The sequence below is a fragment of the Cydia fagiglandana genome, chromosome 2 (assembly GCF_963556715.1).
Source record: "Cydia fagiglandana chromosome 2, ilCydFagi1.1, whole genome shotgun sequence".
Taxonomy (NCBI): Eukaryota; Metazoa; Arthropoda; class Insecta; order Lepidoptera; family Tortricidae; genus Cydia; species Cydia fagiglandana.
This window is the reverse complement of record NC_085933.1, coordinates 9,262,919-9,481,224: the sequence shown is the minus strand read 5'-3', so window position 1 is coordinate 9,481,224 and position 218,306 is coordinate 9,262,919. Positions and strand designations below refer to the sequence as shown.

The following is a 218,306-nucleotide window of genomic DNA, read 5'->3' as shown; positions in this document are numbered from 1 at the left end:
CGTACCCAAAGGGTAAAAACGGGACCCAATAACTAAGACTCCGCTGTCCGTCCGTCTGTCTGTCTGTCACCAGGCTGTATCTCATGAACCGTGTTAGCTATTAGCAGCAGCTAGCAGTTGAAATTTTCACAGGTGATGTTTTTCTGTTGCCGCTATCTATAAAAAGAAATACTAAAAGCAGAATATAATAAAATTAATAAATATTTAAGTGGGGCTCCCATACAACAAACGTGATTTTTTTTGCGTAATGGTACGGAACCCTTCGTGCGCGATACCGACTCGCACTTGGCCGGTTTTTTACGATCACCTACTTGATTAGAATTAGACTAGACCAAGACTAGACCGGCTAAGTTGGCAGCGATTTTGAGAAAAAAAATATATTTAAAAAAAACTGGCCAAGTGCGTCTCGGGTCACGCATAATAGAGGGTTCTGAATCTTCAAATGATATGTAAAAGCAAGATCGAGCTCGTCCCCACGTCCTTGCTATCGCGGAACGGTAGTGCCTCACCGGTGCGAAGTTATGGTGGGTGAAGTACCCTCGGCACGCCCAGCATCGTCATCCGAAGGGCCCTTCAGTGCCATTGGTGCCCGCGTTTCTCGAGCCCAACCGTCTGGCCAGGGTCGATGGCAAGAGGCTTGACGGAACTAAATTCCAAGCACCAAAGTTGGTTAGTGCGGCGTTTGGGGCTGAAATCATGGGACCTTTGGGAGCCTAGCGCGCGTCAATGCGCCTTTTAGAATTCTGGTGACTAGAGGGCTAGCCATTTCGCTCAGTAAATCAGCATTGCTGTCCAGCTAGGCAATGTGGCCAGCTTCCTAGGAACCCTACAGAGCGACCAGGATTTAAGGCATTTATGTATTTATAAGATTGCTAGGGGGTAGTATAGTTTGGCAAGTATCGTTTGTCAGTGGAGTATATGCGGAGAAAATCATTCTGTATTGTTAGGAACGACTTTTTTTCCATTCGGCTGTTACTGAAAAAACTTGATTGTCATACTATTGCTACTACCTATAGCGGTGCAAGACGAAAACAAACGAATAGTTATAGGAAACGAAATTTTAATTAACCGTATAAAAGAAACTTAATACAATAAAATTATACAATAGGTAGCAACCTCAGTTACAAAAACAGATATATGGAGTTGACGTAAAATATAGGTACTTGGGAGTAAATTGTGAGAATAACAAGATAAAGCAATAGTTAAAATAATATTAGTATAGTAATATTAATAAGTCGACACTGGCAATACAACAAAGCAGAATGGGCATGACCAATTTGCAGATTTGTGCTTATGATTTTGTGGAAAGTACCTATTAACCCCTCGGGCGGCTTGCAACAAACAATAGATGGAGAGCTTTAAGTATGCAGTTTATAAATAGACCAAAATACCCATTCTCCTTTATTCTTAAAACAAATCACTTGACCCCTTATTCATAAAACTTTACGGGCCTGATTTAGTTAAATTATGTTTTATCCCTTTCTTACAAATACATAAGTCAAAATGACAGATAAAGACAAACGCTTATTAGCTAATTGAGGTTTATAGCGCGTTTATGAATAAGGGGGTTAGTGTTTAAAAAGCTCCTTCTTAACCAAAATTTATAGTATAGCTGGATAGCAGAACAAAAAAAAATATTTGGAAGCTTGCGATTATACAATGATATATTCATGAACAAAATATCGTATTAACTTGCAATTTATCTATGAACCTAAGCAGTGTCAATCGAACATCTAAAAAATTGAACTTCTGAGATATAATTCAATTTGTTTTTTAAAGTTTTTATGACGTTAACTGCGGCAGCACATAACATTAGGCTAGGTAAATAGTTTGCGGTGCACGGTCAAATATATTTATCACCATCATTTATTACGTACTTTTTAGAATAAAATGGATCTATCACAGCCTTCACCAGACAGAAGTTTTGTGGCAAAATAAAGTGATTGACAAAATGAAATATCGACATGTCTGTTATCGATGTTGCCTTAACAAATGAATATATAAGAGAAGTAAAAATCTTGTGACGCTTTTTTTTCCTATTAGGATCGAAGGAGCTTGTAATTCTGAGTAGAAATAACATAAAGGTACTAAATTGTGACGTTCCATGGGAAAAGGTACCTTATGAGGGTTTCTAGTTTCGGAGATATTAAATGTTTTGTAAAAAGGTGAAAAAATGCACAATTTTTTTTTATTGTGTGATCTGAAACCTTAATACGTAACGTTTGTTTACCTGTTTTTATTTTTGTTATAAGTTAGTTATAAGCCGAGTAATGTCGTCTCAGAGTTTAGTACAAAAGGTACCTTATGGAAAAAAGATTGAAAATTCCCAAAAAAACTAGTCAATACGGGAAAAGAAGTTTGGTAGATATCTGTATTAGCATTCTGAAAAACTAATTTGATAATTTCAGTTCTGGTTGGGGCGCCTAGCAAATATTATAACCGTACATCGACCAACATTACAAATCCAAGTAGCCTGCTATTATACCAAAGTTACTCTCGTCAACTCTTTCCTAACTAGAATAATCTTCATTTGGTTTGGTCGCATGCAATAAATCTGCCATTGGTTTGCTGAAAAATGCCAATACCCGACGCATTGCCATATGGAATATCTGAGGTCATTGAACCTCAAAGCCGCTTGTCTTCAATGGCAACCAAAATATATTATTGATAAGAAATAGACGATTTATACCATCTTAACCCCAAAATATTCTTAGTTTATCCTAACTGTTCCATCATCATCATGCTTCATCATGTAACTTAACCACAAGGTACCTTTTCTTTACATACAAATTATTGGTCTTTTTTAACATTATTATGCCGAAGAACTAATTATATTTGTGGCAGTTTAACGTAAATTAATATTTTCTAGTCATAAAAGATAAACTTCAATGTAATTGATGTTTTGTAGTGATGTATTATTAAATTTATTTCCATAAGGTACCTTTTCGTAAATGTATGGAGTAAATACTGTTATTGTTATGTAAGTTTAAAGTGGCATAAAAGGTTAAATATAGTATTTAGTTGGGATTTTACGATTTATTTCATTTGAATAACAGAATTTCTTTCATATGTGCTCAGAAGAATTGATTATGGGTCACATTAAAAGTAAAAAATATTAGATTTTGTGATTTTACATGAAAAAGTCAGAAAATACATTTTCACCTCTAAATCGGTTTTTTTTTTGCTTAAACTGTCTCTCAGTGTCGTTTTCTAATAGATAAATTTAAATCTTGAGAGCTCATTGCAATCAATCGTGAAAATGAAATAAAAAAATATTTTCAAGAGATTGGTTAGTATACACATAAATCAGTCGATATCAAAGGTTACTATTTGCATTACAGAACAAGTCGCAACATTTTTTTAATCTCAGATGTATAAGGTATTATTATTTGTAGTCAACTATGTAACTTACTTCAGGAACATAGTTTTTTAGGCGGCTAAACTTAAAACTTCTCTATCGTAAAGTTGCTCATTTCACAACATTATTTTCAAAAAATCATATCTCTGTAACTACACAACTTAGGAGGTTGATCTTTTGTGTTATCGATAGCTTATGTATTTATTGTAAATTACTGGGGTATGCATAACTCCATACCCGCCATAAGGTACCTTTGACCGTGGGACGTCACAATTAATATAAATAATATTATAAATTCCATTTTATAAGATAGCTACTACGAAATACACAACACGTTCGATATCTTCTTCTCTTTTGATATATTGGTAGTTTACTTTCTTTTAGCACTGTAGACTACAGTTAGTTTACGTTTAATTTTATAAGTACTAAATAAATGTAATAAAAAATATGTAGCGCTTTGTAATTGATTTGCATTACTTATTGGAATTTCTCGGTAACTTATCAACATCAAGTGCATATTTTCAATATTAATCCATCACTTATCGATAACAGATTTATCGATCACTTTCCACACTCGTTTATGTCACAAAAACTTCTATGTCTGTGTCTGGTCTTCACACTAGATAGTAGATACGCCGCTAACTATAGCCTTATAAGTAACTAACTGCTACGTCTGCATCTACCGTACATCTATGAATTTAAATTGTGTTGATTTCAAAATCTGAAGGGACACATGGTTGAATAAAATTATACAGGATTCAAAATGTAAAGTTAAAATTGAATTTAAATTGATAATAACTAGTGTAATCAGTGTCTCAATAATGCTTGACGTTACTTTATTCAATTTCTTCACTGTTTCCCCAACCTCCGTCTCATCCATTTAACACCTTAAACTATTTAAGTCTTCTATTCAGACACACCCTAAATCTTAGTCGGAACAGACGACAGCACTAGACTTGGAAATGCAAGCTAAGATTCAGGCGTCTGGATTATATCCTAAATTGAAATTCGATAAACGCAATGAATTGCATTCCAGTCTTTGGCATTGAGAGCCTACGAAAGGCTGTCAGTTAAAAATAAAATTAGAATTCTCGATGTCATCAATTCAACGGTAAAGCAACAATAATGTGCATATTTATATTACGCTAACTAAGCGTTTGATGGGATGGCAATAATTTATGACTTCTATGAGTATTAATCTAAATGAACTACGGAAAACCGTAGTAATACGAATTATTATTTCAACACTGCGCAAAGCGCACTATACGCTGCTGCGTAGTGTAGATATAATACAACCTAACTATTCAAAACAGGTGAAAAAGTTGTCCGGTATTCAAATATAATTTAAAGCATTGTCGTTTTAGAAACGAAATAGGTTTTTTTTACAATTTTAAATAGCTTCTTAGACCTTTTAACATATGGGTCTAATGTAGGAAGCCACTCTTCCGCGGGCAACCGCGGCCCGCGACTATCACAGCCGCTGCACTAGGAGTAGACGTGGCACTGACTTATTCCTAGACAGGTCATGTATGCACAAATACTGAATGTCTCGACTGGAACTTTCCTTACTGCGGTTTGGAACAAAATTTGACCTAAACTCACTTTCAAAACATAAAAATCTCGTATTTTAATTTTCGCATAATTATGATACATTTTTTACGCTTAGATATCTAATACGACACGAAAAATGTATGACTATATGACAACCCAAGATAATTAAATTATAAAATAACTGTTTAAGGCAGACACGTTACGTAAATACTAATAAATAGGTATCGCATGGGCACAAAGGACGCGGGACGACGTTACGAATAGTTGGGAACGTTGATAATCTATGATGTTTATCAACAGACTCTTCATTTGTGGGTTGCGCGGTTGCGCATAGACTTGGTTCTCGTTACGTTAAGTACTACAAGCCCCTCGTGACGTCGTCGCCCTCGTGCAGCTACTGGGCGCGGTCGGCCACGCGCGTCTTGAGCCACTTAGTGGTGCGCGACAGCAGGTCCGGCTGCCCGGCCTCCTGCCAAGCCTCCAGGTTCACCTTCTTGATCTCGTCGCAAGGAACTTTAGGGTTACTGAAAATAAAACAAAATAAAACTTAATTAATAATTGTCTTCAATTTAAATGAAAGCGTTTTCGAGTTATCCATGAAAAAACTCAACATACAATAATAATCAAAATAATGATTGTGGACTTAAAATAAGTACCTACCTATTCCTAGACCTAAATAGGTACTTGATACACCTTTCATTATGTATTAGATTATTTTAAGATACACTCTTTGGTTGTATGAAAGGGAGCAGCCGGAACAACTCTTGGGCAACTGATTGCTTGCTAAAGCCAGGCGTGGCTCACTCCGCGATTTCGTCGCTTTGCTACAGGTAGCAACAAGTACATCCGTCACACACCAATTTTGGTGGCTAGCCATAAGCCGCGCGTGGCACTGTCGCCACCTAGCGACCATGTCTGTCCTGATCGTAACAGACGCGTTTTGTTAGAGAGTGAGTCCTCTGTACCTAGTACTATTATTTATTCTGTGCTAAAGCTCAAAATCTTGTCAAGAATATTCAATCAATCCTCCAAAGAAGTCAAGGCTTGATGTTGTATTAGCGTGTACCTGGGGGAGCTCGGCTGGAAGACGTCTCTCTGCACGGCGGTGAGGCCGCCGTTGTCGCACAGCAGACGGGTCAGCGAGGCGCGCTTCAGCTCGGCCAGCTGACGCTTGGTAAAGCTTCCGGCCTCGTCAGTGTGCGAGTAGAAGTAGCGGTCGCCGTAGCGAGTGCGCCACATTTGCTCCTCTGTAAAAGATAAACGATATGTTAATGATGCCATAAATAACATATAGGATAACATAAATTAGTTTCTGAAGGGAGTCGGTAAAGATTAGGATGTGTAAAAAAATCTACTAATGCTTACAGGGCCTCGCTGTAAGCATTAGTAGCATCCGAAATATCCGAATTCAATCACCGTTGTTACCACTGGGGACAGGTGAGAAAACTAGTAACAACTAGTGGGAATAAGCCGGGTATGACTACATTAGGTAGCAAGAGGCAGAAGCTAAAATGTATAGACTAACCCCCTTATTCATAAATCGTTACGGGCCTGATTAAGATGTTTAATCCCTTTCTTACAAATACATAAGTCAAAATGACAGATAAACAATTCATAGCTAATTAAACATAATGCCATAGGGCTCGAACGGCTTCATTATTGTGTTTAGTGACAACGAAAAGTGTGTGTCGCTTGAACTTGACCTGACCGTACATTGTGTTGTTGCCCATATTGTATAAGTAATACAAAACTTTACGACGAACGGCAAATATTTGATCAGCCAACTCAAACATACCAGCATAGCATGTAATTGTTCCATTAAAAAACTTTGACTATGAAAGGCATTTTAGCTGTTTTGTCGCCGCGCAAACAATGAAGGGTTTTGTTGCACACAATACCATTGTTTTGAGAACATATAAAGTCAGTTAACCTAACAATCATTTTCAAGCGTGACTATGACTATATTGTTTTCATGCCACAACTTGTTATTTTCATGAATGAAATTAATCTACCTTAACGTTCTTAACATTATGAGAACAGGTTTCAAATAAGTTATAATATATTTGTAGCATAGAGTAATATAAGTAAAGAAAGAGTGGTAACTCCATACATCAGTTTTCTAACCAAAACGCGCGTTATTTCGTAGTCGACATCTAGCGCCGTATAGCGGAACTATCATTACCCCTACTCGACACCAGATGTCACAAGTGTAGCTACTGACGAAAAATGTACTATTAAAACAATTTACAACTAATATTATAAGCAGAAGGGGTTGAAAATAGACTGCCAGTTAATCCGGTTATAATATTAGCTGAAAATTGTTGAGCATTAGAGTTTTCGTTCGCCGAGACATCTATTATCAACTAGCAGTACTGATAAATTCCGCTACATGACGCTAGATGTCGACTACGAAAGAATGCGCGTTTTGGTTAGAAAACTGATGTATGGAGTTACCACTCTTTCTTTACTTATATTACTCTATGATTTGTAGAATATTATAAGTTAGCAACAAAAATCTAGATTATTCTGAGCATTATATTAGGGACAAGATAGTATCGAGACTTTGCTCCAACTTTGCTGTCTAGACACTCTAAAGCAGAAGGAAGAGTCCAAAATACATATTATCTCTTATTACAGACGCTATATGTCACACTGCCCTGCCGTTGCTTATATTAAAAAAAAACTTACTGATAAGGCACGTAAAGGTTGGTCCGAAGGAAGAGCCGGGCAGAGGAGTCTCGGCCATGGCACCCACGACCAAGTCCACGTCGCTGGGGTGCTCGTACACTTCCATTAGCTTGTCAACCACCTGTCAACACGTATTTAGACATTATTATATAGTTATATCATCCGTATAAAATAGAATCAACATAGGTAAACGTCGGTGCTGATTTACTGAACCATGAAACTAGATATATAATATGTCCATTAATCTTGGATCGAACCTTGGTTGGGAAACTTGGGATGGTGGTTTTGATGCACGGTGTTGTCGAGATAATATATGGGTAGAGTTTAAAGTTTAGCGACGAAGCTTAGGTGACGTTTGGTGTGGTCTGGTCTGGTGGTGGTGGTGGTGGTATTGCAGACATAAGTTTGTAACTTTATGATAGGTAAATAAAGTATTTTAGATGTCTCTTACATATGTGTTATCATTTTAAAAGGCAATGAGGTACGTATAGCACGTGCACATTTAAGTTACGTTACGGGTAACATGGCGGTGGGTCAATAAATTAATTTATTGGAACTTTCGACACGTTTCCAGCGAAAACCGCGCATACGTACACGCAGGCTTTCAAACTAACAAGGAACTAGTAAAATAATATATAGGATATAAAGATGTTCTGTAAATGAATATAATGATATAAGTAAGAACGAACCTCCTGCGGGATGAGACCGGTGAAGTGCTGGAAGGTGGTAGCGGGCGGCAGGCCGCAGAGCGCGCGGTAGGCCGCGTAGCCCGGCAGGCCGTGGTCGCGGCCGCGCTGCACGTCCAGCGCCAGCGCGTCCAGCCCCCCCAGCCAGCCGTGTCGCACCTGCACAAGTATACAACTATTATTGCACTCAAAAATAAATAAATATTATAGGACATTCTAATACAGATTGACCAAGTCCCACGGTAAGACCAAGGAGGCTTGTGTTATGGGTACTCAGACAACCATATATATAATATACACTTAAATACATGGAAAACACCCATGACTCAGGAACAAATATCTGTGCTCATCGCACAGATAAATGCCCTTACCGGGATACGAACCCAGGACCATCGGCTTCTCAGGCAGAGTCACTACCACTACTCACTAGGCCAGACCGGTCGTCAACATCTCATAATGATGATAATGAGTCAATGTTAAGTGAACATGAACCATATAAGGACATAGGAAGTGATACGCTTTCGTGAAAAACGCGATCGCACATTCTGTTTCGCTACACATAAGTGATTCTGTTCAACCTACCGATTCTATTTTCGTGACAAGTTATTTACATGTTAATTACGCGCTGAGGTAAATTGAATTGTAAATTCCAGTAAAACTGATGATTACTTGCATCAACAATGGTTTCAAGTTTTATAATCATCATCTAGTTGCACATCATCATCGACTAACACAAAACGATACTAAGTAGTCGAGCCGAACTACTTATATAATTATTACAAACATAGGTACTCGTATGTGCAATTGTGCACGTAGGCACGTTTAATGAAGAAATAAGATAAATCGTAAACATTAAATATAAGTGAATAACAACAGTTATCAATGGAAGATTGCAGTATATTATGGAGGTAAGTATTCATAAAAACCACTGGCACTCAAATCATAATACAATAGTGATGTCATATTTCATCACTATTGTATTATGAATTGTAAATACAATCAATAGGTACCTACGTGATGCCCATTCTTGTTACCGCATAAGAAAAATTTATATCGTACAACGTTTTACAGTAGGTACATATCCATATGGCCCTTTAAATTTTCGATATATGTAGTTCCGTAATGTGCTATAATTATCGCTAGTGCGGTAAAGTAGCACCATATAATATGTAATGTCAAAAAACAGTTAACTATTCTTACAGATACTTTACTTCTGTCGTAGAGTCATATTTCGGTCCATGCTTAGCTATTTTATGAGCATTAGATTAGGCCGCCTCGATATGTAACTAGGTATATATTGATGAAAATAAAAACCTAGATAAGTAAATACCGTCTTAAAACCATCATAGATAAAGATAAGATAAAGGAATATATTATACGATATAAATCGTAAATATCGACGCGTACATTTGTGTCAACGTCACGAGTAAACAGCGTGACTGCCAAGGTTGCAGAACACACGGAACAGTAGACAACACACTTACTCATTCATTTTACTTTAAACACGTTTGTCATTTGTTATTGAATACTATGTAGGTAATACAAGTTAGGCAATTTTGAAAGACATACTTATTGTGATTTCCGTTAATTTTACTTTCAATACATAAATGGATAAATAGGTCAGATGAGGATGTTATATGGTAAATTAATGCTAAAGTAGTTGTAAATGATTATAGTAAAAAACTGATAGTTTTAGAACAAGTCGTATAAAAAAGTCACAGAGCTGGCGCAAGATAAAGAAAGCTGGAATATACTCCACCAACAAGAGAATAACTTTTTTGATGATGATGAGTAACTACAATAGTTATCAACTTACGTCATCATCGTAGTTCAAGTCCATCCCCTGGCTCTTCTGCGCCGCCATGCCCTTCAGGATCTTCTCTAGATTGCCGGGCACGATGGTGGGCTTGAAGAACGTGTCCTTGAGGCGGTGTGAGGACACTTCGTCGTTGGTGTCCACCAGTTCGATGTCCTGGTCGAGCATGGTGTGGACGAAGTGGAAGGCGGCCGTGGCGAACGAGTTGCTCACGGTCGGGTTCACGTCCGAGTTGTAGCCCGTGTCGTAGCTCTCGTACAGCTCATCGAATGGTTTACCTGATGAAACATTGTTGAATTAAAGGTTTATAGTTTCATTTTTAACTAAGTATACCTAAGAATGAAATTAAATTAAGCTTAGAATAAATTTAAAAGTGGAAAAATACTATCTTGGATGGGACTTGAATTTAGGGCCTCTGCATCAAATTGATTACTGGACGCATATTATGGAAATCAGATGACTAAAATGGTCAACGAGTGGTTGGGCTAATGGACAACAAAAACGGTCTGATAAATGATGAAGCTACGAAGTCAAAGATATTTAAATCCAGAAAAATCTGCAGTCGCTGCAAGTAAAACAAGTTGTTACACAAGGGTAACAACAACAACTGGTATCTAACTACAATATTCATTTTTGTTTCGCTGAACCACTACCCTGCTGATTCAGTAAACGTATTACAAAGTGATGTTCTCCACGAGTACGATGTGGGATGCTGTCTGTATTTATGGTAGTTCATAGACTTACTAGTAAGAATTGGCATGCGGAACAGGTGGTCGGAGCTGCAGACCGGGTTGAACACGCCCAGAGGTGCTCGCAACTACGATGCATGGTGCTGTGACTACTAGTAGTAGTTACCAGTGAGGGCGAGAACGTGCGTGCGTGCGTGCGTGCGTGCGTGCGTGTGTGCGTGCGTGCGTGTGTGTGTGTGTGTGTGTAGTTACCAGTGAGGGGGGGAAGCCAGTGAGCGTAGGTGATGTGCTGCATCGCCGCGACAACGATGCGCCGCGCCTCGTGGAACAGGCGGTCGGAGGTCCAAGTCGGGTTGAACACGCCCAGAGGTGCTCGCGACTACGATATATGATGGTGTGTGTGTGTGTGTGTGTGTGTGTGTGTGTGTGTGTGTGTGTGTGTGTGTGTGTGTGTGTGTGTGTGTGTGTGTGTGTGTGTAGGTACCAGTGAGGGGGGGAAGCCAGTGAGCGTAGGTGATGTGCTGCATCGCCGCGACAACGATGCGCCGCGTCTCGTGGAACAGGCGGTCGGAGGTCCAAGTCGGGTTGAACACGCCCAGAGGTGCTCGCGACTACGATATATGATGGTGTGTGTGTGTGTGTGTAGTTACCAGTGAGGGCGGGAAGCCAGTGAGCGTAGGTGATGTGCTGCATCTCCGCGACAACGATGCGGCGCGCCTCGTGGAACAGGCGGTCGGAGCTCCAGGCCGGGTTGAGCGCGGCCAGTGCGCGCGCCACGCGGTTGTGCTCGCGCACCCACAGCGCGTACATGCTCGTCAGCCATGGGTGCATGTTCACGCGGATATCACCTGGACAACGTCTTTTGTTAATAAATGCTAGTTATAATATCCTAATGTAATTATTTAAAATGGTGTTGTGCTATACTTATTTAGGACACTTTCTTTTCCTATTGTTTGTAATTTTGTTTTCTTTTTTATTATTGTTTATAAGTATTCTCTCATACCAAGAAAGAAGGAAAAAAGTACTTATTATGTTTACTTACCTATTCAGTAAAAACTTAAGTATAAATTTAATCAATTTCAAATAAATTCGTAATTTAACACATTGTAATATTCATTTGTAGTAAAAATAGTCCTGCAAAGCGATTTTTAACATACCTTACTTCTAATAATAATGTCGTTTTTATGTAACCGTTAAAAAAAGTACTTATTTAAATAACAAGACTTAAAAACTATTGTTTAGCCACGTCAAATTAAGCCGAATTTGGGCAAGCTGCGGAAATAATTCTTGTAGTTTTGAAAATTGGTACAGGCATACCTTGTAGTGTCTAGATAAACATACTAAAAGTCCTCGAGGGTAGGGGGTGTGCTGGGGGTGTAGAGGGGGGTTGAAGGTACCTTTTTTCATATTTTTGCTAATAACTCGAAAATGTGTACGAATTGCATTATAATTACTTCGGACAAAAGTTTTAACATAAAATTTACTACAAATTTGGTTATGTTTATTTTTACTCTGCGATCAATACTTTAGGAGCTACAGGCTGTTAAAGTTAAACAAGAGATAAAAAATAGACGGTTTAAGAAAACGTCGTATTTTCATAATTGTTTATCATAAATAAAAAAATTAATTGAGAATAAGCAAGCTAAATGACCTGCTGATAAAATATAAAAAAACCGGCCAAGAGCATGTCGGGTCATGCTCAGTGTAGGGTTCCGTAGTTACCCGTCCGTCAAAATAGACTATTTGCAAAAACTCAAAAACTGCTCAATCGATTAGGTTCGCTATATTTTTCTCTGAAAGTCTTTACTAAGCTTTACTTTCACGATTTTTTTCATATTTTTTGGACCCATGGTTCAAATGTTAGGGGAACTAAAGTGGAAAACACAATTTTTTTTCTTTCAGATCGATTATTTCCGAAAATATTAAGCAGATCAAAAAATGGTTCTCGAAGACCCATATTCGTTTTAAAAGACTTATCCAACGACACCCCACACTATAGAGTGGAAGCGAAAAAAAATTTCATCCCCTTTTTAATATACGGCAGCCACCCTAAAAAAATATTTTTTTCTAATTTATATTTTACAACTTTGTCAGCGTAACTGATTTATATATTCGTGTCAAATTTAAACATGAAAACTAGAAAAAAAAATTTTTATGGTGGTTGCCCTACATTAAAGTGGGGATGAAATTTTTTTTCGCTTCCACCCTATAGTGTGGGGTGTCGTTGGATAGGTCTTTTAAAACGAATAAGGGTCTTCGAGAACCATTTTTTGATCAACTTAATATTTTCGGAAATAATCGATCTGAAAGAAAAAAAGTTGTGATTTACCCCTTCTTAGTTCCTCTAACTTTTGAACCATGGGTCCAAAAAATATGAAAAAAATCGTGAAAACATAACTTAGTAAATACTTTCAAGGAAAAATGTAGCGAACCTAATCGGTATAGCTGTTTTTGAGTTATGGCAAATAGTCTATTTTGACAGACGGGTAACTACGGAACCCTACACTGAGCATGGCCCGACATGCGTATGACCTATTTTTTTATATTTTATCAGCAGGTTGCTTAGCTTGCTTACTCTAAGCTATTTTTTTTATTTGTGATGAACAATTACAAAAAAACGACATTTTCTTAAACCGTCTATTTTTTATTACTTATTTAACTTTAACAGCCTGTAGCTCCTAAAGTATTGATCGCAGAGTAAAAATAAACATAACCAAATTTGTAGTAAATTTTATGATAAAACTTTTGTCCCAAGTAATTATAATGCTATTCGTACAGATATTCGAGATATGACCAAAAATATGAAAAAAAGTACCTTCAACCCCCCTCTACACCCCCAGCACACCCCCTACCCTCGAGGACTTTTAGTATGTTTATCTGGACACCACAAGGTATACCTGTACCAAATTTCAAAACTACACGAATTATTTCCGCAGATTTTTCTAATTTGCTTAGGCTATGTTACCTACCTACTTTGACTAGATATGTTATCTTCGTAGTTCCTTTTTTTTGTTTTATGCTTTGGATGTACATAGTTACATACAAGTAAATTTCCACTAACCCGTATAAATGACAATGTGGTTCAGTGAAGGGGACGGACTGAAAATCAGCGCTGCGCAGGCAATTTCTAATGAAATGACTGACGCGGCGTATGCTGAGCCCGTTCCTTTTGCCGCACAAATTCTTTGGTAAATCTTATTATATTATGTAACCAGTGTGCTTTTTGTGTTGCAGTAAATGGTTTCTTATTCTTATTCTAATTATTATATTACTAATATTTCTGATTAAGTATGTAAAAAATATTTCTGTAATGTAATCCAGAAAAGAAAATGAGAACTACGTTTGTATGGACAAGCGGTTGTTGACATTGTTTTAACTGCTACCAGCAGCCTTCAGGCAGATAGTGACCATTGTTTTTAGATTAGATATGATACTATTTAAATAATTTAATCAGTGGATCATACAACACATATCTTTAATTAATCTGAACGATAATAACTTTTTACGGGCGTCCTTCCTTTAGGACTTAGGATTCTGGGCAGTAGGGACAGGTCAAAAGACCAAGCCAACAGTCTCATGGCTGATTTAGACGGCGCGCGAACTCGCATGTGATTTTAGTTAGGTACATTACGAACTGTTGGTTCCGTCCAATTCAACCGACCGATCAAAACCCGCATGCGAGTTCTCGCATCGTCTAAACGAGCCCTTACGTTACGTAGACCTCCCATAAAACAAGTCCAACCGACTCACCAGCTTTAAAGCAGGTATCGGCCCGGCCGGGCACGAGACACTGCGCAGTGGGGTCGGCAGACAACGGCGGCAGGTTAGCGCCGGGGCCCGAAGTCTTGAGCAGACCCCCCTCCATCTCGCGGAGCGACGCCGCCTCGCGACCGTTCGTGCCGTACAGCTGGGACCCGTCCATGAAATGCGTGGCCTGGTTCATCTGGAAATAATAAGTACGTACTTTTGAATGAATGAATGAAAACATTTATTTTCAGGCAATTATTGGCCCATAGATATATAAGGGTGATGTAAATATACACCATTCATTTTGGACTTCACGGGCCTATAAATCCCGGACTTTTGATAGGTTTGCGTGGGGATATAGATCCAACACGTAGAGGCCCCTTGGAGAACTTTAATGTCATTGCTTTAACGCCTGCTGGAATCCGTTCACAGGTTCAACAATAGACACCCATGAACCGGTCTCAGCAGGCATTGGGACTATTGTAGAAACAGTGAACAGTATACCGGTCTATATATTGAAGTTTGGGTGGACAATGAGACCACCATTCATTATTATTATATTAACCAGGAGTTTGATATTAATTGTCTCCAGAAAAAACTAAAATTAAAGTCTGTCGAAAGTAGGGAATGCAATACCGGGATACCAGGATCCCGAAATACCGGGATCCCGCATGCAATTTGCGGGATTAATCCCGCTCGTAAATTAAGCGGGATCCCGCGGGATTTGCGGGATCGAAGAGCGACGTGGTTCTTAGGTGTTACTACAAGGAACACAGGCTCGGGCACGTGCCTACTGGCGAAAATTCTTCACGGAGCCTAAATGCATCTATGGAGGAAAGGGGTAATGACACGGAAGAGCATTTTACCCGAATTTGTCTATTTATTTCATCACACTTGCTCGTAATAGTATTTTATACAATCGTGATATAATAGAGAGCTTTTCAGTCGAGTACCGTGTTTAGGCAACGAAGCTTGCTGAGTTGCCTAAGTTAGGTACGAGATTGAAAAGCTTGATTATATCACTATTGTATACAATACTTTATCTACGAGCCAAAAAAATAATACTTTAAACTAGTAGAATCATACAAACAGATCAAACCAAAAGTATTCACAGCTAAGATACGCAAGCAGCCGCGATACCTTAATACTGGTACGCGCCCCCGGCGCTGCGCCCGGCGCGTTGGTCAACGACACCTTCTCGTAACTCATGAGGCCCTGGTACTTGCTCCGCGCTAAATTCAATTTTTAGACAGTTGTTTTCTCGATTTTGGCCACCGTAGCCTATGGAGACTAACAAGCAACGCTAAGTGGTTTTCGTAGTCTATGGATGTTGCTATTTTAAGGGTGTCACATGCTCGTTTCTGACTTATGAACCAATTGTTTCTACTATACAACCTAAAATAAATAATTAATTTGAGCTATGCTTTTGTTTCGTCCTGTTGATCGCGGAGAGCTGTGATTGGTCAATTTTATTATAGTTGACTAAACTGTATCGTAATGAATATTATAGTTGAGTTGGGAGCCCACACATTAAAAATACCCAATTGAAGTTTGGTATATGAAATCTTAATTCAAGAATTATAGTCGACGAGTAGATAAAAGGTGTTATTTTACGTAGGCGACGCGGTCCGTAAATCTTAAATTTGTACCCAGGGAATTTTGTTATGTAGGTACGTCCGAAATTAGGCAGATTTTTTATTGTTTTCCCTCTTTTTTCCTCACAGGTGTGATGAAAAACATTGTGTGCCACGAGTGGTACAGGACTTACGAAATCGCGTTAATTAAGCCTTTACACACGTTCTTAAATTCTTGATTACTGTAATTATACCGTATTCTTTTAATACAAAATGTACTATTTCTAATTTTAGTTTACTTTTTGTTTTCAACCTTCATATTTAGTACTAATTTGTAAAATTGTATACTAACTTGCGGGATCCCGCAAATACCGGGATCCCGCGGGACTTAAAATGGCAATCCCGCGGAATACCGGGATTGAGTTCTTCATGCGGGATTGCATTCCCTAGTCGAAAGTATTGCAGTTATTTAAAGTTCTAACTAAACTACGTAGGTGTACACGCCTATATTTTATTATTGTATTTATGTTATACCAATGTTATACCTACATACAGTACCGGTCAAAAGTTTAAGTTCACTCTGTAAATTCGGTTAAATGAAGCTATAACACAATGTACTAATAAAAGTATTTAATAATCTTTTATTACATAATAAATTAAAGGTAATTCTCTAATTTAAAACCACAATTAAATAAAAAAGATCAGTTTTTGCCAACTTTAGACTCTTCAAAATATCCGCCTTTTGCTTTCAATGCTGCCATACACACTTTCGGCATTCGCGTAATTAGTTTTTGCAGTGTTGATGTCGAAATTTTATTCCAACAAATGTATAGGTATTCCCAAAGCTGTTCTTTATTAGTTGGCCGCATTTTTCTCACACTCCTGTCCAATTCATCCCATAACAACTCAATCGGATTGAGGTCGGGCGATTGAGGAGGCCAATCCATATATTTTAATTCTTTTTGGTTCTCTTTGGATGAAATGTAGTTTTTGCACAACTTCGACGTATGCTTGGGATCGTTGTCTTGTTGGAAAACAAAACCTCTGCCTACAATCCGTTTTCCAGATGGAAAAGCGTGACGTTGCAAAATGTTATGATACATTTTCTTATCCATTATGCCATTGACTCTCACGAGATCACCAACTTTATCACCCGCAAAGCATCCCCAGACCATAACTGATCCTCCACCGTGCTTCACTGTTGGCATCACGCATTGCTTTATCATTCGTTCGCCTACTTGTCGTCGAACATATTGACGACGTCTCCCTCCAAAAATTTCAAACTTCGATTCGTCAGAAAATAAAACTTTAGACCACTGTTCAGACGTCCAGTTTTTGTGTTTCTGGGCCCATTTCAACCTCTTAACTTTATTCTGACTACGTAACAAGGGTTTTTTGGCAGCAATACGACCTTTTAGACCATAGTTTCGCAGACGCCGTTGCACTGTCGAAACCGATACTCGCTGTTCTCGGGTGGCGTTGAGTTCTTCGCAAATTTCTGGAGCAGTTAGAGTACGTTGGCGTTTGCTCTGCACGCAAATAAATTGGTCTTCACTTTTAGACGTGACTTTTGGCCTACCTGATCGAGATCGACTGCAATTAAGACCGGTTTTTTGTTTTCGTTTCAAAGTACTCACGACAGCGGTTTGAGAAACCTTCATTTTTTCAGCGATTTTCCGCGTCGTGTAGCCCTCATTTGACAGAGTTACAATAACAGCACGAGTTTCGACACTAAAATCGGCTTTGCGACCCATTTTAAATGATTTCTAACTTCACGAAATCTCATAGGAAATACGGAACAAAAATATTAAATGGATCAAATTTTCCGAATAACATAAAACGATTCCTCCAAGAGGTATTTTTATTGTTATTTGGTAGTCGTAGAAACAATTAAACGTTTGAAATTCAAAACATATTCTATATTTGAACATAATTAAATATGATAACCTTATTTCGCAGAGTGAACTTAAACTTTTGACCGGTACTGTATGTCAGTCATTTCGTAATTAATCGCATTCATATGTTCTGTCTCGTTACATGTATTACTTTTACCTACCTACAGGAAAAGATAGGTAAAGTAAAGGTAAGGTAAAGTTAGGTAAGTCGGACTAAGAAAACTCTGCATGGCATTTGCAATGGCAGTGTGGCAATGTCATCTGTAAATGACATTTTTTAATGAAAGTATGATGTTTATAATGACACTTTAATGTTCTATTCAAATCGGTACAAAGTTAGTTTGGGCGGACTTGAATGCATAAAGATCACGTTCCCAAGGTTTCGGCTCTGGCATAAACAAACCTATCAACCACAAATGCATGTCTGTTCAACAACAAGGTCATTGTGACAACCGAAAAAACAAACGGTCTATTGCATCGCGGAAATTTCCGATGTTTTCATAATACGAGTACTTACTACCATTTCTTTATCAAAACTAATAATGATTATCAAGCCTATAGTGATAAACCACGGTCTACAATGCACCTATCTACGTAAAAACGTGGGCAGAATAGATACCTATAGAGATTAGAAGGAAATGTAGAAAACTGTAGGTATGAAACTTGCATCGAGTAATGCGATACGTCTCTTATTAAGTTGCGTTCGAGTCTATTTAAAATAAAATGTTTCAAGTCAACATGATTATTTATGAAATAATCAAAATAATCCTAACGATGGCCGAAAAACAAGGTCAATGACCTGAACTGGTAATGCCATTCAGTGCTGAACTGAACGAAACTATAACAAGGTTCGTACAGTCAGCGATACAAGTAAAAAAGAAACTAATTTTTATTTAATTACTTCGACAAGGTTCAAATTAAACTGTTATTGTGAAGCAGTCTAGTTCGCTTGTTTACGTAGGTATTCAGTTTACCTTGAGCTCGAGTTGCATGAATTGCACCCGTTATTATGCAAGAAGCAAATAGGTACTTATACGCTTCCAACGTTTATACAATTGTACGACAAATACGTAGATATAAGATACACTGGCTAAACAGGACCAAAGTGCAACCTATTTTTAGTTAAACTGAGCTCGTGTAAATATGCACCTAACTATATAGACATTAGGCATATGTTGCTATAAAGTAATATCATATTTTGAACCGATAGATACCTACAGAGACTGACACATGCCATCATTTAAATGTTCTTGAAAGTTACAATAGGTTCTCAATGTGAGATAAAACATACAATAAGAGCTGTAGGTGCATGAAAGGCCATTGATATTTTATCTCCAAATTCTATTTAATATTAATGCACATAATGGATGTAATGGAACTTACCTGTTCTGAAGCACCAAAACTGCAGTCTCCTCTGTACGTTGTGGCCGATCGGGTATACTCCATGCAGGTTTGATATTCCTTTTTGTAGAAGAGATCATCAAAAGGTACAGATATGGGCATGCAGCTCGGATGCAGATAGCGAGGTGATAGCCCTGAGCCATCATTGTCACAGCAGCGGATCGCCTGGTGGGTATGGACTAGAAACAAAGATTACAAATTGTTGGCACAAAATACATCTATAAAATCATAAACGTCTAAAAATAGAATAAGTCCAACACAAGTTACACAAGATCATCGTATTCATTCTATAAATACTAACTCGTATACTTAAAACAGGTTTGGCAACCAGGGTGTTTACCTGTAGCTAAATATAGATCTACCTATTCTAATTAAAAATAAAAAGCATACAAAACTTACTTGTCTTCCTTACGGGAATGTGGACCAAGTCTTGGTAAATGAACTGACTCCAAATGGGCAAGGCAATGCTCTTTTTGTCATCAGGTCGATCCAAGTTACTGGTGAGTTTTGTGCTGACTAAACGGGCAGACGGCAAAGGCTTATTGTTTGCAGAAGAGCGAGGCTGAAATCAAAAAAAGTTATGTAGAATATATTGTTTTTAATTAACTACATAGATCAGAGGTAAGTACATACATCGCAATCGGCTATACTGCAAAACGTAATTCAAGACCAAAAAAAGTAAGAAATGTTGCCACTTTTTTACTAGCGCGTCTTGTATTTATGTACAAATAAATAAATAAAAGTACTTTAGTAGGAGTAAAATTACTAAGGAATAAATTATCTGAGCGTGATTATTTATCAAAAGGAATTTACTATTTTAAAAACAAATTATTGCAATGGCAACATTGTCGTACTTTTTTTGGTCTTGAATTACGTTTTGCAGTATAATTTGAGATTTTTTATACTAACCTCTTCGATGCCGTCAGCATATCTTGGGTGCAAGAGACGCTTGTAGCCAGTTAGTGATTGACCCCAGGAAGACCGTACAGGATTGTTACACGAGCCATCGAAGGAGCGATAACGTGATGATAACTTGTTAGAACGGCACGCCAGTCTTTCAAGCGCGGCACACTCTGGCCCATATTCACTACCACGCAAGTTCAAAGTACTAACATAGCTCGCACACTCGTCCTTGGCCAAACCGTATCTAAAATAAAAACAAATATTCATCATTCGATGTCTTATTATAAAACCTTAGCAAAGATTTGATTTACCAATTTCTAATTAACTGTTTGGCTAGACTAATGATTCTTTTATCACAAACAATTTAACGCGTAAATCGAATGAGGAAAACCTTACATTAACCGACTAACCTTGTGCATCGAGTTACAACCAAATTCTGTGACGCTTTTGTGATAATCATAGACGACTTTTCATAAAACATCGCGTCATCCGAAGGGAGACCTTGGATCATGAATCCCTTTCCTGGTGATCCTGCTCTCGGAGTGATCCCAGCAGCGTTAAGATTCTGTTCTAGCCTCTCCAACAATGAAACTGAAAATTTGCTAATACTGATAGACTTGTTGGTTTGGATTCCAGTTATAGGGGGAAGTCTTTTCAACATCTCTGCACTTGGAAATGGGAAGTCGTACATTGGAGGCGGGTGAAGATTATCTGAAAAGAAATAAAACTTTAAAAATGCCAAAAACACTTCTGAGCAACAAAACAATTCCGATCAAGGTCATTCTTTGTGTATATTTCTATGGTTACGTCTAATTGCCACGACTATTTTCATACATTTTGTACGGGTCGCGGCAATTAGACCGCAGAATGACCGCAGAAATATTTTTTGAGAATGACCGATCTAGGTGTGTTCCTTACCAGAATTCAATATTAAGTTAAGCGGGTAAGGAGCAACATGGCTCCCAAACGTTACTCCCGCCCACAACACAACTCCCAGCAAAACCACCTTGACCATTTCTTCCAGAATACTGAAACAATACAGAGAACATCGGTTACTCAAGCAATATACGAAAGAAATAGTTACCTATTAACTACAGTAGCTTAGCAGCATTAAGCAATCGAAACATTAATAATTTTTATGCACACATTTTAATTACTACAACATATTTTATGAGTTTGAATCAAACGTAGTCAAACCTAGAATATGGCTACAAACCGATAGATAAAATTAACGACCAACATGAATGAACCTCTAATGATTACTGTTAAGTTCGAAGTGAAACTGGCAAACAAGTGGACAGTTTATAAGAAGATATGTTGATATTAGGGAGCAGGGGCGACGGCTAAGGGTATCGGCCTGACCTTTTCTGGTCGAGTCGGACCTTTAACATCTCACGATAGTACCTAAGACTACGTGTTATTACGTTTTGGTTCTCTTATCAAGGAGCCAAGCCTCCGATGATGTAGGGACAAGCCCCCGGATCCTCGTACGCGAATCAGACTTTGTACACATTCAATAGGCGTCATTATCATTAATATTTGTTTGACCGATTTGCTGAGTTATGTAAAGGGTTCCGTATCCACGTAGTATATTTACGGGTCGCCATACAAAAAACAAAGAACATTATCACTGACCATTTAAATAGGTACTTACACCTATATTTATTATTTTATATCATTATACTCAGACTTCGGCCACAATGAGAATAATAAATAATATGAAGTGATTAAATAATGCATCATGCCTACGGCTAAAGAATAATCTCGTAATCCTAAAGATAATATGTACTATTCACAAATATTATTCTTAATTAAGTAACATAATAATAACTATTCTCTAGTAAAAAAAGTGGACCTAGGTATATAGCTATTTAATGGACCTTTCAGTACATACCTCTTTCCGGAAGTGAATTAAGGACCTCCAAAAGATAACTTATCAATGTTTATCCACGTTTAAGGGGCCATGGCCATTATTTATGTCTAATTAAGTTTCTAGATGATGATCAATAACAAATAGGATACAATTTAGGTACCTTCGTAGACTAAACAAATATACTTTATATAACTATGTTGTTTGGATTTTGCAAATAAAGCGCATATATATCTAACGCCAAGACGAACTGTTGGTTGATGATGTACAAACTTCACCGCGGTTCTGGACAAAATGACCTGAAGAAAATGATGCATTCGAACCTCTTTATACCATGATATACTCACGTTGGAGTATTTGTATTAGCGTGTTGTTGCCAATGTATAAAACCTGTTTTTTATTCAGGTTATTGAACTTTCTATTATACTTCAGTACGTTATTTCTTTGACTCCTTTGGGCCATTGATGCGCGCATTAGCACGGTGCTAATTCTTCTGATAGAGTGAGCGTCGGCGTCTCGTCAGCGCTATTATGGAAAATGGCGCTGCTGCGAAGTTGCGCCAACCATATGGCTCCTCTACACGATAGGCCAACGCCGACCACTCCAAGGGAAGCATTTATACGTTAGAGGGAGCAAGTGATATTGCTGTCTCATTCTACTGCATCGCTGCGTCCCGTCCCTTGGAGTGGCCGGCGTTGGCTCATCGTGTAGAGGAGTCATTACGTCGAGCAGCAGCCATAGAGTTGACTAGACGCAGACGATAGTGTGGGGCTTGAGAGATGCTAGTGTGGGGCGGCCCATAAGTATCTGAGTCAAGTTTGAGAAATAACAAAAGGGGCTGTCCATAAATTACGTCATCGATTTTTGATTTTTGACCCCCCCTCCCCTATAATCATCCAAAAATCATGTTCCTCCTACTTCATGCTACCGTCATCCGATACCCAAACCCCCCCCTACGTAATTTATGAATAGCCCCAAAGGCCTTTCTTCAATATTTTTAGCTGTACGCTGTTTGAAATACCTGCAATGGCTATAATCTAACTAAAAATAGCCGTAAATTTCATTATCATCATTATTATGAGCATCAATAGTTGTAAGTTGTACGACTTTCAAACCTAAAGACCAATAGTTTCCCCGCAAGGTTGGAATGGAAGGCTACATTTTGCAAAAAACTGCTTTTTTACCATATATGTAGTTGCAAACATAGCACAGCTTAGCTATGGTGGAAATGTAGCCTTAGATTGCAACCAGAAAAGCGCAAAGATGAGCCAGGGGGCGAAAAATGACTAATAACTATGCATCTTTAGAAAACATATAACTTAAAAAACAGCGACGTGCAAGTCGGACTCACATTCACAATACGAAAGTATTCATATATACATTCCTTCCACAACTTAGTATTATGTATGGAACCCTGATTATTAAACCCTTCAAAAGTGGCACATAGGTATATGTTTAAAATTTATTTATGTTACATCACACCATGTCCGCCTTTGGGTCACAGACTTATGTACGTACCAAATCTCAAATTAATTGATCCAGTCGTTTCGGACCAAGTAAGCTATAACAGACAGATAGGCGGACGGACGAGTGATTATATAAGGGTTCTGTTTTTTTTTCCTTTTGAGGCAGGTACCAACCCTGAAAATACACTTAAAGTTTCGATTCGAAATAGCAATTAAGACTTGGCTAAGCAGAGGCTATAGAGGACAACCAACCCTTCAGATTGGTTTGCAAAGGTGGACCCTTCGAATTTGCTTGCCTGTTGCCTGACTGACACCATCATAATAGCTTGTGTTTGAAACTTTTGTACACAACTGTATAATGTATATGAAATGGAATGAATGAACAAATGACAACTACTATCACTCATTCTTTGAACAGCTGTTATGTCCTTGTCATTCATGACATGTCATGTGAATGAAGGGGGAAGAAGTTTGTTTTTTGTAACATTTCACTTTATTTATTTTCATTGACTATCTTCATACCTACTTAGTACATGACACATGACTGTGCCTATCTACCCACACAACCTACCTAGTTAAAATGACAATTTAATTACCCAAATCTATTTATAATCAAGAAAAGATAAAAGTATCTTATTACTATAATAATAAATAGTCTATCCACTAAACGTAAACAATCAACAATAATATTATGATGTCGTTGCCGTCCCATCGCGAAGCTTTCCAGATAGGTACCTACTATCCCATTTGACATACATCGCGTGGCATTACTTTACCTCACTATATTTCAAAACAGTAATGTAAAATTAAACATTCGACTTACGTGGAATGTTCCCCACACCCATCGCATTCAGACCGCCTTCTGGAACATTTCTCCGGAGACTTGGACTTGGTGGTTTCAGCGTTCAACATCGACTTTCCTTCAATGATCCGTTTAAACAACATAATAGCAGGAGCAGAATTTGTTGTTTACGACAATTATCACGTTTCACGCGAATGTTTAGTTGATTGAGCACTACAGCTGACGGGACTTGCTCAAAAGAACGATGTTCCATTAGATTGGCAATGGAGCCAAATTCACTTCTACTGCCAAACTTGCACTGTATGGCAGCAGCAACAGCAATCGGCAAAGCAATGGAACAAACTCGAACTCGGTGCTCGTTGCGCTGCGCAAGGCGAACGAGACTACGCCCCGCCTCTGCCTCACTTTCCCCTCCAAAACATTGCCATGAAACTCCATACTCCATGCAAAGGTAACAATGCCACAGCCACAGTGTAGAAAAATACGCTACAAAATTGCAGTATCTAAAAGACAATATTGTAACTGTTTGCATATTTTTACTGGTAATTAAAGTTAAATAATATTTTAAACTGTTCAGTTCCTTTCCTTCAACTTTGAACCCGTTTTATACATGTGGCCAGTACATGAGTTATTATTTTTATCTGCTTAAAATTAGACTGTGGTAAGTATTTAGTCCAGAGTCTTTATTACAGGCGGGTACAGTGGCGTTCAAAAGTGCATGGATAGATGTCGACCGTAATGCCTTAATATGACGGTTGAAACATCTCCATGTACTTTTGAACGCTAGTGTACGTCTAATAGATTCAGACGGTGCGCGAACTCGTATGCGATTTTAGTTACATTGAGGACTATCGGTTACATCCAATTCAGCCAACCAATCTAATGGCTCCTCTACACGATGGGCCAACGCCGGCCACTCCAAGGGACGCATTTATTTATATTTTTATTTAGATATTTAATTCAGGCAACAAAGCCCATATTACAAATACCTTACAGACTAACATACATATGTATTTTATAAACTTAAAACTAAACACTATTTAGACGACAAAACGGCGTGGCTCCGTTGTGTCGGCAGCTCTTGTGTCGGATTCGGCAGTTTGCCCCGGAACCTCCGAAACACGACACCTTTCGGCCAGAAGTCGGCGCAAGTGATATTGCTATCTCATTCTATCGCATGGCTGCGTCCCTTGGAGTGGCCGGCGCTGGCCCATCGTGTAGAGGAGCCATAATACCGCAATGTAATGAAACTCGCATGCGAGTTCTCGCACCATGTAAATAGGCCTGAATCCAATAAGGTACCTACTTATACACCCCTCCCTCCCCCTAAACGTGTGACGCAACTAATGGATGACCCCTTTTGGGATTTGTCTCATAGTAAAAGTAGTTCAGCTCAGCATTCACACCGTAAATTATTGTCAGGCGACTAAAAACAACCTGTATATGATAATGGTATTTAATGTGGAAATTGTAGCAGTATGTAAACTTTATTTTTGTTAAATTTAATCGTATGCCTGTATGGCTTAAAGAACTCGCATTCAGGCCATTACACAATTGTTAAAGTGTTTTTTTTTCTTTGCCAAAATTAATAAAATTTGCATATATATTCATTAACATATTTATAACGAAATTACGATAAACCTAATTCATTGGGTACTTGTGCATAAAATATGCTACAAATTCTTAAAAACATGAATAAGAATTTTGCACGAACACTTTAATAAATTCTCCGTAGCACGTGGTGAGCGCATGCTCACAGCGTGCTTGACACCATGTTCCTTCCTTCTCTACGCGGATATCTGCATCCCACTCCCGCATCACGCAGTAACAGCGTGCTCGAAATGCCGGTTTGTTTTTGCTGAGGACACCGTTCGAATAGCGCAATGTTCACATAGCCCTGCCTTTATTTATAAACTTCATTCGTATGGATCACCTGCAAATAGTTACCTTAACGCGTATTCGATGGGCTGTAGTTTAATATAAGTATAACCATATTTTACAAATACATACTATATTTATACGTATGTATATAGTATGGTGAAATTATAATATGGTAATATTCGGTAGCTTTAAAGCGAGACCATCTTGATCCTATTACATAATATCCTATCCAATTCTATCACATAACAAAATTAACTCATACTCATAACAGTCATAACGTAATTTCCAAATATAACGTTTCCATTGCAGTATGTGGGGGTTACATCGTTTGATGTACATCATATTTTTAAGTTAACAATTTTTTTGTAAAATAAACTTGACCTGAATAAAAACTGAAAACGGAAAGCTCTAGAAAGCTAAGTATGCAGAAAAATGTTCCAATATATTTTTATGTAAAGGAAAAGTTTGTTGAAATCCGAACGCTCTTCCGCCAAATCAGCTAGAAGCGTTCTGTCAATGTAAGGTCCAATCTGACGTTAACTTTTCCTTTTTCACGCTTAAATCCTACAATCCACTACGGAATCAATGAATTACGCTGTTCTCTAACACAGATTTAAAATAATATATCAAACAAGTGTGTCATGATGACGCAATGTATTCACAAACTACTAATATTAACATATTCAAGTATGAATTTCCTACATCGAGGGATTTGTATATGTCGTAGTCAGATCGTATAATCCGCCGTATTACATTACGACTAGCCGTTTTCAAAAACAGGGGCGTTTTGAAATGCGGCGGTTCGACGATTAGCCGGATTGTCACTGCGATACGTTCTTCAATAAGGCGGCCCACGTTTAGCCGCATCGTACATTGTAGAGTGACCAGTTCTTTCGGTCGCCTACGTAACCGGAGTTTGACAATGTTTGCAATTTAATTTATTTCTACCATGGTCCCACCGCACTACATGTGTTTCTTTACCAAAACATTTCCTTCACAACTTAAATAGACGGAGCCCCGCAAGCGGGGCTCCTATTTCTGGGCGGTTTGCCCTTCGTGCATCTGAAGTTACCTAACGAACCTAACCTAATTACCTACCTACGCTTTTTTCCCCAAAGTGTAACGTTTTCACGGACGTCTCACTTAATCAATAGGTAGGTATTAGGTTAGGTTCGTTAGGTAGCTTCAGATGCCCGAAGGGCAAACCGCTCAGAAATAGGAGCCCCGCGAAGCGGGGCTCCGTCTAGTTAAGTTGCGAAGGAAATTTTTTTTTGAAAAGAAACAGTCCGACAAACTCCAGATTTGATGGACACCCCAGCGTTTGTCAGGCAGCGCCACGAGTGTTAAAAATGGGAACTAAAAACTGTCAAAGCGGCGGCTAATGACTCGCTGTATTACATTACGGCTAGCCGTGTTGAAGAACGTATGGCGCCGAATACATTCCGGCGGATTCTCGTTCAGCCGCATTCAATACGGCTAATCGTTAAACCGCCGCATTTCAAAACGCCCCTGTTTTTGAAAACGGCTAGCCGTAATGTAATACGGCGGATTATACGATCCGACTGCGACATATATATAATTTGGAACTCGGTAATACCATCTGTCTAAGTGACAGTGACAGAAATGACAGACCAATAAAATAATGTCCGTGTCCATGTAAGCGATTGCTTTTCACAATCACAAGCTTGGTAAATAATTGGTAATTTATTTTGTGTTGTCGAAACTAGGGGAACTTTTAGCAATAGTTTAACTGTGTAAACTCTACTTTTTATTAACAAAATGTCATCTCATCTCAGCACTAAGGACAGATTGCTGTCTTTGATCGATGATATTGAATTAATCGCGAAGTAAGTGCTTTTTAATTTTTCGTCATATTAAGCATTTTCTTCATGTTCATTCATTACACCAAATATGACTGATTTTATTTTAGGGAAATTATAGAAGTATCTATAGCACCCAAGTCACAGAAACTGTCGGCAGCCGATCATGCACAGCTAACAGACTTACTTCTAGCCAAAGACGTTGAACTCAAAAAGACGTTGGATTTAGCTGATGAACAAGCTAAAATTCAGCAGAAGATGAATGAGCTCAAGGCTGAAGTAGATAACAAGGTAACAAGAGTAAATTTCAGTATTCTAACTTTTCCATTTACCTAGTTATGTTGTTACACATAGCAAACTAAACATAAGACATTGGGTTTTACGTTTTCTAAAGTAATGAAAATAATTAAAATCACTAATTATTTCAGGATCAAGATATTTACCACTTACAAAGACAACTTAAAGATGCAGAGCAGATTCTAGCTACCTCTTTATATCAAGCGCGACAAAAACTAGCGTCTATAGTCAAGTCTAGAAAACGACCTGTGCCATCAGAGGAACTGATCAAGTTTGCTCACAGGTAGGTATACTGATTTATAGTGTATGGCAGTGGTCGGCAAAGTAACTGCCTGCGGAAGGTTTTAATCTGGCCCTCCGCTCATAAGGAAAGTTTTCCCACCACTGTTGCACGGTCTAGTGCAGGAGGTCTGCAAACTTTTGAGAAAAGCCAACTACATTAGAAATCATCAGTTTTAGAAATCTCAAAGAGCCAATAATACTTTTTTAGCTTTATTTTCTAATAAAGCTAATAAAGTATTTTAGTATAGGGTTCTCCCTAAGGGCACGCGCGGCTTATGGCAAACCCCAAAATTGGGGTCAAACGGATGGACTTTTAGCTACCTGTAGCAAAGCGACGAAATCGCAGAGTGAGCCACGCCTGCTAAGGGTAACTTTTTGGGGACTTGTAGCCACAATCATACCTCCACAAAGAAAAAAAATTAACTAACCAGAACTATTTCTTTTGTTTATCCCACTGTATTATTATGAATTACATATGACCGAAACAAATTGAATGCACAGGTAAGAACAATATAAAAAAAATAACTTACTTAATATTTTTTTCAATAATGCTTCCAGGATAAGTGCTTCAAATGCAGTCAGTGCACCTCTATCCTGGCAGCCTGGAGACCCGCGCCGGCCTTACCCCACCGACCTTGAGATGAGGCTGGGAATGCTTGGTCGCCTCTGTGACCTGCCACTCAATGGACACACACCATCAACACTGAATGATTTACACCGAATTACTACAGGAGGAGGTAAGACAGACTCACTATGACTAAGAAATTCTGTTCTTAGAATTTATTGTTATTAAATAATTTTTCCTAGTGTTTTACTCTGTTGTTATCAACTTATAAGCTACTACTAGCCACTACTTGCAAGCTCACCATGTGGTTGATTGGTATATTTTGTTGTGAGAAGCTATTTATTATGGTGGCCATGTTGGCAGTTGAATAAATTTACATCTTAATATTACACTAAGAACAACTTTACATTCCAACAGAGTTTCTTTGTTTGGAACTTTACCAAATCTTTGTGTTGCTTTAATGAATTGGTAACAATTGATATTTTGTGTTGTTTTTGTTAGATTTCAATAGAGTGTAGGATTATCCATCTGACTCTTGATATTTGCAAATTCTACCGATGAAACAGGTTTCTCTTGATGTTATTTTGAGATAAAACTGATTATTCCGATGTTCTCAAGGCAAACTTTGCAAGTATAATTAGGAGACATTTACTCTTTTATTTTCCCTTGATTATATAAATATGTAACATCTTACTACTGTATTTCACATGAAACGAAAACCGTCAAACTAGCCAAAGTTGTCCTCTTTGTTGTGGGGTATCTTTGCCCAGAATGGTTTTAAACAAATTTGTTTATTAAACAACTGTACCAATATTCGGAACCTAAAGATAATATTGAGAGTAGGAACACTGTTGTCGGTAGTTATCGTCATTTACCCCGGCTACACAAGTAACTATAAATCGTAGCGATTAAACTGTGCAGTCCGATTTGCGCAGTTTTATCTACCGTGTGTATGACAAATCGTTGTCGATTATCGTTACGATATCGATTTGTGTTTGCGTTCACGTGTGTGGCCTGCATTACTATAATATACGTCCCTCTCTCTCCCACACTCCCACCACCCTGGAAAGGCAAGGTGCAAGTTGTGTTTGTAACAGCACTATATTATTTTTAAGGTTGACGTAACATAAAGTGAGCCGATCTCACGAACAAGTTTGAACAAGATGAGCTCACTTTATATTTCGTCAACTCATGTCATGATGGAAAAGAGCAATGCCCACTGGTTTTGTGCGAAACTTTATATAGGTACATACTTAAATTACTTAACCCTATTTTGTTTGAAGTAAACCCTTTGTCTTAGGTGATCCTTGCTTTAACGTCTTACGAGCTGTGTTTCCATGCGTAATCGGCGTGGGTAATGTTAGCAACAACTTGAGATAACTTTACCCGTCGTCATAATTCCCAAAAAAGTGGGTTAAATGAGGATTTCAAAATTCTCTATGCCAATAAATCAATGGGTATGATCACAATGGATGCATTAGGCAAGAAAATAAGTCAGCCTTCATAGATTGTGTTAGAAAATGGTGTTTTTCTGAAACGACTGGCAAAGCTGGTTAGTTTGACGGCGATAATGATAATGATTAATGACACAAAGCCACTCTTGACACTCGTGCAATGCTGTCTCACACGCCAATTTCTAAACGATTAGTCACCGTTGCCCACAACGTGCAAATATCAAAGGAATACCTCCTTAATTAAACAACTGTACCGCTATTCGGAACCTAATAATAATATTGAGAGTGGCAACACTGTTGACGGTCGTATTGTCCTTTTCTATCATATACGTCCCTCTCTCTCCCACACTCCCACCACACAGCAGTTTGCTTTTTGGCGGTTGTCGCAAGAACAAATTTCCAACTCATTGGCTTGCTGTTTTTCCATCTGGAAGGTCGTGAAGCTAAACTGCTGGTGAGTTTTTGAATTTGTATCCCAGTTTAGCTGACTATATTGAAAAACAGTTTCTAACGGCTTTTGCCGTTCGAAATAAACATTTAAATTTAGTGTCCGTTAAACTATCTAGCAAATAAAAACGATCCGGAATAGTAATGTGTAAGTTTTCAAAGGCTGCCTGCGCGCACCGTGGCTATGCTAATGAAAATACTAAAACACATAATGTTAGAAAACACATCGAGCTGGTAAAGCGTGCACTTGTCACCATTAGAATTTAATTCTGAGTCTTATTACTTATTACTTTAAATCTTTGTGTGTCTATAATAACGGTTGAAATTAGGTATAACACTTAAATGGTGATGTGTGGAAGCATACCCTTCAGTTTTCAAGTGATTTGTGTTTTCGAATACGAAAGGATCGGATAGTTAATACGTGTTACGTAGAACCTACGTATTAAGGTAGAAGCTTATAGACGTGTAGGGTTTATCTGTCCAAGTATCTATCAGCAACTTGTCGGTTTATCCCGTTCCGGGTTAAATATAATATTGCAAAATTTTTTGGTAATAAACTTGCTGATAAATAACGTGTACCCGCTTAGGAGTCGACGAAGCCCCGCTTCGCGGGGCTTCTATTTCCGCTCTGAGGGACACAAGGTAACGAACAAACCTACATCGCAAGCATTGCACTTATTTTTGTGGAAAGTGAGTACTTCGGCAGTACGTAAACTTAAGTCTGACTAGATAAAGAGAGAGATTAGCATGGCTCTGCGCAAGAATGACATGGAAATCCTTAAGTATTTCACTCCTTATCTACCAATTTATATCTCTCCAACTAGATCTTTGATTAAAAAAAAAAAAAAATTGTTAAAATGTAGGTAGATAGGTATCTCTTTAAATAAATAACAGGTACTAACAGCTTAAAAGAACTCTTGCATGTAGTTGCTATATGTGCTTGTATTATTTTGGATTTGAATAACTTGATTATTCAATCTTTAAGCCTACCTACCTACCTACATAAATAGTACCTACACTTGTAAACGTTTTAAATAAAATCGGAAGCCTGTGACTTGAAAGGGCATTAACGATATGGGAATGTTTAGATTGATTCATTGACGAAGACGCATGGTTTGCTTCATAATTTCAAATTATATTCGCTAACGGTAGAGTTGAAGTTTAGTTATGGGTAAATCCTTTCCCCTTGTCGAGCGAAGAACTCGCAACTAAGGGAATATTACCCATAAACTTCATTTGAATGATATTCTTAAGCTATGTCTGTTATGGTTCCACCTGCGTAAGGTGTGCCTAAGAGAATATTCAGTCACAAACTAACGTCAAGTTATTTGTGATGAAACCAATATGTTGTGTACTTACCTATTTAAGCCTGCGCAAGGCTGCCATGTTTCCACCTGCGTAAGGTGTGCCAAAGAATCTTTGATTCATTCACAAACTGATATCAAGTTATTGATGATGATATTACAACCTATATAAGCCTGCGCAAGGCATGTCAGAAATTAAATGATATGGTCATAACACAGGCGAGCGAGTAGGCCACAATCATAAAAATATAACAAAGATGAATATGTAAATACCTCCTTTTGGACAAAGGACAAGTGAAAAGGGTTCTAACAAAATAATGTTCTGGGTAAAAATCAGTCGAAATAGGCTTCGTTATTCGAGGTTTCATTTTTGTTTACCAATCTATTTTAAGGGTCCCGGACACCCTATTGGCTAAACCCAAAATTGGACTAATTAACATTTCTAAAATTATAATATAATAGGTATAAAATAACCTAAGATTCCAGGCCTATCTCGACTCATTTTTATTTTAAAGATGAAAAAATCTTTGCACCCTAATATAAAATTGTGGTCTGGAGACGCTAAGCCTCATAACGTGGGTGGCATGGATAATACTAAGAGATTTAGTCACATAAATTCGACCATAAGCCCAGGCAGAATATTGATATTTAGAATAAGGTGTGGTCAATCCTCCAAGGTCCAGATAATCTGTGTACTCTAATTAAATCAGGCTCACTTAAGCTCACGACACAACATAGCTTACGTTTCAATTCTGAAATAAGCTATGTTTAATATCACTCATGGTGTGAAAATAAAATTACAAGAGCACAAACAGCCTGCTCAAGGTGTACAAAGGGTTCCGTTTAGCGGCCCTATGAATATCTAAAAAACCTTTGAAGTCTATGCCTGCTATGACAGACTAGAAATTAATATAAATTATATTTGCCTCGAGAGCACTAGTCTTTCAGTTACCATTTTTACGAGTACCTACCTATGTAGGTACACGACATAACCAAGGTTACCTATTTAATTATTATATCCCTGACTGGCATGGTATAGGAAAATTGTCATGTGCTGCACAAGCATGTTGGAAATAAAAATATACAAAACTGACCTAACGGGGCGTTTATGAATGCTTTATTTTACACCCTTATGTCTGCCTTGTGAACCTTGAGGATTCGAATCACCTTGATCGTAAGTGCTCCTATGCACAGATTAAGTTTATTTTAAACTTCCCATGCACTAATCTCAAGGGCACGTGCTTCTATGCACGGACCAAATATTGTTATCACTTAATTCACTTATCATTATTCGTCATAGTTTGATACTATACGTTTAACAAATGTACCCACCGTGGAATGTAATGTACCCAGTCATAAGGTTTTTAATAAACAGTGACTTAATGGTTTGCACGAACGATTCTAGTATAACTTCTGGGCGGTCACGTCTAGGGCATGACCCTCTAGTTCTCAATTTATACAAAATTATAGCATTGCGATACTGTTTGCTTTGCACAGGAGCAAGCCTTGCGAAAAGGCGAAGCTATTTTGAAAGGCGAGTAGGTACTTTTCAAAAATACATTGTAATATATATAAATATGGTTTTGTCGTGGAACAAGTACACCCAAACAAATGCAGTCATTTATTATAATATGTTGGCAAAACTCTGCAAAAGAGTTATATAGTCTGTCTGTACAGTGTAACTTGAAGGCATCAATGCACATGAATCTCTTGAAACATGGTGGATCAATTAATGTACACCCCGTCTGTGTCTTGCTCCTATTACCAAATCCACAAGTTAAGGACCTGAACCTATATATAGGTACCCTTCTTGCTCGAGACCTGTAAAAAATGTACACAATAATTTCATGCAGTCAAGTGTTGGAAAAGTAGGTCCACAGACTTAGCGATATCGTGAATACATATCCAAGAACTCTGTATATTGCCTCCCAGGAGGCGGGATGTTATTAGACTAACCTATAGTAGGTAGTAGGCCAGAGATATAGTATAGAAAAGTACACTGGCCCAAATTAAGTAATATTATATTTCAGAATATAAAATAATTTACAATCTTGCTATTATTGAAATATAAACAAGTAACAATTATCCTTAGTTCATAAGGAGGATAAGTATACCTAAATATCTAATAGATTCGACAAAGTGTTGATTCTAGCATTGGATAAAATAGCTCCCTCTTAAAGGGCCTCTGCGCTGTTGGCTTTGGGGCCACAGGCGCCCGGCAAATGGTAGGGTTTCCCACAGCAAATAATGTAAAATCACGAAATAAGCACATAAATTTGTATTTCGGTTAAAAGCACCTATGCGATGAGCTAGGGTTTCGAATTAAGTATCTGATTCCTTATAATTTACACACTGAATAGAGAAAACTGAATATTCAGAATTAAGCAATGTCTATGAATAGTTTACAGGAATTAAGCCACTTTAGCGGTCAGAACCAATAAAGTTTTAAGGCTTATGTCTACCAGGAGGCACCAGATAAAGTAAACCACTAAGAAACTACTCTTACTACATATATACAAATTTTTGAGTAAAATTAAGGTTATGGTAGCTAAACATGAATTTAATTAGAATGACTCTGCAAATATTATTGATAAAGTTCTGTAGCAATTCTACACAAGAACACCACAAAGCGTCATAACTAGTGCCACAGCGCAGTGAACACATGAGTGTTGTGGCTTAAGCTCTCATAGTAACCTTCACACTTTTAAGCAAGGTTTATTTATGTACACTGACTTGCGTTCTCGTTAGTAAAGCGTTTAAAAGGGTTAAATGCATTTTATAGCTATAACTATAACCTATAACCAAGTATATGGCTTACAGTCATTAAATAAATTTAGTGATTCCCTATGACATTTCAATAAGTACCTAATTTTATTAACTCTGTTTGTGGTGATAGTGATATAACGAATAATTAAAAGGGATTCTGGAAATAAGAAATGTCCTGTCCTTGTTATATTCCTGCAACTGCTTACTTTACTATTATAGATAATTATTATCAAATTTGATAATAATTGCGACTTATAAATAAAAACGACTCTAGTACTTTATTATTTTTATCTTTTCATACTTGAATTACATTACTCCTTATAACAGATGTGTATGCTCCTTGAAGAGTAGACTGACTTATCACATCTTCTTTTACCTAGTTTTCACATACATTTAAGTAATTAAGTATAGCACCCTTGTGGTGACTCACTTATTCTTTTTGAACATTTATAAGTACATTAAGTACATTAAGTACGTATATAAAATGTTAAGTTAGAATCATAATATAATAGAATATCAAATTGTATGCTTTACTAAATACCTCTCTCCTCACAGGTGTTAAAATAAAGGGTGTACTGCATAATTAATTAAACACTCATAATATAATAATATTACATATACATAATAAGTACACGTATAATCACATTGGCTTGGCGTCTTCCCACCACCAGGCGATAACAAACACGTCTCAATATTATTATTAGGTTCCGAATAGCGGTACAGTTGTTTAATGACAGCGTTTTACACAAAAATAAAACGCTAATTAAATAACTTACCCTATTCGGAACCTAAAGTTTTAATCCTGCCTGGTGTAAATATGTATAATTTTGAGACAATGAGTTGGAAATTTGTTCTTGCGACAACCGCCAAAAAGCAAACTGCTGTGTGGTGGGAGTGTGGGAGAGAGAGGGACGTATATGATAGAAAAGGACAATACGACCGTCAACAGTGTTGCCACTCTCAATATTATTATTAGGTTCCGAATAGGGTAAGTTATTTAATTAGCGTTTTATTTTTGTGTAAAACGCTGTCATTATTCCTCGTATGACGCAAAACTTGTTTATTGACGTAATGTCTAAGTTCCAGCGACTGCAAGCAACCAGTTCACGTGGCACCCGTCGGGCGAGCTGCACATGTCCGTGGGCGGCGGGAACTCCGTGGCCATCGACGCCCGGAGCAAGGACGCACCAGCCCAGGAAGATGTCGAGGTCATGTCCACAGACTCGAGCTCCAGTTCCAGTAGTGACTCACAATGAAAACGAGCGCGATTGTGAACTAATACAGTATTAGTCATGATTCAATTTCTTTATGTGACAATGGAACAGTTTGATTATTCACCTGAGTTGAACGGATTTGCAGTGTTTGAAAGACTGTTACTTAGTACTTTTATATTGTTTAGATATATTTACTGTAATAGTGATCTTGTTAGTGTATGATATTTTACATTGTTTAGTTTCTAAGATTTAGTGCATAAAAGTGTATCAATTGCATGTCAAAATCGCACGGTCCATAATAAAATAAGCGACAAAATACATATTAGAATTTTATTAAACTAAAAATCTGATGGATATGTGTAGTAAATATTATAGGACTTTAACGAGTTTGACATGCGATAAAAACAATATCTCAAAATAAAGCAATTAAAATTATATGAGCATTTTTTTTAAACATTATCATTACCAGTTCGTTCTGTGTTCTCCTTTGTCTTCTAGGGGCAGGCGTGGCTCACTCCGCGATTTCGTCGCTTTGCTACAGGTAGCTAAAAGTACATCCGTTCCACACCAATTTTGGGGAAAGCCATAAGCCGCGCGTGGCGCTGTCGCCACCTAGCGGCCATATCTGTGCTGATCGTAACAGACGCGCTTACTCACTCACTAACACTCACACTGACTCACTCTCTAACAAGAGAGTGAGTCTTCTGTACCTAGTACTATTATTTATTCTGTGCTAGGGGGTAGATAACAACAACTATAACTATATCAAACAATCCATTTAATAATTGATGACTTGCAAGTTGTGCTGCAGGTATCCAGATCAAGGTTATTATTACTATGTTCTTGCTAAAGGCTCCGTCACACAGGCGCGTTTTGCGGGCGACACGTGGGCGGGGCGCGCCGCTTTTACATATAAAACGCTCACGCCCCGCCCGGAAAACGCGCCTGTGTGACGGAACCTTATATAAGTACGTCGTTTTGGTGTAGCAGGTAGTTCTACTTAGCTATCATATTAAACTAGTACTTATAGTGACCACCTTGTGGAAACATCCTTTGGAAACTTTTCATTCATCAAATTCGGCTCATCAAATTGGGCTCAACAGTTTCGTTGCGCTATGCTATAACTGAACCCCTAGTGTAAATTTCAGTAGTTTCATTTAGTATAAATTTAGAACTTGTAGACATGAGGTCCTCGCTGAGATACGGGCGTCACTGTATATTTGATGCTGACTGTACCTACCTACTTTCTATATAATTATACACCGTGTTTTTATTGAATTCCGTTAACTTCGGGGTATGGTTAAGTACGTTTAAGAGAACTAAATGCCATAGTTATTTACAAAAAAAAAATTTTTTTACTTCTTTTTACAAAAAATAAAAAGGTATAAAAAGTAATTAAATGCAGCATATAGCGTTGTTGTAACACGGACATTACATTTAACTCAACCAAACAATTGAAATCTGTGACATATCAATATTATCAATGTCATTTCGAACATCGATCGACCGAGATTGTACTCAAGTTTAGTAGCAAATGTATGAACTCATTCTAAACACTAATCAATATGTAAACCGGGCCTAAGGCAAGTGTACACGCTTGTAGAGGCCTTATAAGAAAAAAATAAAATATTGATTATCTCCGAAATGGAGTTAATTAGAATATCGGTGTCTTTGAGAAAGTTACTTGATTTAAGCTCAGGAATGCACCCTTGCAATTAACGGAAATAAAAAAAAACACGGTGTATATTTTAGACTAATTACTCAAATCATAACCCTCAGTTAAAATTGTAGGTATCTATCTCCTCTGGTTTAGTGAATCGTTGTCAAGATTGTTTTAGCCACTATCTATAAACAAAGGCTGAGGTGCACAAAAATCTGAACACGGACTCTAACGCCTTGACAACAGAGGCGTGTTGAGATATTTGTGAATGCATATTTAAAACTACGTAGCAATAAAAAAGCCGTTGCTATGGTTTCTTTCACTGCTCTGTCAAAATATTTACGTCAACGCGCATATCTCTCGAGCTATTTCAGATTACAGTTTCTCGAAAAACAATAAATTAATATAATTAACGATGGCTGAGAGGGCATCTGCATCCGCTGAAGACACGCTAATCCGATATGACAATCCTGTGTTGGTAACCAAAAAGAAGGAGGCGGCGGTAAGTGCGACTACAGCCCATTCCCTTCATTTGCAGGCTATGATCTGATACGATACAATAGTAGATTGTTAACCAAGGGTTGAAAGGCACCCATTTCTGTCGAGGTAGTTTGGCGCTCGAACGCAGTGAGAGCGCCAATAGTCCGAGACAGAAATGGTGCCTTTCACCCGAGTTAAACACTCTACTTTTCATATCGAATGCGAGGAAACCAAACAAGACAAGGCGATTTCGGAAAATCAGTAATGGAAGTACCTAATAGATCTACGGCCATGATTTATTTTCCATAGGACTTACTTGCAATCGGAGACTTTACATGTGTGAAGATTAATAACCCCTAGCGAAAATCATTTAGATTTAGATGCAATATTTACGAAAACACATTTTTAACAAACTGCAGTAATTTTAAAATTATTTGTTCATTATAGTATGAAAATCAGCGGGATTGCCTCTTACTTTTTAATTTTATACTTTTTCGTTCTAAAAGCCGCAATAGACTACCGGACCGCACCGCTACTTTGGTGCGCCGCACCGTAATAACATAATAAAAGTATTTTAAATGTTAAATAACAATTTAATTAATAATATAAGTAATTTTTATCTTTTATTTTATTTTATTTTCATGAATATAGTGCTAAATAACTTTAAAAATCAATTTAATATCGTACAGACGTTTAACTGTGGCTGTCTAAGATTCTGCCTTTGCTCATTTACGCAAGTGTATGGTTTAAAAAAAATTTTTTGGTGTATTCCTTTTGGTTCCCGCCTTATGAAATCGAGTAAATCGAATTCAACGAAAGAAATCAAGAATAATTTGTTTTTAACAATTCATTTACATCGTTTTTTATAAAAAAAGGATCAACGTGGGATTAGTAAAATTAAACAATTACCGTAACATCGGGGTACTTTAGCCCAAGGGGGTAACTTTGTCTCAAAACGAAAAAAAGATTGAACTTCCCGTCACGCTGCACGTCAGGACCTATCGATGTATTTCGCGCTATTCATCGATAGATGACCGTATGGGGCGGTGGGTAGAAACAGTTTCACGTTAACAACGCTGATTGGTCAGTCCATAATTTCGGTCATAAGTTGTTACCTATATACTACGCGATTTTATAATGTGCAAACTTTTTCTCGAAACAAAGAAAGCAAATAAGTTTAAGTGTTTGATTGTTATAATTCGTAACAGATATGTATCTAGGATCCTAATGTGATATAAATCATAGAATTTAAGACATTATTGTGAGAAGTATATGTTATTGAAAATCAAAGTATTCTTTGGCTATCGTTTTCGGGTTTCTTTGACCCATGGGTAAACATTTCCTTCACAGAGAGCAGCGACGCAGATATAGTCTCGCTTCATCTACTGAAGCTCTCATAACGGCACGACATCAATCTGATAACTAAGAAGACAATTTACTATTGACACAGGTTATAAATCACGATCCCAGGAACAGCAGCCAGTCGTTCATCCTGTGCTGGAGCACAGGATGAACCACAGGCTCAGGTTTCAAAGACAGATTCTTTGGATTGTAATGGAATTAATGAAAACAAAGATAAAGAACATCTGCCGCATAAGTTTAATATCTTATATAATGATTATCAATTTTTAAGACTGATTTGTTACAGTCGACTGTTAACTAGGTGCCTACCTAGTAAAATAATTCTATAGGAAAACTATTTTTTCATATGATAATTATAGTTATGCACGTTAACTATTTCTAATGATTATGATGGATAAGTTTAGAAGGTTTTCTGATTGTTTTGGCAAAGTTTTTATTAAAAAAATCATGTTTAATAGATTTATTACATTACTTTGTGTTGATTAGTTTGCTTTTTTAGTGTAATAAAAACAAATGAATCTTACTACTATGTCCTTATTTGATATACATGTGTATTGTGTAATAAATCTAAACAGCTTTCTTTGCGCTTTTATTGCAAACCGTTACGTTGTACTCAATGAAAAATCGAGGGCCAAAGAAACCCGCTTCAAAGTGCAACTTTGGCTCAAACTTTGCGAAAAATTAAAAAATATTTAGAGGTTGATTTATTAAGTTTTACGTATGTGCATGAGTTGATTATACCCACAGTTAAATACCTATGACTATAAAAGTGTCATAATACGATTAAAATTGAAGTGCTCAAACGAAAAGTAAAAAGTATCTTGATTTTGGGACAAAGTACCCCGATGTTACGGTACCAATTGTTCCAGGCGAGGAAATAAAGACACTATTTTTCCATTTTGTTTCCACCCAGTTGTTCGTGGAACGGGGACGCAGAGGAGTACACCACTTTTCTGCACTAGAGCATAAACATATCACTTTCTGCGCACCTTTTAGAACATCAACGACCCACTTTCAGAGCATGAGATATGAAAAATAAGTAGCCGGCTTCTAAATTTTTATCAGCAAACTTCATCATAGGTATAGTCAAGTGACTAGAGCTGTTAGCTTGTTTATCTATCTATACGTGACCTATACGAGGCTAACTTAAACAATTAACACAATAATAGTGCGTCGCGCTCGCACACATGTAAAAGAACTAGAACCACTAGTGTTGGCCGACACGTTAATAATGCAATTAACTATATTATCGGCAATTAACCATTATAAACTGTAACCGTCCGTTACGGTTTACGGTTCAATTTATAATGGTTAATGGCAATTAACATTCGGCCAACACTGACTATTAAGGCAGGCGAGGTAGCACACGCAATCAATCCCTATTTAATGTAGTTTTGATACGATAAATGTGCATTTGAGAACAAAGCTCGGTTGATAATGTGGTCTGTATCAAAACTTATTTTATTGAAAATGCGGAAAAAGCCTTCATATTGTAACAGCCAGCTGGCGTGTCTGCTGCAGCTGCACAGCCTTGCATTCCCACCGAGGCTAAACGAGAAACTGAAGAAATACTAAACGCCATCCTGCCGCCGAAAGAATGGGAAGAAGAGGGCCAAATCTGGACTCAAAAGGTAAGTAAACGATAGTAGTATTGTACTAATCGTAAAATAGGTAAAGTATTACTAATCTATTTTTACAGTGCCCGCAAGTCTGAGCGAGCGAGAACTAGAATTAATAATACAACTTTTGAGATGTCCGCCTAATAGAAACTGAGAAAATCCTGTAGGGTATAGTCATCGAAATCAGGACATAAATTGCTGAGTATTGATGTAGAAAGCATAGATGCGTTTATGCTCGCTAGTGTTTAGGACCCTATTATTGTTTTAAGCAAATATCCCTAATTTTGTCAGATTTCTTCGACGCCCGCGACGCGACTGGACGTGATCAACCTGCAAGAGATGTTGGATACTCGTTTGCAGCAACGACAGGCGCGGGAAACTGGCATCTGTCCAGTCCGTCGGCAACTTTATACGCAGTGTTTCGATGAACTCATACGACAGGTGCGATATAACCGATATCTTTTTTTAATTTTTGCCTATACACATATGATTGCCCTGCTACGGCTCCTACAATCTGTAGAACATTTATAAGAACACTTTAAATAATCGCTCAACAAGATAGGCACTTCTGTTGCTGATTGTACATACTTAGGTAGGTAGGTACATATTACCAACATTCTATATTCAACCGCGTTTTCACTTAGTGTTCTCAACAGTTCTTCAGTTCAACCTTTTCGTCGCCGTGTCAAACGCTGAACTCGGACGCCACGTCACTGAAGTGTCAAAACTGAAATTGAACTTTATGTATATGCACGTAGGTCTATGTTGCTCTGTGGTCTGTGACGGATTAATCCATCTTGCGGTGCGGATATATATCCGCACCGTAGGTCCATTGTCATTGGAGTCATCCGTCATTGGAGTCCAAAAGGTTAACTCACCAATTGTTTGACGTCGTTTCTCGCTTAGGTAGGTAGGTAATCGTACCAGTCGTACATAGATTACAATACACCAAATTCTAATATGACGACTTACTTTCAGGTGACGTTAAACTGCGGTGAAAGGGGACTTCTGCTTCTGAGAGTTCGCGATGAAGCGAGAATCACAATGGAAGCGTATCAGACATTGTACTGTAGTTCAATCGCTTTCGGCATGAGGAAAGCACTACAGGTAACAAAATACACTGTGTAACCTAGTAGGTATCTTCATTTTAGGGCGCAAAGACTGCGTAGGTTCCGGGTCATTGGCCGCATCAAACAGTTTCAGTAGCCTGACAAAGTTAACGATTTGACGACTGCATAAGGTGAACGACCCAGTGTAGTTGCACGTTACTCTTTTTCTAACGGTTTTCATAATCAACTTGAAAATGTGTTGAACAGTCAGAACAAGGCAAATCCGACCTAATGGAACAAGTGGCGAAGCTGGAAGCGGAGCGTTCTGCTCTCGAAAAGACTTGTGCAGAGTTGAAGCAGAAGACAGAACAGCTCGAGCGTCGTGCGGCCGAGCTACGTGCTGCCGAGGAAAAGAGACACCAGGAGGAACTTCTGGCCTTGAAGAAGACCAATGCCCAGCTCAAGGTAAGTTTATGTTGTTTATGGTAGGTAACTGATTAAGCGGATTGCCCGCTGGTTTCTGGGCTTCCGAGGAAAGGTTACACCAGGAGGAGCACATTTACGAGATGGAACCTACTGGCCACCGACCTCCCAACCTAGAGGGAAAACTATGCCGTTTTGGGATTAATTTTCTTTACAATGTTTTCCTCTAAAGAAAAGCGATAGTAGGTATATCATTCGTAATATTATATAGGTACATAAGTTGCAAGAGACTCAATGTCACTCCGGTTTGAAAGGCGAATGTCTTACCACTAAGCAACCAACTAATATAGAAGCGGGTAACGGGGAAATGAAGGCACAAGAAGAGAGACCCAGCGGTAACCTCGCGCGTGGTAAGCGTCTGTTGACTGGAAACCAATCAAACGTGTGTGCACATGATACTATATTGACTTGTGTATCACTATACTAGCCTTTTTAGGTATTATAACAATTGCGTAAGTAAACACTGTACTTGTTATATTATTTAATGTTTTTTTTACAGGCTCAACTAGAGGGTATCATCGCTCCGAAGAAATAACCTAGTCTTAAAATCTTTAATTATTTTTGTTAAAGCTTGGTTAACGAACTGTGTTCCTATATTAACGTAATTAAAATGAATCTATACACTATTAAAAATATAAATAATACACAGACATGTTTTATTAAAATATATATTAAACCATTTAATTGGGACAAACATACAATATTTTCATTAGTTTACAATTCATTTACCACTAAAGAACCTTAAAAAGGTATAAAGGGCACACATAGAAACATTTCATCCAAACATCCAAGCCTATTCCATACGATACATCTCCCATTAAATACTCAATATTATTATAGGTAGTTCATATTACAGTCATTTTCGGAATATACAACTTGAGATTAATTATATAACATACAGATAAATTTTAAAAATGGATACGCACTATCCAATCAAAAGTTTTGTAAAAGTTTGCCAGGGGCCTGACTATTGGACGTACAGCCCCAGTATAAGTTATCAAATATCAAGTTCCATGAAATACGATACCGACTTGGAAATAAAATTTACCTACCATTATATTGGCAGACCTTATAATTGACACGAAATAAAATGCAATAAATTCAAATCACAAATTCATTGTAACATTACAACATTAATACCTTTTGAGAAATAACGGCACCACATAGATATGAACTAAAATCCTTATCCTTACAATAAAAATACCACGACAACGCTAAACACAAATACTGAATTAATAACACTGCACAAATAAAATTTAAAATATTGATTAGGTATAAGTAGAGTAGTTGAATGTTATTTGTGGCACGACGGTGTAACGATGTTCCATTGGCCCGTAATTATTACACCATCACTTTTATCCTCTTCTATACTCATATGATATCTCAGTTCTCATACGGGTCGGTACTCGGTAATGTAATACGGGTCCTTAGATGCCAAGTCGTGTTCGTGTTGCCTTGCCATAATGGCGTGATCTGAGCAGATTTGCCGCTCGAACGCATCCAACCACGTACCCTAACAAATACCACTTAACAGGTACAGTTCAACATAAAAATAAATACCTAATAGCGTTTACAAGAAGTCAAACATTAAAAACTTGCACGGAATGAAAATTATCAATATTAAATACATAAAGTATTCAAAGTATATACTATATCAAAATAGATGATACCTACCATAAACTATACGTCTAGCAATCTCCGTCGCAAAAATAAAATAAAAAAATAAAAATTGTGATCCGAATAAGCGACGCCGGTCGATTTCTTCAAGGAGCCCCTCTATATAAGAAGTCGGTGGAATATTTAACTTATTATCACAGTTACAATACAAAGCTAGGATGGAAACTCGCGCGTCAATAGTAATCAATAATCTTAATCCGTTCGTTCGTTTGAAGAAATCTACACCGGCCGATCGACCGGGAGTCGAGTCGTGTGAAATTAAAAAAATGTTGTTGGTTCGCTTCGTGTGTGTGTGATAGCTTGTGATATGATAGGGGAGAGGGCGACAGCGGTCTACTGGTCGGTCTCGGTGTAGGCGGTGAGGCGGTGCGCGGGCCCGACGGGGATGGCGGTGACGCGGCCGGCGCCGCCGTCGAGCAGCGGGTTGACGACCTGCACGATGTCGGGCTGCAGCGAGCTGTCGCCCTCGCCGTCCGGCTCCGCCTCGCCCAGGTTCATGTCCGCTCCCACGTCGCTCGGCGCCGTCTCGCTGCTGGGACTAGTTGTCAATTCCAACGATATTATCTTCTCCTGTGTGGTCTCCACCTGTCAATTATTTCACATTATTCTACTAAAATGCCGGATGAAAATGATTGCTGTGCTTGTTAGCTACTATGATCGAATCGCTGATTAGTTGGAATCTGATGAAAATGCTATCAGGTGCCTTGTAAGGCAGTAGCTCAAAAGGATTACAAATGAAAATGATACTACATGTAGTTATTTTTGAACAAGTCACAGTTGTTTTAGAAAATTATCTAATATCTATGTTAAGGACGATAATAATGACAGTTGAATTTGGATGAAACATAAATGATTACATCAGAAATAAATAATTGTAATAAAATGAGGAAGTGCACACCTAACTTGTGTAACATGTTTAGACCACATCAAACAGCACAAAACGACATGCGATTTATTTTTATTATTGCCAGGGTAAACCAGGTGCATTGTTGCTAATACGAGTATAGACCACGTGCATACTCATACTTATTTTCAAAGCAATATAATTTACCTACAAAATACATCTAAGTTTTGTTTAGAAACAATAAGCTAATTAACCAGCATTCCCAAGCCGCCACACCAGACTACTAAAAATCTTATAGAACACAACAAACCATTGATCGGGGTGATGATTCCGTGACTAGAATCCAGGTATCGCCTGGTAAAACATACATCAATATGTTATCATGCCATGCTAAAATATCATGCAGGACAAGTGGAAAACATGTAAAATATATTTCATGTAACATGAGTCTTTTACGTAGGTAGGTACTGTCAACGCCAACAGTTGCAAAGTAAAGAAAGTGTTCCAAATTAACTGCACAAGGTGTAGGTTATTGCTATTGTTGAACAACAAAGTCGTGTCCAGCATTTTAACACTTCACCCACTAAGCTACTTCTGCTGTCGAGTGTATAGTGCGTTATTAGACATAGTATTTGTTAGACTGGAATATACGTAAAACTCTACAAAAACTCATGCTAAATGAAAACAAAATATAAATAAATCCGAATAGACAAATATAGATTTCAATATACACATCATAAGTTATGTTTAAGAACAATCACAGAAATAAATGTTTATCATATTATTACGTATACAATAATGTAAGTAGTATATCGATGGCTTGTGTAAGCATGCTAAATAATATGACAATCGTGATCAATCAATTAATAATTTTGTAATATTAGCCTACAGAAATGTAAAGTATAGCAGGTTTACACTAGAAGCCAAGGACATAAATCGACGAAGCCTGCTATAGCCCCGTCAGACCAGCTAGCATGAGTTGCGTTCTCGCGCGCGAGACCATCATAATTGAAGTCGCGCTAGAAGTATGGAGTCACGCGCGTGAATGCAGCTCATGCTAGCAGGTCAGATTAATTTCTATTGTGAGTTTTGTTAACGTGTCTATCTACGGATCTCTAGGTTCAAATTATGGTGTTTCACGAGTGCGAAGTGTGCGTTTACTATACAAAGACCGCCCCATTAGATTTACAATTATCAGGTGTTTTATACACGATCTGTTACACGTCTGTTAATCGGTCTGTCCTCAAAATCGGTCGTTTTCAGTATTACGTCTTCAGTAAATCTGTAGAGTCAAAGTCTAGAGTCACGTCGCGTCATTTCTCTTATAATTGCACGTAGAAAGCTAAGCGTTTGAGATATACAAAAACAGATATAATAATAAAAAAAACCAATACACGCAAAATACGGCGTTGCTTGTGTACAGCGTCTTGTATACTTAGTGTAGCGGAATGTACAGTTCGCGACGACACCGTACCTCTTTCTCAATGACTTTCTCAATGTACTCGACGGTTCGCACTTTAGTCTCGCCGGTCGCCGGGCACACGAATTCCTCCGAGCGGAAGGTAATGCGCTCGTCTAACAGTTTTTCCTTCTCCTTCACGGCAAGTATCTGCCCCGGTTTTGTACGTAACGCGATACGTGGCAGGGGCCATTTCTATAATTTGTAAAGCCAATTTTGACATACACATCCCACAATAACGAACCACATTGCCAGCGAAGCGACACATTGATTCCCACCCACATAGAAATACGATCACAAAATGTTACTTATTTCAAGTTATTAAGTAGATTTAGATTACTATTTGGCAAATAGCTGTTTGAATTTGATGAAGTATGTGAATGTGTGTAAACTTATTTTAATTGTAGGTATAGTGCTAATGACTCAATGTTTATAATGGATAGCATTCTGTAAGGAATGGATGGCTATTCATTCAAACGATATGCATTCGTCTATGAAACACCAGCAAATCATTAGTGTTAATAAACATTTGGATGTTAAAGGTTACGGACAAACAATTATTTGGATTACATTACAACACATTCGAAATTAATTTTGGAAAGAAAGATTTATCAACATATTCCTTTGAATATCCATGTAAAATTGGTAGCGCAGCTGCTTACGTGCTAACAAATAATCGTTCTTTCCACCAGGTCATTTGTTTTCTGACAGCCAAGATCAAAACTATCTATATAATAAAAATATCTGAACATCATTCTATAGTCGAAGGTGGCTCACATTTCTGTATTTTTGGTAACGTTATAGTTATGTTTAATTTATTTTTGATGTTGACTGTGCATTTATTATTAATAGGACAACAGTTACACGAAAGTACATACGTACGTAAAAATTAGATAATAATTACCTCGGACGGAGATTTATCTCTCGAAGGAAGCTCTCCAATGATTTCGGAGGCTGGACCGACCATGCTTTTTATTACTTTTTGTGATTCAATCGCTTCCTGTAAAGAAAGGTTCACTGGTTAATTTGGTATATTAGTAAGCTCCAGACAAGGTTCCTAGAAGGCGATATTTTGTTTTATACCTAGATAATTTGTATTCGACATTGTATCGTAGTATATTGAAAGTCGATAAATGAGTAGTCCCTAATGACAATTAAAACTGCCACGATAATTCCTGCCTCTGTAGATAAGGGAAGCAAGTCAAAGATAAATATATAAAGAAAAATTATAAGGAGTTGCAACTCACCGCAATGTTACAAGAATATAAATTAAATACAAATCGACATTATATTTCCTCTATTTATATAGTAAGTACCTGAATATAAAACTTAAAAATATTGTATAAAGTAGGTACCCAGTTATAAAAATGGCTAATAATGCATGAAGATATTTCGCGTTAGATATTTCATTTTGTTAAGTATTTGTTTTTACTAGAAAAAGTTGTAGGTATTTTTATTTTTCTTTAAAATATATACCTATGTATTTCATCATAATGGCCTTGCGACTCCTAAGATTTTTTAAACTCCATTGGCACACAAACCTCCTCCAGGTTTTGCCTACGATGGATCTTGTATTAATATTAAATTGTAACTTATTTGATTATTCAATAGATAAATAACAATACTCAACGTGTAAGTATAGTATAATTCAAACATTACACTAGATCGGTCTCTACATGCAAACAATGTTTGTGGCCTGTCAAGCTTATACGTCGTATTTGGCGATCTTATCAGATGATCGATCAGTTAAATTGTCGCATAAGTGTAACATACAAATGTTACCTGCTCCAGTGAGCGTAGCCTGGCAGCTCGCCACGCGGCGCGTTTGGCAGCGCGTGCGGCGGCGTCCTCGCCGTCCGCGCCGCCCGCGCGTCTGCGCGACTTCGCCGACGGACTCACACCGCCCGTCGATGCACTGTGAAATATTTTACGCATATTTAGTAGTAGTTTGTAGTTAAGTATGTAGTTTGACGATCGGTCTGGCCTAGTGGGTAGTGACCGTGCCTATGAAGCCGATGGTCCCGGGTTCCAATCCTGGTAAGGGCATTTATTTGTATGATGATACAGATGTTTGTTTGTACCCGAGTCATGGTTGTTTTCTATGTACATGATTAATTTACGTACCTATATATTATATATATCGTCTGAGTACCCACAACACAAGCCTTCTTGAGCTTACCGTGGGACCTTAGCCAATTTGTGTAAAAATGGTCTATAATATTTAATGGATTGTTGGTTAGTTCCCGATTCGCCGGATTCTTCTTTCGTCGAATTCCTCTTTCGCCGGTTTTTCTTTAGGACATCACAATTCACAATCCGAGTAATATAAGATAATCCGTCGAAACAAGAATCTGGCGAAACAAGAATCCGGTGAATCGGGAACTAACCGGATTGTTGTATACACAGATCTGTAGAGAAGACCATCCATGGATTAGGCTCAATAATTTCTTGAGTTTTTGTGCCACCTGGCAGAGTATTAGATGGGTTAAGTTTAAAGTTGTTCGTTGTATTAAACTTATTAAAGGTACCGCAATATTCAACTGTCTGACTTATGTATGATAATAGGACAAGTACTACTACGGTAGATGCAGTAACGACAACTTTTACGGGGCATATATATTAATCGGATCATACAAATAAAAATAGGTGTTTGAGCAAAATGGTTTATATAGGAGTTGGTATGGACCTTAAGGTTTCTCAAGCTTGCTAGGTGAGCGGTTCAATTGAACACGATAATGAAACGGATGCACAAGAAGTGAAATTATAGGACAATACATGACGGAACCATTGTAGGAGTCACCACTCACCGCTGCTGTCGCGGCCAAGCATTATGGATTCGAGTCGACCTTATTATTTTTCTGAAAAGCATTTATCATGTTATCCTAAAATTTGATTACCAGACAAACAGAACCTAGGTATTACAAAACAATCCTATCATTATATACTCTTCGATTTGTAGAAATGACTGAACAGGCATTTTTTCGTGAAATGCAAATTCCATAAAGAAAAATATAGTAATTACACTAATTTGTTTGCCAGGAATCCGATATTGTTTGACGGCAACCAATCTAATGTAATTGCCGCATTTATATGTACATTGTAAGAACGAATCCGCGAAAAGACTAGGTTCAAGACAGCCAAAGTATTTAGACGCAAGAGGAAGAAGATTGCATGCACAATAATATATATTCCAGTGCTTTGTACTTTATTTTAATAAAAGTTCAGAAACTTAGAAATTGACACACAATGGACAACCTAAACCGTTGCGTCAAAGCTTCAAATTTGAACTAACTGGTGGACTAAGGAAGGACTTTTTAGCGATTAAAAGGCTAACATCGCGGGCGAAGGCCTGTTATTGTCAGAGACGTCTTAGTAGCTTTTTCTAGTGAACGGGTCACGCGTTCTTGTTGACATAGTGCTCGTCGAGCTGTATCCACACTGCCGGTCTTCCCCGATGAACCATGGGTCGCGACAAAGCCGCATCTTCTGGGGTTATAGCTGGTGCTTACCTGTGTCCGTTCTCACACGGCTCGTCGTCTGAGTGCGAGCTGTATCCACTGTGCCGGTCCTCCCCGGGGGACCACGAGCGGAGTTCAGCTCGCGACAGCGACGCCATCTTCCTTTCCTCTTCTTGCTTCAATTTCTCCACCTCATCCGCCGATAGAAATGTGAATACTTTCTCTGTTTATAACAAAGTAACAAGATATTAAAAACAAGTTGTACACTTCCAAACAGATCGTATTATGTAATTGATCTGCGGTATTTACCTGGTTTAGGTGATGCTTTGTGACTTTCTTCCATCGCGCTCTCAAAGAACTTCTTCTTATCACTGACAGAAGCTTTCACAAAATTACCAGAATGAGGAGGGGAAGCCTGCGAACAGATAGTCGACAGTCAGCATGGCAGCGTATCATATTGTCGGCATAAGTGAATGCAGTTAGTGAGTATAATAAGCTCATGATATGTACAAGCCATTGCATATCCCTTTTCCAGGCTGTTCACACCCATGCAGTCAGTAAACTGTTGTTAAAACCAAGGCAAACATGTTAATAAATTATATAATTATAACTTGATGAAAGGTAAATAAAATATAACATGCAAAATAAGTTAAGTTAATACGAGTTAAACAGCATCGGTCGAGTAAGTAACACAAATCGGGTAGGTACGTGGGGATGAGTGTAGATGACAATGTTTGATCAAGTGGGTGGGAGATTTGGGTTGTCGACGAACACAATAAAAAAAGAAGCCGTGAGATGGATATAAGGGCGAACAGTGGTGATTACCTCGCCGATGGCGAAGGCTTTGATTTTGCTGCTCCATGCGGGTTTCGGGTCAGGGCCGGGCGAGGAGCTCCCTGCCCTCAAGTTTTCCGAAATGTTCGACAACGTGTCGGGCTCAGGAGCAGTCGTCACTTCGCCAAAATGGACTCTTCTCTCTGACTGAACACTTTTAGGCACTTCGCTTAAAATGATGGGAACTGGTTGAGTAACGTTCGCATTTATGTCGTTTCCTAAATTACTAACAAATGACGGCGAGACTTGTGGCTCGTGGCTAGAGAGCCTATTTGGATTGGAAAAGCACATTTGATGAGTGCAAGTATAGGGATTGTATGTGCCCGCCACCGTCGTCAAAGATGGGTACGGATTAATAGGTGGGTAGGTTGAGGAATGTACCATTTTTGGTGAGAGACTTCTAGCCCGCATATCTCTGAGCGAATAATGTGTCGGTATATGGGTAGGTACGTCATCTGAATAAGTTTCGTCAGGATGCAAACTGCACGGTGAATTTGGTATGTGAGAAATTGTAGGCAGCGTTTTATATTGCACATGTAGCAATTCGGGGGGGTCGGGTTCCTTACCAGGACTTACAGATAATTCTTTATAATACTCATCACTGCTAACGGAGGAAAACTTTGGCGTTCGGAAGACTTGTTGTGAAGGCACTTCAGAAATTATGTCTACTCGGGACGGAGGGTTTATTAAAATGGGTTGAGATGCCAACACAGGGTGAGCGTTGTAATTGACGGGGGGAGGAATTTCAGATTCTGGTGAATTGGTCGAGTCGGTAGACTGCATGGTTGTTTCGGCCACGTGCGTCTCCGGCAGAACTATTCTGTCGGGGACGACGGTGATGGGCGGTAGACTGGACTCGAACTCGTTTTCGCTAAGTATGATACTGTCACTTACATTCGTATCGAACAAAGGCGGAGGAGGGATGATGACGTCACCGGGAAGAAGGGGACTCACGTTTGGGAGCGGCGAGGAGACTTCTCTCTCTTTCGGTTTTAGAAAAGATCTATGTGTTCCCACGCATGCATCGTTAGTGTCAACCGTTCCAGGCATTTTCGGGCCAGAAACATGCTCCGCCTCATGCAGTATGGGTCGAGTTAAAGTTTTCGCATCGCTGTTACATATAGTGTATCGTTCGTGATCGTCGCGTGGCTGTTCAGTGAAACTAACTCGCTTCATTTGCGGTTTGCGTGGCACTTGAGGCTTCGGTTTGACGGGAGGCGGGGGTGGGTTGTGCTGCGGCCGCTGCAGGGGCGCTGGGTGCGCGACTGGCGGCGGCGGCGGTGGCGGGAGGTCCACTGCGGTACCCTCGTCCTCAGGCACGGGAGCGGCCGGAGGCGTAGGCGACTTGACCTTCTGTTGTGTGAACACTGCTAGGGGTGACGGCGGCGCCGCTTGCAAACTGGACGACTGACCAAACCAACATTTTTGAACTACACCGCACCAATAAAGGCGGCTGAACTAGCCACCAGATACTAATTATGCTTGAGCCGATCGAGTTACTCGAATAGCGAAGCTACTTGCACGAAAACATAGCTTGCGATAGAAAACTGCAAGATCGAGCCGAACTGAACGTAAGCTTAGACTAAACGAACGTAAAATCTTCCAAAATAAATGTCTGTAATTAAAACAGACTTAAGTAACTAAAACAAATTGATTAAAAACATAACACGTATTTTTGAAACATAGTGTATTTAATGCAACGCTTAAACATAACGCCAATTACAATAAATTTTAGAAACAAACTTTATGTCAAATGTATATTCAGTGTACGTAATACATTATTGTAAAGTAATTGGCAGTTTTTAATAGTTAATTTGGCCGAATAATGTTAATTGAGAAGCTTATGGATAAAATAACCCTAAATATTTGCCTCCATACTTACACATAAAAAACGCATTTAGGCAAACGATTTGCAACACCGAAGTGATCTCAAAGTTTTGTATGGAGCATTAAAAAACTCTTCAATGTAATTAAACTACGTGATAAGTCCAAATAACCTTAAATAGATGTGATAGCAAATTACAATTCCGGTTTAAGGTGGTTCGCTTTTCATACAAAATTCAATCAAAGCTCATTAAGTAACTACACACTATTAGTACACAAATATTTCCACATTTATCTTCTTTCGAATATTCGTTTGCGCGAAATTAACAGGAAAACAATGTTTCATACAGAAATCATGCAAAAATCATAGTTAACTTTTCATCAATTTTACGTATGTGTGTGTCACAAATGTCGTGTACAGATACATTTGCGACGTTGCCATACCATTTCCAACGTTGCCGGGCTGACCACGGCTCGAATTTGGAGTGCCGTCATGTTTAGTGCAATTTTGTTGACACTGATATTTGACAGGTAGTTAATTGACCTAAGCGAGAAATTCGTCAGTTTAGCTAAGAACTATCATGGCGTGTTATGCAAACAGTCGCTTTTTTGCTTGCAAACGGAAGATTCCCGGTTCGATCCCCAGTCATTGTATGCTGGAACATAACTTTTTGTATTTTTGTTACACCTAAATTTCGTATTGTTTTTTTATTTTTATTTAATTTTTCTTATTATCATAAATCGATTATTAAGTATGGGCTACACGTATTATTTTATTTTTACAAAGATAATTAGAAATTATACTCTTCCTAATCTCTCTGATTTTTACAATCAGGACATCCTCACTGCAATAAAAACCGGGCAAGTGCGAGTCGGACTCGCACACGAAGGGTTCCGTGCCATAATGCAAAAAAAAAAAAGCAAAAAAAAAACGGTCACCCATCCAAGTACTGACCACTCCCGACGTTGCTTAACTTTGGTCAAAAATCACGTTTGTTGTATGGGAGCCCCATTCAAATCTTTATTTTATTCTGTTTTTAGTATTTGTTGTTATAGCGGCAACAGAAATACATCATCTGTGAAAATTTCAACTGTCTAGCTATTACGGTTCGTGAGATACAGCCTGGTGACAGACGGACGGACGGACGGACGGACAGCGAAGTCTTAGTAATGGGTCCCGTTTTACCCTTTGGGTACGGAACCCTAAGAAGTCTTAGTTGCCAAGCGGAGATTGAATATCTGGGAGACCGACCAAAGCTTACAAAACATAAAAACTCAAAAATGCGCGTTTTCTCATAGACCTAGCTAAGAGATCAAACCCCTTATAGCAAATTTCATCTAAATCGTTAGAGCCGTTTCTGATACCATCCAAATATATAAATAAATAATTATATATCTAATAATTGCTCGTTTAAAGGTAAGATAACACAAAGGAGAAACAAAAAGAAATTACCTACTCGCACCAGTCTTGAACCCCAATCCTCTTGCACGTATTTCCACGAACATACCGTTACGCTATTGCAACATACTTACGTTGTGTGAAATTGTCTACTACAAGGATCACGGAAACACTGTTTGCATGTGTGAGTAATAGTAGGAAAAAGCGTGACAGCAACACTCCGTCGAATTAAAAAGGTGGTTTTTGCACAATGAAGTATTCAATGTTTATTTTAATAGTTCAATATTTACTTAAAGAGTGCGCGAAACATACTTTTAAGTATACAAATACCAAGACCATTTCTCAAAAAAATAAAATCTGAAATTTTGCAAAAGTGGTGCCATCTAGCGAGAGTTAAGTTTTGAGTAACCTAGGCGAACCACCTTAAATACGTTAACATTTCCAGTATAGGTATAGGTATATTCGGTTTCTGCAGGTATGAGTGTAAATAGGTACAGAAAAGTACAAGTTTTATGGATAAACAGATATCAAAATTGGTCAGACGGTTACACAGTAAATACCTACAACAGTAAACATTTATAAAGTAGTCACAAAACTGGTTTGGTTAGATGTCAAGAGATAATGTCGGGAGGAGCGCGAGTATTATACAATTTATTTGGCGGGTTGCTGCTATACATACATCAAGTTGACAGGTTCACATTACGTACAGTCTATCAGGAGTTCAATTGTGTTTGAGAAAACAACACAGGTATACATGCCACTTTAGATATAGACGTACAAATAACTAACGAATTTAACGTACGCACGTCAATAACAATTACTTAAACATATAAAAGCATGCTAACTGTCAAGGAAAACATTCAATTTATATTTTAAAACATGGAATCCAAAATAGTATTTGAAGCTAAATCTTCGTTATGTACTAGCAACGTATATTATATATTTGCGACGGTTTCTGGAAGTTGTCACAAGACACTTTGCTAACTTTGTTTGAAGTTAAAATATGTCATTTTTAGGGTTCCGTGCCAAAAAGGTACAAAAGGAACCCTTATGGTGTTTAATCATTCAATTCAATTGAATGATATATTTCTACAGTATTTTGAGCAATGTTTACTAAAATATACTGTCAAGATTAATAATCGTACATTCACAAACAACGTGAAACATGGCGCAACAGATAGATATCCTATTGAAATGTCTAACATCTGTAACCATTCCGTCCGTCCGCCCGTCCCGAAAAAAGTAAGACCCTAGAATATGACAAATCGTCCCACGTTTCACAGGGATAATATACAAGTAAGACCATTTAGGAGCATGAACATGATTCCCTTAAGTACTGTCGCTTTCCGCAACACGGTTTATTCCCGTTTGTCCCGCCTCACATGACCACCGCACGTGAGGCGGGGACAAATGGGAATGATTCATATGAAGGCACCTATTCCCATTTGTGCCCGGCGGAGACAAATGGGAATACACCCAACATAGGACTGGTAAGCATTTAATCTAAGATCTATCGCGCAATTATTATCAAAACATTAAGTTTGCTCCACAAACACTCCCTAGTCCCATAAAAATGTTAAATTTAGTTTATGTACAGGTAAATTCATTATACAAAGTTAAATTCGGAATATTGGGTATGCTGTATACGGGAGTACACATGAGCCCTTTACTGAACATTGTTTCGAAATGTGTTAATTGAATAGTTACACAGTTAGGCGGGGTTCAATATAGAGTGAAATTACAAGTAGACCTACTATACGAATATATATATTTAAATATAAGAAGGGCTAATGTACACTGCCGCACTCTTGTTTACTTTCAGTAATAGTACGCCAATTCTCAACCATGCGTTGGGGTACGAAAATATTTACGGTTAAGATAATTTTGTAGAGCATGACAATGTCATGTACCTAATTCATGTAAGTATATATTATATGAACACACACAGTTCTGAATTGGCATTAATGAAGATAACATGGGATCGAGATGATAAAACTACAATTTTTTTTTAAATGCTTGCCGAGTCTATAAAACCCAGGCTAGAAATCACTTAACTTCATTTTTTCAATAAAGTAACGTCATCTTATCGTATATGTAGTATGACATGTTTCAATTAATTACTGATATGAATTATTTACAAATTATACAAAAGTTAAACTGATGCACTATGTGTTTTCCTCCATTTCCTCTGCGTTTGCATTCTGCAATGGATGTAACATTTCTTTGTCAATAAACTGACTTGACGCAGTTGTCACTGTTACATTAAGCTAACACACGACGACATTGAACTAAGCTACATTAAATTAAAACAACAACATATTTTCACAACAGACTCCATCGGTTTTCAAGAAAAAAAAAAGATGAAACTATAACTTTTAAGGATAACCCCTTAAGATTTGAGTATAGAGAATGTTACATGCACATCATTTCGTCAATTAATCGACGATACTGATGAACTAAAAGGTAGATTGAACAGAGAGCCTACACAGACCGTTGGTCTAAACGAAAGAACAGCTGTTATATTTAAGTGCCACCTTTCCACTTTAAAATAACCAATCTACATAATACCAGGCTTTGCGTAAATATACTAAAAACATTTATTTTGGAAGATAAGGTTAATAAGATATATGTAGAATATACGTTCAAATTGTCCATATAATAAAATCAAGTATATTTTCATGCAAGCAATAGGTTTATACTACAAATATACAAAGTGCATGCTATCTATTGTACATACTGCAATCAGGGAAGTTTCATCGTGCCAATATTAAAAGTCAATTAGACTCAAAGTTTAGTTAATATAAAGCTACAGATAACTAACTATCATGCTGCAATTAAACTTAAAATAGTAATTGGGAAATATGAAGCTCAGAGAAACACTTTATCAAAATGCTGATTTTAAAATATCATGCATATAATTAAATCAATCGGCAATATCAACATTTCCAAAAAAAATTAACTTTGGTTTGAAATTTCATTACTAGCAGATATTGAAAGATGTTAACATTATTTTATAAATTAGCTTTATAAAGGGGCCAAAGCTTCGAGCAACACCGGCTTCCGACACGTCGGAAGGGAGGGGCCCAAGCGATATCTCGCCGTACAAATCTTTCTGCCATTTTTCGCGGGGGGAAAGGTGCACACAGTCGCATTTCTCACACACTTACATACAAAATCCAATCTGTAATGACGACACAAATACATAGAAAATGACACACGTCAAAGACAAATCTTGCAAACCTCGATCTCTTTTTGTGTACGGACGAGTGACTAGTGTCACAACACGCACACTAACACATTTTCGTTGAAGTATGTCATTGTATTCTGAGAGATGTGAAGTCGGATTTGTCGCTCGACCGATCCGCAATTTGTACTGAGCGAGCAAAATCGATAAATCCAACAATTACTTGAGACTAAAATATAGTAATTGTATTTAAATGTAATCTAACGTATGATATGTAAAATAAAATATTAAATGTGAAATGTAACACTTTCTTTATGTAAATTTGATGTCCCCGACCTCTTTTTATAACAAAAAACCGAGCAAACAGGCATTTTTGTGCAGCAGTGTTCACGCGCGCGTCTGGTCTCGGTCTAGTGAAAAATCCAAGTGCAACTAGTTTTATTACCCGCGCTAGATTAGATTGACGCGCTAATCTTGTACCTCGGCAGAGGGGAAATAGTGCGAATGCCGCCTCCCTTGCGTGTTGCTCGAAGGGCCAAAGTGAGAGAGCATAATGTAGCACCGAAATTAAACAGCAGCAGATAAGAGTATACAAGATAAATAATCAATATTGCCAATCTCCACACAAAATTGCGTTCCCTCGTATGGTTCTACATGACGAAGAGCACTGGGACATCTTAGTCCAGTTTATCAGTATGATTTTTTACTTTCAACGCCATTTCATAAAATAATTGTTATGTTTAAAACAAATGGCGTTATTATACTCGTTTATGTATGCCATGGTCAGTCAGAGTACCATTGGAAAATATTATATGATAGTTAAAATATCCTCTTAGTAACAGGAACGGAATTCTGTAAAGAGACTAGCAATATTTTTTAGCACTGTCAGTAGGTAGACTATACTTGAGAGCCTGCTATTTAATTGAAACAGAGCCTACATTGTATTGGTGTCGTGTCGGAAATTAATTAAATCTTACCTGAGGTTGAAGGGTGTGTTTCGACATGACGACAGTGGTGGTTTTGTGGTGCGGCTCGGGCGACGTCGGCGGCGCCGGCTCCAGAGCCATGCTCTCCACGGCGTGGACTATATCCAGCACCTAGGTAACGTAATACATGATGATGACATAATGTGATACATGAGTGTTATAGAGTGGGTCGAAACTGTCGAAAGGCACCTTTCATTTTAAGACTACTCCAAACATTGGTCTCTCCAAATTTGACAGAAGACCCAGTAAAACACTCCACAACTAAACATACTCGTATCAGAACACAGATTGAAAATATATAGAAACTTATAACCCTCCTTGCAAAAATCAGAATGATTCTTCGTCACTGTCAAGTCACTTAGGTGTTATAAACAGAAATACACACACACATTCAAATATACACTACAGTAAAATTAGGTACATTAAGTACCTAAATAAGTAGTAAGTCAGTCGGATAGGAAAAATATTATTATCTTATTTTTTTCAAACCGTTTTAAACTAATAACACTAATAATAGAAAAAAAATGTATTACCTTTTCAGGTGTAGACTTCTCCCTCATTTCTGCGACTTGTTTCTCATGTTCAAACTCAACTAGCTCCTTTTGGAATTGCTGCTCCTAGTTATAAACAATTTGTTATAATGAAATGTTTGCAAATGAAATGATTAATTCCATATGTCTTGTTGTTATCATAATTAAATAATCTAATTGTCTCTCCAACTCGTCTGCTTTTCGAGAGAAAGATCATGAGTGACTTTAAAATAAATGAACAGTTCCTTCGATTTTTCCAGGATCAGATCATGACCTGACCAACAGTGAAGTATAATCCTTTCTTTCAAACAAGACAAGATATAATTTTCCAAATAGGTTCAGCTGTTTTCGATGAATCGGGGATCAAAGGTCACTACGAATAGAAAACCTTAGAAAGCAGCTAATAATAATAACGTTCAGAATATAAAGACTACCTGTTGGTGCTGATGTACAGAATCATCCCGGTCTAAGCTTGACGTTGAGTGAGATAGAGAGCCGCCTGTGTCTGCCGTTCCACTTTCGCTACCAGTCTGTTTAGGACAAAAATATATTATTTAATTGAGTTATTCTATGTAATCAATGTATGGGAAAATGAAACAAATTAATATAGTTTTCAAACCTGTGTGACGTGATACATCTAGGTGTACTGTTTAAAATGCACCACTCTCCCCCCCCCCCTCCACCTGACGGTCGACCCCCCCCCCCCACCTTGAAATGTGTCCCCGTTGGTAGTTTTTTGGCATTCTCACGAAAACTATAATAGATATCAAAAAAGTGTCAAGGACAGAATTAATCCTCATTAAATTTAGAACAAAAATGGTCTTATGTGTTTTATTATAAGTTGGACGGTATTCAAGCTATAAGTACTTGTATAACCTTAAAATAACAAAATAACCATACTAGTATGACGAAATGCAGAATATCTTCAAAACGGCTAGACCGATTTTAATAAAATATACCTAAAAAATCACCGCAGTAAAGCCAGCTATCAAACAAAAGAAACTACATCAAAATCGGTTCATCCGTTTCGGCGTTACGAAGTCACAGGTAAACACAGAAATACAAAATTTTTTCTACTGCACCCAATAATTTTGTAAACCGATTAATTTTGATCAATTATTTTAATGGGATCATGTCCCTTGAAGTTTTAGCTTTACGAAAAGTTAAAAAACATGGAAAACGGCCCAGTATTTTTCAAATTATCGGCATTTTCCCGATTTGTGAGTGGTTTCGTGTTATCACGCGCACGAGTTGCCCTTGACCCCTATAAAACGGGGGGTAGGGGAGGGGTTGTTATCAGTCACTTATCAGAAGTTGACCGGTACACATATCCGCATATTTTCCCGTAAAGAAGACCTGTGAAAAATGGAAACCACTGAAGCTGAAGTCCGCCAAGTCGTCCAGCTCAGCTCCTGCAAGAGGGGCGTAGCCAACGTTCAGTAGCTGCCACGCTGAATTTAAGTCAATCTACAGTTTGCAGAGTTTACCAGAGGTTCCAACGGACTGGATCCTTTACTTCAAGACCAAGAAGCGGCCGCAAAAAGTGTACATCAGAGAGGGACGACCGCTTCATTGTAACAACATCTCTCCGAGATCGACACCTGACAAGCGTTGCCATCCAGCAGCGTCTGCGTGAGATACGAGGAGTGGCTGCCAGTGAGTGGACAGTAAGAAGAAGACTTAAGAAAGCGAACTTGACACCCAGGAGGCCTGCAACGGGGCCCAGATTGCTGGCGCGACACCGTACAGCCCGAAGAGAGTTTGCAGAAAATCATATGGACTGGACCATTGAGCAATGGACCCCAGTTCTCTTCTCGGACGTGTGCAGAATATGCTTGAATGGATGTGACCGAAGAGGAAGAGTCTACAGAAGGCCAGAAGAACGGTTCGCCCAATGTTGCTTCTCCGAAAGGGTCGCGCCACGGCCCCCGCCAGGCACGAAAACCAGCTCTGTTCGCGCGTCGTAGGAAACGTCGTCCCAGAACATCACGGATCCACCGCCATAGGCGACCCTTTCGGAGAAGCAACATTGGGCGAACCGTTCTTCTGGCCTTCTGTAGACTCTTCCTCTTCGGTCACATCCATTCAAGCATATTCTGCACACGTCCGAGAAGAGAACTGGGGTCCATTGCTCAATGGTCCAGTCCATATGATTTTCTGCAAACTCTCTTCGGGCTGTACGGTGTCGCGCCAGCAATCTGGGCCCCGTTGCAGGCCTCCTGGGTGTCAAGTTCGCTTTCTTAAGTCTTCTTCTTATTGTCCACTCACTGGCAGCCACTCCTCGTATCTCACGCAGACGCTGCTGGATGGCAACGCTTGTCAGGTGTCGATCTCGGAGAGATGTTGTTACAACGAAGCAGTCGTCCCTCTCTGATGTACACTTTTTGCGGCCGCTTCTTGGTCTTGAAGTAAAGGATCCAGTCCGTTGGAACCTCTGGTAAACTCTGCAAACTGTAGATTGACTTAAATTCAGCGTGGCAGCTACTGAACGTTGGCTACGCCCCTCTTGCAGGAGCTGAGCTGGACGACTTGGCGGACTTCAGCTTCAGTGGTTTCCATTTTTCACAGGTCTTCTTTACGGGAAAATATGTGGATATGTGTACCGGTCAACTTCTGATAAGTGACTGATAACAACCCCTCCCCTACCCCCCGTTTTATAGGGGTCAAGGGCAACTCGTGCGCGTGATAACACGAAACCACTCACAAATCGGGAAAATGCCGATAATTTGAAAAATACTGGGCAGTTTTCCATGTTTTTTAACTTTTCGTAAAGCTAAAACTTCAAAGGACATGATCCCATTAAAATAATTGATCAAAATTAATCGGTTTACAAAATTATTGGGTGCAGTTGAAAAAAAATTGTATTTCTGTGTTTAACTGTGACTTCGTAACGCCAAAACGGATGAACCGATTTTGATGTAGTTTCTTTTGTTTGATAGCTGGCTTCACTGCGGTGATTTTTTAGGTATATTTTATTAAAATCGGTCTAGCCGTTTTGAAGATATTCTGCATTTCGTCATACTAGTATGGTTATTTTGTTATTTTAAGGTTATACAAGTACTTATAGCTTGAATACCGTCCAACTTATAATAAAACACATAAGACCATTTTTGTTCTAAATTTAATGAGGATTAATTCTGTCCTTGACACTTTTTTGATATCTATTATAGTTTTCGTGAGAATGCCAAAAAACTACCAACGGGGACACATTTCAAGGTGGGGGGGGTCGAGCGTCAGGTGGAGGGGGGGGGGGGGAGTGGTGCATTTTAAACAGTACACCTAGACGTATCACGTCACACAGGTTTGAAAACTATATTAATTTGTTTGTCTGAAAACATATAATGACTGTATTAATTTATCTATACGTCAACATGACTAATGAGGAAGCACACTGAAAGGTTAGGACAGATGTCACCTCAGCAACCCGACATTGTTTATGTTTTGTTGTCAAGTATCATATGCGAATATTTTAGTAATACTTGTGATTATTAAAGTGAAACGTATTCATTTATGTCTGTACGGGAACTGCAAACCGAGCTTCAAAGGAGAAATGCTACAGTTGGTGGAAAAAAGGCTGATTTGATACAAAGATAATCACTTAATATATTTGAGGTTATCTTGTGTATTTCACCGTTTATTCAAATTTTCGAAACTCACGTGCAGTTTTTCCTTTTAAAGATAAAGATAGTTTATTCAAGTAGGCATATTACAATACGCTTATGAACGTCAAATAAACCTAAACCGGCTCCAACCGTAAAATTACAAGTGTTCGATCGAAAACAAAGCTTTGGTATATACCTGGGTCACCTGGATGTACAAGAAGGCGTTTCATATACGCGGGCGTATATGAAACGCCAAACAAACCAAACTACGACATTATCAGATAGGTACGCAAAGTCGTGATGCGTATGGAGTACAGCATGTGTGGTCAAGCCATTATGATCTAAAAGTCAAAATTATGTATAGAGGATGTTTGCGACTTACGTGGTACTTCTCGGGGCGCGAGTAGCCGTGGCACACGATGAGGTGCAGCGGCGCGTTGGTGGCGGAGCGCAGTGCGTTCACCGCCTCGTTGTGCGTGGCGCCCAGCAGCGACACGCCGTTCACCTCCAGCAGCCGCATGCCCACCTACACATATCAAACGTTCAAATCATAGGATATTTCCATCATTGATGTAGTTGGGCATTTTCCAAAAAACTGTACTATTTACTTTGTTTAGAAAAATCAGCTTTTGATATAGGTATCTACTTATTCTGAATTACGAGGACTATCCATTTATTAAGGAAACAAAAGTGTCCGGAATCGATAGTTTTGTGACGCATTTTCACAAAACTGACATCCAAAATTAAAATCAAAAACTGGTTTTAGTGCCATAATTATAATATGAATTATTTGGTCGACTCAGTTTATGGGAAAACAGCTAATAAAAGGCCAAAAGTTGGTCTCACCTTGAGCCTTCCATCCCGCCTGGCCGCCCCGCCGCTGTTGATCTTGGAGATGAACACGCCCTCGTCGTTGGGGTCGTTGGGGTTGCCGCGCTGCCCGTTCAGCCCGCCCTTTATGTGCATACCGAGTTTCTCGCCCTCTTGCTTTACTATCGTTAGGTCCTGTTTGGTAAACGTCACAATGTTTAACCAATTTGGTCACAAACTAGCTTATTAAAGTTTTCCCATTACTTAGGGTGGTGTTCCACCTATTCAATTTCTTTGTCCAATGTGTATTGCGCCTCACATTTTGCTTTAATGAGGGAGTAAGACGCACTGACAAAGAAATTGGACAGGTAGGATACCACCCTTACTAAGCGTATCGCCTAAGATTAACTAACATAAAGATTCCGAAATCATAGTAGTTATTGTTATTATTACGGCTCGATGTCAGATTTTATACACCTGAGGCGAAACCTTCGGCAGGAATGAAAAACTGATGCAGTTCATTGTGTGTCAAAGGGAGTGACGTATGTAATATTGGTTGGGCCTTACTATAGTATTTTTTTAATAGCTTTAGTCCGGTTACAGTATTCGTAAAAATACATATTTTGCATGTTTTGCGTTTTAAGGTTATAAATAATATTCAGATGCTGACAGCTACAACAGCTATCACTATAGGCAAGCCATTTGAAAAATACTATAGGATCACAGTGTAAAACGTTATTACTATAATAACTTGACATTATATGACATATCCTGGAGTTGCAATACATCATTCTCGTCATTCATAAATAATAAATACATGAAGTACCTACTGCTCATGCAAAAAGACACAACATTTCATGCACTATACATTACAATATTCTAGCACAAGACAGTCTAACTTCACCCGGAACTTACAAGACAACATCACAGAATAATAAAATACTTGTCTTTTGTAAAAAGCTGTTTAAAAAAAAATTTTACAGGGTTTCTATTTGAACTCTTTAATTCTAGGTACTTATAGGGGATCCACTAACATCTACTGAATGATTAGGCAATGCTTTCTCATTCGCGCTACGTTTGTTATATCTGTAGCTATTCCAAATCTTGATTTTATTTTAAAGTTTTGGTTCAAGAAAAACCGGGACGGGTATACTGAATATTGAAAGTACATCTACGTAGAGTGTAAGCGTCATACTATAACCATTCAAAACGACGTTAGCTGAGCACAGTGACTTTGGGAGGGGTACGGTTTCGACACACATATCTGGTAAAGTAACACACATAGGTCTGAGATCGCCGGGTGAGGACTTACAGTTGCGTCAACAATCTCAACTTGAACGAGTGTCTGAACGAACGCCGCGCGGTCGTCGAGTGCACGTGTGGAACAAAACAATGATTTGGATGTTATTGCAAATGTTTAAAAGCTACTCCGTTATGAATTACGCGGGTCTAATTCCCGACCGAGGGACAGATTGATTATTCTTCTATATTTGGTAACCAAATATAGGCTTAAATTTTTATGTACGTACGCGTTTTAATCCTTCTTAGATAAGTCGGGTGGTAATGTATGTTTGCATCAATAAAAATCAAGCCGCAGAAGTTTGCAGTGTGTAAATAGATATCTAATATCGACGGCCTGTGTAAGATGCAAGAGAATAATGCGCTACATTATGTGGCAGAGTACACGTGTATCTTTTCTGACTACTTGCAGCGGTAAGCGACAGTTATACCTACTAAACAAGTTTTCATCAAAATCAAAATCCTCTGTAGTTAAAGTACATAAACCTTACATGATAAGCAATATGCAAATACTTCTGTTTCGTTCACTGCAATTTTGCCAAATACTACGGTAAGCAATACTCAATCTGTCTACTAATAACCACATTACGTATATATTAATGGTCATCCAATGACTCACAACCCGACCACTCGCTTTCATGCAAAACACTGCGCGACTTACTTGCGTGTAAGTACATACAAATTAAAAACATAATTAATACATATTCATGTGCATTTTTAAACTAAATGAGTTTTTAGTTGATTGACAAATGTTTATGTCAACTAATATTTATTTACTTAGTTTTCAAACCTTATCAATTGTAGATTTGAGCAAATGTGTTCAAATACTCTTAGGTACAAATATTACTATACTTATGGTAATTGTCCTTTCAATGGCATGGGTTACGTATCTCTTCTGACCGTAGCACAGACAACTGAGTATTCACAGACATACTAAGAGAAAAGTTCGATTACTGAATCAGATGCTGCACGGCGCCATGAATTAAGTGACTTGATTGTCAACAACTTGTCATCCTTGAACGTTGAACAATTGATATGATAAGATAATTGTGTCGTTTGTCTGCGCTACATGCCTTAGGCTCGAAGCTGTTGTTAGTGATCCGAAAGACTCGAGCCTTTTAGCTCTTTTTTTAGGGCTGGACTCATCTCTAGAAGCCTAAAAGGCTAAAGGCTAAGGCCTTTTCTATTTAGTTAGTAAAATAGGCTTTTAACCTTTTAGGTGTCAAGAGATGAGGCGAGCCCTAAAAAAAAAGAGCTAAAAGGCTCGAGTCTTTCGGATCACTAGTTGTTGTGAAGCAACAGTTGGACCGGACCGGACAGTAAAGCATCACCATGTAGTACTGACCTGGAAGCCGAGCGGCAGCGGGTCGTGGCGCACGGTGAGCGTGAGCGTGGGCCCGGGCTGCAGCAGCAGCTGCACGGCGTCGCGGTGCGTGGCGCCCGTCAGCTCGTGGCCGTTCACCTTCAGCAGCCGGTCGCCCATGCGCAGCTTGCCGGACCGCGCCGCCACGCCGCCGGGAACCACCTGAACGATATGTTTAGACTCACATTCAAGTGCCGTTTGACTATTAGAGCCGGTATAGACGGACTGCAACCCAACTGCAACTTGTATGGTACCTGCACACCGACATTGCAGGCCAAACAAATTGCAGTCGGGTTGTAGTCCTTCTGTATCCGGGGTAAAACTAACACCACTAACACCGGGTCAAGAAGTCTTCATGGAATCGTCATAGTGTGCGTCTTGTCCACAGTTCATCTTATCCCATCTCACCTCACAATAGTTAAACACATGAAACCGTAAGCCAATGCTGCCAATGTGGGTACTTACATCCCAAAGCAGTGTTTCAATGTTCGCCACACAAAAATACTCTTTTTATTCAATCGATTAAAATGACAGGGTGTAATGTAACTTGGCTTAAAGTGAGGGCTGTCTACAATGTTTCTACCTCCTGTTATTTTACTTATTTATTTCAGAAACAATCCTTTCACAAAAAGAGTAAATACATAGTATTTTAAGTTTAAACCTTAAGTTTCATTAGGTAATATATTAGAATTTTACAATGAAACATATAAATTAAAATATTTGGCTATACTTACATGAGATATAAATATTCCAGGTTCCTTTCCCCCGAATGGCACACACGAATGATCCGTACCACCTATGATACTGAATCCAAGAGAGCCTCCTTCCTTTACCAAAACCACATCCTGCAACAAGGAAATTCTGTTGTAATACGATATATTAGGTCAGTGGTTGGAGCTTTGAAGCTTCAAGCGTAGTTTTAACGGTAAGTAATCTCTTTGGAGGATTGAGCTGGCAAATAGATTTTGATTTCTAAGGTGGAATTTTATACAATGGTTTAACCAAATGTTTAGTTGTAGCAACCTCTTTAAGCAATAAGTGCGTATTTTTTTGTAGCAATTCAAGTGATAACCGGCATTTTAATTTTCAAAGCCAATTCCAAGCGGATGGTAGCTCTCCATCCGAGGAATTGCACTATGCCCAGCACCAACAGCACAAATGCCAGACAATTTCAATCACTTGTGACAAAAATTTACTGATTGTGTAAAATGAGAAAAGTCTAAGACAATTTCGTGCATCGAATTTGTCAGATAAACGAGATGACGCTATTGGGCTTCATACGTTACGCGGTAACTTTGGTTGTCAAAATTTGACTTTCGACAATTCAGTGATCAGAAAACATATTGTACAACGCCATCTGTTTCGGCTGTCAAACTAGCGGACACGTTTTTATCTTAGCCTCTTCTTCTATTTTTACCTCTCTCTTACAATCAGTAACTCTTTGCATGTGAGAAAAACAATCCAGCTCTTAAGAATCGTACGAGAGAGACAATTGATGATATCTCGCGTGTCCGCTTTTTGATTAACTTCTAGAGGCGGTTTGTTTGGTCTAGGCATACCTAAATACCAGATAAGTGTATTTAAACATTCACACTTTACCAGTTAGGAACCTAGTTATTGTAAAATAACTCGTAAGTTTTAATGAGCGTTTTCTAGGAGTGAGCGTGCAGCAGCAGCGGTGTCTCGGTGCAACGTCGAAGCCTTATTTACAGGCGGTTGGTCAACAGCTCTAAAGTATGGCGATAATATGTGCCCGCTTTACATTTACTTTATTAGGATCTGGCTATGTAAGTCTGCACTGAAATAATATGGCAACACCACCAAAAGCGTAAACTGCTATGAAAATTTGGCAATATGGGGCCCGTTTCTCAAAAACTTGTAACTTGTAATACAAGTGGAAGTACTTTTCTAACAAAAGCTGTCAAAAAGTGACATTCGCTTGTATTACAAGTTACAAGCTTTTGAGAAACGGGCTCACAAACCGCCACCACCGGTCGAGTGCTGTATTTCACTGCAAATTTACCATTACCGGTCCCAACAACTGGTTGAAAGCTAGGCAAATAAGCCAGAATCTAAGACATCAAATAAACGGGACGGATACGAATATTCAGTATCGGTGTGTACGAAGCGGGCACGTATAAACGCCGAGCGTGGTACCGTGTTATCTTACTTCGATGATGAGCGGCGCGAGCAGCTGGTTGTCGGTGATGCGGGTGACGGTGGTCTCGGTGAAGGTGGACTTGGTGATGGTCTCGGTGACGCGGCCGAGCGCGGCGGGCGGCGGCGGCAGCAGCGCGGCGGGCGCGGCGCGCTCCACGGTGACGCGCACGCCGCGCTCCACCGGCTCCGCCGCCGGCCGGCGCGCGCCCAGGAAGTGCGCCGGTATCATCGCTTGGAACTCCTCGTTCGTTATCGGCCGAGAGGGCTGCGCGTTTAACACGTTCACATCAGACACAGAACTCGTTTAGGTCACAATTTGGGTATACAGGTTGGCTCTACTGATGAGTTTCATTGCTGACACCGCATGATTTGTCGATGATAACGGTTAAATTACAGTAGCCAGTGAATTTATTTCTTCAGAGACCCGGCAGGGGTTGCTTGATACAACTTTAGTTGCTTAATTTAACGGTTTCAAACGTGCCCTTTCCTTTACTTATTTTCATATTATGTTTTGATGTGCGTAGAAGCGCTAGTAAACCGCCTGTAACCGGTGAACATATTTAAAAAAAAATACCTAGGCACAACCGGAGAAATTGGAGTCGGGTAACAAATAGGCCGAGGTATGACTTTAGATAGGTGAGAGAGGTGATTGAGGTGAATACTTCAATGTATTGGAAAGTAGATTAAGATATTATCCCGGTTTATTGTTATTCGTACCTGGTTGAAAAGATTGAACTGTGAACAGTTAAATGTCCAACTAGGGCAGTGGTGGGCAAAGTACAGCCCGCGGGCCATCACCGGCCCGCGAATGGATTTTATACGGCCCGCCGCCGGTCCTATCAAATAATTAGTATATGGCATTGGCCTCCGATTATCACAAATCAAAATAAATTTTGGCTACAATTCTGGCCCTCCACTTAAATTTCCTTAACTTTCTGGCCTCCATGGGCCCCATGAAGAAACTTTGCCCACCACTGAACTAGGGTCTGTAGTTATTAGAAGTCAAATGACATTAGCCTTTTCCCACATAGGACCTGCGCTAATATTTGGGGTTCCATCGCCGAGAAAACCCTAAGCTCCAAATTATGACCCGGGATACAACCATGAAAACGCGAAAATGTCCTCAGAACTAATTAGTAAGTACATTATCTGTCAAATGATCATAAGTTATTTCAGATATTGCGTTTTTCTCTATAAACAGTATAAACCTGCGAGATGCTTGCTGCTTGATGCTGCTACCATGCTTTATGTTATGAGCAGAGATCAGCGGGGGTGAGCTATTTGCCTTATAATATGACGTAAGACATGTCAAATTATAAGGTAAATTAAATACTTAAATAGCTCACCCCCAAGAAAAGAAGAGTAAGAGTAAGAGAGAGAGTGGTAAGAGTCCAGTTCTGGTTTCCCCCAGGGATCTCCACAATTACCGATCGCGCGGTGTCATCTACCGGCACAACGTCTGGCCATCTTGCTTGGTTTTTGTTTGTCTTGTCTTGTTTTTAAATGGCTTTGATTAAATATTGTAGATAATCGTAAGATTTTTGTTTTACCGGATAGGGAGAAAAAACATACAACATTCTGAGTACCCTCAGTTGTCTGTGGAATTGAGCCATATTACTTATTAACAACAAGTACTACGTATCGCCCTAAAGCGATAAGATTCGATAAACTGATAACACACCCCACTTGATCAAGGTTGGAATGTCTGACGACATTACATTCCACTTAGTATGTGAATATACACATTTGTATCAGATTACTGTAAGTAGCGATCGTCTGGTATGAGCTAAATTTAGAACAGGAAGCATCCTCTGTCGGGTACTTACTTGAATAATAATATTAGAGTATGCATTCCTATAAGCAAAACCTTTTCGAAACTAACCCATGCTATTTCATCCCATTCAGCAATAAGTCGTTTCTACATACGCGCATAATGTATTCTTGCATATTCTTGACCGGTGCTCCTTTGATCATGCAGTAATATATGCAGAAATATATGCTACATTCTAATATTGAGAGAAGTTTTTAATTTCAATGTATTTGCAATTGAAATGTTCATCTAACTGTCCATGCGGTGCCGCAAATCACACAAATAGCTTTGAGAAACATCACGCTAAAGATTGTGCGTTGTCTCTGTTCTAAGTGTCTGAAAAAAGTAAAATAATGTTACGTTAACGTGGACTAACATGAAATGTACAGATTTAAATGCCAACGGTTTGTTATCAACGTTCGCGTAGGATAACCGGGTCTCGCCATCCCGAAATATGAGCTCTATATTTCGAGACGCGTAAGACGCGGCATCTTCCGCCGCCATTTTGGAAACCGTGACGTTAAAATGCTACTAATAAAGTGATATAGAATACGTATAATAATGGTGTAAAGCTGTATCAGACAAGCACGGGATGTGAACGTGTTAAACCGATATGTAACCATCACCTGCGAACGTTGGGCATTACATCAAGTAAATCGGTCCTTACCTGAATGTCATCAAACACGTCGTCAGTAGATCCGTGCATGTTATTGGCGCCGGGGGTTAAGGGCGTGCTAGTGCTGTTAGTCGACGATTTCGTGGCCTGCAGTAACAATTCGTTTACATCATTATTAATAACATCGTACAGCGTTCAAGAGGTTGGTAATTTTATTCGTTTATTTTATTGACATTACTTTAAGCTACTAATGATCTACTTTAACTACCGTGTCTAAAAATACGTGCTTTAATATAAACATAATCTAAAACTACAATTGTGCGTATTTTCTGAAAATTTAATTACAGCTTATTAAAGTAAAATTTGCCAAGAATTTAAATTTAGGAGGGAACGGCACTATAAGCAGTGGTTCAAAAGACAGAGGCTGTCAAAGCGTCGCACGGGCTCGACTAGGCCTCACCTGTCCGTTGGGTTGGCTCAGCCTCCTCGGCGCCGGCTGCGGCGGGACCGCGTTGGGTGCAAAAGTGGTCTGTTTCTGGGCATGCTGTTGTGTCTGCTGTACTGGTGCCTGTGTCTGTGTGGGTGCGACATGCACGTGTGTGTCACGCGGTAGAGTGTGATTTGCTACATGTGCACTGATGTGATTGGTGGGTTTCTGTGCCGGAGCGTTCACATTCGGCAGGCTGGTCTTGTGCTCTCTCACTTCGTCTGACGTTGACTTGCGCGCGAGCGTTTCGCCTGAACGAGACAAAAGTAGTTATATAAAACTTAACCAAAGCATTTAAGTAATATTATTACTTATACAGATACGTAACAGATGACATGTATGAATTTGAACGACTTTTGCTATAATTTGCTACATACGATTTCAAGGACGTCAAAATCGTTTCACCTTCATGATATGTACAAATAGCAACACTTAACCAAAGCATTTAAGTAATATTATTACTTATACAGATACGTAACAGATGACATGTATGAATACGAACGATTTTTGCTATAATTTGCTACATACGATTTCAAGAACGTCAAAATCGTTTCACCTTCATGATATGTACAAACAGCAACACTCCTAACACATCACTCCCACCTTAAATTGTTAACTGTATATCGGTGGACCTTATTACAAAAGGCATAAGGTCCACTGATGTACAGTTAACAGTGTGGGCGATGATATTACCTAGCATACTAAAGCAATTCGCAAATCTCTGCAATTTTTTTTGCAGACTTTGTCATGGACTGGTTTATCGGGTACAATCACGTGACGAATGCATTGTCTTATTTGAAAGTTGTAATTTATGATGATAGATGCACATATGGGACAAGTAGATAAAATAAAAGATTGATAAGATGGATTCGTTGCGAGCTGGGTAAATATTAATAATACCAAGTCCTCACAGCGTCACATTATTGAAGAACTAATTTATTATTATATTTTATTTAATATTTACTTATGCTCTGCTCAGCGTCCGACGACAACTGGAGACGTAGGTCTAAGGGATTTATGGTGTAAAACTAGCGACCCGCCCCGGCTTCGCACGGGTTAACAAATTATACACCTAAACCTTCCTCAAGATACGAGTATGGTGGAGGGTAGACAGTGGCGGGACTTCCATACAAGCCCAAAAGCCGGGCTTGCCCTAAGGCAACTAATTGCCTTACCGAAATTACGTAGTGATAAGATCAATAAAGATTATTTTGAAAATCGCGCGCCAAACGAACCCGTATTATTAAATTCAAGCCACAGCGGCCTCGAACCGCGGCACGAGCGTGTTGCAAAATTATGCCGCGGCGTGGCGCCTCGTCCGCGCGAACTAAATCAGGCGGAGGATGTTCTAGCTATCCTGCTCGAACTCGCACTCGTTGGCTTGCAACCGTGCTTGCTTTTTCGTCCCGCTCTGGGCACTATCAGCCTACAAACCGTCAAAGAACGATGTAACTATTTGTTGGTATGTATAGCAATTTTATAAGACGATTTATGCTTGGATTTTGTGTGAAGTTAGCTGCATAAGTTCGCACAGCGCGCGTTCGCGTTTACTTCAAGTGTATTATTATTTAGTTGAGCCGAGTCAGTGGTCGAGTCGAAAGTAACGAAAGTTTGTTTAAGTGAATTTGATTAAATAGTGAATGTGAATTTGTTCATCGTTGTGGCGCTTAGTTTAATAAGTGTTAACAATGGATCAAGAAGTGGTTCCTTGTGACGGTTTGAAATGCGTCCACGTTTTAGTCAACCAAAACAAGGTAAAGTCTTTGACCTTTGTCGAAAAACGGGACCTAATTTCCGCGGCAAAACCAACACCCGACTTGTGTATTTCTCAGTCAAGTCAGTCGCGTAAGAGAAATTTCTGTAGGGCCGTCTACAAAACTCATTGGATTGTTGGTTGTTCCCATACAAATAAGATGTATTGCTGGTGTTGCATATTTTTTTCGAACGATATTAACGTTTGGAATACTTCTGGCTATAACGATTTAAATAATTTATCTGGAGCAATAAAGAGGCACATGAATTCCGGTAAACATATGTGTGCAGTGATTTCTTTTAGCAATTTTGGGAAACAAAGGATCGAGGCCTCTTTGTCGCGACAATTATCAGAAGAAATATCAAAACATAACATGCGTGTTGACAACAATCGTAGTGTTTTTCAGAGGTTAGTCGATATTGTGTGCCATTTAGCACAGCAAGAACTTCCTTTTAGAGGACACGATGAGTCAAACACTTCATTAAATAGGGGCAATTTTTTGGAACTTGTATCGTTGCTATCAAAATATGACGGCGTTCTAGAAAAACATGTTCAAAGCGACAAACCAAGCTCGAGCTATTTGTCTAACAAAATACAAAATGACATTATTCATTCCGTAGCAGACGTGCGCTATGATTAGCTCGCCTCGTCACGCTAGCAGATGCATTTGACCCCGAAGAGTGAAGATTGGACAGTTATTACGAAAACATATCTTTCGGCTTGCCCTACTCCAAAACCCTAGGCACGCTACTGAGGGTAGACTTAGTTTTTCTGCCAACAAACTGTTCTGCAGTTTGGAAGATAAGTGCGTTTATTACAATGTAATTTATTTATGGATTAAATAAATAAAAAAAGAATCACTCTATTGATAGGTGAAAACCGCATGACAATCCGTCTAGTAGTTTTTGAGTTTATCACGAACATACAGACAGACGCGGCGGGGGACTTTGTTTTATAAGGTGTAGTGATGATAGGGTATGACAGGAACCTTGTTCGGGGGTGATGGTCCGCTGCAGCACCAGCCGCACGAACCGCTCGTGGCCGGTGAGCAGCGCTACCGCTGCTTCGTGACGCGCATTCTCCATTTCCACACCGTTGATCTGCAATTTTACGTTGGACACTTCGGGTGGTATTCCATCTGTCCAATATCGTTGTCTAATGTCATTGCATCTCACTCTCTCATTAAGCAAAATGTGAGACAAAATACACATTGGACAAATTAATTGGACAGGTGGAATACCACCCTTAAGGCTTATTTAAACGGTGCGAGAACTCGCATGCGAGTTTCATTACATTGCGCTATTTGATTGGTCGGCTGAATTGGATGTAAACATAACCATTCGAGTTCACGCGACTTCTAAATAAGCTCTTAGTCACTATTCGCAGAATCGACCATCTGTTTCTTGGTAACGCGGTGCAATCTAGATAACAATCGAGTTGATAATGATAGGTACCGGCCGATGGAAATAATTATCCTATTTCTGCTATTTTATTACCACTCTCGAAAGTAATTCAATAGTGACGGGACCTTCGCTTTAATCGTCATAAATGTACAGCAAAAGAATAAAAACTACAGTTTACGACCCATTGTACGTCCACTCAGTTTCCACATTCATGACGCATAACGATAACATTTCAATAAAAAAAAACTTAATATGCATTAGTATTTAACCAACTATTTTTAAAATAATTTGAAGATGCTACTGTCTCAAATGCTCAGATTAGTGTTTAAAAAAAAACACAGAGTGCCCTTAGATGTCTATATATAAGTTAATATTAATTATCAATCCTAACTCAACATAATAAATCTACATTGCCTCGGTATAAGGTATGATATCGCGAAACTCATCGAAACGACCTTGTCTTTAACATGCCGTTCTTGGCGACAGCGCCCTCCGGCGAGATACGCGAGATGTAGACGTCGTCACTCTCATTCCGGTACGGGTGGCAAAACTCTTACTCTCGGTTATGCTGAAGCGTTATCATGCCATTTTTGGCGGCAGCACCCTCTGGCGAGATGCGCGAGATGTAGATTGTAGATGACGTCACTCTCATTTCGGTCATCATCAATATGTCAAACTATCTTCGGTACGGGTAACTCTTACCCCCGGTTATGCTGAGGTGTAGCCCGGCTACGATGGGGATCAGAGTCTTGTGGCCCAGTACTTAGGATATAAAATCGCGTAACTCACCGAAACGACCTTGTCCCCGACCATCATCTTGCCGTCCTTGGCGGCGGCGCCCTGCGGCGAGATACGCGAGATGTAGACGACGTCACTCTCATTCCGGTACGTGTGGCAAAACTCTTACTCCCGGTTATGCTGAGGCGTTATCATGCCGTTCTTGGAGGCAGCACCCTCCGGCGAGAAGAGCGAGATGTAGATGACGTCACTCTCATTCCGGTACGTGTGGCAAAACTCTTACTCCCGGTTATGCTGAGGCGTTATCATGCCGTTCTTGGAGGCAGCACCCTCCGGCGAGAAGAGCGAGATGTAGATGACGTCACTCTCATTTCGGTCATCAATATCTCAAACTATCTTCGGCACGGGTAGCAAAACTCTTATCCCCGGTTATGCTAAGGCGTAGCCCGGCTACCATGGGGATCAGGGTCTTGTGGCCCAGTACTTATGATATAAAATCGCGTAACTCACCGAAACGACCTTGTCCCCGACCATCATCTTGCCGTCCTTGGCGGCGGCGCCCTGCGGCGAGATACGCGAGATGTAGATGGCGTCGCTGTCATCCCGGTACGGCGGAGAGCCCTTGCCGCCGGCTATGCTGAACCCGAGGCCGGCTCCGTCGCGGATCAGGGTCGTGTGGACTAGGACTTTCTGTTGATATGCTGCAATTCAAATTATATTCTACTTTAATATTTATTTCGCAAAAAAATATCAACTTTCAGACACCCTGTACTTTGTTAAAATTACTAACAAGAACACATCCTCCTCGCATCCTCTCGCGCATGAGAGGAGACCTGTGCTCAGCAGTGGGACGTATATAGGCTGAAATGATGATCATGATGATGATTAACAAGAAGTGGACCAACATGAACATGATTTACGTCAACGGCTATTCAAATCAATTACAAATTTATGCGAACTAAAGATAAATTTGATACGCATCATAGCATAACAGCAAAGAACACAAATCTGTTGGCTATACATTCCAATATTTAACATTATATAATAATTACACGCTTTTTAGCGATTGTTCACCGGTAAACCACTTATATAAATATACTTCGATGGTTAATAGAAACGACAAATTAATGACTTGCAAAAATTTAACACAGGAAAACTCCAGATTCATTATTTGGCAGTCAATTGAACATGATTTACTACACAAATCAGAGGTCAACCATTTAGTTAACCTTCACCTTAATTGTTGGACACCGGGAACCGTATTAAAGTGCTATCGAGCCATAAACGGCATGATCATTGACTTTGATTTTAAGTACATCCAAAGAATTTTGAATCGAGGTCAACATTACACACCCAATCGATTATAAACATAACAATGACTAAATTACGTGACCATGATGACATCATGACTCACGAGTTGATAATGTTATCTTATACATCTTACGGATTAAACATAACATGTCGTGTGTATAAATCGCTTAATGTTTTATTTTTCTATCGTCATTTCCGTATGGTCCCCCTACAAACCGGATGGCTGACATACCAATACTAATGAAGAATTCAGAATATGATTATGATATTAATTAAACGAGTAAGTACGAGCTGTTCGCAAAAAAGATACAAAGATTTTAGTAATTATCATAGTTAAAAACAAATTAACTTCAGAAGGTACCGAGCGTGTTGTAATTTCCACGTCAGTCCCTAAAACGTGTTAAGACAACATTAGATCATCGACTGATAAGCTACTCTCGTGTTTTTATTCACAATCGGTTCGTTCAACTACGCCGTGGAAGCGTAATCAAATCATATTTAGAAATGGTAACAGGACAAGACAACCTTTGCATTACTGCTTAGAATAGTTTATACATTATTTATGTCGTACAGTGTTACTAATGAAAGTTACGAATGACAAAATATACAGTGTGTTTCAGAACGAAAGGCAAAGAAAGAGACCCATTAATGTTTAGGGCATACTGAGCAACTTTTACTATGGGACCAACCCCGGAAACGCGGAAATAAAATTGGATGTTTCATACATTTTGCTGGTCTGATGTTGAAATTTCCTATTGGAGCCATTTTTTTTTCGCGATTTCGGGGTTGGTCCTATAGTAAAAGTTGCTCAGTATGACCTAAACATTAATGGGTCTCTTTTTTGCCTTTCGTTCTGATGCATGCTGTATACCTAAGATGTAATTTGATTAAGTATTGTGATATGGATTGTCTTATATACGTGGAGGTTTAGCGGTTGAAATCATGTTTACCTGGAGGGATGTAGGGCTGCGTAAGCGGCGGCGGGGACGCTTCGAGGCGGTGGTAGGTGTCGGTGGTGACGTGGGCGGTGGGCGAGGGGCTGAAGTTGACATGCTGATTGTTGTTGGAGGGTTTCTGTTCCGGCTCGAACTCCTGCGCGTATGCATTGCCGATTATCAGCGGTTTGGTGGGTATGCCACGTCCTGTCGGTATCTGTGGGAGTTACAAATTGGTTAACAATCGGCAAACCACAGCTAACCTAACCTGCACGCTTGCTCTTCAAGCCACCCAAAAAATGTACACTGAGCTCTTCAATTAGTGAATATAAAATAAGTGGCTCTTTGTTATTCCTAGAACTGAATTATTCTGCAGTTGGCTCTTTTCAAAAGATTGCCGACCCCTGCTCTAGTACAGAGCACAACGTAACTAACAAATGTCAACGGCTTTAAAATACTTATCGATAGTCATGATACATGTGACACACAGCTGTGACCCAATGAATGAATGGTTGTGTTATCAGTCGATTAATTGTACTTAGTAAATAAATTATAGACAACTTTCATATGCCTATGATAAAATGAATACTTTCTAAATTCAAATCTATTATTGTCTCGATTTCTATATTTAGTACGAATAATAATTATGAAGAGTTACCAGCTAACAGCGTAAAATCTGTTCAATAAAACTTTGAAATATTCGATATGAGAAAATCTTAAATGTAAAACTTCAACTTCTCGTCAGCATGACATCATCTTCTTTACATATCTGTAAAATTTAAATATGACTACTATATATTTGATTAATGTAATTATTGGCTTCTCATATGTATGTCAAGTAGTAATATAAACACAGTAAGCACTGTTATAGTTTACCTGTCCGTTTTCCAAGGTCGACACCGTGTCGGTCGTGCTTGACACAGAATGATGGCTCGCCCCACTAGGAGCCCTGCTGTGAGTTCTGTGAAAAACAAAACTGTACTCAGACCGTTTGTAAACTGTTTTCTTACTGTGTAAAATCATTACGCGGCCCGGATAAAGAACAACGCTAAGCTCGGCCTGGACTGAACCTGTTAGACGCTCTACTTGCAAGTAAATGCACAAAATCGATTACCATGTTCCGGAAGATATTTCGTTCAAATTACGTACGTCAAACAAATCTTGGCGGAGGCCCATTATGCACTGTATTGTATGGTAGTAAGAAGAACTTTAACGGCGAATGGTAAGCGATTAGTAACGTAATTACTGGTGATCTGAAACATCGGTTTGTTTGAAAATCATTCGTTCAGCGGCGAGGACGCGTTTGAGTCGGTGTTGTAACACAAAATTGTCGAGGAAAAAAAAGAGCATTTTCTACATGCTAAATGCACTGCGCCCTGAATCATAGAAGTGAATGGCAACATGGCGGCTTAATATCAATAATAGACATAGATTTTATTAGATAATAAAACTGTTTTCAAGTTGCCTCTATAAAGGGTTGACCCCTTTATAGAGGGCTTTATAATGCTCACATAAAAGTGTGTTTTAACACTTTTAACCGATGTCATTCTTAATAATGTTTACTGCGAATATTAATGACTTGTAATGTCAGGCAATTTTTTTAAAGTAGGTAAATTTTTTTTCGAATTTCAATAATTGCGTACACCTACTTGGTATAAGTTGATAAGCTAAGACGTTTTTGCACATTTAGAATAAAAGATTTGTCCAAAAATAATAATATACGATTTATTTCTCCATTTTGCAACGAGCTCGCATATAACCATCGATTTTTACCTTGTGGAGGTTGGTGATTCCCTCGTGACGACCAGCACCAACGTGGCTCCGCTAGCCTTGAGCACCTCCACTGCATAATAGTGGTCTACATCCACCACTGACGTCCCGTTTACGGACAGCACCTTGTCACCAACCTGAGCCAAAGAGATCAAGTCAGATTACCTGTTACAATGGCTTCGCAGCATACCTGACCGGTCAAGGATTGGTTCGTGCGTGGGAGAGATGATTTTAAACTTATTGGAATATGTAATGTTATATATTGTAAAACGCTAGGAATGAGTTATTATAATGCTATTGACATGCAAAATTAACCTTATTCTACAAATAAACTAGAAACTGAAGGCGATTGTCTAGATAGCTTATTTGATTTTTTTTATGGAAGTCTCAGTTAATATTTAGAGAAAGCGGTTTCAGGTTATCAGGTTAAGAAAGCGTTTAATTTCCATTCATAATGCTCTTATTTATTTGTTGCTGTTTACTTTAGGCAATATAAACATAGTGTCAAAATTGTTTTCCATTCGTCTCATTGGATGAGAAACAGTGAGTGTCAATACAGACCGTATAATCTTGTTTTCCTGGTTCCCAGTTAATGTAATGGGTCCTCTACACGATGGGCCTTCGCCGGCCTCTCCAAGGGACGCATTTATGCGTTAGAGGGAGCAAGTGATATTGCTATCTCATTCTACCGCATGGCTGCGTCCCTTGGAGTAGCCGGCGTTGGCCCATCGTGTAGAGGAGCCATAATGCTCTCAACCAGGACTCAAGGGTTACTAGTACTCACCCTAAGGCCCGCCAAGTACGCGGGTCCGTTGGGAGTGACCCTGGATATGAAGATGCCGTCATCGTCGCCGATGTAGGGCGTGGAGCCGCGACCGCCCGCTATGCTGAGCCCGAGTCCGCCGGCGGCGCGCGCTATGCGCACTTCGATGCATCGCTGCTCGTTCACCAACTGAGTGACGCTCTCGGCTCGGTCCGATACTGATTCACCTAAAAAAATACACTTTGTTAATTTTCTAGTACCTATCTAATCTAATTCCCTTAAACGAGCAATTCTGGTATATTTATTTATTTATTTATATGGATATATATATTTCGGGGATCGCTAAAACGGCTCTAACGATTTCGATGAAATTTGCTATTTGGGGGTTTTCGGGGGCGATAAATCGATCTAGCCCGGACTTAACCCTGGGAAAACGCGCATTTTTAAAATTTTTATATCTCCCAGATATTAACGATTAGTTACTTACGAGTGATTTTCTTGCACGTATATCTGTATTCATGTTCATGGCTAAGTATGAAGTAAAGATTAAATACCTACAATTTTGTCTCGGTCATATGTGTGGTTTCAGTTATAATTTATGCATTTCAAAAACCGAAAACCGTGCTCCATATAAAGTGTTTGTGTAGGTAATGTGTAATCCAACCTTAAACTTTTGTATTATAAGGGGAGATAGTTATTAAGGTTTTTTAAAGCTATAATGAACCGACGTTAATATAATTAATGAAAGTTATTATAGCTTCATGTGGTTCAGAGCTCATCAACACTTTCACAAGAAATATGACATAATATTAATCTAAATAGGTATATCGTGATCTTTACTCATCATAAAATCAAGCTTATAATTACCGTATATTAACTGTTCTGATACCGTAAGTATCTATCATTAATCTTATACAGGTTGAAGCATATCTGGTCTAAATTGATAATATCATCTATATATGTATGGCGACCAGGAAGGGACAGCTCTATTTAAAAGAGGCAATGAACCGTAACAGTAAACAGCCGATCAATAATAAACTGGAACGTCGAAGATACAGACACGTTATCTCGTTTTATGCACCGACCATTGTTTCCTAACGAATTTCATAATACGCAATGGAAAAATAGTAATTAAACTGCATATGCGGACGGACTAAACAGTTATATAAATGCTTTAGAGAAACTTTGCAGAGTCAATAGGCTAACGAGCTTAATGTCTTTAGTCGGCTACTCTAATTGGTGCACTAATGTTAGACAATAACAGTGCAGCTATAGTGACTGCTATTGCAGACACGTTAAGCTAAATTATAACAAGTCGTAAGGTCCATTTAATTGATCGTGGGCGTTGTAAATGCAGCGGCCATTGGCGGTAATTATGGCTAAATTACAATAGATCACGAGCAATGTGTCAAAGGATGCATTGCTGCATAATGCAGTGTCACAAGGTTACCATGCGATCACGAACTATTTCGCCACGACATTGAGCGACAAAGTTCACCGAATGAGAAAGAATTTGACTTTCACACGTCCAAGCTTTGGCGGGGCAATCCCTAAACGATGCCATTAGGTGTATACGTAGATACATCCATTGTTACGTTCTCTCCGAGCCGCTTTCGGCTACATTGACTGATGCTTTTAACGTTACAATATGATTATGTATCGGTCAAATCTAATGATGTCGATGAAATAAAACGACTTCGAAAATATTTAAAGAGTCGTCGACGTTTGGAATGCTTCGTTAATTTTGTTGGTAAAATCAGCTCTAACTTGAATATGAAATGATCTGACGCATTGTCAGAGTTGTTCTCACGATAATGATACAGTTGATGAGATAAACAAACATAGGGGCAGTGAAATCATGGTCCAGGCTCATCGGAGCCGCGTCCCGAGTAGTATTCTCGACAATAGCCAATCAGTCACGATACTTTCACCCCCGGATCATCTTAATAGAATAATAACGCAACTGTGCATTATATTTCCAACTGGTCGTGATATCACTGAGGCCCACTGAGGGACTCGTGACTCTCGTTTTACAGTAGTCTTATTTTAATGGGAATGCTGTTTCCTAGGAATGGAGGTAATTTAGTTTCAATCGAAATGTAACGGACAGGTGAAAGTCTGTTTCGGTGATTTAATACAGTCTACCTTATCGAGTATTTGCACAAGATTACACGTGTAGCAGAGATAAAGTGCATATCTTGCGATTATATCTTGAGCGTTCATATGCTGCGGCAAATAGCGCTCGGCTTGGGCTCAATTTGCGTAAATAACAACACGTTGGCTCAACATTCTCTTTGATACGTTTTAATGTTGTAGTAATAAACAACGGTAAGGTACAGTTTGAAGCTATTACTTTTGATTAGAACCAAATTGGGATTGCACTATAAATTCACTAAAATTATGAACTAAATAAATAACAACTATCAACAATTTTCTTGAAACAGAGAAAACAAGTAGATCTGATATGTATTCATAATGACAGGATATAGCCATAAACGTTTTGTAACGATTGAAGCTTGCTTATCTAAATTAATTAAAATAACTAGGAAATTGCAAATTACACTAAAATGTTAACGTGTACCTAATGAACTCGGTCTAACTGAGAAAATGCAGCAGCAATGTGAGAACTTACAATTATGATGATTGAAGGTAAGAGGCGGGCCGTTAACGTTAAATTAACGCAGGCAATTCGATTTAATGGCAGGCGGTGAAGCGTAATGGGGTGTAAGTGTTTACTGTGAGAAGTTTCCGCTACCCCGTAGGTTCACCGATCAAGGAATCAAATCAGGTAATATTTCATTATATTAATACTGGAGCAGAGTGCATATTCGTTGGATTACCTCTCGAAGTTTGCTATGCGAGTTTTGTGCAGTATAAAGATATGTTCAATATGATGTTTGAATTATAAGTTTAGGTGTGTTAATCGACGTAAAACATGGATTTACGTTGGTTTTTGAATGTTAATTTCTTGTTGGTTGCAGCAACAATGACGGGATAGTTGTAATAACACCATTAACACCAAAATACGAATGACTCCATGTACAGCTCATGTGACCTACATAGAACTAAGACCCTTTATATTTACTTGCTGACCGTATAAACGCATTGATATAGCACTGTTAACATCCCATCCCATTAAAGTAAACTCATTCACGAAAATCATGACCTTGGTAGGAATTTGTACTCTCCTAAATTGGGAGATGACACAATCACTAAAGGCCTACAAATAGTAAATGAGGATAAGTCAAGTAGCGCACTTGAAGACGCCAAAATAAAACCATCTATCGAAACACTGCAAGTTACGAAACAACGCAGAACAAACAACATAAGTCTTGCCTAAATATGTGAGCGATGACCGCACAGACAAAGTATAAGATTACTGTTTCACCTTCATTCGGCGACATGGCTATTAAGCAGGTTCTCTTAAAAACATATTACATATGACACATTGGGCAGAAATGGCAGGCTATTTTAATATTACTGGGCACGAGCCGTTCTATGCACTGGTACCGGTTGGCCCACAATGAGAATTAGCATATTTGACAAAGTGTTTTTGCACGAATAATACTGTGTGGTATTTTATTGAGCTAGATTAAAAACTGGAACAACGGTTTAAAGTGTTTTTATATCCACAATCTCAGTAGTCACGCGAAAGCTAACAACTTGTTTTGATAATTTGCACCCCATATCTAAGGTGGTAATATTTATACGTTAAAATGTTGTAATGAGCGTGAACTTCCATTAATGAAGTCCATTGCATTTTACATTTGGTTTACGATTCCTCGCCGCCAGGTGGTGGGCGGGTGGCCGGTTTTATATAAAACAACAGATGCTCTGACCGATCCTTTGAAGGATGTTGCCCCGGTTTATACGACTAACGGTGCATAATAAATATTTACATGACACATATTTTTATAAAATTATGCCAATTTAGAATACATTAATCAATCCACATACTAAAGCTATACTGGGGTCAAAGTTATTTTTGTTGGACCACAAATACTCGTTAACACTATTGTTTAATGATGGCCATTATATAAAACAGGTAGCTTTCTTGACCTTTATTTCTATACATACACACACACATATCACACAGAACACTGACAGGATATATTAAAGAAAATTATGTTGGTTACATTGACAGATTAATTTCAATACGCCATTTTTTTGTTCACCAAAACCAACCAAAACAATAAATAAATTTCCGGGTAATTCCAAGATAATTTTACTATATTTGAAGCTGGATCTCTTCAGGGTCATTCACATAACATTCGTCTATTTATGCTGATTTGCAGGTGGTTTGGATAGAAACATGTCGAGCGATAACAGACTAAAATAAGGTGAGTGACCTGTTATAAAACGATTCTGGGCAAAATACTTAATTAAGTATTTTATTATACTAAATGAAATTTGCGTTTCAATTAATTTATTTTGAAATAAAGTAAGGAACATATATGTACCAAACCTATGTAATTAATGAAATATTATTTCCATGTAATAATTTAAGACTGGTTCATAAAACATTAATGCACTCGTAATTGTTTCCGAAGGGAAAGTGCACTTACGCTTTTTCCTTCTTATGACACCCATTTCCTCGTTTCAGGCAGTCCTGCCACTTCCTGCTATAAGCCGGGCTAACTGCGGAAGCGCGAACACCGGCTCCGATAATAATATCTATAATCTAACGTCAATCAACTTCAAGCACTAGCCAGTTAGTCCTAATGCATTCCAGATCAGTCATTGTCCAATTTCAACAACAAAACAAAAATGTAGTACGATTCACTAAAACATAATTATAAATTAAAGTTTTTATCAAAAATCAACCAAATGGTAATCGAAGTTTTGATCGTAAATAAATCGATTAAATATATCGTGATCACTAAACCGGGATACATGAGCGGCGTGCGCGCGCGCTGCCCGAGGCGCAAGCGCTGACGGAATGCGCGCGCAGCAACCACCTCTGGAGGCTGTGGCGCCGGCGCCGCGTCCTCTCCTCTCGTATAAAAATAGAAAGTCACAACCCGTACACGCTCCTTTTATTTTTACCCTGGCATTACCCGGCGATTATCTGCATCGGTTGATCGTATCTATGTATCAAGCGCAAGAACACTTTCAATTATATTCATCATCATTCAGAATTGAAGAAGACAGTGAATGTTGTTTCATCACACCATGAATGAAGTGGCAAAGTAATTTGATGAAAATTTTGAGTTGTTTCCTTATTTTGGCCGGAGATATTGACTTTTAAGTGATGATTTTGAATAATAATTTAATAGCATTCATTTGGATTGGATTTATAGTGTTCAATAGCAAGCATTTTCCTCTCGTTGGTGCGGTGAAAAATCTTCCCGAGGAGCACAACAACTTTGCCTCCTTGTTAAACGAGTAACTATTTAATTAGCATTTTATAGACGCAATGAAAATCAGAAGCTAAAAGGATTACTCGGATCATATAGCCGGTTATCACTTGATCTGTAGATATTTACGAGTAACCGATCTGTAATAAAATTGTTAGATTTCTTAAATACCTACTTAGGCACGTATTTATTTAAAGAGCACTAAATAGGTATGTGTTGTTTTATTTATTGACAAGATAGCTCAATAAAACACCCATCGATAGTTTAGGACAACATTATATGTATATCCAAACTGTTGTATGTTAAACGGTGATTGATAATCCTATTTAGATGCCAATTCATTTCAAAATAATGTAAATGTGTAAAATTTTAACTCTGATTAATTAAATAGACTATTTTTTTATGGAACTCCTTTAGAATATCTACAGATATTTGCTTTAGAAATTACTTTCAAGTAATGTATTAAATTAATATGTAACTAACCTTCGATGCAATATTTATGAAAGACCGAGAAGTTAATCTCAATTAAAGAGGAAAATTACTACGGGGTGAACAGATTGTCGCCAATGCGCTGTATAATTAAAGTTAATTTCAGAAATCGCGTTAACGCAACAGATAAACTACAAGCCTAGCAATTAGTGAATGATGAAGAAAATAAGAAAATGTTCGACACGGTGCGTGCAATCTGAAAAGCTTAGCGTATTTGCCGAGCAGGATATGCCTTTCAGCTTTCCAATTGAAGAAACCTTATAACCGGTGGTCCACATACTGCACCGTGTTTCATATGATTAATATATGCAAGGATGCCAATCAGATACGGCACGCTTCGTAATGGATACTACCGCGACTACTTAATATCATACTGTAGCAAACATGCTTGAGAAAGGACAATTTTCACCGTGGTAACGTTTATGCATCTGCGATTTAAGTAACGGTTGCGGTGATGCAAATCTTGGAGCTTGTCACACGATCTGGTTTACCGTTATTTTTAAGGTGGATACTAAAATTTATAGAAGTGTGTTTAAAGCTTTGCAAAATTTTATAGTCTTTTACGATTCAGCTATTATCATAAAGTTAGAATTTATTGTTTGTATGAATTATACGGGCCCTTGGATTGGAGAAATCTAGCTTCAATGCATACGTATAATGAGATTTATTATTGATCATATTTGAATATTGTAATAAATCAAAAGCGGCGGACTATGGATCATTAAAATTTTGTAGTTTTTTAACGGAATTGTAATAATAAAAACTCTAATTGAAAATAATATTTTGGGGATAGTCTAATCTAAACATGTAAAGGCTTTATTCCAAAACGTAATTTTAACTTTGATTATATTGCCTTACATATAGGTAAGTCAAGATTCCAAATTCAAAAACGAAACTATTGATTCTGGGACCTAGGAGAGTTATAGTGTACTACAATCAATAGGTAATTCATGCTACCTTAATCTAGACGCGCGCGCGCAGTACACACATTACCTGCCTAAGTTTTACACTATCATGTTCGCAAGATATCGTGTTGTCGACTCGCTTCAATAACTAATTTCACAGGTTCACTTTCGAAGTACGGGCCCGCAGCGCGGATGTAAAACCACAGAACAGCTCCCAACGTTGATTGTTTGTATCGTACCTAGACCTAGCCGCTGTCAGACCGCAGGGCTGGCTGTTGAGCGAGCCAAGCATAACATATTGTATTGTAGATAATTTATTGCATACTTAAAACACGTAGCTATAGGGGTACTTAATCATGTATTTTAAGAAAGCCAATTGACGTAAGTTTAGTATAAACATTTAACCGTCATATAAAAAGTTTCTTGTATCCAATAAAAAAATAAGTGTTCCGTGAACAAAGTTTTGTACGGAACACTAAAAACGACAACCCTAGCTTGCTGGCTCTCATGGGAGTACAATGGGAGAAATTCAAGCTAGGGCTTACCAAGTATCATTACATTTGATTGATTTAGGCAGATGAAATGAATTAGAGAGGGCTTGACGGACACAAAAGGCGAGATTAAGGTGAGTCCGATTTAAGATTACTCGTCCGAGATAAAATGCCAACGTGAAGCTAATAGTCGTAGCTGATGTACCTACCTGCTTTTGTAGTTTGGACTACGGAACTAAAAATAGTAAAAGTCTGACGTAACTGTTTGGCTGGGAATTACAATACCTAATTATAATTATCTAATAAATAAAGAGCTGTAAAGCCAAAAGACAATATCTTCTACTTTCACGACGACGTCAATAACACGTCAAGCGAATAATGTAAAAAGTTAACGAATCTGATTACGTTATTTATGATAAACTAACTATGCAATACTAAATTACAATTCACTTGACAGAAGAGAAACCTTGATACATATAGACAAACGGTATCAGTTTAAAGTATGATTTTGCCTCAGGATCAGTGCGAGGCGGTGGCAATATCTAATAGTAATTTATGAGATGGCACAGGTGAAGGCAGGCTCAAGTAGGCCGGTGTTATTATAATAAAGCCTGTGGGTTCACAGTGCCAATCGTGGCCGGCTCCTCTCTATCGGGCATCGGCGCACGACGCACGACCGCGACGCACGCGCTTCCCGCGGAGCCAGCCGCACGTCACGTCGCCGAGCCGTCCGAACGAACCTCATCCGATACAATTTATCATCCCGCAAGCCTGAACAACTGCTCTCGTTATTACTTTCTATCTGATAAACGTCAATAGAATAAAATTACTATACAGCGATAAGTTTTGTTAATAATGGTATCGTTAGAAACGAATATTACATCAACATCGTTTATCGTGAACAATCTTACAAAAAGTAATGCGACGCGAACTTTCCAAAGACTGAAAGTTGACATAAGAAATATAAGAACAGTACTGTCATTGTTGCGCTATGAATAGATACATTACACGTACCTATTATGCCACATACAACCACAACACATCAGGTTGAATCGGTATGCCAAAAAGACGCCTATTAATTTGCGAACGGCCTTCGAAACACAACAACACATCCGGAATAACTTTTACATACTCGTATCACATCACATACCAAAAAGATTGCATCAAATATATCAAGCGGAACGAAACATAACGGTACCGATTACTTTTTATTTTGTTATTATTTCCATCATTGCCCACGGCGTCTTTGCAGATGATATGCGAAAGAAGGTATTTTGAGGAGGTAATGTAGACTACATTGACAACTGTAAAACTATAAACTTCCACACTTGTTTTTATTCTATAAATAAAGCATACCTAATATTTTAACGTATAAACCTATAATAACATCACAACAGTGACTTTCACTTGCAACAAAAGAAAGAAGGGATAAAAATAGCACAGCGGAATGTCATGTCACGCAAGTGCCTTACTTGCTTTAAAGGTGAACTCCATCATCGAACACATGATGCCGCGCACAGCTGATTTCGTGACTGCCATGTTTAGAAAATATTTTTTTTAAATAAAAATATTGAAATGATGCACGATTTTATGATATTACACTTTAGATTTAAGTTTTTTCGTAAAGGGTAAATGTATCGCAGCGCGGTGCGTAGGGTACTGAACACGGGCGGGACCTGCACCTGATATCGGCTTGGTTCAGTAGAGCGCACCAGTAAACTCGGGAGAGAGTGCCTGCTGCAGCTATTGTTGTCCGTCCCGAGGGAGGGTTGGCCTAGCTCTCGTCCTACTTACACCTATTATAACATTGACCTTCACATGTTTCACGATCTCATTTTCTATTTCGCTTATAACTTAAGTAGCAAATGACACATGTATAATTTCGTCGGTTATTGTAAATTCAATGTAAATAAAAAACACTTGCATTGGGCTAACACGCGTATTCGGGAAACGAGATAATCACAAGATCTAGAAACGATATAGAGATCAACTAGATTTTCATTAGATATCGACTAGATGTGACTTGGATATCTAAGTCATAACTTGTCGAAATCGTTCAAGAGGACCTCCAGAATCGCGGAAACGTCAAATTTGACATATCTATCTTACAAATATCTTTAAATTATCCATATCGTAACTTGCTGAGGTCTAGTAGAGATAAATACATTTTCAGAATCGAGCCGTTAGATTATTCAACAAATTATGGAATATAAACAAGGACTTTGAAGTCAAACATCTCAGAATTTAATGTTCAAACTAGCTTTCTAAGAGAAATCCTGCATGAAGTAAATGTTTAAGTACCTATGTGCAATGCCACTGAACTTGTTAAAACGAAAATAGCTTTATATCGTTAAAATACAAGTTTTTCATTTACATACCGACTGCAAACGTTAGGAAGGTAATGAAGTTCATGCTTCCATAGAAACGTCAATTGGTAAGACTAGGTAAGGAAAGACTTTTCATTTTTAGAAAAAAATATACCGGTACTAGAATGCCATAGATGTCCTGACAGAGAAAAAGATGTGTTGTGTGTGATTCTAGTTAATAATGTAATTGTAAAACATAGAAGATATTCCGATTAGTTGAAATTTCTCCGCAGTCGGAATTGCTCCCCTCACCTTACTACAAATAAAGTCGAGCTTTTAAATAATTTAAATGAATAAGACATGTAAGATTTTGCGACTCAACATACCGTAACCGTGAACAATAGTCTGTTCACTGATGCGGACCCGTCTTGGCCCGGACCTCGCGGGCAGAGTGTAGAGGCCAGGCTCCTGCACGTTCCGATACTGCGGGTACAGCGGAGTGCGAGGTAGCGTGCCGTAAATTTGAGCCGCCGGATCACTCTCGTACACACTTTGGTATCGCGGTACAATATGTCCATCGGAATGTTGATGCCTGGGATTATAAGATCTGACCGGCTGAGTGTAATCTATGTACGGGTCCCCGCGATCACGGAATCCATTTCCGTTGTAATTCTCTTGTGGGTGATTTAAAACTTGCAGGCTTTGCGTCGGATATCCCCTTTGATTAGGCTGTCGTCGGTACTTGTCGAGAATTTCGAAAGATCTGTTGTGGGGCGGTTTGAAGCGGTCTATAGCAAATATTTCACTGACAGGTAACTGTTGGCTGTTGTTGCTTGCGTTGCTCCGGTTGCTTCTGTTACTACTTCTTGCACTATTTCGACTTAGTGAACCATCACCGCGAATACTCAACTTTACTTCTAATCTTTTATCTTTCATATTTTTATTATTTTACACTTTCACTGTCTTTTAAAAAGTTATTAGATGAGCGAAATATGGATTAAGTCATGATCATCTTTGACATTTAAAGCGCCGCTATTCGATATGCACTCTCTAACACAAGAACAAATTAATTATAACTTACGGCGATTATTGCACAGCAAAGTAACGTATCAGGCTGAAGAAAGTTAATGGCGTTTACAACGCTCTTCATGAGTGATGAGTAATGACCCCTGGTGTATTAGTAAATAATCACAAGCTCGAAAGCACGCTCGCCGTAGTCAGACTTAATTGAGGCTGAGGTACCTACAGAGTTAACCGAAACACGATTTTTAGACAAAGGCACTGCCAATTCTCGGCGAACCGATTCAGTCTAGACAGGGAACAATAATAATTTAAAAGGGAGAAATCGACATATATCGTGAGACTAATCATCAATTACGTTTCCCCGCATACATAAAACCTGCTGACACGGTTAATTGCCCTATTAATATTTTACGGCAAGAGGTTTTTATTACTTGTAACCTGAATAAGAAAATCTAGATACCAACTAATTTAAAAATCCATATTTATAACAATAGCTTACACAGACAAGCTGATTCGTGATACTGGTAAAGTGTGCACGATTTTTAAACACGCAATTTTTGGAGGGCGTCTGTTTGCCGCCAGAAATAAGTTCAAATCACGCAACCACTGAATCGAATTAATAATACATTTCAAATGTTTATCTTCCAGTCAATTCGAATTACACAGTTGTACTTCCAACTGCCTAGTGGACCAAGCGGCGTTCAACTGAGGGAGTAACGATTCGCATTATTATTGGGACTGATAAGATATGTCGTCAGTTCAATATTTAGTATCTCGAGCTCGAACAAACAAGAGTATTCAATTCCCTAAAGATACGAGGATAGTCATAGCTATTGTTTGTTAATCGTAAGGTTTTATAGGTTCAATATGTGTGGCACGTGCTGGGATGTACTTGTGTACTTGAACAAAACCGTTACCTTGTGTTTTACAGCATTACTGGGGCAAGGCTAAATTAAACAGACTCACTGCTAACGAAAACCCCCGATGATTACATTTGCACTGTACCACGGGCATATATCCAATTAAAATGGCGCGATCCCTAGCTATTAGAACTAGAACCAATTCGTGTGTGTGCTCTAATTACACCTTCCCTCAAGCTTAATTAAAGTGCTTAATAAAGAAGAAAAAATATTTAAAAAAAAATTACGAAAAACTTATTATACAGATGTACAAGTTAAATCAAATTAGAGACACCTAACTGCACGCATATATAAAAGCATAACGAATGTGTGTCAGAGAGGATAAGAAATATGATCTTAATCTGCTATCAGATGGGCGTAAAATGCAAACGTTTCGTAACGATGTGTGTTATAGTGTTGGGAAACAAGTTACTGCTTGTGAATCAACAGGTACTTTTTTATCTAAGAATGACCACAGCGGCGTGCAACCGAGCGTAGTTCAACAAAGGCTTGTTAGCATAGGACCTCCGAAATTAGAAGAGGACTTCCTTGATCCAAGCGTGGGAAAGCTAACTTAAGTTATGATTTCTAATATAAATCCGAGAAATCTACTAACGCATACCGGTAACCATTACAATTTTATTTATGTTTATTGTTAGATCCCTATTTTACTATTAGAATCCACACTGTAGAAATCACATATTTAGGAATGTTTCATATCAATAAACATTTATATACTATTAATAAATCACCAATGATTTGTGAGAAAAGAAATCGCGTTAGTCGTAAATAATCAATAACACTACTGGCTATAAAACGTCGTTGTCAATGTTAACATGACCGCGTTACAGATCTGTGGTACATTTTACGTCATATATTTTATTATTGGATGTTTTATAACTTTGCTTACCAATGCTGTATACGGATTTGATTAAACTGCGGTTGCAAGCAGAGTGAAAGTCAGGTCATGTAAGAAAAAGGAACCCTCAATTTAAAAGGAAATAGACCACATCAACGCTTCCGCAATTCAAGGTAATGATGGTAAGAAAATGGCAATGTACAGTCCGTGTGTCACTGAAGAGTATGTCATGCTGTGTTTACCAGTACGGCACACTAACGACATAACAATAACTGAGCTTGACCTTCATACATCGTCGTAGGTGCGAGGTTTTTAGCAAAGTGTAAAACATATTGTTGAGGATAAAATACTCATGAAATTAAACACAATGATTTGCTTTTAACACTTTACCGATACAAAACACACAGTCAACAACCGTCACAAAATAAAAACACAGACTGACATCTCAGTTTTGATCAGACGTAGGTATTCAAACCGAGAGTGAATCATTCACTGGCAACGTATCACTTGGTTACACATCACCTAGTTCCTACAGCTAAGTGAGTTGTGTGTCACGCGCTACAGACTGTCGTATATTATTTTCGCTAGTTAGGGTTGGAATCAGGTACAAACGGCACAGGTGGAACGAATACTGCGGGGTTTCATTCAGCGGAGCGAAATGGCACGCCGAGCGCGGTAGATAAGCTGATAACGTCGCGATAGCTCCTTTGAACCGAGAATGTCAAAGATATGTATACATTTTTCGCCTTCTTACTGTGGAATAAGGTTCAAAAGTGTTAAATTATCTTTGATGCCCATCATATCCACAACGGACGCAAATGTTCGTGAGCAATACTTTACACGGCAATCAGTATCAGGAAGCACCACTGAACAAACCTACTTGAAGTTTATTTTAGGAACCGCTGTATTTATGTGCACAGGATTTAACTTCTAACTTTATGGTGCATGTCGTCGGATGTTTAAGATCAAGGACCTTCAAAACCGATTGCAACATAAGAAAATAATGAGTTTTAAATGTATGTTTGTATGGAAGTGAGTAGGCGCCATTCATTTATTACGTAAGGCGATTTAGGGGTAGGGTCGAGCATGTCTTATTAGTGTTCCTTACAAAACTTTGTTTACGGAACACTTATTTTTTTCTTACATACATAGGGGGTCAAAGCGCTGGTGGCCCAGCGGTAAGAGCGTGCGACTTGCAATCTGGAGGTCGCGGGTTCAAACCCCGGCTCGTACCAATGAGTTTTTCGGAACTTATGTACGAAATATCATTTGATATTTACCAGTCGCTTTTCGGTGAAGGAAAACATCGTGAGGAAACCGGACTAATCCCAATAAGGCCTAGTTTACCCTCTGGGTTGGAAGGTCAGATGGCAGTCGCTTTCGTAAAACTGGTGCCTATGTCAAATCATGGGATTAGTTGTCAAGCGGACCCCAGGCTCCCATGAGCCGTGGCAGAATGCCGGGATAACGCGAGGAAGAAGATACATAGGGGGTCAAAAACTGGCTAATTTTGAAGAATGTGAAGAAGAATAAGGTGTCAACAAATTTCTGTGTCGTTAAGGATTTTCAACCCAGTAGGTAGTCGGGTTAGTTTTTATTTATACTTGTGACATAATATACGGGTTGCCTTGTAGATAAAGGACAAGCTTCTAATCATTGACTTTCAATGATAATTAACTCTGACCTGTTCTAAGGAGCCTCGACAGTGATTAGAATAGCTTCTAATCACTGTCGAGGCCCATTATTAACAGGACATCCTATATTATGAGGCACCGATATCAAGTAACAGGCGGTATTATACTTAAGTATGTATTAAGGGATAAACCAAGTTATGACTAAGAAGCATAACAGTCCCTGACTTGGCTTCTAGCGGCAGCACGACACTCACACGGGCTACCATAAAATAAACAGATCAACACGAGTTCGAGAGCTACATTTCTCACAAAAATAAAGAGATGGTGCATTGTGACGCGAGAGTGACGGCTCGATCGAGCCCGATTTGCTTGCGCTCGTGATCGTTAGACGACCCCGCATGGTCACGACCGTGTAAAATAATGTCGCGAGCATGCACTAATCCACGGGCAGAGCGTGCACTACCGGAAGATTGGCACACGTAACCCAGTACAGGTGGATTTCTAACCAGGACGTAGTTTAAGTAAAAGGACCCAAAGCCACAAAAGCTTGACCGATTTTGTTTTTAGACCAAAGGTTACAATTACACACTTAAAATTGCATGGTTTGAATCATTTTTACTCAACCAAGTTCTACTATTCTAACACTCACCATCAGGCATATCTTCAACATTTTCATCGTCGTCAGTCTTCTGGTCATCTTGAAGCTCTCTTTTTTTGATGGCCTGTAAAATTAATGTTGCTTAAGACCCATTCCAAACTCTTATCTTCGAATAGAGAACACGCCAGGTGATTTCGACCAATTGAATTTCGTCTAATAATGAGCTTAGTCAATATGGTATGATCATAATATCACAGTACACAAGCGAAGTAAGCCAAACAGAATGCAATCAAATCTAAATTGAAATCTCGTGCTGAATGTCGCCGTATCACGTCTACGCATCTCACCCGAGCGAGCCATCCTCCAGCCGCTTTCAAGCACCTCATTTTAATAAGCACCGATAGCGTACACTTCGGAAATTGCCGGTTGTTTATAGCAGATTTATTTAACACTACACTGGTATTGAGAAAGCGGCACTTCACTTATCGATTAATCTCGGTACACGAAGCATTGTTACGAGTTGGTTCGGCACGATGCGGAGCAGTCATTTCTGCGCTCGCGGAGGGTCTACCGAGCGAGCTGCGGCGGAGCCGAGGGCCCGCGCGCACCAGCCCGGAACACCGCACCACTCCAGCAATTACCCACGGTTGGGTCGTGCTTACAGAAACGGAGCGATTTGTAACAAGATTTACACTGTACTTGTTCTATGTTTTGTTTTAGTTCCTAAGTGCAAAAGTAGAAAAGCTTCGCGATAAGAAACCGCTTGGCCTACACTGGGAGTACACTGAGGATTTTCGAAGCTTATTTTTGACAAGCAGGTATGTTACCCGCTGCGCTAATCGCTTTGTATTAATATGTTTGAAGGCGTAGTGTGCGAGAAGCAGGTCTCACGGCGCTATTGTTTCTGCGATTCACCGTCTTACAACAATTTTCGACGCGGCTAGCGCGTCCGCTTTTACCTCTCCGTGCACTATCACTTATTTACTTTGAGTTTAACACCGGTACTATTTCAATGGATAGCTCACGATTCTATCTGCAATAATTGTATCATGAAACATTAATTACATTAACCTTTGCAAAATATACACTATGTACACGGATGCGTTTAAGCTAACTTCCAAGTTTAGTAACTTTTACTCCTTTTACATAGCTTACGTAAGCTCAGTTATTACAGAAGTTAATATTTAATTATAAAAACAGAATTCGTTCCAGTGCTTCTGTAAATTTAATAATAGTAATAACAGAACACCTTAAACTTTCAGTGCTTACTTTCACTTTTATCTAAAATAACAATACACGAAGCTAGCACACGCTTTTTCCATGCGTAAGTGCCTGCTGTGATATGTGGGATTTTTAATTAGTTGAAACAATTCGACAGATATGTACCTATTTAAACTGGTACACAATATTCTTTAGGTAAGTGATCATAAATGAGAACACCTAGATTCCATAAAGTTAGAGTCGCTTACAATTAGTTATAGATAGGTAAGTACTTATTTGGGGTCGAAAAGTGCTCGAGTGGAGACCACGGACTAGCAAGCGCAGCGTAGGACGTCCACCCACAAGATGGACAGACGATCTTGTTAAGGTCGCCGGAAGACGCTGGATGCGGGTCGCTTCCAACCGGCACGTATGGAGGTCCAAGGGGGAGGCCTATGTTCAGCAGTGGACGTCTTATGGCTGAGATGATGATGATGATGATGAAGTACTTATTTGAAATATGGTTTTCCCTCGTTAGAAACTTTTATCAAACGGCAACAGCAGAAATGTACGTTGCTATGATAAGCTACTGATTGCAAAGACGGGAAATTATGCCGGAAACGAATTGACATTCGCAGATATCCTTTAAGCGAACTGATACGTCCGTTAGATAACTCGCAGCGTAGATCTAAGTAGGATCCGGTTTGACTGTACGTGTACACTCGTACAGAATATGATAAATCGTTTTGAAACTCTCAGTGTGAAATGCGTTCAACGTATAATGTCTGCCATTACTCAACAAAAAGAAAGGTTAATTAATCAGACAGTTAATTACTATATGGGAGGCAACAATAATGCTAAGAGCTTTCATGCGCATGCAATATTAATTTGTTAGAAAATTACTGTAATGAAGCATAATGTGTATGTTAGTGCAATTTACAAGAATATGCCATAAAAGTACAGTAATAGCATTCAAGTGCGGCTGGGCTAGCTAGACCGCAGACTGAAAAGCTATAATTTAGTATTCATTCACGTGATAATTTCGAGGTATAGTAAATAGTACCTATTCTATTATAGGAACTCCTTGGTGTACGGTCTAGCTGCGCCCTTCAAACAGCTCCCTAACGAGCGAAACCTAGTTCGCAAATACTCTCACGAAGATGGATGTCTTGAGTTATCTATCCACATATATTACCGTCAAGTTAGAGCGCTTTACGTCTCTTTGATAAACAGATACATTTTGCTCCGCGTATTGCTGTACGTTTGCTCCATTAATGTTACCACCATTTCAGTTTATTTTCTCAAGAGCGTCTCATTAACACGGTAGTGACATCTATTATGAATAGTGTAAGTATCAATTAGCATCATTAGGGCGCCATCTCATTTGCTCGCAAGGAAACTACACTTGTATTTACAATGTGGGAAAAGGCGAGTAATTTTGCTCATTAATTATACAACTATCATTAGTGCCCGTGGGCGTAGCCTTACACGATGAGTAACTGAATAACTTTACAATCTTCAATAAAAGATAATGAGAGGCATATATAGACAGAGGTCCTAATTATGTTTACGAGTACATTCTCCATCTAATTTTCCTAAAAAAAAAACATGTATAACATATGACATGATGTTTGCGCTGCATGTTGCTTGTAGGGAATATTGACATCCAGCATATGAACGTGCAATGGAGCTACAAGTAACAACAGTAGCTACACTGAGCGGCATGCACTCGACACAGACCCATATTTACCACATCTTACTAGGCCAGATGCATCATTACCAAAATGAATAAGAATCGTCTAACAAATATAAAGTAAAAAAAAAACTTAAAAACAATTGATAAAGGAAACATTGTGGCTATTGTATTCTTGGCGAGACATGAATGCTTCCTACTTATTGCAATACTAACGATAATTAATCATTGTTATAAGTTTAAATTCTGTGGGAAGCTATAGCCTCAAAAGTGACACCAAGTTATAATTAATAGGTTCTCAAGACGCATAACCATCCATATGCGTCGTGTGGACAGTAACAAAAGAGATATCACTGCCTTCCGCGTAACATCTAATCAAGATCTTCACAAAAATTCGTTACGATTACTCTGTTAGAGACGAGTATTGGTGCCAATTTTACGGTAGTCATTATAGTCCGTTTTTTTTAGCATTAGAAAGAACTTCGCAGAAGTTCGCTAGTGGTTCTAAATCTGGCACTTTTAGCGGTAACAATTTGAAGTAAATTATATGTATTGACCATGCTACATTAGATAATTCAATAATTATTAACAATAAGCGAGCCTGATAAAAACTGCACGCTTTCTTCTGCGGAGTTCTTTCTAATGCTAAAAAAAACGAACTATAGTCATGGACCGACGTAATCATTATGCATCCACGGTTACATGTTTACACGTAGGATTTACTTTAAGGGAGGTGTGAAATACTAGTTTTAGTTCGGTTTTTAGCATTCAGGATAAATATTTCTTGTCATATTTTTTATAACCTGAAAATCGAATACTCTTAAAAACAACTACTGTTTATAAAATGATAGCACACCATGGAGTTTCAAGAACTGACCACCAAGACTGTTCCCTAGGCATGCTTCGACGTGAAGGCACGTCGAAGTAAATAAAATAAAAACTAAGCATATTCTAATAATGATTTTACACCACCTCAATAAGTACTAAAAGATCTTTCACAATGGTATAAATATATTCAGATCACTGAGTAGGTGGTATCAGAGCAGCTAACAACTTTCGGACCAACCCTCGTATACATACAAACACGGCAAAATAAATACCTAACAACTACTTGTAAAACAGTATAAAGGTTTTAAAATTACTTGTATGCTAGGATGGCCTACACTACACTATTATTATAAAGAAATTTATAGTGGTTTTTGGTTGATGCATCCGGCCCGTGTGCGGTGAGTGATACATCTGTTCGGTCGGTCGCACTCGCACCTGAGCTATGAGGTCTCTGGCGCGGCCCGCATCTATCTGGTTGACGCGTTTGTTCTTGAGATGGTGCGGCGTGTCGCGGCGGTGCAGGCGGCCGCCCGCGTCCGCCGGCGCGGCGCGCTCGCGCACGCCAGCCCGCCACGCCACTCGCCTCGTACCTCTCTGCCCAACCCATACAACCCCCTTCATTTTCATGTCTACTCACAATCTCGCAGAAACTCGTTCAATAGAAATGACCAAAATGTAAACTGATCAGCCGGCCTAGCCATAGTGACAATCGTTATCGCTACGACAACGAAACGCTTTGTGCCTCTCTATCACTCTTCCATATTAGTGCCGTAGCGCGACAGTGACAGTTGCGCACGGAGCGTAAGCGATTGCCATGTTGGCTACGCGGCCAGGCAGTAGGGCCTTAAGTAGGGCTTTAAGTTTCTACAAACCTGTTGAAAATCTGATGATAATACAATTTTTTACACATTTATTTCAGGTTATTAATACTTCTGTGATATTGTCAAATATGTAAAAATTTTGGCCCCTTCTGTTGAACGTCATTTTCGCTTGTCGATTTCAGTGCTCCTAACTAAAAGATCCTAATGATGAATGAATAGAGTTATACAGAACGCCAGAGTCGCCGTGAACACCCCACAATACATTAATAAATATTATAGGACATTCTTACACAGATTAATTAAGTCCCGCAGTAAGCTGAAGAAGGCTTGTACAATAAATATGATTCCATAGCAGAAATAAATATAATGAACTTTATCAACTTAATCTCCCGTCGCAGACATGTCTGGGAAAACATGTAATCAAAATAATGACTAGGCATGACACGGCACTTGTCATTACCATTATTTTTCTCTTTTTGATAATCCTATTTCATGTCTTCAATAACACACTGCAATAATCTTAAGAAATATATATAATAAAGTTATCCATTATGTTAATAAACCTCACCCAAATATATACCATACAAAGTACCTACTGTTATATTCAACTTACTTCTTTGTTAATACCTATATAAATCTTCAAAGCACCGCTTCCCTTGTTGTCTTGAACGCTAATTCAATATTATTTAGACATTGACATGTTTTTTCTTTACTTATAACTCATATGAAATAATCCCTTGCTTATAATGTACCACGATTTGGGGATTTTATGGAGTCATTCCTAAAAATATTAGCGTTCACGCAACAGGACATTAGTTTGTTAAATTAAGTACTTAAGTAGGTACCACAGACAAAACATCCTCCAGACTGAGCATAGTCGCGCTACCCTCTCTGCCACGCATACGGTAAATTTACTCCATGTTCGAGTCGAAAGTGTCTTTGTGTGACGTCCGTGTCTTTGAACGGACCAATCACGGCACGGGACTTCGCTCACCTCGTCCCGCGCACCCCCGTATTTTTGGCATCATCGGTTTCATGAAATAATTGCTCTCAACTCCGTCTAGAGGTTTCCCAGTCTATGGTAGGTACTAAATCTACGTGACTACGGTAATTGTACATTTATGCGCAACAGTGATTCTACTTAGTTAATTTTTTGACAGTCTATTTTTTGACAAAGACAAAATTAAGTTTTCGAAATCCATAATAGTATCATCAAAATAATGTGACCAAAAACTACATCGATTAGTTGATAGTCCATGTTTGATGGGGTTGGAAACTGTCAAAGGTTTACATAGATGGCGACAGCATAGGTTTAACCTGTCTCTACTATTGATACTATTCGTAGTTCAGAATGGAAAAACCTATGCTGGCGCCATCTGTAGAATACTTCGACCGGCCAACCCCATACTATAAACTTGTCTTTGTGTGGCTTTCGAGACAAATACACTATCACGCATAATTGCACTTACATTACGAAACAACCCACAGCAGATGATTATTGTTGGGTAGCGTTCGTTACCTCGAGTTCGTCCGAGTCATCATCGTTCTCGCCTTCCGAAGATTCCCGGCCATCGACCGCGTTTTGGTCGTCCTCTTCCTCTTTAGCTTGCTCTGTGGGCGCTGATGTATGCACCGGCTGTGTATCAAAAAGCAACCGTGTAAGAACTTAAGTAATAGCAGTTAATTTGATGTACTTATGTGGTAAGTCACAGTCAGTAAGTTTCTTAAAACCTTGCAGCACTAAGTCGTAAGGAAAAACACGCCCCCTTACTAACGCTTCTATCAAGAGAGAGAAGAGAAGAGTTTTAATCTAGGGGGCAGCACTTACGATTTACATTCGTCATTAATTAGTTGGTCATCTATTTAATTACTTTGACATATTAATGATAAAATAAAAAAATAGAAAAAGGGCGATTTCTAAAATAAATATTGAAAACCTGATTCTTTCAAATCTGGACATTCTTGAACTCATTCTTGATTCTACTCAGAATCGACAGCATTCTCCATCCCACCATTAAAAAACATATGCCCCAAAAAGTCAATTCCATTAAATGACGTTTTAGTGTGAATTATATTTTCACTTTTATGTGATAAGAAAGTACATAGGTTCAATTTTCATACACTTTTTTGGGTCATTTCTTCTATCAACAGGATTGATAATGCTAGTGATTCTGTGTTGAAAGAATCCAAAAACACCAGGATCTGTGAGAATCAGGTTTTCAATATTAATTTCACCAATCGCCCGAATACTAAGGAACAACATAGTTTACTTACTTCGACAATTTCAATGGGTATATTATGCACGGCCTCGGTAGGCGATATAGGAAGTCCGTTGGTGGTAGGTGCTTGTGTTTTGGGCATCTCCTCGGACTGAACAACTTCTGGCGATCGGCCTGCGAGCAGCTTGTGAGCCTTCGCCTTGAGGTCTTTCGGGTGAGGTGTGTTTTGGCGAACGAACGGCGTCTGCAAATCAAATTCATAGTTAGCAAAATTGACACTTAAATGTCTGTGCGAGCCCCATAGCGAAATGTTACGGCAAACAGGTTAAATGCTCGGAATCGATGGGAAGTAAATGTACTTCAGTAGTGATTTATGAATGAATTCATTCACTAGGCACACCTGAGGCGTACACGACTCTAGCCAGACTCGAGTGTGTATTTGTGTAACTATCCGCGCAGGTAGCCCGAGGTAAAACGGGTCTCGCACAGTAAGTGTTGATTATATTAAACAAGTTGATGATTCTAAAGGAAGAAAATACATTATCATTGCTCACATGCACATGCAAATAAGCTGTTTGAATTATTGCAAAAATATTATGAGATTAAAACGATTTTTTTAAATTACAAAATTAGTTATGGGCGCTATTCCCCCAAAATTAAATCAAAAATATCAGATAGAACGTGTAATGTACTGTTTTATTAGGTCTTGTTTATTTCACTAATATATTCAAATGATATTTCGTAAACCAAAACCTTATACAACAGGACTGTCGTGTAAAGTATTTGTAGACGTTGCTGGAATGTGAGAAGGTACGATGACGTTGGACCGAAAAAATAATAATTGACACTTAACCTAATAAGCCGTAATGCAATAATGTGTGGAGGCGGAGTGAATTACAGTACATGATATCATACGCCACCTCTCCTTGGCGGTAACACGACGTGTCTCCTAGATACCAAGCTAATCTACATTAATTAAGTGCAGTTTACTTAGTGCGGTACGGTACTACTCAAACTCATACTCAACTAAATTTGAATAGTGTTCAGAGTAATTGATACAGAATAATCGTTACTAAAAAGTACTACCCTAATAAAAAAAATCATAAATGCTATTGTGTGTCCTATTCCATTTTCGATGATTGGTTAGTCATTGTGAGCACGGAACTCGAAGGTAGTATTTAAAGTAAATGTGTGTGTGTTTAGAATATTCACAACATTTATATATTACGTTAGACTAATTAAATAAAAACTAATCTCTAATTGCATTTCAACGTGATAACACGAAATTACAAGAGGCTTGAGGCGGTAAGCGCATTCCGACAAATATGAGTGCATTCACAATATTTTATTATTCTCATTATATCGCCGATGTAGCTAGAGGACTGTAGGTATAATGTGTTGCTTTCTTAGCCCAAACACACTACATGGCAAGTAAGTAGTAGGTAAGTAAACTTTTTGCTTTTTCAGGCCGATGTAATAAAGTCGAACGGGAGTGACCAATGAGTAATGGATTACGATCCTCGAGCCTTTGGATTAGGCTAATAACGTCACCGCCTTAGTAACGTGCAAACAGAGCTGTCGTATACGGCTCAAGTACAAGCTAAACAACTGGCAGCTATACGAATTCCAGTAACCCTTGTATATATGTACCCGTTTCTATTCTTAAACCTACTTTCATTTCCTTATCTTTCTGTATAAAATTAAAGATGTAGGATAAAATAAAATTACAAGTTTCATTCATCAAGGACTTGAGACGATTGTGCATGCGAATACTGAAGTAGGTATGTAGAGTAATAATACGTTTTCTTTTTCAGAATGGGGTGGCAAGACAAGGGACGTAAGTTAAATGGGCATTTTCATTTTAATTTGTACTTTTATTATGTTTGTCACGCCTTTTCGTTTTATTGCAAGCGGTATGATGTTTGGCATTGGTCTTCAGTTACGTAACGACCGGTAAACGACCAAGGTACATGTTTAAATGAAAACACCCAGATATTTGTGAATGCACTCGGCAGGCGGTTTGCCGTGTACCTCCGCCAGGTTAGTAATAGAGGAGGACAGTCGCTGCAGCGAGGTCCGGCGCTGGGTGGTGACTAGCTTGCGCACTACGTTTATAGGCCGACGCAGGCCGAGCATGGCCTGGGATGCGAAAGACTCGGAAACGGTCGCTTCTTCGCTGTCTTCCTGTATCGATGGGACCTTGAAACGAAACATCTTTTTTTCTACGAAAACACCGTTTCGAAGGAACTAAGTCACATTAACTAAGCTTAACGTTAAGTTTCTGATACGGGGATTACTCACATACTAAGTAAACAGAGCACATATGTAAAGTATTACAGCTGATTTCATGATGTACAATATACAAATAAAAAATTTGAAAGCAAGAAAATAAATACATTCATTTTATCCTCTATTTCTTTTAAATTCCTTGTTCACGTACTTAAGTATGGGAATAAAGTACAATGTCGGCTTTAAAGCTATAAGTTGAGAGTTAGGACTTTATAAAGTCAGACCGAGAAAAATCTGCAGTCATTTTGATAGTCCACGCAGTGCAAGTGTAATTTTAAACGTCAAACTTCTATGAAATTATGACGTATAAATAACACATGCACTGCGTGGGCTATCAAAGCAGCTGCAGACTTTTCTTGGTCTAACTCTATCTACTTTATTTCGTTCTGTGGGCGACCTAATAGGAATGCACGAAGATTAATATTGGTATGTAGGCGCGCGCGTCATTTGACGTCTTTGGCAGTCAAAAGGTTAAAGTTATTCCTACAGTCGTTCTAATATATTGCGACATCGGCTATCCTAAGGGCCACTTGCACCATCCCACTAACTCAGGGTCAACCGGTTTAATCGTTAACCCAGTGTCAAAAAGTACTGGTAACCATGGTAACTCCAGGTTTAACCGGTTAACCCCGGGTTAGTGGAATGGTGCAAGTAGCGCTAAAGGGTTTACAACTGTATCTTATAATATAATCAGATTGTAAATGCTTGCAGCAGTCTTTTGTTTTTTTTTTATGGCTGCTGTTTTTACAAACTTTATAAAATATTTTTTTTATTCATAATCTTTAATACCTTTGACTTTGTGCTAGAGATCGGAGTAAATACATGTTGCCCCAAAAATAGGCTGACAAAGATTTTTACCGCGCATATTTATTCTTGATCATTTTACTATTAACAAACGTTTGCATTTGTCTATCATAGTCAAAGGAGAATATTTTGAAGATAATACGTTTTGTTTCCATTTAAATCATTAAATCATTGTAGTTTTTATTTCAAATGACATTTTGAAAGACGTTTAAGTAAGAAAAATATTCCTAAAAAATTTAGTCTGCGTATATTGGCCCATACAGGATGTAATACTTATTAACATTTTTATAGTATATTTCATCCATAGAATGCGTAACAAGGTAACAATGAAATGTATGCCAATATATTTTAAAATAAAAAAAATAAATCTAGTTTTCGGTACATAACACATAAGTGACACGTGGATGACGTGGACTTATAATATATGATGATTATCATTGTGGCTAATGCTGGCCATCATAAAGTTACGATTTTATGGATACCGTGATAGGCAAAGTGGTAAAGAAAATAAAACTTAATGTACACCAAACAATAATAATTTATTGCACATATACGGATATAAAAATATACTTTAAATAATAATAAAATTGTTAGAAAAATAAGTAAAACATAATGTAAATAAATTTCCACAACCAGTCAACCTTTAAATGACAATTCTAAAGCATGTTATACTTAAGTAACGAAACATTTAACATAAATCATATATACCCTTCAAACTCATGCACAGTTGTGTCGGTATATACACAACCCAAATTACATTTTCGTCCTAATCTAAAGCTACTAGTAACGAGCTTATTGCTATATAAGCCCTGTGCCGTGTACATCTCCGTGAGACGCTTCTGAACCAACAGCGTAAATCTATGCATCTCTTTCTGATCGTGACGCCTACATTGTGGAAGCATAGAGGTAGGTCATAGCGGAGCGATTTGTAAGCGTGTGTGCTTTTGAGAGATTTACGCGTACAGCGGCAGACGGTCGCCATCACCAAGTAACAACAGCAAATGCTCACCTCTCTCGCTTCGGAGACGTCATCCGTGAACTTAACGGAGTGCGTGCGTGAAGCCTCCTTCTCTTCCCAGTCTTCGCTGTCGGAGTCCCGCTCGCGCATACTTGTGTCTGGCGAAACAGATGATCTTAGCATATTTGGATACATGTTAAAAATAATATATAAATGAAATATTTTTTAGCTGTAAGTAGATACTACTGACAACATAGGAATAAATACTAAGAAACGTTAAATAATGTAGGCGCAAATTTGACAAGTAGGTAAATGGCGCTGTACGGCGCCGTACGTTTTATGGTAACTGGATTGACATATGTCAGCGCTTGATAAACTTAGCTACTATTTCGAATTTGGAACAACAAAATAAATATATTACTACCTTATGCGTCTTATGTTCTCTTGTCTAGAACTAATAATAACTAGAGTCTGTGCGGAAAGAGAAGAGTCGTGGAATGTATGGGGCTCAATCCATTCCACAACTCTTGTCTTTCCGCACAGACTCTATGTTGAATGTACGGTCAGCCAAGAAAGTGGTCTACCACTTTTCGACTCTATCATCTGACTGATAGAGTCGAAAAGTGGTAGACTACTTTCTTGGCTGACTGTACGACTCGCTAAGACAAAATTACTAACTATAATACTGGATTGTCTATGAACTTTGTAGATGATACAAAAACTTTATACTTCATTTCTCGTGTAAATGTAAATCTCACTTTTCCCCAAGTAACTAGACGACTACTATTACCTGTACTTTTACACGCCGCACACTCCACTACTATTAGCCATCTCGTTATTAAACATACATGGAGGCAAAATGTCATAACATACAACAAAACAAAAGCGCTTTGAAAAGATGAAAGCGAACCGTACCATGAAAATACGAGATAACATTTAAAGCAGAAACGTCAAAGTTGACAATTTAACCCCAAAGTTGGCGTAAATGGAAATACTGACATATAATTATATAAGGGGCAACACTGTCTGTAAGTTTTTAACTTGTAATTTAATTATAATAGACATACCTACATGGTTGCCCAAAAATACGTTAACAAATATTTTTTAGGATTATTTATCTTTCTTTACCTCTTTGACTAAAACACAGCGTTATCTTAAAAATAGTCTACTTTAGCTTTGATACACAAACGCAAACGTTTGGTAAAATTATCAACTATATGCCGCAGAAAAAAAATAATCAACGTATTTTTGGGCCATTCTGTATAACATAATTCACTTGTTTCATTTATGCCAGCTTTCGTAAATTTATCTGTATACCTATGAACAATAAGTTTTTTTATAAATTTTCTTAGTATAATAGAAAGAGGTGCTGTGCTTGTGCAAAATTATATTCATATTTGTACTATTGTGCATCTAATAAAGCAGATATTAACAAAAGCTTTACATTTTTACAGTAATGGTACCCCTAACTCCTGGCGGTGTAGTTAAATCTATATTTTGTACAATTAGTACACAAAATTAGTTTACGTTGAGATATTTCAGATGAGCCTCACCTCTGTCCGCGTCTAGTTCCTGGGACTGTGAATTAAATCTGTGATTCCTGAACCAGTGTCCACTGCCGACCTCTGATGTGTGATCCAGCTCTATTTATGGTGTGACAAGTGTCAAAAGGACATTTAGTATTTACACAGCAAAAACGAAAAACACAACATAGTCCCAAAAGCAATCTGCAATTTAGCAGCTCTTAATTCCGATTAACATAAATAATACAGTTTAAAAAACATTACGTACGGTTTCTTTTTTTACTTGATTTAAAAGCAAAATTGACAAGATTTATATCATCCTATTGAAGTTTTTTGTCAACTGCACGGGTTCTAGACATTTTAGATGTTTTTTTACTTTTAATAGGTCTAGTAATTGCAGATTGCCACTGGCACAAGCAGAATTAAACAGAAGCACAAAAGCATATGCAAAAACAACATTTAAACATATGCTCACCGTCACATTATGCAAAAATAACCATTCAGCAAAATAACATTGAGATTAGAATAGAATGCGCGGTTTCTTGAAGATCATGACCTACCATGTTTTCATCATTGCCTGATGTAGGTGGCAACTGTCATCTCAGTTTAGTAGCGTAATAGGGTTCAATTCGTAACGTTGTAGTTATAAGATGATTTTTTTAAATATATTAAGATGGCATCTACTTATAGCCCGCATCAAGTTACAGTGAAAACATCGTATTGAGAATTTATAGTAGTACCGCCAAGATAATCCACTTTTCTCGACATCAGCATTATTTATTTTGGTAAATTAGACAGGCCGAGATCGGGTGAAAAGAAGAATCTAAATTTGTTTTGTATGTAACTAACATAGGTGTTTGTTTGTATATAAACACCAAATGGCTTTTTTACCTATCGTTCCATTCGAAGTTGTTTCAACTTTGATCGAAATAGCCACAGCCATAAGGAAATTATATATTTAATATTTTATATGAATTATCTTGACGATACAACTTGTTTTATAAAAAAAATAATAATAAGTAAAATTAAAATTGGGATTTGTATTAAAAATTATTAATGGTAACCAATTCGACACATCCTTCAAAATAAATGGTATGCTTATATTGTATTACGTTGTGTATACTTATCATAAATATTACAATACAATACTCTTTATTGCACACCTCACATACTCATAGTTAAACTTGTATGATGTCCACAATTTTAATTTCACTGCGGTAATAAAAACCACAAATGTGGCGTGCAATTGTAGGTAAACGTGATGAAAGCTAGGTGCTTAAATAAAAATGTGAACTAAATATCTAAGTGAAATGCGACACACGACACCGAAAGCGATAAAAAACGAATTAGATTGTCGCAATGATATACTTGTCCACGGGAATGAATGAGTTCATGGTCGCTAAATACCAAGTGACGTTTAAATGTAGTACAAAAACTGCAATTCCATTTAATTTAACGACAAACATGTCAACACGTTCGGTCGGAATAAGGAAATCCGACACCGTTTAACTATGGGAAATGCCAAGAAAGGAGAAGTGTTTATGAATTATAAAATTCGCCATCAATGGGACCAGTCGATAACCTATCGTATTACATTTAACAAGTCACCTGGCAAATATGGATCTACACTAAAACCTGCTAAAATACTTATAACTGCTTGTTAACATGTGAATTCTTTTTGAATTGGGCAAACAGTAAATTGTTGTTTGTGATATATATAATCTTACCAGGTTGTTGTGTGTAACTAAGCTGCGGCAATAAGAAGCATGTGAGGACCTTCTCCCCCGTGGCCTCGTCATTGTCAGTCTGGAAGGTGAGCAGCGGCTGCGCCTGGTTCTCTGACAGCCACACAGCCTTCAACTCTAAATTCACTAAGTCATACGGTAAGTACTGCAACCTGCAATTTGACAGAAAAGTTTTATTTTTAAAACTCTGGTTGTCTAATTTAAGTTGATACTTCGACAGTCAGACGTCAATCGATTTTGGGATAGAGTGGACATGTAAGTTGATTGAACAATGCTGGATAAGCGAAGATTGCCTTCAGGAAATATTTTTTAAATGGTGCGGAAGGTTCTTATGGAATATCTCCGACCCACGGAACTCTTTAGTATTTAAGTTTAAGTAACCCCCTATTTAAGTCTACTCGGTTGATAGGAGCCTAAGGACAGATTTTTTAATTATAGGCAGGTAGATGGCGCGTGGCGCGAGTCTTAGAGACTAATTATATGATGTAAATAAATAAGTTTAATGAACTAATAATACACGGAACTAGATATTTTTCCTTACCTATTCCCACTAACATCCAACACATGTAACGATTTACAGTTACCTAATTCATTAGGTAATCTCGTTAATTTGTTATCTCTTAAGCTCAGCACGCCCAGCAACGACATGTTGCCAATTTCTAATGGTATTTCTGCTAAGGAATTTCTATCTACATTCAGTACAGTTAATTCTTTGAGATTCCCTATAGATTTAGGCAGTTCCGTCAAGAAGTTTTCCGTTAAAATAAGTTCTTGTAGATTTGTACACCTGAAACATAAGATAGAGGATAATGGATTAGTTATAAACAGTAAAATAAACTAACAAAATTGACATAATATACATATAATATAAACAAACATTATCCTACTAACCTTCCTACATTTTCATTTAACGTATGTAATCTATTTTGGTCCAATTTTAGTATAGCTAACTTGGATAACTCTCCGGTACCGTCCGGTATCGTTTCTAGCATGTTTTGTGAGAGATGCAAGTCTGTTAGCGAACAGAGCCCACCAATTGCTTCTGGAAGTTTCTCTAGTTTATTTTCGCTGACGTCTAGACAAATAAGAGCCTTCAAGTTGCCTATTTCTGGCGGCAAATATTGTAATTTATTATGGTCCAACCACAATTCTTCCAGCGCAGGCAGCTCTCCGATAAACCCAGGCTGAAAAGTGACACGAAAATATGTTAACTTATCTTAACATAATACTGTATCGATATTACTCACAGATAAGAATATTGAAAACAAATGTTTCTTACCAGTTCTTCGATTTCATTATCTCCTAAATCTAACCTCTCTAGCTTGGTTAGATTTTTTAAGGATTCGGGTAAAGATTTCAGCAGATTTTCTCTCAATTCCAGCGACTGAAGGGAGATCAAACTGAAAATGAAAATAAAAAAGGATAAGTACACAATCGCTATCTTGTTAACGAAAAGCGTATGGCCGTATGCATTTTCAATGTTAAGTAAATTCAATGTCTGTCAGTATGTTACCATAATGATATGACATAATAGTTTGATGAGACAAGTCAGCGAGGTGGAAACACAATGGAATTGCTGACATTAGGTGTCGTTTGGACTCCCACTGCACTGTACCGGTACTCTGTCAACTTTAATACTAAATAAAACGCTACTGTATGAATAAGTTGAATTATCCACAAAATATTACTTAACAGTTACCTACTGATATATTAGATATTAAGTATAAAATACTATATATTCTATTATTAAAGTAAAAAAATACCATTCAATGATGTTTTTGGTATTGTAGTCAAATCATATTCAAAAGTAAATGAATGGCTGAGGCTACGTCATGTATCTAGAAAATAAGAACGCTTGACAATTCATGACAGTGACAGGCATATGCGAATACATTGTTCACCTCTTACGGTTTGGCCTTCCATTCAAACTGTAGAGAACCATCAACATTAAATTCAAATGATGCTCCATGCAAAAAAAAAGCATTTTAACCGAACTTATTGTGATAGAATAATTAACATTATACACACTTAGTTTGTACATATAATTCATATGTTACCTATACTCGTATTCCATGTAAGTTACTAGCGCGTGTCATTAAGATCTGGATAATAAATGATAACGATCAATAAAGTTAGACGAAATAATGTAATTATTGTAGAGTGTACTTAATTATTGTCTGGGAATAAATTTTTCAAACTGAAGAAAATAATATTTCTATCAGTAGGTAAAGAATGTAGGCTATGCAGCATAAATCCTATTACGGTAGTATAATTAAATCAGAACCAGTTATACGACGTCTTAAAATAAATGCTTGCAATGTCTGTATGCTAAAAACGGTACAGTTAAAGCTACTAGCCACGATAAAACGTGTTTCACGTACTGCAAATATCGTTAAACTGTTCGCATAAACAACACGTTACTGATAAGAGGTGCTAAACTCATTTCTAGGTTTGTCGGTAACAATGAAGTAGGCCGAGGACGTTCACATGGGTTTCAAGCAAGAAGATGAATTTTTGACTAGAATCATTTTAACCAAGAGCATTTATTGCCTAAAAATTAGATTACAGTTATTAAGGTGGACTATGCTATTTAAAACTGGATTATCAAATAATCTTAATCACTTACATAAAAAACGATGGTTAGATTTTGCACCAATTGTAGTCGGGGAGAGGACAAAAATATTATTCTAGGACTGGTACTTCAATGACGTTGCGTATTACAAGCACCAATTGTTTAAATATTTACCGACTAACAATATTTATTTTAACGCTCAATACTTAGAGCCTTGAAACAGCATTCCTAGGCAGATGTCGTAGTTAGTGCCTCCGTTAGTCTCCGAACCGCAAGTACGACAACCTAGCGTGATTCATCAACGACGTCATTCCAATGCGTTTGTACATTTACACTTGGTTATTCCATTACGATCATTACAAACCTGTGGCAACTAATGCTTCAATTACTAAATGCTTTAAGACTTTACAAGAGAAACGAAATGTTTTTACTCATACTCATCAATGAGAGTATGCACTTACTTAACTAATTCAATTAGGTATGTTGTGTATCAATGAAGTATTTGAACAAATTAAATTATTACTATTACTTTTATACTACTACTTTTACTATTACTATTATCTTTATTCATCATTTCTCTTAGGCTAGGGTTTTTATAATATGAATATAAAAGTAAAATATAAAAACACTTACAAAACAATAAAAAATACATATAAACACATTATAAAAAACCTAACCTAGGGTGCCGCCAGCAGCGGGGCAAAGCCCAAGCTACCGGTGGTCAGGGCTGCAGAGAGAGGAACCGAATCTATTACTATTACTATTACTTTTACTACTACTACTTTTTTTACTATTACTTTTTTATTCCTTTTTTTTTTATTAAATTATTGTTTGCTTTATTTATCTTTCGTCTTAAGTTAGGTTTGTTATAATATGAATATACTACCCTTTTGCCTTGCCTTTTGTTTTTTGGTTTGCCTTTTGTACTATAAGATTTTTCTTTTGTGCAATAAAGATTAAATAAATAATAAATAAATATAAAAGTAAAATATAAAAACACTAACAAAACAATAAAAAATACATATAAACACATTATAAAAAACCTAACCTAGGGTGCCGCCAGCAGCGGGGCAAGGCCCAAGCTACCGGTGGTCAGGGCTGCAGAGAGAGGAACCGACGTACTATCCGCGCCGTGTCCAAGATTATTAAATTATTGTTTCTCCTTTTTGGACTTCACGGGCCTATAAATCCCGGTCTTTTGATAGGCTTGCGTGGGGATATAGATCCAACACGTAGAGGCCCTTTGGAGAGTTTTAATGTCATGTAGAACGCCTGCTGGAACCCGTTCACAGGCGCAACAATAGACACCCGTGAACCGGTCGCAGCAGGCATTGGGACTATTGTAGAAGAAGTGAACAGTATACCGGTTTATGGATTGATGTTTGGGTGGACAATGAGACTGGGCTATTGTAAAAGAGGTCCGGACACCTGCCATAACAATGTAAACACCGTCATCGAGACAGGCGATGACTCGCCGCTTACTAGATGGGCCCCTGAAACTGCCGTCGTAAAGACGACCAGGAGCAACATCGGTGTGAGCGGCTCAGGGGTGTCGAGAGGTGTGCGCCGCTTTCTACCCAGTGGCTGTTAACAGCCACTGTGCCAACTCGCGTCTTATGCATCTTTCACTTCCACCCCTGGAGCATATAGCTCTAACGACTCCTCTCTGGACGGCCAATTAAGGCAAGCCAGAGCTGAGAGTCCTGCGGGTCTCCTTGGGGTCCACTCCGACCGACGAAGACACGCCGGAGACGGAGACCCTGACCGACTCTCGGGAGTACTCGGGTCCGTGGGGTCGTTACTCCCCAACAGCTCGCCACAAGCTGCCCTAAATTATTATTATTACTTTTTTTTTCTAAGTATATGACATTTATTTCAGTTTATGTTGTGTATCTATTATTTACCAGTTTTATAACTATTTATTATCAATTTAAAATTATACACAGTCCCTTGATGAGTACCTATATACGTTACAAAAAATACATTATTTAGTTTTTTGAATGACGTCTACAGCTCACACAAATAGGCGCTTTTGTTTACGTCTTACCGGACCGCAATAGCCACACTAGAACGGTTTATTGGCATTCGAAATCTAGGTTTATTAGAATCATAATAAAGCTGGGTTTAAGCTGTGATTACACAGTGTAATTATTTTTTTTAATTCTTACTAAAGACATACATAATTTTAGCATGATAATAAGTTTTTTGTCCAAAACGTAATTTTTGATACCAGCTTTTATCACTGACTATACGTTTCTTTCAACAGGCAAGTCAGGCAAGGCAACTAGTACTCATCGAGACAATTCTAACAAACACAAACACAATTAGGTTGCGTTGTTTTATCACAGAGTTCCTATGGCCACCTCCCGTGTCCATCATCAGATCAACTCGACGGTAAAATAATATTGCACTGTTACCTGTTACCCAACTTACATACGTGGGTCTAATTTAGCTTTTAAGATTATACATACATTGCAATTTAAATAAAGCTTATAAGAACGAAAAAGTGCGCGCTGGATCACGCACAACGAAGGGTAAAACAAATATTTTTCGCTATGTGGAAAATTGCCCCTCTGCAGGGTGCACCTTAGAAGGTAAATAAGAGCGAATATCCATGGCACTCGAAGTACTCGAACCTTTTTATTGATGTCAGTTTTTCGGCTATAGCTCATACATATTTACATAACATAAACATCGCTTCGCACTTTGAACGCACACTGGGATTAGTCATATTACTACGGTCCTAACGAAAAACGCTGTAGTACAAACGATCTGAAAGATTTCTTTATACATTTCGATATGTGGAATATTTCAATGAGGTCAGATGCTTGTCGCCACTTGCCGGCCCGACAGATACCGTTTCAAGAACCCTCACCACGGGTAGAAGAGTTCTGAGGAAGTGTCTCATTTGTCAGACATTGCTGTACGACCTGAATGTGCATGTGAAGACTTACCAATTTTTATCTGTGAGATATGTATTTGTAAATAATGAGAGTTCATGTCTCCACGTACATTTGGTTATTGTTATTAGTACCTTTGTACAATGTACATTCTCTGTTATCTCAGTGTGATTCTACATTCTTGTTTTAGCTCATATTTTTCTTACAATTGCAGAAGGATTAGATTATTTAGTATTTCTTCAATACTATTCTAGTATGACTATAATAAAATAAAGATAAATAAATAAGTACCGATATATGGAGCAATATTATTAGTCATCTCAAGCGTGACCAATCGACATTGACGGTGACAGAAAACTTGAACGTACAGGATCACCTTTCATGACAAGATAACCACTTGTTCTCGATTCTTATACATACTATAATGCAAGACATAATTCTATGAAACTATATGCGTTAATTATACTGAAAAGGCCGTTGAAATGAGCAAGTCTTTTAGATAATGATGTTCTAATTGTCTCTATTGTTTACGATAAAGCTGATGGCTGAGCTCTCGGTTGGATAAGCAAGTATTACGAAATAAAGACCACTGACCTTATTTGTCACACTAAAGAATTCAGTTAACAAACTATAATACAAAGACACGCTGGCGTAAGAAATGTAGTTTAAAAAGCTATAGTTTTGGAATACAGAGTTAGTACGACGGAGAGAAAAGTATAAACAGTGATGAATCACACAAATCGGAATGCTTTGTTATTTCAGCGATAATACGTGATCATGATTATTATAGGTACATAATATAGGCATACAAGTGAATTTACCGTAGTGTTTGTATAGCCACCTATCAAGCTCGCTCGACCGCTCCAAAACTTTCCCGTTCAAACTTTCGCTTTCGCATGCACATACCTACTTAGCTACTTGCGTTTATGTATACATATATAGACCCAGGTAAGGCAGGTAATAGCATACAAATCCCGTTGTACATATTTTTAAACCAGACAATCACTTTCACAGACACAAGTTAACCGATATAAATTGCTTTGATCTCTAAGTGATTCTAGAGTCGTTAAGAGTTCAACTCGGACAAAGATTTGGCTTTTTTACCGTCGCGTCATTATGTCATTTACTAAAGAAACCATTTGCCATGGCGCGTCAGCGTAAGCGATTGTACCTACCTCTGTTATTATACATAGCGCATTGTTGATGCAAAAATCTGACAGCAAATGGAATATGTTGATACTTACGTTGGTATTTGCACATAGGTATACATGTAGAATGTATATTTATAGTAAATAAATTATTTGATTTATTCTATATGGACTATATGTACGACGTACGTAGGTACTATAACATACTTTGAGGCTTTTCTTATTACTACTTGCTTATTAGATGATTATTTTTGTCGTTTTGAGACAAAAAGTACCTAATAGCTACCTACGTACTATGTTAGCGGTGGTCATTAATGTCAATTTCTAATGATTTATTTCTTCATTGCGGTAGCACTTTCGATCTTATTAACTATAGATAGGTAGTGAGCGGTCAATATAACGAATACTCGCCTAAATCAGGGCTAGCTATGACACCTCAGTCGCATCAATCATAAACTATGCCTGCTATCGGGTGCGCCGTCTAACTTTATCTGTAACGTCTGTCTGATTTAGACGATGCGAGAACTCGCATGCTAGTTTCATACCATTGCGGGTTTTGATTGGTCGGTTGAATTGGACGTAATCCACAGTCCGCAATGTAACTAAAATCGTATGCGAGTTCGCGCGCCGTCTAAATCAGCCCTTAGGGTATCATCAAACTGTAAGCAAAACATGTAGCGGGAGTCTCTCACCTGCCAAAATCACTGGGTAAACTGGTGAGCGACATGTCGTTGAGCCCCAGCACGGTGAGAGCGCGGAGCTGGCTGAAGCCGGCCGGCAGCCGCGGGATCGGGTTGCTGCTGAAGTCCGCGATCTGCAGCGCCCGCAGCTTCTTGATGTCCTCGGGAATGTCGGGAATATCTGGGGAAACAATGGCTATTAACATGTGGTAGAATAACCGAAAAATTGTTGTAGCAGGCTTACATGTTTATCAGACAATTCTATCAGCATTTAGAGTAGCGGTCGGCAACCTTTTAGCAGCCAAGGGCCACATAGCAGTCAACGAAGGGGTCGCGGGCCGCACTTTGTTAATATTTATGACTTTATCAGACATTGTCATTTAGCTAGGGAGGCTCGCGGGCCGCAAGTGGGAGGTTCGCGGGCCGCTGGTTGCCGACCGCTGAAATCATTATCAAGTGGTTTGTAGGTCTAAAAAGAATTACTGTTTAATGATGCCTGTGATACATCGGCACTACTTTGGAAAAATGTCGTGTCTCACACTTCTAGATAGATATTACATTTTTCTTTTGATTGACAGAACAAGATATGAGTTTTTTTAAAGTGCCGATATCACTTTTCACAGCTGATGTGTGTTGGGTTCAGATTGCTATGATGGTTGCCAAACTGGCGTGCCATACATAGACGGCACAGGAAGAAGAGAATGTCTATTTTATACAGGTTTGTGCATGTTACTTATACGTCTATAAAACGAGGCATTTTGTATAGAATTTCCATACAAAGTGACTCTGATTTCATTGTACTCGATTGTAGTTATTCAGACTGATATAAAATAAATATGAATGTACATGATTTGTACCTGACTCGCCAGGCAGGTTCAAAACCATGGCCTGAAAATGATGACTATAAAAGGCACCGATCGCGAAACGATCTCAGCATTCGAAATGCTTTTGACTGGGCGATTATGGTAATCGAAGGCTGACGTATTCGGCACACGGACAAGATACCAGCTTTACTTTTAAATTAATTTACTTATTAATTATACAAAAGCAAGGAGCTCGAAATGTTATCATACAATTTGCCTGAGATTAAGTTTTCGCGTTACTTAATTCGTTTTTAAAAGAAGCGAAGAACAATTTGTTCGCTAAAGAAAATATTTGTTCATTTCTTAGCTTTATAAAATAAACTTTGGTAGAATATTTATCAGACCGTCTGTTCTTTACGATAACGTTAACAAAGTTTGTTAAACGTTAAGAGTCCAAGGGCTAAAAAGCAAATGAATTTTACGAGAATATTTGTATCTTACTTCGTGAATAGAGTCTGTGTGGAAAGAGAAGAGTCGTGGAATGTATTGGGCCCCATACATTCAACGACTCTTTTCTTTCCACACAGACTCTATTTACGGAGCTAATTATTAAGTCATGTATAGAATGTATTCAAACAATTTAAGTAAGACAAAGAGTAAGGCCAAGTGCGAGTCGAACTCGCGCCTCAAGGGTTCCGTAATATATCACACGATATAATTTTCAAAACTTTTTCTTCTTCTTCAGGTGCCATATCCTCTACGGATGTCGGCTACCATAGTTCGGAACTCTTCTCTGGTTAATCATGTTACTTGTTCATTTTCGCGGGTCACCTATTTACGTATGTTTTATATGTATGTTTTCAACTAAATCTGTCCAGTACAGAGCAAATGTAGGAGACGACCCGTCTGGCCTTGTCGGTAGTGACCCTGCCTATGATGGGCGTGGGTTCTAATCCAGGTAAGGGCATCTATTTGTGTGATGAGCACAGATATTTGTTTCTAAGTCATGGGTGTTTCCTATGTATAAACTTATATGTAGGTATATTATATTTAGTATCACTACTGAGTACCCACGACACCAGCCTTCTTCAGCTTACTGTGGGGGCGTAGTCAATTTATGTACGAGCATTTGTTTCAAAGATTCAAAGATTTATTTGTTCAACATAGGTAAGTTACAAGATGGTAAATAAATGTTTTAGTATCACTATGTGTGTGTGGCTATGTGTGTGTGTTTATTTTATTTATTTTAAATTAGTTGTGACAAACGGACATACAGACAGTTACGAGTGATGTTAAATAAGGTTTCCGTTTTTCCTTTTGAGAACGCTAAAAAGAGGGATTGACATGTTACAATTATTTTATAGCCGAAATCAAATGGCTAAGTGACAAATGTGGTACACATTTCGATCTTCATAAATATAAATTGGCTTCAATTGACGGTTCCCTGTGCAAGACGTAAATACAACTATTGGGCGTCACGTGCGTTACGAAGGAATCTTCGTATCACGATAATAATGCATGCATGGTGAAGCAAGAGAAATTGATAAGCCAGCAGGTTTGAAGAGAACGAAGCATTCAATATTATATGCAATAAAGTAAGTTGTGTGGGGAGGGCATAGGGGGTTTTCGGATTTAACCGAGGGCGATTAATATATTTGGGGTATATTTCGCACCCGTACCCGCACCTTTACAAATTTAAGCCCTTGGGAATGCTGAGGTAATAAACCAGTTAAGTAAGCTCCAGTGCGTTCTCTATCGATCACATAGCTCTTAGTTTCTAGAAGTTTTTTTTTATTTGACAGAGATCATTTTGAGATTATCAAGTTAGGTATCATAAACATCAAAATGTGATAATAATGATAATTTTTATGTAAAAAGTTATGCGTGGTTATAGAGAACAACCCTTTTCTTTGCTCGGTCAAAAATCAAATATTAGGTACCTACGTGAATGAAGAGTCCGCGTCTATCACTCTATGCTAACTTTTTGCAGTCTTTAAAGGACAAAGTGACTTTTTCATAGAAATTTGGCATTTATAGCGGTACTCTCATACTGTCATTGCCGTCTGTGCAGAGTTTAGCTTGGTCCGAGTCCAATCTTTTCATAGGTATAACTAAAAGAACAATAAATACAGCAATCTTTTGTATGACATCTTATAAATATAAAGTGCGCTGCGGCGGCGACAGAAACGTCGGATGTTGACGGATACATCACGCAGCTCTAACTGTCGATTGTGTTACTTGACACTGCACTAACTAAGTTAATTGCATTTAGCATTCATGTGTTTATACCTACTGCTAATTATAACTAGGTGCTTACTACAAGGACTGGATCTTCTCAAGACCGAGTATACTGTTTTCTTTAAGTCAAATTAGTCATCTTACCAGTATAAAGCCACGTTTTTTTTCAAGGATCTTCCTTTTACGATGAATACTATTGTTTTAAATATGGATACCCATAAATGATTAGATCTCCATTCCGACTGTGATTAGCAAAATAGCTATTCTATAATTATGCAATTCTCGGCTGGTTTGATAATTTCTCTATGTTAACGGTAGTGCGCCCCGGTTTCCGGTTCGCGGGCTGGAATTCCAGCGGGCGTGTCGTCATCAATAATTTGTCAAGCAGAGCGGAGCGGAGGGCGTAATCCATGGGTAAATACAATGAAGCCGACTGAATTAAAACTTCCAATAAACTGTGAATTAGGAAGTAGGTCAAACGGTGGTTATGTAAAGAGCTCTCAATGTTTAACGTTTCTTGGGTCAAGTTAAACAATTATGTTTTACAAGGCTTGTTGGTTCTGGTAGTGTTTTCGTGTTGCGTATCTTTTTGTTCTGTACTCTACGGTATACAATTTTCATTGAATGCCTAATATACGATCAATCTTCAACTTATTTGTTTTAAGAATGCGATGAATGTTTTGAGGGTGTTAGCGTCGTAAGCACAATTTGTAATAGCGTGCAGCTATTTTAAGAACGGTATGCAGCCACAAGGATCCTGGTTTAAGTGCATCGCTTTGTTTATCAGATGGGTGCGTCTATTCAAACTTTCAAAGGGCATAAGCCTGCGGTAAATAGCACTTCCGCTCGATGCAGCGAAGAGCTTAAAAGCGATTGGTCAGTTTAATTTAAGTCCATATGGGAGGAATCAACGTCGGTCGGTACTATGTTTGTTTATTAAAATCATAAAGTTTGTTAACTTAGGTGTATAATTAGTGTAGCATTTTTGCGGTCGGGTTACTGTTGGTGCCGAGTAACATAGTGGGTACAGTTATTTTTTATAGCATTACGGAAGTGTTTTAGTGTCAACTATTTAGGTGCCGTAACCATGAGGCTTCACTTCCGATCAGAAGTATATATCTAAGGCAAAGCACGTACCGCTGCGCTGTTGCATGAATTGTTTTTGAAGTACTCAGTGTAGTTATTATGCAAGTTGCACTGATCAACATATTTACACATCATTTGAATTACAACATATTATATATGTATTATTGTCAACATGCATTACCGTTAAAGTAGCGCCGATCGATCTTATTTTGGTCAGTTTTGAGATAACATTGTACTTATTCTACGGTACTATTTGGATAATTTCTTTTTATATTTAGAAAAACACGCACTTAACCACCTTAAATAAAGTCCAAGGATATATAGGGACATAAAGCGCATCGTATATGGCACATTCTAACGTAAGGTAACGTACGGTGCAAGCAATATCCGTCGGCGGTGACGGTGACGGTCGAGCCAAGGAAATTAGTCTAGCGCTCGGAATTCCTGCAACCACAGCTATTTCCCACACTTATGCGTAAGAAATTAGGACTTCTGGCCTAAATTAAAAACATCACGCCACATAAATGGAAATAAATGTCGTTTGTTTAAAATTAATGTCCATAAATAATACCTAGGTATTGTACGTTTGTCAATATATATTTTAAGGAGTCTGTCATCATTTAGTCTTTTGCGATTTGCCTTGGTGGTGTGCAGAGAACGCTCAGCAGCAGGAAGTATTCTTTTTATATAGCGATATAGTTTATGTGCCTACAGACGACACGAATATTCAAACAAGTGCACAGTATGTCAGATTCTAGAAATAAGTATTAATTACAAAAATCATAAACATTGATACTGCCCAACACGTGTAGGATTGGAGCTTAATGATAACAATCATTTGAAACCGTTAATAGACATTGAAACCAGTCGGGTGGAAAATGCTACGAGTATTTAACTTAACTAAAGCATGAAAACAGATTTCGTATTAATTAAAATGGAAATTGAAATAACGTTAAATTTGTTTTGTCTTAATAAGATAAGTATGTAGATGATTATGATATACTCTATGAGATGATACTCAGGATATTTTGAATTATCGATGATATTAATAAAGATGTTGCGTAACTTGCTCATTAAAAATAATCAAAGAAGAACCTTCCTTAATCCTAACCGCCCAAAGAAAATCTCATTTCCCTAGGCATAACGATCGAATGGATCGAACTGGGCGACTTTCATAAACGAGGCTTTCAATGAGATTGTATTGGGCTAATTACCGAATTTCTTTGTATTAAAAAAAAACCGGCCAAGTGCGAGTCGGACTCGCGTTTCTAGGGTTCCGTACATAAGTCCAACTCACGCTTGATTGCACATTTCTAATAGGTTTTCCTGTCATCTATGGGTAAAGAACTGTTATGTGTATTTTTAGACCCAGTAGTTTCGGAGATAAAGGGGGGGGGACTGGTCATTTTTGGCTATTTTCTTCAATAACTTCTAACCTATGTATTTTAAAATAATAAAAAAAACATGGCCATCTTTGGGTCACTAATTTACATATTGTGAGCTCCCACGGGTAAAGATACCTTATGGCGGTTGGCGCTTACGCTATTATTAACGCCGCTCCAATATTATTACGGCGCTATGCGACGTAAGCGCCAGCCGCCATAAGGCACCTTTTGTCGTGGAACGTCACATATGTGTACCAAATTTCAACTTAATTGGTCCAGTAGTTTCCGAGAAAATAGGCTGTGACAGACGGACAGACAGACGCACGAGTGATCCTATAAGGGTTCCATTTTTTCCTTTTGAGGTACGGAACCCTAAAAAGGGAGAGGGTTGTCCTAATTGTCCCATTACCCATGGCGGTGGAAGTAGGTCGCTTAAAATATGAATAACTGCGATACATGTGCGCGATGACGCAACAGCTGACTGCAGACGATCGCCGATTTCCAGACAATCAAATTAATGGCACGCGCAATTAGGCCGCGCCTTAACCCACTGAGAAGGCCGCTCATTGCGTGTTAGTAACTCAGTCGCCCATTCATAAACTCATGTAACTCATGTTATCTCCAAACTAAATTTGAGTGAAGTCATCTTCAATATTATTTGAGTGCGCTATTTGATACGTGTTAGACTAATGGATAGAATAAGCAAATTAGAGATTTAAAATGTTTTTTTAGTTATTTCAACCTAAACAAATTATCCCAAGAATGAAATCCAACTGGATCGTCGTTTCCCCTATGTTTGAGCTCTTATTTTGTACATTCCGTCATTTTGTCACTTCTTAATTTAATATCTTGAAGGCCGAGAAAATGATCGAGAGATCGGTAAGACGAATTTTCAGAAAAAATTATCTATCTTCTTTACTTCTTACTTACTTCCATAAAGTTCAACAAAATAATTACATATTGTCGGTAAATGTTTACAAAACATTTAAATTAAATTTGAACCCAATAGACAATGTTTTTTCCTTTAAAACGTTTTAATATTTAATTAATCAGTTCACAATAAATATTTTTAATAGCTACCATACCGAGTAGAACCACGTTAATTAGGTAATTTCTCTACCAACTAAAAACATGAAATTATGTCAACCCGTTGTGCCTTCAAAAAAGGTCAGATAATTATAATGGAAGGACAACAGCCTTTTGTGCTTAATTAAACCTTAAAGTAATTTTTTTCATTCTTTTTAATCTCTTCGCATCGATGGCGTTACGAATATTATAATTAAGTAGGATATACTTTTCTACTTGAATCAAAATCTTCGTTTTTGTATTTTACATTTTGACACGCTTTTGTATCTAACAAAACAATAAGTTGAAGTATTGGCACATCAAATATTGATATGTATTTTTGATTTATTTCTATCATGCGAACTTTATTTATGTAATAATTTTATTGTCCCTAATTGTAACTGTAGTGACTATACATAAACTCGCAATCGAAAATTCCACAAATTGGCCTGATCAGCCTGAACGGGGAATTAGTACCAACACTACCAACGAACATTTGTGTAATGCCGTAGGTATACACTGTTACACTGGGTCAGTGCGTGGATGACAAAAAAAAGGTAGGTTAATAAACGAATCGACCCTTGTTTATGTTAATACATATATGCGTTTTTACCTATAGTTATAAGCAGCGCTCGTCAATTAATAGACAGGCAAATTGGCTGCGCGTTAAACAAAGTGAACCAATTAAGTTATGACCTAGGTTTATTTACAGCGAGCTGGAAGTTCCGCGCGGCTCGCCACGTTGGATGGAATCCCATTAGGGTGGTTATTGAGTTTTCCACAAAGCGAGTAGAGTTGTTCGATCGAATGTCAGCTTTAATGGACGTGGTTGACCGGGCCAGCTGACCGTATATTATCATTGCTTGCGGAGCATGTTCTTGAGTGAACCATTGTAACGTGACCTGGAGATCCGTAGAAAATTGCGTAATGTGGATCTACTGGATGATGCGACCAACTCGCCCACGTCTGGCAAGCGTTTGTAATTACCGCCTTGGACACAAAAGACGGCCTACGGGCAAAAATATTATTTGGAGCGTATGTCGTGCAACAGCGCTCTCAGATTGCATGTAACATAGATATATAGACCCTACACCTAGAGCCTTATGTACAGTCAGCAGCAGAAGTTGCTAAGCGGGCGAGGTGTTCAAAATCGTTTTTGTTGTGCCAACAATGAAACAGTAACACATTACGAAGTTAATGAAGACGTTACATTGTAAATGCTCCTGACTGACGATATGTTTTCATTTTGGAAAACAATAGAATGCTTATATGAGAATGTACAAATAAAAGTTTGTGATAAAAGCGAACCTATGTATGTGATGAAACATTAAATTGAGTGAGTGTAAAATGAGATGAGTTTTGCAAGAGAAACAGAACGTTATTATTCCATTGCCGGCTCGCCATGTTTTAGTTTTATTTGTTTTAAGTTAATTCCAATTTACATAATGCATTCACTTTGTTCTTCTTTAACACAAACCGACTATTATAAATGTGTTTATCAAATGGGTGAAATGCAAAAAAAGTTTTACGTAGTTAAGCGTAGTTAAGGACTATAAGGACCAGTAATTAGTCTCAAGTTAATTAATTCCATTGTGTTACAAAAATTAACCATGTAAATTGTATCGTACACGTGAGTTTATAGCATACGCCAACACTTCCACCTATGTGTAACTTAAATAGAAAATGTTTAATTGTCTTAACACAATCAATTAACTTTAAAAGACATTACAGCTGCCTAACTATGTACATTTTTTAGCAATTCACCCAAATAACATCGTCTGTAGTAAATTTCAAATTTAGCATTGTAATAAAGCTGATATTTATTCTATTGTGAATAAGTATACAAAATAACGTTTAAAAGGGGAAGTCAAATACAATAAAGCCTTCAGTGCGTGTCTGTTATGTTTTAATCCTATCAAATCCTAATAAGCATAATAATAAATGACTACTGAACAGAACAATTGTCAGCACCAATATTACGTACTTATAATAAAGTAAGTACAGTAAAGTCTTGCCAATTTCAATACCAAAAGATTCCGAAACCTTATTATTTGTTTTTTAGCAAAACGAAATTTGAGAGTAAATAATATAAACTAAAGAAATAAGTAAGGCCGTCTGGTATAAAAAGAAAATGGGAACGTGGTGCTATGTGGTCAGTATAAACAAGTAAGGAGACGATAGATTGTTCGCAATACGTGCGCTCACACCGACCTGCGTGCTTACGTAACGCACCGTTTCCAAGTCAAACACTTCCATTTGTTTATATTTTAAAGCAAGATTAGCAAGGAGAGGAATTTTAATTTAACAGCTGAACACGCTACAATGTATCGCTCATAAAGTTATAAGCAGTGGTAATTCAGCATGGGTGTGGATTAGTCACAGCTTCACAAGAGGCTCGGCACACCTGCTAAACGGCCATTGCTCCGGGTTACATCTTTACGTCTCTGATTTTATACTGATCGTAATACCAATGAGTTTCTCGGAACTGAAGGAAATATCATCTTGATATTAACCAGTTTCATACATCTATCTCTTCGAATTGGCTAGCCCGAAAAGTCGATTCGAACATGCATGGTATAAGCCAGCGGTCGGCAACCTGCGGCCCGCGGGCCGCATGCGGCTCGTGAACCTGTCACTTGCGGCCCGAGTGCCGATGCCGCCTTGGCTATTTTGTATGTAATAGTGACAAACAACAATGTCTCATAAAGTCATAAATATTAACAAAATACGGCCCGCGTTACCTCCGTTAACTACTATGTGTTCATAGCCCTTGGCTGCTAAAAGGTTGCCGACCGCTGGTATAAGCGATTGAAATTAGCAAATTACACACCTTCTTACTAAAATACGAATGCTCTATCAGTAATGTGTAAAGTACATCTTTAAGCGACAATGTTATGGCTCGTAAACTGTGCGTTTGACAGGATATGTAGGTAGGTACAACACTGAGTACGGTAGTTAAACCCAGTGGCGTAGCATGTGGTGGCTTAAATAGCCAAATGTCATGGCCCCAGGGCCATAGAGACCATGAGCACAAAATGAACAACAATTTCATAAGTTTGAAGTTTGACTCAGGCCTCAGTTGATAAAGTTGCGCTGGACAAATTTAACTTATAAAAAAAAAACAGTAACGAAACAAGTTTGGTTTTTTGTAGTCTTCCGTCGTCCTTTAATACATAAATGTGGTATTATCTATGAAAAGGGACCTTATTGTCGATGGCGCTTACGACTATAACTTCGATGAATAAAATACGTAGTAGGTTTAAATTGAACATTCTGGCTCATTTCGGTTCGCTCGGTCCCAATTTAGCAATTAAGTTTCTGTGAATACTGGAACATTCAATTTTCTTGTCTATCCATTGTGGAGGTCAATTCTGTGCCTCCAGTGTAAAAGGGTTAAACTCAAAAAATTAAATTTTTCAGTATGGCCGAAAAACGTTTCAAATCGTGTTTTCTCTGCATTGTTTTAAAAAAAATTACTTTTTTGTTTTTGGTTTAGACAGTTTAAGTCATGAATTATAATTTGTCATTTAAATTAACCTGACTTATGTAAAAGTAACGGAAATATTGGCTTTCAAAAACAACTTATATCCCTTTTCACAAAAATAATGAATGTGTGAAAAGGTTAAACTGCACTTTCTCTATTGTTGCTAAAATCTTTTTAAACTTTTGTATTGTGTAAAGGAACCATTTTGCGAACTAAATATTGTTTTTATTTAGATTGATGGTAAAAAAAAACAAATCAAAAAGAATAATATTAATGTAATTAAAGAGTGACAATATAATTAATTTATTTGTTGAAATTGTGAATGGTTACTGAACCATTCACAATTTCAACAGAGTAATGTTGTACTGTTGTAATGTTGTACTGTACTTAGTAGTGTTGTACTGTACTTAGTAGTGTTGTACTGACAACAGGGCAGTTGTACTTGTTTTTCTTAGTTCCCCATCTATGTTTTTTTTTGTTTTTGTTACACAATTATTTCATATCAGCCTTTTAGATGTCTTTTATTCTACAGGACTTTCTTTTTGATATTTGACTTCCACTGTTTTGCACAACATTGACCAACTAAAAAAAATTATATGGAAAGGAATCTAAGTGCACATTAACCATAATCGTTAACTCAATTTAGCGAAACTAGATGGTGAAAAACGGTCAAAGTAAATTATTTATACCCCTTTACACATCATGACGTCCTATAAATTGTTTGTGAAAAATAAAAAAAAACTTAAGTTTTACCGTCATTCACGTACTAGGCTAGGTAGTTGAAATAGATGTAAGTGAATTTTGATTTCTTTACACCGAATGTTTCTTGAAATGTAGTTTATTCACTAAGATTAAACTTTACTTTAACCATCGTTCGTAACACGATTCTTAAGTACCAATTTTTTCACCAAGATTATATAAAAATAAATCGTTTTGAACATAATGGTTAAGATTTTTGGCAAACTTTAACCCTTTTGCACAATCGATATCTCAGCAATTAGAAGTTGTAGGGCCGTGGGTGTCAGCCCAAAAGGTGTAATTTCATGAAATAAACCTTGTACTGGCAAAATTTGTAATTTGGACAAACTCGAGTTTAACCCTTTTACACTGGAGGCATAGAATTTATGTTATGTAACGCTGATGAACTGATCAGTCATCGAGTTTAAAGGTCCCTTTTTATTGTTTTATTTAATAACTCGTAAACGGTAGCCTGTAGCAAAAAAATGTTCTGATACATAAGTAATCTACATACAATTTTCTACATTAAACATTCTATAAACTTTTTCGCTACCTTCAATATTTAAGGGAGAAAGTAAATTATACTCAATACATAAATAAATATTATAGGACATTTTAACATAAATTGACTACTAAATATTCCTGGAAGGAGTAATAAGGTCTGTTTAATAAATAACATTTTAGCCTTTTTGTGAATTCATTTGAATTATTGAACTGCTTAATTAAATTAAATTAAATTATTTATATCAGAAATTAAATTTCTGTAATATATTAGTAGCTTATTATTACTCTTAAGCTATGTTAGTGACTACCTATGTTATGTACTTTATTTAGATTTAATAGACATGTAGGCTACTCCAGTACTCCCAGAAAGCGCCATCTATCCTGTCTGCTACAGTGGCTAGGAGACTGTTGGCGCCGCCGCGTACGCGCCGCTCCAGCGACGCCACCCGCTTGCGCATGATGGCGTGGAAGCCGTCGGTGCGCGTCTCCGCGAACATACCACTAGCGCTGCAATAGCGCGGCAGCCCCAACAGCATCCTAAAAGCGTTATTATATTGGACGCGTAGGGCGCTGTAAGTTTTTTGAGTAAAGTTGATCCATAGGCTGCAGGTGTAAAATGACTGGCAGTACGCCTTAAAAAGGGTGATTTTATTGCTAGTGCACCTTGCGAACCTACGAATCAACATATTACTTCTTACTGTCAGCGCCCTACGCTCCCTTTCCCATCTACGTCATCTTTTAGCGATGCGGTTACCCAGTGTCCCAAGTACTTAAATTCTCTTACTACTTTAAGAGGAGTGCCATTCAGTCTCACTGGAGGTAACATTTGGTCGTTTAATTGGACTATTCTTCCTCTGAAAACTAGCAGCTCGATTGTGCTTGAGACCCGGGGCCTCCGCATACCGCTCACAAACACCTACTAGCGTCCTAAGGGCGTCGATCGATGGGCTTAGCAACACCATGTCGTCCGCGTAACTGATGTTATTTACGAACGTTCCATCTATTGAACATCCGACCATAATGTTGCTAAGCTCCTCGATCAGCCGATTGACATATAGGCTGAAGAGTCTGGGCGACGCAACAAGCCCCCCCTGCCTGACCCCGCAATCCAACCTATACTCATCGGATAGCGAACCCGCCCACTTAACGACATTGGTTTGGTGGCCGTACCAAAACCTGAACAATTCCACCAATTCCCCGGGTAAAGACGTCTCCTCGTACAGTTTTTGCCAAAGTCTGTTATAGGACACCAGATTGAAGGCTTTCGAGAGATCAAGAAAACACGCCAAAACTGGTTTTTCCTGTCTGAGTAGTATCGGACAGTGTGCTTAAGACAAAGGACTGCCGTCTCGGTGGATAAGCCCGGCCGAAATCCAAATTGTGCGTCATAAAGCACCGTGTGTTTTTCCAACTGTTTGTAAAGCACACTGTCCAACACCTTTGCTACAATCGTAGCCAACGAAATGGGCCTATAATTTTTAATGTCCGAGGTGTCTCCTGTACGGTTTTTAATAATTGGTACTACCACGGTTCGGTTCTCATCATGTCGCTCGGTATATAAGTATGGCTGACACAGAAGCTGAAGAACATGGCGAGTACTCTAGGTAAGTGTACCCCTGCATGCTGCAGGTGCTCAATGCTAAGGGAGTGGTGTCCTGGCGACTTCCCTCGCGTCATGTTCTTCACCACCGATGCCACCTCCTTAGCTGTAATTCTCACCAGAGGCCACACACCTCGTTGGAGGTGGGCCCCCGCAGGGCCCCAAGGGAGACTCAACCTTGAAATGCTTCTGAAACAAATCAGGTATCTCCTTAGGCTCGCTAACACCCTCTACACTCACAGGGAGGCCCGCCCTCGGTCTCAATTTATTAGTTTGCTTCCAGAATTTTTTAAAGTCATTAATCAAATAAATTTTTAATGTCATTACTTAAAAATTATAGATGTTGGTTCCATTGTATTCAATACTTCTTTTAAAATGTATATAATTATTTGATTGCCTACATGTACCCTACCTTATTCTTACAGGGTCAACTTGGGAATAACTCCTTACAGTTACAAAGGTCACTCTCTTTATCCAAATTTTAATTGGCAATTTTAGAAATAAAATTGATAGTATAAAACTTGTCGAAGTCAGGGGTGCGAAATCTTGACTTCGGTCAAACTCGGCTCCGCTTGGCTTAGAATTGCTCCGAGCAATTATTAGGGTTGGCACCACTTGACTTCCTTTTGCGTGCACAACCACAGATAAGATCTCTCTCTTCAATCGGTCCCTCATTGCTGAGGATCGTGCATCCGTTTGATTCCGTCAACTAGTTGTCTCCATCGGTCCCGTTCTGTAGCTTGGTGGAGTGCGTCGCTGACAGGTATTTTTAGTTCCTCCGCTATTTGGTCCGACCATCGTTTGGGACTTCTAACAGATAAGATAATCACTTGATTTTTGACAACCCTAAATAGCCGAAACAGATAGTGCCATATATTAGAAAGAGACAGCATCATTCGACCCTGAACCGCTGTCAAACTTCGTTTTTGTAGGAAGTTTCCTTTATGTACGGTAGTCAGTGGCGGATTTGCAGTCTTTGCCGCCCTAGGCCCCAAGCCCTGTAGCCGCCCCTTTCTCAGCATCAGCACCCATCATATTGACTACATTTAGATCAAGCAATGAAAAGGTAAAGGTATGCTTGGGACACATTTTTAACTTAGTAACTTTTTTGGACTCGTTAGGAGGTGAAGGATATCAAAAGTCCCCTTGAGCGGGGGTTTGGGTTGAAGGTCACATTTTTCGGTTTTTCGCTTATTATATCTCTGAAACTATACGTCCTTGACATGACATGATCATAGGAACATAAAAAATAAGTTTTACGAAAAAAATAAGCAAATACTTATTCATTTTATTTTAAGTGACAGTTTTACCAATAACATTGACTTTTTATGTACCTACAAAAACATTCTAAAAATCTAAAAAAGATAACGTAAGAAAAACATTTTTTTTGCCTATTTTCTTGAATAACTGCTAAACTATTTATCATAAAATTATAAAAAAAAAATATTTGAGATTCTTTCTTACAATGAACTCTTTGATTTGATATATGTAACACGATATAGTTTGAAAAACTTTATTTTTAAATTTTCTCATTTACCCCCCAAAAATGGCCTCCATATTTAAAATTAGTTTATTTTCGTTACACGTCCAAAGATGGCTTTGGGTCACAAACTTACATATGTGTGCCAAATTTCAACTTACTTGGTCCAGCAGTTTCGGAGAAAATAGGCTGTGACAGACGGACAGCCAGACGCACGAGTGATCCTATAAGGATTCCGTTTTGAAGTACGGAACCCTATAAACGGGGAACAAGGCGCGAAGGCGTCAACAATCTGCGAATTGACGTCACACTCGCGTTCGCGGCTTCGCGCCGCAATTCGCGCACAAGTGTGGAGAGCCCTCAAGGTATCGTAAAAATTGTAGCTTGTAGCAAATTTAAACAACTTTCATTTTGTATAATCATCACGTCGTTAGAACGCATAGTTTCCGATAACTGAAAAATGTGTCCTTCAAACCCCTCTTTTCCCCCGGCTCAAGGGCTACGGCCGGGGACTTTTGATATGTTTGCTTTTGGTATGTTTTGATAGTCCAAATAAAGTTAGGTACGAAGTCAAAAATAGTGTTTCAAGCATTTCCCTCTATATGTAAATTTTTTTGAGAATTCGTTGCCTGGCCTGGCCTTTTGAGTTATTTTTTGTTATCATCAGCGAATGTTTTGTCACAATTTGCCGCCCCTAATATTTCGCCGCCCTAGGCCCGGGCCTACTGTGCCTTATGGGAAATCCGCCACTGACGGTAGTACTATTAATTATTCTGTGTCGAAGTCTGCGTGCGCCTGTTTATACTTTATACGCTGCTAGCGGGAGGCCGAGCGCGCACGCAGGCGCATGCGCAGGCGCCGGTCACGCGCACGCACGCGCTACTCAACTCCCTGCTCAAGTCGCAGCCACAGTGCGATCTTGTGATTGCGATGGGGCGAGTGACAAATTGACAATGGAATGCAAGAGGATATTAGAACGAGAGATGCCTAAGAGTACCATGCCATAATGAATACCTGTGTTTTAGCTGTATATTGTGTTATTGCTTTATAGTGTTAATGCATTATGATGTTAAGGTGTTCCAATTTGTGCCGCTTTGGCATTAGCTATAAGGTGCAATTTGTTTTGTTGTAATAATAATAATAAATAAATATGTCAGTGTCTCACGGAAGTGTTGTTATAAAAGGGACCCACTTCCAGATGACCTACAAACTGCCTGGTGTTTTCTTTAACACTTTCGCAACCGGGTAAAAAACGGCGCACTACCCCAGAAACCGGTCGTCTATATCTGCGTACAAAAGAACCCGCTGGGCGGGTTGTCTGGCATCTGAACAAACATTACGAGTGCCTACCAGGCGGGTTCTCGGTAGTCAAAGTGTTAACCTTGGCCATAGTCCCATTTGTATGGGATCTATTACCGCCGTGCGAATGTATGAACGACTAGTTTAAAGTGACACTTTTTCAATGTATTTGAAATAGGTATTTGAGTATTTATGGGTATGAAAAAGTAAAACGATTATTTCAAAATGAATTCCTTGTCCTTGGTTTATACGAAAATGATACCAAACTTGACCTGACAGCTACAGGTAGGTAGAAACAGACCGCATTGTACCGCCGGAATCGCATTTCCCCTCTCCCTTTTTGGGTGGAAGCAAAGAGTTAATATCCTTAAGACATTATATCAATAAAGTATGATCCAAGGAACAATCGTGCCAAGCGGCATCGCCTGGGATAAAACGGCCAACTCAGTGCACTTCTCCATTTACATTTTCCCTTAAATATTTTTTTTAAATATTGATCCTAGCAAAAAAGTATATAGAATATTTAATGTAGTAAATTTTATGAAGATTACTTATGTATAAGATTTTTTTGTACAAGCCACCATTTACGAGTTATTTACAAAAAATATTAACAATTGATTTACTTTCTCCTTTAAATATTGATCCTAGTGAAAAACTGTATACAATATTTAATGAAGAAAACTTTATGTAGATTACTTATGTAAAATATTTTTATAATATAAATATTAACAATTAAAAATATTAATAATTAACTTTCTCCCTTAAATATTTTTTTAAATATTGATCCTAGCGAAAAAGTGTATAGAATATTTAATGTAGAGAATTTTATGTAGATTACTTATGTATAAGAACATTTTTTGCTACAGGCCACGGTTTACGAGTTATTTATAAAAAACTATAAAAAGGGACCTTTGAACCCGATTTGTTTTCAAACACAACATGACTGATCAGTTCATCAGCGTCACATAACATAAATTGACCTGCGCAGTGGATAGACAGCTAAATTTAATGTTCCAGTATTCACAAAATCTTAATTGCTAAATTGGGACCGAGCGAACCGAAATGGGCCAGAATGTCCAATTTCAACCTACTACGTATTTTATTCATCGAAGTCTTTGTCGTAAGCGCCATCGACAATAAGGTCCCTTTTCATAGATAATACCACAAATAAGTACTTAAGTATAGCGAATGACCTTAACAATACACTCAATAGCGAAACATGTCGAGCAATCATCGACGCTATAAACGTGAGTGACCCGGTTAATATATTTAATACACTCAAGTTAAGAACTATGAAAACAGGCCACTTTGTGTGAACATGAACAAGAAATTCAACACAAAGTGATTTCTTTTCACTGTTATTGAGCGTATTTACTCACAGAGACACAATTTCACAAAGTCAGTCAACCATAACGTTGGTAATTAATTATTATACGACTATTATTATCAATATTACAAATCGGTAAAAATAGAAGCACAATAGGAAATTGTTATTCTTAAACATGTCGGCTCGTAACGTAACCATACATAACGTTATTATGGCAATGAACCGGTTCCCCGTGACCTCACTGTCTGGTTATTTAAGTTTTGTAAGATCGTTACTATGGATAGCTTTTTCTCGCACGTTAGCCTTTTAACCCAACATTGTTCAACTTTTAAGCCAGTTCTTATTCTTCTGTTACCGTGATTTAAAATATATCCCTACAATATCACGAATCATTTAATAGATACCTAGATAATGTTGGCAACGCGTTGCAAATTGCAATGCATTTCATTCGATTCGTCATTAGAACCAAGTTAATGAGGAAAAATGTATTGAACGGCGAAACCGTCATTCAGCGGTGTTTGACATCACTACGATAACCGGCAAGGACACTAAAGGTGGTCCATCTTAGATTGGTTTTGCGCGAGAACGGCGTCCCATATTATTTTCAGACCTATACTCTCATATTTGTGATTCCCTAATAAATATTGTTATAAAGTGGTGCTCTGGTGTTTTTACTCTTACAGTATTAATAATAATAATCGGGGGCAGCGTGCGCATCAACAAGGATTACTCGTATAGACAAAATGCAACCTATAATGAATTGCAAAGCTTTGCTAAATGCAATAGGAATGTGTGAAATGGGGATACGATGTGCTCTGACACGGATCGCGAGCGACGGGAGTGGAGTGAACGGCGTGGGAGACAGGGGAGTCATTAAAATCGAATACCGGGCAAAGGAGAGTCAAGGGTTCAAACAAACCAGTATCATTGATCTTTCTGATTACTCATAGTTGTTATGTATGTCGAGGTCAGGTAACGCTGGACGGCTATAGAGCTCATATCGCGCGCGCCAGCGAAAGCAATGGCAACACACGCCGCCGGGGACAATGCGGCAGGGTCAACAGCCGAGTGATCTGCCATCGAAGCCCGAGCAGCACTCTGCCGACCCAGACGACCGCTAAACCAACGGCGACGACGCTTAACCTTAGCCACTGATTTACGATTATTTCTTTCGACAACAATAAATCGAGTTCTACGTTAAGTTTCAATTTAGCTTGTATTTGTGGGTTATCGCTTAAACAGAAATGTCAACAAACACTATCACATATCATAAAGCTCCAACTTTATCTGAGAACGGTGTAGTTAATCGCTTGACATCATTCTTAACGTCCTTATCTACTTAAGAGCATTTGGTAATAACGCAGAACGGAATTTAGCTTAAAATTAAGTTTTCAGTTACATTCCACACAAAATATTTGTGTGGAATGGAATGTTATTATAATATCTAATGAAGTTGCCTAAAATTAACCTTTTGCTTAAATATTAGGACGATTTCAACAACTATTCTTCATACAAACGGTTTTCTCCAGACAGGAATGACTCTAAATCTAAATGTTTCACCATAACTAACTATACTGATCGCATAGTATTGTAGTTACGATCTATTAATGCAGGAGTTCTCAAGCGAGTCTAAAAAATAATATACAAAAATTAAAAATAATGTTTGTTTGGTTTTTACATACTTTGTTTAACTTGCAATATTCGTATGTAACTAAGTATGCGTTATATTGTCTTAAAAAATAAAAATTAAAAAAAAAACAATTATTTGATTTGAGTCGGTATCTATAGTAGAAGGATCGCTGAAAATAGGTACAATATAATATTATGATGACATGACACGGAACTGATCTGGCGAAGAATAACAAAGGAGGTCATAGGAACTCTGTGATAAAACAAAGCAACGTCAATCAGTTTGGATTTATTTAAATCGTCTCTACAAGTAGTAGAAAACAGCTGAAAAGTATAATCTGTGATAAAAGTTTGTATTAAATGAATAACAAAAATATTACTACGACGATATTTTAATAAGGCATGAAAAAACCAAGGAAGGCATAAAAAAGGTTGAAAAACCCTGAGAGTCAGACGTTGCAGTTAATATCGCAGCGGGGCGCCGCGATTGCAACTATTTACCGTGTAGAGCTTTCTGCATAATCTGCATTCTTATGGCGATAAGCGAAGACCGGAAAACTAAGTTAGATTAGATATAGTGAATGCAAATGAAATAAAGCCTTTCAAACGGAGGAGATTTCTAACGTTTTATATTATATTATTATAGGTATGAATATGACTATAGACGCATTTGTACGTAAACTAAAGGCGAGTCGAGTAAGTTTCTAAATTGGGTAAAAATGCTATAAAACGGTTGGTGATGTGTTTTGATATTTTACTCGTATCATATTCGTGAACCGCGGATGGCCTATAAACCGTGCAGTAATGCCGTTTAGTGCCTATTCGCCATTTTAACGGCTATATAATAAAGTTGGAAAAGCGTCGGCATTGTTTTAAATTTAGAACGGAGCATTTAACGGTGAACAATGCAAAGGTACATCCTCTAGGTTAGTGAACGTGGATCGGCAGCGTTAACTCCTCAACGCTAGTCATATCTCCACTGATAGTTACTTGGTAAATTTGTGTTAATTAAAACTTGCTCATACATATTAATATGTTTACTTCGTTAACTTGAACTTGCTTGTGCTTAAACCGCCGTAAACAAGTTACTCTCTGAGCTGGAATACGAAAGGTCCAAAATATACAAGCTTTAATTAATTAAGATCAAGCTTCATCGCAACTTGGGTAAATTATAACTTGGGTAGACACTTCCCATTACAAGTTAATCAATTGAAGAAACATAAAGAATTTACACTTTAATAATATAACAATGCAACAATCGGTGCCTTCTGTTGTAGTAAGTCATCTTGGTTGGCGTTTGACGGAAAACAGCTGTCTATACTTATCTAATTACTAATAATGGCCGGATTGCTCCCATATTTAAGTATTAGATATAAGTACATAGACATGTAGTTATTTATTAGTAGAGGATCCGTGGTTTTGTCGGTCTAGTTTGGCAAGGTTGGCAATGTTGAGTAGATTAGCCATTTCAGAACGTTCAGTACAATAATGATATACATCGCCCATATTCAAAACGATACACCGCCCGATTACTATATTTACAAAATATTTCACCAAAGGCAACATTGTAGCGGCCACAATGTGGGAATATTGTTAAAACAATATGTTCTCGAAATGCAAACAGGCGGCCTAGTCGAGGTGACGATCGCTTACGCTTCGCCATCGAATCGCTTTGTCTCTCTATCACTCTTCCACATTAGTGTAATAGTGATAGTTGCGTTACTTGCGTTTCGTTCGCTACGTAGCGTTAGTGATTGGCATGTTGTCTACGGGGCTTGTTACGTCGGTCTAGCGAGCGGTAAAGAACCGATTCCTACGGCGCCAGGAACGGTTTTCGCGCGTAGAATATTATTAGCGTGCAGCATTAAAATCATAGTAGACTACCGAACTTTTGCGTAAAAAATATCTTTGAATAAGTTGTTATGTGACTAGAGATAAATCCTCTATTTAGATCCTCATGCTTACTTTAGTAAAGTTATTGCTAATCCTTTGCTGCCCAGGACCGGAATCAGTGGAAGAAAAAAATTCGAGCCCTACACCCCAGCAGGGGGTAACAGGATGGAAAAAGAAGAAGATTGCTAATCCTTAAAAACACGAAGTATAGTTGCCGTAAAATGTACCATTGGTTGTCAGCATTTCCTATAGAACAATTATGCAAATAGCCGTGCTCTGTTTTGTAGCTTGCAACGTCCGTATCTTACACAGAGAAGCATAATTTGCGAGACCTCGCCCGAGGCACGGTTCTAAAACGGTATCCATAACGTTCCGCTGTTCTTTATATCGTAGCTAATTGAACTTTCTTAGGTTGACCTAAAACGTTTTTAAGAAAAATGTAGCAATTCGATAGGCAGTGGTAAGTTAAGAGTATAATACTCATTGTACTTTTATGTGTAAACAACACAGACAAATGTCATTACGTGCGGGGATTACTATGCATTGAATAAGTAATATCAGCTATTGGATATAATTATTTATATACACATGTATTATAAATAAATATTTTATTAATACATACTTTATGGACCATGTCCTTGATCGTATTATCATTATCATTAAGTAATCAGTGCCTTATAAACCCAGATGTTAATTAATTTCATCATAGTTTTAAAAGGATCTTATAAAATACAGTTATTTATCGTCAAAACTATGAACACTGTTGCGATGGACAAGTAATTTCCCGACGAGGTATTCATTGTACCAATGTCAAACTTGTTGGTCTTGTTCCTCTATTTTTAAACGCCGCACATATAAACCGGTGCAACGAAATATACTGTGAATGGCGAGGAATGCAGTATTGCCACTTCCTTTTACAACGTATACTTTTAGTGGGTCGGGTAATATAACCACATTCATTACCTGGATCCTGTCCTGTACCTGTTAGATGGCAAATTTAGTCGATTTGACGGTCGGATATTCGGTCGGACGTTTCTGTTAGCCAGTTTTTTCCACTGGAGATTACAAATGACGGGATGACTAGACTTTACTCTGCACTAAGCCTGAAGACTCACAAATAGAGACTCATGGAAATACAATTACATAAAAGCAATTAGGAAGAGCAAACTGATAACAATTGAAATAAAAATTTGTACTGTACTACCTATACATAGTATCAATAACGAGAAGGTGCTAAGCAGAGATTTGCTGCGTAGAGGCGACCGTCAGCGCGCAAGGTCGATGGAAACCTCATGTAAGCTAATTGTCATCACTGGACAGGTGTAGAATGGACCAGTTCTTGGATGGTTTATTTAATTCTTTACAACGACACCGCAGATAATAATTTAAATAATTTGAATTACCTAATTCAAATTATCTATTGAACAGGCGAACTCTGTATGAAATTGTTACGAAAATGTATGTAATATAGCAAACGGAACTAAGGTTTATTTTACTTTAGAGTGTGTAAGAAATCAGAATTTTCAAAGTTTCGAATGGCTGTGCATTTCACATAATAATAAATAGGATCCGTGCACTTGCTCGCTCTAACGAGTATATTATAATATGAACCTATTGCGACGCATTGAGTTGAGGTTGATACTCGTATTGTTATTGATTTTTTCCCGTCTGGATTGAGAGGTCAGAGATGGCAGGTCGCTTTCGTAAAAAAGTGACGTCACTAGCTGGACTTGAAGATTAGGTTACCAAGCGGACCCCAGGCTTCCGTAGCTCGGGTAACAATGCCTAGACAATGTGATTTTTTTTAATCCTGTCTATGATACGATCGAGTTTGTAGGGACAAACTCGTAAAAACAAGATCAGTGAAACATTTCAACTTTCACGGACGAATTTAATAGAAATATTAAATTAGTTTCCATAAAAGACGTAAAAGATATGTTCTCATCGTAGGCATATAACATTCCCAGAAGTTTAATTAACTGAAAACGGACAAATGCCAAGTAATAGCTAATTTAATTTTCCCGCTTTACAGGATTCCGTGCACATAATTTTGTTATTTAGGTACCTACTCGTAGCCTATGCGAACCAGGTTCAAAAATGCCACAACGAATAAAAGCAGGTCATCAAATTAGTGGCAATTTATCATTCACCTGGGAACCCGAGAACAATCAACAATGACGATGCTACCTACTAAGAACGTGTAAACTATGTTTTACATCAGTGACGTGGTAAGAACTATGAAAGGAGAAGGACAATTTTCATTGAACGAGCAGTATTGTTTTCGCACCTGAGCCGTACCTAAAGTTACGTGGAGATATGCGATGACGCATGCATTAGACGCACGCGACGTGCATGATTACGTTTCTGAGTGTTTTTTCTTTTATTATTTTCTTTCATCTTTATTTGTTAGATACTGTCATTTTTTATAGGCCTCTGAACTATTTAATATACAGTGAAACCTCGAATACACGATTCTTTAGAAAAAATATATCTTTGGGACCAATGCAGGCAAACGTCTATTAAGAACCTAAGATATTACTTCTATTAACGATAAGCGACTTGATGTAAGTAATACCAAAATCGGATGAGCATGACGGATATAAATCATTATTAGGTCATTATGATTAATTTTGCCTTAGTTGCCCAATTTACTGATTACCTAAGTAATAAAATTGTAAAAGGTAATTAACACTTCTAGGTATGTAGATTGTGACAGTTTTCATTATGTTTTAAAAACATCAGTGCAGCTAGATAAATACTTATTATTATGTATGACAGGTAGGTACATTATGTAATGTTTAGATAAGAAATCATGCACAACTGCAATTAACCTCGTCACGGTCAGTATGCTGGTAAAATACCTTACCTTTTTGTACAACCTTATGTATGTATAGGTAGTTATATGAAATATATTTATGTATTATTTATGTTTCGTATTTTATTAGTTTTATGTTTATGTTATAATAATATATATTATTATGTTTAGATTATGTGTTATTTTATTTATAAAAGTATGTACCTTTGGAGAAAACGAGGGGAGGCCTTTGCCCAGCAGTTGGACACCAAAGTAGACTAGTAAAAAAAAAATGGGGTGGAGCTAGGCTAGTAGGTGCAAATGGGGTGTTGCAACAAATGAAGTGATGATGGTAATGCAGTGAAGGAAAACCCCTTTCTTCAACAAAGACTAGACTTTGCCACCTAAAAATATCCTAGGATCGAGTAGTATCAGTATAGAAAATGAATGACTGAATTTTATCTCACATAGAAATCGCATAAACCAATTTTGATGATAAAAGAAAAAAAAACTATTTTTTTCTGTTATTTCAAAGGTTAACTTTCAAGATAAGTAAAAACTTACTTATAGAATTTTTGCGCATTATTATACATGTTCTGTTATTCAGTGCTATCAAGCTATAATTTAAGCTAGAAGTTAACTTCATTCATTAAAATTTATGTCTTTTAACAACTTACATTACACTCATTCATATAAATATAACAAAGTATTAGAGCTAATAGTTTACTGAAATAAATAGTTTCCTTTTCACATTCTTAAATAATGACTAAGTGCTAATGCTAAGCTGTCCAATGAAGTTTGTAGCATAACATTAATTATTAGTACTCACCATTTCTGGAGACGTCTAGTTCCACTAAGTTCTCAAAGTTCTGTATGTCTGGTGGGAGTTTATGTATTTCATTGTCACTAAGCCCTAATCTTCTTAGCCGGTGGAGTCTGAAGAAATTCTGTAACAAAATATGGTAGTCATTAACACACATATGGATAATATGTACTTTAAATCTAGTTCAATTGTGTTGTAATTAAACTAAAGTAGCACATTAGTTTAAAGAAATATGTCTCTGTACAGCATTGTTGCAATAAACATATGGTTAACTTGTTGTTTCAGGTTGACAATACAAGTATAGGCACATAATATATTTCCTCATTATGACAATAACAACTCAAATTGCCTGCTATATGAGAATTAGGTCTAGAACACCTGTTTATAAATACTACTATGGAATATATTTTCATATCAAATATCAGTTTTACCAATGGTTAAATTTAAGAATTTGTTAGAAAAACCATTTTAAAGATTTAAATAGTAACCCAGAGGAATCTACTGTTACAATAGAAAGGTTACCTATTACAACTTTGAAATATCCAATGCATTAAACTAATTTTTTTTTATCAAAAAATATTACATTTTTAGAAGGGTTACTGTAAACTACCTAACCCAATGTCTTTTTACAGCATTTAGAAAAATTTACAGTTTTTGAAACATGATTGGTCAAATGACATATCGGACAAACATTTTTCGAAGAAGCAATATGATATGCATAGAAAAACCTAACGAGTAAAAGTTGATTTACCCTTAAACATATCCACCTCCTCATCTTATCACAAACTTGGTTGCATCCTTATCACATCCTAAAGCACTATCTACTGTTACAATAGAAAGGTTACCTATTACAACTTTTAAATATCCAATGTATCATTAAACTATTTTTTTTTATCAAAAATCACTAGATTTTTAGAAGGGTTACTGTAAGCTACCTAACCCAATGTCTCTTTACAGCATTTAGAAAAATTTACAGTTTTTGAAACATGATTGGTCAAATAACATATATCGGACAAACATTTATCAAAGAAGCAATATGATTCAAGCATGATGAAGCATGAATATGAGCATGTGTATGATTGAAGCAGCTTCTAACACTTTACAAAGCTCAAGTCCGGTCGTGTATGGAGTATTGCAGCCACCTGTGGGATGGCTCAGCTAAATACCAACTCGCCGCTTTGGACTCAGTGGAGCGCAGAGCCAGGAGGATGATTGGCGACAAGAAGCTAACGGCTAAGCTTCAGTCTTTGGCCCATCGGCGGAAAGTCGCCAGCCTGTCGGTATTCTACAGGCTGCACTTCGGGGAGTGTGCCCAAGAGCTACACGAGCTTATACCACCGTCCCCATTCTACCATCGGACTTTTAGACGCACGGCCGGTTTCCATCCTTACATGGTAGATATTCCACCAATTCGCACGAAGCGCTTTGCTTCTACTTTCCTTATGCGAACTGCCAAGGAATGGAATTCCCTGCCGGCGTCTATATTTCCGTGTTCTTATAACCCGGCAACCTTCAAATCAAGAGTGAACAGGCACCTTCTGGGCGAGCTCGCTCCATCGTAGGCCACGTCTACGCCTCGGCTAGTCTGTGGCCATGAGTAAGCCCATTCATAATAAAAAAAAAAAAAAAAAAAATATGCATAGAAAAACCTAATGAGTAAAAGTTGATTTACCCTTAAACATATCCACCTCCTCATCATATCACAAACTTGGTTGCATCCTTATCACATCCTAAAGCATTTTTAATGTGACTTAGTAAACAGCAGCAAGTTTTAAAATGAGATTTCGATCAGGTCACCCGTCCTAATGTCAGCCATTATTCTTATTTTTCATTTCATTACTTTTATGGTTGTCAATATTATCTCATATATTCCGAATTTTACTTCAAAAACCTCTGCTAACAGATTACAAATTAAATAGCAGGTATTCAAATAAATTTATAACAGAATCCAACACCAAGGTGCTTCAAAGAAATACCACAGTAGGTACTGTATTTTAACTTAACTTTCTTGCCTGGATGTTTAGATCAACATTCTCTACATCTCAAATTTCCACAAAGTAATCTAGTAAATTTATATGCCTGATGTACTAAACCTTAGGGCTTAGATATGTTATGTATAGTATACTCAGGGTTATTTTTAAGATTATGGAATTGTTTAAAAAACGTTATTAACAAATATAATAATCGATTGAGTAGCTTAATTTGTTTAATTATGCAAAACAGCTGTTGCGCAGAATAAAATAATTCCTGGTTTGTTTACCAAGTGAAAATTACCAGGGGAATAAGTATAAAACTGTATATCAAATCACATAATACCTATTTGACAAGCTTTTATGAGTATAATGCAAGAAAATACCACGGCTTTCTGTACAAATCGTAGTAAAACAAGCAACAGTAAGTTGTAGTCGTTATATTATTTACAGTTCAGTGATAAGGTGAACGCCCACGATCTAATATTTTAGGTTACAGAAAACAAACCTTCGGTAAATCCCTTATGTGATTCGCATCCAAAAAAAGTTCCTCTAAACTCCTGGAATACCGCAAAATATCTTCGGGTACTGTTGGCAACGAGCAGTGCCGCTTGTCTACACATTCCACTTGGCGATTACATTTGAACAAAGGTATACATCGAAACATGTTGATCACTACACTTCAAACGAACTATGTAATGTTAAATCACTTTCACGACACATATTTGAGCACTTATCAATTTCGATATTATTTCAGCATTTTCGTTTGATAACGATATCAAAATAATCCATAAAAATATTCTCGCACCTCACCCTGGAAAACGAAGCCACAAACTATCAATGTTGCCAGTGACAGTTTTTAACTCAGATTTGATGACGATGTGATTTGCTAAAATGTGGTAATGGATGAAAAATGCGATTGAGAAGCTTCATAACGTAAATGAATATTAATACTGCCAATTCAAAGTGAAAAATAATACGTAATCTAATATAAGATATTCTAAGTTATTTATAATAGAATATTATATATTTTATTTATAATTCATTTTGACATGATTTTAGTTATAATGGCAACACCATCGAGCTAAAAAAAAACATTTAAAAAAAAACTTAATGTACGACCGTAATAATGCACGGCCGTACACGTACAGTCGTAAAGGTGTCAGTAAAGGCCCCAGTACACAATGGGCCATCGCCGGCCATTCCAAGGGACGCATTTATGCGTTAGAGGGAGCAAGTGATATTGCTATCTCATTCTACCGCATGGCTGCGTCCCTTGGAGTGGCCGGCAATGGCCCATTGTGTACTGGTGCCTTAAGAAGGAATATTTAGTTTAGTATTACCCCGGCTACACACGTAACGATAAATCGTAGCGATAAAACTGTGCAGTCCGAACGGCGCAGTTTTATCTGCCGTGTGTATGACAAATCGTTGTCGATTATCGTAACGATTTGTCATACACACGGCAGAAAAAACTGCGCAGTTCGGACTGCACAGTTTTATCGCAACGATTTATCGTTACGTATGTAGCCGGCATTATCAACAAATAGCCTGCGATTTTAATGGCTATTGAAAAAGGCCGTAAAACGGAAACGTTCAATCATTTTATTTTATTATTCAAATAAGTTACACAGCTTGACAGTATACACCAAGTCACTGCGGAACTACAAGTAAGTTGCTAACACACTATCGCACCGCACCAAGGTCATTGTGGGACGCACCCATAAGTAAGAGGGAGAAAGAGATATCGCTTTCTCCCTTTTACTTATGGGTGCGTCCCACAATGACCTTGGTGCGGTGCGATAGTGTGTTAGCAACTGTAAATTTAAATATGTATAAACAATATAACATATAACAAAAACATTGCGATCAAAGAATATAATATTGCGATACAAACATACTACTATATGTTTTACAATTATAGTACCTACTTTTCAAACTGTCGAAGGCCGTTTTTCAACAATCATCTCACAAATCCTCAAGCATTCTTCTCCTCGCATTTGTTGCAAGGCCTGGAAGCCTTAAAGCCATAATAGACTATCGTACCGGACCGCGACCTTGATGCGGTCAAAATATCTCTCTATCTCGCTCTAACTATATACGTTACGTTATATAAATACGTTACGGAAGTCTATACATTAATTAGTGTTACAAAATTATGCAAGATATTATGATTTTGATTATGATATTCATATTTTCACGACCTCATCACGGTGTACAATTAAATAGATGGCGGTATATTATTATTGTGACACTTATACACTTGACAGTTAACAATTTACTGTCAAGCAGGTAGTACTAGTAGTCGTAATTTGGTAAATTGGAAAATGTAATTAAATAGTGTAGGTGGCTATTTAATTTAATTTGTTACTCGCTATACATTTCTTACAGATGAGAGTGGAACAATTTTGAATTTTATGCAAAAACATTTTACCAGATATAGTTAACTCGCAAGATACACTTTTGAAACTTATTATTTAGAAAACTCTCTAGACTAACTTTTGACTAAAATATTGCGGTATTTGCGGTAAGCTGGGCATGAGTTTATTAAATTTAATTACTTGGTATTCTTTTTATCCCGTTTCATTACTTTAAATAGACTAAATGTTTGCTTATATTTCATGTTCGAGGCCAATGTTAATAAGCACATGTCATTAAAACTTGGCATCTTCTAGTTCCGGAAAGTAACTATTATTCATGTTACAGATTAATCCTCGAGGATGTCGTTCAACCTTGGATTTATTGGTGGTGGCAATATGTCCACTGCTATAGTGAAAGGCATTTTGAAAACTGGTAAGTTCTGTTCAAATAAACCTATTTTATTTAAAATATGTCTTGAAACTATTCTGGCCTTAGCTAAATAATAAATAAAAATTATTTTTACTTAGTAACTAAAATGTTTATAATAGCTGCGCTGGTGCCTCTTTTTAAGTGTTTAAGATAATTTTATTGTGTTAAGAGAAAACCACTCTTTGTCAGGTTGTTGCTTACAATTTTAAACCAAATGTGTTAATTGTGATGAGGCAATGTTTAAAAGATGTTATTGTATTTTTTTTATAGAAACACAGTCACCATCCAAGATATGGGTATCAGGACCTCGCTTGAATAACCTGAAGCACTGGAGTGACCTAGGTGCCAATATTACAAACAAAAATGGTGAAGTATTCTGTAAATGTGATGTCATATTTTTGGGTGTTAAGCCAGGCATGCTTGAAGCCGCTGTCAATGACTGTCTCCAAACATTAACTACAACTCTGTCCTGTAAAAAGGTGCTTTTTGTTTCAATGTTGGCCGGGATAACTATTGGTGATTTGCAAAAGGTTTGTGTGTATATATATTGTTTACATAATTATCATTAATTAGTGATTAAAAAAATCCTGACTATATACATACTTAAAAATTATAATCTTTGCCACTCTCAAAGCTAAGAGCTAACAATAGCTCAGATTATAAGTTGAATAAGCTAACTGGCATGCTATAGAAATAAGTCATAACTATGTCCACAATCCTCAACCTTCTTATCACAAAAAAGGGAAAAAGTGTAGGTATACAATTTATGACCTTGACTGTACCTACATATATTATAACTATTATAAGCATTGGACAAGGATAGACAAATTGAGCAAGCATGAAATTTCTAATTTGTGGTGTGTTTTGCATCAAAAGCTTGACCAGGAATATATGATCACGGGCCATGTTCCGGAATTTCATTTTTTTCATACTATACTGAACTGTACATGAGAATAACAGCACCCTCTAGATAATGATCATATCTTACTGGTCAGGCTTCATTTGTTTTGGGTAATATTTAGTTATATTAATAAAAAAAATGGAATGCTAATACATATTAATCTGTGGACTCTTTTTTTAAACTGGTTATAATCATAATTTTACTTAATAATTTACAAATTGCTTTATATTCATTGTTCACATCTTTCAGGTCTTAAAGCAAATCTCCAAAGATGTGAGCATAATACGAATAATGCCCAACACTCCAATGACAGTGGGAGAAGGAGCCTGCTTGTACACACCGGATGACAGCGTGACGGAAGAACAGTGTAGTCTGGTGGAGAGGCTGCTCAGCAATTGTGGCATGTGTGAGAGGGTGCCAGAGTCTCTGATGGATTCTTTGGGCTCGTTAATTGGCTGTGGACCTGCTTTTGTAAGTTAATAGTCTTGTTGCCACATAAATTATTATTAACCATGTGTAACTCGGAATGGGACTTTGATTCATCATCATCATCATCATCATCTCAGCCATAAGACGTCCACTGCTGAACATAGGCCTCCCCCTTGGATCTCCATATGTGCCGGTTGGAAGCGACCCGCATCCAGCGTCTTCCGGCGACCTTAAAAGGTCGTCTGTCCATCTTGTGGGTGGACGTCCTACGCTGCGATTGCTAGTCCGTGGTCTCCACTCGAGCACTCAAAGTATGGGACTTTGATTATCTAGGTATAAATGCTGTTTTGAAAAATTTTACGTGCCAGGGGGAGTCGCGCACACCCAAGCTGCCTACATCGCTGTCATCACATTGTTAGTAGCTATATACGTCAAAAGCCGTCGGACCACTGTTACTTTTCACACTGTGGCACTATGTATGACTGTACAAAGCTACAATACATATATAGCGATGTCACGCTCCGCTCCCAATGTGAAAATCGTCTAATGCTACGCGATGCTCAATTACGCGTTTTCTGCTCTGGACAGCAGCAGGAATTTATTCATTTATTAAATATGTTTATTTCTATTTTTCCAGGTATACATAATAATCGAAGCTCTAGCGGACGGCGCAGTGAAGCAGGGCGTTCCTCGCGCGCTAGCATTGCGTTTTGCCGCCCAAATGGTGGCTGGCAGCGGCAAAATGGTCTTGCAGTCTGGGAAACACCCGGGACTGCTGAAGGATGAAGTCTGCTCTCCCGGAGGCTCCACTATCTGTGGAGTTACTGCGCTTGAGGAAGGGAAAATAAGGTATTGTATTTTTTTTCATATGTTAACACTTAATATATCGTCGGCGACAAGCAAAAGTCACTAAGTACCACCACAAGTTCATGGCCATAGTGAACCATATTAGTACTAAAAGAAGGTGGATTTTGGTCTAAATTTTTTTTAGTAATTAGTGACTTTTGCTTGTCACGTGACGATATTTATCATGATAATGTGGGTATATATTTTTTAACAAATTCTATGCCAGTGCGAGCTACGCGGTACGAGCAATTTAACGAACAAAGAACTTGCATGCAATTTTCATTACATTGCGGTATTTGGCCAAACTTTTAAATGCAGTTTACCTTAGTAGTCGGCAATGTAAGGTAATTTACCTACAAGTACTTGCCAGTCTATGCCTCGCTTTATAAAGAAACAACTTGACCAAGCTCTACTACTATGTGTTATATATCTAGTAGTAGTAGTAGTCTATAATTATATAATAATTTTATAAGAGATCTTTAGTCTCTCATGATGAATTTAGTTAAAATTAAAACATACAACTATTAAAACTTATTAAAAATTTACTCTAAAGTATTGCCTTCATACGTGAGATTCGATCTGTATACCTAATTACACACTGTACTTATATCTGCCTGATTTGTATCTCTGATTGCATAGAATATTGCGAATTTATGTGCTTTGTGTATACATAATAAAGTCCATTTTCGCATTTAGAGTATAAGTAAATCATACCCCGTTTATCTATTCCATTAACAATTTGTTCAAACATGTTAATTTATTTTCAGGGCCACTTTGATCAATGCTGTACAGGCATCTACGCTGAGAAATAAGGAGCTTGGAAAGAAGTAGGAAAAAACCAGGCAACAATTTCATCTTTATTATACTTAAGTAGAAAATCTAGATAAGAATGCACAGTATATTTTTTATTTATTAGAGAAACAAGGTTATTTCTAATTGTTACCCCGAGCCGGCAATACAACACGATAATTAACTATTACTACATATTGGTGTAACTTGTTAACTGTTGGAAATAATCCTGACAGCTCACAATCTTGTTAACATATGTCAGATCTAGTCATATATGGTAAATGTGGTTACCTAAAGTATTTGTATGATTACCTCAATTTATTTTTAACCAGTACTTAAAATAAAAATGTATTTATTTGCGTACATCTGACAATAACTGTACATGACACTTACATATGTAAAAGATCTGAAAAATCTGATTAAAACTTGTATAGTTTGTGATATTTATTATTTTATTGTTTTTACTTCCTGATTTAGTCTACTTACTTTACTAAATCTGTGCTATGGTATATACATAATTTATTATAGTCTGCTCCTCAAGCAGGGTATGAAATTACAGTTATCTCGCTCGTACTTGTCCGTACATTTAATTGCGCGAGCCATTTAATTTCAATTGGCCTCCTCGAATCCGGTAGTTGCATCTGTACGGTAAATTATACGGCTATTGCTGAACCAAAGATTTCCTTTGGTAGGATTGGTCCTTAAGGCCTAAGGATGGATTTAAGAAGTGGAGCCACCGCGATTTTTGATGTTAGTTTTTTGAGGTTTTTGCAGCTTCTGCTCTGGAGGAAAATAGGGTCTCAATCTTTATAGAGGCATTAATTATGCTACTATTCCAAGTTTGGTACCATATTCGTATGACTTAAGGATGCCAAATTCATTTTAGGACTCATATTTGCACGATAAAGATGTTAAACTACGTAAAATAAAATAAAAAAGTAAACATTACAGTATTTATTTAAAAAAAATCTAACACAAAAAATAAAATAAAAAATGGCACAATGATTCCTAGCCCTCGTCCTCCAATACCTCTGGATCCAATTCTAATCATCTTCGATGAGTGCTTCGCGGTCCATTACACTATAAAAAATATAAAACAATGATTAGCCAAAAAAGTAGAAACAAACAAGCAAGCAAACTAAAAGCGAAAGTTATTCGAACATAAATATACCTGGAATTATCGCAGTTGCCATTACAGGTCTTGCATAGGAGTGTGCATGGTACATATACCGGGTACCCGGGTCCGGCTTCCTTTTCAGTCCATCCCCAGTTTGATGGGGAGGGAATGTCGGGTGAGTCAAAAGCTTGTCCCCATATATAACCTGCTTGGTAGGCTGCCCTAAGTGTATGCATTTTAAGAGCATCTCTTGTGGGGGGGATATTCTTATTCTGTAAAGCCTTATTCTTTGCGGCACTGCAAAGACCAATCAGTGCGATTGCGAGGCAATGTGGTATATAACTACATACCTAAATAGAATTGCGTATTATTTAAAATTCATATTACAACTAGCTGTTGCCCGCGACTTCGTCCGCGTGGAATGTTATCTTCAACATTTTAAATCTTTAGTACCTATAATTTTCATATCCAAGCAATGTTGAAATTACTTTTCTTTTTTAGCAAGTTGTATGAAGTTTTAAGTCAAGTGGATTTTGATGTTGGTTGCTGAAATTACTTTTCTTATATTCTAATAATAGGTATGCCCTTATACAAAGATTCAAGTTCCACACTCACAAAATATCTGATCTTCATACAAACTTTCAACCCCTTTCTCACCACCTTAGGGGATGAATTTTCTAAAACGCTGAAATTAGTTTTCTTGTATTTTAATTTAATACCTTTTTACAAAGTTTCAAGTTCCAAGCTTAAAATTAAATTTGCACCCGAAGACGAACTTTCATCCCCTTTTTAACCCCCTTAGGGGTTAAAATTCCAAAAACGTTGCAATTACTTTTTTTTTGTAATCGGCTATTATGCCTTTTTAAGAAGTTTCAAAGCATTTGTAATGGATTCAAACATTCAACCCCTTTTTAACCCTGTTAAGGAATGAATTTTACAAAACGCTGAAATTACTTTTCCTGTCTTCTAATAATAGCCCTAAAGGGGCCCACTGATTAACAGTCCGCCGGACGGTATCGGCCTGTCAGTTGTTCGGAACTGTCAAAATTTTGTTCTAACTGACAGGCCGATACCGTCCGGCGGACTGTTAATCAGTGGGGCCCTTTAAAGTCCCGCGCTCGAAAAACATTTTGATATCCATACAAACTTTCAACCCATTTTTCACCACCTTGGGGGAAGAATTTTCTAAAACGCTGAAATTAGTTTTCTTGTATTTGAATTTAATACTTTTTTACAAAGTTTCAAGTTCCTAGCTTAAAAGAAAACTTTAAACCCATGCAAACTTTCATCCCCTTTTTAACCCTGTTAGGGGATGAATTTTACAAAACGCTGAAATCACTTTTATTTCCTTCTAATAATATCCCCAAATACAAAGATTCAAGTCCCGCGCTCAAAAAAAATTTTTGATATCCATACAAATTTTCAACCCCTTTTTCACCACCTTGGGGGATGAATTTTCTAAAAATCTGAAATTAGTTTTCTTGTACTTGAATTTAATACTTTTTGACCAAGTTTCAAGTTGCTAGCTTAAAATATAATTTGCACCCGAAGACAAACTTTCATCCCCTTTTTAACCCCCTTAGGGATTGAATTTCCAAAAATATTGCAATCACTTTTTTTTGTAATCGGCTATTATGCCTTTCTAAGAAGTTTCAAGGCATTTGTAATGGATTCAAATTTTCAACCCCTTTTTAACCCTGTTAGGGGATGAATTTTACAAAACGCTGAAATCACTTTTCCTGTCTTCTAATAATATCCCTAAATACAAAGATTCAAGTCCCGCACTCGAAAAAAATTTTGATATCCATACAAACTTTCAACCCCTTTTTCACCACTTTAAGGGATGAATTTTCAAAAACGCTGAAATTAGTTTTCTTGTATTTTAATAATATATCTTTTTACGAAGTTTCAAATTCCTAGCTTAAAAGAAAACTTTAACCCCATACAAACTTTCATCCCCTTTTTAACCCCCTTAGGGGTTGAATTTCTCAAAATCGCTTCTTATCTCTTGTACACTTTATAAATGTAATCTGGTGTGCAAATTTCAACTTTCTGGCTTTTGTAGTTTCGGCTCTGCGTTGATGAATCAGTCAGTCAGTCAGTCAGGACACTTGCATTTATATATACAGCTTTAAAATGTAAAGTGAACTAAATTACTTTTCAAAGTAGCATAAATCACAGAAAATGTTTAATGACTTGTGATTTACGCTACTTTGAAAAGTAATTTAGTTCACTTTACATTTTAAAGCTGTTTTAATATCATAATATCCTTTAAAAGTACAAAAAATATGACGAAAAAAAATAAAAAAATAAAAAATAAAATTGTCTGATTTCAACGAGAGTAGGAGCATTCAATTGCTAGTTGTTTATGGAGTTAGAAAAACATATTTTGTATCACGTAAAAAATTACATAGATTTATTTTTATTTTTTATTTTTACTATCTATTGACCTAAATATTATTTCAGAACTGACATTTAGACATTTGATTTAATCGAAAATGATACCAAACTTGACTTGTATACCTAAACCCTACGCAGTTATTAACCTCAGACTTTGTTAAGGCTAAAACCCCCCCTCCCCCACCTGCATGAAAAATTCAGGTGGATCCACTTCGTAAACCTATCTTAGGGATCCAAAGATCAATCCTGCTAAAGGAAATCTTTGGTTCAGCAAAAGCCGTATTCTTCGTTTTTTTGTAGTGTACCATTTCCACTACGGCATTAGCCACTGGAGGTCACTTTTTATTTAGTTTCAGTTTACTATCCTAGTGTTGTTGTAGTGTAGTTTTTAGTAATTGAATGAATTATCTGACTGTATAGACTTAGCAAAGGAACCCACATGCACATTACACTCATAGACAGCATAAATAGTATATTTCTAATAACACTCAATTTCACATCACACGATATTCGTTGGTAAGTGATAAAGCGACAATCAAACAAAAGACCGATCATACCGGAACTTGGCTCAATGACGTCTGTTAAACAGTGAAATATGACGTTGTTAATGATAACAGTTTTGAATGATTTACGGTTAGTTTCACTAGACTTATATCGACTGGAAAACAAAAAGTAATCGCGGTCCATATCCCGGTCGATATAAGTATAGTTGTTAATGTTTTTGTCATTGGTTACTATTTTTTTGCATGGACAACATGCAACTGTATCAACGAATATGAAGCACCGAAGTCGCTGATCCATAATCCCTAATGTCGTCGTATAGGTAGGTATACGATGCCGTTAAAATAATCACTTTTATTTAACATATGTTCTTCATTCAGCATATTTCTTCATATCAGCACCAAAATATATCTTCCTCGATGTTACTTTCGGTGTATACGGATGATACGGATGCATGCACACGGATTTTCTTCTAAAAAGGAAAAGCGAGGCGCGCCGGGCTAGGCCTACACTGATGTCTATACTTTTATGTCTCGGCATATCCAACATGGGGAGATCATCACAATCATCATCGCTTTCTGCCTTGACGCAGCTCAATTTTCGAAAACGGTGGCGTACAATGTTCAGGTTTGGCGTCACCGTGGAACGGATACTTGGTAATCTGCGCAGAAAAGACACTTTCTTTTTTGCTCCATTGTCTTTGGTTTTTTTCGAACTGTTCGCGGGTTCTTCCGTCGTAATTAATTTTGAAACGTTATTTTCTGCTTCGATATGTATATATTTTGTATGACTCATCACTATTGCCTCGGCAAGAACATTTTTACGTGGATTTAGTTCTTTATGCCGGAGTACTTGTGAGTTGTGAGTGATGATCTCAAGCTTAACTGACAGCTTGATTGAGTATCTACTGTACGACGCAAGCTCGCGATAAGATAGGATTTAGATAGCAGTGATTATGTTATGATTTATATACGTACCTATGCAGAGTTTGGTCACAACAAACCCATAGCTATTAAATGCGTTGTTTTGGTAGATTATTATTCCTATTGTCCACAAGCAAGCTCGGCCAAATTTCACCTTCCCATACAAACGGAGTTTCGTTCTCATTTTAAAACTAAGTACATGTTGGATTGTTATGAAACTTTACATGATTACATGAGGAATATCTATGCCTGTAATTAGTTTAATGTACCTAGTGCATAATTGTTTTTTGTCGTTCTTCCTCCGAAACGATCGTATTTCTGTTATTATACCTTTATTACTTCAAAAATGCAACGATTCGAGTGATTCGTAATCGCAACATATCTTACTCGTGATTTTTCAATTTCTTCGTTAAAATAAGTAATCGACGAACAATCATATCAGCTAAGAGATAGGTACTTATGTGATAAAATATTACATAGGTACTCGTATCTGAGATAAAAAAAAGTTGGAATTAGTATAATAATATCTGGACTGGAGTGGGTAGGTATTAAGGGGCCCACTGATTAACAGTCCGCCGGACGGTATCGGCCTGTCAGTTGTTCGGAACTGTCAAAATTTTGTTCTAACTGACAGGCCGATACCGTCCGGCGGACTGTTAATCAGTGGGCCCCTTTTAGTCTTACTAATTATGGAGCTTTTTTGCCGTAACGCTGCATTTTGGGGTGGAAGCAAGCCACTTTGCACGATGATAGTGGAGATCAAATAAAACGATTTTTTTCGAAGCACCCGTAATTTCGTCCCTTAGGAACCGAGAAAAAGCGAGGTCTGTTAAAAACAGAAAAAAAAATCTACAAGTTTCACGGATCGTCCGATTAAGATAAATTTGGTGTCAATCGAAAGAATATATCTTTTCTTGATGTAAAAAAAATATACATAAAATTATATTAAAGAAATATAGTGTTAGAGTAAAATTATTAAAAAAACCTTTTACGTTTTATTTTTCAATTAGTGTCTTCCACATTAAAAAATGTCTGCAAATAAGTACTTAATAATAAAACCAAACATATTTCTTATCAGAAACTGAAAACCGCATCAAAATCGGTTAAGTAGTTCATAAGATTCATGTTACAGAAATTGGCCTAGTTTTATTGACATGATGATTTATAATTAGTGACTACTTTTAAGTACCGTATTAAGTACTAACTATGTTGTGCTTTTCTTATTAATGTAAAACACATCTTTATCTATGTGTTATATAAACATTTATACATATATCTTCAAATTCATTAAACAAATTATGAGGCATTGTGCTTAAAAGTAGGATTAGTACTTTAATCCCTACCGAATATTGGACAAATCAAAGTTTTAAATTAGTAGGTACGTTAAAGTACGTATAATAACTTATATAATTTTATAAAAATATTGCTTTTTCAATATAAAGTATATTTACTTATCTGTAAAAAAGATCTACATTTTATTTCATCCTCTAGTTTAACCAGTTTAGCCAGTATGAATGAAGCTGAAGATGAATAATCTTCTTGTAAATATATAATATCATCATATCAGCCTTTAATCGCCTACTGCTGAGCATAGGCCTCTCTTCGAGTACGCCACTTATCCCGGTCCTGAGCCAATCTCATCCAGAAGTGACCCGCAATCTTCGGAATGTCGTCCACCCAACGAGCCAACGGACGCCAGGCACTTCTTTCGTCTGTAAGCGGCCACCATTCCGTTAACATTTTGGCCCACCTGGCATCACTCTGCCTGGCAACATGTCCCGCCCAGCTCCATTTAAGTTTGGTGATGACGCATCCGACATCTTGGTGCGGCGTAGGATTTCGACATTCCTCACTCGGTCTTGAAATTTGATGCCGAGCATGGCGCGCTCCATGGCTCTCGGTGCCACTCGGATTTTATACACAGCCTCTTTAGTGAGCGTTCATGTCTCAGCACTGTAGGTCATGGTAGGTAGGACACATTGGTTAAAGAGGCGAAATTCAGGCATTATGGAATGTTAACGGGTTTGAGGATGTCCGCTTGTATAATGAATGCCGCCCAAGCCAGCTGGCTTCTCCTGGAGATCTCCTTCTGCTGATGTGTTTTGTCAAATGATAGAATATATCCAAGATACACGTATTTCTCGACCACCTCCTGTCTTTCGTTCCCAACCGTAATGGTTGGAATCGATTTACTAGATATGTTCGTCATAACTTTAGTGTTGGACGTATTCAGCTTAAGATCTATTCAAAGAAGCATGGGTTTCAACCATGCCTTGAAGATCTTCCAGGGACTCGGCAAACAAAAAAGGCGGCAGGTGCGACAAGAAGACCCATGGATATTGATACCAGTTCTGTCCCATGCAAGCGTTTTTATGACGTCGTCTAGCACTGTCGTAAAAAACTTGGTTGAAATGGTATCCCCTTTCGATAGATATTGGGTTACTAAGTTTGTAAAGCCAAACTTGTATTTTTGCCGAGGTATATATGTAGCTCCTAGAGCAGATCCACGTAGCGATTGTCGATTGAGCAGCGATGGAGAGAGTCAAACACCGCCCAATGCTCGACACTGTCGAAGGATTTTTCGTAATCTACGAAGGCCATGTAGTAGTAGTAGTAGTAGTAGTAAACTCTTTATTGTACAAAAAGACATATTAAAAATAACATACAATTAGCAAGAAGTACAAAGGCGAACTTATCCCTTTGAGGGATCACTTCCAGTTAACCTTTAACCATGTACAGGGTCCGGTTGCTTTACCGCATGTATATGGTCGATTGTAGAGAATCCGCTCCAGAAATCAGCCTGCTCGGGAGGTTGGCATTCAACGAGGATACAAGTTAGGCGGTTGCATAAAGCTTTTGCAAATAGTTTATACGTATGGGAAAGGAGGCTTATGGGGGAAAATTCGGCTTCAATATATCTCCTTTTTTATGTAAGATGGTGACTATGGCAGTTTTCCACATATAAATATATATTATATACATATCTCTAATGTAGATAAATTAAGTACCTTCTAATTTACGTATAATTTACTATGACTTACTCGCCTTTTGGACTATATAAGACGAAAAATCCCATATAAATAAAAGTAAGCCAACTTCTGAAACTTGTATCTCAAAAACTGCCGAACCGATTTTGATGCGGTTTTCGTCATTTAGTAAGAAATATATTTAACTTTAACCAAAAATTTATATTTAGACATTCTTCAAAGTTGAAGACATTATTTGCAAGAATAAAGCGCAAAAGAGAAAAAAAATGGTTTTTAATAATTTAACTCTAATATTCTTTGAAAAGATTTTGTATTTATTTTTTTTACGTTAAAAAAAGTGATTTTCTTTCAAATGATATCATTTTTTTCAATATTTGTTGTTCCCTGAAACTTGTGGAATTTTTTTCTTTTTCCTAATAGACCTCGCTAAATCACGGCTCCTAAGGGGTGAATTTTTGGGTGCTTCGGAAAAAATCGCTTACTTTGTCGTCTACTATCACCATGCAAAGCGGCTTGCTTCCACCTTAAAGTGCAGCTTTGTTTTCATAATACGTATGACTATTTAAGTATAGCCCGACTAGATGCGGTACGATATTTTAGTTTAGTTTCGTTGTAAATATATTACAAACCTATATTTTGTACACCTTTGTTGACCTTGTTACATTTTGTAAAGAGTGCATTTGATAGGACGAAATGGTGGGAAAGAGAGAAAGGCCTTGCCCAGCAGTGGGCCCAGTGCGACACTGTAACACAGAATAACTAATAGTACTGTAATAGGCTAAGAAAAAAAATCTTACATATGGATGTACAGCCTATTTTTTCGTATTTTGCTTAGGATGTACTTAGGTATTACATTTAAGGAACATACGTACCTAAATGGCAGTTAGTTTCCGTAGAATAAGATTTTTTTTTCATACAAATTAACTAAAAACTCCACCAAACTTAAAAATTATAACATGTAAATGTCATGTCCGACATCCACTTACTTATAGTCCGAGATACGATAATACACGATACTCGTAAATATTGTACTATAGGTATATACTATTTGGTGTATTGGGTAATCAGCTATAAGATTGAAGATCAACGGACTGAAAATATCAGTTTAATATTTCAAGGTACAAATTATAGCGGTATCTTATACTATAGGTATAACACTCACATTTGGGGAGCTCACATTCGAAAATACCTTATCAAATTAAAAAAAAAAAAAATATTGATTATCTGTAAAATCTATTGAATTTGATTACGGGCGTAGGTATTAGATTTTCTAACGCTACGTCTTACGTAGGCGAACAACGCGCGAACGCGGCGCGGCGCGGCGCGGCGAAATCAATCCTTTGATGCCCATAGAAGTGTCCTACGTAAGCGATCTCGTTGCGAACGCGGTGCGGCGCGATTTGCACGCGAATGTCAGGCGGCGCGGCGCGGCGCGGCGGCGGCCGCTTTCGCCGCGCCGCGCCGCGCCGCGTTCGCGCGTTGTTCGCCTACGTAAGACGTAGCGTTACGCTGATAATGATATGAGGAATGTACCTTTAAAATCAACTGAGTCGAACAAAAAAATAATGTACCAATTTTCCTACGTAATTATGTACCTATCTATGTCATATAGTAGGTAAATACTAGGGACATTAGTTGTTTAAAATTGAACGCCTTTGAAACTCGAAATAGCAATAATTGCTTAAGAACGTTTTTTAACTTTCGAGTGAATTGCAAAAAAATGTACGTAATTAAGCGCAGTTAAAGAAGCTGTGATTAGTCTTAACTTAATTGATTCATTTGTGTTACGAAAATTAACAAATTGTATTGTATTTATTGTACTTAATTCGTACACATATAAGTCTATATGTTACGCTAACACACTTTCATGTATCTAACTTAAAAATAGAAATGGCATAACTGTGGTAACACAATGAAATCAATTAACTTTAGACTAATTACAGGTGCTTAACTATGTACAAATTTTTGCAATTCGCCCTGTTACTTATGTTGTTATTTGCATTTGCAATATTAACAGAAATTATGTATAGGTATGTACTTAATTATTAATAAAATATACGAAATAAATTTCGTACCTAAATTGTTTTTGACTTGTACATATGTATAGGTAGATTAGAATACCTATATAGTACCTATAGGTACATATTGTACGAGTTCTTCGGTACTATGTACAAAACACAAATGTTACCTATCACTTTTCGGTGAATAAAAACACCCTGTGAAAACCTGCAGACATCCGCGAAAAAATCGAAAGTGTATGGGAAGTCCCAAATCCCTCCCATGCATGAGAGTAGGCCTGTACCCAGCAGTGGAAATAATATATATAGGCTAAGTATTTCTTTAAATTATTAATACGTATGTATAGCATACCTCGGTACCTACTTTTTTAGGAGACTGCTTAGGGTAATAGACAGATATCCAAGTGACAAATTCGATTGCAACCTTGAGCCCAGCAACCGTGACGTTTTACCTTGCAATCGTAGCCCGGCTGTGGACTTCCGATGTCCAAAATCGACGTCAAGGAGAGCCATTCGAACTTTTTTGATTTGACAATATTCTCCGTGCACCTCACCTGCACTTGTATATTTCGGGGTAATACATATCAAATCAAGATCAGATTTTTAAGCTCGACTGACTTTAGCTTATTATCTATCGCCAAAAGGATATTGACACAACAGTTTCCTAATGTTTTAATGGGTTTCCGTTACCACGTCAAGTCATGACAATTTTCCCGATGACTCCTTTACCTATACCTTTACCAAACAAACTACGTAATTACCTACGTAGTACGTATAGACAGCAGGTATAACACTTACGGTGAAAACTAATGTGAATCAGAACCTTAGTCATTAGATATTCCTAGTACCTACCGATGTAAGGGTTATTTTAGCAATACGAGAATTAGAATTTAGTTTACTGTAGGTATATTAAGTTTTTATTCCTAATATGTACATGTACCTGACTTGGTAGTTATATTTAACAACAGTGTCGATTGCGGCGAGTTTCCTGATTTAATGAAACATAGTAAAATAACTCCTTTGTTTAAATCTGGTAGCAGCTCTGACCCCACTAACTTTAGACCGATATCTGTGCTACCAACATTCAGCAAGATTTTTGAAAAATTAGTTCTTTCACAATTAGTACGACATTTTAACGGCAATAATTTAATGCATAATAAGCAGTTTGGTTTCACACGGGGTCGCTCAACAACCGATGCTGGTGTTGAGCTAATTAAGCATATTTTCGATGCCTGGGAGGAGTCACGAGATGCTTTAGGTGTCTTCTGTGATTTGTCTAAGGCGTTCGACTGCGTTTGTCATGAAACATTGATCAGGAAACTACACTATTATGGAGTTAGAGGATCGGCACTGAATTTACTTAAGTCCTACTTAAATGGTAGAATACAAAGGGTCGATGTGAGTGGACAGCGATCACCGGGGTCATTGGTCTCTATGGGTGTACCACAGGGGTCAATATTGGGGCCTTTCCTGTTCCTTATCTACATAAATGACTTGCCATTCCTTGTAAAGACCCACCATGACATAGTATTGTTTGCAGACGACACCTCACTTATTTTCAAAGTCAAACGACAGCAACAAGCGTACAATGATGTAAACGATGCTATTTCAAAGGTAGTAAATTGGTTCAATGTTAATAATTTATTGTTAAATGAGAAAAAGACTAAATGTATTCAGTTTGTCACTAGTAGTAACGTAAGGCATGTGCAAACAAGTGTCATTGTGAAGGATGAGGAATTGGAATTAGTTGATAGTACAGTTTTTCTTGGTATAACTTTAGATTCTAAACTTCAGTGGGGTCCCCATATTGCTACTCTTTCGAGTAGACTGAGTTCTGCAGCTTTTGCAGTGAGCAAAATCCGTCAGTTAACTGATGTGAAAACAGCTCGATTAGTATATTTTAGTTACTTCCATAGCATTATGGCATATGGTATTTTACTGTGGGGCGGTGCTTCAGAGATAAATACCATTTTTGTTCTGCAGAAGCGGGCTATTCGAGCAATATATAAATTGAACCATAGAGACTCACTTAGAGATAAATTCAAGGAAATTGACATAATGACAGTGCACTGTCAATATATTTATGAGAATATTCTGTATGTACATAAAAATATTGTTAATTTTAGGAAAAATTGTGACATTCATAATATTAATACTAGAAATAAACATAAGCTCGCAGTGCCCTTCACACGGCTCCATAAAATTAAAAAATCATTCATGGGTAATTGTGTAAGATTTTATAATAAACTTCCAAACCATATTACTGAATTATCAATTAATAAATTTAAAAATTATGTAAAGCGTAAACTTATTTCTAAAGCTTATTATACCACACAAGACTACATGAGTGATAAAACAACGTGGGATTAATTGTGACTCGAAATAGATAATTCAATGTATGTACTTCTTTGTTAAGTTTTATTGACATTTGTTATTGACATTTAGATTTTATTCTAGAAACATTCTAGACTAGTATTTTTTATACAATTTTTTTTTATGTTTGACGATCTTTTTGTGAAATTCTTAGTATTAAATTTGATCTGTATAATAATCCAATATTACTATGGAATAATATTAACTTCAATAAATTGCTCTGATAATTAGCTTAAGATAATATATTATTATGTAAAACGTTCATAAGTGCTTGTTACTAGGCCTACATGAATAAAGTATTTTTGACTTTTGACTTTTGTATTAAGTAAAAAACATATGTGGATAAAAATTACCTATGCTTCTCATGTGAAACATTGCTTCATAACAAACGTAGGCACTCGACGCTTAGCATGTCTGAAAACGATAAGGTTTTATGCTTGCGTGAGGGAGTTTAGTGCACTTAAGTAATTAACACATTTTTTATGTAGGTACAGTCGACGTCAAAGATATGTTTACACTTTTGCATCTTATTGCAACGGAATAAGGTGCAAAAGTGTAAACATATCTTTGACGTCGACTGTACAAGTAAAACAACGCGACCCGTGGATACGTTCTTGAAAGTGCTTAGCGTATTGCTATTAGATTGAAAACGTATTGCGGTGAAAATCGCTTTTACACTGTATGTACGTGAGCACAACAAAGTTCCAATTAATAAGCCGTTCGAATTTGACACACACATCTATTAGAATTAGGTATGTAGATATACATGACTTACATGAGTAACATATTTGGTTTGCGCTCATGTAATGAAAATTAAATTATGTTCAAATTAAATTTGAATTAAATTTGTTGTAGCTGAATGCAGGTCACAGTACTCGGTATTTCTCAGTAGACTACGTGGTAAGGACGTGAGTAATAGCAAGGTTGGTTTCTTCTCATTTTCCAACGTGTGACGTTGACCAACAAAGCTGTTGGTCTACCTGTCTCGGTTTTTATATTGTTTTTCTTATACGCATAAGAGAGATAGCCCACAAGGATTGTGTAGGCAGTCTGCGCGGGCGTTCACGTCATCGCCGCTACGCAATTAAGATATTTTGTCTCCGACTGTAATATAGTTTCTAGTGTAATTTTATCTCGGCGTTCGTTACAACTGTGGGTAATCAGTATTATTCTTACACTGGTTAGTCTGATCCGAAGCGCTCGTAAGCGTTGTGAACATCAGGCGCCAGTTTTCCTCGCCGGCGCGCAGTTAGTAATAATGCTTCAACACTGGAACTAACACGGATTTGTTATTTTCCAACTACTTGAAACGTGAAGGTGAAACTTATTGACTTGAAAAGGTATTGTAAGTAATAACTATTGTATAACCTTCGATTTTTATACGCTTGCTAGTCACCTGTCCACTAATCAAACATGTACTTGGGAAATTAGAAATCATGTGACGTTTGTTTTGCAGCTTTTTTCAGGTTGTATTTACAGATTATTTTTTCAAATATTTATTTTCATTGATAACTTTTTTATTAATTTGTCCAATTAATTTAGGTACTTACTTGAAACTATTTACGATGTCATCATTTATGTTTTGTTTGTGCTAATTATCTTTCTCAAAATCTGTCTCTTCTCGACTAATAGATATCCCTAATTAACATAATAGGTATGCATAAAATAGTTACTTATACTTAATGTACATATATTGTAACTTATTTAATTGTATAATCTTCCAGATGTTCAATTGTTCATGGTTCTGAAATAAGTATATAAAAGACATAGTCGTTGTCATAAAGATGATAAAATTATTCTACCGATGACTAAATGTAGAGATACAGGATTTTCCCCTTTACGTATCATTGTGAATAACTACATTTTGCTTTGACCATTATAATGTGCTCTATTTTCTGAAAACTAGGCGTGACTAACATTGCTATCTCTTTATCAATAAGATAAAACGCCAACATGTGATAATACAAATATGTGATAGCGATAACCGCTATATTGGAATAACAAATTAAATAGGTACCTACCTAATTTTATTTTGATTGCAATAAAAGCCTTTCAAAGGATACCTATATGTATAATCTTATATTATAGTTTAGATAAGGAGTGTAATTTAAAGCGACGGTTTGTGTAATTTTAGTTAAAAGGCGGACGTGATGGGATTGTGCTTCTCGCTCGACTGCGGGGACTGTGACGTGTGTTGTAACCCTTGCTGCCTGGCGCTGAGCGCTTGTTGCCTGGTGCCCTGCCTGTGCCCCAACGCGTGCGGACAGCAGCAGCATCCGCCACAGACAGTCCACGTCCATCACCCGCCGGTAGTGGTCGAGCAGCCGCCGCCGCCGCCCGGAGGCTACCCGTACCCACCTCCGCCAGGAGCGTACCCCGGCTACCCAGCCCCCGGGGGCTATCCACATCCGCAGTACCAAGGCTACCCTCCGCCGCCTCAGCCTATGTATAGGTGAAAATTAGAAGAAATAAATAAGGTGAGTCATTGCATTTGTGCACGTAATTCTCGTTTAGTGGACGACTGTTGCGCGATCGTCGCGAAATGCTGACTAAATGTTAAATCCACAGCTTAACCGTGATTAAAAATCTCATTAAGTAACATTGTAGAGCTAATTAGCTATACTTATGAGGCTATATTGTATTAAAAATACATACCAAGTATAGTATACGTGTGAAATCATTTCGTGAATAGTGACTGTGATTGAAGTGGCCACAAATATGGAGTGCAATATTGATACCTACTTAGTAAAACAGTGCGCGTTTAAGGTAATGCAGCGAGCGTTAACGTTAACCATTGTGATAAGTTGCACCTTGGTCTGCTTTTCACCTTGACACTTTGTTTTTGCCACGAGTTTGCTTTTTGTCGTTTTGTCGTATATTCTAGTAGTAGAACAGGTTTCTTATTATTTACAAGACATAATCGAATTGAGCTTAGATATTTGCGTAGATGTACCTTATTATATAAATTAAATACGTCTTTGTAGAGTTTGTTAGATTAAGCATTTGTAAGATTATTAAGTGTTAAACCAATGTCAAAGAAAAGACAAATGCAAGCTAATCTTTGTTAACAAACATTTATATGCGAAGGGAACAAGTTCCTAATTTATACAAAAATCTGATTACCTACTTCTATTCTATAGGTAGGTATAGTTGACGAAATATAATTTACACCAATCTTTCGAACAACTTGTATGTCGAATCGGTGCAAATAATATTTCGTCAACTATAATACCTACTTATATTAGTGCGATCAAAACGCCTAGATATGAATATCATGTAAGTTTAGTATGTAGTAGGTACATCATATTTTAAGAATTAGAGAATGCTTTTCCGTATTCATTTTACTAGGTTTTAATTTAGTTTTACAGGCTTTGTAGAAAGGAAAGATGCCGTTTTAAAAGTCACACTGAATGAAAGGTTTTGTTGTTTTCCAGTATGGGCTGCAACGTTTCGTGTCGGCCTTGCTGCTGTTGCTGCATCCCGTGCCTGTGCTGCGACTGCTGCGCGGATCCCCCCCCTCCCACCACCGTCAACGTGGTGCACCACCACGTTCCCGCGCCCGTCACCGTCGTGCACCAGCCGCCGCCACCCTACGCCAGATAGAAATAATAGATAGTAGGTTCTATCTGGCCTAACCTACTAATGGGATTTTCAGAAAAAAGTGTTCCTACTTAATAAGTACTTATAGGGCTCCTGATATCCGTGATACACGCCGATCCGTAGCTACGGGTTCTTAAGCCCGGCGGTACTAAGATCACGAATTTCACGAACACGGCAAGGTACGTACCTCGTACCTGCGTTCGCGTCCGGATTCACGTGACACGCCGTGACACGCCATGATACGTAGCCCGTACCTGCGTGAGCTTCGGGCTCGGTTCCGTTGAATACTTATCGCACGTCTCGTAGGTTCGACACGCCCGGGAGAAAAATAAATAAGGACTAACTCTTGGAGACCGCATCGTATCTATCTTCACTCAACGTCGCGGGCGGACCGAACCGGCGTGTTCTTAAGATACGTGAAGCCGTGATCACGCCTACACGGATCTACACGGATTCACGTACCCTAATTTCACGTAACCGAATGTCACGTGCGGAACGGACCAGAAAACCGTTGCCGTGATTTACGAAACCGGGCGCACGGCTACGGGTTCACGAATCACGGACACGACCGCGAGCCCTGACTTATACTTACTATTTACTTTTTTTTTGAAAAAGCAACAACTTTTGGGTTATTTTGACTCAGAATCAATACATGCAGTATTAATTTTTTTGGGACACATTTTTTCCTTTTATTCATTTATTCTGAGTAGAAATAACCCATAGCAAAGTCAGCTGCAGAGAGACGTGACCCCCCCTTCTTCCTCCCCTCCGTGTAAACCAATTTCTATGCAGGGGGGATCACCTCTCCCTGCAGCTGACTGTACATCCGGATGTATTTTTTTTTCTGAAATCCTCATCATCCTAATTATTAACTTTCATTGAATTCTTTCTTGAATTGTTATCTTTGATAATTAGAATTACATAATTATGGTTAGTGATGACCCACGGAAGAAAGAATGAGCGCTCATTGTTTTGTGTGATGACCTGATGACTATGGGTTTTTTTATTTTTCAACAAGTGAATGATATATTTCCGTTGTTATTTTAAATGTATTTTGCAACTAAACTATTTTATAATTCCCTAAACTTATGAAGTAGAAATATTAACGAACGCATATATATATGCCTACTATATGTTAAGTATACCTATGTATCAATAATATCAAATACCAAAAAGATCTGCACATGACTCTACTACTATAGCGCATACTATGTATATAGAGTCATGCTGCGCGGACTGCAAAAAATCATCTCATTGTAGTCAATGAGACGTCTAAGTAGGTAGAGTTAGACCAAGAAAAGTCTGCAGCGATTTTGATAGCCCACGCAGTGCCGGCACACTGATGTTATTTTAGACGTCAAACTTCTATGAAATTATGACGTATAAATAGCACTTGCACTGCGTGGGCTATCATAATCGCTGCAGACTTTTTGGTCTAACTCTACCTACTTAGACGTCTTATTATAAATTTTGTAATTATGTATGTACTTAGTTAAATTAAATTTCCATTTTATTCTTACGGTTTTCTATTTATTATGGTAAAAGGTATTTTTGAATTTATGTTAGTTATAAAATGTATAAATGAACACAAGTCAGTTGTATTAATGCATGCTAATTCATTTTAGTATACAAACCTCGAGTCTTTATACTGCTATAATGTAATATATAAGTGTAAATAATATTAAGGAATATTTAGAGAATTACAACTACGTATTATAAGAAAAAATAAATCTTTTATTCAATTTATATTTATAATCATCAAGGCTCGGAAAAACGCCCGTCATTTTGAACAATATAACCCTGTCCCGTGCTACAGATACTTCCTTAATACCAATGTCCACGATTAAAAATATCCCAATGACGTCCGGACTGTGGACGAATATTTTCGACTCATAAATGGGTCCTAAGGTTATGTTATGTTTTCAATATGACGGGCGTTTAAATTTATTTAATTTATTTGATATATTTATTACGGATAACAAGATCATACATTGCAATAATTACATTACATAATTATAATACAATAAACAAGCCCGAGCCTTGAGAACTATGCTTGAGAATCATTTATTGCTATAGTGCATCAGATTAGGAATTTTTTAATAATTTTCAAACTAAATAAATAATTATCAAACTGCACAACGGGACTTAATCGCGTATTTAAGTTTTAAGATTTACCTCCGAGACCACGGGGACAACGCCGTCCTCGAAACGTCGGAGGTAAATCTTAAAACTTAAATACGCGATTAAGTCCCGTTGTGCAGTTTGATAATGTTTAATAATCGTGAAAGTTTAAATCAGTGTAAATAAATAATTTCTTAAATGAGTAAATTGATTTAATTTACACCGAAACACATTAAAATAAAACCGGGCAAGTGCGAGTCGGACTCGCGCACGAAGGGTTCCGTACCATAAAGCAAAAAAAAACCGGAAAAAATGCAAAAAGAAAACGGTCACCCATCCAAGTACTGACCACGCCTGACGTTGCTTAACTTTGGTCAAAAATCACGTTTGCTGTATGGGAGCCTCACTTAAATCTTTATTTTATTCTGTTTTTAGTATTTGTTGTTATAGCGGCAACAGAAGTACATCATCCGTGAAAATTTCAACTGTCTATTAGCTATCACGGTTCGTGAGATACAGTCTGGTGACAGACAGACGGACGGACGGACGGACGGACGGCCGGACGGGCGGCCGGACGGACAGCGAAGTCTTAGTAATAGGGTCCCGTTTTACCCTTTGGGTACGGAACCCTAAAAAACAGTTCGGTTGGGATGAGTTCCGGTCTGCTATTCTTCTGTTCGTCTGTCTGTGAGGCGGACTCTATCTCGGGAACCGTTTTAGATAGATATTTTGTGTTTTCTATTGCCGCTATGATTCAAATAATAACAACAAAGAAGATTAAAATTTGAGGGATGGGAGCGCCATACAAAAATCCTGACTATTTGGTGTTTTAAGATGTAGACAGTTGCAATTTACAAAATTGAGTATTGCTATTGCCGCATATACCTATCAAAAAAAAAAGAAGGGCCTATACAAGAAACTTATTTGATTGCATTTTGATTGTTAATTTATCGTCATAGCGGTACGTTAGCTGTGTGTACGGAACCCTTGGGGTGTGAGTCAGACTAGCAAAATGATATTACCAAGGCATCGGTTTTATTAATTTTAATAACGACTCCATAGCTCACTTTCGGTTTACCTTGTTGCCATGTACCTAAACTCAGAAATTTGATGATGATTTTGGTCCATTAATCTATGAAAACCATTTAAGATTGATCAATACTACACCTTATAAAATAAAGTCCCCGCCGCGTCTATCTGTGTGTTTGTGTGTTCGCGATAAACTCAAAAACTAGGTACTGAACGGATTTTCATGCGGTTTTCACCTATCAATAGAGTGATTCTTGAGGACGGTTTAGGCGTATAATTTGTACACCCTTGCGAAGCCGGGCCGGTTCGCTAGTTTATTATAAATATTATAATATTATAATTAATCACATAACAAATCGACTTATCAAAATTACCCTGAATTTTTACTGCAAAGCTATGTGTCATGATCGACAACAGTTTTATCGATGAGATACCGCAAGTGCCTGCCTATACATTAGTATCTTATCAGCCCATAACTGGCACCAATTTGGCGAGAATTGAAATACAATAGCGAGCAATATTAGTACATTGGTGTAACTCACAAAGACAATACGTAAGTTTTAGTTTTTGACACTATTAGGCAGATTAAAAAGAACATGTCCTTATCAAGATATCTATTAAACGATAAAACTAATTAGTCATGTAATACAATCTTAAAGATTTGAGTCTAGTGCAGTGTTTTTCAAACTGTGGGTCGCGACCCCCTGTAGAGGGTCGCGAAGCCTCTACCAGCTTTTAAACAATACATAAGCGAAATATTTTGTTCGTACTAAGTCTGGTCTAGTGCCTTGTTGAGATTTTCTTTCCCCATGATATTTTTTTTCGCTGGTACGCCTCTGGTTACTTTTTTAAATGTTTTCTATGCTCTAAGAATAACATTTATTAACTCTGATCTCATTTATAGACGGGTCTATAGCGATTTTATTTTTATTACTTACCTTTATTAACTTTATTTACCGACGTCTCGACACAGGTTTCACTGGTAGTGGTCGTAAAATGTCAAAACGAGATTAACGAGATATGTGTTTGTTTGTGTGAAGAATAACATTATTCTGTATTTCAGGAATAACTAATCCCATCAAAAACATTACATGTAAAAAGATGCAAGTCTCGCAATGCAATTTTTCTACTACAAAAAATTTTTGAGATGTTATGTGAAACCAAGTCGGTCATTTTAGTCAGTGCCAGGGGATATTAAACCGTATCAATAAGATATCTTTAATTTTTAATATATAATGACTTGGCCATCGCACGGCTGCATAATGACACAAGGATAATCGTCAACTAATAAAAATAATTAAACGTAACGCTAGCGCGCTAATTGCATGCAATTTGAGCACATCACTCCACTGGTAGTGGTCGTAAAATGTCAAAACGAGATTAACGAGATATGTGTTGTTTGTGTGAAGAATAAGATTATTCTGTATTCCAGGAATAACTAATGGGTGGGTGCAGCAGTTGCTGTGACGACGACGACGGAGGCGGCGTAGACGTCGTGGATCACCCCCCGATGCACGACGGGGGAGGCCCTGCGATGGTGGACGACGGCGGTGGCGTGATGGTGGTCGACAACGCCCCCGGCCATGGACCGATGGCGAGATAGATTTAACTTACTGACTTGATTATTGCCAAACTTGTTTCTGTTACGGTTTAGTGTATGGAAAATAAATAATAATATTTTTTTACTAAGTAAGGTCCTCTTTAATTGTAAACGGAACGATGGTGAACATCGTTTTTTAGCCCTTTTAATGTTCCTTACCAAGAAGGTACAAAAGGAACCCTTCGGGCGCGACTCTGTCCGTCTTTCACTTAAATAAATAAATTCATAAATAGTATCTTATAGGGACATGTTTTGTATTAAATATAATATTAAACGACCAATATTTTTATAGCATTATTATATAATATAGGTACCTATTTGTATAAATAGTAAATCAGTTTCCTGAACTAGTTTTTACAATGCTACATTACATTACATTACAGGCCGTTATTCCCGGAAATATTCGTTTTTCCGAGTTTCATTTAGCATGAACCGAGTATGATATTAATGTACCTACATGTTTAATAAGTCGGCCCGTTTTTCTCATGACATAAGTAATTTAATATTTTATTTATATTAGGTACAAAATATGTAACAAGATATTCCATAAGTCAGTGCATAGTGATACTATCGCCACGTAGACGTGTTAACTTTGCAGAGAACTTCATAGTGTTTGTACGAATGCTCGCTGCCTCCAAATGAAATGTACGCACAGCCATGGCTAGGATGTACCTGGAAAAATATAAAATACCTATGTATAAGTAAGTGGGTAAGATATGGCCATATTTAGTCTCCGTAATGTAAACAAGCTTAAGTACAGCCCGCCTGATGGTAAGCGGCCCAGATGACAGATAACACAGTACATCTGTCATCTACTTACAAGTTGTAACAATAATCTTGTTACAAGTTGTAAGTAAGTAGTGCAGACTGTAGTGGTGGAGGTGGAGGTACGCAGTTGGGCTGCTCCAGATAAGAGCGGATGAAATATCAGTTACATCATGCTGAGAAGGGCAATATACGATGCTACGGCGTAGCACATGTAGCACACGTAGCGTGAGCGTATGCTCACCGAAATAGTTAATAAACATATTGACAAACATAAAATAAATAAAATTCAGCCTACCCCTCTTAACCCCTAAATTTCCCCCTAAAATCAGAAATAAGCAGTTTCGACTTATTCACAGTGTTAGTGATGGTACCTGCCATAACTATTCCAAATTTCAGGTACCTACATCAAACGGTCTTTGAGAAAAACGCATTTAACCGATTTGCAAGACCGAAGTGATCCCATAACTAAGAGCACCGTGAACAAAGTTTTGTACGGTGCTCTAAAAATAATATGATACCATTTTGATCCCAAAACTAAAGGTCCAGCATTACCTTTCCGGGAGTGATAGATTTCAGGTGCTTAACACGGCATATGTAAAGAGGCTCTGCGTTGTGTGTGTTGCCGGCTACAATGGCGTCGGGAGGCACGCTGCCGTGGCTGGCCGTCACCCAGTGCACCATGTGCTCAGGAACGCATAGAACCTGTAATAAAACATAAAAAAATTTAATAGTGTACCAATTTACAAATTACAAAATAATTAATGGGGTTTAATCGTTCATTATTATATATTTCCAGTAATTTTAAAAGTGTCAGTAACGTAAGGTTACTCTGCGTTCTAGTCGTTGGACACGATTTTGTTTAGTGTGCAATACTGCACTGTCATGGTTCAGAAGAGCCTGCATTACCTATTAAATTTGTCTAATTATTATTGCGCTCAGAGGACTGTTATCCTATGGTCTACAAAGCTGCTTGGTGTTGATTTTCTAGCTTGCCCGACGCAGACCGGGTTGTCGTTCCAGCCTTCTTTGCCGGCTACAAATGTTTAAATACTCCACTAGACTGATGTCAGTCTTTATGTACCGTTACATAAAAGCCTTGTAACTAACATAATCTGTCGGTATTAACCTCAAAATTATGCACCGGCACCTCCTTCCCCCCGTGCGGTATATACGCAGAGCGGTGCTTAATGGCCAGCTTGCCCGGCACGAGCTCGCCGCTGTGGTGCGCCCTGATCACGCACAGCGGACTGCCGTCCCAGCCCTCCTTGCCGGCTACGAATGCTTACTCCACTAGACTAACGCCTTTATGTAGCGTTACATAAAAGCCTTGTAACTAACATAATCTGCCGGCACTAACCTCAAAGTTATGCACCGGCACCTCCTTCCCTCCGTGCGGTATATACGCAGCTAGAGCGGTGCTTAGTGGCCAGCTTGCCCGGCACGAGCTCGCCGCTGCGGTGCGCCCTGATCACGCAGAGCGGACTGCCGTCCCAGCCCTCCTTGCCGGCTACGAATGCTTACTCTACTAGACTAACGCCTTTATGTAGCGTTACATAAAAGCCTTGTAACTAACATAATCCGTCGGTACTAACCTCAAAATTATGCACTGGCACCTCCTTCCCCCCGTGCGGTATATACGCAGAGCGGTGCTTAATGGCCAGCTTGCCCGGCACGAGCTCGCCGCTGTGGTGCGCCCTGATCACGCACAGCGGACTGCCGTCCCAGCCCTCCTTGCCGGCTACGAATGCTTACTCCACTAGACTAACGCCTTTATGTAGCGTTACATAAAAGCTTTGTAACTAACATAATCCGTCGGTACTAACCTCAAAGTTATGCACCGGCACCTCCTTCCCCCCGTGCGGTATATACGCAGAGCGGTGCTTAATGGCCAGCTTGCCCGGCACGAGCTCGCCGCTGTGGTGCGCCCTGATCACGCACAGCGGACTGCCGTCCCAGCCCTCCTTGCCGGCTACGAATGCTCGCTCCACTAGACCGGGAGCGGAGAAGCCTGTCGCTGGTACCCAGTCTATTGGATCTAGAATTCATGAATTTCGAAATGTACCGAGCCGATTTCATTTGGAATAGCGAAGAAGCATGGCTTACAAACCATGGAAATTAAATTCGAATTGAAATATGTATGTTTTTGTGTTTTGTAGAGGCAATATTTGTGTGTTTTCATTAACATCAGTATAGTTATTGTAGTTAGGGCCACCGCCTGTATTACACCATCACAAATGAAGAAGACCAACATTCTGTACATGTGTAAAATATATGCAGGTCTTCTTCTTCGTGGTCGTGACCTCATGTCTGAGGGACGCGACTCCTATGGGTTATTCATCCTACTACTTCCTACTGCTCTCCAGGCCTCTCGACCTTCGACAGATATATACAGGGCGTCCCACGGCGATGCCACATGGAGGAAAAGTACCTTAAATATTATAGATAGCATATTTTGCTGAAAGAAGACTTCATTTTATTTTTAAAACTTAGTAAAGTTGCATTCATACTTTTTTAATTTTTTTTGAAAAAAAATGTATGGAAAAAAATTATCGCGTCATTGGAGGAAAAGTACCTTAATTATTGTAAATGAACATCTTACTGAAAGAAGACATTATTTCGATTTAAAAAAACAAGTTAAATTGCATTTTAAATAATTTCATGGTTAAACCGGGAATCGAACCCGCTACACGAGAAAAAAAAAATACCTTGTACCAAAAAAATAATTCTCACATTGAAGCCTTTCGATCGGTATGACAAAGCTACAAGGTATTTTTTTTTCTCGTGTAGCGGGTTCGATTCCCGGTTTAACCATGAAATTATTTAAAATGCAATTCAACTTGTTTTTTTAAATCGAAATAATGTCTTCTTTCAGTAAGATGTTCATTTACAATAATTAAGGTACTTTTCCTCCAATGACGCAATAATTTTTTTCCATACATTTTTTTTCAAAAAAAATTAAAAAAGTATGAATGCAATTTAACTAAGTTTTAAAAATAAAATGAAGTCTTCTTTCAGCAAAATATGCTATCTATGATATTTAAGGTACTTTCCCTCCATGTGGCATCGCCGTGGGACGCCCTGTATATACCTACTTTTTATAAGGCTAAAAAAACATTAACTACCAGCATAAGGTTGGGGCTGAGGCGGCGGCACATAACTCGGCTGTGGGGTCGGCTGCGGTGGCACTGGCTGCGGCTGCACCACAGGGTACACGGGCATGGCCGGCACAGGCATCATCACCGGCGTGGGCACGTAGGCGTACCCGCCGGGCGGCGGCGGCGGGTACGTGTACCCGGGGTGGTACGGCGGAGGCGGACCGTGGGGCCATGGATCTGGAAACATTAAATTTTGTTATATTTTAGGGTCCTTAAATTGGTCCCCAACACAAACATTAGGATTATTTTTTATCCATCTGTAAAAAATAAGTGATAACCTTTTCTGTAGCTGATACGTCTACGACACAATAGTTATTTGTTTTACGAGGAAGCAAAGTTGTTGTTTAACCGCTCGTGCTAATATTGATACCCGAGCAAGAGAAAGATTCTTGAAGGAATGGAAGAATGGAATCTTGAGCGTTGCGAGGGTTTCAAAGCACGAGGGTTAAACAAAATTTGCCCCCGAGTGAAACACAAAAGTTTTCACCACACCAACCCGAAGCAAATATTAAATGTAAAATAACAAACATAATCAAACCAAATCAAATCCAAATGAATGTTATTAAATATTTATCATCCAAAATCATCATTTAAAAGTCAATACTACCAGCAAACATAAGAAAACAACTCAAAATTTGCATTTGATTACTTTGCCTCCCATGTGAATAAAATGCAACTTTGCTATCAGTTTTTGAAGTGCAAAGTAAGCCTTTCCGAGCTGGTATGGTGAAAAATAAAATAATATATGGTTACTAAACTAAGTACCTATCCGGGCAGTTGGCTATATGTGCACCCAACATCCGTATTTTAGTTTGCAACCGGATGGGGGTACGGTCCTTGCCCCAGATTTTTGCCACTAACGAAGCGACACCATCTACTGGTCTCATAATGCCGGTTCTTTTAGACCTTACCGGGACCGGGGCTGATTTAGATAAACTGGCCTCGTCACATTTCTGAACGTCAGTCAGGGCTGCAGCAGTAGCGGAATAGGTCGATAACGCACAGATTCGAAAATATAGTGATCTCGGAAACGAATATGATTTTTGTACATTTTTCATTCTATGTTGCCCGGTACCTACTGTGGATCTATTGAAGGACCCGTCAAAGTGACTAAGAGACGCTACAGCAAACCGGAAAGTTGACAACTCCCTCAACAGATCAATCTTAACAATCACTCTTATTGACGACAGAAATATATTTATATATAAATAACTTTTAGTATAAGTAACTACAAGAAAGCCTATTTATTAATAAACGTAAAATGGTATATATATAGGTACTTACTGTGAGACATTTTAAAATCTTTGAAATCCAAATTCTAAACAAATAGCACAAATATAGGAATCAATATGAGCTGTTTTTTATCGATACCGTGTGTTATATGCCCTATCGTACAAAACTTCGTTGTGATAAGATAAACAAACATATAAAGTATTTTCTAGTAAGTACTAAGTATCTAGTTAGCACAATATTTCTTTGTTTTACTTATTTATCGAAGATAGTGTTAGGATACTGTGTGGTTTATATAGATTTTTAGTACTTATAATACATTTTTATAGATTAAATAAGTTAAGTGACTATACTTTAAAAAGTATTTGTAATGATCGATCACGTGAATGGTCACGTGATCGATCCCTCCATCTTGAATATTGAACGATCATTCGTAGTCAGTCGTGGGGTGACGTTCGACGATGACGGTCGATCAATATTAAAAATGGTAAGGTATTTGAATTGAGAGCAGGTCAGTTCGTTTTGTTTTGTGAGAACCCGAGATAATAATTATAGTATGTGTCTGAATTGTGGTTAGTCAAGTTCAGAGAGGTTATATTCATTGTGCCAAATAAATGTATTTTGATTACACATACCGTTGTTTTAATAAAATGATTAGATCCTTATATCTCAGAAGTGAGGATGGGCGAGTATTTTTACAAATCACTCGTTTATCCCGCCTGCAAAAGTTAATTAATCGGCCTTGGCACAATGAATACAATAATGACACATACTCGTAACAATTAAATGATAATCATTGTTTTTGTTGACCACTTATTTTGACTAGTCATTTTTTTTTAAAGTGTGAGGTTCGTGCTCACACTTAAATGATGATAGCTTAATACAACTAGGGACGTAAACGAAATAATAAAATAATGTAATTTAATAACATCATAAGAGTCGTTCTGACTTCGTGATCTCAAACTTGTTTAATGTGAGAAATATACTACGAAACGAGTGCATATGCATACAAAAATAAAAACAACAGTTACAAGTTTTACACTACAAAGGTAGGTAACTATAATTTCCAATACCTAAGGTTGAGTGTTGCTTTCTATGAAATACCTATTTACTTTATTACCTATACGATGAATTTCAATTGCGACGGTCAGATTTAATAATGTTTTGATTGGTTCGCAACTAAGTGTTTATTGTTATCTTAGTGTAGGTACTTGTAAATATATATTATATTTCCACGATTTGCCTAAAACTAGATGCGTGATGATGTGCTAATAAGGTAATGCAATACAACTTCCCGTTTTCGTTTTTCTTTTATTCTTTGAATTACATTGAGTTTGAGTTTGCTCGTGTTACATTCATGTGAACAAGTCTAAGGGCCCGATTCGGATTTTGAAATAGACATCTATTAGATATCTTTTAGACATCACCAAGATACAATAACGATATGTCTAAGATCTAACCTGTCAAATTTGACATTTGCGCGATTCTGGAGATACTCTTGAACGATTTCCACAGGATATGACTTAGAGATCCAATTCACATCTAATATATATCTTACTCTATCTAACGTAAAAGTGACATTGGTTGCCCGAATTGCACTGCAAAAGAGAACTAGTTGATATCTAAACTATAATGTATCTAGAATGGATCGAGTACGTGTTGTCGTCTCTTGTGAATATCTTGAAGTTCGAATACGGCAGTATATTCATAATCAGGTATGAATACCTGATACTGATTTGTCCGGGTGTCGCCGTCGACGGATACGTCTGGGAGGACATCATCAACATCATTATCATCATCATCATCATATTCATAATAGTTGTTTATTCAAATAATGACCAAATTACTAGTATAAAGAAACTAAACGATTTGGTAAATGAAGAAATAAATCCTTAAACTTACTTCGTAAATCATATGGTTAATGAAATTTTAATGTAACCATGATGATGGTGTTTTGTGATTTAAAAACATTTTTTATAAAATAAATAATGAAACCGTTTAGACGCGCCCTGCGACGTTACTTCAGGCTGCTGAAAAACACTGATAATTGATGAAAATTTAGAATTTTTGATACAGTGTAGATAATTATTAGAAACTGCCTGAAATATGTCTGGTTGATGTAAATAACTGAAATTCGTAAAAGTTTCAATTCTTTTACATTACGTAGAGCCTCATTCAAAAGGACCTGTAACGATATTTCAGCCTGCTGAAAGCGACTGAAACTTGTGTAAATTGCAAATGTTTTGATATTGTGTAGAGCTTCATTAGAAATGACCTGAAACGATATTTCAGGCTGCTGAAAGCGACTGAAACTTGTGAAAATTACAAATGTTTTGATATTGAGTAGAGCTTCATTAGAAACGACCTGAAACGATATTTCAGGCTACTGAAAGCAGCTGAAACATGTTATAACTTCAAATCTTTTGATATTGTGTAGAGCCTCATGAGAACCGACCTGTAAAGATATTTTAGGCCCCTGACAACTCCCTGAACTTAGTGAAATTTAATAAATTGCCAGGGATGATAATATTCCGGGTTGTTAGAACCTGTTGGAAATGCTAATATTACGGGGTTAAATCGTGTAAGAACGTTAATAATAAAAACTTAACTGATTAAGATGCTATATGTGACGTTATCTATGAAAAGGGACTTTATTGTCGATGGCGCTTACGCCATTATTATCGATGCTCCGATTAAATACAATGCCGCGTGACGCTGGACGGCGTAAGCGCCATCGACAATAAGGTCCCTTTTCATAGATAATGCCCCATATCAGCTGTTAGAGCTCTTTTAAAATAACAACGTGTAACTATTCTAATCATATTTAACCATATAGTGAAAGGTGACGCTACAACATTCGAAATGTTTGTAAGGACGGTTAAAAATTGGAATGAGCGGCAATAATTAACCGCACAAATATAATTTTGGCTTATTATTAAACAGGAACTTTCATTTTATTTTAATAGTTTAGAGCCAATAAATTTATATTAGTCTCAAATATAACCATGATAATTATTTTAAAAAAATGGCAGCAAAATCGATCCAACAAAAAAAATATAGGGAACTTTAAGTGATAGGTTGGCGTATAAAATAATAACTAAAATATTGTAAAGCGATATACTTATAGTCGAAATCCCTAATCATGAAACACCTAACGTCCATTGTACCATTAGGTCTTTCAATTTTTAATTACTTATTTCAATAGTTACCACTGTATTCTGCCAGAATCAGAAAATAGGTGCGACGACGAGCGAAGCGAGGAGGAGCATGTTAGGTTGACTGTGTATCCAGTGTAAAGGTAGTAACCAAACAAAATATTTCTAACGAACTTCATTTTTGAATTAATACATAGCCATTTTCTTTTCTTTTTTTAAATGTGCTACATAAATGGTCTCCAATATAGTAGTGTGCTTCACAAAATGGTCTCCAGTTGCCAAATAAATATTTGATACCTGCCTAAAAGTAAACTAAAAGCTGTAACAGCATTAAAATACAACTCATATTAATATATTTTAAGGCCCCCTTTTGTCGCCAATGTATTAAATTTAGTACCCATTTCTATTTTTTAAACTACCCATATTCAATTAATTAGATGACCGGTTAAATACGTGCCTAAAAGTTCCAGTGATGGACGTAATCATAATCATAATCGTTTATTGTAGCCATGGTATTACAAAATGTTCTTATTTAGTCAGTACGTACATGGACAGTAAATGACGATAAGGTCAGCGATGGTGGGTGCAGAGAGAATCAAAGCACAGATCTTAATGTCACAGAAGTGGACGTCAACGAATGTGAGATTCGGGAACGTCCAACGCGTAAATCATTTGCCATGCCAAGTGAGAGAGCGGAAGGGAGCCTGAAAGTAGGCAAAGCCGCAAACACTTGCTGCATGATGAAGAATATGATCGCGATTTCACGTGCATGAGAAATCTGTTAGAGATTACCACGGTGCTGGGCCGTCGAGCCACATTCCGCGCAGTAGAAGCACGTCACCATATGTGGACGCACGAGCCCGACGGAAATTGCGGAGGTCGCGGAGTTCCTCTTATGAAGACAATGAGGATAATTATAAGCATCCACGACATCATGTGAGTCCCAAGACGGTATGGACGCATGGAGAGAAAGAGGCGCTATATTTATAATACAGTTCTGATAATGACTATCGCATAAAAGTTTATATATACTTTCACTCTCCAAGCGTCGATCGTGTCAAAGATTTTCCCAAACATAGTCTTAGTTAACGGCGTGATAGCATAAGTAAACTAGGTATCCGAATCTGGTGAAAATGTTATAAGTAAATTTCTGGACACCATAAAATATATGAAAGGCAATTTATCTTCTGGATTCTCGTTAGATAATGTTCTTGCCGAGTTCGGTCCTATATAGAAAAAAAAATCAAATCATTCTTATATGGCTGACAAAGTAGAGGAGCGCTGAGATTTACGGGTGGACAGAGAAAGACATTATACATTTTATGCTTCCGAAACTTACAGGCCCTACTAAATCTCGTACCGAGGTCTCAGCACTGTCCTCTACACGTGGTCGGAGTAGAAAAATAAACTTGTAGAATCATTCCCATGTTGTGAACTTTTAACAACTATGCTCTCCAAGAAAGCTATAAGCAATATCCATTCACTTGAGCACTATTACTATGACAAAGTTAATTTACTAAACAGATGTAGTATTCAGGGTTGGAAAGCTGTTGTTGACTGCTTGTTAGATGGTATAGATGACCGTGCTGTACAAGTAGGTGCCCAAGCTGCTGGCTTTCGTGAACCTGAAGAGATTCATACGTATTTAGAAACAGTTAAGGTGGGGTTTAATAGAGAAATAAGTGAGAAATCTGATAAGCAGGGACAAGATAGGAAATAGTTAGATGACCATACTATAAAACCACGGAAGAAAGAATGAGCGCGCCGCGCTCTTATAAAACAATCGGAGTAATCCTCTAATAAAATTGTTTGTCATAATTGTAAAAAAAAGACAGTGGACCTGCGGCAAGCTAGGTCATCTTCCAGTGTTCTGTAGCAGTAGAGAAGCAATTCCAAATATAACTATTATCAATATCCTGAAAAAAAAAATTACATACAAATCTTTTGTGTTCTGTCAGTATGGGTATTGGGTAGTGCGTTAACTCTAAATAGAAAACCGGTGCGAATAAATTAAATTTAACTTATGACACTAGCAACCTGCCTGTAAAAGGTAGGTGTAACTGGCCGCGTAAAGCAATAATTAGGTAAGATTTTTTAAAGTTAACGTGACTGTACAGGAATAAAATAAGTTGATGTAATGATAGTAGAAGATCACGTTACAAGATATCCGTTCTGCTAGACGCTGCTAATAAGACTGACGACAAGTTAACTAAACAAAAAAAAAAGATGAACCTAGACAACTGAAATTGCTCTTGACATGTTGTTCTTGAAAGTTCAAACACACGTAACAATAGCTCCTCGTGAAATTATACATGTACAGGTGATTACGGGTAATAAGTGCAGCGGCAGTTTGTGTATAGATGGGTCACTAAAGAGTTAGAAGCTTAATTAAGACAAGCCAAGATAAGATGAGGTAAAATTTATTTCATTGAAAACTATTAAAAGAAAATTATAACGATCTTAATACGCTTGAATAGTACTCAAACACTGTAGATAGACAAACATGGTTAAAAAAAAAAGTTAACATAAAACATCAAATCTTGCAAGCTAAAAATTGTAACTGGCTGTTTAATATATTTTATATCAATACCTAAACCAAGTAACTCGATACTTGTATCCTAGGTATCTCGTGTTAGTAGGTTAATGTAGTGCAAGTTCATTCATGCTCATTGAGCAAAAACAATAAAGATAACCTATAAGGGAAATAGGATCTTTATTGAAGAAATTATAATTATAAGCACTGAGGTCACACAAAAAAAAAAAAGATTGAATACAAGGAAATTATGGATACTGTTGCTGAAATCTTACTTCAAAAAAAGTGATGAAGACCCTTTTAAGCCAGTCTCGTATACTTTAGCCGAAAAACTACACCAGATAAGCAACGTTCGCATTCATTTGAACTAGAGACCCTCACGGTGATTATCTCCTTGTTATAATAAACAGCTTTACTAAATTCGTTAACATCAAGTATGTTCGAAATATAAAGACCTCAACAACGGTGAAGGTCTTCCGCGACCACATGAGCTATTTTGGAGCACCCGTTAGATTAATCACAGACCTAGTGAGCGTTAGGAGAGAAATGCCGAGTGGTGGTAAATCAAAATTGGGTAGCAAAATACCAGGGACCGTATAGGATTATTAGATGCCTTCCGAACGATTAGATATCTTCGACTACTTAGCAGTCGAAGATACACCACTAACACGGAAAAGGGCAACCATCGTTATGAAAACATAATTGCGATAAATAAATTAAAATCTTGGTTGTGTTTGATAACAATCATGGTAAGTAAGTAGTTCTGAATTTGGCAGTGTCGAGACCGAAAGTCCAAATGGGTCTGAGTAATCATCATGGCTACTTCACATGGCTGTTAGTCTATGATCTAGAATATAGTTAATTTAGATAAATTGTTAATTTTTAGTTAATATTGTACTATCGTAAGTTTGAATCTTTAATTAGGTGTACTGTACTAATAGAAATCCTAAAATGTCCTAACTATGTTGTTAGATTATTTTAAGTTATATAATAAGTGCTATTGATTAGGCTTTGATGACGTTGTTCAATGAGTTAATTAAAAATAATTAAATGAATGATAATAAATAAAGTGACCATATAAATTCGTATAGCTTAGTTAATATATACTTTAATTAGTAATATACTGTTATAAAACCAGTAAATCTAACATTTAACCGAATGGTAATTGTAGATGAGCAAAGGGACTTGCTCTAGCAGGATGGCCGAGCTGTTAGGATACTGTGTGGTTTATATAGATTTTTAGTACTTATAATACATTTTTATAGATTAAATAAGTTAAGTGACTATACTTTAAAAAGTATTTGTAATGATCGATCACGTGAATGGTCACGTGATCGATCCCTCCATCTTGAATATTGAACGATCATTCGTAGTCAGTCGTGGGGTGACGTTCGACGATGACGGTCGATCAATATTAAAAATGGTAAGGTATTTGAATTGTGAGCAGGTCAGTTCGTTTTGTTTTGTGAGAACCCGAGATAATAATTATAGTATGTGTCTGAATTGTGGTTAGTCAAGTTCAGAGAGGTTATATTCATTGTGCCAAATAAATGTATTTTGATTACACATACCGTTGTTTTAATAAAATGATTAGATCCTTATAATAGGTATGACAATTATATGATTCACGTATTGACCGTATTGTATGAGGCTGTTATAAGTAATTACTCACATTAATTATGAACTCTTAGAAGTAGAATTTGTGGTGGAAAAGTACTATATATACTTTACTACCTTATTATTCAAAAGAAAATATCTTCTATTTTTATTAATATCTTGTTAGAACTCTGGTGATGAATAAGGAAGCAATTTCTTTTTAATGACTTAATTGTAACTTATGCTACATAGCATAAAATTACGCCAGTTACATCTCCTAATACTAACATAGAATTGATTGGATTAAGCCTTTTTTTATGTCTTGTTTATTGTTTTAGATAAAATCTTATCTGGAACCCAATACCTTTAATGATACGTTACCCTCCAAATAGTTGTCATCGTTACTTTCAGTTGAAACCGAAGTTAATTTGAAAATAATAACGTATTTCAAGGCTCTATATGAAAAGAATAAGTATTATTATTCTCAAGTGAACATACATAGGTTTCGGTTCTTTACTGACCCTCAAAATGTTTTATTATTATTTTCGTGTTTTTAATTGGTTCTGTACCGCATTCGGCATGAAGAAACCATTTCTGTTGTCGAACGGGCAGGCCTGCAACTTTACCTATTGGAGTAAATTTTGGTCTGTCATGGTGATTACTATCTTTATAGTTTTACATTTTACATCAGACAATGAGAGTACTAAAGAAGGCATCAAAACTTACTTAGACGATATATCGGATATCAATGAATTAATATTCAATATAATTGTACTAGTCATAGACTTTTTTCATCCCTCAACATTGTGGTCGGAGCTATATATGACTTTAAGCAATATATTTAATTGTTTGAAGTTAAGTAATCGTAATTTAAAGATGATTGCTTTGAAACTATATGTGTGGATTTTTTTGCCAAGCGTTGTATTCATTCCAATCTTTTTTATGGAAATCTTTATTCCACAATTTGCCCAATTTACTATTCTTATAAAGGTGCCGGGTTATTTGGCAATTTTGCATTTAGTGATTCATTTGCACCTAGTGTTGGCTGTATTAAGGAACATAAATGAAATATTGAATAAGGCACATGTAAAAGACACCGAAATAACGTTTTTAACGAAGGAATCAAGCATGTTCAGATATTTTTTAAATACCAAAATTAATTTTATGGAAGCGGATGTCTCGGATTCCAATTTTAGTATCCAATCCCTATGCAAAATTTATGATGATTTAATCACTTGCATTCAATTATTGGAGAAACTTCATGGAAAACAAGTAAGTTTAATTATCTGAGTATTACGATGAATTTAATGATAAAAATAGTTGTACGTAACAAAAAAAAAACATTGTGTACTTTTTCCAGATATTATGTACTATTTGGATGATGTTCTCCGGTGCAGTGATTAGAGTTACTCTGATGAGTTGCGAGGAGGTATTTTAATACCTAAGATAAAATCGTTAAGTATGGGAGCGCCTTTTTGAATCCCAAGAACCCGCCGGATTCGTGGGACTCAAAAAGGCGCTCCCATACTACAGACTACCTATCCCATATAATACATCTCACTTAAAACACTTTTTTATTTTGTAGGTAGAATGTCCCTGGCTAATAACGATAAGAATTGTACTACCATTTATTTGGTCAAGTCTTTGTTGTATTGTGGACGACCAGTTAAAGCAGGAGGTGGAGTTGACTGAAATAATTATCATGAAGCATTTGATTGACTTTAAATGTGGTAAGAAAACATGTGACATTATAGTGGATCTGGTTCTTTAATTTATGAATTTGGGCATCTTTGACATATTTAAAATCTAGGTATACGACCTTCAACAAAAAGGGTACTGACTCCCATCTTAAATGTGGGCAATGCACTTGCAAACCAGCGGTTGTTGCGGCTGCCTGTGGGCGATGATAATCGCTTGCCTTCGGGCATTTCGTTTGCTAGTTTGTCTCATAGGTATATACATACCAACCTGCAAGCTACAGCACCAGCTTTTAAATTTAATTCCGAATGCTTTAATTATTTAGTTCTTTCTAAAAAAAATATTATAAAATACTAAGAAACAACCTCCGTCTTTGTGAAATTTCAATAGGTACACTCACAATCTATTTTTAGAGGTCTCTACCATGATACATATCACATTAATTTGTTTGTTTTAGATCTTTCCAGAAAAAAAGTTCTAGAAACATTCAAGCAACTCGTTAGTACAAATAAATTACAATTCTCCGCCGGTAGCCTTTTTTGTGTGAACTATCATCTGATTATTGGGACTGTCATGAACGTTATTACTTACAGCATCATTTGCATTCAATTGTTTTTAAGAACCGATTAATATGTAACAGTGTCTAAAAAAATTGTCGTTCTTATTTCGAATTATTAATGTGACAAAATGACTATTTTATAGTTTTCAATTGTTTGGTAGAGTTAATTTATATTTATCTACGCACATATCATTAACGCTCTAAAATGCATTCAGAAACCATAAGAAATGACCAGCATTATGACAACCAATTTTACTATGAGTACTTTCCTATCTGTGGTAGTTAGTAGGTAAAATCTGTACTTTAAAGTTATAACTTTATAGATTTTTGTAAGGTTATGAGTTTAAATTTGGAACAGCTGTCAAAACTCAAGTGGGTGTCTATTCTAGTATCCATAGATATTAAAACAATTATCGATACGAAACGTCAATTCAGTATATTTTTTTTTATATAAACCGTGCGACATTTTGTCTCGAGTGACATGAGAATAAGGACTTCATTCGTTTGTCCATGAATTTAAAAAAAACTACGGATGCGTGACATGTGTGAAAAAAGTTTTCATTTACCGCCATTTGACGTACAGTTTATCTTTTAATTAGTTTTAGGTATATAAAATTAATTTGTTTTGTTGTTTTTAAACAAATTTTAAGCAAGTTTCATGTAAAATTAGTGATAAAAAGAGATTTAAGGAGACGGCACCTCTCAAATCTGCGAGTTCCGCCAGAGAGCAACGATGGATGTCGGCTGAAATATGAGGTTAGTGAATGTATAAAAGAAGGTAATTATATGTGTGTAGATAAAATAGTGTATGTAACTGTACATAATTAGGCATTAAAACACTCGTGTGATCCTTTTAAGAAACTCACTTCGTTCGTTTCTTAAACCCACACTCGTGTTTTAATGCCCTTCATTATGTAGCAGTCACATAAACTACTATTATAATTACCGTTTTAAAATAGCTATACTATACTATAGTATGATTAAAAAAAAAAAACTTTATTATATCGGAAAAAACAGATATTTCTCTTGCTAAGTATATGACAATTGTCACAAGAAACACTACAATTGCCACGAAATTCCGACATATAACTCATTTCCTGTCAAGAATAACCTACAATTTCTTCTAAATCTTGACAATTGTCAGAAACTTTGCAAGAGAAATATCTGTTTTTTTCCGACATAATAAAGTTTTTTAAATAATACAATGATGGTGGCAAACAGAAATACGGCCCACCCGATGGTAAGTGGTAATTGTACCCCATGGATGCCTGTGACGTCAGCAACAGTGATGTTTTACAATTGTCGCACCTGTCAGCGATGTGAAATTGGGGCCTGATGTAGAAATTGAAGAATACTATTTCTTTCCCGTAATTGTATTAGCCTAAGTTAACGGAATATAATAAAATGCCCTGTTAAGTTAATCTTCTATAGTACTCGTACTTAAAATATACGATGAGTACGATGACACATACACCATGCATCCCGCGGAGGTGCAAGCACCGCGTATGAAAAAAAAAGCGTTTTTTGGATTATTTTATTAAGAGATTCATAGCGTTACAGTATAAGAGTATAATATATCACTGTGTGAGTTATTATAAGTGAATAAAAATCTTATGAAACTAACGTCTTATCTATTTAAATCGGCTAAGCTTCATCTTCTAACAAATATACATTATATATTTATTTAATCTCGATTTACGGCCGAGCTGGGGAATAGGGGATGTTCCTAGTATCACTTCCCTCCCTTGGTGTCATTGGGCGCGTGCGGTCTTTCGTGTGGAGGGGGGCGGTATGGCTTCTCCCTTTTGTCACTGGGGCCCGACATACCTGAAATTAAATTAAAAACATTTAAAATACAGTTTCATATAGAAATTATAGAAGAATAGGGCACACTTTATTTACGTTGAAAACAAACATTTAAATACTTTGTGTGTCTTTTAAGGCTTTAAGACCTAATTGACAGGTAGTTTTGTGATATTTTAAGAAAACATACATAATTTATATACAAACACAATTTTGAATAGTTAAAATAAAAATTTAAAACACCCTTTTAATGCCTTTTTAACCGACTTCCAAATCCCAAAGGAGGAGGTTATCAATTCGGTTGTATGTTTTTTATTTTTTTTATTTTTTTTATTTTTTATGTTTGTTACTTCATATCTCCGTCATTACTGGACCGATTTTGAAAATTATTTTTTTTATTGAATGTATATGCATACAGATTGGTCCCGTTTCTGTCAAAACCCAGTTCTGATGATGGGTTCCATGAGGAATCGAGGGAACTCCTCAAATGTTAAAGGCACACATATAGTGATTTTTGGGTTTTTATTATCAAATCAAGCATATACATCCAAAAGAGTGACATTTGATGAAGTGGAACTGCTGATGATGATCAGAACGGAACTCCTCAACGACGCATAGTTCACGGTTTGCGATTTGTCCTCTTCGTTATGTTTGTTCAGCAAGTTCAGTTTTTAATGCACATTTTTGTCAAGCTCGAGTTCTGATGATGGGATCCATGAGGAATCGAGAGAACTCCTCAAATCTTAAAGGCATGCGTATAGAGATTTTTGTATTTACATCAGAAAATTAAGCATTTTCATTAAAAACTGTCGCATTTGATGAAGTGGAACTGCTGATGATGATCAGAACAGAACTCTTCAACGACGCATAGTTCACGTTTCGAGATTTTTCCTCTTCGTTATGTTTGTTAAGCAAGTTAAGTTTTTAATGCACATTTTTGTCAAGCTCGAGTTCTGATGATGGGATCCATAAGGAATCGATGGAACTCCTCAAATATTAAAGGCATGTGTATAGAGATTTTTGTATTTACATCAGAAAATTAAGCATTTTCATTAAAAACTGTCGCATTTGATGAAGTGGAACTGTTGATGATGATCAGAACAGAACTCTTCAACGACGCATAGTTCACGTTTCGAGATTTTTCCTCTTCGTTATGTTTGTTAAGCAAGTTAAGTTTTTAATGCACATTTTTGTCAAGCTCGAGTTCTGATGATGGGATCCATAAGGAATCGAGGGAACTCCTCAAATATTAAAGGCATGCGTATAGAGATTTTTGTATTTACATAAGAAAATTAAGCATTTTCATTAAAAACTGTCGCATTTGATGAAGTGGAACTGCTGATGATGATCAGAACAGAACTCTTCAACGACGCATAGTTCACGTTTGGCGATTTTTCCTCTTCGTTATGTTTGTTAAGCAAGTTAAGTTTTTAATGCACATTTTTGTCAAGCTCGAGTTCTGATGATGGGATCCATAAGGAATCGAGGGAACTCCTCAAATATTAAAGGCATGCGTATAGAGATTTTTGTATTTACATAAGAAAATTAAGCATTTTCATTAAAAACTGTCGCATTTGATGAAGTGGAACTGCTGATGATGATCAGAACAGAACTCTTCAACGACGCATAGTTCACGTTTGGCGATTTTTCCTCTTCGTTATGTTTGTTAAGCAAGTTAAGTTTTTAAGCCACATTTTTGTCAAGCTCGAGTTCTGATGATGGGATCCATAAGGAATCGAGGGAACTCCTCAAATATTAAAGGCATACGCATAGATTTTTTTGTGTTTTCATCATAAAATCAAGCATTTACATTAAAAACTGTCGCATTTGATGAAATGGAACTGCTGATGATGACCAGAATAGAACTCTTCAACAACGCATAGTACACATTTGGTGATTACGAATTTCGATTTTGACTTGGACTGGGTCCCGGACTCGGACCCAGAACCGGACTCATACCCGGATCCGGTTCGGACCCGGACCCGGACCTGGACTCGAACCCGGGCTCGGACCCGGACTCGGACCCGGACTCAGACCCGGACTCGGACCCGGACCTTGACCCGGAAAACCACTAGGATACCTTAACTAAATAAACCACTATGATTACCTACCATAAAATGTGTAAGTATATAAGTATGATGATGCCAATCTTACTAGCCCCTCCCGCTTAAACCCCCGTACACCGCACCGCATGGGCCGTTAAGTGGGTTAGGTTAGGTTTGAACTGCGATCCTCACAGAACTGAACTGCTATCAGAGAAGTGGGTTAGGTTAGGCTAGAACTACGACCCTTACAGAAGCGAAATGCTAGTAAAAAAGTGGGTGGTTTTACCTCCTTTTCTACATAGTGTACCATCTACAATAATCTTTCACCGGCCCCCATAGAAGTCGGTTTTTTTTTCTTAAAAATTATTATGTGTTTATTTCGGCCAAAGGATAAATAGGTATTCAATTTGCTCTGATACTAATTTGACGTTACATCTATACTTAGTGCATATCGCTCGTACTAATTTCAAATCAATATCATGTCAAATTGTGATTTATAAAATTTGAATAGACCTCCTTTATCAAGAAAAACTACATAAAGTTTGTGATAAGTTAATACCGGTACCTACTTGCAGTTGATGTTGAAGTGTTCGTTCTCAGTATAGGGATAATAAGTTCCTTCAAACGTGCAATGTGTTTTGATGCATAACTAGCCACGGGAACTATATATATATACAAAACGAGAGTGTGACGAGAAAGATAGCTCTCCGTTGAAATTATCTCGTTAACTCTTTAGGTTTGGGCTTCCCGAGATAACATTGGGTTTATTTGACAGGAGTTATCAGTCTTATTTTATATCATACAGGATGTTGCAGATTCTGTACAAGAACTAAACAAGTGTGTTATAAAATGAAGCGCGGCAAATTATACTTATTTGTATAAAATAAATTGTTTTCGACTTTCCAACGGATTATTTTATAAGGTCCCTCTATTTACTTAATCAGAAAACTGTTATAAACTCCTTAATCTTATTTTAAAAGACCTATTCTACGATGTGTTACTGAATTTTTACATTGATATTTACTGAAAAAAAAATTCACTTAGGTATATATATATATTATGTATGATGCAACTTTTATTAAAATATTTATTCGTATTTTGACCATTAATAACAGTAGGTAATGTTTCATAATAATAGTAGGTACCTATAAGTATTTTTAGTTTGCTTGAACTTTAAGTACGTAACAACTTCTTCTATGGTAATTAATAAAACAAACTAATATTGTATTGACCAACGTCAGAAGTAAAAGTTTTTATTTTAATAACATAGTGGGAAAAACGTAACTGCCTATATCTACTTCCTTACAGTAGAAATAGCTCGAAGATACATGAAAAGCAGATAAAGATTTGTCATAATTTCCCAAATGTGTTGATTGATCTTGGGAATTCCGCACTCGGTGTCATCCAAATAGCTATCTATTTTATTGACATTATCAGGTTATAAATGTAAAAGTACGTATAATATACTCGTATATGACATTCGGATCTCAACTGCCGCTGCATTACTGCCGCGGCGTTGATTAATGGCAATTGACAAACGTATTGTGATCTAAAAAAGCGGTCCATTGTACACATATTTAATCTCACACTCACACACTCAGCTGTAGCGGGTAAAAGTAATGAAAGTATATCGCGGTAGACCCGTTTGTGTAATTAAATAAGCGGTACCATTTTTCAAAAAGTCCGCTCTCTGAACCTACGGCACCTTTAGGAAATCGAAGGTGTCAGCGTCCTCGTCAATGCCGCAGCAGTAATAACAGTAATGCAACTGCAGTTGCTACCGGAATGTCACCTTTAGTGTGTAAACTGAGTGGACAGTCGAACGGGGTCACTACTATCACTAGTAGCTCTGTGAGCTCTAGATCTCGCCAATCTAGAGTCAATCCAAAATTTATTATTTTTTTCCAAAGACTGAATCGCACAAAAAAATTGCCAGACGTTATCATCCGGTGCCGGAGTGCTGACCAACCGTGCTTATACTTAGTAAGGTAAGTAAACGTACTGGTGCTCGACGCGGTCCCAGTACATGTCATCTTGAAACAACCACTCACATGCTTTTGGCAACTGTAGTTGCCAGCTGTCATCCTCATTTTATAATAATAATAGAGGTTACTGAAAAATATCAATCATGTGAATGGCTTAAGTCATTGTCAATAGAGGTGGCAGCAAGGTGTCATCTAGCGGGCATTAGCGTGTCGGGTACTAGTACGTTTACCTTATAGGCATCGGCACCAGTGACCAGAGTGTATGTACCAATTATTTTGATTAGGGAGGAATACAAATATTATCTTTGTACCAGTTGTATTGCAGGATGGCAATATTAGCAATATATTGATGCAAAATTTGATATTTGTCCGTTTCATCCTTTTTGAAAAAAAAGTATTAGGATTAAATGGATGTCGTGAGGTTCCAAGAGGCAGTAGAGGGTTAAAATTTTAAATGAAGTATTTTCTGCTCACAAGGCAACATCAAGTTCACCATAGTACCTATTACTACGAGTATGGCGTAGTTCGGTACTTGATCTTAGAAAAGCGGACAGAAAGGCTATAATAGTTTTCAACTCACAGCTTTGGGGGCAATTATTGAATGGTCATGCTCCACCTGCAAAACCAGAATTTAAGCTTGTGAAATTACTTAATGGTTATTTGCACCTTCATGAAAGAAATTTGTCTTAACGCAACCTTTGTTAACGAGGAGAGATTTATTTGTTGTTTCATAGAATAGAACTAAAATTACTGACCGGTATATCAGGTTATAACATACCTACCTACTTATTTAAGTTTAGTTTTACTTAGTAAGCGAACTCTGTTATATAAATCGGGATTGGTAAAGTTAACGCGTTACGCCTGATATATTTCGACAAGATACCTAAGTACGAGCCGAAGTAAAAGGCAATTGCTATTATTATCTCATCATATATGTTTCAAATTATCACGAAATCACGATTTGGTACAAATAAAATAAATTTCGGGAGAAAACGGTTTCCACTAACTAAATCCATCTAAATCTTAACATATCACTTTGACTTGAAGCGAAAAAAATTTTCGATAGTTATTCATAGTAGTTTGTGTTACAAGGGATCTAAATGATATGAAAAGTGTTACTTTGGTCCCTTCTAGCAGGGAAGAAAAAGCCCTTTATAAAAAAGGAAGTTTTTCATTAACAATTGCCTCTTGTTAAAAATGACTTTAAGATAAATTTCTACATGTAGTACATTTGTTGAAATGTTTTAAAAACCTACACCATAATTTTTTCAACAAATTTTCAATGATTATTTAATACCTATAAAATAATATTTAATGTTACATACTCGCTTTTTCACGCCGCGTAGGTCAGGAAATGAATGCTCAAAAAACGTTGTAGAGGGAAATGCTAGGAACACAATTTTTGACTCCGTAACTTTGTTTGGACTAGTTAGGAGGTGAACATATCAAAAGTCCCCGGCTGTAGCCCCGCTGCTGGGGGGGTAGAGGGGGGTAAGAAGGTCGATTTTTCGGTTTTTCACTTATATCTTGGAAATTTTGCGTCTTAGCGACATGACAACTGAACTCAGCACCCCCGATTTATACGAAAATGATACCAAACACGGTCTAGCAGCGTCACTAATGTAGTTATCAAGATAAAATTGAAAGCCCTAAATAAACTTTCAAGAGCGGATATCTCAAAAACTATTCAAGATATCGAAAAACTTGACAGAAAAAAACTTGTAACAAATTTTATCAGCTTAGTAGTCATGTCGCTAAGACGCAAAATTTCCAAGATATAAGTGAAAAACCGAAAAATCGACCTTCTTACCCCCCTCTACCCCCCAGCAGCGGGGCTACAGCCGGGGACTTTTGATATGTTCACCTCCTAACTAGTCCAAACAAAGTTACGTAGTCAAAAATTGTGTTCCTAGCATTTCCCTCTATAACTTCTTAGAATGTTTCTTCCGAGAATGTTGTTTTATTGGAAATATCCTCCTCTTTTTAACCGACTTCCAAATCCCAAAGGAGGAGGTTATCAATTCGGTTGTATGTTTTTTATTTTTAACCGACTTCCAAATCTCAAAGAAGGAGGTTATCAATTCGGTTGTATGTTTTTTTTTATTTATTTTTTTATTTTTTTTTATGTTTGTTACTCCATATCTCCGTCATTACTAGATCGATTTTGAAAATTCTTTTTTTGATTGAATGTATATGCATACAGATTGGTCCCGTTTTTGTCAAAACCCAGTTCTGATGATGGGATCCATGAGGAATCGAGGGAACTCCTCAAATCTTAAAGGCATTCATATAGTGATTTTTGGGTTTTTATCAACAAATCAAGCATATACACCCAAAAAAGTGACATTTGATAAAGTGGAACTGCTGATGATGATCAGAACGGAACTCTTTAACGACGCATAGTTCACGGTTGGCGATTTGTCCTCTTCGTTATGTTTGTTAAGCAAGTTAAGTTTTTAAGCCACATTTTTGTCAAGCTCGAGTTCTGATGATGGGATCCATGAGGAATCAAGGGAACTCCTCAAATCTTAAAGGCATGCGTATAGAGATTTTTGTATTTACATCAGAAAATCAAGCATTTTCATTAAAAACTGTTGCATTTGATGAAGTGGAACTGCTGATGATGATCAGAACAGAACTCTTCAACGACGCATAGTTAACGGTTGGCGATTTGTCCTCGTCGTTATGTTTGTTAAGCAAGTTAAGTTTTTAAGCCACATTTTTGTCAAGCTCGAGTTCTGATGATGGGATCCATGAGGAATCAAGGGAACTCCTCAAATCTTAAAGGCATGCGTATAGAGATTTTTGTATTTACATCAGAAAATCAAGCATTTTCATTAAAAACTGTTGCATTTGATGAAGTGGAACTGCTGATGATGATCAGAACAGAACTCTTAAACGACGCATAGTTCACGTTTGGCGATTTTTCCTTTTCGTTATGTTCGTTAAGCAAGTTAAGTTTTTAAGCCACATTTTTGTCAAGCTCGAGTTCTGATGATGGGATCCATAAGGAATCGAGGGAACTCCTCAAATATTAAAGGCATACGTATAGATTTTTTTGTATTTTCATCATAACATCAAGCATTTACATTAAAAACTGTCGCATTTGATGAAGTGGAACTGCTGATGATGACCAGAACAGAACTCTTCAATGACGCATGGTACACGTTTGGTGATTACGAATTTCGATTTTGACTTGGACTGGGACCCGGACTCGGACTCATACCCGGATCCGGTTCGGACGCGGACCTGGACTCGGATCCGGATTCGGACCCGGATTCGGAATCGGAATCGGACCCGGATCCGGACTCGGACCCGGTCTCGGACCCGGACACGGACCCGGACTCGGACCCGGACTCGGACCCGGACTCGGACCCGGACTCGGGCCCGGAGTCGGACCCGGACCCGGACTCGGACCCGGACTCGGACCCGGACTCGGACCCGGACTCGGACCCGGACTCGGACCCGGACTCGGACCCGGACTCGGACCCGGTCTCGGACCCGGACCTTGACCCAGAAAACCACTATGATACCTTAACTAAATAAACAACTATGATTACCTACCATAAAATTAATGTAGGTATAAAGTACGATGATGCCAATCTTACTAGTTCCTCCCGCTTACACCCCCGTACACCGTACGGCATGCGCCATTAAGTGGGTTAGGTTAGGTTGGAACTGCGATCCTCACAGAACCGAACAAGGATTAGGTTAGGTTAGAACTGCGAGCCTTACAGAAACGAAATGCTACTTGAAAAGTGGGTTTGATTAGGTTCGAACTGCGATCCGCACAGAACCGAACTGCTGTCTGAGGAGTGGGTTAGGTTAGGCTAGAACTACGACCCTCATGGCTCCTCTTCACGATGGGCCAACGCCGGCCACTCCAAGGGACGCATTTATGCGTTAGAGGGAGCAAGTGATATTGCTATCTCATTCTACCGCATGGCTGCGTCCCTTGGAGTGGGCGGCGTTGGCCCATCCTGTAGAGGAGCCATTATACAGAAGCGAAATGCTAGTAGAAAAGTGGGTGGTTTTACCTCCTTTTCTACATAGTGTACCATCTACAATAATCTTTCATCGGCCCCCATGGAAGTCGGTTTTGTTTTCTTAAAAATTATTATTTTTATTATTTTTATTATTTTTATTTTTTATGTTTGTTACTCCATATCTCCGTCATTACTGGACCGATTTTGAAAATTATTTTTTTGATTGTATGTATATGCATACAGATTGGTCCCGTTTTTGTCAAAATCCAGTTCTGATGATGGGATCCATGAGGAATCGAGGGAACTCCTCAAATCTTAAAGGCATACACATAGTGATTTTTGGTTTTTTATCAACGAATCAAGCATATACATCCAAAAAAGTGACATCTGATGAAGTGGAACTGCTGATGATGATCAGAACGGAACTCTTCAACGACGCATAGTTCACGGTTGGCGACTTGTCCTCGTCGTTATGTTTGTTAAGCAAGTTAAGTTTGTAAGCCACATTTTTGTCAAGCTCGAGTTCTGATGATGGGATCCATGAGGAATCAAGGGAACTCCTCAAATCTTAAAGGCATGCGTATAGAGATTTTTGTATTTACATCAGAAAATCAAGCATTTTCATTAAAAACTGTTGCATTTGATGAAGTGGAACTGCTGATGATGATCAGAACAGAACTCTTCAACGACGCATAGTTCACGGTTGGCGATTTGTCCTCGTCGTTATGTTTGTTAAGCAAGTTAAGTTTTTAAGCCACATTTTTGTCAAGCTCGAGTTCTGATGATGGGATCCATGAGGAATCAAGGGAACTCCTCAAATCTTAAAGGCATGCGTATAGAGATTTTTGTATTTACATCAGAGAATCAAGCATTTTCATTAAAAACTGTTGCATTTGATGAAGTGGAACTGCTGATGATGATCAGAACAGAACTCTTCAACGACGCATAGTTCACGGTTGGCGATTTGTCCTCGTCGTTATGTTTGTTAAGCAAGTTAAGTTTTTAAGCCACATTTTTGTCAAGCTCGAGTTCTGATGATGGGATCCATAAGGAATCGAGTCCTCAAATATTAAAGGCATACGTATAGATTTTTTTGTATTTTCATCATAAAATCAAGCATTTACATTAAAAACTGTCGCATTTGATGAAGTGGAACTGCTGATGATGACCAGAACAGAACTCTTCAATGACGCATGGTACACGTTTGGTGATTACGAATTTCGATTTTGACTTGGACTGGGACCCGGACTCGGACTCATACCCGGATCCGGTTCGGACCCGTATCCGGTTCGGACCCGGACCTGGACTCGGATCCGGATTCGGACCCGGACTCGGAACCGGACTCGGACCCGGACTCGGATCCGGACTCGGACCCGGTCTCGGACCCGGACACGGACCCGGACTCTGACCCGGACTCGGACCCGGACCTTGACCCAGAAAACCACTATGATACCTTAACTAAATAAACAACTATGATTACCTACCATAAAAATAATGTAGGTATAAAGTACGATGATGCCAATCTTACTAGCCCCTCTCGCTTAAACCCCCGTACACCGCACGGCATGCGCCATTAAGTGGGTTAGGTTAGGTTTGAACTGCGATCCTCACAGAACCGAACAAGGATTAGGTTAGGTTAGAACTGCGAGCCTTACAGAAACGAAATGCTACTTGAAAAGTGGGTTTGATTAGGTTCGAACTGCGATCCGCACATAGTGATAGCGGTACAGCCTGAAATTCGGGAATCAGCTGCAAATGGTGTTAAAGGTATGAAAATCAGCACGATTAATCTTTAGGCCATTTGAATCAATTTGACCCGTAGCACCAATAAAAAAAAACAAACGGAAAGGAGTTATGACGTCATCTTTTTTTTGTATGGAAAAATAAAAATTATTGCTCAGAAACCTATCGTGTGTGGTATTAAATGAAAGGGCATTTTGAGCCGGTTCTAGAAATATATCACATTATTATATTTCCGTCACTTGCATTCAATTAAAATAAAAATAATTTTCAAAACATACCAAGTTTGGACTTCTCCAGATACGAAACTGTTGAATTATTTTTTGCGAAATATACCTCAAGTAATACCCAATATCCTCATATCTAACCCCAAGAAACCAATTTCGAAAATATTTAGTTGAAGTATTTTTTTATTTTTTTATTATTATTACAAGTTGTGATATATCAATCTATCAATGAAACGGCCTCCTAGCCTAGTCGATAGTGACCCTGCCTATGAAGCAGGAGGTCCCAGGTTCGAATCCTGGTAAGGGCATTTATTTGTGTGTTCACCATCATCATCATACAAATAAATTCCCATATACACATATACAAGCCCTGGCAAGGGCATTTATTTGTGTGATGATGATGATGAACACACAAATAAATGCCCTTACCAGGATTCGAACTTGGGACCTCCTGCTTCATAGGCAGGGTCACTATCGACTAGGCTAGGAGGCCGTTTCATTGATAGATTGATAGATCACAATTTGTAATAATAATTTTTTTTAAAAAAATACTAAAAATAAATATTTTCGAAATTAATTTCTTGGGGTTAGATATGAGGATATTGGGTATTACTTGAGGTATATTTCGCAAAAAATAATTGAACGGTTTCGTATCTGGAGGCGCCCAAACTTGGTATGTTTTGAATATTATTTTTATTTTAATTGAATGCAAGTGACGGAAATATAATAATGTGATATATTTTTAGAACCGGCTCAAAATGCCCTTTCATTTAATATCACACACGATAGGTTTCTGAACAATTTTTTTTATTTTTCCATACAAAAAAAAGATGACGTCATAACTCCTTTCCGTTTGTTTTTTTTTATTGGTGCTACGGGTCAAATTGATTCAAATGACCTAAAGATTAATCGTGCCCATTTTCATACCTTTAACACCATTTGCAGCTGATTTTGGTCAACCGCTACTACTAACAGAACCGAACTGCTATCTGAGGAGTGGGTTAGGTTAGGCTAGAACTACGACCCTCATGGCTCCTCTTCACGATGGGCCAACGCCGGCCACTCCAAGGGACGCATTTATGCGTTAGAGGGAGCAAGTGATAGTGCATGGCTGCGTCCCTTGGAGTGGCCGGCGTTGGCCCATCCTGTAGAGGAGCCATTATACAGAATAAGAATAAGAATAAGAATAAGAATAAGATTTATTTCAAATAACCTTGTTGACAATATTTATATATCCTGTGGCCCCACACTAGGCTACGCCTGTGATGTGGCAGCCGGGTTTTCAATTTGTAAGGTTAAGAAGAAACTAATCTAATAAACTAATAATTAAGGAAATTTTGAAATTCAAAGAAAGAAAAAAGGAATGAAAAAGATGGTGCGTGTGTATGTGTGTGTGCGTGTGTGAGTGCAAGTGTGTGTAAGGCGTAAGGCTACAGAGATGGTTATCATGTGAGGGATTAGGTGATGACCTTCAACAGCGTCTCAGTTCGAATATAGTTAAGTTCTTTCAACCAGTTCTTGATTATGAATTTTGCTTCAAGAGGAGACTTTTCAGATATGTTGCATGCCTTAACTACTGAATTGTAAATATACGGATGCAGGAAGTTAGGAAAACGCCTCGCGAATGTGGTTTTTACGATGGGCGTAGGAATTCTAAAGACTCGATTACGGATTAGGGTTAAATATTCTTCAGAGTTTATAGTTTTTTGATGCATGTGAGTTGCAACTCGTAGGATCAATAATTGCCTGACACTAAGAACATCCGCGTCTTTATAAAGGGAAACAGTCGGAAACAACCCGGGTTTCCCGAGCATGACCTTGAGCACAAACCTTTGGGCCCTTTCGAGAGGCAGTAGTGCAGAGCTAGTGGAGCCACCCCATACACCAATGCAGTATGATAGGATGGATTCGCAAATCGAAGTGTAAACAAGCTTAAGTAACTCCCTCGTAGCAGAATTTCGTAGCAGCTTCATAATGAAAACAACCTTTCGGACTCTAGCAGACAACAATTCGATGTGCTTTTTGAAATTAAGATTTTCATCAAGCGTAATGCCCAGGTACTTTACGGTGGTACAATTACTAACCACATCGAAAACTCTACTCGAGTGAATAGCAGGGTCATCCTCTGTACTGCCACAAGAAAGCTTGAGATCTGGTCGCGAGCTGGGGGCAGAAGAGGCCGTTTTATGAAAACATAAGTATTTTGTTTTTGAAATATTAAGTGAAAGCAGGTTGTCAGCGAGCCACTTGGCAATCACAGTCAAACCTGTCTCTGCTATCGCGAAGCAACGAGCCCAGGAGACATCGTGAAACAGCAGAGCAGTGTCGTCTGCGTAGCAGATAATTTCTGCCTGACTGACGGGTAGAGAGATTAAGTCATTGAGGTAGATCAGAAATAGAGTGGGTCCGAGGACGCTTCCCTGTGGCACACCGAAGGTTATCGGGGCTGAATCACTGACTAAAGTGCCGAGTCTTACACACTGCTTCCGGTTTGTAAGGTAGCTTTGGAACCAGTTCCATGCGATACCGCGAATGCCTAATAGTTCAAGCTTCCTTAGTAAAATCGGAATTGACACAGTGTCAAACGCCTTGGCAATATCTAGGAAGATTCCCACGCAGGATTCTCCTCTGTCAAGATAGGACGAGACAAGGTTAACCAGTAAAGTGGCGGCTTGTTCAGAAGATCTCTTTTTCCGAAAGCCATATTGTCTTTGAGAGAGTAGGTGTTCAGATTCAAGGAAGTTGATTAGTTGATTATTAATAATCTTTTCCAGCATTTTAGACATACTGCTGAGAAGAGAAATTGGGCGATAATTCCCGGGGAGGCTCTTGTCACCTCCTTTATGAACGGGAACTACTGCAGCTACTTTCCAGCACTCCGGAAAAGTACCCGATGAAATGCTGAGGTTAAAAATATGTACAAGTGGTTTGACGATATAGTTTTTTAGGTTTTTTAAAATACGTGTGTTTAGTTTATCAATACCGGACGCGCAATCAGGGTTTAAGGACATGATTAATTTTTCTACTTCAGTATCGTCGGTAGGATTTAAGAACATTGATCTAAGAGGGGAGTTTGCTAAGGCTACTTCAGTCGCAAGTGTGGCCTCACTCTTGTTTTTTTCAGAGAGTATAACATTTGCAAGGTTTTTGCCCACTGAGGAGAAGAATTCATTGGTGTGATTTAGGGAGTCAGAAAAATTTGGCTTGATGGTGGCTAGTTCATGGGGTGTTTGCCTATCCCGATTTAGGTGAGATATGTCTCTAATAATTCTCCAAAGTTTCCTCGGGTGTTTTTTATTATCCAAAAGTTGTTTCCGGTCATAATCATCCTTGGTTTTTCGTAAAATACTTATATAAAGATTTCTATATCTAGTATAAGTTATTTTGGCTATTTCATTATGGGGGTCTTTCCTGTGATTGATATGTAGTTTGTCCTTAACTCTAGAGCATTTAATCAAGCCTGGAGTCATCCAGGGTTTTATAATAAATTTTGAATTACTAATTGATCTGCATGAAGAATGTTTTGAAAGTAGGTTAGACAATATGGAGTAAAAGGCTTCTGCGGCTTCATTAGCTGATGTTTTACTAGTGACCGTGTGCCAGTTTTCTTCTTTAAGCGCCGCTCCGATGGCTTCAAAATCCTGGCTGATCACAGTTTTGGATGGCTTTGTAATATTAACCTTATTGGGGATTGAGATACCGATCATAATTAGATCATGGTCTGTAATGTCAGAGGCACAGACCACCGACGCAAAATTCCTCACTGACCTTACAAAGAAGTGATCCAAACAGCTATTATTCCTCGTAGGTTTATCAATTGCAGGCATAAACCCCAGACTAGCCAAAACACATAAATACTCGGATGCATGGGTGTCAGAACAGGGAGAGTTGATGTTAATGTTAATATCACCCGTAACTATAAAGCAGTTTTGATTTAGAGAGTAATTATTTATGAAAGAATCTAATGAGTGAATGAATGGGATAGGGTTTACAAAAGAGGGGGAACGGTATAAGCCCAGCAAAGAAAAACGTTCCGGAACATGTATAAAAAGACTGTCTGCATTCTGTATAACTGGTTCGGTGACTGTGGCATTTAAATTTTTCCTTACATAAGCGACTACTCCGCTAGCTTGATTGTGAGATCTTACAGTGCGGTATGAGGAGTAACCATCGAGCTGTCCTATAATCGAGCCCTCCTTCAGCCAGCATTCTGTTAGGACAACAACGTCAAAAACTATCTTTAGTCGGTTGAATGTTACAAGAAACTGATCAAAATTGTGTTGAAGGCTTCTGATGTTAAGCGTAAGAACTTTGATAGAAAAATTTGGTTTTATGATATTCAAACAGTGCTCCGCAGATTCTACAACATGGCAGTTTACAGGGAATGAATTGTCAAGTTCATTTCCTATGTCTAGTCCGGCCATGGCTTAATAAAGGATGACTCACGCTAGACCGGGCCGTGGCCGGGCCGGAGCTTCCGGAGCTTCATTTTCTATGGAGAACATCACGTGATCACCGGGGCTCGGGCGTGGCACGGTGCGGGCCCGGTCCGGTCACGTCCCGGAGGCTCCTGACAGCCTGGAGACTCAATTTTTCTCTTCGGGTGGTATTCTACTAGTTTAAGATCTTTGTCCAATATGCATTGCGTCTCACTCTCTCATTAAGCAAAATGTAAGATGCAAATACACATTGGACCAAGACTGGACAGATGGAATACCACCCTTCATGCCCAGCTGTGACGGAATATATTTGCCAAAATAAGAAGCTTGCCAAACGTCATAAATTTGTTTGTTAAATATGATGGTATAGCTAATTCGTTACTTGGTCGGTTTATATTAGGTACAGCCGTCTTTGATATAATATACGTCAAGTTTATGTAGGTTGGATAATGTCTTGATTTATTTTGTTAAATATGGAGGTGTTGCTGAAATGTATATTAGTCGGATTATATTCAATGAGACACCTACTGATGTTACTGCACGTAAAAATGATTTAATAATGAGCATGTAGGTTTATAATGAACAGAGTTCGGACTATTTATCGCAAAAATAAATATTGTGTGGAACAACATGATACAATTTCTTAACAATTTTGAACTGCAGTTTTTGACTACAATCTGGAAATTGTATAAAGATGCTGTCTACATAATATGAGTTTAATAAACCTTGTCCTATTTTGAGATATAAATGATTTTTGATGGTTTTGCGATGGTTTGTCCGATCACTGACTAATAAATATTAAGATACTTACTAGTTTTTTCTCACATTCCAACTTATTTCTTAGATACTTTTTATTTCGTACGAAGTTAGTCAGTAAATAAGAACAAAAAAATATACTCATCCTTTTCTTTTGGGTGCTAGTACTAGTGTAAGACAAAGATAGTACGATTCTCACTATCTATGTTTGAAATAAGACAGTCCTTTGACAAGCTATAAAAATATAGAGAGGCAGATATCGAGTGTTAGAAAGGCAAAAATCGAAATTCTGATTTTCGTGTTTCGCAGTAGGTCCTGGGGTTAGTGCTGGGGTTAGTACGCCCTCTACGCAGAATTTTGCGTAATATTTCCTCTTTTCTGCCTAAAATTACCCAAAGGAGCATTCCACGGACTGTCCCGTACAAACGCATTCTATTTCCTGTGTTGCGACTTTTTTTTGGGCATTTAAAGCAGGCGATTATTTTTCTGCCCATATTTTTGACCATTTGTCATTGAAAAGGAAACTCTTATACCTGAAAATCTTCAGAAAATTCGCGTTTGTACGGGACAAACGGTAGACAATTTCATGGAATGCTCCAAAGCTACCCAAAGGCAATAACTACTAAAATAATACAATAAAACTCTTCGTATATTTATTTTTATTTATATATTTTCGTATATAGTTACGTCATGCATAAAATCTAAGTGGCACAAAGAGCCATGGAGCGCGCCATGCTCGGCATCAAACTTCAAGATCGAGTGAGGAATGTAGAGATTCGACGTCGCACCAAGTTGCAAGAAGTCGGATATACGTCATTACCAAACTTAAATGGAGCTGGGCGGGACAAGTTGCCAGGCAGAGTGATGGCAGGTAGGCCAAAATGTTAACGGAATGGTGGCCGCTTACAGACGAAAGGAGTGCCTGGCGTCCGTTAGCTCGTTGGGTGGAAGACTGCGGGTCGCTTCTGGATAAGATTGGCTCGGGACCGGGATAAGTAGCGTATTCGAAGAGAGGCCTATCCTCAGCAGTGGGCGATAAAAGACTGATAATTGATGATATAGTCACGTCACTGATAATATGAACTGCCTGAAAAAATATTAAACTTGTATACATTTGAACTTCTAAACTAAATAGTGGCTTACAAAATATACCTACTTTCCAAATTCGTTATCTTCTACTTTTTGAGTAAAATAGCTGTGACATATGGACAGATAGACAGACAGACATGACGAAACTGTAAGGGTTCCGTTTTTGCTGTTTTGGCTTGTTTTTTACCAGAGGAAAGTAACTGAGTAAGTAGATAGTTTATTTATTGTAACCGAGACAATTCTTCAATCTTAGTGTAACGAGCTTAGTAGTTTGTATTTACTTACTTATTTTATTGAGAGCGCACCACCGACATTCTTAGTGCTGTACTGTATTCGCTGTGGCCGAAAACAGCTTGAAGATCTTATATCGATACTTTAAATTTTTGTTACATTCTCGCAGCCATTGTAAATTTCTTCTCTTTTAAACTCGTTTCTTATGCGTTCCTGGAACTGAACAAATCTGAACACATGAACACTGAAGAACGTCGGATTGATGGGAGAAAATAATTTCAAAACCCGATAAGCTAATAAATCTACAATTGTGGAATGTAGCAAAATGCATTGGGTATCACTACAGTTTGCTGAAGGCTACTTAAATATTCCATAATATCAATATCCAGTCAGGAAAACGGGAACTATGTTTGTATGGAGAATCGGTCATTCCCTTTCCTCTTAATAGCTTAATATGTTTCGGCACTTGATTATACATATTTATTAGTAGGTACATGCATAGTATTTCCATATCTTACCTTAAGCAGAGAGCCAGAATTGTTGTTTTTGTTAAACGTTGTTTAATTCTGCAGTGAACGGCTTCGAAAGAGTCTTGGGTCCTATGTAAATAAAGCTCTTTACATCATGCTGTGTATTCTCATTTTTCCGAACGTGTCGACCAAAGTGGATGTACGCCTCATTACCCAGAATGTCCAGTAGCCTCTTCATCAGTCATTAAGGCAGCCAGGGCCAATATTTTGATTTTATTATTTCCTTCCATATCCGCTTGCTTCCGATCGAACCATTTTTTCAATCTGATTGACATTTATTATGACATTTGTCATGAACAGTCAGCTCGGACGTCCCGGTCGGCTCGGATAGTGCTGGGTAGTACTCGAGCCCTTACAGTCTTCTGCTTGAAGACTACTCAATTTTCAGACTCTTATAATTAAGTTTAATTTCGAGTTCTTTTCAACTAGATAGAGATCCAAGTCTCCTGTAGAGTACTAGAGTACTTTTCAGAAAACTCTCATTTTTTTTACAAAAAAAATACGAAATGCATTGTCTTTATGTATAATTTGTAGATTACATACGTACAGAAATCATACAATAACGCTTAATTTCTTTACTGTTATATAGGAAAAACTTATAAAATTGTTCACGGTGTCTTTATTTGAAGGCTCCAGTCCTTTTGAGTTGCTCTTAAAAAAGACTACAAAGGACTCGACATGGGAGAAGTTGTTTAAGCGCAGTCTTGTAAAAAGTAGCTGTTCTTCAAATTCAGACTCAAAGGACTCGAGTTTCTACATACACTAGAGGCTCGGACATTGCTCGGACAGCACTAGTGTTAATGTAATAAACCGGTGGCCCTAACGTCCCGGCCCCGGAACGGCCCGGTCACGGTGGCGCTCCTGACAGCTCCTGTGTCGGCTCGCTCCGGCCCGCCCCGGCCCGGCCACGGCCCGGTCTAGCGTGAGTCATCCTTTAAGCGGCGGTTAAGTGCGAGGTTGTTGTAGAATTGCGGCGGCGGATGCACTTGATACCTATTTATAATTGTAGCCTATGATATTGAGTGTGTATATACTAATTGGTGTGTGAGTGTAGGTAAGTTGGTGTTGATGTAATTGTATATATTTTTTTAGTGTAAATAATGTGCACATTAAACATAAAATAAATAAGCATGGTCGAATAAGCGAGCAAATTGGGCTACTTTTTCCTAAGACAGCTCTAAAGTTTGAGAATTCGATGTAAACACACAGGCTTCTCTTCTGAATGATCTGAATTGTCAGCAGCCGTCGTCGCCAGCACAGCATTTCCGATACCAGAAGTAGCAATACGATCCAGGTCCAGAGGATTGCGGATGTGAATAGCAGCTGCACCGTCGTGCTTCCCGACGTACACCGACCCTGGATTTTACTCGCTGCTCCTTGTATTAATGTGGTGTAAAATTTGTGAAGTGTATATGAAGCGAAATGCTAGTAAAAAAGTGGGTGGTTTTACCTCCTTTTCTTCATAGTGTACCATCTACAATAATCTTTCATCGGCCCCCATGGAAGTCGGTTTTTTTTTTCTTAAAAATTATATACCTAATATTAATTTTGGTTTCTTAAATATTAATACTTTTAGTAATATTAGGGGAGTTAAAAAAATATCCAGTATGTCCGCCTTTTTTTAGGGTTCCGTACCCAAAGGGTAAAACGGGACCCTATTACTAAGACTTCGCTGTCCGTCCGTCCGTCCGTCTGTCACCAGGCTGTATCTCACGAACCGTGGTAGCTAGACAGTTGAAATTTTCACAGATGATGTATTTCTGTTGCCGCTATAACAACAAATACTAAAAACAGAATAAAATAAAGATTTAAATGGGGCTCCCATACAACAAACGTGATTTTTGACCAAAGTTAAGCAACGTCGGGAGTGGTCAGTACTTGGATGGGTGACCGTTTTTTTTTTGCATTATGGTACGGAACCCTTCGTGCGCGAGTCCGACTCGCACTTGCCAGGTTTTTATTTGTTTTAACCACTTGGTATTTTTTGTGTGCTACAATAATACACGCTTCGAATACATTTGTGACGTTCCACGGCAAAAGGTACCTTATGGCGGCTCGCACGTGGGACGTCACATTTTTCAAGACATTATTACCAATCTAATGAGGTTGAGGAATCACACGTATTTATTAGGAGTAGTAAGTAAGTATCTCTATTTTTCACAGTTTTCAGTTTCTCGAGTAGACTAATAGGGTGACAGTTCAGTATATTTCTTGCAGTTCAGCATTTATTTGGTTTAAAACTTTATTTTTTAATTAGGCCATATCGTCCTCATATGCATAATGCACCTACTAAATTCCTCTTATATCTGCCGCAGCCTCCTTATCCTCTTATATCTTATATCTTATATTTGGATTATCAGCCAGGGGGCCGATTTTCGAAATTCGATCGCTCGATTTCTTGTATTTCGTTCAATAATATCTCCACTACTAGGCATTTAAATTCTACTAATAGAATAGAAAACGAGTGCTCAATACCACTAGATTCCCAATTTCTATCGCTCGTATTTCAAAAATTACCATTTCACCGTTTTCCACCGATTTCCGAGTGACGAAATCGAACGATCGAAATTCAAAAATCGGCCCCCAGGGGGCAGATTTTTGTATTTCAATCGTTCGATTTCGTCACTCGAAATTCGGTGCAAAACGGCGAAATGCTACTTAATTTTTGAAATACGAGCGATCGAAATTTGGAATCTAGTGTTATTAACCTCTCGATTTCAATTCTATTAGTAGAATTTAAGTGCCTCGTATTGGAGATATTATTTAACGAAATACACGAAATCGAGTGGTCGTAATTCAAAAATCGGCCCCCAGTTTTCCTATCTTGGGATGTCACTTGAACAGTTATGTTATAGGAAATAGGAAAACATGAATTGTTAATAAATACAAAGTAGGTAAGTAAGTACTTTTGGTTTTTTATTTATTTACATTAGGAAACCTAGATGTATGTACATGTAATCTTATAAAATAATTATCACTAGATTTAAAAAAAAAACATATATTTATACGTAGAAATTTAAGCAATAACCAATTGAAAGTTGGCCTTATCGAGATTCATAGCATCTTAACGATGTCATATACCTACACATATTTTCTGAATATTCCTACTATCTTAGTTGAATTTCGTTGTCGTGAGCCATCCTGACATTGATGTTAATGTTTTATCCCACACATCTCATAACTATAGTTAAAAGCGGGGTCGCACCTTTGATGTCCGAAACTATTATTTCCGAGCGTCAAATATGAAAGTACCGTCGTATCCTTAATATACAATTATTAAGATAGATCTACGAGTATCTCTACGACGAATTTTTGTCAAAGAAGTTAATGGAAGCAAGGATCATAGCGATACGTCGTCGGCGCTGTGCTGCAGGGGTTCGGGCCGGGCATGGCGGCCATGGGCCGGCGGAGAGCCGAGGCGGGCAAGAAGCACGAGCCGGGCTGGAACGTGGCCTGAGGCACCGGGGCTCCGAAGCACGGTCCGTACTGCACCGGCCTGCCGCCACCGAAGTGAGCAGCCGGCCGAGGCATAGGGTTGGGTCCCATGAAACCACCGGCGAAGCAAGGGTTGAATGCGTTGCGCTGCATTCTGGGAATAAATAAAACAAGGTAAGTTAAAATGTTGAAAGTAAAGGAACGTGGCACCAGCAAAAATATTTATATCTGAAACTACGAGTATATCACTTTAGGCCTTTATATAAGTCGTTATAAGAGTGTGAATAGACAATTTTACTTACATATTTATTGAGGTATAATGGGAGAGTGGTTACAAAAAATACTTAGTAGCGACGATTGAAGCTAGTAGGTACAACTTGATTTCTGCGACAATCTCAAATCGCCTCGAGTATTATATACGGACGCGTTATCGGCTTCGATTTAGACCGCGATTTAGACGCAATATTTTATCTAATCACTCACTTCCGTTGTGCTATTTTTTCCATTTCGCAAAAATATGCTATTTTTAGAATAATACGGCTCTTGTCAACAAGATAAATTATAATAAATAGGTCAAGTGCGAGTCGGGCTCAAACCCCGAGGATTAAATTTTTTTTTTGGAGGATTTGATTTAATATATTAATTTATTCAGAAGGTTGACTTTACATACTAAAATAAAAGAAACTGTTTACCTTCCCTACGCATAATGTGGGGATCTTTTTTACATCTCATGCGCTTAATTTGGCTCATTGTTAGCCGGCTGAAATACAGTAAACTACGATGTAAGTGCGAAAAGTGAGAAATTCGCAACGAGTGGCGATAAATTGAAATACGACCGAAGGGAGTGTTTTAAACCGACACTAGTGTACTCAAGTCTATGATCCCTTGAAGCTGTAAGTAAATCAAACTTGTAAGTTACCTAACGTAAAAAAAGATACGGCCCTTTATGCCGCAAAAAACGTATATTTCGATACTCAAGAGATTCAAAAATAATAGAGCACTTCCCGTTGTCCTATGAACTATGAAATTTAGCAAGTATGTAATATTGTCTTACACTGTATATAAGTACAGGGAAAAATCTCAAAACTATAATATTTGTAAAAAATTAAATAAGAAATAGAATTAAGAAATTAAGTAAATTAATTAAAATATTTAACTTAATTAATTAAATTAAGTTAAATTTGTTAGCCCCCACCGGCCCACCAGTTTATTGGCGTGTAGTATCAATGTCAAGTTTAAATTTGTACCAATGCGCACGGTTTCAGCTCAATGTGGTGGACCCTCCAACGTGTAGGGTCTCTATATGTATTGTTACTTCTTATTATTTAACCCCTGGAGCGCCCCAGAATTACCATAGTATGGAACTCCTATACTAGTTACCAGCACACGTGTCTGTGTAGGGCGCTCCACGGGTTAAAAGACAACATGTCTATTGTTTATAACGGTTATACAGAACGGTAAAAGTCGTTTCGACGGACAGACCGACGACCGATTTACCTGTAGATTTAGTAAAAATGTTTCGAAGATAGACTTAAGCATACAGAACCCTAAAAACCATTCATTATTGAGTCATTTACCTACATTAGATACCGTATTATTTATGGCTGTTAGAAATCTTGATAGTGCTAATGTGGACTTCACCCAATGAATCAGGTGCGACAGGTGCGTCAAACTCACATAGTAACCGAAGCAAAAAAATATGTTTGTCTGTAATGTCGAGTCGGTTTACGGACGATAATTTTGCGTGATAACGTCATAAGAAAAGATTACCATACCGTAACATTACGTAACGTTACCATGGAGATCTGTCCACAACGTTACCATCGAGATCCGTCCACAACGTGACACTCTTTCGTGCATCCTACCGGTGTTCATCGATTTATAAGACGTTATCACGTCAAAAATGCCTGTAATTATATTTAGTGCTAACATTTATGTCTGTATTGCACATCATGTGAAAAAATATTTTCATAATATTATTCTTAAGGTCAGGTAAGGTAAGGTGAAGGTCGCCGGAAGACGCTGGATGCGGGTCGCTTCCAACCGGCACGTATGGAGATCCAAGGGTAGGCCTATGTACAGCAGTGGACGTCTTATGGCTGAGATGATGAAGATGGTGATGATGATTATTCTTATACAATGGGACCTAGGTCGGCGGACATGAAAGCCTTTATGAGAGCCCTGTCGACATCGACACGGCTGGTCGACGACGCTTCGGAAAATATAGGGCTGGCGCTTAACACTGTCAGGGATATACGCTAGACATTGCAGCATTTGTTGCCGCAGGCGGAGTGTTTTTATAGCTTCGGCAGAAATATTTGTATAAATAAGTATCTATAAGTAGTTTTTCTTTTTATATTTTTACTTGTCTGCTAGCTCAAATTTATTTACATTGAATATTAATTTTATTTTTAAGTAGTTAGATAGTTGTAGGTATTTATTGTTATTTTTGTTTTTATTCGTGTTTTGTATATATTATCATGTAAGATTAAGTTATGAACTATATACAACATTAACGGCTGAGTGAAGTGAGTGAGGGCGAAATTCTCCTGATATTTCGTGAGCAGACTCAGAGTTTGGATTTTTTCAAAATGGTTCATTTCACAGGGCCCCTAAGTAGGTACTAGTTTTAAGATATGCCTTTCCTCTTATGTCGATCATCTGTAGCAACAACAAAAAAATGATAGTGTCGGTAGGGTGCCACTGTAACTTTATTAACATTTATTAAGATTAAATAGTCATAAGATCAATAAAAAAATAAGCCTATCTTTGAACATGCCACGAAAATGATTTGGCTAATCGTGTCACCTACAATTACTAGCAAAAGAAATGATGAGAGCCTAAAACTTAGAAGTATTTTATACAATAGTAATAACTAGCCCGGCACGTATTTAGTTACCTATTATGTAAAAATTTGTTAATTTAACAATCGCTGAAATAAAAGTAATTTTATCTACTCGTCGACTATAATTCTTGAATTAAGATTTCATATACCAAACTTCAATTGGGTATTTTTAATGTGTGGGCTCCCAACTCAACTATAATATTCATTACGATACAGTTTAGTCAACTATAATGAAATTGACCAATCACAGCTCTCCGCGATCAACAGGACGAAACAAAAGCATAGCTCAAATTAATTATTTATTTTAGGTTGTATAGTAGAAACCATTGGTTCATAAGTCAGAAACGAGCATGTGACACCCTTAAAATAGCAACATCCATAGACTACGAAAACCACTTAGTGTTGCTTGTTAGTCTCCATAGGCTACGGTGGCCAAAATCGAGAAAACAACTGTCTAAAAATTTAATTTAGCGCGGAGCAAGTACCAGGGCCTCATGAGTTACGAGAAGGTGTCGTTGACCAACGCGCCGGGCGCGGCGGCGGGGGCGCGTACCAGTATTAAGGTATCGCGGCTGCTTGCGTATCTTAGCTGTGAATACTTTTGGGTTTTGGTTTGATTTGTTTGTATGATTCTACTAGTTTAAAGTATTATTTTTTTTGGCTCGTAGATAAAGTATTGTATACAATAGTGATATAATCAAGCTTTTCAATCTCGTACCTAACTTAGGCAACTCAGCAAGCTTCGTTGCCTAAACACGGTACTCGACTGAAAAGCTCTCTATTATATCACGATTGTATAAAATACTATTTCATTTCCACCCGTCTTATATCACAGCTGGCTATTTTGCCAGAAAGCCAATAGTCTGTTCGAGATCCTGAAAACGGTGAAAAATAGAGATAACACTCCTAAAAATACGTGTGAATCTAATGAGGTATCATTAGATTCGTCATGATGCCTAGAAAAATGTATTCGAAGCGTGTATTAGCACACAAAAAATATCATAATAACGTATTCTTATTAAGCATGTACCTATATGAGAAGGGCTCTTAAGAGCGACATAATTTTACGATGGTTATTTATACATTTTTTTTCGTTTTCAATATAGAAGTTAGAGAAAATTTTGTTAATTAATAATTGCCTGACTTGTTGAAGGAATAACTTTAAGATAAATTTCTACAAGTAGTACATCTGTTGACATGTTTTAAATACACCATTTTTTTTTTTATTAATATTTAACACCTTTAAAACTATATTTAATGTTACGTAATCGCTTTTTCACACCCCGCGCGTTTCCCGAAAATGAGTCGCGGCGGGCGGTGTTCAACGTTGAATAAAAAGTATAAACAAATTAGTAATTGCAGTCTTCTTGGTATAAATATCGACGAAAATATCAATTGGAAATCTCATGTTGACAAAATTAGTACAAAACTTTCTCGATTTACCTATGTCTTAAGAAATATTAAAAAAAGCACAGATTTTAAAACGGCCGTTGCTGCATATTATGCATTTACTCAATATGGAATCATTTTGTGGGGCAATAGCACAGATATACTACAACTAATCATACTGCAGAAAAGGTGCATAAGAATTCTTACAAATATTAAAAATCTTGAAACCTGTAGACCTCACTTTAAAAACTTAAAAATTTTAACTTTACCTTGTCTATATATTCTTGAAGCCAGTAAATTTGTCCGCAAGAATCCAAGTTTATATACAAAAGCAACAGACCGCCACACGTGTGCCATAAATATTAGAAATAAAGATAAAATAGCCATACCATCAAGTAACTTACAAATTAGTAACAAGAGCCCTCACGTTATGACTATAAGAATTTATAATTACCTTCCAAAAGAAATAACCAACGAAAAAACATACACAAAATTCGTTACCAAGTTAAAAACCTACTTAATAGACCATAGTTTTTACTCCCTGCAAGAATTTTTCAATGAAAATAAGTATAATTCTAAGATACTAAAATAATATTTTTGTTATATATTATAGGCATAGAAATAGATAAATTATAGTGTAACTAGTGTAAGTACCTTTCTTATATGTAATACATATTTTATATGCACGTGTATTTGCAATGCCCTTGTAGGGTAACATATTGTAATCTTATTGTACTTTTAGAATATGATCAATATGTGAGCAATAAACTATTCTTATTCTTATTCTTAAATAATGGAGATACAGGTCTGCAAGTATGGAATGTTTTATTGGAAATATCCTCCTCTTTTATAATATTAATGTTGGTTTCTTTAATATTTTTTGAGATATTGGGGAAATAAAACTTTTTTGTTTATAACTTTTGATATTTTTTGTGTGCTAATACACGCTTCGAATACATTTTTCTAGGCAATCATCATAACGAATCTAATGAGGTATCACACGTTTTTTAGGAGTGTTTCCTCTATTTTTCACCGTTTTCAGGATCTCGAACAGACTACAAGCGCAGCCGTAGACGAAGCACATGTAAACAGACAAGTGCCGCAAATAAATATTTTTGAAAAAAAAAAACGGTATCTATGACATTAGCACTTGCGGTCAAGACGTTAGCGGTTACACATTAGAGCCTTGGTAGTCAGATCCCAAAACTGCACTGGTTAATAAAGAAAATATCAGTGTGTCTGGTGACCTAGAGGCTAGGGTAGTTATGGGGGTGCTGTAGTAGCCATATGACGATATTGCTTCATTTTAGCATTCTGACAAGTCAAATAGGTCCTCTGGCATTTCATAGCTCATGGTTTGGTTACTAAATAAGCGAGAAAATAAGACAAAGTGACTACTTATTATTTGTATTTATTTTTATTACGAGTAGGTAATTATTTAAATCTAAAACAAAACAAAATCTTATAAAATAACTACACTTAAGGTTATTAATATCGAGATTCGTAGTGATTAGTCGACGCCGAAAAGTATAAAGTATACTCCACATTCCCATTGACAATATTTTGTGAAAGAAATTATTGAAAGCAGGGATCGTATCGGTGCGGTGCCGACGGCGCTGTGCTGCAGGGGTTCGGGCCGGGCATGGCGGGCATGGGCCGGCGGAGAGCCGAGGCGGGCAAGAAGCACGAGCCGGGCTGGAACGTGGCCTGAGGCACCGGGGCTCCGAAGCACGGTCCGTACTGCACCGGCCTGCCGTCACCGAAGTGAGCAGCCGGCCGAGGCATAGGGTTGGGTCCCGTGAATCCGCCGGCGAAGCAAGGGTTGAAAGCGTTGCGCTGCATTCTGGGAAAAAAAAATTAGTTTGTAAGTTACATTTCAATACAGGTAGAAATTGACTGTTAAAAAGTGGAGCTAGTCAGCAAACGTTAATAGCTAAATACTTACATGATTTTATATGGTGTTAATACGAGCGTCTTGGAAAGTTGGCAGTGGCAACAATTGTTGATTGCTGGACTTGCTAGGTTGGTTGTTTGATTGAATGATGACAAATTATAAATGGGCGCCAGTATTTATATGGATGCGTTATCGGCTTATGATCTATTGGAATATCTTTATCGGAACACCCTGCACATCCTCTGTGATATTCTAGTTGTTTTCCTTATATGCTATATTTAGAAAAAAAAGGTTGATAAATAAGTAATCACTTTACAATATATTATATTTATCGCTATATGATCGGTCTGAAAATAGAATGTCGACAAGATAATAAAGTAGGTATATGAAATGTATTTTTGATTTAGAAATCAAGACATCCGCTCCGATCCTTGTGATATCGTGTTATTTACGTTCATTGATTCAATGGAAAATTTAGTTTATCATTGACGCAAAATCGTTCAGACGCAGACCATCAACCTAGCCCCAAACTATCAAAAGCTTGTACTATGGGTTACAATATATACATATATACATACATACATACAATAAATACATATAAATATATATATATATATATAGAGAACTCCCATAACTCAGGCTCAATACATGTGTTCATCACACATACCCTTAGCAGGATTCAAACCTGGGACCATCGGCTTCATAGGCAGGGTCGCTTACCCACTAGGCCAGACCGGTCGTCAAAAGGCCTCACACTAGTTAAACTAGTACCTACAATGTAGATAAAACAGGGCTTAAAACTGACTTTTTTACTTTAACTTCATATCCCTAAAAAACAGATGGACATCGATGAAAATGATGAAGCAGAGAGTATACACGTGCTCTGCGTGCCCTTTCTGGTAAAATTACAAAAATAAAGAATAGTTATTTACGATACAAGTACGGAAAATTCGCACGTGTATCATACAACATTTTACAGTACATATGGCCCTTTAAACTTTTGACATACGCACGATAAATTGCTATTTTACGCACTAGTGGGGGAAAATAGGACCATATGTACGATAACATTTACAGTACATATACTGTAAATGTTATTTGAGGGCTTCTGTGGTCGAAAACATAGATTTGTCATTAAGGTTTCATAATTTTATCACTGTAGTTCGTTTTTTTGGCATTAGAAAGAACTTGAAAGAAGGTAAGTGATCGAAGATTCTTGACATGTCTTTTAATTGAAAAACGCTTTTAAAAAATCAGTAACTTTACTGTTACTTATGAAAGCAGAAGAATATAAATGATCGTATTAGATTCATAATTGTCACATATTTGCCATAACTTATTGCAAAATGTGTTTTTCAATTAAAAGACACATCAAGATTGTTTAAACTTATTTCTAATGCTAAAAAAAGAACTATAAAAAGCAAAAAAAGTACAACAGTTAAATAATTTGGATACCTATATTTCTTATCGCACCTAACACAGTTCCAAAAAAATTGCTGATTATCATATTTTCCTGTTATGTCTAAAAACTTATTTGCGCAGTTCTAGAAAAACAATGTTTTCATAACAATTTATCATGCAATCTAGATGACTAGGTAATCTGATACAGGCTGGCTTAGTTTATTTACCCCACGCGTAAAAAAAGTATTTATATCTTGAAATGTGGGTTGGGTTAAAAAATATCATTCACCATACGCATACCCGATATCTAGTACATATCAATTAGGCTAGATTGTAATCAGGTTAGTAAACAATCATGAATTTATCGTCAGTACCTAATTATAAGTAATTATTGTATAAGTAATTATTTGAGTAAGTCCGAATGAAGTCTCCGAGACCACGGGACGGGGACAACGCCGTCCTCGAAACTTCGGAGGTAAATCTTAAAACTTAAAATACGCGTTGTACCTATATAATAAATTTCAAGTACTTTATGTAAGTAAATCAGTGTCTTATTTTTAAGGATTCTTAGTCTACATCTACAAGTCCTAATATATACTGTTAGTGTTAGGTAATCTTATTGTGTTATTGGGTAACGAATTCGGGTAAATCAATCTGTCAGATTATGCGATTTTGGTATTACGAGTAAGTAAAGGTAGATTTTCTGAGAGGGTCGAATAGATTTACCCGAATTTGAAGTTAAGTGCACGATATCTGAATGATATCATTTAGATGTCATAGGGTATTTGATTGTATTGTCTTTATTAAAAATAAATTATTTTACACCATGCATGAAATAAAGCTCCAGAAGATTAATAGAGAAACGTAGACAGCAGTTATTTTTAGACATAATTTATATTTTTAAACCCGTATAAAACTATAAATAAATAGTAGGTGATTTGATTGTGACGTCACATTCTAGTGTTATAAATATCACACCAACACATTCCATAATAGCAGATCGTTTTGACAGTTCGAAAAACGGGGTAAGTGCGAGTCGGACTCGCGCACGAAGGGTTCCGTACCATAATGGTCACCCATCCAAGTACTGACCACTCTCGACGTTGCTTCACTTTGGTCAAAAATCACGTTTGTTGTATGGGAGCCCCATTTCAATCTTTATTTTATTCTGTTTTTAGTATTTGTTGTTATAGCGGCAACAGAAATACATCATCTGTGAAAATTTCAACTGTCTAGCTATCACGGTTCGTGAGATACAGCCTGGTGACAGACGGACGGACGGACGGACGGACAGCGAAGTCTTAGTAATAGGGTCCCGTTTTACCCTTTGGGTACGGAACCCTAAAAAGAACCTGATTTGACTAGTACCTAGTCAAATACCCTATTCATCAGTCATGTCATCTTGTGTCATCTCATCAGTGTACGTTTGCGTTGGCTTGCTTCTTGTCTGTTAGAGGTGTCGCGTAGTCTTTATCAGCAGGTAATATAATATAGAATGATCTAAGGCCTTGCGCTGTTGCAAAATAACCTTACACACAAAATTTCATGGGATTCCCTAATCAAGCCTTTATTTCACAGGTAAAACTAAAGGTTAATTTAATCCCAAAACGTATGATGAGAACCAAGAATCCCCCGAAAAATAATTTGCATAAATCATACGGCCTCTCAGCACCTACACACATGATCGTAAGCAAGCTTGCGACTTAAAATCTAAGTCTGTAATAATATGATTGATAGTGACATTACCTACTAATCCTACTATTCGTAATAAATAAGTGCCCTAGTAACCAATTTGTGTGGTAACACAGTCCTTGCTATTATCAGTGCTAAAAGGCGGCAAAGTCAACGTTCTTTATGAGTATTATGACTAGAATTTGATTGTGAATAACTATAGATATCGTTGGAATAGATAATTCTCCAAATTTGCTTGGCTTTATGATTATTATAACAGGTAAATGAGTCATAGATAATGCTAATGAACAATGTTTATTGGCGAAGGAACAAAATAACTAAAGTATGCAAAATATAAATTTAAATTACTAAAAGATATAATAGCGGAGTCAGTTATGAAGTTGACCCAAAAAATTTTTATTAAGCTATGAGCTTCATCACATATGATCTTTGAGTAATTCTAAGCATTTCAAGCCTGGGAGGCCATAAGGGGAGGGGGGGTACAAAGATGGCCGCCACCCGTCACCATTCAAAAAAATCTGTTCTGGTCCTGGTGGCTACTAGGGCAAGTTTGGTATCATTTTCGTATAAACCAAAGACGTAGAATTCATTGCTGATATTTTTTTTTTCAGCTTCGTAGTAATTTTACAAGAAAAACGTAAAAAGATGAAAATTTAGGATGGAGATATTTGCTTTGAGAGCTAATAACTTTTGTATAGTAGCCAAAAATATCATATAAAAAATACTATAACAAAGCGTAATTCATGCAGATTCTAAACATATACACGTTGAGTAATATCCTACTGCAAAAAGATGCTGAAAAAATTATTAAATGACCGCAGCGCAGGTAGTTGGACTTTCGTTTATCTTGCGGACCGTCGTTTATCTTACAAAATGATCGAGTACGAGTATCTACGTAGGTATGCTTACTTTGCTAGATTTTATGATGACGAATAAAATACTTTCATCCAGACATAATTCATCATACAGACATAATTTTATGCACTTTAATTTTAATGCACTTGCAACGATTTGAGTGGGGCCTAGTGTTATTTGACCGGTGTTTTCTGTAAGGTGGAGGTAAGTACGTACTGCCCCAGTTGGGCTCTGCTCGGATATATCTGGAATGACATCCGCTGTGCTGTGCCCTACCACACAAAGCGAGATGACATTTACAGTGCCCATACCTCTCTTTTGAACGTAGTTTAAGGATATACCCGGGTCCAAAATTGGGTCCGAGAAATAACTATTATAAATGAAATTATTCTAATAAAATAGCGCTCTTATTTTTGCTGATAATATTAAAACACTATTTATGAGAGAAATTGTACTACTTAGGAAGAGGCAAAATATTTATTTTCACGATAATTTTCATGCTATAACTCACTTTAAGTAATTTTATAGGTACTTACTTGTTGTTTTTAATAAATAACTTCAACCTGCACATAACATTCATTTGGATTTGATTTGGTTTGATTTTGTTTGATATTTTACATTTAATATTTGCTTCAGGTTGGTGTGGTGAAAAATTCTGTGTTTCACTCGGGGGCAAATTTTGTTTAACCCTCGTTCTTTGAAACCCTTACAACGCTCAAGATTCCATTTTTCGAACCACTCACTACGCTCGTGGTTCAATTTTGAAATCTTTCGCTTGATCGGGTATCAATATTAGCACGAGCGGTTAAACAACAACTTTGCCCCCTTGTAAAACAAATAACTATTATGCGGAGAGCTTATATTTAGAAATCATAACAGCTATGTATATTTGTCATACTAATATAGGTTATGCAAGTATGACTTGGTGACAAACCAACGAAGGCCCGGCTCGCGGGGCTTCTATTTTCTGCTCTGAGGGATAAAAGGTAACTAACGAACCTAACCTTTTTTTTTTTTTTTTTCAAGAGGGGAAATGCTTTACGCATACCACCCCGGCGCGGGGACGGGCCGGGATGGTTATGTGGGACTCCCTGTTGTGGGCTCATGAGACCCCAGGTTTACCCACTAAAACCCCTCTGTTGCCGCCTCGCTGCTATACGGCGAGGTCCCAGGAACGCCGAAGTACTCTTCCGCAACCTCGCCAGTAACGAACCTAACCTAACCCAACCTGAAATTGCGGTTGTACATCTCTTAAGATCTCTTAAGAATCTTATTTGTTAAGCGAGCCGCCCTCCTCTTTAGACATGGGGATACCTGTGTCTATTTTTTTAACCTATACCAGAATTATGTCTGTGTACTGGAAACTGCGGACATTAAATATACAGAAAGCATTTTATTCGTCATCATAAAATCTAGCAAAGTAAGCATAGTTACCTACGTAGATACTCGTACTCGACCATTTTGTAAGATAAATGCCGCCTAGCGAGAGTCCAACTACCCGCGCTGCGGTCATTTAATTTTTTTTTCACCATCTTTTTGCAGTAGGATATTACTAAACATGTATATGTTTAGAAGCTGCATGAATTGCGCTTTATTAAACTATTTTTTGTATGACACTTTTGGCCACTATACAAAAGTTATTAGCTCTCAAAGCAAAAACCTCCATCCCAAATTTTTATCTTTTTACGTTTTTCTTGCAAAATTACTATGAAACTGAAAAAAACAAATATCAGCAATGAATTCTACGTCTTCGGTTTATACGAAAATGATACCAAACTTGCCCTAGTAGCCACCAAGACCAGAACAGATTTTTTTGAATGATGACGGGTGGCGGCCATCTTTGTACCCCGCCCTCCTCGACTAGACGCACGCTTCTTATCGCCTCCGAGGCTAGAAATGCTTAGAATTACTCAGAGATCATATGTGATGAAGCTCATAGCTTAATAAAAAATTTTTGGATCATATATGGCAGCGATCCGTAACTGACTCCAGTATAAACAGGAATATAAAACTAAAACTAACTACAATTAAAATAACTAAAACTAAAAATTAAAAATACCTATCAAAATTTGGTGCCTTCGGGAGGGTGCCCAACACGCAGGCAGCGTTCCCGCGCTGGATTGCGATGGCAATTCTCTGCGCGAGAAAGCTGCCCGCGCTTAATGTAATTGTAAAACAAATGTCATAATATTTAGTACCTACCTAATGATTTCTCATCACATCAGCTCGAAATAAATGGCTCTTTTTACTCTCTTTTCCAGGCTGCAAGGCCGCACTTATCTACAAGAATTCCCAAAAAATCCAAATATATTTCAATTAATCCAGCTTTGATGATCCATTTGAAGACAAGTCACATTTCTCGAAAGTGCAATCTAGTCTGTTGGCGCGTAACGTATGTGGTCGACAAATCATACCTACTATGCCTAGAAAAGGGTTAACACTAACAGTGGGTAAAACCACTATTTATCCACGAGAGTGCAAAGAATTTTCGAAGTTTTATCGTGACTACTGCACTAGACTTCATCTTTATTATTTGTATGGAGGGCTATTTATAAGATTTGCTAATTTGTCTTCGTTAACATATTAGGATATAAGAAGGAAGAAAAGTCATTCTGAGACTACGTGTATCCGTTTTAATCATTA

The 218,306-nt window shown here is 37.7% G+C and overlaps 7 protein-coding genes and 1 long non-coding RNA gene across 21 annotated transcripts; 5 read left to right on the top strand and 3 right to left on the bottom strand.

Annotated features, from left to right (window-relative positions):
- Positions 1–1,043: 1,043 nt before the first annotated feature.
- On the bottom strand, positions 1,044–24,805 carry LOC134675592 (peroxidase-like). Of its 2 annotated transcripts, none has more exons than XM_063533913.1 (13): positions 24,468–24,805; positions 21,227–21,336; positions 20,719–21,019; positions 20,315–20,552; positions 19,805–19,967; positions 19,388–19,584; positions 14,539–14,731; positions 11,439–11,636; positions 10,100–10,377; positions 8,287–8,442; positions 7,598–7,718; positions 5,976–6,156; positions 1,044–5,433 (listed from the first exon to the last, which is right to left on the bottom strand). In XM_063533913.1, the coding sequence occupies exons 1-13, from the start codon at positions 24,587–24,589 to the stop codon at positions 5,304–5,306; spliced, it is 2,388 nt and encodes a 795-aa protein (XP_063389983.1). In that variant the 5' UTR covers positions 24,590–24,805; the 3' UTR covers positions 1,044–5,303. The 2 variants fall into 2 exon arrangements, with proteins under 2 accessions (XP_063389983.1, XP_063389991.1); XM_063533921.1 differs by lacking the exon at positions 24,468–24,805 and adding an exon at positions 21,525–21,613.
- Positions 24,806–27,985: 3,180 nt separating this feature from the next.
- Positions 27,986–36,911, top strand: LOC134675584 (mediator of RNA polymerase II transcription subunit 4). 2 transcript variants are annotated; one of them, XM_063533898.1, is made up of 5 exons: positions 27,986–28,174; positions 28,258–28,438; positions 28,576–28,727; positions 29,285–29,463; positions 36,349–36,911. In XM_063533898.1, the coding sequence occupies exons 1-5, from the start codon at positions 28,107–28,109 to the stop codon at positions 36,516–36,518; spliced, it is 750 nt and encodes a 249-aa protein (XP_063389968.1). In that variant the 5' UTR covers positions 27,986–28,106; the 3' UTR covers positions 36,519–36,911. The 2 variants fall into 2 exon arrangements, with proteins under 2 accessions (XP_063389968.1, XP_063389957.1); XM_063533887.1 differs by having other exon boundaries at positions 27,988–28,174; positions 36,343–36,911.
- A 1,556-nt stretch (positions 36,912–38,467) lies between these two features.
- LOC134675571 (putative inner dynein arm light chain, axonemal) lies at positions 38,468–43,773 on the top strand. The gene is made up of 6 exons (XM_063533871.1): positions 38,468–38,638; positions 41,478–41,609; positions 41,889–42,038; positions 42,576–42,704; positions 42,914–43,111; positions 43,629–43,773. Exons 1-6 carry the CDS (start codon positions 38,552–38,554, stop codon positions 43,662–43,664), a joined length of 732 nt encoding a protein of 243 aa, XP_063389941.1. The 5' UTR covers positions 38,468–38,551; the 3' UTR covers positions 43,665–43,773.
- An 8-nt stretch (positions 43,774–43,781) lies between these two features.
- LOC134675522 (protein lap4) lies at positions 43,782–143,040 on the bottom strand. 10 transcript variants are annotated; one of them, XM_063533814.1, is made up of 37 exons: positions 142,712–143,040; positions 140,240–140,357; positions 116,098–116,266; positions 110,065–110,185; positions 109,677–109,969; positions 109,327–109,572; positions 108,768–108,937; positions 107,071–107,160; positions 105,569–105,675; positions 101,522–101,710; positions 100,767–100,883; positions 98,862–99,020; positions 94,757–94,829; positions 80,166–80,371; positions 79,385–79,518; positions 78,488–78,572; positions 77,627–77,828; positions 75,876–76,066; positions 74,213–74,324; positions 71,445–71,722; positions 71,036–71,131; positions 68,569–68,823; positions 67,133–67,243; positions 66,381–66,560; positions 63,773–63,931; positions 63,309–63,452; positions 59,759–59,854; positions 59,328–59,411; positions 58,786–58,905; positions 51,393–52,808; positions 50,877–50,982; positions 50,619–50,790; positions 48,892–49,024; positions 48,014–48,109; positions 47,125–47,304; positions 45,961–46,004; positions 45,263–45,391 (listed from the first exon to the last, which is right to left on the bottom strand). In XM_063533814.1, the coding sequence occupies exons 1-36, from the start codon at positions 142,868–142,870 to the stop codon at positions 45,987–45,989; spliced, it is 6,585 nt and encodes a 2,194-aa protein (XP_063389884.1). In that variant the 5' UTR covers positions 142,871–143,040; the 3' UTR covers positions 45,263–45,391; positions 45,961–45,986. The 10 variants fall into 10 exon arrangements, with proteins under 10 accessions (XP_063389858.1, XP_063389909.1, XP_063389925.1 ...); XM_063533788.1 differs by lacking the exon at positions 45,961–46,004 and having other exon boundaries at positions 43,782–45,391; positions 142,712–143,039; XM_063533839.1 differs by lacking the exon at positions 45,961–46,004 and having other exon boundaries at positions 43,782–45,391; positions 52,569–52,808; positions 142,712–143,039.
- LOC134675577 (uncharacterized) lies at positions 82,668–85,170 on the top strand. Its single transcript, XR_010099771.1, has 2 exons — positions 82,668–82,793; positions 84,748–85,170. It is a non-coding gene; the product is annotated as an uncharacterized LOC134675577 (long non-coding RNA).
- Positions 143,041–144,477: 1,437 nt separating the features above from the next.
- Positions 144,478–148,372, top strand: LOC134675499 (pyrroline-5-carboxylate reductase 3). Of its 3 annotated transcripts, none has more exons than XM_063533772.1 (6): positions 144,478–144,721; positions 144,910–144,996; positions 145,264–145,523; positions 146,144–146,365; positions 146,961–147,172; positions 147,937–148,372. In XM_063533772.1, the coding sequence occupies exons 2-6, from the start codon at positions 144,924–144,926 to the stop codon at positions 147,998–148,000; spliced, it is 831 nt and encodes a 276-aa protein (XP_063389842.1). In that variant the 5' UTR covers positions 144,478–144,721; positions 144,910–144,923; the 3' UTR covers positions 148,001–148,372. The 3 variants fall into 3 exon arrangements, with proteins under 3 accessions (XP_063389842.1, XP_063389837.1, XP_063389849.1); XM_063533767.1 differs by having other exon boundaries at positions 144,478–144,730; XM_063533779.1 differs by having other exon boundaries at positions 144,499–144,545.
- A 20,822-nt stretch (positions 148,373–169,194) lies between these two features.
- On the bottom strand, positions 169,195–173,913 carry LOC134679608 (protein tonB2-like). Its single transcript, XM_063538558.1, has 5 exons — positions 173,835–173,913; positions 172,518–172,727; positions 171,219–171,430; positions 169,948–170,097; positions 169,195–169,299 (listed from the first exon to the last, which is right to left on the bottom strand). Exons 1-5 carry the CDS (start codon positions 173,842–173,844, stop codon positions 169,195–169,197), a joined length of 687 nt encoding a protein of 228 aa, XP_063394628.1. The 5' UTR covers positions 173,845–173,913.
- Positions 173,914–181,592: 7,679 nt separating this feature from the next.
- LOC134672480 (uncharacterized) lies at positions 181,593–183,392 on the top strand. The gene is made up of 4 exons (XM_063530423.1): positions 181,593–182,336; positions 182,425–182,493; positions 182,650–182,794; positions 183,220–183,392. Exons 1-4 carry the CDS (start codon positions 181,593–181,595, stop codon positions 183,390–183,392), a joined length of 1,131 nt encoding a protein of 376 aa, XP_063386493.1.
- The last annotated feature ends 34,914 nt before the right edge of the window (positions 183,393–218,306 follow it).

Bases quoted from the DNA above. Each gene is read 5' to 3' on its own strand.
- LOC134675592 (XM_063533913.1), bottom strand. From the start codon at position 24,589: ATGTTGTTTAAACGGATCATTGAAGGAAAGTCGATGTTGAACGCTGAA. The intron at 19,585-19,804 runs GTAAGTTTTGTA...CTTTGTTTCTAG, and splicing joins CATTCCCGTAAGGAAGACAA to TCCATACCCACCAGGCGATC. The intron at 7,719-8,286 runs GTTCGTTCTTAC...ACGTGTTGACAG, and splicing joins CCGGTCTCATCCCGCAGGAG to GTGGTTGACAAGCTAATGGA.
- LOC134675499 (XM_063533772.1), top strand. From the start codon at position 144,924: ATGTCGTTCAACCTTGGATTTATTGGTGGTGGCAATATGTCCACTGCT. The intron at 144,997-145,263 runs GTAAGTTCTGTT...TTTTTTTTATAG, and splicing joins GAAAGGCATTTTGAAAACTG to AAACACAGTCACCATCCAAG. The intron at 147,173-147,936 runs GTATTGTATTTT...ATTTATTTTCAG, and splicing joins CTTGAGGAAGGGAAAATAAG to GGCCACTTTGATCAATGCTG.
- LOC134672480 (XM_063530423.1), top strand. From the start codon at position 181,593: ATGTTTTATTATTATTTTCGTGTTTTTAATTGGTTCTGTACCGCATTC. The intron at 182,494-182,649 runs GTATTTTAATAC...TTTATTTTGTAG, and splicing joins CTCTGATGAGTTGCGAGGAG to GTAGAATGTCCCTGGCTAAT. The intron at 182,795-183,219 runs GTAAGAAAACAT...TGTTTGTTTTAG, and splicing joins TTTGATTGACTTTAAATGTG to ATCTTTCCAGAAAAAAAGTT.
- LOC134675584 (XM_063533887.1), top strand. From the start codon at position 28,107: ATGTCATCTCATCTCAGCACTAAGGACAGATTGCTGTCTTTGATCGAT. The intron at 28,439-28,575 runs GTAACAAGAGTA...TAATTATTTCAG, and splicing joins AGGCTGAAGTAGATAACAAG to GATCAAGATATTTACCACTT. The intron at 28,728-29,284 runs GTAGGTATACTG...TAATGCTTCCAG, and splicing joins CTGATCAAGTTTGCTCACAG to GATAAGTGCTTCAAATGCAG.
- LOC134675522 (XM_063533788.1), bottom strand. From the start codon at position 142,870: ATGTTTCGATGTATACCTTTGTTCAAATGTAATCGCCAAGTGGAATGT. The intron at 80,372-94,756 runs GTGAGTGTTAGA...GTATTTTTTTAG, and splicing joins TGTTGAAGATATGCCTGATG to GTGAATCAGTATCGGACCGA. The intron at 68,824-71,035 runs GTAAGGACCGAT...TTAAACGCGCAG, and splicing joins ACGTGTTTGATGACATTCAG to CCCTCTCGGCCGATAACGAA.
- LOC134675571 (XM_063533871.1), top strand. From the start codon at position 38,552: ATGGCTGAGAGGGCATCTGCATCCGCTGAAGACACGCTAATCCGATAT. The intron at 42,039-42,575 runs GTGCGATATAAC...ACTTACTTTCAG, and splicing joins TCGATGAACTCATACGACAG to GTGACGTTAAACTGCGGTGA. The intron at 42,705-42,913 runs GTAACAAAATAC...TGTGTTGAACAG, and splicing joins GCATGAGGAAAGCACTACAG to TCAGAACAAGGCAAATCCGA.
- LOC134679608 (XM_063538558.1), bottom strand. The intron at 171,431-172,517 runs GTAGTTAATGTT...CATGAATTCTAG, and splicing joins TCAGCCCCAACCTTATGCTG to ATCCAATAGACTGGGTACCA. The intron at 169,300-169,947 runs GTAATGCTGGAC...ATATTTTTCCAG, and splicing joins AATCTATCACTCCCGGAAAG to GTACATCCTAGCCATGGCTG.